Here is a 286,479-nt window from a genome sequence, read left to right as displayed (position 1 = left end):
GGGTGCTGGTGGATTCCGCGCCTGCTGTCTCGACCCCAAGAGCAGGCTCTTGGCCTTCAGGGAGTTGGAGGGTGCCGTGGAGACAGTCCTGCCAACCCCTGTCGTGCATCTCCTCGGTGCACGCAGGTGGAGAGGAGGAAGGACCTCTCTCCCCGACCGCTGCTGCCTCGGGCCAGCGCAGACCCCGGGGTGCGGCTGGGAGAGGCAGGCCAAGGGCCAGGCGCGTTGCAGTTGGAGCCTGTGTCCGCCAGACGGCGCCAGAGCACGAGCAGAGCCCCCTGCGCACGCAGCTGCCCGGGGCGTCCTCTGGCTCAGGCACCGGCTCGGAGATGGGTGGGGGGACGCCCAAGGAGGTTCCCAGGCCCTTGCCCTCGAGGCATGGTCCCTCGGACCCCATGGCCCGATGCGCCTCGACTCAGAGGGGAGGCGGGGTTCTGCCATCCCAAGCGGCATTCCGTTGGATGGGGTCGGGTGGCCCGAAGATGGGAGGGGGTGGCAGGCTGGCTGCGTTCTGAGGGCGTGTCCTTGGCTCGGTGGGCAGCCGACCTCTCGAGCCAGCAGCAGCAGGCTTGCCCCTGGGACGTGCAGGTGTGGAGACTCAGCCCGGCGTGGTGCTTGGCTTCTGGAAGGGGGGCTTCTGGGGGTGAATGTGGTACGTCGGCGTGGTGGTGTTTTGGGGGGCGGACCTAGCCTGACCCTGTGGTCTTTCTCTCCAGAGGTCTCCTCGCCCTCGTCCTTCCCTCTCCACCTGCCCCGTTTCCCTCTCTGCGGGACACGACTTCAGGGGGTGGGGGAGGAAGAAAGAAAAACCAAACCCTGCTTTACCCGAGGGAAGGGGAGGCTCCGCGAAGGGGTTGCCCGTAGTCTCCCGCTGAGTCCCAGGGGGGCCGGGCTGCCCTCACGACCTCATGAATGGGGAGGCTGCTGTCCGGGGGTGTGTGGGGTGAGGTTCCTGGCCGACAACGAGAGGGTCCCTGCCCCGCCCGTCGTGGATGTCCTGCTGCTGCGAGGGGGAGGAGGAAGACCCTCCTGCTGGCAAGGGCCCCGGGCCAGGGCCGAGCAGGCATCCCCGGTGGGAAGCAGAGGAAGGGCCGAGACGTGCTGTTCGAGCGCGTGTCCACCAGGCGGCGCCAGAGCCCCCGCAGAGCCCCTCTGCCCCTCGCCCCCGGGCCACCTCTCTGGGTTCAGGTCATGGTGGCAGATGGTCTGGGCGAAGGCCAAGGAGGTTCCCAGGGACTCGCCTTTGGGTCCGTGGTGCCTCGGAGCCTGTGGGCCCGGGTGGCTCAGCCTCAGCTCTGAGATGGGGCAGGGTTCCGGCATCCCATCTGGGGTTCGATGCCTCGTGGTCCGGTGGGTGAGCCGAGGACTGGAGCGCCCGAGGGGCCGCCTGGGGCCTGAGTGCCCTTGGCTTGCTTGGAGGCCCAACCCGGGACGCAGGCGGGCTCTGCGTCTGGCGTCTGGCGTCTGGGGGGGGGGGGGAGGCCTCTGGTGGGGGAGGCCACGTGTCTTCGTCGAGAGGGGTGGGAGCTGGTGGGGCCGCCCGAGCCCGTGGCCGTGCTCTTCCTCCTGCCCTCAGAGCGCCGCATCCTCCTCCTGCCCTCGCCCCCCGAGCCGCTTCCTCCTCCGTGGGACCCCCGCGCCCAGGAGACTCCATCCAGGCCACGTGGGCAAGGCCTGGGAGGTCCTTCCTTCCAAGCTGGGGCCCAGGCTGAAGGGCGCTGATGGATTGCGAGGCGGCTCACTGGCTCACTGGCCTTCGCCAGCAGGGTCTCTGGGTTCTTGGAGCTGGAGGGTGTTCGGGAGGGGTGAGTGCCCTGGACGACGTGGAGAGAGTCCAGTGTCGCGCGTGGCGTGCCCTTCGGGGCGCCAAGGCGGAGAGGAGGAAGGCAATCCTCCAGACCCCAGCCCGGGGCCGGGGCCGGCGCAGACCTGGATTCCGATGTCAGAGGCAGGGAAGGGGCTGGGAGCTGCAGTGAGAGCCTCTGTCCGCCAGACGGCGCCAGCGCGCCCGCCGAGCCCCTCTGCAGCTCCCTGGCCCCGTCTCCAGCCTCCCAAGACCAAGACGATGGCAGAGGCATCCACCGACCCGCGGGGAGGTGGCCGGAGCCCTCTGCGTGGGTACACGGAGCCTCTGAGCCCGCGGGGCCCTTTGCCCCACGGCAGGGAGGGGACGTCGTCGTTCCGCCACCCCAGGTGGAAGGCTCTTCCTGCCTGGTCGAGCGAGGTGCCCCGTGCTTGGAGTTGGACCGCTGACGGAGGGCGGAGGGTTCTTGGCTTGGTTGCAGAGCCCCCTCCGGCCCAGAGACGGCTGGATTGCCTCTTGGGCGCGCTGCTTTCTCAAACCGGCCTGGCAGGGGGAGGCTTCTGGAAGGCAGGGCTTCTGCGGGGTGGGGGGCGGAGGGGGGGGTAGGGCGTGCGTCCAAGCGGTGTGATCTGGGGCGGGGGGCGGGGGCAGGCTGTGTTCCTTGCGGGGCTCTTTCTCTTCGGAGCCTCCTCCTTCCCCCCTTCTTCCCTCAGGCCCTGAGCCTAGGGACACCCTGTGCGGGCCCCGTTTGAGAAGGAACTTCGGAAAACCCGGAGGTGGGGGGGGGGGTGCTGGGGTGGTGGAATAAGGGCTGCAGGGTCCGGTGATGGCAAGCAGGTGCTGATGGTCTGGGGATCAAGGCAGCGGAGTCAAAGCCAAAGCCAAAGCCGGCTTTGGGGGCTGAAAGCAGGGTGTGGCTTGAGATCAGGCAGTGGCGGGGTGGTGCTGGCGGCCGCAAGTGCCCTGAACAGCTCTGAGGTGGTCGTAGCCCCGGCCTGGAGGGCGTGTCCGTGGGAGAGGATGAACCACTTCCTGATGCTGGCCCGTGCCCCAGGCTGGCGCAGCTGGGGGAAGCGAGAGGAAGGGCAGAGCGTGGCTCTTGGAGGGCATGTGGGCCAGCGGGTGCCAGAGCCCCGGCAGAGCTCCTCTGCAGCTGCCTAGCTGCCCCTTCAGCTCCAAGGTAAGGGGGAGCGATGGGTCGGGGGCGCCCTACGAGGCTGCCCAGGGTTTGGGCTTGGGGACAGGGCCCCTGTGGCCCCGTTGGCGATGTGCCCTCCCCTCCCAGAGAGGACCTAGTTCTGCCATCCCCTCGATGGTGCCCGCAGCAGCACAGCCAGGGGCCCAATAGGCAGGCGGTTTGGCCGGCGGTCTGGGTCCTGGTGCCCTTGGCGTGTTTGCAGGCACAGTTCGGGACCCAGGAACGCCTGGCTTGCGTCTGGGCGTGCAGCCTGCTCGAAGCAGGCTGGCGTGGATTTTCGCTCCCGGCAAGGCGGGCTTCTGGAAAGCTGAGCTTGTAATCTTGAATGCCCTCTGCCAAGCAGGCCCCTGCTGATAGCCTTTCTCTCCCAATACCTCCCCAACCTTTTTCACCCCTCGCGCCCATACCCTTTCCTGCTTTCCAGCCCTTCCCTGGAAACGGAGCCTCTGTCCACCCATCTGGATCCCGGTTGGTCCTTTCTTTCTAGCGCGGTCCCAGGGTTGAAGGACGCTCACCGCTCCCCTGTCTTTGCACATGACTTCCCAATCGGGCAGACGAGGTGAGAGAGGGGGCTGGGTGTCGGGTGAGTTGAGTGCCCTGGCAGAATGGGAGCGCCTCCTCGCCCTGCCCATAGATAGGGCCTTGCCTTGGGCTGAGAGGGAGAGGAGGAAGGACCGAGTGCCGGCTCCTGCCCAAGTTGGCGGCAGAGCAGGGATCTGCTCTGGGGAGGCAGAAGCAGGGCTGTGTGTTCTTTTCGACCTGATGGCTGCCAGACAGAGCCAGGCAACCAGGAGAGCCGCTGGGCAGCCCCCTGGCTGCGCCTTCGGGCTCAGCGATGGGCTTGGGGAGGGGTTGCTGGCACCCCAAGGGGGTGCCCAGGACGTTGCCTTTGGACCCGTGGTGCCTGTGGTGCTTTGGCCCCGTTTGCCTCACCTGAGCGACGGGGGAAAGCGTTCTGCCGTGGCTTCGGGGGTTCAGAGCCTGCCCGGTCGGGTGGCCCCGGGGCTGGCGAGTTGGGCAGGCTGTCCGGGGTGGGAGCGCCCTTCGATGCTTCGGAGGCACAGCTCCGGACCCAGGCGAGGGGGTTGGCTTCCCAACGCTGGGCTTCTGGTTTGGAGGGCAGCGGGTCCCCTCGGTGGCTCTCGGGAGCTGGGCTGTGCTCGCCCCCGTGCCCTTGCTCTCTCCAGGGCTCCACAGCCGTGTCTTCCCTCCCGCCTGAGCCTCGCCCTCCTCTGCGCAGGACGCAGGGTCCGAGGAGCCTCCCCCGGTGCGGCTGACCTGCGTTCCGTCTGGGTGGTCGCTGCGTTTGGGCTGGGTCCCCGGGCTGAGGGGTGCTGGTGGATTCCGCGCCTGCTGTCTCGACCCCAAGAGCAGGCTCTTGGCCTTCAGGGAGTTGGAGGGTGCCGTGGAGACAGTCCTGCCAACCCCTGTCGTGCATCTCCTCGGTGCACGCAGGTGGAGAGGAGGAAGGACCTCTCTCCCCGACCGCTGCTGCCTCGGGCCAGCGCAGACCCCGGGGTGCGGCTGGGAGAGGCAGGCCAAGGGCCAGGCGCGTTGCAGTTGGAGCCTGTGTCCGCCAGACGGCGCCAGAGCACGAGCAGAGCCCCCTGCGCACGCAGCTGCCCGGGGCGTCCTCTGGCTCAGGCACCGGCTCGGAGATGGGTGGGGGGACGCCCAAGGAGGTTCCCAGGCCCTTGCCCTCGAGGCATGGTCCCTCGGACCCCATGGCCCGATGCGCCTCGACTCAGAGGGGAGGCGGGGTTCTGCCATCCCAAGCGGCATTCCGTTGGATGGGGTCGGGTGGCCCGAAGATGGGAGGGGGTGGCAGGCTGGCTGCGTTCTGAGGGCGTGTCCTTGGCTCGGTGGGCAGCCGACCTCTCGAGCCAGCAGCAGCAGGCTTGCCCCTGGGACGTGCAGGTGTGGAGACTCAGCCCGGCGTGGTGCTTGGCTTCTGGAAGGGGGGCTTCTGGGGGTGAATGTGGTACGTCGGCGTGGTGGTGTTTTGGGGGGCGGACCTAGCCTGACCCTGTGGTCTTTCTCTCCAGAGGTCTCCTCGCCCTCGTCCTTCCCTCTCCACCTGCCCCGTTTCCCTCTCTGCGGGACACGACTTCAGGGGGTGGGGGAGGAAGAAAGAAAAACCAAACCCTGCTTTACCCGAGGGAAGGGGAGGCTCCGCGAAGGGGTTGCCCGTAGTCTCCCGCTGAGTCCCAGGGGGGCCGGGCTGCCCTCACGACCTCACGAATGGGGTGGCTGCTGTCCGGGGGTGTGTGGGGTGAGGTTCCTGGCCGACAACGAGAGGGTCCCTGCCCCGCCCGTCGTGGATGTCCTGCTGCTGCGAGGGGGAGGAGGAAGACCCTCCTGCTGGCAAGGGCCCCGGGCCAGGGCAGAGCAGGCACCCCTGGTGGGAAGCAGAGGAAGGGCCGAGACGTGCTGTTCGAGCGCGTGTCCACCAGGCGGCGCCAGAGCCCCCGCAGAGCCCCTCTGCCCCTCGCTTCCGGGCCACCTCTCTGGGTTCAGGTCATGGTGGCAGTTGGTCTGGGCGAAGGCCAAGGAGGTTCCCAGGGACTCGCCTTTGGGTCCGTGGTGCCTCGGAGCCTGTGGGCCCGGGTGGCTCAGCCTCAGCTCTGAGATGGGGCAGGGTTCCGGCATCCCATCTGGGGTTCGATGCCTCGTGGTCCGGTGGGTGAGCCGAGGACTGGAGCGCCCGAGGGGCCGCCTGGGGCCTGAGTGCCCTTGGCTTGCTTGGAGGCCCAACCCGGGACGCAGGCGGGCTCTGCGTCTGGCGTCTGGCGTCTGGGGGGGGGGGGGAGGCCTCTGGTGGGGGAGGCCACGTGTCTTCGTCGAGAGGGGTGGGAGCTGGTGGGGCCGCCCGAGCCCGTGGCCGTGCTCTTCCTCTCGGGAGAGCGCCGCATCCTCCTCCTGCCCTCGCCCCCCGAGCCGCTTCCTCCTCCGTGGGACCCCCGCGCCCAGGAGACTCCCTCCATCCAGGCCACGTGGGCAAGGCCTGGGAGGTCCTTCCTTCCAAGCTGGGGCCCAGGCTGAAGGGCGCTGATGGATTGCGAGGCGGCTCACTGGCTCCCTGGCCTTCGCCAGCAGGGTCTCTGGGTTCTTGGAGCTGGAGGGTGTTCGGGAGGGGTGAGTGCCCTGGACGACGTGGAGAGAGTCCAGTGTCGCGCGTGGCGTGCCCTTCGGGGCGCCAAGGCGGAGAGGAGGAAGGCAATCCTCCAGACCCCAGCCCGGGGCCGGGGCCGGCGCAGACCTGGATTCCGATGTCAGAGGCAGGGAAGGGGCTGGGAGCTGCAGTGAGAGCCTCTGTCCGCCAGACGGCGCCAGCGCGCCCGCCGAGCCCCTCTGCAGCTCCCTGGCCCCGTCTCCAGCCTCCCAAGACCAAGACGATGGCAGAGGCATCCACCGACCCGCGGGGAGGTGGCCGGAGCCCTCTGCGTGGGTACACGGAGCCTCTGAGCCCGCGGGGCCCTTTGCCCCACGGCAGGGAGGGGACGTCGTCGTTCCGCCACCCCAGGTGGAAGGCTCTTCCTGCCTGGTCGAGCGAGGTGCCCCGTGCTTGGAGTTGGACCGCTGACGGAGGGCGGAGGGTTCTTGGCTTGGTTGCAGAGCCCCCTCCGGCCCAGAGACGGCTGGATTGCCTCTTGGGCGCGCTGCTTTCTCAAACCGGCCTGGCAGGGGGAGGCTTCTGGAAGGCAGGGCTTCTGCGGGGTGGGGGGCGGAGGGGGGGGTAGGGCGTGCGTCCAAGCGGTGTGATCTGGGGCGGGGGGCGGGGGCAGGCTGTGTTCCTTGCGGGGCTCTTTCTCTTCGGAGCCTCCTCCTTCCCCCCTTCTTCCCTCAGGCCCTGAGCCTAGGGACACCCTGTGCGGGCCCCGTTTGAGAAGGAACTTCGGAAAACCCGGAGGTGGGGGGGGGGGTGCTGGGGTGGTGGAATAAGGGCTGCAGGGTCCGGTGATGGCAAGCAGGTGCTGATGGTCTGGGGATCAAGGCAGCGGAGTCAAAGCCAAAGCCAAAGCCGGCTTTGGGGGCTGAAAGCAGGGTGTGGCTTGAGATCAGGCAGTGGCGGGGTGGTGCTGGCGGCCGCAAGTGCCCTGAACAGCTCTGAGGTGGTCGTAGCCCCGGCCTGGAGGGCGTGTCCGTGGGAGAGGATGAACCACTTCCTGATGCTGGCCCGTGCCCCAGGCTGGCGCAGCTGGGGGAAGCGAGAGGAAGGGCAGAGCGTGGCTCTTGGAGGGCATGTGGGCCAGCGGGTGCCAGAGCCCCGGCAGAGCTCCTCTGCAGCTGCCTAGCTGCCCCTTCAGCTCCAAGGTAAGGGGGAGCGATGGGTCGGGGGCGCCCTACGAGGCTGCCCAGGGTTTGGGCTTGGGGACAGGGCCCCTGTGGCCCCGTTGGCGATGTGCCCTCCCCTCCCAGAGAGGACCTAGTTCTGCCATCCCCTCGATGGTGCCCGCAGCAGCACAGCCAGGGGCCCAATAGGCAGGCGGTTTGGCCGGCGGTCTGGGTCCTGGTGCCCTTGGCGTGTTTGCAGGCACAGTTCGGGACCCAGGAACGCCTGGCTTGCGTCTGGGCGTGCAGCCTGCTCGAAGCAGGCTGGCGTGGATTTTCGCTCCCGGCAAGGCGGGCTTCTGGAAAGCTGAGCTTGTAATCTTGAATGCCCTCTGCCAAGCAGGCCCCTGCTGATAGCCTTTCTCTCCCAATACCTCCCCAACCTTTTTCACCCCTCGCGCCCATACCCTTTCCTGCTTTCCAGCCCTTCCCTGGAAACGGAGCCTCTGTCCACCCATCTGGATCCCGGTTGGTCCTTTCTTTCTAGCGCGGTCCCAGGGTTGAAGGACGCTCACCGCTCCCCTGTCTTTGCACATGACTTCCCAATCGGGCAGACGAGGTGAGAGAGGGGGCTGGGTGTCGGGTGAGTTGAGTGCCCTGGCAGAATGGGAGCGCCTCCTCGCCCTGCCCATAGATAGGGCCTTGCCTTGGGCTGAGAGGGAGAGGAGGAAGGACCGAGTGCCGGCTCCTGCCCAAGTTGGCGGCAGAGCAGGGATCTGCTCTGGGGAGGCAGAAGCAGGGCTGTGTGTTCTTTTCGACCTGATGGCTGCCAGACAGAGCCAGGCAACCAGGAGAGCCGCTGGGCAGCCCCCTGGCTGCGCCTTCGGGCTCAGCGATGGGCTTGGGGAGGGGTTGCTGGCACCCCAAGGGGGTGCCCAGGACGTTGCCTTTGGACCCGTGGTGCCTGTGGTGCTTTGGCCCCGTTTGCCTCACCTGAGCGACGGGGGAAAGCGTTCTGCCGTGGCTTCGGGGGTTCAGAGCCTGCCCGGTCGGGTGGCCCCGGGGCTGGCGAGTTGGGCAGGCTGTCCGGGGTGGGAGCGCCCTTCGATGCTTCGGAGGCACAGCTCCGGACCCAGGCGAGGGGGTTGGCTTCCCAACGCTGGGCTTCTGGTTTGGAGGGCAGCGGGTCCCCTCGGTGGCTCTCGGGAGCTGGGCTGTGCTCGCCCCCGTGCCCTTGCTCTCTCCAGGGCTCCACAGCCGTGTCTTCCCTCCCGCCTGAGCCTCGCCCTCCTCTGCGCGGGACGCAGGGTCCGAGGAGCCTCCCCCGGTGCGGCTGACCTGCGTTCCGTCTGGGTGGTCGCTGCGTTTGGGCTGGGTCCCCGGGCTGAGGGGTGCTGGTGGATTCCGCGCCTGCTGTCTCGACCCCAAGAGCAGGCTCTTGGCCTTCAGGGAGTTGGAGGGTGCCGTGGAGACAGTCCTGCCAACCCCTGTCGTGCATCTCCTCGGTGCACGCAGGTGGAGAGGAGGAAGGACCTCTCTCCCCGACCGCTGCTGCCTCGGGCCAGCGCAGACCCCGGGGTGCGGCTGGGAGAGGCAGGCCAAGGGCCAGGCGCGTTGCAGTTGGAGCCTGTGTCCGCCAGACGGCGCCAGAGCACGAGCAGAGCCCCCTGCGCACGCAGCTGCCCGGGGCGTCCTCTGGCTCAGGCACCGGCTCGGAGATGGGTGGGGGGACGCCCAAGGAGGTTCCCAGGCCCTTGCCCTCGAGGCATGGTCCCTCGGACCCCATGGCCCGATGCGCCTCGACTCAGAGGGGAGGCGGGGTTCTGCCATCCCAAGCGGCATTCCGTTGGATGGGGTCGGGTGGCCCGAAGATGGGAGGGGGTGGCAGGCTGGCTGCGTTCTGAGGGCGTGTCCTTGGCTCGGTGGGCAGCCGACCTCTCGAGCCAGCAGCAGCAGGCTTGCCCCTGGGACGTGCAGGTGTGGAGACTCAGCCCGGCGTGGTGCTTGGCTTCTGGAAGGGGGGCTTCTGGGGGTGAATGTGGTACGTCGGCGTGGTGGTGTTTTGGGGGGCGGACCTAGCCTGACCCTGTGGTCTTTCTCTCCAGAGGTCTCCTCGCCCTCGTCCTTCCCTCTCCACCTGCCCCGTTTCCCTCTCTGCGGGACACGACTTCAGGGGGTGGGGGAGGAAGAAAGAAAAACCAAACCCTGCTTTACCCGAGGGAAGGGGAGGCTCCGCGAAGGGGTTGCCCGTAGTCTCCCGCTGAGTCCCAGGGGGGCCGGGCTGCCCTCACGACCTCACGAATGGGGTGGCTGCTGTCCGGGGGTGTGTGGGGTGAGGTTCCTGGCCGACAACGAGAGGGTCCCTGCCCCGCCCGTCGTGGATGTCCTGCTGCTGCGAGGGGGAGGAGGAAGACCCTCCTGCTGGCAAGGGCCCCGGGCCAGGGCAGAGCAGGCACCCCTGGTGGGAAGCAGAGGAAGGGCCGAGACGTGCTGTTCGAGCGCGTGTCCACCAGGCGGCGCCAGAGCCCCCGCAGAGCCCCTCTGCCCCTCGCTTCCGGGCCACCTCTCTGGGTTCAGGTCATGGTGGCAGTTGGTCTGGGCGAAGGCCAAGGAGGTTCCCAGGGACTCGCCTTTGGGTCCGTGGTGCCTCGGAGCCTGTGGGCCCGGGTGGCTCAGCCTCAGCTCTGAGATGGGGCAGGGTTCCGGCATCCCATCTGGGGTTCGATGCCTCGTGGTCCGGTGGGTGAGCCGAGGACTGGAGCGCCCGAGGGGCCGCCTGGGGCCTGAGTGCCCTTGGCTTGCTTGGAGGCCCAACCCGGGACGCAGGCGGGCTCTGCGTCTGGCGTCTGGCGTCTGGGGGGGGGGGGAGGCCTCTGGTGGGGGAGGCCACGTGTCTTCGTCGAGAGGGGTGGGAGCTGGTGGGGCCGCCCGAGCCCGTGGCCGTGCTCTTCCTCTCGGGAGAGCGCCGCATCCTCCTCCTGCCCTCGCCCCCCGAGCCGCTTCCTCCTCCGTGGGACCCCCGCGCCCAGGAGACTCCCTCCATCCAGGCCACGTGGGCAAGGCCTGGGAGGTCCTTCCTTCCAAGCTGGGGCCCAGGCTGAAGGGCGCTGATGGATTGCGAGGCGGCTCACTGGCTCCCTGGCCTTCGCCAGCAGGGTCTCTGGGTTCTTGGAGCTGGAGGGTGTTCGGGAGGGGTGAGTGCCCTGGACGACGTGGAGAGAGTCCAGTGTCGCGCGTGGCGTGCCCTTCGGGGCGCCAAGGCGGAGAGGAGGAAGGCAATCCTCCAGACCCCAGCCTGGGGCCGGGGCCGGCGCAGACCTGGATTCCGATGTCAGAGGCAGGGAAGGGGCTGGGAGCTGCAGTGAGAGCCTCTGTCCGCCAGACGGCGCCAGCGCGCCCGCCGAGCCCCTCTGCAGCTCCCTGGCCCCGTCTCCAGCCTCCCAAGACCAAGACGATGGCAGAGGCATCCACCGACCCGCGGGGAGGTGGCCGGAGCCCTCTGCGTGGGTACACGGAGCCTCTGAGCCCGCGGGGCCCTTTGCCCCACGGCAGGGAGGGGACGTCGTTCCGCCACCCCAGGTGGAAGGCTCTTCCTGCCTGGTCGAGCGAGGTGCCCCGTGCTTGGAGTTGGACCGCTGACGGAGGGCGGAGGGTTCTTGGCTTGGTTGCAGAGCCCCCTCTGGCCCAGAGACGGCTGGATTGCCTCTTGGGCGCGCTGCTTTCTCAAACCGGCCTGGCAGGGGGAGGCTTCTGGAAGGCAGGGCTTCTGCGGGGTGGGGGGCGGAGGGGGGGGTAGGGCGTGCGTCCAAGCGGTGTGATCTGGGGCGGGGGGCGGGGGCAGGCTGTGCTCCTTGCGGGGCTCTTTCTCTTCGGAGCCTCCTCCTTCCCCCCTTCTTCCCTCAGGCCCTGAGCCTAGGGACACCCTGTGCGGGCCCCGTTTGAGAAGGAACTTCGGAAAACCCGGAGGTGGGGGGGAGGTGCCGGGGGGGGTGGTGGAATAAGGGCTGCAAGGTCCGGTGATGGCAAGCAGGTGCTGATGGTCTGGGGATCAAGGCAGCGGAGTCAAAGCCAAAGCCAAAGCCGGCTTTGGGGGCTGAAAGCAGGGTGTGGCTTGAGATCAGGCAGTGGCGGGGTGGTGCTGGCGGCCGCAAGTGCCCTGAACAGCTCTGAGGTGGTCGTAGCCCCGGCCTGGAGGGCGTGTCCGTGGGAGAGGATGAACCACTTCCTGATGCTGGCCCGTGCCCCAGGCTGGCGCAGCTGGGGGAAGCGAGAGGAAGGGCAGAGCGTGGCTCTTGGAGGGCATGTGGGCCAGCGGGCGCCAGAGCCCCCGCAGAGCTCCTCTGCAGCTGCCTAGCTGCCCCTTCAGCTCCAAGGTAAGGGGGAGCGATGGGTCGGGGGCGCCCTACGAGGCTGCCCAGGGTTTGGGCTTGGGGACAGGGCCCCTGTGGCCCCGTTGGCGATGTGCCCTCCCCTCCCAGAGAGGACCTAGTTCTGCCATCCCCTCGATGGTGCCCGCAGCAGCACAGCCAGGGGCCCAATAGGCAGGCGGTTTGGCCGGCGGTCTGGGTCCTGGTGCCCTTGGCGTGTTTGCAGGCACAGTTCGGGACCCAGGAACGCCTGGCTTGCGTCTGGGCGTGCAGCCTGCTCGAAGCAGGCTGGCGTGGATTTTCGCTCCCGGCAAGGCGGGCTTCTGGAAAGCTGAGCTTGTAATCTTGAATGCCCTCTGCCAAGCAGGCCCCTGCTGATAGCCTTTCTCTCCCAATACCTCCCCAACCTTTTTCACCCCTCGCGCCCATACCCTTTCCTGCTTTCCAGCCCTTCCCTGGAAACGGAGCCTCTGTCCACCCATCTGGATCCCGGTTGGTCCTTTCTTTCTAGCGCGGTCCCAGGGTTGAAGGACGCTCACCGCTCCCCTGTCTTTGCACATGACTTCCCAGTCGGGCAGACGAGGTGAGAGAGGGGGCTGGGTGTCGGGTGAGTTGAGTGCCCTGGCAGAATGGGAGCTCCTCCTCGCCCTGCCCATAGATAGGGCCTTGCCGTGGGCTGAGAGGGAGAGGAGGAAGGACCGAGTGCCGGCTCCTGCCCAAGTTGGCGGCAGAGCAGGGATCTGCTCTGGGGAGGCAGAAGCAGGGCTGCGTGTTCTTTTCGACCTGATGGCTGCCAGACAGAGCCAGGCAACCAGGAGAGCCGCTGGGCAGCCCCCTGGCTGCGCCTTCGGGCTCAGCGATGGGCTTGGGGAGGGGTTGCTGGCACCCCAAGGGGGTGCCCAGGACGTTGCCTTTGGACCCGTGGTGCCTGTGGTGCTTTGGCCCCGTTTGCCTCACCTGAGCGACGGGGGAAAGCGTTCTGCCGTGGCTTCGGGGGTTCAGAGCCTGCCCGGTCGGGTGGCCCCGGGGCTGGCGAGTTGGGCAGGCTGTCCGGGGTGGGAGCGCCCTTCGATGCTTCGGAGGCACAGCTCCGGACCCAGGCGAGGGGGTTGGCTTCCCAACGCTGGGCTTCTGGTTTGGAGGGCAGCGGGTCCCCTCGGTGGCTCTCGGGAGCTGGGCTGTGCTCGCCCCCGTGCCCTTGCTCTCTCCAGGGCTCCACAGCCGTGTCTTCCCTCCCGCCTGAGCCTCGCCCTCCTCTGCGCGGGACGCAGGGTCCGAGGAGCCTCCCCCGGTGCGGCTGACCTGCGTTCCGTCTGGGTGGTCGCTGCGTTTGGGCTGGGTCCCCGGGCTGAGGGGTGCTGGTGGATTCCGCGCCTGCTGTCTCGACCCCAAGAGCAGGCTCTTGGCCTTCAGGGAGTTGGAGGGTGCCGTGGAGACAGTCCTGCCAACCCCTGTCGTGCATCTCCTCGGTGCACGCAGGTGGAGAGGAGGAAGGACCTCTCTCCCCGACCGCTGCTGCCTCGGGCCAGCGCAGACCCCGGGGTGCGGCTGGGAGAGGCAGGCCAAGGGCCAGGCGCGTTGCAGTTGGAGCCTGTGTCCGCCAGACGGCGCCAGAGCACGAGCAGAGCCCCCTGCGCACGCAGCTGCCCGGGGCGTCCTCTGGCTCAGGCACCGGCTCGGAGATGGGTGGGGGGACGCCCAAGGAGGTTCCCAGGCCCTTGCCCTCGAGGCATGGTCCCTCGGACCCCATGGCCCGATGCGCCTCGACTCAGAGGGGAGGCGGGGTTCTGCCATCCCAAGCGGCATTCCGTTGGATGGGGTCGGGTGGCCCGAAGATGGGAGGGGGTGGCAGGCTGGCTGCGTTCTGAGGGCGTGTCCTTGGCTCGGTGGGCAGCCGACCTCTCGAGCCAGCAGCAGCAGGCTTGCCCCTGGGACGTGCAGGTGTGGAGACTCAGCCTTTCGTGGTGCTTGGCTTCTGGAAGGGGGGCTTCTGGGGGTGAATGTGGTACGTCGGCGTGGTGGTGTTTTGGGGGGCGGACCTAGCCTGACCCTGTGGTCTTTCTCTCCAGAGGTCTCCTCGCCCTCGTCCTTCCCTCTCCACCTGCCCCGTTTCCCTCTCTGCGGGACACGACTTCAGGGGGTGGGGGAGGAAGAAAGAAAAACCAAACCCTGCTTTACCCGAGGGAAGGGGAGGCTCCGCGAAGGGGTTGCCCGTAGTCTCCCGCTGAGTCCCAGGGGGGCCGGGCTGCCCTCACGACCTCACGAATGGGGTGGCTGCTGTCCGGGGGTGTGTGGGGTGAGGTTCCTGGCCGACAACGAGAGGGTCCCTGCCCCGCCCGTCGTGGATGTCCTGCTGCTGCGAGGGGGAGGAGGAAGACCCTCCTGCTGGCAAGGGCCCCGGGCCAGGGCAGAGCAGGCACCCCTGGTGGGAAGCAGAGGAAGGGCCGAGACGTGCTGTTCGAGCGCGTGTCCACCAGGCGGCGCCAGAGCCCCCGCAGAGCCCCTCTGCCCCTCGCTTCCGGGCCACCTCTCTGGGTTCAGGTCATGGTGGCAGTTGGTCTGGGCGAAGGCCAAGGAGGTTCCCAGGGACTCGCCTTTGGGTCCGTGGTGCCTCGGAGCCTGTGGGCCCGGGTGGCTCAGCCTCAGCTCTGAGATGGGGCAGGGTTCCGGCATCCCATCTGGGGTTCGATGCCTCGTGGTCCGGTGGGTGAGCCGAGGACTGGAGCGCCCGAGGGGCCGCCTGGGGCCTGAGTGCCCTTGGCTTGCTTGGAGGCCCAACCCGGGACGCAGGCGGGCTCTGCGTCTGGCGTCTGGCGTCTGGGGGGGGGGGGGAGGCCTCTGGTGGGGGAGGCCACGTGTCTTCGTCGAGAGGGGTGGGAGCTGGTGGGGCCGCCCGAGCCCGTGGCCGTGCTCTTCCTCTCGGGAGAGCGCCGCATCCTCCTCCTGCCCTCGCCCCCCGAGCCGCTTCCTCCTCCGTGGGACCCCCGCGCCCAGGAGACTCCCTCCATCCAGGCCACGTGGGCAAGGCCTGGGAGGTCCTTCCTTCCAAGCTGGGGCCCAGGCTGAAGGGCGCTGATGGATTGCGAGGCGGCTCACTGGCTCCCTGGCCTTCGCCAGCAGGGTCTCTGGGTTCTTGGAGCTGGAGGGTGTTCGGGAGGGGTGAGTGCCCTGGACGACGTGGAGAGAGTCCAGTGTCGCGCGTGGCGTGCCCTTCGGGGCGCCAAGGCGGAGAGGAGGAAGGCAATCCTCCAGACCCCAGCCCGGGGCCGGGGCCGGCGCAGACCTGGATTCCGATGTCAGAGGCAGGGAAGGGGCTGGGAGCTGCAGTGAGAGCCTCTGTCCGCCAGACGGCGCCAGCGCGCCCGCCGAGCCCCTCTGCAGCTCCCTGGCCCCGTCTCCAGCCTCCCAAGACCAAGACGATGGCAGAGGCATCCACCGACCCGCGGGGAGGTGGCCGGAGCCCTCTGCGTGGGTACACGGAGCCTCTGAGCCCGCGGGGCCCTTTGCCCCACGGCAGGGAGGGGACGTCGTTCCGCCACCCCAGGTGGAAGGCTCTTCCTGCCTGGTCGAGCGAGGTGCCCCGTGCTTGGAGTTGGACCGCTGACGGAGGGCGGAGGGTTCTTGGCTTGGTTGCAGAGCCCCCTCTGGCCCAGAGACGGCTGGATTGCCTCTTGGGCGCGCTGCTTTCTCAAACCGGCCTGGCAGGGGGAGGCTTCTGGAAGGCAGGGCTTCTGCGGGGTGGGGGGCGGAGGGGGGGGTAGGGCGTGCGTCCAAGCGGTGTGATCTGGGGCGGGGGGCGGGGGCAGGCTGTGCTCCTTGCGGGGCTCTTTCTCTTCGGAGCCTCCTCCTTCCCCCCTTCTTCCCTCAGGCCCTGAGCCTAGGGACACCCTGTGCGGGCCCCGTTTGAGAAGGAACTTCGGAAAACCCGGAGGTGGGGGGGAGGTGCCGGGGGGGGTGGTGGAATAAGGGCTGCAAGGTCCGGTGATGGCAAGCAGGTGCTGATGGTCTGGGGATCAAGGCAGCGGAGTCAAAGCCAAAGCCAAAGCCGGCTTTGGGGGCTGAAAGCAGGGTGTGGCTTGAGATCAGGCAGTGGCGGGGTGGTGCTGGCGGCCGCAAGTGCCCTGAACAGCTCTGAGGTGGTCGTAGCCCCGGCCTGGAGGGCGTGTCCGTGGGAGAGGATGAACCACTTCCTGATGCTGGCCCGTGCCCCAGGCTGGCGCAGCTGGGGGAAGCGAGAGGAAGGGCAGAGCGTGGCTCTTGGAGGGCATGTGGGCCAGCGGGCGCCAGAGCCCCCGCAGAGCTCCTCTGCAGCTGCCTAGCTGCCCCTTCAGCTCCAAGGTAAGGGGGAGCGATGGGTCGGGGGCGCCCTACGAGGCTGCCCAGGGTTTGGGCTTGGGGACAGGGCCCCTGTGGCCCCGTTGGCGATGTGCCCTCCCCTCCCAGAGAGGACCTAGTTCTGCCATCCCCTCGATGGTGCCCGCAGCAGCACAGCCAGGGCCCCAATAGGCAGGCGGTTTGGCCGGCGGTCTGGGTCCTGGTGCCCTTGGCGTGTTTGCAGGCACAGTTCGGGACCCAGGAACGCCTGGCTTGCGTCTGGGCGTGCAGCCTGCTCGAAGCAGGCTGGCGTGGATTTTCGCTCCCGGCAAGGCGGGCTTCTGGAAAGCTGAGCTTGTAATCTTGAATGCCCTCTGCCAAGCAGGCCCCTGCTGATAGCCTTTCTCTCCCAATACCTCCCCAACCTTTTTCATCCCTCGCGCCCATACCCTTTCCTGCTTTCCAGCCCTTCCCTGGAAACGGAGCCTCTGTCCACCCATCTGGATCCCGGTTGGTCCTTTCTTTCTAGCGCGGTCCCAGGGTTGAAGGACGCTCACCGCTCCCCTGTCTTTGCACATGACTTCCCAATCGGGCAGACGAGGTGAGAGAGGGGGCTGGGTGTCGGGTGAGTTGAGTGCCCTGGCAGAATGGGAGCGCCTCCTCGCCCTGCCCATAGATAGGGCCTTGCCTTGGGCTGAGAGGGAGAGGAGGAAGGACCGAGTGCCGGCTCCTGCCCAAGTTGGCGGCAGAGCAGGGATCTGCTCTGGGGAGGCAGAAGCAGGGCTGCGTGTTCTTTTCGACCTGATGGCTGCCAGACAGAGCCAGGCAACCAGGAGAGCCGCTGGGCAGCCCCCTGGCTGTGCCTTCGGGCTCAGCGATGGGCTTGGGGAGGGGTTGCTGGCACCCCAAGGGGGTGCCCAGGACGTTGCCTTTGGACCCGTGGTGCCTGTGGTGCTTTGGCCCCGTTTGCCTCACCTGAGCGACGGGGGAAAGCGTTCTGCCGTGGCTTCGGGGGTTCAGAGCCTGCCCGGTCGGGTGGCCCCGGGGCTGGCGAGTTGGGCAGGCTGTCCGGGGTGGGAGCGCCCTTCGATGCTTCGGAGGCACAGCTCCGGACCCAGGCGAGGGGGTTGGCTTCCCAACGCTGGGCTTCTGGTTTGGAGGGCAGCGGGTCCCCTCGGTGGCTCTCGGGAGCTGGGCTGTGCTCGCCCCCGTGCCCTTGCTCTCTCCAGGGCTCCACAGCCGTGTCTTCCCTCCCGCCTGAGCCTCGCCCTCCTCTGCGCGGGACGCAAGGTCCGAGGAGCCTCCCCCGGTGCGGCTGACCTGCGTTCCGTCTGGGTGGTCGCTGCGTTTGGGCTGGGTCCCCGGGCTGAGGGGTGCTGGTGGATTCCGCGCCTGCTGTCTCGACCCCAAGAGCAGGCTCTTGGCCTTCAGGGAGTTGGAGGGTGCCGTGGAGACAGTCCTGCCAACCCCTGTCGTGCATCTCCTCGGTGCACGCAGGTGGAGAGGAGGAAGGACCTCTCTCCCCGACCGCTGCTGCCTCGGGCCAGCGCAGACCCCGGGGTGCGGCTGGGAGAGGCAGGCCAAGGGCCAGGCGCGTTGCAGTTGGAGCCTGTGTCCGCCAGACGGCGCCAGAGCACGAGCAGAGCCCCCTGCGCACGCAGCTGCCCGGGGCGTCCTCTGGCTCAGGCACCGGCTCGGAGATGGGTGGGGGGACGCCCAAGGAGGTTCCCAGGCCCTTGCCCTCGAGGCATGGTCCCTCGGACCCCATGGCCCGATGCGCCTCGACTCAGAGGGGAGGCGGGGTTCTGCCATCCCAAGCGGCATTCCGTTGGATGGGGTCGGGTGGCCCGAAGATGGGAGGGGGTGGCAGGCTGGCTGCGTTCTGAGGGCGTGTCCTTGGCTCGGTGGGCAGCCGACCTCTCGAGCCAGCAGCAGCAGGCTTGCCCCTGGGACGTGCAGGTGTGGAGACTCAGCCCGGCGTGGTGCTTGGCTTCTGGAAGGGGGGCTTCTGGGGGTGAATGTGGTACGTCGGCGTGGTGGTGTTTTGGGGGGCGGACCTAGCCTGACCCTGTGGTCTTTCTCTCCAGAGGTCTCCTCGCCCTCGTCCTTCCCTCTCCACCTGCCCCGTTTCCCTCTCTGCGGGACACGACTTCAGGGGGTGGGGGAGGAAGAAAGAAAAACCAAACCCTGCTTTACCCGAGGGAAGGGGAGGCTCCGCGAAGGGGTTGCCCGTAGTCTCCCGCTGAGTCCCAGGGGGGCCGGGCTGCCCTCACGACCTCACGAATGGGGTGGCTGCTGTCCGGGGGTGTGTGGGGTGAGGTTCCTGGCCGACAACGAGAGGGTCCCTGCCCCGCCCGTCGTGGATGTCCTGCTGCTGCGAGGGGGAGGAGGAAGACCCTCCTGCTGGCAAGGGCCCCGGGCCAGGGCAGAGCAGGCACCCCTGGTGGGAAGCAGAGGAAGGGCCGAGACGTGCTGTTCGAGCGCGTGTCCACCAGGCGGCGCCAGAGCCCCCGCAGAGCCCCTCTGCCCCTCGCTTTCGGGCCACCTCTCTGGGTTCAGGTCATGGTGGCAGTTGGTCTGGGCGAAGGCCAAGGAGGTTCCCAGGGACTCGCCTTTGGGTCCGTGGTGCCTCGGAGCCTGTGGGCCCGGGTGGCTCAGCCTCAGCTCTGAGATGGGGCAGGGTTCCGGCATCCCATCTGGGGTTCGATGCCTCGTGGTCCGGTGGGTGAGCCGAGGACTGGAGCGCCCGAGGGGCCGCCTGGGGCCTGAGTGCCCTTGGCTTGCTTGGAGGCCCAACCCGGGACGCAGGCGGGCTCTGCGTCTGGCGTCTGGCGTCTGGGGGGGGGGGGAGGCCTCTGGTGGGGGAGGCCACGTGTCTTCGTCGAGAGGGGTGGGAGCTGGTGGGGCCGCCCGAGCCCGTGGCCGTGCTCTTCCTCTCGGGAGAGCGCCGCATCCTCCTCCTGCCCTCGCCCCCCGAGCCGCTTCCTCCTCCGTGGGACCCCCGCGCCCAGGAGACTCCCTCCATCCAGGCCACGTGGGCAAGGCCTGGGAGGTCCTTCCTTCCAAGCTGGGGCCCAGGCTGAAGGGCGCTGATGGATTGCGAGGCGGCTCACTGGCTCCCTGGCCTTCGCCAGCAGGGTCTCTGGGTTCTTGGAGCTGGAGGGTGTTCGGGAGGGGTGAGTGCCCTGGACGACGTGGAGAGAGTCCAGTGTCGCGCGTGGCGTGCCCTTCGGGGCGCCAAGGCGGAGAGGAGGAAGGCAATCCTCCAGACCCCAGCCCGGGGCCGGGGCCGGCGCAGACCTGGATTCCGATGTCAGAGGCAGGGAAGGGGCTGGGAGCTGCAGTGAGAGCCTCTGTCCGCCAGACGGCGCCAGCGCGCCCGCCGAGCCCCTCTGCAGCTCCCTGGCCCCGTCTCCAGCCTCCCAAGACCAAGACGATGGCAGAGGCATCCACCGACCCGCGGGGAGGTGGCCGGAGCCCTCTGCGTGGGTACACGGAGCCTCTGAGCCCGCGGGGCCCTTTGCCCCACGGCAGGGAGGGGACGTCGTTCCGCCACCCCAGGTGGAAGGCTCTTCCTGCCTGGTCGAGCGAGGTGCCCCGTGCTTGGAGTTGGACCGCTGACGGAGGGCGGAGGGTTCTTGGCTTGGTTGCAGAGCCCCCTCTGGCCCAGAGACGGCTGGATTGCCTCTTGGGCGCGCTGCTTTCTCAAACCGGCCTGGCAGGGGGAGGCTTCTGGAAGGCAGGGCTTCTGCGGGGTGGGGGGCGGAGGGGGGGGTAGGGCGTGCGTCCAAGCGGTGTGATCTGGGGCGGGGGGCGGGGGCAGGCTGTGCTCCTTGCGGGGCTCTTTCTCTTCGGAGCCTCCTCCTTCCCCCCTTCTTCCCTCAGGCCCTGAGCCTAGGGACACCCTGTGCGGGCCCCGTTTGAGAAGGAACTTCGGAAAACCCGGAGGTGGGGGGGAGGTGCCGGGGGGGGTGGTGGAATAAGGGCTGCAAGGTCCGGTGATGGCAAGCAGGTGCTGATGGTCTGGGGATCAAGGCAGCGGAGTCAAAGCCAAAGCCAAAGCCGGCTTTGGGGGCTGAAAGCAGGGTGTGGCTTGAGATCAGGCAGTGGCGGGGTGGTGCTGGCGGCCGCAAGTGCCCTGAACAGCTCTGAGGTGGTCGTAGCCCCGGCCTGGAGGGCGTGTCCGTGGGAGAGGATGAACCACTTCCTGATGCTGGCCCGTGCCCCAGGCTGGCGCAGCTGGGGGAAGCGAGAGGAAGGGCAGAGCGTGGCTCTTGGAGGGCATGTGGGCCAGCGGGCGCCAGAGCCCCCGCAGAGCTCCTCTGCAGCTGCCTAGCTGCCCCTTCAGCTCCAAGGTAAGGGGGAGCGATGGGTCGGGGGCGCCCTACGAGGCTGCCCAGGGTTTGGGCTTGGGGACAGGGCCCCTGTGGCCCCGTTGGCGATGTGCCCTCCCCTCCCAGAGAGGACCTAGTTCTGCCATCCCCTCGATGGTGCCCGCAGCAGCACAGCCAGGGGCCCAATAGGCAGGCGGTTTGGCCGGCGGTCTGGGTCCTGGTGCCCTTGGCGTGTTTGCAGGCACAGTTCGGGACCCAGGAACGCCTGGCTTGCGTCTGGGCGTGCAGCCTGCTCGAAGCAGGCTGGCGTGGATTTTCGCTCCCGGCAAGGCGGGCTTCTGGAAAGCTGAGCTTGTAATCTTGAATGCCCTCTGCCAAGCAGGCCCCTGCTGATAGCCTTTCTCTCCCAATACCTCCCCAACCTTTTTCATCCCTCGCACCCATACCCTTTCCTGCTTTCCAGCCCTTCCCTGGAAACGGAGCCTCTGTCCACCCATCTGGATCCCGGTTGGTCCTTTCTTTCTAGCGCGGTCCCAGGGTTGAAGGACGCTCACCGCTCCCCTGTCTTTGCACATGACTTCCCAATCGGGCAGACGAGGTGAGAGAGGGGGCTGGGTGTCGGGTGAGTTGAGTGCCCTGGCAGAATGGGAGCTCCTCCTCGCCCTGCCCATAGATAGGGCCTTGCCGTGGGCTGAGAGGGAGAGGAGGAAGGACCGAGTGCCGGCTCCTGCCCAAGTTGGCGGCAGAGCAGGGATCTGCTCTGGGGAGGCAGAAGCAGGGCTGCGTGTTCTTTTCGACCTGATGGCTGCCAGACAGAGCCAGGCAACCAGGAGAGCCGCTGGGCAGCCCCCTGGCTGCGCCTTCGGGCTCAGCGATGGGCTTGGGGAGGGGTTGCTGGCACCCCAAGGGGGTGCCCAGGACGTTGCCTTTGGACCCGTGGTGCCTGTGGTGCTTTGGCCCCGTTTGCCTCACCTGAGCGACGGGGGAAAGCGTTCTGCCGTGGCTTCGGGGGTTCAGAGCCTGCCCGGTCGGGTGGCCCCGGGGCTGGCGAGTTGGGCAGGCTGTCCGGGGTGGGAGCGCCCTTCGATGCTTCGGAGGCACAGCTCCGGACCCAGGCGAGGGGGTTGGCTTCCCAACGCTGGGCTTCTGGTTTGGAGGGCAGCGGGTCCCCTCGGTGGCTCTCGGGAGCTGGGCTGTGCTCGCCCCCGTGCCCTTGCTCTCTCCAGGGCTCCACAGCCGTGTCTTCCCTCCCGCCTGAGCCTCGCCCTCCTCTGCGCGGGACGCAGGGTCCGAGGAGCCTCCCCCGGTGCGGCTGACCTGCGTTCCGTCTGGGTGGTCGCTGCGTTTGGGCTGGGTCCCCGGGCTGAGGGGTGCTGGTGGATTCCGCGCCTGCTGTCTCGACCCCAAGAGCAGGCTCTTGGCCTTCAGGGAGTTGGAGGGTGCCGTGGAGACAGTCCTGCCAACCCCTGTCGTGCATCTCCTCGGTGCACGCAGGTGGAGAGGAGGAAGGACCTCTCTCCCCGACCGCTGCTGCCTCGGGCCAGCGCAGACCCCGGGGTGCGGCTGGGAGAGGCAGGCCAAGGGCCAGGCGCGTTGCAGTTGGAGCCTGTGTCCGCCAGACGGCGCCAGAGCACGAGCAGAGCCCCCTGCGCACGCAGCTGCCCGGGGCGTCCTCTGGCTCAGGCACCGGCTCGGAGATGGGTGGGGGGACGCCCAAGGAGGTTCCCAGGCCCTTGCCCTCGAGGCATGGTCCCTCGGACCCCATGGCCCGATGCGCCTCGACTCAGAGGGGAGGCGGGGTTCTGCCATCCCAAGCGGCATTCCGTTGGATGGGGTCGGGTGGCCCGAAGATGGGAGGGGGTGGCAGGCTGGCTGCGTTCTGAGGGCGTGTCCTTGGCTCGGTGGGCAGCCGACCTCTCGAGCCAGCAGCAGCAGGCTTGCCCCTGGGACGTGCAGGTGTGGAGACTCAGCCCGGCGTGGTGCTTGGCTTCTGGAAGGGGGGCTTCTGGGGGTGAATGTGGTACGTCGGCGTGGTGGTGTTTTGGGGGGCGGACCTAGCCTGACCCTGTGGTCTTTCTCTCCAGAGGTCTCCTCGCCCTCGTCCTTCCCTCTCCACCTGCCCCGTTTCCCTCTCTGCGGGACACGACTTCAGGGGGTGGGGGAGGAAGAAAGAAAAACCAAACCCTGCTTTACCCGAGGGAAGGGGAGGCTCCGCGAAGGGGTTGCCCGTAGTCTCCCGCTGAGTCCCAGGGGGGCCGGGCTGCCCTCACGACCTCACGAATGGGGTGGCTGCTGTCCGGGGGTGTGTGGGGTGAGGTTCCTGGCCGACAACGAGAGGGTCCCTGCCCCGCCCGTCGTGGATGTCCTGCTGCTGCGAGGGGGAGGAGGAAGACCCTCCTGCTGGCAAGGGCCCCGGGCCAGGGCAGAGCAGGCACCCCTGGTGGGAAGCAGAGGAAGGGCCGAGACGTGCTGTTCGAGCGCGTGTCCACCAGGCGGCGCCAGAGCCCCCGCAGAGCCCCTCTGCCCCTCGCTCCCGGGCCACCTCTCTGGGTTCAGGTCATGGTGGCAGTTGGTCTGGGCGAAGGCCAAGGAGGTTCCCAGGGACTCGCCTTTGGGTCCGTGGTGCCTCGGAGCCTGTGGGCCCGGGTGGCTCAGCCTCAGCTCTGAGATGGGGCAGGGTTCCGGCATCCCATCTGGGGTTCGATGCCTCGTGGTCCGGTGGGTGAGCCGAGGACTGGAGCGCCCGAGGGGCCGCCTGGGGCCTGAGTGCCCTTGGCTTGCTTGGAGGCCCAACCCGGGACGCAGGCGGGCTCTGCGTCTGGCGTCTGGCGTCTGGGGGGGGGGGAGGCCTCTGGTGGGGGAGGCCACGTGTCTTCGTCGAGAGGGGTGGGAGCTGGTGGGGCCGCCCGAGCCCGTGGCCGTGCTCTTCCTCTCGGGAGAGCGCCGCATCCTCCTCCTGCCCTCGCCCCCCGAGCCGCTTCCTCCTCCGTGGGACCCCCGCGCCCAGGAGACTCCCTCCATCCAGGCCACGTGGGCAAGGCCTGGGAGGTCCTTCCTTCCAAGCTGGGGCCCAGGCTGAAGGGCGCTGATGGATTGCGAGGCGGCTCACTGGCTCCCTGGCCTTCGCCAGCAGGGTCTCTGGGTTCTTGGAGCTGGAGGGTGTTCGGGAGGGGTGAGTGCCCTGGACGACGTGGAGAGAGTCCAGTGTCGCGCGTGGCGTGCCCTTCGGGGCGCCAAGGCGGAGAGGAGGAAGGCAATCCTCCAGACCCCAGCCCGGGGCCGGGGCCGGCGCAGACCTGGATTCCGATGTCAGAGGCAGGGAAGGGGCTGGGAGCTGCAGTGAGAGCCTCTGTCCGCCAGACGGCGCCAGCGCGCCCGCCGAGCCCCTCTGCAGCTCCCTGGCCCCGTCTCCAGCCTCCCAAGACCAAGACGATGGCAGAGGCATCCACCGACCCGCGGGGAGGTGGCCGGAGCCCTCTGCGTGGGTACACGGAGCCTCTGAGCCCGCGGGGCCCTTTGCCCCACGGCAGGGAGGGGACGTCGTTCCGCCACCCCAGGTGGAAGGCTCTTCCTGCCTGGTCGAGCGAGGTGCCCCGTGCTTGGAGTTGGACCGCTGACGGAGGGCGGAGGGTTCTTGGCTTGGTTGCAGAGCCCCCTCTGGCCCAGAGACGGCTGGATTGCCTCTTGGGCGCGCTGCTTTCTCAAACCGGCCTGGCAGGGGGAGGCTTCTGGAAGGCAGGGCTTCTGCGGGGTGGGGGGCGGAGGGGGGGGTAGGGCGTGCGTCCAAGCGGTGTGATCTGGGGCGGGGGGCGGGGGCAGGCTGTGCTCCTTGCGGGGCTCTTTCTCTTCGGAGCCTCCTCCTTCCCCCCTTCTTCCCTCAGGCCCTGAGCCTAGGGACACCCTGTGCGGGCCCCGTTTGAGAAGGAACTTCGGAAAACCCGGAGGTGGGGGGGAGGTGCCGGGGGGGGTGGTGGAATAAGGGCTGCAAGGTCCGGTGATGGCAAGCAGGTGCTGATGGTCTGGGGATCAAGGCAGCGGAGTCAAAGCCAAAGCCAAAGCCGGCTTTGGGGGCTGAAAGCAGGGTGTGGCTGAGATCAGGCAGTGGCGGGGTGGTGCTGGCGGCCGCAAGTGCCCTGAACAGCTCTGAGGTGGTCGTAGCCCCGGCCTGGAGGGCGTGTCCGTGGGAGAGGATGAACCACTTCCTGATGCTGGCCCGTGCCCCAGGCTGGCGCAGCTGGGGGAAGCGAGAGGAAGGGCAGAGCGTGGCTCTTGGAGGGCATGTGGGCCAGCGGGCGCCAGAGCCCCCGCAGAGCTCCTCTGCAGCTGCCTAGCTGCCCCTTCAGCTCCAAGGTAAGGGGGAGCGATGGGTCGGGGGCGCCCTACGAGGCTGCCCAGGGTTTGGGCTTGGGGACAGGGCCCCTGTGGCCCCGTTGGCGATGTGCCCTCCCCTCCCAGAGAGGACCTAGTTCTGCCATCCCCTCGGTGGTGCCCGCAGCAGCACAGCCAGGGGCCCAATAGGCAGGCGGTTTGGCCGGCGGTCTGGGTCCTGGTGCCCTTGGCGTGTTTGCAGGCACAGTTCGGGACCCAGGAACGCCTGGCTTGCGTCTGGGCGTGCAGCCTGCTCGAAGCAGGCTGGCGTGGATTTTCGCTCCCGGCAAGGCGGGCTTCTGGAAAGCTGAGCTTGTAATCTTGAATGCCCTCTGCCAAGCAGGCCCCTGCTGATAGCCTTTCTCTCCCAATACCTCCCCAACCTTTTTCATCCCTCGCGCCCATACCCTTTCCTGCTTTCCAGCCCTTCCCTGGAAACGGAGCCTCTGTCCACCCATCTGGATCCCGGTTGGTCCTTTCTTTCTAGCGCGGTCCCAGGGTTGAAGGACGCTCACCGCTCCCCTGTCTTTGCACATGACTTCCCAATCGGGCAGACGAGGTGAGAGAGGGGGCTGGGTGTCGGGTGAGTTGAGTGCCCTGGCAGAATGGGAGCTCCTCCTCGCCCTGCCCATAGATAGGGCCTTGCCGTGGGCTGAGAGGGAGAGGAGGAAGGACCGAGTGCCGGCTCCTGCCCAAGTTGGCGGCAGAGCAGGGATCTGCTCTGGGGAGGCAGAAGCAGGGCTGCGTGTTCTTTTCGACCTGATGGCTGCCAGACAGAGCCAGGCAACCAGGAGAGCCGCTGGGCAGCCCCCTGGCTGCGCCTTCGGGCTCAGCGATGGGCTTGGGGAGGGGTTGCTGGCACCCCAAGGGGGTGCCCAGGACGTTGCCTTTGGACCCGTGGTGCCTGTGGTGCTTTGGCCCCGTTTGCCTCACCTGAGCGACGGGGGAAAGCGTTCTGCCGTGGCTTCGGGGGTTCAGAGCCTGCCCGGTCGGGTGGCCCCGGGGCTGGCGAGTTGGGCAGGCTGTCCGGGGTGGGAGCGCCCTTCGATGCTTCGGAGGCACAGCTCCGGACCCAGGCGAGGGGGTTGGCTTCCCAACGCTGGGCTTCTGGTTTGGAGGGCAGCGGGTCCCCTCGGTGGCTCTCGGGAGCTGGGCTGTGCTCGCCCCCGTGCCCTTGCTCTCTCCGGGGCTCCACAGCCGTGTCTTCCCTCCCGCCTGAGCCTCGCCCTCCTCTGCGCGGGACGCAGGGTCCGAGGAGCCTCCCCCGGTGCGGCTGACCTGCGTTCCGTCTGGGTGGTCGCTGCGTTTGGGCTGGGTCCCCGGGCTGAGGGGTGCTGGTGGATTCCGCGCCTGCTGTCTCGACCCCAAGAGCAGGCTCTTGGCCTTCAGGGAGTTGGAGGGTGCCGTGGAGACAGTCCTGCCAACCCCTGTCGTGCATCTCCTCGGTGCACGCAGGTGGAGAGGAGGAAGGACCTCTCTCCCCGACCGCTGCTGCCTCGGGCCAGCGCAGAGCGGGGTGCGGCTGGGAGAGGCAGGCCAAGGGCCAGGCGCGTTGCAGTTGGAGCCTGTGTCCGCCAGACGGCGCCAGAGCACGAGCAGAGCCCCCTGCGCACGCAGCTGCCCGGGGCGTCCTCTGGCTCAGGCACCGGCTCGGAGATGGGTGGGGGGACGCCCAAGGAGGTTCCCAGGCCCTTGCCCTCGAGGCATGGTCCCTCGGACCCCATGGCCCGATGCGCCTCGACTCAGAGGGGAGGCGGGGTTCTGCCATCCCAAGCGGCATTCCGTTGGATGGGGTCGGGTGGCCCGAGGATGGGAGGGGGTGGCAGGCTGGCTGCGTTCTGAGGGCGTGTCCTTGGCTCGGTGGGCAGCCGACCTCTCGAGCCAGCAGCAGCAGGCTTGCCCCTGGGACGTGCAGGTGTGGAGACTCAGCCCGGCGTGGTGCTTGGCTTCTGGAAGGGGGGCTTCTGGGGGTGAATGTGGTACGTCGGCGTGGTGGTGTTTTGGGGGGCGGACCTAGCCTGACCCTGTGGTCTTTCTCTCCAGAGGTCTCCTCGCCCTCGTCCTTCCCTCTCCACCTGCCCCGTTTCCCTCTCTGCGGGACACGACTTCAGGGGGTGGGGGAGGAAGAAAGAAAAACCAAACCCTGCTTTACCCGAGGGAAGGGGAGGCTCCGCGAAGGGGTTGCCCGTAGTCTCCCGCTGAGTCCCAGGGGGGCCGGGCTGCCCTCACGACCTCACGAATGGGGTGGCTGCTGTCCGGGGGTGTGTGGGGTGAGGTTCCTGGCCGACAACGAGAGGGTCCCTGCCCCGCCCGTCGTGGATGTCCTGCTGCTGCGAGGGGGAGGAGGAAGACCCTCCTGCTGGCAAGGGCCCCGGGCCAGGGCAGAGCAGGCACCCCTGGTGGGAAGCAGAGGAAGGGCCGAGACGTGCTGTTCGAGCGCGTGTCCACCAGGCGGCGCCAGAGCCCCCGCAGAGCCCCTCTGCCCCTCGCTCCCGGGCCACCTCTCTGGGTTCAGGTCATGGTGGCAGTTGGTCTGGGCGAAGGCCAAGGAGGTTCCCAGGGACTCGCCTTTGGGTCCGTGGTGCCTCGGAGCCTGTGGGCCCGGGTGGCTCAGCCTCAGCTCTGAGATGGGGCAGGGTTCCGGCATCCCATCTGGGGTTCGATGCCTCGTGGTCCGGTGGGTGAGCCGAGGACTGGAGCGCCCGAGGGGCCGCCTGGGGCCTGAGTGCCCTTGGCTTGCTTGGAGGCCCAACCCGGGACGCAGGCGGGCTCTGCGTCTGGCGTCTGGCGTCTGGGGGGGGGGGAGGCCTCTGGTGGGGGAGGCCACGTGTCTTCGTCGAGAGGGGTGGGAGCTGGTGGGGCCGCCCGAGCCCGTGGCCGTGCTCTTCCTCTCGGGAGAGCGCCGCATCCTCCTCCTGCCCTCGCCCCCCGAGCCGCTTCCTCCTCCGTGGGACCCCCGCGCCCAGGAGACTCCCTCCATCCAGGCCACGTGGGCAAGGCCTGGGAGGTCCTTCCTTCCAAGCTGGGGCCCAGGCTGAAGGGCGCTGATGGATTGCGAGGCGGCTCACTGGCTCCCTGGCCTTCGCCAGCAGGGTCTCTGGGTTCTTGGAGCTGGAGGGTGTTCGGGAGGGGTGAGTGCCCTGGACGACGTGGAGAGAGTCCAGTGTCGCGCGTGGCGTGCCCTTCGGGGCGCCAAGGCGGAGAGGAGGAAGGCAATCCTCCAGACCCCAGCCCGGGGCCGGGGCCGGCGCAGACCTGGATTCCGATGTCAGAGGCAGGGAAGGGGCTGGGAGCTGCAGTGAGAGCCTCTGTCCGCCAGACGGCGCCAGCGCGCCCGCCGAGCCCCTCTGCAGCTCCCTGGCCCCGTCTCCAGCCTCCCAAGACCAAGACGATGGCAGAGGCATCCACCGACCCGCGGGGAGGTGGCCGGAGCCCTCTGCGTGGGTACACGGAGCCTCTGAGCCCGCGGGGCCCTTTGCCCCACGCCAGGGAGGGGACGTCGTTCCGCCACCCCAGGTGGAAGGCTCTTCCTGCCTGGTCGAGCGAGGTGCCCCGTGCTTGGAGTTGGACCGCTGACGGAGGGCGGAGGGTTCTTGGCTTGGTTGCAGAGCCCCCTCTGGCCCAGAGACGGCTGGATTGCCTCTTGGGCGCGCTGCTTTCTCAAACCGGCCTGGCAGGGGGAGGCTTCTGGAAGGCAGGGCTTCTGCGGGGTGGGGGGCGGAGGGGGGGGTAGGGCGTGCGTCCAAGCGGTGTGATCTGGGGCGGGGGGCGGGGGCAGGCTGTGCTCCTTGCGGGGCTCTTTCTCTTCGGAGCCTCCTCCTTCCCCCCTTCTTCCCTCAGGCCCTGAGCCTAGGGATACCCTGTGCGGGCCCCGTTTGAGAAGGAACTTCGGAAAACCCGGAGGTGGGGGGGAGGTGCCGGGGGGGGTGGTGGAATAAGGGCTGCAAGGTCCGGTGATGGCAAGCAGGTGCTGATGGTCTGGGGATCAAGGCAGCGGAGTCAAAGCCAAAGCCAAAGCCAAAGCCGGCTTTGGGGGCTGAAAGCAGGGTGTGGCTGAGATCAGGCAGTGGCGGGGTGGTGCTGGCGGCCGCAAGTGCCCTGAACAGCTCTGAGGTGGTCGTAGCCCCGGCCTGGAGGGCGTGTCCGTGGGAGAGGATGAACCACTTCCTGATGCTGGCCCGTGCCCCAGGCTGGCGCAGCTGGGGGAAGCGAGAGGAAGGGCAGAGCGTGGCTCTTGGAGGGCATGTGGGCCAGCGGGCGCCAGAGCCCCCGCAGAGCCCCTCTGCAGCTGCCTAGCTGCCCCTTCAGCTCCAAGGTAAGGGGGAGCGATGGGTCGGGGGCGCCCTACGGGGCTGCCCAGGGTTTGGGCTTGGGGACAGGGCCCCTGTGGCCCCGTTGGCGATGTGCCCTCCCCTCCCAGAGAGGACCTAGTTCTGCCATCCCCTCGGTGGTGCCCGCAGCAGCACAGCCAGGGGCCCAATAGGCAGGCGGTTTGGCCGGCGGTCTGGGTCCTGGTGCCCTTGGCGTGTTTGCAGGCACAGTTCGGGACCCAGGAACGCCTGGCTTGCGTCTGGGCGTGCAGCCTGCTCGAAGCAGGCTGGCGTGGATTTTCGCTCCCGGCAAGGCGGGCTTCTGGAAAGCTGAGCTTGTAATCTTGAATGCCCTCTGCCAAGCAGGCCCCTGCTGATAGCCTTTCTCTCCCAATACCTCCCCAACCTTTTTCATCCCTCGCGCCCATACCCTTTCCTGCTTTCCAGCCCTTCCCTGGAAACGGAGCCTCTGTCCACCCATCTGGATCCCGGTTGGTCCTTTCTTTCTAGCGCGGTCCCAGGGTTGAAGGACGCTCACCGCTCCCCTGTCTTTGCACATGACTTCCCAATCGGGCAGACGAGGTGAGAGAGGGGGCTGGGTGTCGGGTGAGTTGAGTGCCCTGGCAGAATGGGAGCTCCTCCTCGCCCTGCCCATAGATAGGGCCTTGCCGTGGGCTGAGAGGGAGAGGAGGAAGGACCGAGTGCCGGCTCCTGCCCAAGTTGGCGGCAGAGCAGGGATCTGCTCTGGGGAGGCAGAAGCAGGGCTGCGTGTTCTTTTCGACCTGATGGCTGCCAGACAGAGCCAGGCAACCAGGAGAGCCGCTGGGCAGCCCCCTGGCTGCGCCTTCGGGCTCAGCGATGGGCTTGGGGAGGGGTTGCTGGCACCCCAAGGGGGTGCCCAGGACGTTGCCTTTGGACCCGTGGTGCCTGTGGTGCTTTGGCCCCGTTTGCCTCACCTGAGCGACGGGGGAAAGCGTTCTGCCGTGGCTTCGGGGGTTCAGAGCCTGCCCGGTCGGGTGGCCCCGGGGCTGGCGAGTTGGGCAGGCTGTCCGGGGTGGGAGCGCCCTTCGATGCTTCGGAGGCACAGCTCCGGACCCAGGCGAGGGGGTTGGCTTCCCAACGCTGGGCTTCTGGTTTGGAGGGCAGCGGGTCCCCTCGGTGGCTCTCGGGAGCTGGGCTGTGCTCGCCCCCGTGCCCTTGCTCTCTCCAGGGCTCCACAGCCGTGTCTTCCCTCCCGCCTGAGCCTCGCCCTCCTCTGCGCGGGACGCAGGGTCCGAGGACCCTCCCCCGGTGCGGCTGACCTGCGTTCCGTCTGGGTGGTCGCTGCGTTTGGGCTGGGTCCCCGGGCTGAGGGGTGCTGGTGGATTCCGCGCCTGCTGTCTCGACCCCAAGAGCAGGCTCTTGGCCTTCAGGGAGTTGGAGGGTGCCGTGGAGACAGTCCTGCCAACCCCTGTCGTGCATCTCCTCGGTGCACGCAGGTGGAGAGGAGGAAGGACCTCTCTCCCCGACCGCTGCTGCCTCGGGCCAGCGCAGAGCGGGGTGCGGCTGGGAGAGGCAGGCCAAGGGCCAGGCGCGTTGCAGTTGGAGCCTGTGTCCGCCAGACGGCGCCAGAGCACGAGCAGAGCCCCCTGCGCACGCAGCTGCCCGGGGCGTCCTCTGGCTCAGGCACCGGCTCGGAGATGGGTGGGGGGACGCCCAAGGAGGTTCCCAGGCCCTTGCCCTCGAGGCATGGTCCCTCGGACCCCATGGCCCGATGCGCCTCGACTCAGAGGGGAGGCGGGGTTCTGCCATCCCAAGCGGCATTCCGTTGGATGGGGTCGGGTGGCCCGAGGATGGGAGGGGGTGGCAGGCTGGCTGCGTTCTGAGGGCGTGTCCTTGGCTCGGTGGGCAGCCGACCTCTCGAGCCAGCAGCAGCAGGCTTGCCCCTGGGACGTGCAGGTGTGGAGACTCAGCCCGGCGTGGTGCTTGGCTTCTGGAAGCGGGGCTTCTGGGGGTGAATGTGGTACGTCGGCGTGGTGGTGTTTTGGGGGGCGGACCTAGCCTGACCCTGTGGTCTTTCTCTCCAGAGGTCTCCTCGCCCTCGTCCTTCCCTCTCCACCTGCCCCGTTTCCCTCTCTGCGGGACACGACTTCAGGGGGTGGGGGAGGAAGAAAGAAAAACCAAACCCTGCTTTACCCGAGGGAAGGGGAGGCTCCGCGAAGGGGTTGCCCGTAGTCTCCCGCTGAGTCCCAGGGGGGCCGGGCTGCCCTCACGACCTCACGAATGGGGTGGCTGCTGTCCGGGGGTGTGTGGGGTGAGGTTCCTGGCCGACAACGAGAGGGTCCCTGCCCCGCCCGTCGTGGATGTCCTGCTGCTGCGAGGGGGAGGAGGAAGACCCTCCTGCTGGCAAGGGCCCCGGGCCAGGGCAGAGCAGGCACCCCTGGTGGGAAGCAGAGGAAGGGCCGAGACGTGCTGTTCGAGCGCGTGTCCACCAGGCGGCGCCAGAGCCCCCGCAGAGCCCCTCTGCCCCTCGCTCCCGGGCCACCTCTCTGGGTTCAGGTCATGGTGGCAGTTGGTCTGGGCGAAGGCCAAGGAGGTTCCCAGGGACTCGCCTTTGGGTCCGTGGTGCCTCGGAGCCTGTGGGCCCGGGTGGCTCAGCCTCAGCTCTGAGATGGGGCAGGGTTCCGGCATCCCATCTGGGGTTCGATGCCTCGTGGTCCGGTGGGTGAGCCGAGGACTGGAGCGCCCGAGGGGCCGCCTGGGGCCTGAGTGCCCTTGGCTTGCTTGGAGGCCCAACCCGGGACGCAGGCGGGCTCTGCGTCTGGCGTCTGGCGTCTGGGGGGGGGGGAGGCCTCTGGTGGGGGAGGCCACGTGTCTTCGTCGAGAGGGGTGGGAGCTGGTGGGGCCGCCCGAGCCCGTGGCCGTGCTCTTCCTCTCGGGAGAGCGCCGCATCCTCCTCCTGCCCTCGCCCCCCGAGCCGCTTCCTCCTCCGTGGGACCCCCGCGCCCAGGAGACTCCCTCCATCCAGGCCACGTGGGCAAGGCCTGGGAGGTCCTTCCTTCCAAGCTGGGGCCCAGGCTGAAGGGCGCTGATGGATTGCGAGGCGGCTCACTGGCTCCCTGGCCTTCGCCAGCAGGGTCTCTGGGTTCTTGGAGCTGGAGGGTGTTCGGGAGGGGTGAGTGCCCTGGACGACGTGGAGAGAGTCCAGTGTCGCGCGTGGCGTGCCCTTCGGGGCGCCAAGGCGGAGAGGAGGAAGGCAATCCTCCAGACCCCAGCCCGGGGCCGGGGCCGGCGCAGACCTGGATTCCGATGTCAGAGGCAGGGAAGGGGCTGGGAGCTGCAGTGAGAGCCTCTGTCCGCCAGACGGCGCCAGCGCGCCCGCCGAGCCCCTCTGCAGCTCCCTGGCCCCGTCTCCAGCCTCCCAAGACCAAGACGATGGCAGAGGCATCCACCGACCCGCGGGGAGGTGGCCGGAGCCCTCTGCGTGGGTACACGGAGCCTCTGAGCCCGCGGGGCCCTTTGCCCCACGCCAGGGAGGGGACGTCGTTCCGCCACCCCAGGTGGAAGGCTCTTCCTGCCTGGTCGAGCGAGGTGCCCCGTGCTTGGAGTTGGACCGCTGACGGAGGGCGGAGGGTTCTTGGCTTGGTTGCAGAGCCCCCTCTGGCCCAGAGACGGCTGGATTGCCTCTTGGGCGCGCTGCTTTCTCAAACCGGCCTGGCAGGGGGAGGCTTCTGGAAGGCAGGGCTTCTGCGGGGTGGGGGGCGGAGGGGGGGGTAGGGCGTGCGTCCAAGCGGTGTGATCTGGGGCGGGGGGCGGGGGCAGGCTGTGCTCCTTGCGGGGCTCTTTCTCTTCGGAGCCTCCTCCTTCCCCCCTTCTTCCCTCAGGCCCTGAGCCTAGGGACACCCTGTGCGGGCCCCGTTTGAGAAGGAACTTCGGAAAACCCGGAGGTGGGGGGGAGGTGCCGGGGGGGGTGGTGGAATAAGGGCTGCAAGGTCCGGTGATGGCAAGCAGGTGCTGATGGTCTGGGGATCAAGGCAGCGGAGTCAAAGCCAAAGCCAAAGCCGGCTTTGGGGGCTGAAAGCAGGGTGTGGCTGAGATCAGGCAGTGGCGGGGTGGTGCTGGCGGCCGCAAGTGCCCTGAACAGCTCTGAGGTGGTCGTAGCCCCGGCCTGGAGGGCGTGTCCGTGGGAGAGGATGAACCACTTCCTGATGCTGGCCCGTGCCCCAGGCTGGCGCAGCTGGGGGAAGCGAGAGGAAGGGCAGAGCGTGGCTCTTGGAGGGCATGTGGGCCAGCGGGCGCCAGAGCCCCCGCAGAGCCCCTCTGCAGCTGCCTAGCTGCCCCTTCAGCTCCAAGGTAAGGGGGAGCGATGGGTCGGGGGCGCCCTACGGGGCTGCCCAGGGTTTGGGCTTGGGGACAGGGCCCCTGTGGCCCCGTTGGCGATGTGCCCTCCCCTCCCAGAGAGGACCTAGTTCTGCCATCCCCTCGGTGGTGCCCGCAGCAGCACAGCCAGGGGCCCAATAGGCAGGCGGTTTGGCCGGCGGTCTGGGTCCTGGTGCCCTTGGCGTGTTTGCAGGCACAGTTCGGGACCCAGGAACGCCTGGCTTGCGTCTGGGCGTGCAGCCTGCTCGAAGCAGGCTGGCGTGGATTTTCGCTCCCGGCAAGGCGGGCTTCTGGAAAGCTGAGCTTGTAATCTTGAATGCCCTCTGCCAAGCAGGCCCCTGCTGATAGCCTTTCTCTCCCAATACCTCCCCAACCTTTTTCATCCCTCGCGCCCATACCCTTTCCTGCTTTCCAGCCCTTCCCTGGAAACGGAGCCTCTGTCCACCCATCTGGATCCCGGTTGGTCCTTTCTTTCTAGCGCGGTCCCAGGGTTGAAGGACGCTCACCGCTCCCCTGTCTTTGCACATGACTTCCCAATCGGGCAGACGAGGTGAGAGAGGGGGCTGGGTGTCGGGTGAGTTGAGTGCCCTGGCAGAATGGGAGCTCCTCCTCGCCCTGCCCATAGATAGGGCCTTGCCGTGGGCTGAGAGGGAGAGGAGGAAGGACCGAGTGCCGGCTCCTGCCCAAGTTGGCGGCAGAGCAGGGATCTGCTCTGGGGAGGCAGAAGCAGGGCTGCGTGTTCTTTTCGACCTGATGGCTGCCAGACAGAGCCAGGCAACCAGGAGAGCCGCTGGGCAGCCCCCTGGCTGCGCCTTCGGGCTCAGCGATGGGCTTGGGGAGGGGTTGCTGGCACCCCAAGGGGGTGCCCAGGACGTTGCCTTTGGACCCGTGGTGCCTGTGGTGCTTTGGCCCCGTTTGCCTCACCTGAGCGACGGGGGAAAGCGTTCTGCCGTGGCTTCGGGGGTTCAGAGCCTGCCCGGTCGGGTGGCCCCGGGGCTGGCGAGTTGGGCAGGCTGTCCGGGGTGGGAGCGCCCTTCGATGCTTCGGAGGCACAGCTCCGGACCCAGGCGAGGGGGTTGGCTTCCCAACGCTGGGCTTCTGGTTTGGAGGGCAGCGGGTCCCCTCGGTGGCTCTCGGGAGCTGGGCTGTGCTCGCCCCCGTGCCCTTGCTCTCTCCAGGGCTCCACAGCCGTGTCTTCCCTCCCGCCTGAGCCTCGCCCTCCTCTGCGCGGGACGCAGGGTCCGAGGACCCTCCCCCGGTGCGGCTGACCTGCGTTCCGTCTGGGTGGTCGCTGCGTTTGGGCTGGGTCCCCGGGCTGAGGGGTGCTGGTGGATTCCGCGCCTGCTGTCTCGACCCCAAGAGCAGGCTCTTGGCCTTCAGGGAGTTGGAGGGTGCCGTGGAGACAGTCCTGCCAACCCCTGTCGTGCATCTCCTCGGTGCACGCAGGTGGAGAGGAGGAAGGACCTCTCTCCCCGACCGCTGCTGCCTCGGGCCAGCGCAGAGCGGGGTGCGGCTGGGAGAGGCAGGCCAAGGGCCAGGCGCGTTGCAGTTGGAGCCTGTGTCCGCCAGACGGCGCCAGAGCACGAGCAGAGCCCCCTGCGCACGCAGCTGCCCGGGGCGTCCTCTGGCTCAGGCACCGGCTCGGAGATGGGTGGGGGGACGCCCAAGGAGGTTCCCAGGCCCTTGCCCTCGAGGCATGGTCCCTCGGACCCCATGGCCCGATGCGCCTCGACTCAGAGGGGAGGCGGGGTTCTGCCATCCCAAGCGGCATTCCGTTGGATGGGGTCGGGTGGCCCGAGGATGGGAGGGGGTGGCAGGCTGGCTGCGTTCTGAGGGCGTGTCCTTGGCTCGGTGGGCAGCCGACCTCTCGAGCCAGCAGCAGCAGGCTTGCCCCTGGGACGTGCAGGTGTGGAGACTCAGCCCGGCGTGGTGCTTGGCTTCTGGAAGGGGGGCTTCTGGGGGTGAATGCGGTACGTCGGCGTGGTGGTGTTTTGGGGGGCGGACCTAGCCTGACCCCGTGGTCTTTCTCTCCAGAGGTCTCCTCGCCCTCGTCCTTCCCTCTCCACCTGCCCCGTTTCCCTCTCTGCGGGACACGACTTCAGGGGGTGGGGGAGGAAGAAAGAAAAACCAAACCCTGCTTTACCCGAGGGAAGGGGAGGCTCCGCGAAGGGGTTGCCCGTAGTCTCCCGCTGAGTCCCAGGGGGGCCGGGCTGCCCTCACGACCTCACGAATGGGGTGGCTGCTGTCCGGGGGTGTGTGGGGTGAGGTTCCTGGCCGACAACGAGAGGGTCCCTGCCCCGCCCGTCGTGGATGTCCTGCTGCTGCGAGGGGGAGGAGGAAGACCCTCCTGCTGGCAAGGGCCCCGGGCCAGGGCAGAGCAGGCACCCCTGGTGGGAAGCAGAGGAAGGGCCGAGACGTGCTGTTCGAGCGTGTGTCCACCAGGCGGCGCCAGAGCCCCCGCAGAGCCCCTCTGCCCCTCGCTTCCGGGCCACCTCTCTGGGTTCAGGTCATGGTGGCAGTTGGTCTGGGCGAAGGCCAAGGAGGTTCCCAGGGACTCGCCTTTGGGTCCGTGGTGCCTCGGAGCCTGTGGGCCCGGGTGGCTCAGCCTCAGCTCTGAGATGGGGCAGGGTTCCGGCATCCCATCTGGGGTTCGATGCCTCGTGGTCCGGTGGGTGAGCCGAGGACTGGAGCGCCCGAGGGGCCGCCTGGGGCCTGAGTGCCCTTGGCTTGCTTGGAGGCCCAACCCGGGACGCAGGCGGGCTCTGCGTCTGGCGTCTGGCGTCTGGGGGGGGGGGAGGCCTCTGGTGGGGGAGGCCACGTGTCTTCGTCGAGAGGGGTGGGAGCTGGTGGGGCCGCCCGAGCCCGTGGCCGTGCTCTTCCTCTCGGGAGAGCGCCGCATCCTCCTCCTGCCCTCGCCCCCCGAGCCGCTTCCTCCTCCGTGGGACCCCCGCGCCCAGGAGACTCCCTCCATCCAGGCCACGTGGGCAAGGCCTGGGAGGTCCTTCCTTACAAGCTGGGGCCCAGGCTGAAGGGCGCTGAGGGATTGCGAGGCGGCTCACTGGCTCACTGGCCTTCGCCAGCAGGGTCTCTGGGTTCTTGGAGCTGGAGGGTGTTCGGGAGGGGTGAGTGCCCTGGACGACGTGGAGAGAGTCCAGTGTCGCGCGTGGCGTGCCCTTCGGGGCGCCAAGGCGGAGAGGAGGAAGGCAATCCTCCAGACCCCAGCCCGGGGCCGGGGCCGGCGCAGACCTGGATTCCGATGTCAGAGGCAGGGAAGGGGCTGGGAGCTGCAGTGAGAGCCTCTGTCCGCCAGACGGCGCCAGCGCGCCCGCCGAGCCCCTCTGCAGCTCCCTGGCCCCGTCTCCAGCCTCCCAAGACCAAGACGATGGCAGAGGCATCCACCGACCCGCGGGGAGGTGGCCGGAGCCCTCTGCGTGGGTACACGGAGCCTCTGAGCCCGCGGGGCCCTTTGCCCCACGGCAGGGAGGGGACGTCGTCGTTCCGCCACCCCAGGTGGAAGGCTCTTCCTGCCTGGTCGAGCGAGGTGCCCCGTGCTTGGAGTTGGACCGCTGACGGAGGGCGGAGGGTTCTTGGCTTGGTTGCAGAGCCCCCTCTGGCCCAGAGACGGCTGGATTGCCTCTTGGGCGCGCTGCTTTCTCAAACCGGCCTGGCAGGGGGAGGCTTCTGGAAGGCAGGGCTTCTGCGGGGTGGGGGGCGGAGGGGGGGGTAGGGCGTGCGTCCAAGCGGTGTGATCTGGGGCGGGGGGCGGGGGCAGGCTGTGCTCCTTGCGGGGCTCTTTCTCTTCGGAGCCTCCTCCTTCCCCCCTTCTTCCCTCAGGCCCTGAGCCTAGGGACACCCTGTGCGGGCCCCGTTTGAGAAGGAACTTCGGAAAACCCGGAGGTGGGGGGGAGGTGCCGGGGGGGGTGGTGGAATAAGGGCTGCAAGGTCCGGTGATGGCAAGCAGGTGCTGATGGTCTGGGGATCAAGGCAGCGGAGTCAAAGCCAAAGCCAAAGCCGGCTTTGGGGGCTGAAAGCAGGGTGTGGCTGAGATCAGGCAGTGGCGGGGTGGTGCTGGCGGCCGCAAGTGCCCTGAACAGCTCTGAGGTGGTCGTAGCCCCGGCCTGGAGGGCGTGTCCGTGGGAGAGGATGAACCACTTCCTGATGCTGGCCCGTGCCCCAGGCTGGCGCAGCTGGGGGAAGCGAGAGGAAGGGCAGAGCGTGGCTCTTGGAGGGCATGTGGGCCAGCGGGCGCCAGAGCCCCCGCAGAGCCCCTCTGCAGCTGCCTAGCTGCCCCTTCAGCTCCAAGGTAAGGGGGAGCGATGGGTCGGGGGCGCCCTACGGGGCTGCCCAGGGTTTGGGCTTGGGGACAGGGCCCCTGTGGCCCCGTTGGCGATGTGCCCTCCCCTCCCAGAGAGGACCTAGTTCTGCCATCCCCTCGGTGGTGCCCGCAGCAGCACAGCCAGGGGCCCAATAGGCAGGCGGTTTGGCCGGCGGTCTGGGTCCTGGTGCCCTTGGCGTGTTTGCAGGCACAGTTCGGGACCCAGGAACGCCTGGCTTGCGTCTGGGCGTGCAGCCTGCTCGAAGCAGGCTGGCGTGGATTTTCGCTCCCGGCAAGGCGGGCTTCTGGAAAGCTGAGCTTGTAATCTTGAATGCCCTCTGCCAAGCAGGCCCCTGCTGATAGCCTTTCTCTCCCAATACCTCCCCAACCTTTTTCATCCCTCGCGCCCATACCCTTTCCTGCTTTCCAGCCCTTCCCTGGAAACGGAGCCTCTGTCCACCCATCTGGATCCTGGTTGGTCCTTTCTTTCTAGCGCGGTCCCAGGGTTGAAGGACGCTCACCGCTCCCCTGTCTTTGCACATGACTTCCCAATCGGGCAGACGAGGTGAGAGAGGGGGCTGGGTGTCGGGTGAGTTGAGTGCCCTGGCAGAATGGGAGCTCCTCCTCGCCCTGCCCATAGATAGGGCCTTGCCGTGGGCTGAGAGGGAGAGGAGGAAGGACCGAGTGCCGGCTCCTGCCCAAGTTGGCGGCAGAGCAGGGATCTGCTCTGGGGAGGCAGAAGCAGGGCTGCGTGTTCTTTTCGACCTGATGGCTGCCAGACAGAGCCAGGCAACCAGGAGAGCCGCTGGGCAGCCCCCTGGCTGCGCCTTCGGGCTCAGCGATGGGCTTGGGGAGGGGTTGCTGGCACCCCAAGGGGGTGCCCAGGACGTTGCCTTTGGACCCGTGGTGCCTGTGGTGCTTTGGCCCCGTTTGCCTCACCTGAGCGACGGGGGAAAGCGTTCTGCCGTGGCTTCGGGGGTTCAGAGCCTGCCCGGTCGGGTGGCCCCGGGGCTGGCGAGTTGGGCAGGCTGTCCGGGGTGGGAGCGCCCTTCGATGCTTCGGAGGCACAGCTCCGGACCCAGGCGAGGGGGTTGGCTTCCCAACGCTGGGCTTCTGGTTTGGAGGGCAGCGGGTCCCCTCGGTGGCTCTCGGGAGCTGGGCTGTGCTCGCCCCCGTGCCCTTGCTCTCTCCGGGGCTCCACAGCCGTGTCTTCCCTCCCGCCTGAGCCTCGCCCTCCTCTGCGCGGGACGCAGGGTCCGAGGACCCTCCCCCGGTGCGGCTGACCTGCGTTCCGTCTGGGTGGTCGCTGCGTTTGGGCTGGGTCCCCGGGCTGAGGGGTGCTGGTGGATTCCGCGCCTGCTGTCTCGACCCCAAGAGCAGGCTCTTGGCCTTCAGGGAGTTGGAGGGTGCCGTGGAGACAGTCCTGCCAACCCCTGTCGTGCATCTCCTCGGTGCACGCAGGTGGAGAGGAGGAAGGACCTCTCTCCCCGACCGCTGCTGCCTCGGGCCAGCGCAGACCCCGGGGTGCGGCTGGGAGAGGCAGGCCAAGGGCCAGGCGCGTTGCAGTTGGAGCCTGTGTCCGCCAGACGGCGCCAGAGCACGAGCAGAGCCCCCTGCGCACGCAGCTGCCCGGGGCGTCCTCTGGCTCAGGCACCGGCTCGGAGATGGGTGGGGGGACGCCCAAGGAGGTTCCCAGGCCCTTGCCCTCGAGGCATGGTCCCTCGGACCCCATGGCCCGATGCGCCTCGACTCAGAGGGGAGGCGGGGTTCTGCCATCCCAAGCGGCATTCCGTTGGATGGGGTCGGGTGGCCCGAGGATGGGAGGGGGTGGCAGGCTGGCTGCGTTCTGAGGGCGTGTCCTTGGCTCGGTGGGCAGCCGACCTCTCGAGCCAGCAGCAGCAGGCTTGCCCCTGGGACGTGCAGGTGTGGAGACTCAGCCCGGCGTGGTGCTTGGCTTCTGGAAGGGGGGCTTCTGGGGGTGAATGCGGTACGTCGGCGTGGTGGTGTTTTGGGGGGCGGACCTAGCCTGACCCCGTGGTCTTTCTCTCCAGAGGTCTCCTCGCCCTCGTCCTTCCCTCTCCACCTGCCCCGTTTCCCTCTCTGCGGGACACGACTTCAGGGGGTGGGGGAGGAAGAAAGAAAAACCAAACCCTGCTTTACCCGAGGGAAGGGGAGGCTCCGCGAAGGGGTTGCCCGTAGTCTCCCGCTGAGTCCCAGGGGGGCCGGGCTGCCCTCACGACCTCACGAATGGGGTGGCTGCTGTCCGGGGGTGTGTGGGGTGAGGTTCCTGGCCGACAACGAGAGGGTCCCTGCCCCGCCCGTCGTGGATGTCCTGCTGCTGCGAGGGGGAGGAGGAAGACCCTCCTGCTGGCAAGGGCCCCGGGGCCAGGGCCGAGCAGGCATCCCTGGTGGGAAGCAGAGGAAGGGCCGAGACGTGCTGTTCGAGCGCGTGTCCACCAGGCGGCGCCAGAGCCCCCGCAGAGCCCCTCTGCCCCTCGCTCCCGGGCCACCTCTCTGGGTTCAGGTCATGGTGGCAGTTGGTCTGGGCGAAGGCCAAGGAGGTTCCCAGGGACTCGCCTTTGGGTCCGTGGTGCCTCGGAGCCTGTGGGCCCGGGTGGCTCAGCCTCAGCTCTGAGATGGGGCAGGGTTCCGGCATCCCATCTGGGGTTCGATGCCTCGTGGTCCGGTGGGTGAGCCGAGGACTGGAGCGCCCGAGGGGCCGCCTGGGGCCTGAGTGCCCTTGGCTTGCTTGGAGGCCCAACCCGGGACGCAGGCGGGCTCTGCGTCTGGCGTCTGGCGTCTGGGGGGGGGGGGGAGGCCTCTGGTGGGGGAGGCCACGTGTCTTCGTCGAGAGGGGTGGGAGCTGGTGGGGCCGCCCGAGCCCGTGGCCGTGCTCTTCCTCTCGGGAGAGCGCCGCATCCTCCTCCTGCCCTCGCCCCCCGAGCCGCTTCCTCCTCCGTGGGACCCCCGCGCCCAGGAGACTCCCTCCATCCAGGCCACGTGGGCAAGGCCTGGGAGGGCCTTCCTTCCAAGCTGGGGCCCAGGCTGAAGGGCGCTGCTGGATTGCGAGGCGGCTCACTGGCTCCCTGGCCTTCGACAGCAGGGTCTCTGGGTTCTTGGAGCTGGAGGGTGTTCGGGAGGGGTGAGTGCCCTGGACGACGTGGAGAGAGTCCAGTGTCGCGCGTGGCGTGCCCTTCGGGGCGCCAAGGCGGAGAGGAGGAAGGCAATCCTCCAGACCCCAGCCCGGGGCCGGGGCCGGCGCAGACCTGGATTCCGATGTCAGAGGCAGGGAAGGGGCTGGGAGCTGCAGTGAGAGCCTCTGTCCGCCAGACGGCGCCAGCGCGCCCGCCGAGCCCCTCTGCAGCTCCCTGGCCCCGTCTCCAGCCTCCCAAGACCAAGACGATGGCAGAGGCATCCACCGACCCGCGGGGAGGTGGCCGGAGCCCTCTGCGTGGGTACACGGAGCCTCTGAGCCCGCGGGGCCCTTTGCCCCACGGCAGGGAGGGGACGTCGTTCCGCCACCCCAGGTGGAAGGCTCTTCCTGCCTGGTCGAGCGAGGTGCCCCGTGCTTGGAGTTGGACCGCTGACGGAGGGCGGAGGGTTCTTGGCTTGGTTGCAGAGCCCCCTCTGGCCCAGAGACGGCTGGATTGCCTCTTGGGCGCGCTGCTTTCTCAAACCGGCCTGGCAGGGGGAGGCTTCTGGAAGGCAGGGCTTCTGCGGGGTGGGGGGCGGAGGGGGGGGTAGGGCGTGCGTCCAAGCGGTGTGATCTGGGGCGGGGGGCGGGGGCAGGCTGTGCTCCTTGCGGGGCTCTTTCTCTTCGGAGCCTCCTCCTTCCCCCCTTCTTCCCTCAGGCCCTGAGCCTAGGGACACCCTGTGCGGGCCCCGTTTGAGAAGGAACTTCGGAAAACCCGGAGGTGGGGGGGGGGTGCCGGGGGGGGTGGTGGAATAAGGGCTGCAGGGTCCGGTGATGGCAAGCAGGTGCTGATGGTCTGGGGATCAAGGCAGCGGAGTCAAAGCCAAAGCCAAAGCCGGCTTTGGGGGCTGAAAGCAGGGTGTGGCTTGAGATCAGGCAGTGGCGGGGTGGTGCTGGCGGCCGCAAGTGCCCTGAACAGCTCTGAGGTGGTCGTAGCCCCGGCCTGGAGGGCGTGTCCGTGGGAGAGGATGAACCACTTCCTGATGCTGGCCCGTGCCCCAGGCTGGCGCAGCTGGGGAAGCGAGAGGAAGGGCAGAGCGTGGCTCTTGGAGGGCATGTGGGCCAGCGGGCACCAGAGCCCCCGCAGAGCCCCTCTGCAGCTGCCTAGCTGCCCCTTCAGCTCCAAGGTAAGGGGGAGCGATGGGTCGGGGGCGCCCTACGGGGCTGCCCAGGGTTTGGGCTTGGGGACAGGGCCCCTGTGGCCCCGTTGGCGATGTGCCCTCCCCTCCCAGAGAGGACCTAGTTCTGCCATCCCCTCGGTGGTGCCCGCAGCAGCACAGCCAGGGGCCCAATAGGCAGGCGGTTTGGCCGGCGGTCTGGGTCCTGGTGCCCTTGGCGTGTTTGCAGGCACAGTTCGGGACCCAGGAACGCCTGGCTTGCGTCTGGGCGTGCAGCCTGCTCGAAGCAGGCTGGCGTGGATTTTCGCTCCCGGCAAGGCGGGCTTCTGGAAAGCTGAGCTTGTAATCTTGAATGCCCTCTGCCAAGCAGGCCCCTGCTGATAGCCTTTCTCTCCCAATACCTCCCCAACCTTTTTCATCCCTCGCGCCCATACCCTTTCCTGCTTTCCAGCCCTTCCCTGGAAACGGAGCCTCTGTCCACCCATCTGGATCCCGGTTGGTCCTTTCTTTCTAGCGCGGTCCCAGGGTTGAAGGACACTCACCGCTCCCCTGTCTTTGCACATGACTTCCCAATCGGGCAGACGAGGTGAGAGAGGGGGCTGGGTGTCGGGTGAGTTGAGTGCCCTGGCAGAATGGGAGCTCCTCCTCGCCCTGCCCATAGATAGGGCCTTGCCGTGGGCTGAGAGGGAGAGGAGGAAGGACCGAGTGCCGGCTCCTGCCCAAGTTGGCGGCAGAGCAGGGATCTGCTCTGGGGAGGCAGAAGCAGGGCTGCGTGTTCTTTTCGACCTGATGGCTGCCAGACAGAGCCAGGCAACCAGGAGAGCCGCTGGGCAGCCCCCTGGCTGCGCCTTCGGGCTCAGCGATGGGCTTGGGGAGGGGTTGCTGGCACCCCAAGGGGGTGCCCAGGACGTTGCCTTTGGACCCGTGGTGCCTGTGGTGCTTTGGCCCCGTTTGCCTCACCTGAGAGACAGGAAGTCGTTCTGCCCTGGCTTTCTTCAGTCCTGCATCATTGGGTCCCCATGGGCTAGGTAGATTTGCTGGCTGTCTGCGTTGTAATTGCCCTTCCATGGTTTGTGGGCATATCTTACAACCCAGAATTCCCTGTACTCAATCCTGACTCTGCCTGTTGGTAGCATCATGCTGGTGTAGTTTTTGGACTCAAAATCTGTTCATCTTTTTGCAGGGCTATGGGTCTACTTATTTTTCTTTGTGAGATGAGGATATCTCATCTTGTGCCCTTTCTCTCCAGGACTCTACAGTGTTTTCTACCCTCCCAGCTGACACTTTTCCTCCTCCTGGTACACAAGTTACAAGGAACCGACCTCTATCCTGCTAATGTGAGTGAATTGTGAGTAGTCCCTTAATTTTGGCTGGGTCCCCAGTATAAGGGATGCTGATGGATTTTTAGAGCATGGTCTCATGACTTTAAAAGTGATGTCTTTTGGAGGTCCCCTCGTGGCTCAGCGGAAAAGAATGTGACTAAGATCCATGAAGATACAGGTTGCATCCCTCCGCTCACTCAAAGGATTAAGGTTTCAGTGCTGCCGTGTGCTGTGTAGGACATGGTCCCGACTTGAATCTGGCCTTCCTGTGGCTGTGATGTAGGCCATCGGCTCCAGCACCAATTCGACCCCTACCCTGGGATCCTCGTGTTCCTGGGGAGTGGCCTTTTCTACCGAAAAAGAAAAAGACAAATAGCGTGGGGTCTTTTAATTCAGGATTCAGGAATTTGGAACTTGTCGGGAGGGGTGAGTATCCTGAATGATGCTGAGATTGTCATACCCCCACCTCTAGTGGATTCCAGTGGTCTAAGGTGGAGAGGTGTTAGGAAATTATACCAAGGACTGCCTGGGTCCAAGGAAGACCTAATTGAGCTGTAAGAGTAGGGAAAAGGGATGAGAGTTGCAGGTAGAGCCTATGCCTGCCATATGGTGATAGAGCACCAGCAGAGTCCCTCTGCAGCTCCTCGGTCCATCTCCTGGCTCAGATATGTGGTCATAGATGGGTTGGTGGAAGCCTACGGACGTTTCCTGACACTTGCATTTGAGAATCTGGTTTGTAATTGAGACGCGAATTCATACCCCCTCCTGTCGTGCATTTCAGTGTGCTAAGGGGACGAGGAGTAAGGAAATCATGCAAACACCAGCCTGGGGCCAATGCAGGCCTGGATTCAGTGGTAAGAGATTGAAAATGGGCTGAGCTTTACCATTGGGGTGACAATCTATGGACGAAGGACAGAAAGAAGGGAAGATTAAATTAAATGTTGATTAAATGTTTTATCTGGACACAGACACCTATTCTCACCCCATCTGTCTTCTGGCCAAAGTTTGGATTGGACAAGGATTGGGTCTGTCAGCTGCTCATTCAGTTTGTCCAGGACAAGTCACCTGGGTCTCAGGAGGAAACTTATTATGCTCTCTGTTGGCAGCAGGGACCAGTGGTCTTATTTCCCCTCAGGGCACGGGACCAAAAGGGAAATGAGGGGAAAACCCAAGAACCTTCTGGGACCTCCTCCCTGCCATGGGACCCCCTTGGCTTGCTACCACCACCTTCCAATCCCCAAAATGGCACTGCCCCCCCCCCAGCCACAGCTGCCACTGCTGTCACTGCTGGGGGAGCATGGGAGGGGGAGGGGCACAGAGCCCACCACCTGGGCACAGGGGCACTGTCACTGCTGCTCACAGAGTTAAAACAGCCGGGGAGGGGAACAGAGCACCACACAGACGCAAGTGCATTGCAGCCGCTCGCTCACAGAGTCAGAATGGGAGGGTTAGGCTGCAGGCACAAGCCTGCTGCCCTGGCCTTTGGGATCAAAGCCCACCACCTCAGCAAGTCCAAAGGACATGGCAGGGATATTCCAGACTTAGGCAAGAGTTAAAACAATGTCAGGAGTTCCCATCATGGTGCAGTAGAAACGAATCCGACTAGGAACCATGAGGTTGCAGGTTTTGTCCCTGGCCTCTCTCAGTGGGTTAAGGATCTGGTGTTGCTGTGAGCAGTGGTATAAGTTGCAGACACAGCTCAGATCCCACATCACTGTGGCTGTGGCGTAGGCCGGCAGCTGCAGCTCCTATTGGACCCCTGGCCTGGGAACCTCCATGTGCTGCGGTGCAGCCCTCAAAAGAATAAGTAAAAATAAATAAATACATCTATATAAAATAAACGATTGGAAAGATAAACTATTAGAGAACTTACTAAGACAGAGGTAGAAAGTATATGTGAGAAGGAATGAGGAATGGAATTCTGTTTTATCAAGGGAAAAGAAGAGTCTTCGAGCTTGTTTTAAATGGAAAATGGGGGACAAACTAATGGATAGAGAAAGTGCTGGAAGGTGTGTGGGAAGTAGGCATTGGGAGAAAGGTTATACAATGTCAGAACTCAGTTTAAAGTAAGTTTAATTGAGTAAATTAATTTTAAAATAAGCTGGTACAAAACTTTAACTTGGCTTTTCTTTGTTAAAAAAAACAAAACCAAAGTTTCCTTGGAATGCTACTTTGATAACAGATTATATAATGTTCTTTTAAGTGGTCTGCTGTATGTGCTTTTGAGATCTCTTGTAACTTTGATTAAGAAGTACTATCCACAGCGACCTATGATTCTATCTGACCAAATTAAAAAAACAATGATTTATAAACACTGTCAAATTCTAATTAAAGTGCTTTTAACTCAGCTAACTTTAAAATGTTTCATGGGATCCTTGAGGCATTAAAAAAAACAGTTAACTTTACTAAAATTATTTGAAATATTAAAATACATAGAGTATTATCAAATAAGTGATAAACCTCAGATTATAGAGATACATAGATGTTCTAATATAGATAGTCTAGAACTTTTACACGTCATGAAATTTGGATATAGACTGGTACTATGTTATAATTCTTCTATTTTTCTTTCCTTTTTTTTTTTTTTTTTGGTCTTTTTGTCATTTCTCGGGCTACTCCCATGGCATATGGAGGTTCCCAGGCTAGGGGTCTAATCAGAGCTGTAGCCACCAGCCTATGCCAGAGCCACAGCAACGTGGGATCTGAGCCGCGTCTGCAACCTACACCACAGCTCACAGCAACACCGGATCCTTAACCCACTGACAAGGCCAGGGATCGAACCCACAACCTCATGGTTCCTAGTCAGATTCGTTAACCACTGTGCCACGATGGAAACTCTGATAATTATTTTCTTTTTCTAGTTATTTCAAACTGTTCTGTCACTACAGTTACCAAGTTTCATTGTCAATTTGCATTGCAATCAGATTTAAAATGTGCCTGAAGTCTTTTGTCACTGTTTGTTAGTTAATAGCTTTACTCTGATTCCTTTGCAAAAATATTTCCTTTTCTAAAAGATCTATAGAAAGAACTTTTTTGAAAGAAATACAACTTTCTAACTTCCAGGCCTTAATGGGGAGCTGAGTAAAAAATATAGAAAAATATTTCTAAAAGAGAAATTGATGATTTCATAAACAGTTAAACAAAAAGGATTGGCGACATTGGACTGTGTGAACTGCTGAATATGGTTATAACTTTATGGTTTCTATTTAAAATAATACTGGCTTTTAATCTGTGTTTTACAGGTATAAAGAAATTCTCCCCAACAAGCAATTTGGTAAATTACATCTTTGCAAACAGAACTGAAATATTTCTCTCTTCCCTATCTGATTTCTTCAGAGAATGAAAACTCTCAGGTTTTCAGAAGCTTTATCAGACAATTAGGAAGGCCACCTTGTATGTTGCCTGTAAAAACCTCAAGATATCTGGGGTTTTTTTTTTTTTAAGGGAAGGAATTCACTGAGATCTTTAAGATAAAAATCTTTAAGAGAAACCCTTGGCATGACTTTCCTAGCCCTGAGGTGCTTTTTAAAAGCTTTGATTCCCCATAAAGTTCTAACAAAGCCAATTAAAAAAAAACTATATGATCAATTTTATTCACATAAATCATTAGGCCAAGGTTGTTGACACCAGACTTAATTGGCAAATAAATTAGTCTTGGTTTGGCTAATATTTGATAAAAATGAAAGTAATGTTAGAGAGAAAGAGACATTTCAATGAAAATTTACTAAATCTGTTAATCTCATTCTTTTAATTGTGGTCAGTATCACTAAGAGTTACTTCCTAGATAGTTCTTTGCTATGATGTCATATTGCTGCAAAGTTTAACTGAGCTTCTAAAAGAACATTCTAAGCTTGTTTCTAAAGTTTATCTCAGGAATCTATTTTTGGATAAAAAATCAGATGCCCCAAAACCTACAACAAGGGGACTATGTAGACTAAGAAGGACATAAATTAAAAAGACTATTTCCAAGCTTATAGAGGAAGACCCCAATGCCTTACTTTGGAGCCTGGAGGAGGTACAACAATTTAGGGATTTAAGAGAGGCGCTGACAGGTACCCCTCTTCCGGCTCTACCATCCTTTAAAAAAAAACTTTTATTTATAAGCATGGGCTGGGAGATGGCTCTAGGGGTTCTCACACAGCAATATGGGAAAGCCACCAGCTGGTGGCCTTCCTTTCCTGCCTCCCAGACCCTGTCACCAGAGAATGGCTGAGTACATACAGTCCATCAATAGCCGCCACTGCCCTATTAACTAAAGGAAACCAAAAAAGCTCACCTTCAGAGGAAGGCTGACTGTGAGTATAAAAACAGGATATGGGGACACAAATGCTGAGTAAAATGGATAAAATATTCTGTGGACACACTAGACAAAAACAGCTGTTGTACCTGTGTCACAGGGAGACCGCAGGCCCACTGGTTCCCTTTCCTCTGGGATGGTCATTGGACCCACAGGGTCTTGAATGTGTGGTGACCCTCTTCCAGGACAAAACAGCTTGAAATAATGAGTCCAGTCAGACTTTGTCACTGCTCTTCCCTGCAGGTCAGCCCCCGAGGACTCTTCAGCAGCCAAATGAAAACGTCAACGTCTCCTCATGTCTAAAATGACAAGAGGCAAAGGCAACTTTCTTAGGCAACCTGACCAGGTGCAGTGAAAGCTGGTCCTACATCACCCCCACAATAAATCCCAGTTCCAAGTGCCCCAGGCAGATGTCTGGTGGTCGTGTGGGAGTCCACCAATGGGCATCCTTCCGGAATGTCAAAGTGACACCTGTGCTTTGGTGCAATTGGCCATCCCTTTCACCCTGGCATTTAGGCCCCAATCTCAACCCAGCCAATCCTGAGAAAATGAGACATCACCCCCACGGGGGTGGGGGGGGGTCCTTTGACCCCCCAGGTCTATATTGACGCAATAGGTGTTCCAAACAAATTTAAGACAAGAAATCAGGTAGCTGCCGTGTTTGAATCTGCTCTCTTTTGGTGGTCAACCATAAACAAAAATGTTGATTGGATAAACTACATCTTTTACAATCAACAAACATTCATTAATTACACTAGAGATGCCATTAAAGAATAGCTGAACAGCTAGGGCCAACTAGTCAACTGGCATGGGAAAATAGACTTGCTTTAGACATGACCCCAGCAGAAAAGGGTGGAGGAGTCCGTGTAATGATTGATATCCAGTACTGCACATTCATTCCCAACAACACTGCCCCAGACAGCACCATCACCAAGCCCTATGCAGATTAATAACCTTAGCAGATGAGCTTTCAGAGAATTCTGGTATTAGTGACCCCTTCACAGACCTTTTAGAAAAATGGTTTAAAAAGAAAAGAAATGGACTAAATCTTTACCCTTCAAATTGCTGTAGTTAGTGTCTTGTCTTAGTTGCATGTTATATAATTCCTTGTGCCAGGGGACTGACTCGAAAATTATTAGAAACTGCCCTAACAAAGCAACTGGGACCCCCCTCCCCACCAAGCCCAATATACTCCTGATGGACACAATAAAACATGAGAGCCAAACCATGTTCAAAGAGGTTGAAGAAAAGAATATTTGATAAAAAACGAAAGGAGGGAATTGTGGAAAGTAACATAATGTCTTTTCTGTCAAAGGAAATCTTGGCGACTCCATTTTGCTCTGGTTTCAGCTTCCCCCAACCCCAACCCCTCTCCTTTCCCTCTTCTCCCAGGAACAATTTGTTTCAAATTAGCCAACCGGGAAGAATGTGCACCCTGACTTGACCCATGGGAAGGGGACAGGTGTATCACCTGCCTTAGGGGTAAATAGGGGAGGGTCGTTTGTTCAGCACATGCACTTTTTGGAGCTCCCGTGCCCTTCTGCAGGAGGAAAGAGTCTTGTCAAGATTTCTCCTTGTCCACGTGTCTCATTTTCTGACACTGATGACCCGAGCCAAAGTTATTGTAATTTCCAACAACAGGAACTCTCAGCCCTTGCTCCTGTTTCCCTCAACAGCCTCTGGGGTTGTACTGGCCTTAGACCCCTGCCCGCTTGATGCTGTTCCTCCTCCCTCTCTAAGCCCAACACAGAGCCCTGCAGAGGGGACTCTTTCCCTCTCAAAGTCTCCCAGAGTGCTCACACCAATGTAGCCCAGCCCGATACAGTAAAACCCTCTGACTCCCCACCCACTGGGTCTTGGGTGCATTCTTTAAATCAATCACCCTGCCTCAGTTCATGAGAAATGCCTTCAGGTCTGCTCCCTGAAATGGGGGCCAGAGACAGGAAAGAGAGGCTCAGATGGATAGGCAAGAAGGAGTTTTGGTAATAGCTCTGAGAGAAAAAGCAGAGATTGGCACAGTAGCCCACCAAAAAACACTCCTTTCCCATGCTCCATTCACAACCACCAACCTGTTTTTTTGTACGTGACAACTTCACATAAGCTGCAGGCTTAAAGTTTGCAAGACCAGGATTCAAGACAGATATTTGTAGGTCCCACGTCCTGCCTCTCAAGAAACAAAGGGCAATCAAACATGAGAGAACCTGTCAAACTTTCTGTCCCCGGGCAACCAGACTAGCCTGGAAATACCTACCAGAGGCTGAAGGCACATGTACTTCCCCTTCTAAAGGTGAGGTGAATAGGGAGTGTCAGAGCTGCCCTGGGATTAACCCCAACACTCTAGGCACGTCCTGGGGATATTAATCAACCCAACTTCAAACCCATCTCTGAGTCTGGAGGTTTGGACAGGAAGCTGCAGATGGGCTCTTCTGCCATCTGGCGGCCACCGCCCTAACTACAACTCCTCACCCATCCTCCTATTCCCTCCACAGCCCCTGACTGTGCTGGCCTTAGACACCGGCCCTCTTAATGTCGTTCCTTCTCACCACTTAAGCACCATGACGTGCTTTGCAGGCTGGGGCATTTCTGTCTCAACGTCTCCCAGAGGACTCCCTCCAGCCTAACTCACCCCAATGCATCAAGTCACTCTTCCCCTCCACCCACTGGTTCATGAGAGCCTTCTGTAGTTGAAATCACCCTGCCTTAATCCACAACACCTACCTCTAGGTCTACTCCATGAAACAGAAGTTGGAGACAGGAAAAATAAGCTGAGATGGAAGTGGAAGAATGAACTTTTTGTACAACTCTTGAGAGAAAAAGCACAAGAGTTCCCAGAGCCACCCAAGAAAATATCACATTTTTGTATGTGCTCCATTTCTGACCACCAGCCCTTTTTTCACATGAGAACATTACAGAGGCTGGAAGCTTGAAAACTGCAAGCCCCAAACTGAAGACAGATGTTTTGGCTCTAGAGTCCTATCACTTGAGACACAAAGGGCAATATGACCTTAGAGGAACAGTCAAACTCTGTCACCTGGGCCATTGGACAAGGCTGAAAATGCCCATCAGAGGCTGAAGGCACACATATTTCCCCTTCCTGGGGTGATGTGACTTAGGACAGAGAATTAGAAGTGCCCTGGAATTAACCCCAACACTCTGAGCACATCCTGCAGATTCCACTCTGCCATCTCCAATCCAATTTTTGAGCCTGGAGGCGCAAGCCAGGGAGCTGAAGAGGTCCTCCCTCTCTGGTGGTGCTCTGGCTCCATCTAGTGGACACCCCCTCCAACAACAACCCTTAACCCTTCTTTATTCCTTCAGCAGGACTGTACTGCCACCTGCAAGCATGACCTTCCTTCAAACTTTTAAGCACAAAACCTTGGTTTGCAGATAGGGTTATTTCTCTCCTAAGCTCTCCCAGAGCACTCACCTCAACCTCCTACACCCAATACATTAAAACAGTATGTCTCCCTTGGACTCCAGGGACTTGAGAGCCTTCCTTAAATCAGTCAGCTTGCTTTCATTCATGAGACTTACCTTAGCATCTTCTCCTTGTGAAACAGGTTGGAGGCTGGAAAAGACAGATATTTGTAGGTCCAGAGTCCTGATTCTCATAAACCAAAGGCTGTCTTCTCCTCTGAAAACAACTCTCAGCCATTTCTTCTGTTTCCCACAGGAGCTCACCAGGATTGCACTGGCTGTAAACAAATTCCAGCTTTATTTTTTTTTCCTACAAATCCTTACTGCACAATTATGTGAACAACAAAGTGGCTTGCAGGGGAGGGTACAGTTGCTGGAACACTGCATGCCAAATATCCAAGCCAACTGCTTTGGGTTCATTTGTATGCCACTGCAGAATCCAAAGGGTGTCAGAAGGCTTGACAACCTGTCCATTTGCCTGGATTGTGGGGGTAAGCCAGCTGTCTGAAAGCAACCCAAAGAAGTGAGTGAAGACAGAGCAATTCTATCTCTATCAGGTGAGGCAGACTGGAGAGTCAGGGAGACCTACCCTCCTCACTAGCCATGGCCTGGGGAAACCCATAACCCAATCTAGAACCCCATTTAAAAGCTAGATATGCCAGTACAAAGTAGCTGCGAGGCTGTGCCTGTTCTCTAGCGCCCTCTGGTAGCCAATCTCTCTAATAACAACTCAGAGCCTTTCCTCCTACTGCCTGATCAAACCCAGGGATGGGCTGCACTGGGTCTGTGCCCCTGACAGCTGATTTCCATCCTACTCTCAGTGTATGTACCCCCATGTGCCTCCTAAAAGAGGGTGGCATTTCTGTCTCAAAGCCTCCCAGGACACTCCATCCTCTTGATCAAATGTGCATTATTCAATCCCTTTCCTCCTCAGTTCAAGGCATCTACCCACATGGAAATTCATCTGCCCACCTTAATACACGTGACCTCCTTCCAGCTAATGTTCTTTCCTTAGGGGTGAATGACAAGAAGCATGGCCTCAACTTGAAAATGTAAAAGCTGCTCTGGGGAGAATTTTCAGAGATAGATCCCAGTAATGAGCACAGCCTGGCAAGCCGAAATCACTTCTTACACATGGACCTAAGGTCCACAAGCACTGCTTTCCTGATGCCACACCCAACAAAAGCATGATTCTTGAAAAATGCATGCCCAAGATGTCAACCAAATGCTTTGGGATTCATGGTTACACTGCTGGAGAATCCACGGGCATTCATACCCCAGACAACCTGTCAAACCCTCTGGTCTTGGGGCTCTGCCACGAGTATGGATGGAAATGACCCCCAGTCATGTGAAGGAAGAACTGTGTACCCAGTCTCAGTAGAGGCATTTTGGACCTGAGAGTTGGAAGCAACCTGTAACTCCCCTTTTCTTTTGGGTCACATCCTTGTGCTTCCACCAGCACCATCTCCAACCCCATCTCTGAGCCTGGAAATGCCCAGACCAAGCAGCTCCTGGGCTTAGACCTCACTTCTTGCACCCTCTCGTGGTCATTCTCTCTAATAACAATTCAGAGCCCTTCCTCTTGCCTCCTGAACAAAATCCATGGATTCCCCTGGGATTGTGAACCTGAGAGCTGATTTAATACCTCCAAGTCAGCCATGGCACTCACTCCTCCCTATCCTTCACCACACCTCTTGAGTCATGAGCAGAAACAACTCCAAATCAGGCAACTGGATTTAAATTAATCAGCTCCCATCTTAATTGATATGACTTGTGCTGAGGTCAGATTTTTTTCCCCAGGGATGAATGGAAGGAGGGAAAGGCTCAAATGGAAGGAAAAGAAGGAACTTTTCAGGGAAGCCAAATGAGAGAAGTCTCTGAAATGCACGCCACCTGCCCACTAAGGAAGTTATGTTTTTTGCTGTTGTTGTTTTTGGCTTTTGGGGGGCCACACACATAGCATATGGAAGTTCCCAGGATAGGGGTCATATTGGAGCTGTCGCTGCTGGTTCCTCCCAACCACAGCAATGCCAGATCCAAGGCGTGCTTGCGACCTCCACCACAGCTCACAGCAAGGCTGGATCCTTAACCCACTGTGTGAGGCTAGGAATCGAACACACATCCTCATGGATGCTAGTCAGATTTGCTACCACTGTGCCATGACAGATACTCCAAGGAAGGTCTTCTATACATTCTCCATCCAAGACCACCAGCCCAGATCTCCACATGCCAAACACTGGACAAGGCTGATGTGGGAACTTTGCATGCCCAGCATGCAAGCCAACTACTATGGGGTTCAGATGTCCACCTGTGCAGAATTCAAAGTCAGGACTCTTGACAACCTGTCCAGCTGCCTGGATTGTGGGCTACCCGAGGTATCTTAAAGTGACCCAAAGAAGTGAGTGCAGGCAGCACCATGATCTTTCGCTCAGGTGAGGTCATTGAGACTGGAGTCAGGGAGACCTGTACCCTATCCCTCCTCGCTAGGCACATCCTGGGGAAACCACCAACCCCATCTCGAACCTTGTTTGGGGCTGGGATATGCCAATCCAAAGAAGCTGCTGGGCCCTGCCTGTTCTCTGGCGCCCTCTGGGGGCCAATCTCTCTAATAACAACTCAGAGCCTTTCCTCCTACCTCCTGGTCAAATGCAGGAATGGACTCACTGCGTTTGTGCCCCTGACAGCTCATTTCCATCCTACTCTCACGCCACCTACCACCATGGGCTTGTGTACTCAGAGGGGTATTTCTCCCTCAAGGCCACCTCATCCTCTTGTCTGAACGTGCATTAGCCGAACCCACTCCTCCTCCCTTCGAGTTGGCTAACAATGTGGAAATTCATCTGCCCACCTTAATACCTGTGACCTCCTTCCAGCTAATGTTCTTTCCTCAGGGGTGACTCTCAGGAGGCATGGCCTCAGCTGGAAAAGCCACCCTGGGGAGAAATTTCAGAGACAGATCTCAGTGATGAGCTCAGCCTGACCGGACAAAGTCACCGCTTCTACACACTCCACTCAGGTCCACAAGCACTGCTTTCCTGATGCCACACCCAACAAAAGCATGATTCTTGAAAAATGCATGCCCAAGATGTCAACCAAATGCTTTGGGATTCATGGTTACACTGCTGGAGAATCCACGGGCATTCATACCCGAGACAACCTGTCAAACCCTCTGGTCTTGGGGCTCTGCCACCAGTATGGATGGAAATGACCGCCAGTCATGTGAAGGAAGAACTGTACCCAGTCTCAGTAGAGGCCTTTTGGACCTGAGAGTTGGAAGCAACCTGTAACTCAACTTTCCTCACTGGACACGTACTTGGGATTCCGCCAGTGCCATCTCTACCCTATCTCTGAACCCAGAAGGGGCAACCTCAAGCAGCAGCTGATCATGTCAGGGCTCTTCCTCCTCTACCAGCCATTACCTCTACCAACAACTGGGATCCCATCCTTCTGACTCCTGGTCCCACCCAGTTCTCTCTGCCTTCCTCTTGAGCACCTGTGAGCCTGATTTGGTCCCCCTCTCTCTCTCAAAAAAAAAAAAAAAAAAGAAAAGAAAAAAGAAAAAGAAAGAAAAAGAAAAATCAAATGCCTTACGGAGTGTGGTTTTCTCTCTCAAATTCTCCCGTATCCCTCATTGTGCCCTGTCAGCACTCCTTTAATTCAATCAGCCAAACACACTTCTAGGCAGTTAACCTGCTTGAAATATCCCTGCTTTCTCTCCTCCCCATATTTTAAGTGATGTGACTTTAGGTAGGATTTTCCTTCAGTGGTACACGAAAAATGGAGAGTCTCAGATGGGAGAAAAATAGGAAACTCTTCAGAGAATCCTCAAGATGACCAAAGGATATCAGCTTTTACACTCTGCATTCATATGCAGCAACCTAGCTCTAAAGATGCCATCACCAAGCAAGGCTGATCCTGGAACACTGCATGCCCTATAACCAAACTAATAACTTTTGGGTTCAGCTTTCTGCCTGTGCAGGATTCAAAGTCAGTCAGAACCTTGGACAGCCTGTCCAGATGTCTGGACTTTTGGCTACCCCTGCTCTCCAAAAGCAACCCACAGATGTGAAGGCAGAACTATGTCCCTTCTATCAGGTGAGATAATTTAGACTGGAGAGTCAGAGGTCACTGGTAACCTATCTCTCCTCTGGGCATGTTCTGGGGTATCAACCACCCACATCTCGAACTCCACATCAGAGCTGCGACATACCAATACCAGCAGCCACTGGGCTCTGCCAGTGCTCTGGCATTCTCCAGTTCCCATGTCATCTAATCACAACTCAGAGCTTTTTCTTCTGCCTCCCTACCCAAGTTCTGTCTCCACACTGGACTTGAGCACCTGTCAGCCTAATTTACTTAATTTTTCCATTTAAGCACAATGCATTGCCTTACCAAAGAGGGTATTTCTCTTTCAAAATCTCCTATGGCACTCACTGTTTCTTACCCGACATCACTACTCTAAATCAATCAGCCAAACTTACTTCAAGTCAGGTTATTGACTTGAAATTAATCCTCCTCCCTTACACTACATGACCTGGTTTTAAGTAAGGTTCTTCCATCGGGGGTTAATGACAGGAGAAGGCCCACTGGAAAAAGAATAAGAACTTTTGGAGAGAACTCCACAGTGAGAGTTTACAGGGATCCTCCAAAGGACCACCACTTTTACACACTCCCTTGATGTCCATCATCCCAGCTTTCCAGATGCCAACCCACATGCAAGCCTGATTCTGAAAAGCTGAATGCTTAAGATTCAAGCCAGGTATTTCTGAGTCCAGAGTTTTGCGTCTGGGGAATCAAAAGGCACTCAGACCTCAGACACCCTGTCAAATCGTCTGGCCATTGGGACCCACGACCAGGTTGGAAGGGTCCCATAGATGTGAAGGCACAACAATGTATGCTCTATTAGCCACAGCAGTTTGGACCAGAGAGTCAGTGTCAGCTTGTAACCAACCCCTCCTCTCTGAGGAGTTCAGTCATACATCTCCAAACACATCTCTGAGCATGGAGGTGTGGCCAGGGAGCTGCAGATGGGCACTGCTTGTGTTCTGGAACCTCTCGCTGCTGTCACCTCTAAAACCTACTCCCATCCTTTCTTCTTGCCTCCCTCTACTGCCCAGGGGGCTGCACTGGCCTTAAGTACCAGCTATCTTGATTTCCTTCCTTTCCTCTCTCTATGCAGAAGGAAGTGCTCTACAGAGGCAGATATTTCTCTGTCAAAATCTCCCAGGGCAAGAGTTCCCTTATGAGTCAGCAGGTTAAGGATCCAGCACTGTCAATGCTGTGCCTCTGGTTGGGTCCCTGACCTAGGAACTTCTTCACGTTGAGGGCTCTGCCTAAAAATAAAAGTCTCTCAGCATATTCACCCCTCTCTATCACACCACACAACTTTAAACTAGTCAGACACCTTAGCGTTTAAGTCCCCTGGATCTGATGAAATCACTCATCCGCCTTGAACCAGGTGACCTACCTGGCTTTAGATATGTCCCACTAACAGTGGTTGGTCCAGGAGGAAGAGGCTCAGATGGAAAAGGAAGAAGGAAGAGTGGGGAGAGCTCTCCTGAGGAAAAGCACAAGGATTAGCACCACCTGGCAACCAAAATTCTATTCACTTCACACACTCAACCGTCAAGGTTCACGTCCGCCAGTCCCACCCCCTTTTTTCCTGGATTTCAGAAAAGTCACTTTACCAGCTGGGTGAGAAGAAAAGGACCTCTAAGCCATTCAAAGTCCTTGGGGTCCTGTAGCTGAGGGTTCAGAGAACTGAACACAAGCCAAGCTTCCCTGACTGATTACCTGTCACTGAGCATGAACAAATCCTTTTTGAGCAAGTCTCCTTGACTGCCAGAGAGGCTCTCTGAGTAATTGATTTGGCTGGAGAATCATTATTTCCCACTCCCCCTTTCCCCCATATCCAGGCACTCCTTGCTGAAAAGCACCTGCCTAGATCAGCTATCACCTACAGCTTCATAGTGGGTCTTGGAACAATGAATCACTGACCTTAGAGGGCATTTAAAAACTAAGTTTCTCTTAGATAGCATGTCCCCTCCCATCCCTCACAAATACTGGTTCATGTTTCTGTTAGAGCACCTAGAACACTTGATGTGGGCTAGATTTTGTGGGTGCTGCATCACCACCAGCCCTAGGAGGAGTCCATATGAGAGGAGGTGGAAACAGACTAGACATGAGGTCTCCCTGGTAGGAATAATCAAGCCTCTATCCTGGCAAAATCACCACTAAGGTTCATCCTCCATAAGGGAAAATGACCACCTCCTACCAAACAGCTTATTTTCTTTTACATCACACGGCCACAGTATACATTTGTAGATGGCAAAAGTTAACCAAATAATAGCTCTCTCAATTATAATAGCATTTTCATTTGCACCTCTATTGCTAGCATTTGAACAAAATAGGACAAGAACCCTTATATTCAATTTTTTCATAGTGCTTTTCCAAACAAAGGGACTCCAAAAAAATGTGAGATTATTTCCCATCTCTGTCTCTTTGTATTGGAAACTCATCCTGAGGATCCTCTTCATTTTCTCTCTGCCGTGAGTCGCTGCTTCCCCTTCTGGCAGTTCACCCAAGACTCCTGAGTCATCTACCCCTACCTCTCCTCATTCTGTGATGCCTTCTACTCTCTCCATTTCACCACCATCCTACCTGCTGCCCACACTCCCCTTCCCGTCTCTCCCTCCTCCACATCTTGGCATGCCTCCTTCAGGACTAGTCCAATGCACACCCATACTGGCATTCCATACCAGCTCTCTGGAATCAATAGGCTATTCCCCCTTCAAGAGGCCCCCAATGGAGAGGGAAGACTAACCACCTCACATGTATCCTTTACTACCTCAGATCTGTGCACCTGGAAGAACCAACACAAAGGACTGAAGGAAGGCCCCTTAGCTTCCTTTAAGATGTTTGGGGCATTCTCCCTCCCAGGAGCCCTCCTTCATGCAGTGTGCACACTGATTGGCTCTGGGTCCTTGTCTCTACTCTGAGTGAGGTCTTTGAAACCCAGGTCAGTTCATCAATGTCATAGCCTTGTTTGCTGCACACATGAAAGAAGAAAAAGACTGGAAGGGGCCCAGATGTACCTTGGAGGAGCCTTAGCTGACCCTGACTGTGGGGGGCAAAAGGATTTACTCTCTAGGCAACACAGGGGCCACCTACTCAGTCTTGAACACCTGACAAGGTACAATGACCAAAGATAAATGTTTGGTAATGGGAGTGGAAGGAAGCCACAGGAATGTAATTCTCAAGCGTCCCTTGAGTACAATTTGGAAGGAAGAATGTTATCTCACTCTTTATGTGTTGGAATGCCCAACCCCCCTAGAAGGAAAATACTTACTCTACAGTTGGGAGCTACAATTTATCTTACCAGTGAAACACTTAAGACTCCCATCCATTCTGTAGCTCTAGTGCCACTGCTCTGCCAAGAATCACAGCCTAATTAACCTTGGGGGGGTAAATTAGGCTGCCCACGATCGTCAAGATGTGAACTGGCCATAATCACACAAAAAAGTGGGGGCTTAAACCCTGCTAGTCCCTTTGTACCACTCCTATTCTGCTGGCGAATGAGACAAATGGGAAACAATGGCTGGGTCGGGACCTCTGAGTCATGAGTGAAGCTATGAAGGAGATTCATCCTGTGTCCAAACACACTACTCTCTACCCTAAACCCTGAGAGGACCTGTTACTCAGTGTTAGACTTAAAAGAGGCTTTCTTTTGTGTGCCCCCAGCCCCAGAATCTCAGGACACTTTTTGCACTTGAATGGCAGGAGCCTAGACAGCTTTAGCAAAGCACAGTAGTACTGGAGGTTCTGCCCCAGGGATTGAAAATCTCCCCTACCCCTTTGGGAAAGGTTTTAGCTGATGACCTAGGACACTGAGTCAGAACGAGGGACGATCTGTTCTCCAACATGAGGATGACATCTCAGTTGCCAGCCCCACCAAAGAGCTTTCGGACCATGATGTGGTTACTGTCTTAAATCATCTGGCTGAGAGAGAATTCAGGTTCAAAGAAAAAGTCCAGATCTCCCTCCATTGGTTAGAACACCTGGGGCTCAGTACAAAGACAGAAATGTAGATCAGTGGAACAAGATAGAAAGCCCAGAATTAAACCCACGCACCTATAGCCAACTAATCTATGACAGAGGAGGCAAGAATATACAATGGAGAAAGGACAGCTTGTTCAATAAGTGGTGCTGGGAAAACTGGACAGCCACATGGAAAAGAATGAAATTAGAATACTCCCTAACACCATACACAAAAATCAACTCCAAGTGGATTAAAGACCTAGGTATAAGACCAGACACTATAAAACTCTTAGAGGAAAACATAGGCCAAACACTCTCTGACATAAATGACAGCAACATCTTCTCAGATCCACCTCTTAAGAGTAATGACAGGAAAAACAAAAATAAACAAATGGAACTTAATTAAAAGTTTCTGCACAGCAAAGGAAACCCTAAACAAAACAAAAAGAAAACCCACGGAATGGGAGAAAATCTTTGCAAATCAATCAACTGACAAGGGATTCATCTCCAAAATTTATAATCGCCTTCTGCAGCTCCATACAAAAACAAAACAAAACAAACCATCAAAACATGGGCAGAAGATCTAAACAGACAATTCTCCAAAGAAGACATACAGATGGCCAAAAAACACATGAAAAGATGTTCAACATCACTCATTAGAGAAATGCAAATCAAAACCACTATGAGGAGTTCCCGTCGTGGCGCAGTGGTTAACGAATCCGACTAGGAACCATGAGGTTGCGGGTTCAGTCCCTGCCCTTGCTCAGTGGGTTAACGATCCGGCGTTGCCGTGAGCTGTGGTGTAGGTTGCAGACGCGGCTTGGATCCCGCGTTGCTGTGGCTCTGGCGTAGGCTGGTGGCTGCAGCTCCGATTCGACCCCTAGCCTGGGAACCTCCATATGCCGTGGGAGCGGCCCAAGAAATAGCAACAACAACAACAACAACAACAAAAGACAAAAAAACAAAAAACAAAAAACACTATGAGGTACCACCTTACACCAGCCAGAATGGCCATCATCAAAAACACTACAAACAGTAAGTGCTGGAGAGAGTGTGGAGAAAAAGGAACCCTAGTACACTGTGGGTGGGATTGTCAATTGGTGAAACCACTGTGGAAAACAGTTTGGAGATGCCTCAGAAAACTAAAAATGGAATTACCATTTGACCCAGCAATCCCACTCCTGGGCATCAATCCAGAGAAAACCATGACTCGCAAAGACACATGTACTCCGATGTTGATTACAGCACTCTTTTCAATAGCCAAGACATGGAAACAACCTCAGTGTCCATTGACAGTGGAGTGGATCAAGAAGACTTGATACATATACACAATGGAATATTACTCAGCCATTAAAAAGAACAAAATACTGGCATTTTTAGCAACATGGATGGACCTAGAAATTATCATGCTAAGTGAAGATGCCATACAATGAGACACCAACATCAACTGCTTTCACTGACATGTGGAATCTGAAAAAAGAACAGAATGAACTTCTCTGCAGAACAGATACTCATGGACTTTGAAAAACTTATGGTCTCCAAAGGAGACAGTTTGGGGAGTGGGGGGATGCACTGGGGTTGTGGGATGGAAATCCTATAAAATTGGACTGTGATGATCATGTACAACGACAAATGTAATAATTCATTGAGTAATAAAAAAAGGAAAAAAAGAACATTTGGGGATCATTATAGAAGAGGGGCACAAGGAACTCTCCAGGGAGAGGAAAGAGCTGATGCCAGATGGCATCTGGTAGTAAGAGAAAGAAGCTCTGGGGTTTCCTGGGGATGTTTGGATGCTGCTGCATGTGGATCTCCAGCTGTGGCTTAACTGCTAAGCCCTTGTATGAACAATGAAAAAGAAATGACTTTTGCTCTTTCTAGTGGAACCCTTGATTATGACCGGGTTTTCCTTGAACTGAAAAACCATCTCATGAAAGGCCCTAAGTTAGCTTTACCTGCCCTGAGCTGTCCCCTTCACCTATATATACAAGAGAAAATAGGAACCACCCTGGGGATGCTTACACAAAAACTGGGACCTCTGGCTCATGTTTAAGCCTAACAGATACAAGTGTTATGTATGTTATAAACATTTGTTATATTTATTTTTATTTAGGCCTAAGCATAGGGTTCAGCCCTAAAAAGAAAAAGAAAAAGGGGGGGATGGGTTGTAATGAAGTGAGCCTATTGCAAAGCATGCTTAGATGAATCAAAATGTAGCTTAACAATCCATGTAGTTTAGACCCATCAGAGTTCATACTACAGAAATACTGTGAACTAAAATGAGCCACAATGTCTCACCAAATTCAACTCATAAGCAAATTAAACATTCATTCAACATCTAAAGTATAGAAGATAGAAATTTAAATCTGGTGCTATAAAGTACCATATGGAATGTATACATGTAAGGATAACTTGATCCCCTTGCTGTACAGTGGGAAAATAAAAAAAATAAATAAATAAAAAATAAATTAAAAAAATAAAATAAATAAAGTACTATAAGGGAGTGATGAAAAAAGCACTGAAAACACCAAAAACGTATCCCTGTTACAGTTTGCATAGATTCAAATAGAAAATTTTAACAAAGAGAACATAAGTTAAAGTCCCTGAAAGCAGATGAGATACTTTGAACTATTTACAAAACAAACTCATTTAAACAGTGAGAATTATTACAGGTGACAAGACTAACAAGCCTGGCTATCCAAAAGAGTTTTGGTTCAACTAAATTACTGTATCTTTCTTTTCTTTTTTCATTTCTCCTTTCTTCCTTTCTTCCCTCATGTTTATAGGGCTACACCTGTAGCATATGGAAGTTCCCAGGTTAGGGGTCAAATCGGAGCTGCAACTGCCAGCCTACACCACCGCCAGAGCAACATGGGATCCAAGCTGTGTCTGCAACCTATACCCCAGCTCAGGGAAACACTGGATCCCCAGATGGCTGAGTGAGGCCAGGGATCAAACCCACATCCTCATGGATCTTTGTCAGGTTCATTTCCACTAACATCACAATAGGAACTCCTGATTCAATTTTAAATGTGACTTAAAAACACCTAAGTTTTAGAAATTCCCACTGTGGCTCACTGTGTTATGAACCCTACTATTATCCATGAAGATGCGGGTTTGATCCCTGGCCTTGCTCGTGGGTTAAGGATCTGGCATTACTGTGAGCTGTGGCATAGGTTGCAATCATGGCTTGGATCTGGCATAATATGGCTGTGGCATAGGCCTGCCAATTCAACCCTTAGCTAGGACCTTCCATATGCCACACCTGCATCCCTAAACAAACAAACAAAAACAAAACAAAAAAACAAGTTTTAATGTAATTTTAAATGTTCTTCTAAATGCTAAATGCTTTGTAGATACAGGATACAACTTCTCTGGATAATAAGCACAGGCCATAGTTGACTAAAAGTAGCCACCCCTTAAGAAAGCATTCAATGCTGACCATTTATCTTAATTCCAACAGTAAATACATCACGTAATAGTTTACTACTGGACTAATCTATTAACTAATAGAAGAGATGCTGTTGGTACGACTGACAAGAAATATTTCTCCTTGCATAAGCTTGTATCAGAACAGATAACCCAGTGATAGTTAACAATAAAATAAACCCAACTAATACCTAATGTATTCAAACACTGTTAATACAAGTATGCATGTAAGAAAAGATTTTAGGAGTTCCCGGCATGGCTCAATGGTTAATGAATCCGACTAGGAACCATGAGGTTGAAGGTTTGATCCCTGGCCTCGCTCATTGGGTTAGGGATCCGGAGTTTCCATGAGCGGGGTTGTACGTTGCAGACATGGCTGGGATCCCCTGTTGCTGTGGCTCCGGTGTGGGCTGGTGGCTACAGCTCCGATTAGACCCCTAGCCTGGGAACCTCCATATGCCGCAGGAGCAGCTCTAGAAAAGACAAAAAAAAAAAAAAAAAGGTAAGAAAAGATTTTTAAAAAGTAAAAAGAAACCCGATCATAAACCCTGCCTCTTTATTAAAAAAAAAAAAAAACAAAAAACCCTGGAGCCCTTCTGGTGTTAGAAGCAGTGCCTGCCCAAGGACATCTGTTTAATGGTCACTATATCCTGTGTGTGAAAAGGTAACATGTTCATATTCTCTCTAAATAGGGATTGTGTGACTGGTCAAACTAGAGTTTTAAGGTCCCTTTTAATCAGTGAAATTGACCTGCTCAAGAGGAGGCAAGAATCGTGTCAGACAAGAAAATGCTATGCAATTTTAATTAATTAATTAAAACTCCAATAGCTGAACTGTAAGGGATAACATACTTGTTAATAGATTAACAATTTTGGTTGGGGTGACCATGGGGCATAAACCTTAGGGCTCACAGTGCAGTCCTATTCTAGAATTCAACAGTAGGGTTAACGAGGTCAAAGCTGGATCAGGACATCCCAATGGTGTAACTGCTATTAACGACCTGCTTGTTCAACAGTAAAGTCCTGCATGATTTGATTTCAGACTGGAGAAATCCTGGCCACTTTCTATCCACTATAGATTTCTCCCAGGATGAAAGGACAAGAGAAATAAGGTCTAATTTTCAAAATATCTTCAATCTAATAATATAATTACATTCAATGAATTTATACATACCCTACCGTAGAGCAGGGCTTTTTAAGGTTTGCAGAGTCCAGCAATTTCATAAAATTTTCATAAAACCTTTACCCACAAGGGTTCAAGTCCATTTCTAAGAATATGATTATACTCAGCATTCTTTCACTCATTACCCCATTTTACTGGCTATAGCATTCCTTACATTAACTGAATTAAAAATCCTAGGCTATCTACAAAACAAAAAGAGCCAAATAACATCAGCTCCTATGGATTACTATAACCCATTACTGAGACAAATTATTTATTAAAGAACCAATATGACGGAGGAGCTCCCATCATAGTTCAGTGGTTAACGAATCTGACTAGAAACCATGAGGTTGCAGGTTCGATCCCTGACCTTGCTCAGTGGGTTAAGGATCCAGCGTTGCTGTGAGCTGTGGTGTATGCCAGCGGCTATGGCTACCGGGTCAACTCCTAGCTTGGGAATATCCATATGCCATAGGAGCGACCCAAGAAATACCAAAAAAACCCCACACACACACAAAAGAACACCACTCCACAGGAGAAGCCCTGCATTCCAGAAGCCTACCCCTGCCAGGCCGGTTTGAGAAAGCAGCGCACCCAAGAGGCAATCCAGCCGTCTCTGGGCCAGAAGGGGCTCTCCAACCAAGCCAAGAACCCTCCGCCCTCCGTCAGCGGTCCAACTCCAAGCACGGGGCACCTCGCTCGACCAGGCAGGAAGAGCCTTCCACCCGGGGTGGCGGAACGACGTCCCCTCCCTGGCGTGGGGCAAAGGGCCCCGCGGGCTCAGAGGCTCCGTGTACCCACGCAGAGGGCTCCGGCCACCTCCCCGCGGGTCGGTGGATGCCTCTGCCATCGTCTTGGTCTTGGGAGGCTGGAGACGGGGCCAGGGAGCTGCAGAGGGGCTCGGCGGGCGCGCTGGCGCCGTCTGGCGGACAGAGGCTCTCACTGCAGCTCCCAGCCCCTTCCCTGCCTCTCACCTCGGAATCCAGGTCTGCGCCGGCCCCGGCCCCGGGCTGGGGTCTGGAGGATTGCCTTCCTCCTCTCCGCCTTGGCGCCCCGAAGGGCACGCCACGCGCGACACTGGACTCCCTCCACCTCGTCCAGGGCACTCACCCCTCCCGAACACCCTCCAGCTCCAAGAACCCAGAGACCCTGCTGGCGAAGGCCAGGGAGCCAGTGAGCCGCCTCGCAATCCATCAGCGCCCTTCAGCCTGGGCCCCAGCTTGGAAGGAAGGCCCTCCCAGGCCTTGCCCACGTGGCCTGGATGGAGGGAGTCTCCTGGGCGCGGGGGTCCCACGGAGGAGGAAGCGGCTCGGGGGGCGAGGGCAGGAGGAGGATGCGGCGCTCTGAGGGCAGGAGGAAGAGCACGGCCACGGGCTCAGGCGGCCCCACCAGCTCCCACCCCTCTCGACGAAGACACACGGCCTCCCCCACCAGAGGCCTTCCCGGCCAGACGCAGAGCCCGCCTGCGTCCCGGGTTGGGCCTCCAAGCAAGCCAAGGGCACTCAGGCCCCAGACGGCCCCTCGGGCGCTCCAGTCCTCGGCTCACCCACCGGACCACGAGGCATCGAACCCCAGATGGGATGCCGGAACCCTGCCCCATCTCAGAGCTGAGGCTGAGCCACCCGGGCCCACAGGCTCCGAGGCACCACGGACCCAAAGGCGAGTCCCTGGGAACCTCCTTGGCCTTCGCCCAGACCAACTGCCACCATGACCTGAACCCAGAGAGGTGGCCCGGGAGCGAGGGGCAGAGGGGCCCTGCGGGGGCTCTGGCGCCGCCTGGTGGACACGCGCTCGAACAGCACGTCTCGGCCCTTCCTCTGCTTCCCACCGGGGATGCCTGCTCGGCCCTGGCCCCGGGGCCCTTGCCAGCAGGAGGGTCTTCCTCCTCCCCCTCGCAGCAGCAGGACATCCACGACGGGCGGGGCAGGGACCCTCTCGTTGTCGGCCAGGAACCTCACCCCACACACCCCCGGACAGCAGCCACCCCATTCGTGAGGTCGTGAGGGCAGCCCGGCCCCCCTGGGACTCAGCGGGAGACTACGGGCAACCCCTTCGCGGAGCCTCCCCTTCCCTCGGGTAAAGCAGGGTTTGGTTTTTCTTTCTTCCTCCCCCACCCCCTGAAGTCGTGTCCCGCAGAGAGGGAAACGGGGCAGGTGGAGAGGGAAGGACGAGGGCGAGGAGACCTCTGGAGAGAAAGACCACGGGGTCAGGCTAGGTCCGCCCCCCAAAACACCACCACACCGACGTACCGCATTCACCCCCAGAAGCCAAGCACCACGCCGGGCTGAGTCTCCACACCTGCACGTCCCAGGGGCAAGCCTGCTGCTGCTGGCTCGAGAGGTCGGCTGCCCACCGAGCCAAGGACACGCCCTCAGAACGCAGCCAGCCTGCCACCCCCTCCCATCTTCGGGCCACCCGACCCCATCCAACGGAATGCCGCTTGGGATGGCAGAACCCCGCCTCCCCTCTGAGTCGAGGCGCATCGGGCCATGGGGTCCGAGGGACCATGCCTCGAGGGCAAGGGCCTGGGAACCTCCTTGGGCGTCCCCCCACCCATCTCCGAGCCGGCGCCTGAGCCAGAGGACGCCCCGGGCAGCTGCGTGCGCAGGGGGCTCTGCTCGTGCTCTGGCGCCGTCTGGCGGACACAGGCTCCAACTGCAACGCGCCTGGCCCTTGGCCTGCCTCTCCCAGCCGCACTCCGGTCTGCGCTGGCCCGAGGCAGCAGCGGTCGGGGAGAGGTCCTTCCTCCTCTCCACCTGCGTGCACCGAGGAGATGCACGACAGGGGTTGGCAGGACTGTCTCCACGGCACCCTCCAACTCCCTGAAGGCCAAGAGCCTGCTCTTGGGGTCGAGACAGCAGGCGCGGAATCCACCAGCACCCCTCAGCCCGGGGACCCAGCCCAAACGCAGCGACCACCCAGACGGAACGCAGGTCAGCCGCACCGGGGGAGGTTCCTCGGACCCTGCGTCCCGCGCAGAGGAGGGCGAGGCTCAGGCGGGAGGGAAGACACGGCTGTGGAGCCCCGGAGAGAGCAAGGGCACGGGGACGAGCACAGCCCAGCTCCCGAGAGCCACCGAGGGGACCCGCTGCCCTCCAAACCAGAAGCCCAGCGTTGGGAAGCCAACCCCCTCGCCTGGGTCCGGAGCTGTGCCTCCGAAGCATCGAAGGGCGCTCCCACCCCGGACAGCCTGCCCAACTCGCCAGCCCCGGGGCCACCCGACCGGGCAGGCTCTGAACCCCCGAAGCCACGGCAGGACGCTTTCCCCCGTCTCTCAGGTGAGGCAAACGGGGCCAAAGCACCACAGGCACCATGGATCCAAAGGCAACGTCCTGGGCACCCCCTTGGGGTGCCAGCAACCCCTCCCCAAGCCCATCGCTGAGCCCGAAGGCGCAGCCAGGGGGCTGCCCAGCGGCTCTCCTGGTTGCCTGGCTCTGTCTGGCAGCCATCAGGTCGAAAAGAACACGCAGCCCTGCTTCTGCCTCCCCAGAGCAGATCCCTGCTCTGCCGCCAACTTGGGCAGGAGCCGGCACTCGGTCCTTCCTCCTCTCCCTCTCAGCCCACGGCAAGGCCCTATCTATGGGCAGGGCGAGGAGGAGCTCCCATTCTGCCAGGGCACTCAACTCACCCGACACCCAGCCCCCTCTCTCACCTCGTCTGCCCGATTGGGAAGTCATGTGCAAAGGCAGGGGAGCGGGGAGCATCCTTCAACCCTGGGACCGCGCTAGAAAGAAAGGACCAACCGGGATCCAGATGGGTGGACAGAGGCTCCGTTTCCAGGGAAGGGCTGGAAAGCAGGAAAGGGTATGGGCGCGAGGGATGAAAAAGGTCGGGGAGGTATTGGGAGAGAAAGGCTATCAGCAGGGGCACGGGCTGCCCCTGCTCACCCCTGCTTGGCAGAGGGCATTCACGATTACACGCTCAGCTTTCCAGAAGCCCGCCATTCCAGGAGAGAAAATCCACGCCAGCCTGCTTCGAGCAGGCTGCACGCCCAGATGCAAGCCAGGCGTTCCTGGGTCCCGAACTACGCCTGCAAACACGCCAAGGGCACCAGGACCCAGACCGCCGGCCAAACCGCCTGCCGATTGGGCCCCTGGCTGTGCTGCTGCGGGCACCATCGAGGGGATGGCAGAACTAGGTCCTCTCTGGGAGGGAGGACACATCGCCAAGGGGGCCACAGGGGCCCTGTCCCCAAGCCCAAACCTTGGGCAGCCTCGTAGGGCGCCCCCGACCCATCGCTCCCCCTTACCTTGGAGCTGAAGGGGCAGCTAGGCAGCGGCAGAGGGGCTCTGCGGGGGCTCTGGCGCCCGCTGGCCCACATGCCCTCCAAGAGCCACGCTCTGCCCTTCCTCTCGCTTCCCCCAGCTGCGCCAGCCTGGGGCACGGGCCAGCATCAGGAGGTGGTTCATCCTCTCCCACGGACACGCCCTCCAGGCCGGGGCTACGACCACCTCAGAGCTGTTCAGGGCACTTGCGGCCGCCAGCACCACCCCGCCACTGCCTGATCTCAAGCCACACCCTGCTTTCAGCCCCCAAAGCCGGCTTTGGCTTTGGCTTTGACTCCGCTGCCTTGATCCCCAGACCATCAGCACCTGCTTGCCATCACCGGACCCTGCAGCCCTTATTCCACCCCCCCCCCAGCACCCCCCCCACCTCCGGGTTTTCCGAAGTTCCTTCTCAAACGGGGCCCGCACAGGGTGTCCCTAGGCTCAGGGCCTGAGGGAAGAAGGGGGGAAGGAGGAGGCTCCGAAGAGAAAGAGCCCCGCAAGGAACACAGCCTGCCCCCACCCCCCACCCCAGATCACACCGCTTGAACGCACGCCCTGCCCACCCCCCCGCCGCCCCCCCACCCCGCAGAAGCCCTGCCTTCCAGAAGCCTCCCCCTGCCAGGCCGGTTTGAGAAAGCAGTGCACCCAAGAGGCAATCCAGCCGTCTCTGGGCCAGAAGGGGCTCTCCAACCAAGCCAAGAACCCTCCGCCCTCCGTCAGCGGTCCAACTCCAAGCACGACCAGGCAGGAAGAGCCTAGGGCTTCTTCTCCAACTAGGGCACCTCGCTCGACCAGGCAGGAAGAGCCTTCCACCCGGGGTGGCGGAACGACGTCCCCTCCCTGGCGTGGGGCAAAGGGCCGGCCCCGCGGGCTCAGAGGCTCCGTGTACCCACGCAGAGGGCTCCGGCCACCTCCCCGCGGGTCGGTGGATGCCTCTGCCATCGTCTTGGTCTTGGGAGGCTGGAGACGGGGCCAGGGAGCTGCAGAGGGGCTCGGCGGGCGCGCTGGCGCCGTCTGGCGGACAGAGGCTCTCACTGCAGCTCCCAGCCCCTTCCCTGCCTCTCACCTCGGAATCCAGGTCTGCGCCGGCCCCGGCCCCGGGCTGGGGTCTGGAGGATTGCCTTCCTCCTCTCCGCCTTGGCGCCCCGAAGGGCACGCCACGCGCGACACTGGACTCCCTCCACCTCGTCCAGGGCACTCACCCCTCCCGAACACCCTCCAGCTCCAAGAACCCAGAGACCCTGCTGGCGAAGGCCAGGGAGCCAGTGAGCCGCCTCGCAATCCATCAGCGCCCTTCAGCCTGGGCCCCAGCTTGGAAGGAAGGCCCTCCCAGGCCTTGCCCACGTGGCCTGGATGGAGGGAGTCTCCTGGGCGCGGGGGTCCCACGGAGGAGGAAGCGGCTCGGGGGGCGAGGGCAGGAGGAGGATGCGGCGCTCTGAGGGCAGGAGGAAGAGCACGGCCACGGGCTCAGGCGGCCCCACCAGCTCCCACCCCTCTCGACGAAGACACACGGCCTCCCCCACCAGAGGCCTTCCCGGCCAGACGCAGAGCCCGCCTGCGTCCCGGGTTGGGCCTCCAAGCAAGCCAAGGGCACTCAGGCCCCAGACGGCCCCTCGGGCGCTCCAGTCCTCGGCTCACCCACCGGACCACGAGGCATCGAACCCCAGATGGGATGCCGGAACCCTGCCCCATCTCAGAGCTGAGGCTGAGCCACCCGGGCCCACAGGCTCCGAGGCACCACGGACCCAAAGGCGAGTCCCTGGGAACCTCCTTGGCCTTCGCCCAGACCAACTGCCACCATGACCTGAACCCAGAGAGGTGGCCCGGGAGCGAGGGGCAGAGGGGCCCTGCGGGGGCTCTGGCGCCGCCTGGTGGACACGCGCTCGAACAGCACGTCTCGGCCCTTCCTCTGCTTCCCACCGGGGATGCCTGCTCGGCCCTGGCCCCGGGGCCCTTGCCAGCAGGAGGGTCTTCCTCCTCCCCCTCGCAGCAGCAGGACATCCACGACGGGCGGGGCAGGGACCCTCTCGTTGTCGGCCAGGAACCTCACCCCACACACCCCCGGACAGCAGCCACCCCATTCGTGAGGTCGTGAGGGCAGCCCGGCCCCCCTGGGACTCAGCGGGAGACTACGGGCAACCCCTTCGCGGAGCCTCCCCTTCCCTCGGGTAAAGCAGGGTTTGGTTTTTCTTTCTTCCTCCCCCACCCCCTGAAGTCGTGTCCCGCAGAGAGGGAAACGGGGCAGGTGGAGAGGGAAGGACGAGGGCGAGGAGACCTCTGGAGAGAAAGACCACGGGGTCAGGCTAGGTCCGCCCCCCAAAACACCACCACACCGACGTACCGCATTCACCCCCAGAAGCCAAGCACCACGCCGGGCTGAGTCTCCACACCTGCACGTCCCAGGGGCAAGCCTGCTGCTGCTGGCTCGAGAGGTCGGCTGCCCACCGAGCCAAGGACACGCCCTCAGAACGCAGCCAGCCTGCCACCCCCGCCCATCTTCGGGCCACCCGACCCCATCCAACAGAATGCCGCTTGGGATGGCAGAACCCCGCCTCCCCTCTGAGTCGAGGCGCATCGGGCCATGGGGTCCGAGGGACCATGCCTCGAGGGCAAGGGCCTGGGAACCTCCTTGGGCGTCCCCCCACCCATCTCCGAGCCGGTGCCTGAGCCAGAGGACGCCCCGGGCAGCTGCGTGCGCAGGGCGCTCTGCTCGTGCTCTGGCGCCGTCTGGCGGACACAGGCTCCAACTGCAACGCGCCTGGCCCTTGGCCTGCCTCTCCCAGCCGCACTCCGGTCTGCGCTGGCCCAAGGCAGCAGCGGTCGGGGAGAGGTCCTTCCTCCTCTCCACCTGCGTGCACCGAGGAGATGCACGACAGGGGTTGGCAGGACTGTCTCCACGGCACCCTCCAACTCCCTGAAGGCCAAGAGCCTGCTCTTGGGGTTGAGACAGCAGGCGCGGAATCCACCAGCACCCCTCAGCCCGGGGACCCAGCCCAAACGCAGCGACCACCCAGACGGAACGCAGGTCAGCCGCACCGGGGGAGGTTCCTCGGACCCTGCGTCCCGCGCAGAGGAGGGCGAGGCTCAGGCGGGAGGGAAGACACGGCTGTGGAGCCCCGGAGAGAGCAAGGGCACGGGGACGAGCACAGCCCAGCTCCCGAGAGCCACCGAGGGGACCCGCTGCCCTCCAAACCAGAAGCCCAGCGTTGGGAAGCCAACCCCCTCGCCTGGGTCCGGAGCTGTGCCTCCGAAGCATCGAAGGGCGCTCCCACCCCGGACAGCCTGCCCAACTCGCCAGCCCCGGGGCCACCCGACCGGGCAGGCTCTGAACCCCCGAAGCCACGGCAGGACGCTTTCCCCCGTCGCTCAGGTGAGGCAAACGGGGCCAAAGCACCACAGGCACCATGGATCCAAAGGCAACGTCCTGGGCACCCCCTTGGGGTGCCAGCAACCCCTCCCCAAGCCCATCGCTGAGCCCGAAGGCGCAGCCAGGGGGCTGCCCAGCGGCTCTCCTGGTTGCCTGGCTCTGTCTGGCAGCCATCAGGTCGAAAAGAACACGCAGCCCTGCTTCTGCCTCCCCAGAGCAGATCCCTGCTCTGCCGCCAACTTGGGCAGGAGCCGGCACTCGGTCCTTCCTCCTCTCCCTCTCAGCCCACGGCAAGGCCCTATCTATGGGCAGGGCGAGGAGGAGCTCCCATTCTGCCAGGGCACTCAACTCACCCGACACCCAGCCCCCTCTCTCACCTCGTCTGCCCGATTGGGAAGTCATGTGCAAAGGCAGGGGAGCGGGGAGCATCCTTCAACCCTGGGACCGCGCTAGAAAGAAAGGACCAACCGGGATCCAGATGGGTGGACAGAGGCTCCGTTTCCAGGGAAGGGCTGGAAAGCAGGAAAGGGTATGGGCGCGAGGGATGAAAAAGGTCGGGGAGGTATTGGGAGAGAAAGGCTATCAGCAGGGGCACGGGCTGCCCCTGCTCACCCCTGCTTGGCAGAGGGCATTCAAGATTACACGCTCAGCTTTCCAGAAGCCCGCCATTCCAGGAGAGAAAATCCACGCCAGCCTGCTTCGAGCAGGCTGCACGCCCAGATGCAAGCCAGGCGTTCCTGGGTCCCGAACTACGCCTGCAAACACGCCAAGGGCACCAGGACCCAGACCGCCGGCCAAACCGCCTGCCGATTGGGCCCCTGGCTGTGCTGCTGCGGGCACCATCGAGGGGATGGCAGAACTAGGTCCTCTCTGGGAGGGAGGGCACATCGCCAAGGGGGCCACAGGGGCCCTGTCCCCAAGCCCAAACCCTGGGCAGCCTCGTAGGGCGCCCCCGACCCATCGCTCCCCCTTACCTTGGAGCTGAAGGGGCAGCTAGGCAGCGGCAGAGGGGCTCTGCGGGGGCTCTGGCGCCCGCTGGCCCACATGCCCTCCAAGAGCCACGCTCTGCCCTTCCTCTCGCTTCCCCCAGCTGCGCCAGCCTGGGGCACGGGCCAGCATCAGGAGGTGGTTCATCCTCTCCCACGGACACGCCCTCCAGGCCGGGGCTACGACCACCTCAGAGCTGTTCAGGGCACTTGCGGCCGCCAGCACCACCCCGCCACTGCCTGATCTCAAGCCACACCCTGCTTTCAGCCCCCAAAGCCGGCTTTGGCTTTGGCTTTGACTCCGCTGCCTTGATCCCCAGACCATCAGCACCTGCTTGCCATCACCGGACCCTGCAGCCCTTATTCCACCCCCCCCCAGCACCCCCCCCCCACCTCCGGGTTTTCCGAAGTTCCTTCTCAAACGGGGCCCGCACAGGGTGTCCCTAGGCTCAGGGCCTGAGGGAAGAAGGGGGGAAGGAGGAGGCTCCGAAGAGAAAGAGCCCCGCAAGGAACACAGCCTGCCCCCACCCCCCACCCCAGATCACACCGCTTGAACGCACGCCCTGCCCACCCCCCCGCCGCCCCCCCACCCCGCAGAAGCCCTGCCTTCCAGAAGCCTCCCCCTGCCAGGCCGGTTTGAGAAAGCAGTGCACCCAAGAGGCAATCCAGCCGTCTCTGGGCCAGAAGGGGCTCTCCAACCAAGCCAAGAACCCTCCGCCCTCCGTCAGCGGTCCAACTCCAAGCACGACCAGGCAGGAAGAGCCTAGGGCTTCTTCTCCAACTAGGGCACCTCGCTCGACCAGGCAGGAAGAGCCTTCCACCCGGGGTGGCGGAACGACGTCCCCTCCCTGGCGTGGGGCAAAGGGCCGGCCCCGCGGGCTCAGAGGCTCCGTGTACCCACGCAGAGGGCTCCGGCCACCTCCCCGCGGGTCGGTGGATGCCTCTGCCATCGTCTTGGTCTTGGGAGGCTGGAGACGGGGCCAGGGAGCTGCAGAGGGGCTCGGCGGGCGCGCTGGCGCCGTCTGGCGGACAGAGGCTCTCACTGCAGCTCCCAGCCCCTTCCCTGCCTCTCACCTCGGAATCCAGGTCTGCGCCGGCCCCGGCCCCGGGCTGGGGTCTGGAGGATTGCCTTCCTCCTCTCCGCCTTGGCGCCCCGAAGGGCACGCCACGCGCGACACTGGACTCCCTCCACCTCGTCCAGGGCACTCACCCCTCCCGAACACCCTCCAGCTCCAAGAACCCAGAGACCCTGCTGGCGAAGGCCAGGGAGCCAGTGAGCCGCCTCGCAATCCATCAGCGCCCTTCAGCCTGGGCCCCAGCTTGGAAGGAAGGCCCTCCCAGGCCTTGCCCACGTGGCCTGGATGGAGGGAGTCTCCTGGGCGCGGGGGTCCCACGGAGGAGGAAGCGGCTCGGGGGGCGAGGGCAGGAGGAGGATGCGGCGCTCTGAGGGCAGGAGGAAGAGCACGGCCACGGGCTCAGGCGGCCCCACCAGCTCCCACCCCTCTCGACGAAGACACACGGCCTCCCCCACCAGAGGCCTTCCCGGCCAGACGCAGAGCCCGCCTGCGTCCCGGGTTGGGCCTCCAAGCAAGCCAAGGGCACTCAGGCCCCAGACGGCCCCTCGGGCGCTCCAGTCCTCGGCTCACCCACCGGACCACGAGGCATCGAACCCCAGATGGGATGCCGGAACCCTGCCCCATCTCAGAGCTGAGGCTGAGCCACCCGGGCCCACAGGCTCCGAGGCACCACGGACCCAAAGGCGAGTCCCTGGGAACCTCCTTGGCCTTCGCCCAGACCAACTGCCACCATGACCTGAACCCAGAGAGGTGGCCCGGGAGCGAGGGGCAGAGGGGCCCTGCGGGGGCTCTGGCGCCGCCTGGTGGACACGCGCTCGAACAGCACGTCTCGGCCCTTCCTCTGCTTCCCACCGGGGATGCCTGCTCGGCCCTGGCCCCGGGGCCCTTGCCAGCAGGAGGGTCTTCCTCCTCCCCCTCGCAGCAGCAGGACATCCACGACGGGCGGGGCAGGGACCCTCTCGTTGTCGGCCAGGAACCTCACCCCACACACCCCCGGACAGCAGCCACCCCATTCGTGAGGTCGTGAGGGCAGCCCGGCCCCCCTGGGACTCAGCGGGAGACTACGGGCAACCCCTTCGCGGAGCCTCCCCTTCCCTCGGGTAAAGCAGGGTTTGGTTTTTCTTTCTTCCTCCCCCACCCCCTGAAGTCGTGTCCCGCAGAGAGGGAAACGGGGCAGGTGGAGAGGGAAGGACGAGGGCGAGGAGACCTCTGGAGAGAAAGACCACGGGGTCAGGCTAGGTCCGCCCCCCAAAACACCACCACACCGACGTACCGCATTCACCCCCAGAAGCCAAGCACCACGCCGGGCTGAGTCTCCACACCTGCACGTCCCAGGGGCAAGCCTGCTGCTGCTGGCTCGAGAGGTCGGCTGCCCACCGAGCCAAGGACACGCCCTCAGAACGCAGCCAGCCTGCCACCCCCTCCCATCTTCGGGCCACCCGACCCCATCCAACAGAATGCCGCTTGGGATGGCAGAACCCCGCCTCCCCTCTGAGTCGAGGCGCATCGGGCCATGGGGTCCGAGGGACCACGCCTCGAGGGCAAGGGCCTGGGAACCTCCTTGGGCGTCCCCCCACCCATCTCCGAGCCGGTGCCTGAGCCAGAGGACGCCCCGGGCAGCTGCGTGCGCAGGGCGCTCTGCTCGTGCTCTGGCGCCGTCTGGCGGACACAGGCTCCAACTGCAACGCGCCTGGCCCTTGGCCTGCCTCTCCCAGCCGCACTCCGGTCTGCGCTGGCCCGAGGCAGCAGCGGTCGGGGAGAGGTCCTTCCTCCTCTCCACCTGCGTGCACCGAGGAGATGCACGACAGGGGTTGGCAGGACTGTCTCCACGGCACCCTCCAACTCCCTGAAGGCCAAGAGCCTGCTCTTGGGGTCGAGACAGCAGGCGCGGAATCCACCAGCACCCCTCAGCCCGGGGACCCAGCCCAAACGCAGCGACCACCCAGACGGAACGCAGGTCAGCCGCACCGGGGGAGGTTCCTCGGACCCTGCGTCCCGCGCAGAGGAGGGCGAGGCTCAGGCGGGAGGGAAGACACGGCTGTGGAGCCCCGGAGAGAGCAAGGGCACGGGGACGAGCACAGCCCAGCTCCCGAGAGCCACCGAGGGGACCCGCTGCCCTCCAAACCAGAAGCCCAGCGTTGGGAAGCCAACCCCCTCGCCTGGGTCCGGAGCTGTGCCTCCGAAGCATCGAAGGGCGCTCCCACCCCGGACAGCCTGCCCAACTCGCCAGCCCCGGGGCCACCCGACCGGGCAGGCTCTGAACCCCCGAAGCCACGGCAGGACGCTTTCCCCCGTCGCTCAGGTGAGGCAAACGGGGCCAAAGCACCACAGGCACCACGGGTCCAAAGGCAACGTCCTGGGCACCCCCTTGGGGTGCCAGCAACCCCTCCCCAAGCCCATCGCTGAGCCCGAAGGCGCAGCCAGGGGGCTGCCCAGCGGCTCTCCTGGTTGCCTGGCTCTGTCTGGCAGCCATCAGGTCGAAAAGAACACGCAGCCCTGCTTCTGCCTCCCCAGAGCAGATCCCTGCTCTGCCGCCAACTTGGGCAGGAGCCGGCACTCGGTCCTTCCTCCTCTCCCTCTCAGCCCACGGCAAGGCCCTATCTATGGGCAGGGCGAGGAGGAGCTCCCATTCTGCCAGGGCACTCAACTCACCCGACACCCAGCCCCCTCTCTCACCTCGTCTGCCCGATTGGGAAGTCATGTGCAAAGGCAGGGGAGCGGGGAGCATCCTTCAACCCTGGGACCGCGCTAGAAAGAAAGGACCAACCGGGATCCAGATGGGTGGACAGAGGCTCCGTTTCCAGGGAAGGGCTGGAAAGCAGGAAAGGGTATGGGCGCGAGGGATGAAAAAGGTCGGGGAGGTATTGGGAGAGAAAGGCTATCAGCAGGGGCACGGGCTGCCCCTGCTCACCCCTGCTTGGCAGAGGGCATTCACGATTACAAGCTCAGCTTTCCAGAAGCCCGCCATTCCAGGAGAGAAAATCCACGCCAGCCTGCTTCGAGCAGGCTGCACGCCCAGATGCAAGCCAGGCGTTCCTGGGTCCCGAACTACGCCTGCAAACACGCCAAGGGCACCAGGACCCAGACCGCCGGCCAAACCGCCTGCCGATTGGGCCCCTGGCTGTGCTGCTGCGGGCACCATCGAGGGGATGGCAGAACTAGGTCCTCTCTGGGAGGGAGGGCACATCGCCAAGGGGGCCACAGGGGCCCTGTCCCCAAGCCCAAACCCTGGGCAGCCTCGTAGGGCGCCCCCGACCCATCGCTCCCCCTTACCTTGGAGCTGAAGGGGCAGCTAGGCAGCGGCAGAGGGGCTCTGCGGGGGCTCTGGCGCCCGCTGGCCCACATGCCCTCCAAGAGCCACGCTCTGCCCTTCCTCTCGCTTCCCCCAGCTGCGCCAGCCTGGGGCACGGGCCAGCATCAGGAGGTGGTTCATCCTCTCCCACGGACACGCCCTCCAGGCCGGGGCTACGACCACCTCAGAGCTGTTCAGGGCACTTGCGGCCGCCAGCACCACCCCGCCACTGCCTGATCTCAAGCCACACCCTGCTTTCAGCCCCCAAAGCCGGCTTTGGCTTTGGCTTTGACTCCGCTGCCTTGATCCCCAGACCATCAGCACCTGCTTGCCATCACCGGACCCTGCAGCCCTTATTCCACCCCCCCCCCAGCACCCCCCCCCCCCACCTCCGGGTTTTCCGAAGTTCCTTCTCAAACGGGGCCCGCACAGGGTGTCCCTAGGCTCAGGGCCTGAGGGAAGAAGGGGGGAAGGAGGAGGCTCCGAAGAGAAAGAGCCCCGCAAGGAACACAGCCTGCCCCCACCCCCCACCCCAGATCACACCGCTTGAACGCACGCCCTGCCCACCCCCCCGCCGCCCCCCCACCCCGCAGAAGCCCTGCCTTCCAGAAGCCTCCCCCTGCCAGGCCGGTTTGAGAAAGCAGTGCACCCAAGAGGCAATCCAGCCGTCTCTGGGCCAGAAGGGGCTCTCCAACCAAGCCAAGAACCCTCCGCCCTCCGTCAGCGGTCCAACTCCAAGCACGACCAGGCAGGAAGAGCCTAGGGCTTCTTCTCCAACTAGGGCACCTCGCTCGACCAGGCAGGAAGAGCCTTCCACCCGGGGTGGCGGAACGACGTCCCCTCCCTGGCGTGGGGCAAAGGGCCGGCCCCGCGGGCTCAGAGGCTCCGTGTACCCACGCAGAGGGCTCCGGCCACCTCCCCGCGGGTCGGTGGATGCCTCTGCCATCGTCTTGGTCTTGGGAGGCTGGAGACGGGGCCAGGGAGCTGCAGAGGGGCTCGGCGGGCGCGCTGGCGCCGTCTGGCGGACAGAGGCTCTCACTGCAGCTCCCAGCCCCTTCCCTGCCTCTCACCTCGGAATCCAGGTCTGCGCCGGCCCCGGCCCCGGCCCCGGGCTGGGGTCTGGAGGATTGCCTTCCTCCTCTCCGCCTTGGCGCCCCGAAGGGCACGCCACGCGCGACACTGGACTCCCTCCACCTCGTCCAGGGCACTCACCCCTCCCGAACACCCTCCAGCTCCAAGAACCCAGAGACCCTGCTGGCGAAGGCCAGGGAGCCAGTGAGCCGCCTCGCAATCCATCAGCGCCCTTCAGCCTGGGCCCCAGCTTGGAAGGAAGGCCCTCCCAGGCCTTGCCCACGTGGCCTGGATGGAGGGAGTCTCCTGGGCGCGGGGGTCCCACGGAGGAGGAAGCGGCTCGGGGGGCGAGGGCAGGAGGAGGATGCGGCGCTCTGAGGGCAGGAGGAAGAGCACGGCCACGGGCTCAGGCGGCCCCACCAGCTCCCACCCCTCTCGACGAAGACACACGGCCTCCCCCACCAGAGGCCTTCCCGGCCAGACGCAGAGCCCGCCTGCGTCCCGGGTTGGGCCTCCAAGCAAGCCAAGGGCACTCAGGCCCCAGACGGCCCCTCGGGCGCTCCAGTCCTCGGCTCACCCACCGGACCACGAGGCATCGAACCCCAGATGGGATGCCGGAACCCTGCCCCATCTCAGAGCTGAGGCTGAGCCACCCGGGCCCACAGGCTCCGAGGCACCACGGACCCAAAGGCGAGTCCCTGGGAACCTCCTTGGCCTTCGCCCAGACCATCTGCCACCATGACCTGAACCCAGAGAGGTGGCCCGGGGGCGAGGGGCAGAGGGGCTCTGCGGGGGCTCTGGCGCCGCCTGGTGGACACGCGCTCGAACAGCACGTCTCGGCCCTTCCTCTGCTTCCCACCGGGGATGCCTGCTCGGCCCTGGCCCGGGGCCCTTGCCAGCAGGAGGGTCTTCCTCCTCCCCCTCGCAGCAGCAGGACATCCACGACGGGCGGGGCAGGGACCCTCTCGTTGTCAGCCAGGAACCTCACCCCACACACCCCCGGACAGCAGCCACCCCATTCGTGAGGTCGTGAGGGCAGCCCGGCCCCCCTGGGACTCAGCGGGAGACTACGGGCAACCCCTTCGCGGAGCCTCCCCTTCCCTCGGGTAAAGCAGGGTTTGGTTTTTCTTTCTTCCTCCCCCACCCCCTGAAGTCGTGTCCCGCAGAGAGGGAAACGGGGCAGGTGGAGAGGGAAGGACGAGGGCGAGGAGACCTCTGGAGAGAAAGACCACGGGGTCAGGCTAGGTCCGCCCCCCAAAACACCACCACACCGACGTACCGCATTCACCCCCAGAAGCCAAGCACCACGCCGGGCTGAGTCTCCACACCTGCACGTCCCAGGGGCAAGCCTGCTGCTGCTGGCTCGAGAGGTCGGCTGCCCACCGAGCCAAGGACACGCCCTCAGAACGCAGCCAGCCTGCCACCCCCTCCCATCTTCGGGCCACCCGACCCCATCCAACAGAATGCCGCTTGGGATGGCAGAACCCCGCCTCCCCTCTGAGTCGAGGCGCATCGGGCCATGGGGTCCGAGGGACCACGCCTCGAGGGCAAGGGCCTGGGAACCTCCTTGGGCGTCCCCCCACCCATCTCCGAGCCGGTGCCTGAGCCAGAGGACGCCCCGGGCAGCTGCGTGCGCAGGGCGCTCTGCTCGTGCTCTGGCGCCGTCTGGCGGACACAGGCTCCAACTGCAACGCGCCTGGCCCTTGGCCTGCCTCTCCCAGCCGCACTCCGGTCTGCGCTGGCCCGAGGCAGCAGCGGTCGGGGAGAGGTCCTTCCTCCTCTCCACCTGCGTGCACCGAGGAGATGCACGACAGGGGTTGGCAGGACTGTCTCCACGGCACCCTCCAACTCCCTGAAGGCCAAGAGCCTGCTCTTGGGGTCGAGACAGCAGGCGCGGAATCCACCAGCACCCCTCAGCCCGGGGACCCAGCCCAAACGCAGCGACCACCCAGACGGAACGCAGGTCAGCCGCACCGGGGGAGGTTCCTCGGACCCTGCGTCCCGCGCAGAGGAGGGCGAGGCTCAGGCGGGAGGGAAGACACGGCTGTGGAGCCCCGGAGAGAGCAAGGGCACGGGGGCGAGCACAGCCCAGCTCCCGAGAGCCACCGAGGGGACCCGCTGCCCTCCAAACCAGAAGCCCAGCGTTGGGAAGCCAACCCCCTCGCCTGGGTCCGGAGCTGTGCCTCCGAAGCATCGAAGGGCGCTCCCACCCCGGACAGCCTGCCCAACTCGCCAGCCCTGGGGCCACCCGACCGGGCAGGCTCTGAACCCCCGAAGCCACGGCAGGACGCTTTCCCCCGTCGCTCAGGTGAGGCAAACGGGGCCAAAGCACCACAGGCACCATGGATCCAAAGGCAACGTCCTGGGCACCCCCTTGGGGTGCCAGCAACCCCTCCCCAAGCCCATCGCTGAGCCCGAAGGCGCAGCCAGGGGGCTGCCCAGCGGCTCTCCTGGTTGCCTGGCTCTGTCTGGCAGCCATCAGGTCGAAAAGAACACGCAGCCCTGCTTCTGCCTCCCCAGAGCAGATCCCTGCTCTGCCGCCAACTTGGGCAGGAGCCGGCACTCGGTCCTTCCTCCTCTCCCTCTCAGCCCACGGCAAGGCCCTATCTATGGGCAGGGCGAGGAGGAGCTCCCATTCTGCCAGGGCACTCAACTCACCCGACACCCAGCCCCCTCTCTCACCTCGTCTGCCCGATTGGGAAGTCATGTGCAAAGGCAGGGGAGCGGGGAGCATCCTTCAACCCTGGGACCGCGCTAGAAAGAAAGGACCAACCGGGATCCAGATGGGTGGACAGAGGCTCCGTTTCCAGGGAAGGGCTGGAAAGCAGGAAAGGGTATGGGCGCGAGGGATGAAAAAGGTCGGGGAGGTATTGGGAGAGAAAGGCTATCAGCAGGGGCACGGGCTGCCCCTGCTCACCCCTGCTTGGCAGAGGGCATTCAAGATTACACGCTCAGCTTTCCAGAAGCCCGCCATTCCAGGAGAGAAAATCCACGCCAGCCTGCTTCGAGCAGGCTGCACGCCCAGATGCAAGCCAGGCGTTCCTGGGTCCCGAACTACGCCTGCAAACACGCCAAGGGCACCAGGACCCAGACCGCCGGCCAAACCGCCTGCCGATTGGGCCCCTGGCTGTGCTGCTGCGGGCACCATCGAGGGGATGGCAGAACTAGGTCCTCTCTGGGAGGGAGGGCACATCGCCAAGGGGGCCACAGGGGCCCTGTCCCCAAGCCCAAACCCTGGGCAGCCTCGTAGGGCGCCCCCGACCCATCGCTCCCCCTTACCTTGGAGCTGAAGGGGCAGCTAGGCAGCGGCAGAGGGGCTCTGCGGGGGCTCTGGCGCCCGCTGGCCCACATGCCCTCCAAGAGCCACGCTCTGCCCTTCCTCTCGCTTCCCCCAGCTGCGCCAGCCTGGGGCACGGGCCAGCATCAGGAGGTGGTTCATCCTCTCCCACGGACACGCCCTCCAGGCCGGGGCTACGACCACCTCAGAGCTGTTCAGGGCACTTGCGGCCGCCAGCACCACCCCGCCACTGCCTGATCTCAAGCCACACCCTGCTTTCAGCCCCCAAAGCCGGCTTTGGCTTTGGCTTTGACTCCGCTGCCTTGATCCCCAGACCATCAGCACCTGCTTGCCATCACCGGACCCTGCAGCCCTTATTCCACCCCCCCCCCAGCACCCCCCCCCCCACCTCCGGGTTTTCCGAAGTTCCTTCTCAAACGGGGCCCGCACAGGGTGTCCCTAGGCTCAGGGCCTGAGGGAAGAAGGGGGGAAGGAGGAGGCTCCGAAGAGAAAGAGCCCCGCAAGGAACACAGCCTGCCCCCACCCCCCACCCCAGATCACACCGCTTGAACGCACGCCCTGCCCACCCCCCCGCCGCCCCCCCACCCCGCAGAAGCCCTGCCTTCCAGAAGCCTCCCCCTGCCAGGCCGGTTTGAGAAAGCAGTGCACCCAAGAGGCAATCCAGCCGTCTCTGGGCCAGAAGGGGCTCTCCAACCAAGCCAAGAACCCTCCGCCCTCCGTCAGCGGTCCAACTCCAAGCACGACCAGGCAGGAAGAGCCTAGGGCTTCTTCTCCAACTAGGGCACCTCGCTCGACCAGGCAGGAAGAGCCTTCCACCCGGGGTGGCGGAACGACGTCCCCTCCCTGGCGTGGGGCAAAGGGCCGGCCCCGCGGGCTCAGAGGCTCCGTGTACCCACGCAGAGGGCTCCGGCCACCTCCCCGCGGGTCGGTGGATGCCTCTGCCATCGTCTTGGTCTTGGGAGGCTGGAGACGGGGCCAGGGAGCTGCAGAGGGGCTCGGCGGGCGCGCTGGCGCCGTCTGGCGGACAGAGGCTCTCACTGCAGCTCCCAGCCCCTTCCCTGCCTCTCACCTCGGAATCCAGGTCTGCGCCGGCCCCGGCCCCGGGCTGGGGTCTGGAGGATTGCCTTCCTCCTCTCCGCCTTGGCGCCCCGAAGGGCACGCCACGCGCGACACTGGACTCCCTCCACCTCGTCCAGGGCACTCACCCCTCCCGAACACCCTCCAGCTCCAAGAACCCAGAGACCCTGCTGGCGAAGGCCAGGGAGCCAGTGAGCCGCCTCGCAATCCATCAGCGCCCTTCAGCCTGGGCCCCAGCTTGGAAGGAAGGCCCTCCCAGGCCTTGCCCACGTGGCCTGGATGGAGGGAGTCTCCTGGGCGCGGGGGTCCCACGGAGGAGGAAGCGGCTCGGGGGGCGAGGGCAGGAGGAGGATGCGGCGCTCTGAGGGCAGGAGGAAGAGCACGGCCACGGGCTCAGGCGGCCCCACCAGCTCCCACCCCTCTCGACGAAGACACACGGCCTCCCCCACCAGAGGCCTTCCCGGCCAGACGCAGAGCCCGCCTGCGTCCCGGGTTGGGCCTCCAAGCAAGCCAAGGGCACTCAGGCCCCAGACGGCCCCTCGGGCGCTCCAGTCCTCGGCTCACCCACCGGACCACGAGGCATCGAACCCCAGATGGGATGCCGGAACCCTGCCCCATCTCAGAGCTGAGGCTGAGCCACCCGGGCCCACAGGCTCCGAGGCACCACGGACCCAAAGGCGAGTCCCTGGGAACCTCCTTGGCCTTCACCCAGACCATCTGCCACCATGACCTGAACCCAGAGAGGTGGCCCGGGGCGAGGGGCAGAGGGGCTCTGCGGGGGCTCTGGCGCCGCCTGGTGGACACGCGCTCGAACAGCACGTCTCGGCCCTTCCTCTGCTTCCCACCGGGGATGCCTGCTCGGCCCTGGCCCGGGGCCCTTGCCAGCAGGAGGGTCTTCCTCCTCCCCCTCGCAGCAGCAGGACATCCACGACGGGCGGGGCAGGGACCCTCTCGTTGTCGGCCAGGAACCTCACCCCACACACCCCCGGACAGCAGCCACCCCATTCGTGAGGTCGTGAGGGCAGCCCGGCCCCCCTGGGACTCAGCGGGAGACTACGGGCAACCCCTTCGCGGAGCCTCCCCTTCCCTCGGGTAAAGCAGGGTTTGGTTTTTCTTTCTTCCTCCCCCACCCCCTGAAGTCGTGTCCCGCAGAGAGGGAAACGGGGCAGGTGGAGAGGGAAGGACGAGGGCGAGGAGACCTCTGGAGAGAAAGACCACGGGGTCAGGCTAGGTCCGCCCCCCAAAACACCACCACACCGACGTACCGCATTCACTCCCAGAAGCCCCGCTTCCAGAAGCCAAGCACCACGCCGGGCTGAGTCTCCACACCTGCACGTCCCAGGGGCAAGCCTGCTGCTGCTGGCTCGAGAGGTCGGCTGCCCACCGAGCCAAGGACACGCCCTCAGAACGCAGCCAGCCTGCCACCCCCTCCCATCTTCGGGCCACCCGACCCCATCCAACAGAATGCCGCTTGGGATGGCAGAACCCCGCCTCCCCTCTGAGTCGAGGCGCATCGGGCCATGGGGTCCGAGGGACCACGCCTCGAGGGCAAGGGCCTGGGAACCTCCTTGGGCGTCCCCCCACCCATCTCCGAGCCGGTGCCTGAGCCAGAGGACGCCCCGGGCAGCTGCGTGCGCAGGGCGCTCTGCTCGTGCTCTGGCGCCGTCTGGCGGACACAGGCTCCAACTGCAACGCGCCTGGCCCTTGGCCTGCCTCTCCCAGCCGCACTCCGGTCTGCGCTGGCCCGAGGCAGCAGCGGTCGGGGAGAGGTCCTTCCTCCTCTCCACCTGCGTGCACCGAGGAGATGCACGACAGGGGTTGGCAGGACTGTCTCCACGGCACCCTCCAACTCCCTGAAGGCCAAGAGCCTGCTCTTGGGGTCGAGACAGCAGGCGCGGAATCCACCAGCACCCCTCAGCCCGGGGACCCAGCCCAAACGCAGCGACCACCCAGACGGAACGCAGGTCAGCCGCACCGGGGGAGGTTCCTCGGACCCTGCGTCCCGCGCAGAGGAGGGCGAGGCTCAGGCGGGAGGGAAGACACGGCTGTGGAGCCCCGGAGAGAGCAAGGGCACGGGGACGAGCACAGCCCAGCTCCCGAGAGCCACCGAGGGGACCCGCTGCCCTCCAAACCAGAAGCCCAGCGTTGGGAAGCCAACCCCCTCGCCTGGGTCCGGAGCTGTGCCTCCGAAGCATCGAAGGGCGCTCCCACCCCGGACAGCCTGCCCAACTCGCCAGCCCCGGGGCCACCCGACCGGGCAGGCTCTGAACCCCCGAAGCCACGGCAGGACGCTTTCCCCCGTCGCTCAGGTGAGGCAAACGGGGCCAAAGCACCACAGGCACCATGGATCCAAAGGCAACGTCCTGGGCACCCCCTTGGGGTGCCAGCAACCCCTCCCCAAGCCCATCGCTGAGCCCGAAGGCGCAGCCAGGGGGCTGCCCAGCGGCTCTCCTGGTTGCCTGGCTCTGTCTGGCAGCCATCAGGTCGAAAAGAACACGCAGCCCTGCTTCTGCCTCCCCAGAGCAGATCCCTGCTCTGCCGCCAACTTGGGCAGGAGCCGGCACTCGGTCCTTCCTCCTCTCCCTCTCAGCCCACGGCAAGGCCCTATCTATGGGCAGGGCGAGGAGGAGCTCCCATTCTGCCAGGGCACTCAACTCACCCGACACCCAGCCCCCTCTCTCACCTCGTCTGCCCGATTGGGAAGTCATGTGCAAAGGCAGGGGAGCGGGGAGCATCCTTCAACCCTGGGACCGCGCTAGAAAGAAAGGACCAACCGGGATCCAGATGGGTGGACAGAGGCTCCGTTTCCAGGGAAGGGCTGGAAAGCAGGAAAGGGTATGGGCGCGAGGGATGAAAAAGGTCGGGGAGGTATTGGGAGAGAAAGGCTATCAGCAGGGGCACGGGCTGCCCCTGCTCACCCCTGCTTGGCAGAGGGCATTCAAGATTACACGCTCAGCTTTCCAGAAGCCCGCCATTCCAGGAGAGAAAATCCACGCCAGCCTGCTTCGAGCAGGCTGCACGCCCAGATGCAAGCCAGGCGTTCCTGGGTCCCGAACTACGCCTGCAAACACGCCAAGGGCACCAGGACCCAGACCGCCGGCCAAACCGCCTGCCGATTGGGCCCCTGGCTGTGCTGCTGCGGGCACCATCGAGGGGATGGCAGAACTAGGTCCTCTCTGGGAGGGAGGGCACATCGCCAAGGGGGCCACAGGGGCCCTGTCCCCAAGCCCAAACCCTGGGCAGCCTCGTAGGGCGCCCCCGACCCATCGCTCCCCCTTACCTTGGAGCTGAAGGGGCAGCTAGGCAGCGGCAGAGGGGCTCTGCGGGGGCTCTGGCGCCCGCTGGCCCACATGCCCTCCAAGAGCCACGCTCTGCCCTTCCTCTCGCTTCCCCCAGCTGCGCCAGCCTGGGGCACGGGCCAGCATCAGGAGGTGGTTCATCCTCTCCCACGGACACGCCCTCCAGGCCGGGGCTACGACCACCTCAGAGCTGTTCAGGGCACTTGCGGCCGCCAGCACCACCCCGCCACTGCCTGATCTCAAGCCACACCCTGCTTTCAGCCCCCAAAGCCGGCTTTGGCTTTGGCTTTGACTCCGCTGCCTTGATCCCCAGACCATCAGCACCTGCTTGCCATCACCGGACCCTGCAGCCCTTATTCCACCCCCCCCCAGCACCCCCCCCACCTCCGGGTTTTCCGAAGTTCCTTCTCAAACGGGGCCCGCACAGGGTGTCCCTAGGCTCAGGGCCTGAGGGAAGAAGGGGGGAAGGAGGAGGCTCCGAAGAGAAAGAGCCCCGCAAGGAACACAGCCTGCCCCCACCCCCCACCCCAGATCACACCGCTTGAACGCACGCCCTGCCCACCCCCCCGCCGCCCCCCCACCCCGCAGAAGCCCTGCCTTCCAGAAGCCTCCCCCTGCCAGGCCGGTTTGAGAAAGCAGTGCACCCAAGAGGCAATCCAGCCGTCTCTGGGCCAGAAGGGGCTCTCCAACCAAGCCAAGAACCCTCCGCCCTCCGTCAGCGGTCCAACTCCAAGCACGACCAGGCAGGAAGAGCCTAGGGCTTCTTCTCCAACTAGGGCACCTCGCTCGACCAGGCAGGAAGAGCCTTCCACCCGGGGTGGCGGAACGACGTCCCCTCCCTGGCGTGGGGCAAAGGGCCGGCCCCGCGGGCTCAGAGGCTCCGTGTACCCACGCAGAGGGCTCCGGCCACCTCCCCGCGGGTCGGTGGATGCCTCTGCCATCGTCTTGGTCTTGGGAGGCTGGAGACGGGGCCAGGGAGCTGCAGAGGGGCTCGGCGGGCGCGCTGGCGCCGTCTGGCGGACAGAGGCTCTCACTGCAGCTCCCAGCCCCTTCCCTGCCTCTCACCTCGGAATCCAGGTCTGCGCCGGCCCCGGCCCCGGGCTGGGGTCTGGAGGATTGCCTTCCTCCTCTCCGCCTTGGCGCCCCGAAGGGCACGCCACGCGCGACACTGGACTCCCTCCACCTCGTCCAGGGCACTCACCCCTCCCGAACACCCTCCAGCTCCAAGAACCCAGAGACCCTGCTGGCGAAGGCCAGGGAGCCAGTGAGCCGCCTCGCAATCCATCAGCGCCCTTCAGCCTGGGCCCCAGCTTGGAAGGAAGGCCCTCCCAGGCCTTGCCCACGTGGCCTGGATGGAGGGAGTCTCCTGGGCGCGGGGGTCCCACGGAGGAGGAAGCGGCTCGGGGGGCGAGGGCAGGAGGAGGATGCGGCGCTCTGAGGGCAGGAGGAAGAGCACGGCCACGGGCTCAGGCGGCCCCACCAGCTCCCACCCCTCTCGACGAAGACACACGGCCTCCCCCACCAGAGGCCTTCCCGGCCAGACGCAGAGCCCGCCTGCGTCCCGGGTTGGGCCTCCAAGCAAGCCAAGGGCACTCAGGCCCCAGACGGCCCCTCGGGCGCTCCAGTCCTCGGCTCACCCACCGGACCACGAGGCATCGAACCCCAGATGGGATGCCGGAACCCTGCCCCATCTCAGAGCTGAGGCTGAGCCACCCGGGCCCACAGGCTCCGAGGCACCACGGACCCAAAGGCGAGTCCCTGGGAACCTCCTTGGCCTTCGCCCAGACCAACTGCCACCATGACCTGAACCCAGAGAGGTGGCCCGGGAGCGAGGGGCAGAGGGGCCCTGCGGGGGCTCTGGCGCCGCCTGGTGGACACGCGCTCGAACAGCACGTCTCGGCCCTTCCTCTGCTTCCCACCGGGGATGCCTGCTCGGCCCTGGCCCGGGGCCCTTGCCAGCAGGAGGGTCTTCCTCCTCCCCCTCGCAGCAGCAGGACATCCACGACGGGCGGGGCAGGGACCCTCTCGTTGTCGGCCAGGAACCTCACCCCACACACCCCCGGACAGCAGCCACCCCATTCGTGAGGTCGTGAGGGCAGCCCGGCCCCCCTGGGACTCAGCGGGAGACTACGGGCAACCCCTTCGCGGAGCCTCCCCTTCCCTCGGGTAAAGCAGGGTTTGGTTTTTCTTTCTTCCTCCCCCACCCCCTGAAGTCGTGTCCCGCAGAGAGGGAAACGGGGCAGGTGGAGAGGGAAGGACGAGGGCGAGGAGACCTCTGGAGAGAAAGACCACGGGGTCAGGCTAGGTCCGCCCCCCAAAACACCACCACACCGACGTACCGCATTCACCCCCAGAAGCCAAGCACCACGCCGGGCTGAGTCTCCACACCTGCACGTCCCAGGGGCAAGCCTGCTGCTGCTGGCTCGAGAGGTCGGCTGCCCACCGAGCCAAGGACACGCCCTCAGAACGCAGCCAGCCTGCCACCCCCTCCCATCTTCGGGCCACCCGACCCCATCCAACGGAATGCCGCTTGGGATGGCAGAACCCCGCCTCCCCTCTGAGTCGAGGCGCATCGGGCCATGGGGTCCGAGGGACCACGCCTCGAGGGCAAGGGCCTGGGAACCTCCTTGGGCGTCCCCCCACCCATCTCCGAGCCGGTGCCTGAGCCAGAGGACGCCCCGGGCAGCTGCGTGCGCAGGGCGCTCTGCTCGTGCTCTGGCGCCGTCTGGCGGACACAGGCTCCAACTGCAACGCGCCTGGCCCTTGGCCTGCCTCTCCCAGCCGCACTCCGGTCTGCGCTGGCCCGAGGCAGCAGCGGTCGGGGAGAGGTCCTTCCTCCTCTCCACCTGCGTGCACCGAGGAGATGCACGACAGGGGTTGGCAGGACTGTCTCCACGGCACCCTCCAACTCCCTGAAGGCCAAGAGCCTGCTCTTGGGGTCGAGACAGCAGGCGCGGAATCCACCAGCACCCCTCAGCCCGGGGACCCAGCCCAAACGCAGCGACCACCCAGACGGAACGCAGGTCAGCCGCATCGGGGGAGGGTCCTCGGACCCTGCGTCCCGCGCAGAGGAGGGCGAGGCTCAGGCGGGAGGGAAGACACGGCTGTGGAGCCCCGGAGAGAGCAAGGGCACGGGGGCGAGCACAGCCCAGCTCCCGAGAGCCACCGAGGGGACCCGCTGCCCTCCAAACCAGAAGCCCAGCGTTGGGAAGCCAACCCCCTCGCCTGGGTCCGGAGCTGTGCCTCCGAAGCATCGAAGGGCGCTCCCACCCCGGACAGCCTGCCCAACTCGCCAGCCCCGGGGCCACCCGACCGGGCAGGCTCTGAACCCCCGAAGCCACGGCAGGACGCTTTCCCCCGTCGCTCAGGTGAGGCAAACGGGGCCAAAGCACCACAGGCACCATGGATCCAAAGGCAACGTCCTGGGCACCCCCTTGGGGTGCCAGCAACCCCTCCCCAAGCCCATCGCTGAGCCCGAAGGCGCAGCCAGGGGGCTGCCCAGCGGCTCTCCTGGTTGCCTGGCTCTGTCTGGCAGCCATCAGGTCGAAAAGAACACGCAGCCCTGCTTCTGCCTCCCCAGAGCAGATCCCTGCTCTGCCGCCAACTTGGGCAGGAGCCGGCACTCGGTCCTTCCTCCTCTCCCTCTCAGCCCACGGCAAGGCCCTATCTATGGGCAGGGCGAGGAGGAGCTCCCATTCTGCCAGGGCACTCAACTCACCCGACACCCAGCCCCCTCTCTCACCTCGTCTGCCCGATTGGGAAGTCATGTGCAAAGGCAGGGGAGCGGGGAGCATCCTTCAACCCTGGGACCGCGCTAGAAAGAAAGGACCAACCGGGATCCAGATGGGTGGACAGAGGCTCCGTTTCCAGGGAAGGGCTGGAAAGCAGGAAAGGGTATGGGCGCGAGGGATGAAAAAGGTCGGGGAGGTATTGGGAGAGAAAGGCTATCAGCAGGGGCACGGGCTGCCCCTGCTCACCCCTGCTTGGCAGAGGGCATTCACGATTACAAGCTCAGCTTTCCAGAAGCCCGCCATTCCAGGAGAGAAAATCCACGCCAGCCTGCTTCGAGCAGGCTGCACGCCCAGATGCAAGCCAGGCGTTCCTGGGTCCCGAACTACGCCTGCAAACACGCCAAGGGCACCAGGACCCAGACCGCCGGCCAAACCGCCTGCCGATTGGGCCCCTGGCTGTGCTGCTGCGGGCACCATCGAGGGGATGGCAGAACTAGGTCCTCTCTGGGAGGGAGGGCACATCGCCAAGGGGGCCACAGGGGCCCTGTCCCCAAGCCCAAACCCTGGGCAGCCTCGTAGGGCGCCCCCGACCCATCGCTCCCCCTTACCTTGGAGCTGAAGGGGCAGCTAGGCAGCGGCAGAGGGGCTCTGCGGGGGCTCTGGCGCCCGCTGGCCCACATGCCCTCCAAGAGCCACGCTCTGCCCTTCCTCTCGCTTCCCCCAGCTGCGCCAGCCTGGGGCACGGGCCAGCATCAGGAGGTGGTTCATCCTCTCCCACGGACACGCCCTCCAGGCCGGGGCTACGACCACCTCAGAGCTGTTCAGGGCACTTGCGGCCGCCAGCACCACCCCGCCACTGCCTGATCTCAAGCCACACCCTGCTTTCAGCCCCCAAAGCCGGCTTTGGCTTTGGCTTTGACTCCGCTGCCTTGATCCCCAGACCATCAGCACCTGCTTGCCATCACCGGACCCTGCAGCCCTTATTCCACCCCCCCCCAGCACCCCCCCCACCTCCGGGTTTTCCGAAGTTCCTTCTCAAACGGGGCCCGCACAGGGTGTCCCTAGGCTCAGGGCCTGAGGGAAGAAGGGGGGAAGGAGGAGGCTCCGAAGAGAAAGAGCCCCGCAAGGAACACAGCCTGCCCCCACCCCCCACCCCAGATCACACCGCTTGAACGCACGCCCTGCCCACCCCCCCGCCGCCCCCCCACCCCGCAGAAGCCCTGCCTTCCAGAAGCCTCCCCCTGCCAGGCCGGTTTGAGAAAGCAGTGCACCCAAGAGGCAATCCAGCCGTCTCTGGGCCAGAAGGGGCTCTCCAACCAAGCCAAGAACCCTCCGCCCTCCGTCAGCGGTCCAACTCCAAGCACGACCAGGCAGGAAGAGCCTAGGGCTTCTTCTCCAACTAGGGCACCTCGCTCGACCAGGCAGGAAGAGCCTTCCACCCGGGGTGGCGGAACGACGTCCCCTCCCTGGCGTGGGGCAAAGGGCCCCGCGGGCTCAGAGGCTCCGTGTACCCACGCAGAGGGCTCCGGCCACCTCCCCGCGGGTCGGTGGATGCCTCTGCCATCGTCTTGGTCTTGGGAGGCTGGAGACGGGGCCAGGGAGCTGCAGAGGGGCTCGGCGGGCGCGCTGGCGCCGTCTGGCGGACAGAGGCTCTCACTGCAGCTCCCAGCCCCTTCCCTGCCTCTCACCTCGGAATCCAGGTCTGCGCCGGCCCCGGCCCCGGGCTGGGGTCTGGAGGATTGCCTTCCTCCTCTCCGCCTTGGCGCCCCGAAGGGCACGCCACGCGCGACACTGGACTCCCTCCACGTCGTCCAGGGCACTCACCCCTCCCGAACACCCTCCAGCTCCAAGAACCCAGAGACCCTGCTGGCGAAGGCCAGGGAGCCAGTGAGCCGCCTCGCAATCCATCAGCGCCCTTCAGCCTGGGCCCCAGCTTGGAAGGAAGGCCCTCCCAGGCCTTGCCCACGTGGCCTGGATGGAGGGAGTCTCCTGGGCGCGGGGGTCCCACGGAGGAGGAAGCGGCTCGGGGGGCGAGGGCAGGAGGAGGATGCGGCGCTCTGAGGGCAGGAGGAAGAGCACGGCCACGGGCTCAGGCGGCCCCACCAGCTCCCACCCCTCTCGACGAAGACACACGGCCTCCCCCACCAGAGGCCTTCCCGGCCAGACGCAGAGCCCGCCTGCGTCCCGGGTTGGGCCTCCAAGCAAGCCAAGGGCACTCAGGCCCTAGACGGCCCCTCGGGCGCTCCAGTCCTCGGCTCACCCACCGGACCACGAGGCATCGAACCCCAGATGGGATGCCGGAACCCTGCCCCATCTCAGAGCTGAGGCTGAGCCACCCGGGCCCACAGGCTCCGAGGCACCACGGACCCAAAGGCGAGTCCCTGGGAACCTCCTTGGCCTTCGCCCAGACCATCTGCCACCATGACCTGAACCCAGAGAGGTGGCCCGGGGGCGAGGGGCAGAGGGGCTCTGCGGGGGCTCTGGCGCCGCCTGGTGGACACGCGCTCGAACAGCACGTCTCGGCCCTTCCTCTGCTTCCCACCGGGGATGCCTGCTCGGCCCTGGCCCGGGGCCCTTGCCAGCAGGAGGGTCTTCCTCCTCCCCCTCGCAGCAGCAGGACATCCACGACGGGCGGGGCAGGGACCCTCTCGTTGTCGGCCAGGAACCTCACCCCACACACCCCCGGACAGCAGCCACCCCATTCGTGAGGTCGTGAGGGCAGCCCGGCCCCCCTGGGACTCAGCGGGAGACTACGGGCAACCCCTTCGCGGAGCCTCCCCTTCCCTCGGGTAAAGCAGGGTTTGGTTTTTCTTTCTTCCTCCCCCACCCCCTGAAGTCGTGTCCCGCAGAGAGGGAAACGGGGCAGGTGGAGAGGGAAGGACGAGGGCGAGGAGACCTCTGGAGAGAAAGACCACGGGGTCAGGCTAGGTCCGCCCCCCAAAACACCACCACACCGACGTACCGCATTCACCCCCAGAAGCCAAGCACCACGCCGGGCTGAGTCTCCACACCTGCACGTCCCAGGGGCAAGCCTGCTGCTGCTGGCTCGAGAGGTCGGCTGCCCACCGAGCCAAGGACACGCCCTCAGAACGCAGCCAGCCTGCCACCCCCTCCCATCTTCGGGCCACCCGACCCCATCCAACGGAATGCCGCTTGGGATGGCAGAACCCCGCCTCCCCTCTGAGTCGAGGCGCATCGGGCCATGGGGTCCGAGGGACCATGCCTCGAGGGCAAGGGCCTGGGAACCTCCTTGGGCGTCCCCCCACCCATCTCCGAGCCGGTGCCTGAGCCAGAGGACGCCCCGGGCAGCTGCGTGCGCAGGGCGCTCTGCTCGTGCTCTGGCGCCGTCTGGCGGACACAGGCTCCAACTGCAACGCGCCTGGCCCTTGGCCTGCCTCTCCCAGCCGCACTCCGGTCTGCGCTGGCCCGAGGCAGCAGCGGTCGGGGAGAGGTCCTTCCTCCTCTCCACCTGCGTGCACCGAGGAGATGCACGACAGGGGTTGGCAGGACTGTCTCCACGGCACCCTCCAACTCCCTGAAGGCCAAGAGCCTGCTCTTGGGGTCGAGACAGCAGGCGCGGAATCCACCAGCACCCCTCAGCCCGGGGACCCAGCCCAAACGCAGCGACCACCCAGACGGAACGCAGGTCAGCCGCACCGGGGGAGGTTCCTCGGACCCTGCGTCCCGCGCAGAGGAGGGCGAGGCTCAGGCGGGAGGGAAGACACGGCTGTGGAGCCCCGGAGAGAGCAAGGGCACGGGGACGAGCACAGCCCAGCTCCCGAGAGCCACCGAGGGGACCCGCTGCCCTCCAAACCAGAAGCCCAGCGTTGGGAAGCCAACCCCCTCGCCTGGGTCCGGAGCTGTGCCTCCGAAGCATCGAAGGGCGCTCCCACCCCGGACAGCCTGCCCAACTCGCCAGCCCCGGGGCCACCCGACCGGGCAGGCTCTGAACCCCCGAAGCCACGGCAGGACGCTTTCCCCCGTCGCTCAGGTGAGGCAAACGGGGCCAAAGCACCACAGGCACCATGGATCCAAAGGCAACGTCCTGGGCACCCCCTTGGGGTGCCAGCAACCCCTCCCCAAGCCCATCGCTGAGCCCGAAGGCGCAGCCAGGGGGCTGCCCAGCGGCTCTCCTGGTTGCCTGGCTCTGTCTGGCAGCCATCAGGTCGAAAAGAACACGCAGCCCTGCTTCTGCCTCCCCAGAGCAGATCCCTGCTCTGCCGCCAACTTGGGCAGGAGCCGGCACTCGGTCCTTCCTCCTCTCCCTCTCAGCCCACGGCAAGGCCCTATCTATGGGCAGGGCGAGGAGGAGCTCCCATTCTGCCAGGGCACTCAACTCACCCGACACCCAGCCCCCTCTCTCACCTCGTCTGCCCGATTGGGAAGTCATGTGCAAAGGCAGGGGAGCGGGGAGCATCCTTCAACCCTGGGACCGCGCTAGAAAGAAAGGACCAACCGGGATCCAGATGGGTGGACAGAGGCTCCGTTTCCAGGGAAGGGCTGGAAAGCAGGAAAGGGTATGGGCGCGAGGGATGAAAAAGGTCGGGGAGGTATTGGGAGAGAAAGGCTATCAGCAGGGGCACGGGCTGCCCCTGCTCACCCCTGCTTGGCAGAGGGCATTCAAGATTACACGCTCAGCTTTCCAGAAGCCCGCCATTCCAGGAGAGAAAATCCACGCCAGCCTGCTTCGAGCAGGCTGCACGCCCAGATGCAAGCCAGGCGTTCCTGGGTCCCGAACTACGCCTGCAAACACGCCAAGGGCACCAGGACCCAGACCGCCGGCCAAACCGCCTGCCGATTGGGCCCCTGGCTGTGCTGCTGCGGGCACCATCGAGGGGATGGCAGAACTAGGTCCTCTCTGGGAGGGAGGGCACATCGCCAAGGGGGCCACAGGGGCCCTGTCCCCAAGCCCAAACCCTGGGCAGCCTCGTAGGGCGCCCCCGACCCATCGCTCCCCCTTACCTTGGAGCTGAAGGGGCAGCTAGGCAGCGGCAGAGGGGCTCTGCGGGGGCTCTGGCGCCCGCTGGCCCACATGCCCTCCAAGAGCCACGCTCTGCCCTTCCTCTCGCTTCCCCCAGCTGCGCCAGCCTGGGGCACGGGCCAGCATCAGGAGGTGGTTCATCCTCTCCCACGGACACGCCCTCCAGGCCGGGGCTACGACCACCTCAGAGCTGTTCAGGGCACTTGCGGCCGCCAGCACCACCCCGCCACTGCCTGATCTCAAGCCACACCCTGCTTTCAGCCCCCAAAGCCGGCTTTGGCTTTGGCTTTGACTCCGCTGCCTTGATCCCCAGACCATCAGCACCTGCTTGCCATCACCGGACCCTGCAGCCCTTATTCCACCCCCCCCCACCTCCGGGTTTTCCGAAGTTCCTTCTCAAACGGGGCCCGCACAGGGTGTCCCTAGGCTCAGGGCCTGAGGGAAGAAGGGGGGAAGGAGGAGGCTCCGAAGAGAAAGAGCCCCGCAAGGAACACAGCCTGCCCCCACCCCCCACCCCAGATCACACCGCTTGAACGCACGCCCTGCCCACCCCCCCGCCGCCCCCCCACCCCGCAGAAGCCCTGCCTTCCAGAAGCCTCCCCCTGCCAGGCCGGTTTGAGAAAGCAGTGCACCCAAGAGGCAATCCAGCCGTCTCTGGGCCAGAAGGGGCTCTCCAACCAAGCCAAGAACCCTCCGCCCTCCGTCAGCGGTCCAACTCCAAGCACGACCAGGCAGGAAGAGCCTAGGGCTTCTTCTCCAACTAGGGCACCTCGCTCGACCAGGCAGGAAGAGCCTTCCACCCGGGGTGGCGGAACGACGTCCCCTCCCTGGCGTGGGGCAAAGGGCCGGCCCCGCGGGCTCAGAGGCTCCGTGTACCCACGCAGAGGGCTCCGGCCACCTCCCCGCGGGTCGGTGGATGCCTCTGCCATCGTCTTGGTCTTGGGAGGCTGGAGACGGGGCCAGGGAGCTGCAGAGGGGCTCGGCGGGCGCGCTGGCGCCGTCTGGCGGACAGAGGCTCTCACTGCAGCTCCCAGCCCCTTCCCTGCCTCTCACCTCGGAATCCAGGTCTGCGCCGGCCCCGGCCCCGGCCCCGGGCTGGGGTCTGGAGGATTGCCTTCCTCCTCTCCGCCTTGGCGCCCCGAAGGGCACGCCACGCGCGACACTGGACTCCCTCCACCTCGTCCAGGGCACTCACCCCTCCCGAACACCCTCCAGCTCCAAGAACCCAGAGACCCTGCTGGCGAAGGCCAGGGAGCCAGTGAGCCGCCTCGCAATCCATCAGCGCCCTTCAGCCTGGGCCCCAGCTTGGAAGGAAGGCCCTCCCAGGCCTTGCCCACGTGGCCTGGATGGAGGGAGTCTCCTGGGCGCGGGGGTCCCACGGAGGAGGAAGCGGCTCGGGGGGCGAGGGCAGGAGGAGGATGCGGCGCTCTGAGGGCAGGAGGAAGAGCACGGCCACGGGCTCAGGCGGCCCCACCAGCTCCCACCCCTCTCGACGAAGACACACGGCCTCCCCCACCAGAGGCCTTCCCGGCCAGACGCAGAGCCCGCCTGCGTCCCGGGTTGGGCCTCCAAGCAAGCCAAGGGCACTCAGGCCCCAGACGGCCCCTCGGGCGCTCCAGTCCTCGGCTCACCCACCGGACCACGAGGCATCGAACCCCAGATGGGATGCCGGAACCCTGCCCCATCTCAGAGCTGAGGCTGAGCCACCCGGGCCCACAGGCTCCGAGGCACCACGGACCCAAAGGCGAGTCCCTGGGAACCTCCTTGGCCTTCGCCCAGACCATCTGCCACCATGACCTGAACCCAGAGAGGTGGCCCGGGGGCGAGGGGCAGAGGGGCTCTGCGGGGGCTCTGGCGCCGCCTGGTGGACACGCGCTCGAACAGCACGTCTCGGCCCTTCCTCTGCTTCCCACCGGGGATGCCTGCTCGGCCCTGGCCCGGGGCCCTTGCCAGCAGGAGGGTCTTCCTCCTCCCCCTCGCAGCAGCAGGACATCCACGACGGGCGGGGCAGGGACCCTCTCGTTGTCAGCCAGGAACCTCACCCCACACACCCCCGGACAGCAGCCACCCCATTCGTGAGGTCGTGAGGGCAGCCCGGCCCCCCTGGGACTCAGCGGGAGACTACGGGCAACCCCTTCGCGGAGCCTCCCCTTCCCTCGGGTAAAGCAGGGTTTGGTTTTTCTTTCTTCCTCCCCCACCCCCTGAAGTCGTGTCCCGCAGAGAGGGAAACGGGGCAGGTGGAGAGGGAAGGACGAGGGCGAGGAGACCTCTGGAGAGAAAGACCACGGGGTCAGGCTAGGTCCGCCCCCCAAAACACCACCACACCGACGTACCGCATTCACCCCCAGAAGCCAAGCACCACGCCGGGCTGAGTCTCCACACCTGCACGTCCCAGGGGCAAGCCTGCTGCTGCTGGCTCGAGAGGTCGGCTGCCCACCGAGCCAAGGACACGCCCTCAGAACGCAGCCAGCCTGCCACCCCCTCCCATCTTCGGGCCACCCGACCCCATCCAACGGAATGCCGCTTGGGATGGCAGAACCCCGCCTCCCCTCTGAGTCGAGGCGCATCGGGCCATGGGGTCCGAGGGACCATGCCTCGAGGGCAAGGGCCTGGGAACCTCCTTGGGCGTCCCCCCACCCATCTCCGAGCCGGTGCCTGAGCCAGAGGACGCCCCGGGCAGCTGCGTGCGCAGGGCGCTCTGCTCGTGCTCTGGCGCCGTCTGGCGGACACAGGCTCCAACTGCAACGCGCCTGGCCCTTGGCCTGCCTCTCCCAGCCGCACTCCGGTCTGCGCTGGCCCGAGGCAGCAGCGGTCGGGGAGAGGTCCTTCCTCCTCTCCACCTGCGTGCACCGAGGAGATGCACGACAGGGGTTGGCAGGACTGTCTCCACGGCACCCTCCAACTCCCTGAAGGCCAAGAGCCTGCTCTTGGGGTCGAGACAGCAGGCGCGGAATCCACCAGCACCCCTCAGCCCGGGGACCCAGCCCAAACGCAGCGACCACCCAGACGGAACGCAGGTCAGCCGCACCGGGGGAGGTTCCTCGGACCCTGCGTCCCGCGCAGAGGAGGGCGAGGCTCAGGCGGGAGGGAAGACACGGCTGTGGAGCCCCGGAGAGAGCAAGGGCACGGGGGCGAGCACAGCCCAGCTCCCGAGAGCCACCGAGGGGACCCGCTGCCCTCCAAACCAGAAGCCCAGCGTTGGGAAGCCAACCCCCTCGCCTGGGTCCGGAGCTGTGCCTCCGAAGCATCGAAGGGCGCTCCCACCCCGGACAGCCTGCCCAACTCGCCAGCCCCGGGGCCACCCGACCGGGCAGGCTCTGAACCCCCGAAGCCACGGCAGGACGCTTTCCCCCGTCGCTCAGGTGAGGCAAACGGGGCCAAAGCACCACAGGCACCATGGATCCAAAGGCAACGTCCTGGGCACCCCCTTGGGGTGCCAGCAACCCCTCCCCAAGCCCATCGCTGAGCCCGAAGGCGCAGCCAGGGGGCTGCCCAGCGGCTCTCCTGGTTGCCTGGCTCTGCCTGGCAGCCATCAGGTCGAAAAGAACACGCAGCCCTGCTTCTGCCTCCCCAGAGCAGATCCCTGCTCTGCCGCCAACTTGGGCAGGAGCCGGCACTCGGTCCTTCCTCCTCTCCCTCTCAGCCCACGGCAAGGCCCTATCTATGGGCAGGGCGAGGAGGAGCTCCCATTCTGCCAGGGCACTCAACTCACCCGACACCCAGCCCCCTCTCTCACCTCGTCTGCCCGATTGGGAAGTCATGTGCAAAGGCAGGGGAGCGGGGAGCATCCTTCAACCCTGGGACCGCGCTAGAAAGAAAGGACCAACTGGGATCCAGATGGGTGGACAGAGGCTCCGTTTCCAGGGAAGGGCTGGAAAGCAGGAAAGGGTATGGGCGCGAGGGATGAAAAAGGTCGGGGAGGTATTGGGAGAGAAAGGCTATCAGCAGGGGCACGGGCTGCCCCTGCTCACCCCTGCTTGGCAGAGGGCATTCAAGATTACACGCTCAGCTTTCCAGAAGCCCGCCATTCCAGGAGAGAAAATCCACGCCAGCCTGCTTCGAGCAGGCTGCACGCCCAGATGCAAGCCAGGCGTTCCTGGGTCCCGAACTACGCCTGCAAACACGCCAAGGGCACCAGGACCCAGACCGCCGGCCAAACCGCCTGCCGATTGGGCCCCTGGCTGTGCTGCTGCGGGCACCATCGAGGGGATGGCAGAACTAGGTCCTCTCTGGGAGGGAGGGCACATCGCCAAGGGGGCCACAGGGGCCCTGTCCCCAAGCCCAAACCCTGGGCAGCCTCGTAGGGCGCCCCCGACCCATCGCTCCCCCTTACCTTGGAGCTGAAGGGGCAGCTAGGCAGCGGCAGAGGGGCTCTGCGGGGGCTCTGGCGCCCGCTGGCCCACATGCCCTCCAAGAGCCACGCTCTGCCCTTCCTCTCGCTTCCCCCAGCTGCGCCAGCCTGGGGCACGGGCCAGCATCAGGAGGTGGTTCATCCTCTCCCACGGACACGCCCTCCAGGCCGGGGCTACGACCACCTCAGAGCTGTTCAGGGCACTTGCGGCCGCCAGCACCACCCCGCCACTGCCTGATCTCAAGCCACACCCTGCTTTCAGCCCCCAAAGCCGGCTTTGGCTTTGGCTTTGACTCCGCTGCCTTGATCCCCAGACCATCAGCACCTGCTTGCCATCACCGGACCCTGCAGCCCTTATTCCACCCCCCCCCCCAGCACCCCCCCCCACCTCCGGGTTTTCCGAAGTTCCTTCTCAAACGGGGCCCGCACAGGGTGTCCCTAGGCTCAGGGCCTGAGGGAAGAAGGGGGGAAGGAGGAGGCTCCGAAGAGAAAGAGCCCCGCAAGGAACACAGCCTGCCCCCACCCCCCACCCCAGATCACACCGCTTGAACGCACGCCCTGCCCACCCCCCCGCCGCCCCCCCACCCCGCAGAAGCCCTGCCTTCCAGAAGCCTCCCCCTGCCAGGCCGGTTTGAGAAAGCAGTGCACCCAAGAGGCAATCCAGCCGTCTCTGGGCCAGAAGGGGCTCTCCAACCAAGCCAAGAACCCTCCGCCCTCCGTCAGCGGTCCAACTCCAAGCACGACCAGGCAGGAAGAGCCTAGGGCTTCTTCTCCAACTAGGGCACCTCGCTCGACCAGGCAGGAAGAGCCTTCCACCCGGGGTGGCGGAACGACGTCCCCTCCCTGGCGTGGGGCAAAGGGCCGGCCCCGCGGGCTCAGAGGCTCCGTGTACCCACGCAGAGGGCTCCGGCCACCTCCCCGCGGGTCGGTGGATGCCTCTGCCATCGTCTTGGTCTTGGGAGGCTGGAGACGGGGCCAGGGAGCTGCAGAGGGGCTCGGCGGGCGCGCTGGCGCCGTCTGGCGGACAGAGGCTCTCACTGCAGCTCCCAGCCCCTTCCCTGCCTCTCACCTCGGAATCCAGGTCTGCGCCGGCCCCGGCCCCGGGCTGGGGTCTGGAGGATTGCCTTCCTCCTCTCCGCCTTGGCGCCCCGAAGGGCACGCCACGCGCGACACTGGACTCCCTCCACCTCGTCCAGGGCACTCACCCCTCCCGAACACCCTCCAGCTCCAAGAACCCAGAGACCCTGCTGGCGAAGGCCAGGGAGCCAGTGAGCCGCCTCGCAATCCATCAGCGCCCTTCAGCCTGGGCCCCAGCTTGGAAGGAAGGCCCTCCCAGGCCTTGCCCACGTGGCCTGGATGGAGGGAGTCTCCTGGGCGCGGGGGTCCCACGGAGGAGGAAGCGGCTCGGGGGGCGAGGGCAGGAGGAGGATGCGGCGCTCTGAGGGCAGGAGGAAGAGCACGGCCACGGGCTCAGGCGGCCCCACCAGCTCCCACCCCTCTCGACGAAGACACACGGCCTCCCCCACCAGAGGCCTTCCCGGCCAGACGCAGAGCCCGCCTGCGTCCCGGGTTGGGCCTCCAAGCAAGCCAAGGGCACTCAGGCCCCAGACGGCCCCTCGGGCGCTCCAGTCCTCGGCTCACCCACCGGACCACGAGGCATCGAACCCCAGATGGGATGCCGGAACCCTGCCCCATCTCAGAGCTGAGGCTGAGCCACCCGGGCCCACAGGCTCCGAGGCACCACGGACCCAAAGGCGAGTCCCTGGGAACCTCCTTGGCCTTCGCCCAGACCATCTGCCACCATGACCTGAACCCAGAGAGGTGGCCCGGGGGCGAGGGGCAGAGGGGCTCTGCGGGGGCTCTGGCGCCGCCTGGTGGACACGCGCTCGAACAGCACGTCTCGGCCCTTCCTCTGCTTCCCACCGGGGATGCCTGCTCGGCCCTGGCCCCGGGGCCCTTGCCAGCAGGAGGGTCTTCCTCCTCCCCCTCGCAGCAGCAGGACATCCACGACGGGCGGGGCAGGGACCCTCTCGTTGTCGGCCAGGAACCTCACCCCACACACCCCCGGACAGCAGCCACCCCATTCGTGAGGTCGTGAGGGCAGCCCGGCCCCCCTGGGACTCAGCGGGAGACTACGGGCAACCCCTTCGCGGAGCCTCCCCTTCCCTCGGGTAAAGCAGGGTTTGGTTTTTCTTTCTTCCTCCCCCACCCCCTGAAGTCGTGTCCCGCAGAGAGGGAAACGGGGCAGGTGGAGAGGGAAGGACGAGGGCGAGGAGACCTCTGGAGAGAAAGACCACGGGGTCAGGCTAGGTCCGCCCCCCAAAACACCACCACACCGACGTACCGCATTCACCCCCAGAAGCCCCGCTTCCAGAAGCCAAGCACCACGCCGGGCTGAGTCTCCACACCTGCACGTCCCAGGGGCAAGCCTGCTGCTGCTGGCTCGAGAGGTCGGCTGCCCACCGAGCCAAGGACACGCCCTCAGAACGCAGCCAGCCTGCCACCCCCTCCCATCTTCGGGCCACCCGACCCCATCCAACGGAATGCCGCTTGGGATGGCAGAACCCCGCCTCCCCTCTGAGTCGAGGCGCATCGGGCCATGGGGTCCGAGGGACCATGCCTCGAGGGCAAGGGCCTGGGAACCTCCTTGGGCGTCCCCCCACCCATCTCCGAGCCGGTGCCTGAGCCAGAGGACGCCCCGGGCAGCTGCGTGCGCAGGGCGCTCTGCTCGTGCTCTGGCGCCGTCTGGCGGACACAGGCTCCAACTGCAACGCGCCTGGCCCTTGGCCTGCCTCTCCCAGCCGCACTCCGGTCTGCGCTGGCCCGAGGCAGCAGCGGTCGGGGAGAGGTCCTTCCTCCTCTCCACCTGCGTGCACCGAGGAGATGCACGACAGGGGTTGGCAGGACTGTCTCCACGGCACCCTCCAACTCCCTGAAGGCCAAGAGCCTGCTCTTGGGGTCGAGACAGCAGGCGCGGAATCCACCAGCACCCCTCAGCCCGGGGACCCAGCCCAAACGCAGCGACCACCCAGACGGAACGCAGGTCAGCCGCATCGGGGGAGGTTCCTCGGACCTTGCGTCCAGCGCAGAGTAGGGCGAGGCTCAGGCGGGAGGGAAGACATGGCTGTGGAGCCCTGGAGAGAGCAAGGGAATGGGGATGGGCACGGCCCAGCTCCCGAGAGCCACCGAGGGGACCCACTGCCCTCCAAACCAGAAGCCCAGCTTTGGGAAGCTGACCCCCTTGCCATCCATATTCGGCCATCCGGCATGGGCGGCATTCAGGCCAGGCATGCCTGGGTCCGGAGCTGTGCCTCCGAAGCATCGAAGGGCTCTCCCACCCCGGACAGCCTGCCCAACTCGCCAGCCCCGGGGCCACCCGACCGGGCAGGCTCTGAACCCCCGAAGCCACGGCAGAATGCTTTCCCCCATCGCTCAGGTGAGGCTAACGGGGCCAAAGCACCACAGGCACCATGGATCCAAAGGCAACGTCCTGGGCACCCCCTTGGGGTGCCAGCAACCCCTCCCCAAGCCCATCGCTGAGCCCGAAGGCGCAGCCAGGGGGCTGCCCAGCGGCTCTCCTGGTTGCCTGGCTCTGTCTGGCAGCCATCAGGTCGAAAAGAACACGCAGCCCTGCTTCTGCCTCCCCAGAGCAGATCCCTGCTCTGCCGCCAACTTGGGCAGGAGCCGGCCCTGAGTCTTTCCTCCACTTGGGGTGGTGAAACGACGTCCCCTCCCTGACGTGGGGCAAAGGGCCCCATGGGCTCAGAGGCTCCGTGTACGCACACAGAGGGCTCCGGCCACCTCCCCGGGGATCCATGGATGCCTCTGCCATCGTCTTCGTCTTCTGAGGCTGGAGATGTGGCCAGGGAATTTTAGAGGGGCTGGGCTGTTACTCTGTCCACAATCTGGCAGCTATAGTCTCTTACTGCAACTCTCAGCCCTTCCTCTGGCTCTCAGAACAGAACCCTGTACTGCAGTGGCCTGGGACCATTACCATAGTGATTTCCGTACACACCCCCCCCATCACTGAAATATATGACAGGCAATGCTTTGAGGATCTCTAAGTTAGGAAACTCACCCCACGCCTCATCCCATTCGTTGATTTCAGTCACTTCACCATTTAATCATGAGAGTATGCTTTCCTCTCTCCTTTTCATCTGGAAATTTCAGTCAACTCAGTTGTTATTCATATCTCCAAATTTTGAGTATGTTACTTTTTTTTTTTTTTTGCTATTTCTTTGGGCCGCTCCCGCGGCATATGGAGGTTCCCAGGCTAGGGGTTGAATCGGAGCTGCAGTCCTCGGCCTATGCCAGATCCACAGCAATGCGGAATCCGAGCCACGTCTGCGACCTACACCTCAGCTCAAGGCAATGCCGGATCGTTAACCCACTGAGCAAGGGCAGGGACCAAACCCGCAACCTCATGATTCCTAGCCGGATTCATTAACCACTACGCCAAGACGAGAACTCCTGAGTATGTTCCTTTTAACAGCTGTCCTGAAGACGTTCAAGTGTTTTAGGTAGAGAGAGAAGAAAGGGTTATGGAGAAAATCCACAGGAATAGGCTCCATCAACCATCCAAAATACAACCACAATAACATACTGTATTCACCACCATAAGCCCAACTTCCAGATGCCAAACATCACGCCAGGATGATGCTATAAAACTTCCCATCCCAGATACAAGCCTGGTGTTCCTGCACCAAGTGTTCTGCCTTCAAACAAGCACTAGGCACTCAGAACAAAGCCCATCAAACTCTCTCCTCATTGGGTGACTGAACCAGAGAAAACTGAATTATAATGTGATGGCAGAACTTTGCCCCATCCTTGAGTTAAGGCACATTGGGCCATGGAGTCAGAGGGACCATATGCTCAAATGCCAGTGTCTGGGAACCTCCTTGGGCTTCCTCCCACCCATCTCCAACTATGTATCTGAACGTGGAGATGCACCAGGGAGCTGCACAGTGGCTCTGCTTGTTCTCTTGCACCCTCTGGTGGACATGTGCTCTAATAGCAACTCTAATCCCTTCCTGTGTCTCCCAGAGCAGAAACCTGCCTGGTCTGCACAGGCCTGTGCCATTTGCCAGTGTGATTCTTTTACTCCTTTCCTTCTCAGCAAAGCATAAGGCAGTACAGGGTGTGCTATGACTATCACAAAATCAGCCAGGGCACTCGCTCCACCTGACACCACCCCAACTCCCTGGTATCAGCCTTTTCATTATAGACTGCACCCATTTTTACAGTCTTATACAGATTTTAGTTTCACTGTATACACTTCAGAGAATACCCCTTTTCTTTTTAAGGCCACACCTGCAGAATACGGAAGTTCCCAGTCTAGGGATGGAATTAGAGCTGCAGCTCCTGGCCTATGTCACAGCCACAGCCATGGTGGATCCTGAGCCGCATCTGAGACCTACACCATAGCTTGCAGCATTACTGGATAAGGAGTGTGACCAGGGATTGAAACCAAGTCCTCATGGATACTTTATTACTGAATCACAGTGAGAAGTTTAGAGTTTGCCCTTTTAACATTATAATATTCTCTTTGTCTTTTATGCATTTGGAATTAAATTCCAATTTTTCACATGATAAGATGAAATCCTTTATTTTTAACAAGTTTCATGTAACTCTATTTTTTAATTTTTGGTTTTATAAACTTTTTTTTTTGTCTTTTTGCCATTTCTAGGGCTGCTCCTGTGGCACATGGAGGTTCCCAGGCTAGGAGTCTAATCGGAGCTGTAGTCACCAGCCTACCCTAGAGCTACAGCAACGCGGGATCTGAGCGGAGTCGGCGACCTACACCACAGCTCACGGCAACGCCGTATCCTTAACCCACTGAGCAAGGCCAGAGATCGAACCTGCAACCTCATGGTTCCTAGTCGGATTCGTTAACCACTGAACCACGACAGGAACTCCTATAAACTTCTTTTTAAAGGAGATACATTCTTTTATTCTGTATAAGGTTTAATATTGCCTTGTGACCTAATTTTAAAATCCCTTTCTGTGAATAACTGTGTTAAAAAAAATATATATATATATAGATAGATGGATAGATAGTTTTGTTTTTCTAGGGCTGCACACTTGGCATGGGGAAGATCCCAGCCCAGGGGTGGAATTGTGGCTACAGTGGCTTGCCTACCATCACATCAATAAAGGCCTGAGACACATCTGCAACCTACACCAGAGTTCATGGCAATGCCAGATTTTTAACACAATGTGTGAGGCCAGGAATCAAATCCACACTCTTATGGATACCAGTCAGGTTCATTGCCACTGACCTACATTGGGAACTCCTTTAAAATTTTTTTTCATTTATACTTATTAATAACCTAGGTATCTTTGTCCTGATTTCTGCCATATAGTATTCTATACTTTGTTTTATTAAAAAAAATTTCTACATGTAACTATTTTTGTCATGAGACATGTTTCTACAATATTTTCTCAGCCTCTTTGCTGAAAACTCCATCTTGTCCGGCTTTACTTGACCCAATCTTCCTGCTTGAAAAACAGTCGCAGTGCTGGTGAATGATTTAAGCTTAAGAACAAAGACCTAAAGGCATAAGCTATTCATAGGGTCAGCTGAATGAGGACCTAATGCGTTGGTCTAGGCACGCGGGACCTGTGCAGATTGGCACGCCGTTTGCACAAGTATGATGTGTCCTCTAAGGAATAAGAGAAAGAGGAACCTCATGGCCAAGTGGTTTATGAGTGGCCCTTAGCAGAATACACATTAGCAAAGAGAACCAAAGTGCAAACCTAGGCACACCCAGGTTGCTGCAGATAGGCACACTGTCTGCAGAAGCGCAATGGTGATTCTCTAGATGCCATGCATAGAGAGTCGATGCCAAGCTTCCTCAAATGCTAATGACTGTTAAATGCCTAAAGGTCAAAATAAAAGCTTAATAAGCAGCCAGCTAAGTGACTTTTAAAACAACTTTAAAAAAACCTATATCCTGCACCTACAACCCCCTCCTCACTTGACGTCATCCTCAAGAGCACAATAAAAGCAGTGTGGTTCCTTGAGGCGGCGCTCTTGGTCCCTGAGACCTTGAGTCCCCCGGTTCACACTTTTACTTAAGATAAAAGTCTCTGTGTTTTGTTTTATGATAACTTCTTTCCTTAAGTTTCATAGCACCCGTTCTTCAGCCCCATCCTGCTGAGCTGGTCTCGGCATATTTTCTTTGCCTTTTTAATAGTTCTGAAACTTAATAAAGTTGTATATTTTTGTCCTTGATTCATTCATAATTACTTTTACATGATACCCTTAATCCTCTGTTTTTATGAAAGCAGCTTTATTAGTTTCCTAACATGAAATCGCCCTCTGCTCAACCTTCCATATTAAATAATTCATTCGACTAGGTTAATGACAGCTCCCTAAAATATCTTGGAAATTATTCACTTCTATAGTCAGCCCAAAACACTATTCTCTTTTCCTTGGATGGAGAAAGACCCTCATAATCGGCCACGTGGCCTCCATCCTTATCCAGTAATAGAGATCCACCACCATACATCATCTAGTGAGAGCTATAAAACATGTAAGTTTTACCTTGGTACTTCCTTCCTTAAAAGTTTCTCAGAAACCACAGTCTCTTTTGAATTTACTAGATCTTCCTTTTCTTCCTTCCTTCTTCCTCTCTCCCCTTCCCTTCCTTCCTTCCTTTCTCTTCCTCCCTCCATATACTATGATGTAGTATATTTACTTGTTCTACCTCTAGGTCTCATGTAGGAAGGGACCATCCTTGCTTTTTTGTCACTGAACATGATACAGTTCTTGGGACAGAGCAGATAATCATCCAATACTGGTCAAATACATTCATGCATTATATAAATGCCATAACTGCCTTAACTGGAGAGTTATTTTATTCCAGCAAGAACAAGACTACCAAGTAAACCATTAGACTGAAGTTTGAGGAAAGTAATGATAAATTAAATCTATTCAAAGACTAAACAATAAGTTAAACTCAGTGAAGTAAAGCATTTTAGTATCCAAGCTGAGATACAGAAGCAAACTCTCTTTTAATGGAGAAGAAGAGCAGTGTATGAGAAGGGGATGGGAGTACATAAGAAGGATGATGTACGAATACATCCGTTTGTTCTTTTACTTCTGTATCTGAAATCTTTTCACATATCAATGTAGTCTAAAAGATTGAGTATGACCAACAGCAATCGTGGGAGGTACTAGTGGTAATGGCCTGCCTCTGATTCCTTGATTCTTGCGTATGAGATGGTACATGCAGAAACCCTCCCCAGGCTCCTGTGGGCAAAGCAGACCAGGTAATCCTCAGGTTCTCTTCTCCAAGGGTTGGATGGAAAAGGGTTAGATGCTGATGAAAGAAATCAAAGATGACACAAAACAGATGGAAAGATATACCACATTCTTGGATTAGAGGAATCAATATCTTGAAAAGGAATCTACTATCCAAGGCAGTCTACAGAATCCATCACCAACAAATTGCTTGTGGGATTTTTCACACAAAGAAAACAAAAAAAAAAAAACAACTTTTTTTTAAATTTGTATGGAAACATAAAAGACCCCAAATAGCCAAGGCAATCTTGAAGAACAGAACTTGAGGAATTAGCCTCCCTGACTTCAGACTACAAAGCTACAGTCATCCAAGCAGTATGGCACTGTCACCAAAACAGTTATATAGATCAATACAATAGGATAGAAATATGAGAAATAAACCCACACACCTATGGTCAATGAATCTGTGACAAAAGAGTCAAGAATATACAATGGAGAAAAAGACAGTGTCTTCAATAAGTGGTGCTTGGAAACTGGAAGCCAGAGGTAAAAGAATGAAATTAGAACATTCACTAGGGCCATACACAAAAATAAACTCAAAAGGGATTAAAGACCTAAATGTAAAGCTAGATACGTTAAAACTCCTCGAAGAAAACATAGGCAGAACATTCTTTGACATAAATTGCAGCACTATCTTTCTTGATCCATTTACTAAAGCAAAGAAAATAGAAACAAAAATAGGCAAATGGGATCTAACTAAACTTGAAAGCTTTTGCACAGAATAGGAAACCATAAATTACAAAAAAGACAACCTACAGAACGGGAGAAAATATTTGCAAATGATGTGGCTGACAAGGGATTAATCTCAAAAATACACAAAGAGCTCATACAGCTCAATATTAAAAATCCAAATTAACCCAAACAAAAAATGGAGATAAGACCTGAATAGGCATTTCTCTAAAGAATACATACAGATGGGCAATAAGCACATGAAAATATACTCAACACTTCTAATTTTTAGAGAAATGCAAATCAAAACCACAATGAGGTATCACCTCACACTGGTCAGGATGGCCATCATCTAAAAGTCCACAAATCATAAATTCTGGAGAGGTGGTGGAGAAAAGAGAACCCTCCTACACTTTTGGAGATGTAAGTTGATACAGCCACTAAGGAGAACAAACCTGCTCCACTCCAATAACCAGCGCCACAGCAGTGACAATGCTGAATACTTAGCCCTCTGAGCCACAAGCAAACCCCCACTACACTTTATATCCATCTTTCCTGACTGACTGTTTGCCCCATGAACTGCAAGTTCCAGTATAAGACACAAAGGCGACAGCCTTACAGACTGCTTAACCTGCTTTCACAGTCAAGTAAGACCAACTTTCTATACAATCCATTAAATGTGTACATATGTGTGTGTATAAATCTCTCAGTGGTTCAGTTTCTCTTGTTAAACCCTAATCTAAGAAAAAATCTGAAATCATATTATGTTTACATTATACATAAAATTTAGAGTATGCATGTAAAGCATATGCATATATGTATACTTAACAAAAGAACATGAGTATATACATGTGTGTATATAATTCTTCGTTAGTGAGGAGAGACTCTTGTTTAGAAGTTTGGCACTAGGTATTTTGAAACTTTAGAGTGAGCAGTGGACAGAGAAAACATATTCATGAACAGAGACTTGAAGTTCTCCCTTTTAAAAAACAATTATTTCAATAATTAGAGCTGTTGAATAATTAGAAAAGGACTTTTTTTTTTTTTTTTTGCTTTTTGGGGCCGCACCTGCAGCATATGAAAGTTCTGTGATTCAAAAACTTCTAAAAAAAAAAAAAATCCAGGACCAGATGGCTTCACAGGTGAATTCTATCCAATATTTAGAGAAGAGCTAACATCTATAATTCTGAAACTATTCCAAAAAATTGCAGAGGAAGGAACACTCCCAAACTCATTCTATGAGGCTGCCATCATCCAGATACCAAAACCAGACGAAGATACCACCAAAAAAGAAAATTACAGGCCAGTATCACTGATGAACATAGATGCAAATATCCTCAACAAAATACTAGCAAACCAAATCCAACAATACATTAAAAAGGATTGTACATCATGATCAAGTGGAATTTATCCCAGGGATGCAAGGATTCTTCAATATCCACAAATCAATATGTGTGGTACACCAAATTAACAAACTGAAGAATAAAAACCATATGATCCTCTCAATAGATGCAGAAAAAGCTTTTAACAAAATCCAATACCCATTTCTGATAAATACCCTCCAGAAAGTTGGCACAGAGGGAAACTCCCTCAACATAATAAAGGCCATATATGACAAAACCACAGCTAACATCATTCTCAATGGTAAAAAGCTGAAAGAATTCCCACTAAGATCACAGCAAGACAAGGATGTCTGCTCTCACCACTAGTATTCAACATAGTTTGGAAATCCTAGCCATGGCAATCAGCAAAAAAAAGAAAAGAAAAAAAAAGAAATAAAAGGGATCCAAAGTGGAAAGGAAGAAGTAAAACTATCATTGTTTGCAGATGACATGATACTATACCTAGAAAATCCTAAAAATGCTACCAGAAAATTTTTAGAGCTCAAAGTCACAGGATACAAAATTAATACACAGAAATTGACTGCATTTCAATATACTAACAACAAAATGTCAGAAAGAGAAATTAGGGAAACAATCCCACTTACCATCACATCAAAAAGAATAAAACATCTAAGAATAAACCTACCTAAAGGGACAAAAGACCTGTGCTCTTAAAACTATAAGATGCTGATGAAAGAAATCAAAGATGACACAAACAAGATGGAAAGACATACCATACTCTTATATTGGAAGAATCAGTATTATCACAATCACTATACTACCCAAGACAATCTAGAGATTCAGTGCAATCCCTATCGCAGTACCAGGGACAATTTTCACAGAACGCAAACAAAATAACTTAAAGTTTGTTTGGAAGCACAAAAGACCCAGAATAGCCAAAGCCATCCTGAGAAAGAAAAATGGAGCCAGAGGAAACAGGCTTCCTGATTTCAGAATGTACTACAAAGCTACAGTCATCAAAACCATATGGTACTGGCACAAAGAAATACAGATCAATGGAACAAGATAGAAAGCCCAGAATTATACCCACGCACCTACAGCCAACCATGACAAACGAGGCAAGAATATACAATGGAGGAAAGACAGCCCCTTCAATAAGCAGTGCTGGGAAAACTGGACAGCCACATGGAAAAGAATGAAATTAGAACACTTCCTAACACCATATACAATAATAAACTCAAAGTAGATAAAAGACCTAGGTATAAGACCAGATACTATAAAACTCTTAGAGGAAAACATAGGCCAAACACTATCCGACATAAACCACAGCAATATCTTCTCAGATCCACTCCCAGAGTAATGACAATAAAAACAAAAATAAACAAATGGGACTTAATTAAAAGTTTCTGCACAGCAAAGGAAACCCTAAACAAAACAAAAAGACAACTGACAGAATAGGAGAAGATATTTGCAAAGGGAGCGACTGACAAGGGATTAACCTCCAAAATTTATAGACACCTCCTACAGCTCAATACCAAAAACACAAATGACTCCATCAAAAAATGGGCATAAGATTTAAGCAAATAATTCTCCAAAAAAGACATACACATGGCTAAAAAAATATGAAAAGATGTTCAACATCACTTATTATTAGAGAAATGCAAATCAAAACCACTATGAGGTAACACCTTACACCAGCCAGAATGGCCATCATCCAAAAGTCTACAAACAATAAGTGCTGGAGAGGGTGTGGAGAAAAGGAACCCTATTACACTGTTGGTGGGATTGTAAATTGGTGAAACCACTGTGGAAAACAGTATGGAGATTCCTCAGAAAACTAAAAATGGAATTACCATTTGACCCAGCAATCCCACTCCTGGGCATCTATCCAGAGAAAACCATGACTTGAAAAGACACATGTACTCCGATGTTCATTGCAGCACTATTTTCAATAGCCAAGACATGGAGAAAACCTAAATGTCCCTCGACAGAGGAGCAGATCAAGAAGATGTGGTGCATATACACAATGGAATATTACTCAGTCATTAAAAGGAAAGAAATAATGGTATTTGCAGCAACACAGATGGACCTAGAAATTATCATGCTAAGTAAAGTTAGTAAGACAGTAAGACACCAATATTATATGCTATCACTTACATGTGGAATCTAAAAAAGGACACCATGAACTACTTCTCAGAACAGATACTGACTCACAGACTGAAAAACTTACGGTTTCCAAAAATGACTGGTTGGGATGGGGGGTGGGCTAGGGGTTTGGGATGGAAATCCTGTAAAATTAGGTTGTGATGATGGTTGTACAACTATAAATGTAATAAAATTCACTGAGCAAAAAAAAAGAAAATTTCTTTCAAAAACAATGTCCTACTCTATAGCACAGGGACGTTTTATATTTAATATCCCATGATAAAACATAATAGAAAAGAATATGTAAATATATACATGCAAATACACACACACACACACATATATATATACTGAGTTACTTTGCTATACAGAAATAACACATTATACATCAACTATAATTCAAGGAAATTAAAGGAAATTTTGTAGATCAAAAGATGCTTCTGTCAGGTTGGATGAACCCCAGTATTTCCAATAGCACTTTGGTCCCCACTTCCTCTTTCCCCAGGGGCAGAGAAAGGAGAGATGGGGCAGAGGAATCAGACCTCCTCTCTGGCTGACTTCATCCTGGAAGGGCTCTTTGATGACTCCCCGGCCCACGCTTTCCTCTTCTCCTTGACCATGGTGGTCTTCCTGATTGCGGTGAGTGGAAACACCCTCACCATCCTCCTCATCTGTGCCGACCCCCGGCTTCACACCCCCATGTACGTCCTGCTCAGCCAGCTCTCCCTCATGGATCTGATGCATGTCTCCACCACCATCCCCAAGATGGCCATCAACTACCTCTCTGGCACCAAGTCCATCTCCTTTGTGGGCTGTGCCACTCAGTACTTCCTCTTTTTGTCTCTGGGTTGTGCTGAGTGTATTCCCCTAACTTTCATGTCCTATGACCGCTATGTGGCCATCTGTCACCCACTGCGTTATGCTGTTCTCATGAACAGAAAGGTGGGTCAAATGATGGCTGTTATGTCTTGGTCGGGAGCATCAGTAAACTCCTCATACCCTTACCCTGAGAAAAAATTCCCCCCAATTATTTGATGCCACTTCATCCTGGGCTCCAAAAGGAAGATTGTACAGCACACCAGAGAATAACCAGCAGCAAGGAATAAACCCCGATTCTACTGGTACTTGGCCAGTTCCAGCCAATATCAGCAGACCAACCAGGCTAAACAGAGCATAAGTGCAAATAAACAATGATTGGTTTACATTAAAGGATTTATATAGGGATTTTTTTAAATGCAATATCATCATGCTAATAATGAACGTGTATAGACACTGATCTAGAAGTGGGCTGCTCCTGCAACAAAATGTGACACATGGCATTAATTTGGGAATATGATCATGGGTTTTGAGAAAACTGTTAGAGACGGTTGGAAAATGGCCATAAAACTTATTCAGGACTGAACATTGTGCCTCATGTTTGGAGAGGGAAAACTGAAAAAACTATCATCTACGATAATTAGCAAGACAGGCACTCTACCTGATGAATTCACAGACTAGACAAAATACGGTTTCCAGGCAGAAACTTGAAATTAAACGCTCATGACAAGAACGTGATGAGCTCAGAAAACAGCTAGTTTGCAAAAAGTAGAATTTCTAGGAATCAAGAGTCCAGAAATGGTGCGGTTGGAAATTTGAATCCATTCTCACCAAACCACACCTACAGCTATTACTAAATAGCCATTAAAAAAAGTCAAATCCAAGTCAAAGTCAGTCATACACAGCCTCAGAGTAAAGAAGAAATAAATGGTTGCTTGGCTTTAAATTCTTTTAAGACCTGCAAAGAAGTCAAGTGTTTAGTAGATCCTTTCACTGGGACAAACTGGCTTCTAGAGATTGTCTGGGTCTGCTCCCACAGCAGTGTGGTGTCCATAAAGTACCAGTGATTACGTCTGGAAAGCAGGCTGTGTTCAAGAAGAACATGGATTTGACTGCAATCCAATACAGACAATTCACAAAATTGTTGAGAGAAGCGTACTGCCAAAAGCCTGGCCAGACTGCACTGTAAGACACTGAGACAGTGGGGGGTAAAAAATGACCTGGAGATCCCCAAATTTCCAGAGGCAAGAACCAACTGAAAAATCTAAGGACATACTTTGGAATGTCCCCTTCACAAATGACAAGGAAAAGAATTGTGTGCTATAGTGGACAGTGAAATAAAGATCTGATTTATAAACATTCAATCTGGGGACATCCACAAGCATTCTTTTTTTTGGGGGGGGGCTGCACCCATGGCCTATGACCTTCCCAGGCTAGGGGCTGAATCAGAGCTACAGCTGCCAGCCTACACCAGAGCCACAGTAATGCCAAATCTGAGCCATGTCTGTGACCTACACCATAGCTCATGGAAACGCCAGATTCATAACCCACTGAGTGAGGTAGGGATTAAATCTGTGTCCTCATGGATACCAGTCAGATTCATTTTTGCTAAGCCACAACAGGAACTCCCAGAAGCATTTTCTAGTTCTACGACCTGGCAACATTTGCTCAGTGAGATTTCAGAAATGCCTAAGTGACTGTTCTGTGCTTCCCAATCTGGTTCTTCATGAATGCAAGTGTTGACTTCAGTGAGCTTGTTCCACTTCCAACTTTGTATGCTGGGTGGGTGGGAGGCAAATAAGCTTGATTTGTTCATTTGTAGCTCTTCATACCAAGAGGATCTGCATGGAGAACTGATGTGGCTCCTAAGCTCTTGGGCTTTGAGCCTAATTCTGAGATTCCTTGAGTGGAATGAGCAAAATTTGCATGTAGAGAATCATGACTATTTTTGGTCCAAAAGAACACCCCATCACCCCTCACCTGTGGGTATCTGTAGAGTTCCAGCAGGGTCCCCATCTGAGCTGAAATTGCCCATGTGTTTCCCACAATAACTGCTACAGGCATTCTCTCCCTCACACAGGTGTAGTTAGGCATCACCTTGCCTAGTCCAGACAACCACATCAGGCAACTCTCCAAAGTTCTTTGCTCACAGTGCAGGGCATTGTAGAGGTCGAATCCTGGGATATGTTGGGCAAAAGATGGGGGTTCCTGCTTATCTCCTCAGTGGCAAAAACAAAGGTTAGAACAGTCTGGTAGTGGGATGAAAATAACCTGTGTGGAGAACAGGAATAGCCTTAGCAAAAAGCTCAAACCATGTGACTTAGGATTCTTTAGTAATCCTAGAAGGAAAAGGTAATTGCAGTGAATTGCCCATTGTAAGCAAAGTGTGAAAGTCAACAGGCATTCTAGGTGGCTCACAGTGAGGACCTAAGCAGCATGGGGAAGGCAGAGGGAGCAGCCAGAGACCCCAACCTGAGCGAGCTTTGGATGTGCAAACTCAGCAATCCAGAGACAGGACCTCCTCTATTTGCCCTACACACCCACTTAGGAAATATTCCTCTGCTTTAATCACCCCAGGGCCACGTGCCAGGCAGCCAGGGACCATTCTTATAGCTTAGAACCCAACAGAATTGTTCAAACCAACCATTCCTAAACTGTTTACCCTGCCCTGTCTTTTCATCCTGCCTTTTCCCTGGGAAACTCCAAGAAGGTCTGCAGCCCAGGCCTTCCCATCACTCTCACCCTCCACACCTCCTGATCATCACCAGTGCCTTCCCACATGGCTCTGCATGGCATGCTGTCCCTTCTGTATCTAGACCCATAACTACAAGAAATTGGTTTCCTGACCCTTTCCTCTTGTCTCCTTGTAGTTCTGTTTCACGGACTATCACATAAGAGAACACAGACCAGGAGCACTGAGCAGGCCTTGGTATAAGGCATGCCCTCCTGAGGATGGTACATGAGCCCTGCCATTCCTGGCACCTGTCTGCCTTTCAGTAAAACCTGTTGTGTCTGGGGGTTAGAAGCCTGTTGGGACATCGCATCCAAAGTGAAGAACAAATGTTTGCATCTTACAGTTCCCATCCTGAATAAGAAAGCACAACACCATGTAGGCATCTTTGGGTTATCAGCAGCATTATTTCACATCTGGGATTCTGCTTCAGGTGACAGGGAAGCCTGCCAGATTTGAGTGAGGCCTGGAGTAGGAAGGTGGCCTGTAGCCCCACCTTACCCAAGACTGTACCCCTTCCCAGGGGTACCCGATCCAGTGACTAACGGATGATTGGATCCTTTATGGCCCAACACATATGAGGTTGAAAGGCTGTTCTAGCTTCATTCCAGTGTGGTCAGCTGATTTTGTCACTGCAGCCTGACTTTCTCCTCTGCCCATTCCTGCTTTTTATTCCTTCCTCCCAATCAACACTCTACACGCCACACTCCATCTCAGAACCTGCTTCTCTTGAAACCCAAGTTGCAACCAGCATTTCTCCATGAAATCATCAATTTCTTGATGGTTTGTTAGACAATAGCTGAGGCATAACGAATGTTGGTGTGCCTTCCTCTGCCTGATCCTTAAGAGAAGATGACACTGAGTGGTAGATAAAAAGATTCCTCTAGGGCAAGTCTCATAAATTTCCCTATGTCATAACAGCAAACACTAGGAACAGAAGTCAAAACTGGGAGAGAAGAATTGTGGAAGCAAATAAAAATATGTACAAAAAAAGGCAAATAAATGGGATACACTTTTTGCAAACAGTATACCCTTCCTAAAAACGATCACTGAAAAAAAAAAGTACGCATGTTCTAGTCAAAAAATATGTATATATGAGAAAGTCATGCTATTGAACAAACAGCTTTTTACAATGAAAGGAATAAAAGATTTACTAATAAATCAAATATTTTTAAAATTAACTATTTTATGTATTTCTTTTCTTTCTTTTTTTCTTTTCTTTTTTTTTTTTTTTTTTTTTTTTTTTTTTTGCTTTTTAAGGTTGTATCTGTGGCATATGGAAGTTCACAGGCAAGGGGTCGAATTGGAGCTGCAGCTGCTGATTTACACCACAGCCACAGCAAAACTGGATCTGAGCCACATCTGCAACCTACGTCACAGCTCATGGCAACCCTGGATCTGCAATCCAGTGAGCAAGGCCAGGGTTCAAACCCAAGTTCTCATGGATACTAGTTGGGTTCTTTACCACTGAGCCACAACTGGAACTCCCTAGATTTAATATTGAAATAATTTGGTTTGACATAGTAGGAAAAAAACAGATGGTAACTTATATTCCAAAAATCTAGAATGATAATTTGTTCAAAACTACCACACTTAACATTAACCTTAAATGGACTTTTTTAGAAAACTGAATATGGAGAAAACCAACCTGAATTATCTTATAGGCCTACAAAATCTTGATGCCAGTACTTCACGAGGACATTCAAAAAAGAAAACAATGATCAAACAGGAAATAAAACTTGGCATTCCCTTGTGGCACAGAGGCTTAAAGATCTGGTGTGGTCACTGCAGCAGCTTGGGTCACTGCTATGGGATGGGTCTGATCCCTGGTCCAGGAATTTCCACATGCTGTGGGTGCAGCCAAAAAAGGAATAAAAAGGAAAGCTCCAGAGTAGAAAAGGGTAGAATCAATACCTATGAAGAGTAAAGAACGCATAAGTAGAATATGTACACCCCTACAAGCTCTCTAAGGAAAAAGCAGGTAATTCCATAGAAAACAGGTAAGCATGTGAACAGAGATTCATACCAGAGAATATCTAAATGGCTGATGAACATATAAAAAGATTAATTTAACATGACTAGTCACCAGGGAAATGCAAATTAAATGTACATTTGAGATATAGCTACTCACCTTTGATGGCTAAAATGAAAACTACAGATAGGCCACATTTTGGTGAAGCTGAGGAACACAAGAACAAGTGGAATTCTTATACACTGCAGGTCAGAGAGTAAATCAGCACAACAGCCACTCTGGAAAACTCTGTCCATATCTACCAGAGTTGTGCACGAACTCCTGGGTAGACAGTCAATAGGAAGGCTAACCTCATCATCAAGATCTACATGCAGGACGGTTCTCACTTGTACAACTGATAACTCCCAAGGAGAAGCTACCCAAGGGCCTGGCAACATGAGAGTGGATAGCCAAATTGCTTTCTAGGCACACAGTGGAAATCCATCTGGTATTGAGACACAACATGAAAGAGTGACTCTCACAAAGCAAATTATTGAGCAAAAGAAGTTGGACACAAAAGCCTATATCCTGGATGACTCCACATTTATAAAATTTAAAAGCAGGTTAAATTTTTCTATGGTGTAAGAAGTCAAATAGCATTTGCTCTTGTAGGACAGTGACTGGAAGTGGCACGAGGATATCACAGTGGGTGGGGGTGAGGGGTTAAGCAACTGATGTTCTGCCTCTTGATCTGAGCGCTGGTGACATGATGGGTTCATCCTGTGAACGTGCATCCCCCTCTGCCCATCCTACCTGTTCACTCCTCTGGATGTGTGTAATACTTAACACAAGGGTTTAAAATCTCATCTTTCTATTAGTATTAAAAACAAACAGAGGAGTCGGGAGAGATCATTGAAAGCATAATTATTCCACTGTCTCGAGCAAAATGCATAGTTAAGTAGATCACAACTTCTAACTTATGATGCATTAGCTCACCAAAGCAGCTGTCAGATTTGGAATCTCATTTCTTAGACCACAAAGCACATTTCATTTCATGAACAAAAAAAAAAGGAAATCAATTGAACTTTAATAATGACTTTCCCAAAGAACTCTTGGGTCAGAGAGGAAACAAAGACTATAGTCAGAAAACAGGAGCGCAGGTGCCAGAAGAGAAAGAGAGGGAGATGCTATGTGGGTCAGTGAGTAGGTGGAACCAGGCTGAAAGGTCCTCAGGCTTCACTCCCCCTGGGGGAAAGTCAACAGCCAGCCACTCTAGGCAAACCCAGGAAACAAATACAATGACAAAAATGTTTCTGAACTACCTTTCGAAAAATTGGGGCAAAAGAAAACAGATCCCAAAAGAGGGTCAAAGAGTGAGACAGATATTAGACAAACACCTGGGAAAGAATGGAAAAGACAGATGAGGGCAGAAGACCTCAGACAGCAAATAGAGGTCCAACTTCCAATCCGCAAGGACCTCATCCATGTCTTCCCTCTGCCGATGCACAGCCACCTGCAAAACTGTGCCTTTAACTCGTGGCAACTGACAACAATGTTAACACTCTGAAGAGGTAGGGCCCCTCTGAAGTGTATTCCCATTTTTCTTTGGAGCAAAACAAAACGTTGTATCATCACACATGAACAGTCCATCAGATACAGGACTAGTGCACGGCGATTACATGTAGGAAACTTAAAAAAGGAAGCCCCCATCTCTACTGCCCCTGAAATCAGCAGTGAAGGAGAACCAAGAGGAAATCCCTCCAAGGCTATTGACTCCCTTGCCCTGTCCTGGCACCTAAGCAAGAGGCTGAAGCCATGCCTAAGGCAACCATAGAAAAATTCTAGTTATTGCACAAACAAAGCTGATAATTATACAAAAATTCTGTTTCTGCTGAGGTTGCAGATGTTTAGGACTTTGTTGTAGGGATAGTGTCTGTGAGCATCCTCGGTTTGGACACAGTAACAGGAGATAAATATTCTGTAGCCTCTTAGCACTGCCCTCTGGACACAGACAGCATTTCTGAGAATGCCACCCGTCCACACTGCTAGAACCAGGGCAGGATCCGAGAGGGCAGAAAGTAAGTGAGCTCCCCACTCTCACCCGTGTCCTGGCCAAGCAGGCAGGGACGAGCCATGGGGAGAGTTCCAACATGAGGTCCTGAGGGAGGTGTGAGTGGCAAGGAGAAGGGAAAGTAAAAATAAAGAAGCTTAAAAGAGCAAAGAGAAAAAAACGAAAAGCATTTACTTTAGAACATACACATCATTTCCAGGACGTAATTGAAACTGTTTTAAAAAAAATTCTGAATCCTGAAGAAATGAATAAAGTGAGAAAAAGCCACCAATGATCACATCCTCCTCCCTGTAGACACTGGGCTTCATCTTTAAAAAGCAGGGGGGATCGTGTGAGCTGCACACAGACCATAGAAAGTAGAGGATCAGAAAGATCATTGCAGAAATGTCTCTACAACGGACAACCCTCCCCTGAATCTGTGATCAGGGAACAAGCAGCGCTGGGGAAACAGCAATAAAAGCCAAGGCTTAAGACCCCACTGCTTTGAGGAAACGACTGGCAGGTATGTCTCGGCCCATGTGGAAGGTCAGGGCGAACATGAGTGCACCAAGTCTATATACACGTCTAGAGGTCACAGGCGACACTGTCAAGGGCCCTGTTGTGATCAGAGAGGCGCCGTTCCCTCCCATCAACCTTAGGACTTGGGGACCTTCTCTGTCCTGAGGCTGCACATCTGAGGTCTGGGCCCAAGGGACAAACAACTGAAAAAAATATGTTTGTATGTCACCGACTCCAGCCCTAGGCCCTGTGATTTCATCAGAGCCCCTGGAGAGCATCTCCTGGGACCACCCCCTTCTTTTCTTATTAAAGTATAGTTGATTTACAATATTGTGCCAATTTCTGCTGTACAGCAAAGTGACACAGTCATACATTTTTCTTCTCATATGATCTTCCATCAGGTTCTATGCCAAGAGATTGAATATAGTTCCCTGTGCTGTACAATAGAAGCTCATTGCTCATCCATTCTAAGCATAATAGATGGTACATACTAACCCCAAACTCCCAGTCCATCCCACTCCCCTCCAACCCCTGGTAACCACAAGTCTTTTGTCCATGTCTGTGTGTCTGTTCTGTAGATAGGTTCATTTGTGCCCTATTTTAGATTTCACATGTAAGTGCTACCATATGGTATTTGCCTTTCTCTTTCTGACTAACTTTCCTTAGTATGAGAATCTCTAGTTGCATCCATGTTGCTGCAAGTGGCATTATTTCATTCTTTGTTTATGGCTGAGTAGTATTCCATTATTATATATGTACCACATCTTCTTAACCCAGTCATCTATCAATGGACATTTAGGTTGTTTCCATGTCTTGGCTATTGTGGATAGTGTTGCAATGAACATAGGGGTGCATGTATCTTTTTGAATTACAGTTTCGTCCAGATATACATCCAGGAGTGGGATTACCAGATCATGTGGTAGTTCTAGATTGACTATTCTGAGTAACCTCCATACTGTTTTCAACAGAGGTTGTACCAATTTAGATTCCCACCAGCAGTGTGGGAGGTTACCCTTTTCTTCCCTCCCTCTCTAGCACTTGGTATTTGTAGACTTACTAATCATGGCCATTCTGATGGGTATGAGGTGATAGTACCATGTTGTCATTTTGATGGGCATTTCTCTAATAATTAGTGATGTTGAGCATTTTTCAAGTACGGATATTGGCCATCCGTATGAAGGACCAACCCCTTCTGACACAAAGGATCCTTTCAATTGTGTCCATGTGCCAAGTCCACACAGTGCTGGGCAGAGATTTCATGTCAGTGTTGGGGCTCATCTAAGACAGTCCCCAGCTCATGTTCACCACATGCCAGGATAGAGGGTCCTGCTCTGCATCCCTCACATACTCAGGGCCCACAGCATCCTGACTGCACCCTCTAAGGCCTCCAGAGGCCCCCACCTTCCACATGCTTTAGAGCCACAGGCAAGAAGGACTATGTAACTCTGCCGGAGGACATGGCTGAAGTCAGCTGAGTGGCATTCAACCTGGCAAAGGGGCAGATTCTGAGATGAGTTCCAACATGGGTAAACCTTGAGGTCCTTGCATCAAGGAAAATAAGCCAGTCACAAAAAAACAACAAATACTGTAAGATCCCACTGACATGAGGTACCTGGAAGAGTCCAATATATAAAGACAGAAATTCATGTAAGAAAGTCCTAACCCCAGTGTCAATGTATTTGGAGGGAGGGCCTTAAGGAGATAAGCTTAGATGAGGCCATGAGGGTAGGATCTAAGCCCATAGGACTGGTGACTTAGGAGAAGAGGAGGAGACAGCAGAGCTCTCTCTCCCTGCACCTGCACAGAGGAAAGCCTATGTGAGTCCACAGCAAGAAGGCGGCCATCCGCAAGCCAAGGGAAGAGGTCTGAAACCTAAGTAGTCCAGAGGGGCCAGAAAATAAACTTCTTTTTAAACCACTCTGTCTCTGGCACTTTGTGATGGCAGCCTGAGCTGACTAATTCACCTCCTATGGGCACTTTGCATGTTAGGATGCCCTTATGGAAAGTCTCTTTCCAAGATGAAATGAAAGGGGTCTGAATTCTCTCTTCATTGCTTAAAAATTTCCATTTAAATCTGGGAAGTAACAAACTATGGACAAGCAAGGCGAAATCCCCCAGGGGAAGGCGGTCCAGCAATTCTCATGTCTCATGGTGTGTCCTCACTTTCCAGCTGGTTGACTTATGTGCCTAAAGTCCCTGAAGAACGAGGTCATCTGGATCTCTGGGCTTGAGCACTGGTTCCCTGGACACCTGTCCTGGAGCCCAGACACATGGAAGGGCTGCTTGGGGGTGCTCTAGTCCACAGCCCCTGCCGAGCTCCAGCCATGGAGTGTGCCATCTTGGACATCCAGCCCAACTAGCCTGGGGATGACACAGCCTCAGCACTGTCTGATGGCAACCCTGTGATAAAGCTCCTAAAAGAACTACCTAGCCCAAACTTTCCTCTATTCCTGACTCATTAAATAATGTGATAGATCTAAACAGACAGTTCTCCAAAGAAGACATACAGATGGCCAAAAAACACATGAAAAGATGTTCAGCATCACTCATTATTAGAGAGATGCAAATCAAAACCTCTATGAGGTAACACCTTACACCAGCCAGAATGGCCATCATCAAAAAGTCTACAAACAATGGGTGCTGGCGAGGGTGTGGAGAAAAAGGAACACTAGTACACTGTTGGTGGGATTGTAAATTGGTGAAACCACTGTGGAAAACAGTTTGGAGATTCCTCAGAAAACTAAAAATGGAATTACCATTTGATTCAGCAATCCCACTCCTGGGCATCTATCCAGAGAAAACCATGACTCGAAAAGACACATGTACTCCGATGTTCATTGCAGCAGTATTTACAATAGCAAGACATGGAAACAACCTCAATGTCCATTGACAGAGGAGTGGATCAAGAAGACGTGATACATATACACAATGGAATATTACCCAGCCATTAAAAGGAACAAAATACCAGCATTTTTAGCAACATGGATGGACCTAGAAATTATCATGCTAAGTGAAGTCAACCATACAATGAGACACCAACATCAACTGCTTTCACTGACATGTGGAATCTGAAAAAAAGGACAGACGGAACTTCGTTGCAGAACAGATGCTGACTCACAAACATTGAGAAACTTATGGTTTCCTCAGGAGACAGTTTGGGGGGTAGGGGGATGTGCTTGGGCTGTGGGATGGAAATCTTGTGAAATTAGATTGTTATAATCATTATACAACTACAGATGTGATAAATTCGCTTGAGTAATAAAAAAAAGAAAAAAGAAAAATAAATAATTTAAAACATTCTCCCCCCCCCCCAAAAAAAGAAGAAAAGAAAATGTTTGTGATAAGCTGTTACGTTTGGGCTTCATTTGTTAAGCAGCAACAGGTAACTGGAACGACCACCTAAAGAGACCCTCAACTGCATGGCCAAGGGAACTTTGGGAGAACTGCATGGGATAGAGGAAGTAATAAACCCCTAAGTTACTGTGAATCATTGGAGGCAGCAGTGGAGTTGTGGATCAGCTCAAAGGAAAGAGTACCAGAGTTTCCTTGTGGCACAGTGGGTTAAGGATCCAGCATTGTCACTGCTGTGGTTCTGCTGACAGCTGACCTGGGAACTTCTGCATGCTGTAAGTTCAGCCAAAAACCCAAAAACAAACAGAAAAACAAAAAAAAAAGGAAAGAGTTCTGAGGTCTTAGCAGGGGTGGCCCTTGGAATCACATGGCTCAGAAGAGAAGGGAAAAGGTGGATAATGACTTAATTGAGTATCTGCATCCTTTTCTGTAGGGCACCACTGCGGCTTTGGGTGGTGCAGCCAGCTTTCGAGGGTAGCCCTTTGAGCTCTCCTGGCATTCACACCTTGTGGGGTCTCCTTCCCCATGGTTAGGGCTGAGCTGTGAAGCAGCTGGAATATTCTGGAAGCTCAACATCCTACTCTACCTGAAGATGAGACGATTCAGTTCTTTCCTGTGTCCTACTGGAACATCCCTGAGGAGTGGACAGTGATGACCCTTTATCATCTTCATGAATCTGGGTTGGCAGGGCTCAGCTGGGAAGCTCTTTACCTGGAGTCTCTCCCGGTGGCAGATGGGCTGGTGCTGCGGTCTGCAGAAAAACTTTAACCAAAGAAGAAGGTGGATCAGATAAGTGAGAAAATGCAGAAGCAAAACGTAAGCCATGAAACAGGACAACACATTAATAGCTAAGTCAGTACGCCAAGTCGAGGAATTTTAGCTCCTTCCCAAGGGCTATATAGATCATATTCCAAGCCACATCCTGTGAGCTGTCTTGAAGACAGTGAAACCCCCACCAGGTGGAAGAAGTTAACAGCATGATGACCACACTGTAGCCATGACATAAGCTGCCACAATTCTGAGAACTGGCCTCAAAAAAATGGGAAAAAAAACCAACCTTGGAACTGAAGATTAACTGTACTCAAAACAATCAAGATGACCCTGAGCACATCACAACATGACCAGTTTCAAGCTGTCAGAGTTAACTGTGCTGTTTTGCATGTAGTCCCCTCCTTTTGCCTATACCCCCTGAAATGCCCCTGTAAAAGCTCTTGTCCACTGATTCCCCACTGGTTCCAGTGGGGAAGCTGGCTTTTGGACCCAAGTCCCTCCCCCCCGCTTCCTGTCTCCAAAATAAAGCCAACTTTCCTTTCCGCCAACCTTGCCTTTTTTATTGCCTTTAGAGCAGCAAACAGCTGGACCTCAACTTTCAGGAACACACGTTCTCTGTTACTGGGAGTGTTGGCTGCTGCTAATTAAAGGCTGCCCCATTCTCTGGAGAACCTCCCTGGGCCAAGGTAAAGCCGCTTCACGTGTGAGATTGTGCCTCTTGGGGGATGATGGGGCACAAAAGGCTGCGTGCTGCCTCAAATTGGGATCCACTCTGGATCACAATTCTGGCTCAGGCTCCACAGAGGCCACATCTTCTCCCAGCTTTTCATCCCACCCTACCTGGCCCCCTTCCCTCCCTTCTCCTGCGAGCCCTCTCTCAGGAAACTCTTTCAGTCAGAACCCCTGTCTCAGGCTCTGCTTTTGGGGAACCTGGCCTAAGACAGTGACTAAACCTGAGTTAAATTACACTCAATGGAATTCATCCAAGGTCCTGAAATTCAGCACAATTCTGTGGGCCAAGATAAGCAACAAAGAGGGTGGGGGAAGCGTGCCCTCATTTGCCCACATCCACCGATTGGTCCAGATGGTGCTGGGAGTTGAAACCCAGGAGCTCTGGCTTCAGATGCACCCCCCATCTCTCAGTCACAGGGTGGTGCTGCTTCCTCACGCTAGAATAATACAAAGTCTAAGGTGTGTGTGGGGGGGGGGTTGCTATGCCAGGCAGAAGGTACCACCCTCAACAATCAAACTTAGTAGAGTCTCTTCAAAGAACTAGTCTCCTGACCCCTCTGGGACTAAGCTGCCCACCTGTTATTTCCTACCCCCTGCATCATCCACATTGGGCTGCACACCACAGTCCTCCACGCTTTGTAACTGCCCAGCTATGAGACCAGAGAAACATCCTGGAGACGGCAACACAGACATCAAAGTGTATGGGGTAAGGAATCTTACAGGTCTGAAGCACAGTCCTGGAGAAACGTGTACCACAGACGGCAGCCATCTTCTACTCCAGGGAAAAGAGGCCGTCCTTACAGGGGAAGTGATGTCAGCTTGGCTCAGTTGCCAGGAAAACCAGCTATGGCCTGACCTTTATGCCCCATGGGTTAAGGACCATCCTTGGGGCAGGTGTTTGCCTTTGACGAACTAGCAGGTGAAGCCATTCTGGTCTAAGGTAAGAACCATTGGCTAGCTGGGGTGGGGGTGGGATGGGGAGTGCACTTAGGCTGACTAAGCACAGAGCACTAACTCAGCTCCCAATTCATGGATTAAGGATCTTGGATAGTCACATGATTAGGTGTAGGTGAAGCTGGGACTGGCCAAGCAGGATCTGGACAATGAGCAAGAGAAGCACCATCTAGAGGGGTCCCAACAAACAACCCACAAAGGCATTCTGGTGCATGAGCACAACAGGACCTCCTTGTCGGGGAGTTAAGGCTGACACATTGCTGTCCTCCAACCTCAGAGACCCCAGTTCCCACCTGTCCCAACAGTGTCTTTAGAGCGGGAGGACCCAATCCATGTGCTATGTAGATGTCTCTCTCTGCAGTCTCCATCATCTGGGATGTTTTCAATCTGTCTTTGCCTACAAGACGTGGATGCTTTTGTAGATTATGAACCAGGGGCATGTCAGGAGTGGAGTATTCCTCAGTTTGCGTTTGTCCGTCTTCTGTCAGGATTTCTTTTGGATGTGCCTCCTTGGCTGGAATAACACAGATGAAGTGGGTTTTGCTCCCTGTGTCCTATCAGGTGACATGAGCTCAATTCATCCTCTTTCTGACAACGCTTTCTGACCCCTTGATTGAAGGGGTTTGCCAGGTTTCTCCTGTGAAGCTACCCCTTCCCTCTGTAATTAATGGGTCTTTTGAGCAGCACAATTGTGAAGCAATGTAGGTATCCTCTTCAATTTATGATGTATCCATGTATTTATGTATCTCTATATGTACACATATTTCCCTATTTTCTTGAATGGCTTATCATACCTTACTACCTTTATTTAGTGTGATGCTCAAATTGTCCCTTATTTCTATGGAGGCCCCTCAGGCTGGCTTCTGTGTCTTTTGGACACATCCCTCTCACTGTTCACATTTCTTTGCTTTCTAATCCAGGATGGGAGTTCCTGTCATGGCGCGGTGGAAACGAATCCAACTAGGAACCATGACGTTGCAGGTTCAATCCCTGGCCTCACTCAGTGGGTTAAGGATCCAGCATTGCTGTGAGCTATGGTGTAGGTCAGAGACGTGGCTTGGATCTGGTGTTGCTGTGGCTGTGATGTAGGCTGGCAGCTGTAGCTCTGATTTGACCCCTAGCCTGGGAACCTCCATATACTGTGGGTGCAACCCTAAAAAGACAAAAATACCCCAAGATGTTCCAGGGTCATCATGTACTTCAGAGCCCTGGAACCAGCCAATTCTGTAAGGAACCCTAGTTCCTTTCCATGGAAAATTATACTCCTTTTTTTTTTTGGCTGTACCCATGGCATGCAGAGGTTCCTGGGCCAGGGCTCAAACTTGCACCACAGCAGCAATCCAAGCCACTGCAGTGATGTTGGATCATTAACTTGCTGTGCCACAAGGGAAGGCCCAAAATATTATTTCTGAGCCAAGATCTGGTGTGTTCACTTCCACTAGGGTGTCACACCCTACTGGTGCAGAGAACTAGGGAATAAAACACATTACAAACACACACACACACACACACACACACACAATCTACCTACCTACCTACTTACCTACCTGTCATCTATATCGATCCACCATCTGTCTATTTGTATCATCTAGCTACCATCTATCTATACATAAAAGCATGGACCTACACTGATACATTCAGTTCCAGTATCTGACGCCATAGGACTTATTTTGGTTTTCTCACTGAATCCATGACACCCTTCTCCAGTAGGGAGAAACCTGGATTCCTTTATCTTTCATATATTTACTTGATGAATCCCCCTTTACGGAGCCAATTCCCCAATCATCCCATTCCATTCATGGGTGACCTCCTCACCCTACTTGGGTTCTCCACACCCTATGTAGCCTCTGACTGCCTTCTCAGGCCACCCTTCTGTGTGGACACCCTTCTCACCTTGCCTGGGTTCCCACACCTGTGCCAGACTGCCATCCATGTGGGCACCCTCCCCTCCCTACTTGGTCTCTGACTTGGAGCCCCTTTGCTCCCTTCTCTGCCTTCTGCCCTGCAGTGTGTGGCTGCTCACCTTCCTTACCCTACCTATTGTCTTCAGGGCTGGATTGTCCAGGAAGCGGGGCTGAGGCACTGGAAGGAAAGGAGAGGGAAGGAGCAAGAAGAGCCCCGTGCAGCTTCTGATACCCATTGAAACTGACCAGTGTTTGTAGCCACTCTGTCCAATCAATTGACCAATCAGCCACCTTTTATTCCATATTCATTGTCTTCAGGCAGTTGGGAGTTGAGGATGGAATACAAAGAGGTATGAAGAAAACATCTTTGCTGCCTATCAGAAGTGTTAAGAGATGAGATGAAAAAACTAAATCAAAACTAATCATGTCCTGGGGGTTCCCATCTTAGCTCGGCGGTTAATGAACCCAGCTAGTATCCATGAGGACGCAGGTTCGATCCCTGGCCTTACTCAGTGGGTCAAGGCTCCGGCGTCGCCGTGAGCTGTGGTATAGGTTGCAGATGTGGTTCAGATCCTGCACTGCTGTGGCTGTGGTGTAGGCCAGTGGCTGCAGCTCCAATTCGACCCCTAGCCTGGGAACTTCCATATGCTGCAGGTGCGGTCCTAAAAAGACAAAAAAAAAAAAAAAAAGACAACACAAACTAATCATGTCTTAAGTGTCTCAGTTGAGGGTTACCAAAAAATATGTGCTCCCGTGATTGGTTTCTCAGGGCTATCTGAGATGCTGTCTCCCTGGCTTAAGTCCTAATCCCACCCCCCAAAACACTTAACTCTCAGGAAAAAAAAAAAATGTGCTCCAAAAGGGAGATTTCAACTATGAGTAAGCTTTCTAAGCAATGGGCAAAGTTACAGTGGATTAACTTTTATCTATTTAATATGTCAATTAGAGGTTTTGATAAAAGCCCCACCCAGGCAATGACCATGATGGTCAAAAGCATTTAGACTCTGACTCTCCCTGATGCAGTGAACACATTCCCCCTGATGTGCACAGAGGCATCAGATAATACTTTTGCAAAGAGGTGTTCACTGACTTTCTCAATATAACACTTAACTAAGCCTATTCAAAATAACACCTGGATAGACATGTCAATACTGCCGTCACCCCAACATTTTGGTTTTCATGAAAGTTTGTAGATAAAGTTAAATGTTCATTTTTTTTTTATTTGGTCTTTTTGCTATTTCTTTGGGCTGCTCCCTCGGCATATGGAGGTTCCCAGGCCAGGGGTCTAATCGGAGCTGTAGCCACCGGCCTACGCCAGAGCCACAGCAACGTGGGATCCGAGCCGCATCTGCAACCTACACCACAGCTCACAGCAACGCCGGATCATTAACCCACTGAGCAAGGCCAGGGACCGAACCCTCAACCTCATGGTTCCTAGTCGGATTTGTTAACCACTGTGCCACGACAGGAACTCCTATCACTGGGTCTTTATAAAGCCACAGACTTAGCCCTCCAGAGCTGAAGGACAATTCAAGGTTACAGATGACTCCAAACAGATCCTTTGGTTAATAGGACAAATTATTATTTGAAAAGATCACATTCTTATACATAGAGGGAGATACCCCTCAGTTTAAAAAAAATCCCAATAAGACATTATTTATGCATAAAATTAACTCTCTGACCTTTTGAAGGTTTGAAGGAGAAGTTCTGTAGGACTTTGACGAGAGCGAGTTTCATGTTCATGAGGGCAAACCTCATTCCAATGCAGTTGCGGGGTCCAGTCCCAAAAGGCAGGTAAGTGTAAGGATTCATGGTGTCCTTGTGCTTCTTACTGAACCTGGTTCCATAAAAGTAGATGAAACAGTTGAATGAAACATAAAAATCACAAGAGCTCCATGTTTGACGTTTTTACTTAAATCCTCTACCTGGACTGTAAGGGAGGTGGGGAGAGAAAGACAGACAGACAGGGGCACAAGGGTAAGAAAAGGGAAAACAGGGGGCAATAACAATTTAAATAATGGGAGGCATTTTTATCTGCTTCCGTCATCCATGAGCACCTGAGCAACATAAGTGTGCCCACATGTTTTGGGGGCTGGTCGTTCATCTGCGGTGGGTATGCTGCTGTGAGAAAGGGAAGCTCCAGGTCCTTCCCATCCCCCTCACCCTATGGGAACTTTCAGTCTCATTGAGATGAGATGAATGCTGTTTAAAAAAAAATTATCGCAGTTCCTGTCGTGGCGCAAGGGTTAACAAACCAGACTAGTATCCATGAGGACTCTGGTTCGATCCCTGGCTTTGCTCAGTGGGTTAAAGATGCAGCGTTGCCGTGAGCTGTGGTGTAGGTTGTAGACACGGCTTGGATCTGTGGCATAGGCCAGGGGCTACAGCTCCAATTTGACCCCTCACCTGGGAACCTCCAAATGCCATGGGTGCGGCCCTAAAAAGAAAAAAAAATAAAAAACAAAACTATCTCCAAACACTGAAATTAGGAGGTTGAGATGGCTGTTCATGCTCTGAAAGGCAAGTAGGAAACATGAGTGACTGAAGGCCATGTGGGGTCCTGTCTTCACCTCCACTTATGTTGGTCGTGCGCTCATGGGTGATGGAGGCAGATGAAATGCTGCCTATGATTTAAACTGTTATTTCACCCTGTTTTCCCTTCTTTTGCCTTGTGTCTCTGTCTGTCTGTCTTTCTCCCCCTGACCCCCAGAATGCTAAAGTCAGATTTACTTAAGTATGATTCTACATTATGCTGACATAATCACTGATTTCCTTTCCATCTGTTCCACTAGCCTATAAATTCCTCAATGGTTAGACCTATGTTTTATTCAAGTTTCACTTCTCAGTATTTGACTATATCAAGGAACACTGTGGATTTGGGGCAAGTGCTGATGGCATTGTGGTTATGTATATTTTGAACAGACCCTATTTTGTAGAACATCCTGCAATATTTACAGACCTTGTGACTTAACATATGTGGGAATTAAGAGAAGGGTAGCAGTGGCATGTGGATAGGGCAGTGTCATGGGTTGGTGGTGGCTGGGCAGGAAATGGGCACATACAGATACATTAAGAGTATTCCATAGACGTGTACAGACTTGTGCCTATTAAATATGCTTCTGTATATGTCAAATATACATGCACCTCTGTGTATGTCAAAAATTCTCCATGATAGGCATTTAAAAAAAATTGGATTTCTCACTGCCTGGCCCAGGCCCTGACACACAGAGAGGCACTTAATTTCTGCTTAGCAACTAAATGAATCAAAGTGGTTGCAGAAATCCTACTCTTGGGCATATATCCGGAGAAAACTCTACTTAAAAGAGACACATGCACCCGCATGTTCGTTGCAGCACTATTCACAATAGCCAGGACAAGGAAACAACCCAAATGTCCATCAACAGATGATTGGATTAGGAAGAGGTGGTATATATACACAATGGAATACTACTCAGCCATAAAAAAGAATGCCATAATGCCATTTGCAGCAACATGGATGGAACTACAGAATCTCATCCTGAGTGAAATGAGCCAGAAAGACAAAGACAAAGACCATATGATATCACTTATAACTGGAATCTAATATCCAGCACAAATGAACATCTCCTCAGAAAAGAAAATCATGGACTTGGAGAATAGACTTATGGCTGCCCGATGGGAGATGGAGGGGGTGGGAGGGATCGGGAGCTTGGGGTTATCAGATACAACTTGGGATAGATTTACAAGGAAATCCTGCTGAGTAGCATTGAGAACTATGTCTAGATACTCATATTGCAACAGAACAAAGGGTGGGGGAAAAAATGTATACATGTAAGGATAACTTTATTCCCTTGCTGTACAGTGGGGGAAAAAAAAAAAAGTGGTTGCAGAGCCATCTCTGGGTTTAGATTCATAAAGCTCCAGGAGGGGGAGCTGATGAACTTGGAGGTCCCCTGGCCCAGAAAACAGGGACTTGATCAACTCTGACTATTTCTTTCAACAGGGGCTACGTGCAGAGGTTATGTCAACATCAGGGGCACCATAGCTAACACGACAAAGTCCCTGCCATCAGGGAGCTTAGAGTCAGGGGCTACAGAAGTCTAAATCCCAGCTAATGCCCTAAAGAGGTCCCTCCAAATTGTGCTCATGACACACAAATAGGAAGCATCAACTCTCTACAGATTCCAAGCTGTGTCCAGGCCAGACCTTGGCTCTGAATTTTCAGAAGCGGATGCTCAGCCCCTCCAAGGAGGACATCTCAGACGTCTGAGAGCGAGGACTTCTCTGTGGAAGGTCAGCAAATACTGAGTAGAAGGAGCTGGCCCAGGACTGCAGTCACAGCCAGCACTGGGGCCTGGGTGCACTTCTGCCCTCAGTGAGGCTCCTTGAACCACAGGGATGAGGTCTCTCAGTCCCCAGGCTACATCTCACAATAATGCTGGAGGAAACGAAAGCCAAAATGTTTGCTTTGTTTTGTTTTGTTTTGTCTTTTTAGGGCTGCACCTGCAGCCTATGGAAGTGCCCAGGCTAAAGGTCAAATCAGAGCTGCAGCTGCCGGCATACACCATAGTCACAGCAATTCAGGATCTGAGATGTGTCTGTGACCTACACCGCAGCTCACAGATCCTTAACCCACCGAGCGAGGCCAGAGATTGAACCCACATCCTCGTGACTACTAGTCGGCTCGGTACTGCTGAGCCATGCTGGGAATTCCAGAAGCCAAGGTTTATTAAAGAAATGGAATGTGGGGATATTGGTGGTAAATGCAGACAGCTGCGGAAAACAGAGAGAAAATCTTAAAGAAAATAAAAATCTTACACACCTAAAAAAAGATAATGGTTAAGTAAACTATGGCATACACACATGCTTAGAATGTTGATTACTGCTAAAAGTGTGCAGTTCAAAATCAAACTGAATGCAATACCATCCCAAGTTTTAAAAATCTATAGGCATACAAAAATCTTTGTTAGCACATGCATCCCATTATTAATGAGGCCTATCTTAAGGTTGAGGGACATGGACGGGACATGATTTTGTTTTTCCTAGTCTACAGTTTGTAAAATTTTGACTCTAACAATGAGTCAAACTTTAAAAAAGAAACCCTCCAACAATAAAAAGATAGGCAAATAAATGATCGTACGATCGCAACTTATCTACAATAATTGAGTCCTCAGAATGTGCTCAGACCAGCCTGGATCAGGGTGGGTCCCCTTCCCTGGGGCATCACGGTCCCTCTGGGAAGGAACATCCCATGGACTTCCATGTCCTTCTTACAGACTCTTTCGAGTCTAGCAGCAAGTGGGATTAATCTGAGAATTTCATTCAACACCATGTCAAGGTATTCCATCTGTGCCAGGGCATCGTAGGTTGGAGGTGTCTGAAAGAAAAGAACAGATTCTGATAAAGTGAAATTTGGGGTCAACTTTCCATTCAATTTCTCTTGTACGATGGCGAGAACGCAGGATCCTAACCACCAGAATGCCAGGGAAGGTCACAGTCCTGGTGAAATGGGAGGCGCTCCAGAGAATAATGGAAACTGGTAAAGGACTTTAGCACTTAGATATCTTAATATCTGTCATGTCCTTTGACCCCTCAGGGGCCACCTGTGATGTATGGAGCTGTTATAACTGTGGGAGACCATTGCGATAATCCCCTAAAAAGAACGTGAAATCCCTATCGTGTAGTGTTTTTTTTCTTTCTTATGGGAAAAAAATGTGGCTAATAGACAATCATCTTTACACTTAAGTGAAAGATGCCAAGGTCATCATTTACTTTCAAGAGGGAGGCCACACGCCTGCACCAAGGAAAGAAAAGGTGTAAAAAGGGACACCCATTACTCAACACAGAACTTTTTACTTGAAAACTCCTGATGCTAATCCTTGTGCTTATACATACAAAATTTGAAAACACTATGTTATATAAAAACTCTAGGAGTTCCCGTCGTGGCTCAGTGGTTAACGCATCCGACTAGGAACCATGAGGTTGCAGGTTCAAGCCCTGGCCTTGCTCAGTGGGTTCAGGATCTGGCGTTGCCGTTAGCTGTGGTTTAGGTTGCAGACGTGGCTTGGATCTCGTGTTGCTGTGGCTCTGGTGTAGGCCGGTGACTACAGCTCCAATTCAACCCCTAGCCTGGGAATCTCCATGTGCCACGGGAGCGGCCCTAGAAAAGGCAAAAAGACAAAAAAAAGAAAAACCAAAACCAAAAAAACTCTAGAAGTAATTGGTGGGGGGGGGGGATGAGTTCCTCTCTACACCAAATACATGAAAGAAGGGTGAGATGGGTGCTACCAGAAAGAGAATTCAGTTCCAGGGAACATTACAAGAGGATCAGAGCCCCCTCTCCCCTCAGCCCCACCCTCTGTGTCTGGAACAGGCCCCTGTTGTTTCCTCAGGTTTGACCGTAAGGTCTGAAGGTCTAAACAGGCCACTCCAGCCCTAGAGGCCAGGTCTCCTCACCCCACCAAGAATTCTAGTTTGGGCAGAGAACTGGCGACAGGGAGGGTGACACGTGGCTGTCACATAGTGTTACAGTTAAGGGACAATACTGTAGAGGGTGACGAGGCTCAGGAGCCAACACCCTGGCTCCCAGCTTGGCGTCCTCATCACTAGGCACACGGCAGGTGCATGGAAGTGCTTCATCTCTTGGTAGCTCAGCTTTCTGAAATGCTACATGGACATAATCAGAGTTGACCCTTCCTAGGATTGTATGGCAGAGATAGTCTCTGCTCCCCAATATCCACATGGTCCCCCTCTTTCCCAGCCCATGTGAAGTTATGGGAAACCAGCTTTACCAATGGGCTGTGAACTGAGGCAATTACATTAGTTGGAGGACAAAAGATTTGAAAATCCAGTGAGCAGTGCTCGAGGTCCTTATTCCCCAGACAACAGGAAGACTTTGTGTCTAGATAACGCAGCTCCAGGATGCTGGGGCCTCCTTGTCCGTTTCCCCGAGTAACTGTGTGGAGCAGAGCTTCCCACTCCCACCCTCCACTGACGATCTGTGCTGCACTTGGAGATGTGGGTTAGCAGTTAACCTTTGCTATGAGAGCTCAGAGATTTAGGTTCCTGAGGCATAACCTAACCTCTCGCTGACTAATACACAATTTTATCACAGTTAGATTCATTTATAAATAGAAAGCACTTAGAACAGACATATATAGTGAAGAGCAAATTTTAGCCATTGGTGTTGTTTTATTGTAAGTATCATTATAAAAAAAAAAGAATACCATCCTTTAGCTACTATCTCCTAGTGGCCTTTCCATCTTATAGCAATGAAACAAATTCCAGTATAGGGTTTACCAAGGAAGACAGATCATCTCTTATAGACTCTATGCTGTATCCTTACTTTGTAGGACCCAGGACTCTGAAAGGTTATAGACTTGTCAAAAACCATTCAGGTCTAATTCTCATGTGCTCTGTTCCTACCCTTTGCCCTTTCCTAGTCCACAATTTTCCCAGGGTGGTAGACTGAATTAAAGGTCCCAAGTCTCTACTCCTTCCTGTGTCCACGCCCTTTGTCATCTACCTTTGTGGTACCCTCCCATTGTGCCTCTGGGGTTGACCAGGCGGCTCACTTTGAACAGTGGAGAGCTGGCTCAGGGTGACACTGGCAGAGGTTTGAAGGCACCTGTAATGTTTGAATTTCTTGCTCTTGCATCTCCCATTGCCCTGAGAAGCTGACCCAAGGGGACTGAAAGTTGGGAGAAGCACGTGTGGAGCTGAGTCAGCCCTGCCACTGTAGACAAGGTCAGCCTAGATCAGCCAACAGCTAGACCAATGCAAGTCCAGCCAGTATCAACAGACCAAGCAGGCTTGACCAAGAGATGCTTATCGTGCGATGTCACGGAGGTTTTGCGATTTTTAAAAAATTGGTGTTATTGGAGTTCCCGTTGTGGCGCAGTGGTTAACGAATCCGACTAGGAACCATGAGGTTGCGGGTTTGGTCCCTGCCCTTGCTCAGTGGGTTAAGGATCCGGCGTTGCCAAGAGCTGTGGTGTAGGTTGCAGACGTGGCTCGGATCCTGCGTTGCTGTGGCTCTGGCGTAGGCTGGTGGCTACAGCTCCAATTCGACCCCTAGCCTGGGAACCTCCATATGCCGTGGGAGCGGCCCAAGAAATAGCAAAAAAAAAGACAAAAAAAAAAAACTGGTGTTATTATAATAATTGATATCCAGGACCAGCACTCTATTCAAAGGGCCTTTATTTATTTATTTATTTATTTATTTATTTATTTATTTATTTATTTATCTTTTTGCCATTTCTTGGGCCGCTCCCGCAGCATAGGAGGTTCCCGGGCTAGGGGTCGAATCAGAGCTATAGCTGCTGGTCTATGCCAGAGCCACAGCAACTTGGGATCCGAGCCGCGTCTGCAACCTACACCACAGCTCATGGCAGTGCCAGATCCCTAATCCACTGAGCAAGGGCAGGGACCGAACCCGCAACCTCATGGTTCCTAGTTGGATTCATTAACCACTGAGCCACAACGGGAACTCCAAGGTCCTATATTTATGAGAGTAGCATGCATTACCTATGTTTACTTCTTTATTTTTGACCCTTTAGGTGTAGTTCAGGTAAAAATTTTGATGCCTCTGTTTTTTTACAAAAATCTCCTAAAACGTGATAAGCAGACACTCCTGCTAAGGCTCCACCTTCCCCCTCCCCCTCCAGGTAGCATCGCTGACCTTACTGGGGAAGGTCACATCAATCTCCTTCTGCAGCTTCTCCTGGATGTCAGGGTGAGTGGCCAATTTATACATCAGGAAGGACAGAGGAGTGCTAGTGGTCTCATAGCCAGCAAAAATAAAGGTAATACCTTGGGCCACAAGTTCTTCGTCAAACAGGACTAAAAGGAAATTAAAGACGTTATAGATAAAGCCCGTCAATGAAAAATCCACAATTTAGATGATGAGAAATCTAAATGAAAGTCCCAAATCTCTAGAGAAAAAATGTACAAGTAACTCAGAGTCAATGTGGGAGTGGTTTTCACTCTCATGTCTGCCTCATAGTGCCAGAAAAAGTGAAAAAAAAAGAGTCTTAGTCCAGTTTTTCTTAAGGTCAACCGTATTCTTGGCCCTCTGCTCCTAGGAATGGCACCCTCCCCACCAACACAGCTGGGTGATTTCAAGAGAGAGCATTTGTGTCTAACATATGCATTGTTGTCAATATGTCCCTCAGAGAATCCTAAATGCACTTTAGCTACAAGAAATACGAGGTGGCATTTTCTTCCACAACAATTTCCGCTAGTCTAGCTAAATTATACCTGATACTTTTGAAAGATTTTGCAACACCAAGCCTATATGATAGGGAAAATTAAATGATTTTTTTACCTAAACATGTTTGTATGAACTTGAGAATTCAGTATTGTGCTAGAGAGGAGCTCCTGTTTTGGTGCAGCGGAAACAAATCTGACTAGGGACCATGAGGTTGCTGGTTCGATCCCTGGCCTCATTCAGTGGGTTAAGGATCCGGTGTTGCTGTGAGCTATGGTGTAGGTCACAGACAGGGCTTGGATCTGGTATTGCTGTGGCTGTGGTATAGGCTGGCAGCTGTAGCTCCGATTGGACCCCTAGCCTGGGAACCTCCATATGCCATGGGTGCAGCCCTAAAAAGACCAAAAAAAATATATTGTGCTAGAGAAAACTCTTGCCTCTCAACAAGTGGTCCATGGACCAGCAGCAGCAGCAGCTTCTGGGAGCTTATTAGAAACACAGAGTCTGGTACAACCACTAAGGAAAATAGTATGGAAGTTCCTCAGAAAACTAAATCTGTAACTACTGCATGATCCAGTAATCCTACTCCTGGGCATATATCCAGACAAAGCTACAATTCAAAACGATACACACACCTGTATGTTTATTGCAGCACTAATCACAATAGCCAAGACAAGAAGAAAACAACCTAAATATCCGTCAACAGATGAATGGATAAAGAAGATGTGGTATGTATATATAATGGACTAGCACTCAGCTATAAAAAAAGAATGAAATAATGCCATTTGCAGCAACATGGATGCAACTAGAGAGTCTCACACCAAGTGAAATACGTCAGAAAGAGAAGGACAAATACCATATGACATCACTTCTATGTGGAATCTAAAATATGGCACAAGTGAACCTATCTACGAAACAGAAACAGACTCGCAGACATGGAGAAGGGACCTGTGGTTGCCGGAGAGTGGAGGGGGGATTGGGATGGGCTGGCAGTTTGGGGGTAGTAGATGCAAACTACTACATTTAGAAAAGATAAAAAACAAGGTCCTACTGTATAGAACAGGGAACTATATCCAATCACTTGGATAGACCATGATGGAAGATAAGAAAGGGAATGTCTGACTGAGTCACTTTGATGTAGAGCAGAAGTTGGAACAACATGGTAAATCGACTATACTTTAATCATAATAAAAAAAGAAATGCAGAGCCTCACACCCCAAGCTAGAACAATGGAAACAAAATACGCACATTCATGAGATGTGGTGATTTGTGTACACAATGTGTCCTGAGAAGCAAGGATTATACTTTGGGTGGTGTCAGGTAAGAGAAGACCTGGGGATCAAGCCTTCAAGTGGGTGAGCTAGACATGTACAGAAACTATGGAGATTTAAAAAAAAAAAAAATCAGAGTTCCCGGGTGGCACAGTGGAAATGAAATTGACTAGATCCATGAAGATGCAGGTTTGATCCCTGGCCCCACTCAGTGCATTAAGGATCCAGCATTGTCACGTGTTATGGTGTAGGTTTGCAGACTCAGCTTGCATCCTGCATTGTTGTGGCTGTGGCATAGGCCTGCAGCTGTAGCTCTGATTCGACCCCTAGCCTGGGAACTTCCATATGCCACAGATGGGAGCCTAAAAATTAAAAAAAAAAAACTAGAAGAATTGGATTTACCCTAGTCTCTAATTAATGATATTAAAAGAGAAGAAAGAATGTATCCTTAGAACGACATTGTCCAGCATGAACTATAGAAAACTAGGATGCAATGAGCGCAATTGGCCATGCTTCAGTTATGGCCTGAATGTCATCTTCTCAGTGTCTGCCCCCCTTACTGTGCTCAGAAAATAGCCCAGTGATTATAAAACAGGTCTCTTTTTAAAAATTTTCTCCTGAGAGAAACCAAGCATGGTCAGACTCTAATCTATTTGATGGGACTGGACCAGAATTTTTATATACTTAAAGTACTCAAATCAATATAGCATCTACCTCAATCATGTAACAAACAACACAAAATGAGTGTAAAAAACATCTACAAGATTCTTGCAGCCCAAAGATGTTTCCTCTATGCTACTGGGGGTAAACTTATCGATGAGTTTTTTCCCCCTAGTCAGCATAAACACTATGAAACTCAAAGTTTGGAGCTATGCTATCTAATATGTGACCATTTACATTTAAATTTTGGTTAATTAAAATGAAGTACAAGTTAGCACTAAGTTTCCAGAGACACTACCTATATGTCAAGTGCTCAGTAGGCACAAAATTCAATACTTTTGTGAGATGGTTGTCAAACCACTGAGAGCTTGAAATGGGCCACGTGGGAGCACTCCTGCCATGAAAATAAAGAATAAATCAGGGTCTTCATGTTTGAAAGAGAAAGAGAGAGAGTCTGTTTACATCACTGGTTATGGGTAGCTGTAAAAATGTTTATGTTTATTCATCCTGTGTAAATACACTTGATGTTCTCAGCTTTGTTCACTGAGAGGATCTAGACATAACGAAACCGTAGCAGCAATGCCCATTCCTAGGCCCTAGATTGTGATTTCTAAATCCCATTTCTCAATAAAGGGAACCAGGACTCCTTGGGAAATGGCTGGTTCAGGGCTAGTCAGGGCAAGCGAGAAGAGAAACCTGCAAAGGTCCTGCATCGGAAGGCAAGGAAAGGCATTCCCACAGTGGCTTAGCAGGTTAAGGACCTGATGTAGTCTCCATGAGGATACAGGTTTGATCCCTGGCTTCGCTCAGTGGGTTAAGAATATGGCATCGCCACAAGTTGTGGCGTAGGTCACAGCTACAGCTCTGATTTGACCCCTAGCCTGGGAACTTCCATATGCCACAGGTGTGGCCATAAAAATAAGGAAAAAAAGAAAGCAAGGAAGTCCTCAGAAAATAATAAATGTAAATAATACAGGATACTTGGTATACTACAATGAGGGATGTATGCTGTTATACATTTATCAAAACCCATAGAGTGAAAAACACCAAGAACTCTAATGTACACTAGGGACATTGGGTGATAAAATTGTATCAGTGTATGTTTGCTAGAAGATGCACACCACTCTGGTGTTGTCTTTTGATGTTGGGGGAGGCTCTGTGTAGGTGGGGGCAGGCTCTATATTGGGAATCTCTACACTTCGTTATTTTTGAACCTAATTACTAAAAAATGTATTGAAAAATTTATCAAAAAGAAGAAAAAAGAAAAAATTACAGGAGGCTACTAGAAAGAACTCCAGTGAACAAACCTGAGAGGTTTTGAGAATCAACATAAAGAATGATGATAGGAATACTACTCAGCCATAAAAAAGAATGACATAATGCCATTTGCAGCAACATGGATGGAACTAGAGAATCTCATACTGAGTGAAATGAGCCAGAAAGACAAAGACAAATACCATATGATATCACTTATAACTGGAATCTAATATCCAGCACAAATGAACATCTCCTCAGAAAAGAAAATCATGGACTTGGAGAAGAGACTTGTGGCTGCCTGATGGGAGGGGGAGGGAGGGGGAGGGAGTGGGAGGGATCGGGAGCTTGGGCTTATCAGACACAACTTGGAATGGGTTTACAAGGAGATCCTGCTGAGTAGCATTGAGAACTATGTCTAGATACTCATGTTGCAACAGAACAAAGGGTGGGGAAAAAAATGTAAATGTAATGTATACATGTAAGGATAACCTGACCCCCTTGCTGTACAGTGGGAAAATAAAAATATATATATATTAAAAATAAATAAATAAATAAATAAAAATACAAATTAAAAAAAAAGAATGATGATAGAGAGTCAGTTAGTGATATACGAGATCATACTGATATAAATAAATAAAGAAATAAGTGAATGGAGGAGAATGGAAAGCTCTCCCTTAAAATAGAACATCAACTCATAAATACAGAAAAAATTGGAATCAGAAGGTCATCATTTTGCAACCACGATAGCCAACAATGGTTTCAGTCAAAAACCATTCATGACAAAAACTAGGAGGTGAGAGTGTGAAGAGGAACAGAATATTTACAGACTCAGTTGCTTCTCCCACGAATTACGTATTAATGACAAAGGGAACATTAAACTTGACAGTGATTAAGCCGGTGAACACGACTTTACCAAATGTGCCAAGTTAAGGTCACCAGCACTGGGGCTTGTGCCTCCTGATGTGATGAAGCCTTGATGCAAATTTCCAGGCAGAGGCTCTGACTCAGTGGGTCTGGAGGAGCCTGAGCATCCACACTGGAAACAAGGGCCCCAGAGGCTCTGCTGTAGGGGATGCACAGACCAGGACTGGCTTCTGGGCCTGACCTCCTTGCTACACTTGCCCCCTTCAAGCTCTGAACAAAGTTGTGCCTGCCCACTTCTAGGAAGCACCTCTGGCTACCCTTTCTCTCTGAACGTGTGACCTTCTTCAATGTGGCAGAAATTCTCATCTGCCTGGAAAAACTTCCTGCACATTTTCAGAACCACCCCTTTCTCTGGGCCTCCCCACAGTGGCCCCTCTGAAACCTCCATGGTTACCTTTATGGGCGTCCATTTCTTTATAATTCTGGTGGTTAATTATCAGCTGAAGAAGGTCCACTCGGTGCTGGAAACAGAAAGACATTTCAATGATAGAAAATTACTTGTAAAATCATACATAAATCCAGAGTGCAGTATATAACCTCTATCTTTAGCCCTTAAAGAGCAGAAGTCTAACTAGTATTGCCCGAGTTTTTAGTGAAGAAAAGCACCCACCTACAAATCTTGGAGAACATCATATTTCCCAGAGAGAAATCCAGACATCATGTCCAGTTGATGTTTGTTCCTCACTCTCTCTGATCTTTGGCTTCTCTGGCTTTTGAAACCCTCCTTAAGGAGTTGCCTGCTCTCTCTCCTGTCACACCTGTTTGCTGAGGAGGAAGTTCCTAACTTCAATCCTTCTTTTTTTTCCCTCCAGCTTTTCTCCTTAATGAATGTCCACACAAATAATCCACTGACATTAGCAGAGTTCACCGGCAGCTTTTGTATAAGCATCTTCAAGTGCCCATCCTTCCAGAAGGTTATACAATATTCAGTGACATCCTAGAGTACACAACCCTGTCCCCCTGACCTGCAGACATCCTTGTGCTGGCCCCAGCTTCAGGAGGCAAAGCTGGGTTCACCAGCTTGCAGCCTCATCATCCAGAGAAGACCCCTGCCCACTCAGACTATGAGAGGCTCAAATTTACCATAGACTACACCCCGCAGGTGCACGGGGCTTCCACTGGACCATCTGTGAGATAGGAGGCTTGGGATTGAAGTGGTTCTTTGCCAGTATAATATATGGAGACAGTCTAACACCAGGTAAGTAATTCCAAATAGTAATTTATATCCTTAGACAATTTATTGAAAGGAAGCGATAGGTTTTTATCTTAATATTTATGTAGTGATATACTAATTGGTATGCCTCTTATTAAACATTACTCTCTGACTCATTTTTTAATCCTTTTCTCAACCTCAAACTTCTTCATTCCCTTGAAATGTTAGAACTCTCCCAGTCTAAATTCTATGATTCTCTACCTGCCATAAAAATGCAGAAGTGCACAAATATGTGTAACAGCTCAATAAATTACCCAAAAAACATGTTCACCACCAAACTGAACATTTTACCATTTGTTGATCTTTGAGGCGACTTTCTTTTATGCTTTTTACAAATTTTGTGAAAAAATCCATGGCACTTTTTGAAAACAGAGAGATATTTAATACTTCAGAGACGGGGCTGAGGAATGGAAAGAGTGCTGTAGGGAAAAAGATAAAAGGAAAGCTCAGTGAAAATGCAAAAACTTATTTGGAACAATTATAATTTGCCCTACCAGTCAAAAAGTGAAAGACACCCAGGTTCTCGACCAGGAGTCATTCCCTCTATGATCTATGCTCAGACTTCCAAAAGCCAAGTCAGAACAAGGCCAAGTCCATATATAGGGACCATCACTATAGCAGTGAGATCAGTGGTTCCTTCTGCATCTTTGGAATGACCAAAGGAACAGAAAGGAATAGGATTATATTCTTGGATCTCAGAGCATTTCCTTTTGTTTTCTTTTCTTTTCCTTTTATGGGCCACACCCATGGCATATGGAAGTTCCCAGGCTAGGGGTTGAAACTGAAATGGAGCCACAGCCACACCAATGCTCATAGCCTTTTATTATTGGACTAGAGTATCTTTGGATAAACTAGATTAAAGTCTGCTATTGTAATTGGGCTGTATAAAAAATAATAGGATAGAAATGATAAAGTGTAGGTCTTTTACCCATGATGAAATGATGTTAAAAATCAATAACAGGAGTTCCCGTCACAGCTCAGTGGTTAACAAATCTGGCTAGGAACCATGAGGTTGTGGGTTTGAACCCTGGCCTTGCTCAGTGGGTTAGGGATCTGGCGTTGCCGTGAGCTGTGGTGTATGCAGGTCGCAGATGCGGGTCAGATCCCGTGTTGCTGTGGCTGTGGTGTAGGCTGGCAGCTACAGCTCTGATTAGACCCCTAGCCTGGGAACCTCCATATGCCGTGGGAGCGGCCCTAGAAAAGGCAAAAAGACAAAAAAAAATCAGTAACAGTAAGAAAATTGAGAAATTCACAGATACATGGATATTAAACTATACACTGACAAATAACCAATGGTTATAGAAGAAACAAAAAGGGCAATTAAGAATTACTTTGAAATGAATAAAAGTTAAGCATGACAGGAGTTCCCTGTTGGCCACTGGTTAAGGTTTTCATTGCTATGTCATGGGTTTGATCCCTGGCCTAGGAACTTCTGCATGCCACAGGTCTGGTCAAAAAAAAAAAAGGAAAAATGAGTGAATTGTATGGTATGTGAATTCTAACTCAATAAATCTATCAAAAAAATTAAAATGTTGGAGTTCCAATTGTGGCTCAGAGGTAACGAATCAGACTAGTATCCATGAGGATGCAGGTTTGATCCCTGGCCTTGCTGAGTGGGTAAAGGAACCTGTGTGTTGCTGCAAGCTGTGGCATAGGTCACAGATGCAGCTCAGGTCCTGCATTGCTCTGGCTGTGGCGTAGGCCAGCAGCTACAGCTCTGCTTCGACCCCTAGCCTTCCATATGCTGCAAGCGTGGCCCTTTTTCTTTTTTTGACTATAAATGGTCAAGGGATATGAATAGAAGAGACGTTTAAAAAGATACCAAAGTTGACAGCCAACATAAAAAAAATCACTCAACGTACAGTTACCATTAGCAAAATGCCTATCAAAATCACTTCACGCCCACCAGGATGGCCATAATCACAAAGATAGAAAAGAGTTGACCACGTGTTTTCACGAATGACAAGAAATCAGATGCTTCATACATGACTGGTGGGAATATAAAATGGTGTGACTATTGCGGAAAACAGTTGAAATTTCCTTAATAAGTTAAACACAGTTACTTTATAACTCAGCAGTTCCACCCTTGAGAATGTATCCAAACACCCAAAACAGGTATTTCAACAAAAACCTTTACATGGATGCACATATAAAAGCCAAAAAGTGGAAACAACTCAAATATCCATCAGCTGATGAATGGAGAGACAAAATTCAGAATGTCCACATAATTGAATATTTTTTTGTCTTTTTTTTTTTTTTTTTTTTTTTTTTTTTGCTTTTTAGGGCCACACCCATGACATGGAAGTTCCCAGCCCAGAGGTTGAATGGGAGCCTTAGTTGCTGGCCTACACCACAGCCACAGCCACAGCCCCTCAGGATCCAAGCCATGTCTATGACCTACACCACAGCTCACAGCAACACTGGATCCTTAACCCACTGAGCAAGGCCAGGGGTTGAGCCTGTGTTCCCATGGTTACTAGTCAGATTCATTTCTGCTGAGCCACAGTGGGAACTCCCCACATAATGGAATATTATTTACTCATACAATGAAATGCAGCACTGATATATGCTACAATATGGATGAACCTTGAAAATATGATGATAAATGAAAATAGCCACAAAATATGACTTACGATATGATTCTGTCTGTATGAAGTGTTCAGAATAGGTAACTCTATAGAGACAGAAAGTGGATGGGTGATTCATTAGGGCTAAGGGGAGGGGGAAGTGACTAAAATCGACTATAGTATAGTGATGGGAACGCATATCTTTGTGCTGAAAACATTTTCCCAGTTTTATTGAGTTATAATTGAGATTCATAGTATAGTAGTTTAATGCACACAGCATAATGATGTGATTTTCCTATACTGTGAAATTATTATGGCCATACATTAACATCCATCACCTTTTTCCAGTTAAATTTTTCTTTTTGATGAGAAATTTTATTTATTTTTTTTAATTTTATTTTCCCACTGTGCAGCAAGGGGGTCAGGTTATCCTTAGATGTATACATTGCAGTTATGATGAGAAATTTTAGAGCTTATTTCTCTTAGCCATGTGTAAAGATAGCATACAGCAGGGATAACAATACTCACGTCAGGCCTTACACTGCCAGTACTTTTTATGTTTTTGTTTTGTTTTGTTTTGTTTGTCTTTTTGCCTTTTCCAGGTCCACTCCCGAGGCACATGGAGATTCCCAAGCTAGGGGTCTCATCAGAACTGTAGCCACCAGCCTACACCAGAGCCACAGCAATGCAGGATCCAAGCCGCTTCTGCAACCTACACCACAGCTCACGGCAACACCGGATCCCCAACCCACTAAACAAGGCCAGGCATCGAACCCACAACCTCATGGACTCCTAGTCGGATTTGCCAACCACTGCGCCATGACGGGAACTCCGGTACTTTTTATGTTATAACGGAATTTTGTACCTTTGGGCCACCTTCATCCATTCTCCCACCACCCAACCCCCACTTCTTATAACCAAAAATCTGATCTCATTTTCCTGTGAATTTGGCTTTCTTCTTTTTGATTCAATATATAGATATTTGCTTTCTCTGACTTATTGCACTTATTGGACTTAACGCCCTCAAGGTCCACCCAACTTGTTGCAAATGACAGAATTGACTTGCTCTTTTATAGCTGAATAGTATTCCATTGCATATTTACACCACATTTCCCTACCTTTTCATCTGTTGATGGACCATTAGGATGTAAAAACCAATAAACTGTACATACAAAATGGGATAAATTATATAGTATATGAGCTCCATCTCAATAAATCTATTATGGAAAAGAAAGATAAAGGAAAGAAGGAGAAGGAGGGGAGGAAAGTGTGGTGCAGTGGAAGTAAATCTGACCAGTATCCATGAGGATGCAGGTTCAATCCCTGACCTCACCCAGTGTGTCAGGGATCCAGTGTTGCCATGAGCTGTGATGTAGGTCACAGACTCGGCTCAGATCCCACATTGCTGTGGCTGTGGTGTAGGCTGGCAGCTGTAGCTTCAATTCAACTCCTAGCCTGGGAACTTCCATATGCCTCGGGTGCAGCCCTGAAAAAAAAAAAAAGAAAGAAAGAAAAAGAAATATAGTAGCCCACATACTTATAAAGAGAAGTAATGGATCGAGACAATCAAATATTACAATTTTTTGGACATATTCCACAAATGGATGTTGTGGATTGTTGAGAGAATCAATTTTCACTCCAAATGATGTTCCAGTAGTCATATCCAGGCTGTAGGCTCCAAATATGCTGAATCGAAAAAGCATGACATGGAAAATTAAAGTCAGCACGTTTGTATTATCCTTGCCCAACACGTGCAACAGGAATGGCATGCAAATTCAGAGGACCAGGCAAGACAGGTAAAGAGCCATATTCTTTCAGAGGCACCGGCTATACCATCTCATAAGGTGTATATGAGATGCCAGTGGTGCAGCTGGCCCTGTTGCAGGAGTGATGAGGACACTAGGGCAAGTTAGACACCCCTCTGAGTCAAATGGGGATAGAGACCCATAATCAAATAACAGCAGTGTGTCTTGACTGTAAGCAATATTAGGTGTATAAGCACTGTACTTAAGACAAAGAGCGTAAAATTAACTCATTCTCAAGAGGATGTCCTGTCAAGAAAGGGGAAACTGATCTGGGTCTTTCTTCACCACGGTCTCTGTGCTCAGGGCTGATTCCTCTTCTGCATGTTACCGAACTGCAGCAACTCCCTGTTCTGAGCTGCCAGGAACATCCTCTCTCCTTGTCTTACACCCCTGCTAAGGTTCCTAAAAGACCACCCTGTGGTTGTCCAGGATTCTGTGGTTGTCCTGAGAGCAGAGTCCTTTCTGTAAAATGTAGGAACTAAAAAATGTTTCTAGTTTAAAATAAATAAGTAAATCACTCCAAACTGACTTAGGAGACCCCTAAGGTAATTGATCATAGGTCCCCAGTTTTTCCAGGATGGTCAGAGTTTAAACTTGTTGTTCTACCGTAATTTACAAAATCCCAGAAAAGACAATAAAGGCTGTGGCCACCCTACTGATATCCTATAGCGGATCTTTTTTTTGTTTTGTTTTTCTCTTTTTGCCATTTCTTGGGCCACTTCCACAGCATATGGAGGTTCCCAGGCTAGGGGTCGAATCGGAGCTGTAGCCACCGACCTACGCCAGAGCCACAGCAATGCGGGATCCGAGCCGCGTCTGTAACCTACACCACAGCTCACGGCAACACTGGATCCTTAACCCACTGAGCAAGACCAGGGATTGAACCCGCAACCTCATGGTTCCTAGTTGGATTCGTTAACCACTGAGCCACGATGGGAAATCTTTTTTTTTTTTTTTTGAGACTAAAAGAAGGAGAATTGGTGGTAGGATTTAATGTTTAGTATTTATAGGTATCTTTACCCAAACTTTGAAGAGGTTTTAGTTATTCCAAAGTCCATAATGTTATGTTCTTACCCCCTTACCCACTACTATGGACTGAGTGCATTCATGTACCACCATTTCATTTGCTCGAAACTCTGGTTCAGTCATGTTTCTCAACTGTGTAATTTGGTATTTCAGAATAGCAAAGGTGACAATTAAGCAGATAAGTTGATCCTGGACCGTGTACACAGAAGTCCTTTTCTCTCTCAGTGGCCCTATTTCTTATTTTTATTTTTTGCCTGGCTTCCCAGCACTCCTCCTTGGGTGGCACACTCGAGTGGTAAAACCACATACCTACTTCTGTTTGGTCACTAGAGTAACTCAGCCGTGGGCATTTCCACTCCATGGCAGGCAGCTTGAGGGTCTCAAGTGAGCTCAGATAGCCAGAAGCTTAATTTCCACTTACTCTTTCACATTGATGGGCTTGCCTTTCTCTGTTTCCTTCCTCAGGTTCCTCACCAGTGCATCTCCATACTGAACAAAGATGGGAAACATCTAGACACAAAATTAACACCACCCAGAGGTAAATGCAGAGACTCAAGTCCTAGAAGGGTCTGGCTTTCCCAAGCGGAGCAATTTGTCACATTTTACAATGAATCTTAGAATGTTTCTTTTAGGAAGTGAAAAGAAAAAAACCATTTTTAGGAAACTCACATTAGAAGACCAATCCTTGGAAAGGCACTACATTCTTATTTTCTTCTCTCTCTGTCTACTTTTTTTCCTTTTTTTTTTTTTTTTTTGGCCACACCCATGGTATGCAGAAGTTCTGAGGCCGGGGATTGAATCCTGAGCCACAGCTTTAACCAGAGCTATAGCAGTGACCATGCCAGGTCCTTAACCCTGAGGCCACTAGGGAACTCTCTATGAGCTTTTGTTTTCTACCTGTCGCTAAAGTCATTCTTTGAGTTTTTAAAAGCAAGCCATCTTTCCTTACCTTCTTGAGCTTTCCACTGGTGAAGGTTGGAGACAGCAACGTTCGTATTCTCTTCCATTGTTCATCCACAGCCAGACACATGGAATTTTTCATAATTCCCAATGGGCCAAAATACTAGAGTTGAAAGTCAATACATTCTACCATACATAAGTTTTGGAGGTTTCAAAATGGTGGAAAAAAAAACTGTTAAATGGGCTTCAATTAGTCAACCAATATTCAGTGACTATCTACTTAGTAGCAAGCCCTATGCTAGATGATCAAGAAATATTTGCCTTGGAACATGATGAATGAAGGATAATGGTAGAAAGAGAATGTATGTATATATAAGAACTGGGGAGTTCCCATCATGGTGCAGTGGTTAACGAATCCGACTAGGAACCATGAGGTTGCGGGTTCGGTCCCTGCCCTTGCTCAGTAGGTTAACGATCCGGCGTTGCCGTGAGCTGTGGTGTAGGTTGCAGACGTGGCTCGGATCCCATGTCGCTGTGGCTCTGGCGTAGGTCGGTGGCTACAGCTCCGATTCAACCCCTAGCCTGGGAACCTCCATATGCCACGGGAGCGGCCCAAGAAATAGCAACAACAACAACAAAAAGACAAAAACAAAAACAAACCAAAAAAAAAAGAACTGGGTCACTCTGCTGTACAGCAGAAATTGACAAAACACTGTAAAGCGACTACGATAAAAATTTTTCAAATAATAAATAAAAACAAAAAATAAAGACATATTTGCCTAGCTTCCCGAGAGGGTGGAGGAGACATCCAGCAACCTGCTGTAGTTTGCAGGCTCTATATAGTCCAGTCTCCTTTTAAACACAAATTCTCCATGTGGTAGGGAAACTATTCTTCCCATGGAAATAGTGTAAAACTTCATTCATCCTCCTGGGCTGTGCAGAATATATTTTCAAAAATATGTTTTGTTTTGAAATGGATATGTGCAACACTCATTCATGACAAAACTCATAGACTAGGAAGAAAAAAAACTTACTCGACTTGATGAAGGGCATCTACAAAAAAATTTACAACCATCATCACCTTAATAATTGGATGCTAGGAGTTCCCGTCATGGCGCAGTGGTTAACGAATCCGACTAGGAACCATGAGGTTGCGGGTTCGGTCCCTGCCCTTGCTCAGCGGGTTAACGATCCGGCGTTGCCGTGAGCTGTGGTGTAGGTTGCAGACGCGGCTCGGATCCCGCGTTGCTGTGGCTCTGGCGTAGGCCGGTGGCTACAGCTCCGATTCAACCCCTAGCCTGGGAACCTCCATATGCCGCGGGAGCGGCCCAAGAAATAGCAACAACAACAACAACAACAAAAAAAAAGACAAAAAAAAAAAAGGAAAAACAAAATAATTGGATGCTAAAGTGACATCACCAAGATGGTGGAGTAGGAGATTCCAGCCTCTGCTACCCCATGAAGAGCAACAAGAGACAGCTGGCAACACACAGAAATAGGTCTAGGAGCCCTGAGGAGTCTACTTTTGAAATTTGAGCAACGCAATGGAACAAGAAGGAAAAAAAGCTCATAATTTATAAAGGAATCCAATAATGCTATCTATCATAGGATTTTTCACCTGAAACCTGAAGGCAAAGTAAGAGTGAAATGATCTCTTCATAGTTTTGAAAGAAACCAAAGCATGTTATCCAGCAAAGCAAGCCCTCAAAGCCATTTTAAGACAAACAAAAGCAGGGTTGGTTCATCATCACTAGAATGACGTGACCAAAAAACACTAAAGGGTAGGTGTTCCTGTTGTAGCTCAGCAGTAATGAAACTGACTAGTAACCATGAGGATGCAGGTTCAATCCCTGGCCTCACTCAGTGGGATAAGTATCCTCATTGCCGTGAGCTGTGGTGTAGGTCACAGAGGCAGCTCGGAACCTGTGCTGCTGTGCCTATGGCATAGGCTGGCAGCTGCAGCTCCAATTCAACCCCTAGCCTGGGAACTTCCATATGCCAAGAGTGTGGCCCTCAAAAGCAAAAATTCAAGCTGAAAAGAATGCTAAGTATTAACAGTAAATCAAATGAAAATATAAAACACAATGGTAAATGGGAATATATCCTAAAATTCCGAATACAGTAATATTGTGATAGTGATCTACAAACCACTTATGACTCACTCTAGTGTAAAGGTTGAAGGACCAAAGAATTAAAAATTACAGTAGCTAAAATAATTTGTTAATGAACACAAAACATAAAATGATAGATAGTTGACCTTTGAATAAACCAGGTTTGAGCTGGGAGGGTCCATTTACACTTGCATCTTTTCCAATAGGAAATATTACAGTGTTACACAATCTTCGGTTGGTTGTATCCATGGATGGGAAAACATGGGTAGAGTGGAACCACATAACAGAAGGTCAACTATATGAGTTAGAGGCAAAATTTTGATTTAGGAAGGACTGGAACCCCTAATGTACATGTTGTTTAAGGATCAACTATAAACTATGACATCAAAAAACACAAAAAGAGAGTGTGTGTGTGTGTATGTGTGTGTATAAAAACACTGGGCTTTTGAATGAGAACAAAGTGAAGTTTGATAAGATTAAAATAGACTATTATATCTAGATGTTTTATGTAAGCTTCCTGGTAACCATAAGCAAAACCTGTAGCAGATACAGAGAAAGTAAAGAGAAAAAAATTACAAATACCACAGAGGCGTTCTCATCAAGGCTCAGCAGAAACAAATCTGACTAGTATCCACGAGGATGCAGGTTCGATCCCTGCCTTCGCTCAGTGGGTTAAGGATCCAACATTGCTGTGAGCTGTGGTGTAGGTTGCTGACAAGGCTCCGATCCAGTGTTGCTGGGGCTGTTGTGTATAAGCCCACAGCTGCAGTTTCCGATTCGACCCCTAGCCTGGGAACTTCCATATGCCACAGGTGTGGCCCTAAAAAGAACAACAACAACAACAACAAAAAAAAAACTATAAAAAATCATGAAATTAAAAAGGAGACCAGAAGAAGAGAAAAAGAAAAGAACAAAAGATTTACAAAACACTCTGGCAATAGTACTTCGTATAAATAATTACATTAAATATACAGGGACACTCTTGGGGTGGAGCATGATATGAAAAAAAAGAATGTAAATGTTTATGTGTGGCTGGGTCACTATGCTGTACAGCAGAAATTAACACAACACTGTAAATCAACTATACTCTAATAAAAAAGAAAAGAAACTAAATCAGACAATAATGTATTTAGGTCCATTATCTAAATTTGCTTTCTCTATTTTCCAAGTTCACTGGATAATTCATGTGTAAGACTCACCTATCATAAATACAGAGTCTCTAAGTCTTGGAGAATGTAAGTAGTAAGAACTTGTAGATAAAAAATAACTTCACACTAAAAAAATACAGGGACAGATGAATGACAAAGAAAACAACATAAAATGGATTCTAAACTTAAATGTAAAACATAAAACTCAGTAGGTTTAAAAAATTAGAGTAAATCCAGGGAATTTCAGTATATAAATCCAAATGTAAATATTCTGCAAGAAAGTCTCACATAAATGCTTTAATTTTCAATTCACCAAATACTTTTCTGGTTGTGCTGAATTCTCAAATGCTGTAAAAGCCAAGGCAAGCATAAAATAAATGCTATATGGAAACATTAAAAAAAATAAAAGAAACAATGTAACAATGCAGCACTACAATGGGAGAAAAAATTATGTATCCTTGTATGTGTAACTGGGTCCCCATGCTGCACAGTGGGGAAAAAAAAAAAGTGTGTTGAGGGAAATAACAATACAAAATAAATTAAAAAAAAAATAGAGTAAATCTTGGAAGCTAGGGCTAGGTAGAGTTTTTAGACTCGACACCAAAGACATAACCCACAGAAGGTAAAATTAATAAACTGCCCTCATCAAAATTGAAAAAGAGTTTGCTTTCCTAAGAACCCTGGTAAGACGAAAAGACAAGGTACACGATGTGACTATAAAAGAATAGTTGAGGGGGAGCCTCAACTATTAAGGGGATGGAAGAGTACTGTACATAGATTGTGGTGGTCATTCCAAAAATCGACATATTATGATGAATTTTCATAAAGCCACGCGCATGCACACAAACGGGTGCACATGAAACTGACGAAATCTGAACAAGCTCGGTGGAGAGCATCCAAATCAATTTCCTGCTTTGATATTGCGCTTTAGTTCTGCACGATATTACCACTGAGGACACGGGATTAAAGATACAAGACTTGAGGCCGCTCCGCATTTTTTAAAACAACGCCCTAGGACTCTATTAATGTTTCAAAGTGAAAATTTAATAAAGAAATGGTTTTTTAAAAAAGAAGAAGGCGGCCTACCCGCCAGTTTGTGAAGACCAAGTAAGATTCTTTTACCAGGACTGTTTTGATCATGTCTGGATCTGTGATAGCCAACACGGGCTGCTGACCATCAAAAAACCTGTGCCAGAAAAAGCAGAGCTAGTTAAGTTAAATGAGCCGATTTCTGCAGTGGGAGCCACATGTGGAAGTCCAGACTTTCACCCAGAATCACCCAACCCCTACGCCTACAGATCACCATGGGACATGCAATTAGAAACTTTAACTCCAAGTAGTGTGTGCATGAGTATTTATTATACCCGTCTCCATAATTTTTATGTGTTTAAAATATTTCATTATGAAAAAGGAAGAGAGGTTGGTAAATCATCAAAGTAATTAATATGAGAATGGAATAATATTTAGGGAGAGTCCACCCAGTCAGTCTTAAAGCTCATCAAAAATCTGAAAAAGGCATATGACACAATATTAGATGAAAATTATAGGTATCCTGATCATAAATAAGCAACAATGTGTCTGCAAGTGGAAGAAGATTTGGAATGCTCAACAAATGAGTTTAGGATTGTATAAGATTTCTTTGCCCTATTTTCTAAAATTTGCTTCCTGGTTACAAAATTTTAAAGGAAATATGATTTTTAACTGATAAGCAGCTATTTGTGGTAGCATCAAGATTAGAAAAAAATGAAACAAAAGGAAAAAGAATACAGAAATTCGGAGGAGCATGTAGAATTAATTTTAAAATACTTCGTTTTCATTACTTCTAGGTATTCTTCTGCATGGCTCTCAGGTGGGCCTCGGGCTCCGTGTAGGTGGCCTCCTGCAGCAGCAGAGCAGGCCCACATCTGACACTCGTACCACTCAAAGCTGACCCTTCATATGTGCTACATCCCAACCGGCCTCATCTCCTGACTGTCAGGATGCCCGTTCATGAGAATGGGCCACGGGCACGAGGTTGACTCTAAGTTAATTACACTGTCTTCTGGAATTTTGTTTCCCACTATCCATCATTTGCAATTGCTAGAACACAGTGGAAGATTTCCTATAAGTCAACATAGGACTCTTTGACTTCACAGAGGAATTTCAAATCATTTTTTGACCACATGTAACAATGGATGAGAACCACTGTATTTACCACTGCCAGTTTCTGAAAACGATTCTAAACCTCAGAGGGTTTAAGTGGGTGTCAAGTGTATTTAGGGCTCAAGCAGGGACAGACGTGATTAAGAACGCACGTAATCTGCTCTCTATTGGACGGATCATATTTCTCTGATGATTCCCTTCTTTCCATCCTGTTTTATCAAAAACATGTGAGAAGGAGGTCCCATTGTGGCTCAGTGGGTTAAGAACCTGACTAGTGTCCATGAGGTTGTGGGTTTGATCCCCGCCTCCCTCAGCGGATTAAGGATCTGGCATTGCTGCGAGCTGCATTGTAGGTCACAGACAGTGGCTCAGATACCACATTGCTATGGCATGGGCTGGCACCCGCAGCTCTAATTTGACCCCTAGCCCAGGAATTTCGACATGCCACAGTTTTGGCCACCCACCCCCTGCCCCAAGGAAAAAAACACCCGATAGAAGAAGGAATAATGGTTTGGGGTGACCTTTATAGTCATGTCACTGCAGCCTGAGTATTTCCTCCACTACCTGTTAAAATTCAGATTCTTGCCCGCCCCCCCCCCCACCCCCAGGATTCAGTGTTGCTAGTGGAATGGAAAAGTCTTGTTAACTCACTCTCCCATGTAGTTCTTATTTATACCCAAGCCTGAGAACCATTTTCTAAAGAGAACTGGGATCTACCACGAAAAAAAAAAAAAAAAAAAAGAAAAGAAAAGACCCCATCCAACGCTCACAAGAACTAAACGTTGGAGGGGCAGGTGGGGACGGGCCAGTGGGGATCCAGTGCTGTGTGTTCTCTCCACTCAACCATATCCTCTTTCAGGGTCGTGGCAACTCCACAGAGTTCTGTGGTTTCTGAGGACTTGAGAAGAGGAGAGGTACAGAGAGGTGCAGTCTTCTCCCACTTGTGTTTGGCAAAGAAGCACCACAGGACTCCTCTCCAGCTGCTCTCACCAAACTTCCAACAACTTTCAACAGAAAGGGAAGGACCACTGCAATCAGTCCTGGCCACTCTACAAAATCGTCAAGTCCATCAGCCCCCTGGGAGAACCTTAGGTTAGAAATATCCCACATTTGGAGTTCCCGTCATGGCGCAGTGGTTAACGAATCCGACTAGGAACCATGAGGTTGCGGGTTCGGTCCCTGCCCTTGCTCAGTGGGTTAATGATCCGGCGTTGCCGTGAGCTGTGTTGTAGGCTGCAGACGCGGCTCGGATCCCCCGTTGCTGTGGCTCTGGCATAGGCCAACGGCTACAGCTCCGATTGGACCCCTAGCCTGGGAACCTCCATATGCCGTGGGAGCGGCCCAAGAAATAGCTAAAAAGACAAAAAAAAAAAAAATCCCACATTTCTTCAAAGTCAGAAAAATAGAGGAGGTAAAGCAATAATTACGTACATCTCTACTGAAGTTTTTGGCTTAAAAAATACCAAACTCCATACTTGCAGAGAAAGTTAAAAAAAAAAAAAAAAGATTAGGGGAATGGTTTCCCATTCTGTTTACCTATACTCACCAGCCCTTTTTCCAAAAGGATCTATTAAATACAAAGTTTAAATAAGGGATATTTGGCTTTTAAACAAAAATGAATCATTGGGAAAGGTGTAATGACATCCATTTATGAACACATATTAGAGGGGTCTGTGATAACGCACTTTATGCAATTAAAGGTGCCCTACAGACAAAAAAAAAAAAAAAAAGGAGAGGAAGGGAAGAATGAGACACTGGGCATAAATTAATGGGAGGAGGCCCTGAGCTTCCAAGTCTGGAGCAGAGTGCTGACCTGCAATTCTGCAGGCCTGATTCAGACTGTGGACATGGGCACCTGGTGACATCTGGGGTCCCTGGTGGAACAAGCCTCCCAAGCTTTGCAATAGGTGGTTTCATCCCAAGGAGCGCTGGGCTGAGTTGTCGTCCACACCACAAGGGGGTGCCTCATCAAAGCAAGTCTAGGCAATGGAAGTTTCCAGAATACTCACCCCCACATTTTCCCATACTCTTTAAAACATTTATTATCGAAATTCCACATACCCTGCAAGGAGAAATAAAATTACATTATTAATCTAAATGTATTGAATCCTACCTCTACTGGGGACAAAGAAGACTCGAATTCCATGAAATAAGTCCTACTATTTTTCAGTGGAATTTGAAAGGAGGCTCTTATCAGAGACATTTTAGGGGGAGGGAGAGAAAAATAGGGATATTTAAAGCAGAGAATTTTTCACTCTTACCCGCGTCTATAGTCGCTAATTCATTGCTTCCCTTCTTTCTGTTTTTGCTTGTGCACGTGTTATCTCTAAAATCTCATAATCTCTGAGTTAATCCTCCACAGACAGGTGAGAAAACTGAAGCTGAAAGTAAGAGTTGCCTGCACAGCCCCTGATCTTCTAGCTAAGCAGCCTTTTCATTTATCTCATGAGCTGCCTCTAGAAGTCTAGCAGAATTAGGAAGTTAAAACACCAGGGGCCTCTAATAAATCTAGCAGATTTTTGGGTTTTTTTTTTTTTTTTGTCTTTTTGCTATTTCTTTGGGCCACTTCTGCGGCATATGGAGGTTCCCAGGCTAGGGGTTCAATTGGAGCTGTAGCCACTGGCCTACGCCAGAGCCACAGCAACACGGGATCCGAGCCAAGTCTGCAACCTACACCACAGCTCACGGCAACGCCGGATCGTTAACCCACTGAGCAAGGGCAGGGACCGAACCCGCAACCTCATGGCTCCTAGTCGGATTCGTTAACCACTGCGCCACGACGGGAACTCCCAATCTAGCAGATTTAAATAAGTCTTAAGACATGTGTTGAGTGAGAAAGTGAGTGAGTGAATGAGTGACAATGTGGACTTGCCTTCCTGTTTTCTGATTCAACCTCCAAAAGAAAAGGAGCCATATAAAGGACAGTGCAATTGAAACAGTGGCCTGCGTTTTTGCTTCTGCAACTATTTAAAAGAAAAGAAGAAACCAACACACAAAAAAACCTTGTTGCAAAGTTTCAGTTGCGGTGTTTTTAACTACGCAAAAGAAAGTCCAAGAAATATGGATCTTGGTGTGCATTTACTAAGGGGTTGATCTGGGAAAGCTGGAAAGGACATGTGATTTTCCAGAAGGAAAAAATTTCAGAAAGTTCTCAGGCAATCAGGAGACAATTAGGCCTCAGTTGGGAGAATTAGCCTCTGAGGAAAAAAATCCTAGGTCTGAAGGAAAGGAAATCTGAGGCAAAAAGCAGCCTGCATCTCAGTCTCTGCTTGACTTCAGTGTGAATGTGAACTTGTAACCTTCCATCCAGGGGCCAGGTCCTAGAAGAAGCATTAGACCTGGATTAACCACAAAGGCTCCACTAAAATTCTCAGGCCATGTGTTACCTAGTACATTCTGTTGATTCATTAAATTCCTCATAATAATGTCAAATCATCTCCTTTCTAGTGTTTCTGTAGAGGTGATGATGCCTTTCTTTAAAAAAATACCCACACAATTCTGGAGTTCCCGTCGGGGCAGTGGTTAACGAATCCGACTAGGAACCATGAGGTTGCGGGTTCGGTCCCTGCCCTTGCTCAGTGGGTTAAGGATCCGGCATTGCTGTGAGCTGTGGTGTGGGTTGCGGACGTGGCTCGGATCCCGCGTTGCTGTGGCTCTGGCGTAGGCCAGTGGCTATGGCTCCGATTCGACCCCTAGCCTGGGAACCTCCATATGCCGCAGGGGTGGCCCAAGAAATAGCAAAAAGACAAAAAAAAAAAAAATACCCACACAATTCATTTAGTGGTTAACTTCCCAATCAATAGGCAATCACCATCTTGTCTTAGTTACATTCACTATCTGCTCTCACACATAAGGTGTCTCCTTTGAAGGCACAGAAGTAAAGCAGAAAGCTCTTACTGCCAAAAGATGTCACAGACAGCAAAAGTGGATCACAGCATGGAAACCCCTGCAGGGCCTAGCAGTTCTAGAGAGATTTCAAGAATGTGCAAATTTCTGGCTGGTGAATACTAGGGCTGTCTTAGAATGCGAAGTTTCCAAGAAACCCAGGAGGGGAAAAAAATGTACCCAGACCTTACGCTGCCAACAGGAAAGTCTGACTGTGGTGTTCACATTTAATGAGCCATGACTGGGCATGCCCTTCATGCTTTTCTCCTAATACTAAGTAGGATTGTACCTTCCTGGGAATGAGTGTTTGGCAAAATGAAAATCTTCTTCACTCCACAATACACAGAAGTTAAAAAAAAAGCCAAGTCCTGTGCTCAACCAGCCAGCTATCCGACACAAGGTGGGACCTATGATGCCATTTCTGAAAAGTTGAAAACCTCAGAACTTCCTTCTAAGAAGGTGAATTTTTAATAGGGAACTCAGCTGAGATTTGCAACCCTAAGAAGCAAAGCTAGGGCTCAAACAACACATACCTTACGGTAGGCCAGAACATTTCCAAAATAAGGCAGAGGTCTTGGCCTGGGGATCCCCAGCTTCTTAAAAAGTCCATGTGAATAAATCCCATATCTAGAAAATAAAAGAGAAAATCAGGTCACAGGGACTGTGGAACAGGTGTTGGGCCTGGCCACCCACTACCTCAGACCTGGAACAGTCAACCTGGGAAGAAAACATGTAGGCAATAAATAATATCGGCAACTCCAAAAGCAATATTATGTTCACTCATCATTTCCTTCCCCACCTTCATGGTGAGGCCCATAGAAAGTGATAGTGATTAGCTAAAAGCAGCTGAAGGCTTCATGATCACAATCCTGGGTGGAATACTTGATAAGTGCTCCTAAATTTGAGTGTTCCTGAAAAGTTTCTTCCAGCAAGTTCACTCATAAATAATACATTTGTTTATTTATTTGCCAGCATCCTTAGCATGTGGAAGTTCCCAGGACAGGGCTGGAACCTGCCTCAGAGCAGCAGCAGAGGTCCAAGCCTCTGCAGAGGCAACGCTGGATCCTTAACCTATTGTGCCCCAAGAGAACTACCACTCATGTTAAGATTCTTATTCGAGCTTGAAACAGAAAAAAATCTTTTCTTGTTCCAATAATGACACATGGCTTAATTTTGTCCACTCGGTAACATAGCTAGTGATCCTCCAACCTGTGATATTCCCCAGCTGAGCATAGAGCCAGGCACATTCATTTTTTTCAAGATGCTCAGTCACAAAGCCATTAGTTTCCTGCCTCCATGCGCCGAAAGCCTCTTAAGACTGCTGCTCCCTAGGGCAGACCTGTCTGCAACTCATCTTAGTGTTTTTTGTATGGAATCCCGCGAAGGAGGTATTTTGAAATCTTGTGGGTCTTTTCAATAGGGTGTTTCTGAGAGATGAGAGAGTGGAGGAGAAGAGAGATGAGGCAAGAGGCTGCAAGTAATAATTTTTACCAGGAAGTGGCTAGACCTCCAAGGCTAACTTTGTAGGCAAATTAGGAAGGCATGGCTGAAAGCTATGTTATGCATAAATGGTTCTACATGCTCTGCAAGTGCTTTTAGCTGAAACAGGGGGTCTTCCAAACATCAGGTACCTTCTTGTGGATAGCAGAAGACACATCACGAGACATAAAATGAGTAACCATAAACTGTGACAGAATGGTGGATTAAGACCTCATCCCTCTTCTTTAGAGGTTACACATGAAGATAGTACATGATCCAAATATTCGGTACAAATGCAGCACATCTCCTGTGATAAAACAAGCTTGAAAAACTGCATGAAAGAATGTGTGATACACAGGCTCAGCAGGCACCTTGGCCAAGCCCAGCTGGTTGTTGGGATCTTTCCTTCACAACAGTTGTCCTCGGTATGTGGCCAGCTGCCAGAAAGGCCATGGCCCAGGGCCTGCTTTTGTCATCAGAACAAGGGCAAATCAGTTTCTGCTTCTGACTTTCAAGGTGTTACAAGAACTCAAAGATAATGCTAAGCAACTGAGGCATGTGTCAGGACACTAGCTCCAGGGAAAGATCTAGTCTAGGATCTAAACTCACGTGGTCCCATATCAAGGCAAAGGGTGACGTCTTTGGTTTCTTTTCAGCTTCCAATTTTTGGATAAAGCTGCTTTGGGTACAAGGAAGGGCCCAACAATAAGGCCAATCATTTTTATTGTGTTTACACTGCACTGGCATCAGGAGAGCATTGACTGCAGCTGCTGACTCTTGGCTGCACAAGTTTGCCTGGTGATACCATCTGGTTCTAGCCTCAGTGCCAGACCACACACAGTGTGACTTCGAGGACGTTGCCATCGTCAGGCTTCAAGCAGGTGAGATGCCAACCCTGCTGACCTGTGGGACCAGGTGAGATGAGGAGCTCTGGGAGGTCTGCTCTGAGGAATGAAGAATATTCTCGCCTCCATCCTGACCCTCCCTGGATGCCTCCCCATCATCACTGGCCCCCAGGCACGCTTACTCACCTGCACCGAAGATTAAAATAAACTGCTGGCAGGTATATTTAAAATAATCTATATCATAGAAGTATTTATATATTTTACACTGGATTCATTTTCTCGACATGATTCTAGACATGTGAGTTTATTCACCTACCTTTACAGTCAAAAATCACCGAAAAGCAGCTCTCTTTTATCCTTCAGAAAGAACATGCTGGAAATGGATTTATGTCGATTTAAAATCTGGTATTGCAGTTCCCGTTGTGGCTCAGTGGTTAACGAATCTGACTAGGAACCACGAGGTTATGGGTTCGATCCCTGGCCTTGCTCAGTGGGTGAAGGATCTGGCGTTGCTGTGAGCTGTGGTGTAGGTTGCAGACGTGGCTCGGATCCCACATTGCTGTGGCTGTGGTGTAGGCCGGTGGCTACAGCTCCTATTCGACCCCTAGCCTGGGAACCTCCATATGCTGCAGGAGCAGCCCTAGAAATGGCAAAAAGAGAAAAAAAAAATCTGGTAGTAAATAGAATGAATTTAACCCATATTGATTCATTTTGTACTGTCATCAAAAAGAAAATATGCCACATGAAAATATATTCAAAATATCTTGAATTCGAACACATCTCTCAAAGAATTAAAAGAGGAGTTCTCTTGTGACACAGAGGGTTAAGGATCCAGTTTTATTGTCCCTAGTGAGGCTCAGGCTCGATCTCTAGTACAGGAACTTCCACATACCACAGACATGGCAAAAAAAAAAAAGGAATTAGGATGACATCTGTGCTGTCCTCATTCATATTATTACGATTTCCTACTCTTTTCTAATGACAGTGAAACTGAGATAAAGGACAAATGAGACACGGAAGCGGCTTTCCCCACTCTCTTGTCGAAAAGAATTCCTCTCTAACCCTCCCAGAGACTGGAGGAAAAAGTGAAAGAAATGACTAGAGTTTCCTTATTTCTGCCATGCCTGCCCTGGTCAAAGTCGTGTACACCAGATGCTTTGTGTAAATGACACCTGGGGAGGGAGGGGAGCAGGAACCCGAGTGACGCAGGGGCCAACCATTCTAGAGATCTTTGCAGCAGACACGGAACCTGGAAGGTGGAGATAACGAGACCTTCTGCCTCCAGCGTCCCCAAGCCTGGGAAGGGGGTGAGGCGTCTGCCACACAGGTGGCAGTTGGTTTTAATCGGCCTTTGCTGGATTCTGGTTGACTAGTCTAGATCTGTACAAACTGGTAGTCAAAAGCAAAAGATCAGCCCTCCAGGAGCAAATGATTGCCATCAATCCCTCCTAACTTCAGGAATAGGAACTAGGGGGATAACTCCTTCAGCAGGCCTGAGTAAGATCAGTAGTAATCCCTTTGGTGCTTGCAGCAGGCATCGCATAAGCAACCTGCCCTACATTATTTTTTATTTTTATTTTTTTGTCTTTTTAGGGCCCGATCCATGGCATGTGGATGTTTCCAAGCTAGGAGCTCAATCAGAGCGCAGCTGCCAGCCTATGCCGTAGCCATAGCCATAGCAATGCCGGATAGGAGCTGTATCTGTGACCTACCCTGCAGCTCATGGCAATGCCAGATCCTTAACCCACTGAGAAAGGCCAGGGATCGAACCAGCAACCTCAGGGATGCTAGTCAGGATCTTAACCCGCTGAGTCACAATGGGAACTCTCCCCCCCATTAACTTAGATCTTCAAATGGCTAAGGGAAAGGGGGAGCAGATTTGTAGCTCAAGTCCAAGGTTACAGAGGAGATGAGCCTGGACAGCTACTCACAGATAGAGGAGCACCAGGCTGGTAACCAGGAGAAGCCAGGTTTCCACAGAAAAGCTTGGGATCAGGTCCATGGCCACCGTCCTCTGGGGTTCCCTCCTCTGAGCGTCCCTTCAGCCGTGTGTGCTGCTCTTTGCCTCTGAGAGTGTGGAGGTCCCCTTGCTGCTCAGTGGAGAGTCATTGGGGCTGGAGGTTTAAGTGCTGGGAAAGGAGGTGGGGCTGGAGCTGCAGCCAATGGAAGAGCCCCCTGTGCTCCACCTGCAGGAGCCCCTCCTGCCTTGAGAGCTGGCAAAACATCATGGACACGCCAGTTTGTCCTCCCTTGATTTAATATTCTGTGAAAATTCTAAAATCAACTCAATCAGTATCATCATCAAGTCCAAACATTCCATAAGGACAAATAAAACCACTGGCCTTGAACCTCCTTTAACTGCCTTTGTCACTGTGGCTGCCAACACAACAAAATATTTGAACTCATTCAACAAGAAAAGTCTACTGATTGTTACCTGTGCAGTTTTTCTGCCTAGAAAGTCCCCTGTGCCCCTTATAAACTCCTAATCATCCTCAAAAGCAGAGACCAGTCAGAACCTTCTGAGTTACAGTCTTTCCTAACCAACCTCCTTGACCAGATAGAACCATTTCCTTTGCTGGGGTCTTCTGTCCCCTGCCCACAAGTCGATTGCCTCCAGCACCATTGCTGGTTTCCTCACCTCCATCCCCTCACCACACGGAGAGCCTGGGCACAGCCTGGGTATTAGCCACAGTTATGTCCCTGGTACCTGGCACAGGGCTTTCAGAGTGAGCCTCTAGAAGGGTCGATGGACTTGAGTAGGGGGAGGTAAGACCATGGGGCTCCTAGTGTCCTTTCCCTGTGGCTCTTTGGTGACCACGCCATCTTCCTGGATTGTTAATACAACAAGAGAGCCTGGATGGGCCTTGGACGATCCATCAGGATTCTGTAGACAGGAGGCCCCCGAGGGAGAGGCAGGACATGGAGGAGATGGTGGTGGCTGCACCAAGGGTAGCAATGCAGGCTGGCTCCTGTCCCACTGACAGGTCTTGAGTCGACAGTGAGTTAGACAGAGCCTAAAACAAAAACGGCCCCTCTTTATGGGAAAACCAACAGTTCAATAACAGTGGGTGTGAAGGAGGTGAGGAGGGAAAGCAGCCCAGTGGCAAGTGGACCCCAACCTCATTTCCCCCCAGTGGTATGGCTTATATAGAAGAAAGATCTCCAAAAAATTGGCGGGAGGTTTTTCTCCAGAGCAAAGGGCCTCAGCTCTGATGGCTTCCTGCTTCTTGACCAGTGGGGCATTTTTTAAAATGCAGCTGGTAGGAGGAGGCCAATAGACAGTGAGAAGTTAGTGTCACCTGAGAGCCCCTGCCATATACTTGGTGGGAGAGACTCAAGGGCTGAGGGTCCTGAGGTTACTCTGGCTCATTAGCACCCGCTCTGAACCAGGTTCAGAGAAACCATGCATGATGTAAAGAACAAAACCGGAGTTCCCATCGTGGCTCAGTGGAAACAAATCTGACTAGTAAGCATGAGGAAGAGGGTTCGATCCCTGGGTTTGCCCAGTGGGTTAAGGATACGGCATTGCCATGAGCTGTGGTATAGGTCTCAGATGCAACTTGGATCTGGCATTGCTATGGCTCTGGTGTAGGCCAGTGGCTACAGCTCTGATTCATACCTTAGCCTGGGAATCTCCATATGCTGCAGGTGCAGCCCTAAAATAAAATAAAAATAAAGTAAAATAAAAAACAAACAGCAAAACCTCAGAGTTCCTATTGTGGCACAGCAGAAACGAATCGGACTAGGAACCATGAGGTTGCAGTTTCGATCCCTGGCCTCACTCAGTGGGTCAAGGATCTGGCATTGCCATGAGCTGTGGTGTAGGTTGCAGACGCGGCTCAGATCCTGAGTGGCTGTGGTATAGGGTGGCACCTGTAGCTTTGATTTGACCCCTAGCCTGGGAACCTCTGCATGCTGCTAGTGAAGCCTTAAAAAAAAACAAAAAAAAAATCCCTCTAAGATTCTTAAAACTCAACAGAAAATGAAGACATTTAAGCTGTCTTTGTGCACTTCCTTCTCTACCTTTTGTCACTTTCAGTTCTTCTGGGCTGAAAGTCCCCAGGGCGGCCCATCACTGGCCTGAGTGTGTGGGCGTCTTATTGGTAAAAGGCAGAGTCCCAATTGTGTCACCTGCCCTCTTTTATTTCCTTGGCAGCTTGTTTACAGCATTAAATTTCTACCATTATTTGTCATCTGTGGGTTCAGACTTTCTCCAGGAGGCATGTGTTAAAATCCATAGCTGCTACTGGAAATTGTATTGTTCGAATAAATCTATCCATTGATTCAAGGCCAAGTGGGTGGATGTCAGGTGCAGCTCCTGTGCTGGGCTGTGGGTTACAAACCACATAATTCCCTCCCTTGGGAGCAGCCTCCCCATGGAGGGAGGGAGACACAGCCATGCTCAGTATGGAGCACACCTCTGCAGTCTCTGGGAATGGAGCCCAACAGAGAAGTAACTAGGAGAAAAGTGGCTGCAAGATTGAATACCTACAGAGGACAGACCTGAGAAGCAGGAAGCTGATCCCAAGGAAAATTAGGATAGAAAGTCCTGGAATTTTGTTATGTTTGTCCCCCCAGTTGGTGCCTTCTCTAGGCACCATTAAGTAGGGTCCTGATTCTATCCCCAGTTTACAGATTAGAAACTGAGACTCAGTGAGTACAAGGGACTTCTCAACAGCTATTGATCACATGTTACATGTAAGCAAATATGAAGCTAAATAGGCAAGTCTTCTGCTGCTCTGAACTGGAGAGCGGTTCCAAAAGCTTGCTATTTTGTGCTAAGGCTCCGTATGGGAAACAGTGAGACCCAAGGCTGCAAGAGAGAATTGGCTAAAATTCTGATTCTTATGTCCATGGTTACCTCTGCCCAGAGGCTCCACCTGGGTCCCCAGAACCAAGGACTCCATCTCATCTCAGCAGGAACAGACAGGTGCAGGTCACGAGGATGCTCGAGACCTTGTGTTAAGGTCTAACACCCTATGTTCCCAACTGAGAGTTACACAAAATACATCCAACATGGAAGATGAGAGTGTCCGCTGATAGCTACTGATACATTAATTCATTCAACCCAACCCATGGCCTTTCTTATTCTTCTTGGAAATAAAAGCTTTGTGAAAATTATGTTTCCCCCTTCCTTCAAAACACATACTTGGCTACAATGATTCTTCTCACTAAGACTTCCATGACCATCACCTGACATGGTCATCGCAGACTGTGGTCCAGGGGGTTGGAATCTATCCCAAAGCCGATAGGCGAGTCATTTTGTTGGGTGCATCTGCTCTGAGCTCTCTCTCTCTCTCTCTCTCGGTCCTTCCCCACACACAACCAGGATTTGGAGGTGTGGGCTGAGAAGTGCAATAGTGGCACTGGGATAGAGCCAGTGGGATTTTTGCACAAGGATGGAAGCAGGCAGTCTGGCAGGAGGTTGTTCCAGCGGGGAGGTGCTTCAGCAATGCTGGGATAGACCCAGTGGTCTTGCCACGCAGGGATGGAGGCAGGCGTCTCTCCAAGCAGGAGCCATCAGCTCAGGACAGGAGTGGTTCTGGGTCGAAGGGAACTTGCCCTCGAATCAGCACCTCAGTGTTAACAGCTCTGACCTGGGCTCTTTCAGTGAGCCATTCTGGTCTGCTGCTCTGAGCCCCCAGCAAAAAACGCTCCTGCCAGTTGACTTGGAGGTCTCAATCAAGAGTCAAGCAGCAGTGCACAGCAAGTTTTATTGGTGCCCTCAAAGAGAGCGGGCCACCCTGGGTAGGGACTGGCAGCTGGCTGCCACTGGGCGTCTCCTTATATTCCTCTATCACGGACCTGTTTGGGGACCACTATTCTCTTGCCACATGCCCACTAATTTCACGTGCGTGCATAAGGGGTGCGTTTGGATCCTCTGACCGATTTCAGGGGAGGATGACTTATTTGCATGGGAAAAAGTTGATAGGGAGATGCTCCAAGGAACATTCCTCTGGTTTCTGCATGTGTCTTCATTGTTTGAGCGCAGGCCTCCTGGTTTTGGTACTGATAAATGGCCTGTTTTGAATCACTTGGGTCAGAGTCCCTATCCTATCCTACCTAACACTTTCCTTGGAATAAAATGTCTTGAGTACCATAGGCTAGCAAAGGCAGATGGCCCTGCTCTGCAAGGGGAAATAACAGAAGGCATGGTCTTTGTACCCCTTCATACCACAGCAGGGAACACTGAACATGAAGAGACTCACGTACCAAGACTGTGAAGAAGGACGTGTGTGCCTGAGGGCAGCCCCAGACCCCATGTCACTCATCTATGCATTTGTGTGCTAAGGCATTCATCATGTACCTTCTAAGCTCTGTTCTAAATGCTTAGAGTGGGTATGTCACTAAGACCCAGGCATGATGCAGGCGGAAGACAGAGACAAACAAATAATTACAGTAGAGCCAAGGTAAACTAATTATACAGTATGAGAACACAGCGTCTCAATCCTTAACAATCAAGGCAGAATCTCAAATGACACTGAGGAAGGAAGAAGATATTATGCTCAGATATCCATGTAGGTGAAGAGGTTTTCCGACTCACTGGTGCAAGAGGCACCATCAGGTTGTGTTGCGAGACATGTTTCTACAATATTTTCTTAGCCTCTTTCCTGAAAATGCCATCTTGTTCTGCTTTACTTGACCCCATCTTCCTGCTTGAAAAATAGTCACAGTGCTGGTAAATGACTTAAGCTTAAGAGCAAAGACCTAAAGGCATAAGCTAGTCATAGGGTCAGCTGAATTAATGAGGACCTAATGTGTTGGCCTGGGCATCCGGACCTGTGCAGATTGGCATGCCGTTTGCACAAGCATGATACGTCCTCTAAGGAATAAGAGGAAGAGAAACCTCATGGCCAAGTGGTTTATGAGCGGTTGTTAGAATATGTATTAGCAAAGAGAACCAAGGTGCAACCCTAGGCACGCCAGGTTGCCGCAAATAGTCATGCCAGCACAGTGAGGATTCTCTGGAATGCTGTGCATAGATAGCTAACTCAAATGCTAATGATTGTTATGTGCCTAAAGGTCAGAGTAAAAGCTTAACCTTCTACTAGCTAAGTGGTATTTAAAATAATAAAGGAACTTATACAATAATAAACAAACCCTATATCCTTCACCCATAGCCCCCTCCTCACTTTTGGAATAACCAACTGTTTTTGTCTCTGGCTCATCCTAAAGAGCACAGCCAAAGCAGTGTGGTTCCTTGAGGCAGTGCTCTTGGTCCCTGAGACCTTGAGTCCCAGTTCCCACCTTTACTTAAGATAAATGTCTCTGTGTCTTGTTTTATGCTAACTTTTTCCCTTAAGTTTCACAGCACCCATTCTTCAGGCCCATCCTGCTGAGCTGGTCTCGGCAAGGTTGCTATTCCGGTCCTTTTGTATTGTTAGCCCAAATACCTGCTATTCTGAGAAGCCTGTCCTGAATTTCACTGGCCAAAGAAGTGCTCATGGTTTGAAGAGGCCGTGTTGCTGTGGAATGATTTGTGCATTATCATTCAATAGCATCACAGGTCATAATCTAGTGTGCAAAAAAAATGAAAGTGTGATCATGTGTTAATAACTCAGCTGGCAACCCCTTCTTATTCTCATAAGGATAAAATTGGATCTTGCATTTGGATATAACCAGGTAGTATCTAAATTTTGGTGTCTTTGCTTTTGGAATAACCAACTTTTTTGGTCTCTTGTTTTAAAGTGACGTGAGTGACAGGTCATTCTTTTGGCCTTAGAGGAGGTGGGCACCCCACCTCAATGTCACTGTATACGGGGTGGGAGCTATGCCTATTGCATTCAGGTCATGTGCCAACACCAATTACCCTGCTCTTACACTTAAAGGGGAGAGAGACATAAAAAAAAGCTTCACACATAAATATTGGGTTATAGACTGGAACTTGTACTATGAAAGGAAAGCACCTCCTTTCTTAAGCCTTCATAGCACTCATACAGCCAACCTTTGTTTCTGTCTAAATTCTGTTCTCCTTGAAAGACATGAAGACAAAAGAATGAAAAGGACTTGATACATTGGAAGAGTGTGACCCTGGGCATTCTGGGATCTGATTCCTCATCTGACCATGAGGGAAACTGACCAGAATTGACCTAAGAGGACCCTACCCCAACCAGAGTCCCCTTCACTGCCTGCCTCTCTCTGCCTCTGTATCTCTCCCTCCTTTATTAGCCTACTCTTATATGTCATTTAAGATCCCCAAGTCCCATAGCCCAGTCAGAATCCAAGGGTCCCCGAAGCCAAGATGGAATCAAGAGGGACCTAGGAGAAGACAACTACCCATGTAGATCCTGAGCTCTCGATTCTAGAGTAGTTTCTCTACTGGGACTGCAGAGAGGGGCACACACCACACTGACCACATACACACACGCACACACACAGAACAAGGGCTAACCTCAGCAAGGGAGAGCTCCTATTTCTGATCTGAGTACTTGACCCGCATTAAGTGACTCAATCCCTCCAACAACCCCATACCATAGGTGTTACTATGATCCCCACCTTCATAGATGAGCAACAAACTGGAGTACATCACTAATTACTAGCAGGACCGGGATTCAGACTTAGATGGTTCTGGCTTTAGGGCCTAAGATCTTTACTTTTTCAATTTCATTTTATTGGCATATTATTGACGTACAATGCTATATTAGTTTCAGTTGTACAGCAAAGTGAATCAGAGTTGCTGCAAGCTGTGGTGTAGGTCACAGACGTGGCTGAGATCCAGCATTGCGGTGGCTATGGTGTAGGCTGTCAGCTCTACCGATGACTTGACCCCTAGACTGGGAACTTCCATATGCCGCACGTGTGGTCCTAAAAAAAAATAATTAAAAGAAAAAGCAGAAACACACTCAGATTTCAAAGCCATGCTTGTTGTTACCATAAGTGAAACTATAGGGGGGAAGAGAAGAACTGGGAGGGTGGGAATAACATATGCACACTACTGTATAAAACAGATAATTAATGAGAAATACCATATAGCACAGGAAAATCTACTCAATAGTTTGTCACTACCCATGTGGGAAAAAAGAATGGGTATATTTATATGTACAACTGATTCATTTTGCTGTACACCTGAAACTAATACAACATTACAACGAATACAAGTATACGCCAATAAAATAGAAAGAAAGAGAACAAAAGACAAACCTCAGATCACATGGAAGGGAAATAATGACACAAGAAGCGTAAGGTGAAGGAAAACAGTGTCCCGGGCTAAGATGCAAAAGACAGACCAGCATGGTTGCTGTCATGTTCTAAGGAGTTGGGTGTGACCACAGGCTGACCTCATCCAGGAAATCCCCCCCCTCAGACACCCCAAAGAGCCCTGGTATGCATGGATCTTCTATTCTGCTGTGGGTCAAATCCCTACAACCACTCCCATCAGCCCCAAGATAAAATCTAAATGCCTCGGGGTAGTAACTCAACACGTTTCTTCATCTGACCAAAAGTGACTTCTTTGGGGTGGCCTTGATCCACTTTCTCACGTGTTTGGCCAGAAGAAGAGAAGGAGAGAGGACATCTCAGGCTGTGACAAGACCCTTCTTACCATCGTTATCACGGTTGAGTAGGCTTCTCTCTACTTGGTTGCGGAGTGCTGTGTCTAAACCCAGCCAGCCTTCTTGCTGCTCCTAAGGATGTGACTGGATCGCAGGCCACTCTAGGGAGGGAGCCTCTGGAGCCAAGGCACCATCCTGGACTCATCAGCAGGGGCTGGGGGGCTGTAAAGGGGCCCCTGGAAAATCCCCTTGTCTTTACAGCCACCATCAGGACCTGTCTTGTTAGGATTCACTCCTGGGATTTTTAAAATCATAATAAGGCAAAGTCTCTGACATCAAACTCACCCTTTTAAAGGGAACAATTCGGTGTCATTCGGTCCATTTACAATGCTGTGCCGCCACCACCTCTATCTCTAGTTCTAAAATATTTCCGCTAAAACAACAACCAAACAACCACGGCCATTCAAGTACTTTGCTCCCTCCCTCTCTGTCCTCTCCCCGCTTCCAGCATCACCCACCCTGCATTCTGTCTTTATGGATTTGCCCATCCCAGACATTTCACATAAATACAGTCATGTACTATGTGGCCTTTGGTTTCTGGATTCTTTTATTTACATATTTCAGGGTTTTTCCTTCTTCCATACCTATCAATACATCACTCTTTTGATAGCTAATTAATACTCCATTTGTCAACAAAAATTCAATTAGTGAAACAGTGTACCAGAACCTAAATCTTTTTTTTTTTTTTTTTTTTTTTTTTGCTATTTCTTTGGGCCGCTCCCACGGCATATGGAGGTTCCCAGGCTAGGGGTCGAATCGGAGCTGTAGCCCCCGGCCTAAGCCAGAGCCACAGCAACTCGGGATCCGAGCCTCATTGTCGACCTACACCACAACTCACGGCATCGCCGGATCGTTAACCCACTGAGCAAGGGCAGGGACCGAACCCGCAACCTCATGGTTCCTAGTCAGATCGTTAACCCACTGCGCCACGACGGGAACTCCCCAGAACCTAAATCTTTTTGTTTTGAAGTAAAAGTCTTTTCCTTTAGCCTCCCAGACCTCCCCTCTGTCTCAGAAGGATGACTCAAGAGTTAATGATTAGGAAATATCCTAACAGTGAAAAACTAGTTAAAACAGTCTCCATTACATTATGTCCTGCCTTGGCCCACTAACTTATTACTAATGTTTGCTTTTTAGTTAGAGTTATATTGCAATAGTGTCTGGATTTTCACAAAAGATCTCTTCCTTGCTTAATTGCTTTCTTTTACTAATGGTTCCTTTCCAATTAGATTTATATCGCATCTAGTGTTTTCTTTGGTAACTGAAACACACCCAAACACCCTTCCTTGTAAGCAATCTTCATTCCAGAGAGAAGGCCAAGGACCAGTAACCCCAAAGACAACCAGAAACCATCACCAGACCCACTGACACCAGCCTTGACAACTCTGAGATGACCTATGGATGAAGAATAATATAGACACCTTCATCAATAACCCTGTCGTCCGAGCTCAACTTATAAAACCCCTTGTTATCCCCTCTCAAGTCAGGACACAGTTTGGAGGAACTAGGCTTCTGCACCCTCCTTTGCCTGGCAAAGCAATAAAGCTGTTCTTTCCCTTCCTCAAAACTCTGTATCTGAGACTTAATTGGTGCCAGTGTACAGAGGCCACATTTTCGACTAGCATTCGTAGCCTATCTAAGAAAGAAGTGAAAAAATATTTTTGAATCCATTTGAGGAATATAAGCTGAGACAGGAAGTTCTGAGGACTCCTTGCCTGTTAGAGGTCAATGCACACTTATCTAGGTTTCTGAGGCAAAGGGTTATACATCAAATGGAGTATTGAGAGTTTGCACAGTCTAGATACGCATAGAAATGTGGCAGTACCTTATACAGTACTGGAGTGCCTTTCTTCTAAAATAAAATTTCTGGCGTTCCCATCATGGCACAGCAGAAACGAATCCAACTAAGAACCATGAGGTTGTAGGTTTGATCCCTGGCCTTGCTCAGTGGGTTAAGGATCCAGTGTTGCCGTGAGATGTGGTGTAGGGTTCGGATCTGTGGCTGTGGCATAGGCCAGTGGCTACAGCTCCAATTCGACCCCTAGCCTGGGAACCTCCATCAGCCACGGTGCGGCCCTAAAAAGACAGAAAAAAGACAAAAAAAAAAAAATTTCTAAGGACCATCAAATTAGAGCCTTGGAGAGGAGAAGTACACTAAAGTAACCCAGGAGTACTGGACACAGGTAATTGGCCACAAATCTGGTAAGTGGGCTGATTTTTGAAACTTGCATATGATTAAGCCCAAGATAGAAATGTATGTTTCATGAGCAAAAGTGTGAGCAGTTATCAAAGCAATGAATATAGGCCTCATCTGGCATCTTGAGTCGGCTGTCTGTTTCAGATGCCTTCTACATCTTGTCCTAATTTGGCAGGGCTGGTCTTAGAGTGGGGTGTCATAAATAGAAGTGGATACTCACTCAGGAAAGGAGGCCTGCCATGGCCCCTCCAAAAATGACCATAAAGAGTCTTTCATGTGTTACTTTCCCCAGTATATGCATGGCCTCCTGTTTGTGGGTCTTGGGTCCTCTGATCTTCACCCAAAGATAGATCACTCTGATAAACTTCAGAAATAAACTAAAATGCCCTTATAATAATCTGGCTATACTTTAATAATGTAACATAGCAACAGGGAGCCATCTGGGAAGTGACTCTTAGGCAAGTATGTACCAAAAAACCTCAAAGACCACAACCCCACAACTTAGTATCTACTTAGTTAGATATAATTTTCCTTCTCTCTAAAATGACCCTTATTTCTACCAAACAGAGCCAAATGCGGGCTAATTTTTTTGCAAGTTAAGTCTGGTTTCAAGAAACGTGGCCTGTTATTTGCATACGTGTACTTGATCAGGCTGTTCCTTTTAATTTGGCCATGTTAATTCTTCTTATCAGGAACCTCAAATTGAACTTTTAAAAGGCTTCTGAAGGCCAGGAATGACAGCCTGAGGGCTTGCCATCAGATTCTGCCCGTGATCTCTATACACCTGCAAGAACTCCTCTCTTCCTGAGGTCTCCCAAATAACTTAACATTTCCTGTAATTGCCAGGAGGTAGCCATCCTTATTCATCCGGCTGCTGGGACCTGACAAAAGTTTCCAGTTTATGGAGGGATCAGAGAAAAGCAACGTTTCAATACTGCTTACAGCGTTCATGTCATGGAGTTCCCATTGGGGATCAGCGGAAACAAATCCAACTAGGAACCATGAGGTTGCAGGTTCGATCCCTGGCCTCACTCAGTGGGTTAAGGATCCAGCATTGTTGTGAGCTGTGGTGTAGGTCACAGACACAGGTCAGATCCCACGTTGCTGTGGCTGTGGTGTAGGCCGGCAGCTACAGCTCCGATTGGACCCCTAGCCTGGGAACCTCCATGTGCCACAGGTGCAGCCCTAAAGAGACAAAAAAGACAACAACGACAAACAAAACCTACAAAGTTTATGTCATAATGTGTTGAAGGGGAATAATTCCTTATAGCTGGAAATTAAAAATTAAACAGCCCTGTGTAAGTAATTCTTGATAGTCTTTTGTAGCAGTTTATGAAGCCATAGGGTTTACTATTAGAATGCCTTCATTTCTCCCCCAGTTCAGCTATATGATTTGAAAATTATCAGAAAAATTCTTGCAAAAGGTCCTGTCTCTAGATCTTTTGGAAGGGAAATATTTTTGCAAAAAGCATCCGTGTACAACAATAAATATCTATAATTGACAAGAGATGTAAAAAGTCACCGTGAAAGAACTGATTACAAATAAACTGGGGTAAGGAAAAAAAAAAACTAAAAAAAAACACGAAAAAAACCCAAATTGAAAAAAAAACAAATAAATTTGGTTATTGTTGTAAGACAAAACTTTTAAAGACAATAAAGCAGATTTTATGATGGGGAGCGTTAAGCCAGGACATTTTCAACTTTTTAGAAATTTTATATAAATTCTGGAACACTTATTTAGTTTGTTTTTTGTTTGTTTGTTTGTTTGTTTGTCTTTTTGCGTTTTCTAGGGCCAGTCCCATGGCATATGGAGGTTCCCAGGCTAGGCATTGAATTGGAGCTGCAGCTGCCGGCCTACACCACAGCCACAGCAACTCAGGATCTGAGCCGCATCTGTGACCTACACCACAGCTCACGCCAACACTAGATCCTTAACCCACTGAGCAAGGCCAGGGATTGAACCCGCAACCTCATGGTTCCTAGTCAGATTCGTTAACCACTGCGCCACGATGGGAACTCCTGGAACATTTATATTTATGGCATTTACCCATACCATATAACCTAAGAGGGCTTATCACTACTGTTTTGACAATGCATCCTGTGTAACTGAACATGCCAAATAAACATCATTAGCTTAATGTCCTATTACAGGATACTTTAGGGGCCCTCTGAAGCCCCCCAAAGTTAGCCAGATGTTAAAAGAATTTCATATATAGTTCAATCTTTGGGAAATTTGACAAAAATAAAAAATTATTAAAAGATTTGGTCAAGTAGTATCAGAGGACACTGTGAAATAATACTTAACCAAAGTAACAACAAAAGATTTCAAACACAAATACAAAAATTGCTCAAAATGTCAGGAAAGAGAATCTGTTATCAAAAGCAGCTCAATATTCCTTCAAATGTTTGTCCTCTTACCAGAGAGAGAAAAACACACTCCAGTCTTGCCCCAGCTTACTTTTAATATGACAATTCATTCATTCAATAAAATTCAATCTAATCTTAGCTATTCCTGACCATGCACAAGGCTCCTTTCTCAGGGCTCCTTTTCCAGAAATCTTCCATATTGTGTGACCTTAGTATTTTCTATATTCATATTAGTGTGTGACCTCTTTTTTTTTTTTTCTCAATTAGAAATAATCAGCTTTTGGACAAAATTGCTTTCTTTTCCCATAACAAATGTACTTCTATTCCTCTTATTCTCTTTTACTGAAAACACACATTCCACTTTCCTTGCACAACTAATTACACAAATTATGATTTTTTTACCCTTAAAACCTTAATCTGGGAGTCCCCATTGTGGCTCAGTGGTTAATGCATCTGACTAGTATCCATGAGGATGCGGGTTCAATCCCTGGACTTGCTCAGTGGTTAAGGATCCAGTGTTGCCGTGAGCTGTGGTGTAGGTCAAAGATGTGGCTTGGATCCTGGGTTGCTGTGGCTGTGGTGTAGGCCAGCAGCTGCAGCTCTGATTCGTCCCCTAGCTTGGGAACCTCCATATGCCCCAAGTGAGGCCCTGAAAAAAAGCAACAAAACAAAACAAAACCATTTGGGTTCTGGCTGGGTTTAAGTCATAAGTGTTGTCAGTTTTAGCGTGGCTGCAGTGGCTGATGGCTTGATGACGGCAACAGTCTTTGTTTACTAAAATGGCAGGGGACATTCTTGGTCCTCAAATGAATTCCAATCATTTAACTTGAGTCAGCAGAACTGTGAAGATCCAAGGTACCAAAAATCTAGTCAAACTTTTTTAGATAGACAATCCTAAAACAATGATTCCTTAAGTGTTCCCCCAAACACTCTTATCTCATGCATACTGAATTTCCTTGAAAGTTTCAATATGTCAAGTTCTTTTTCTTGTTGATGAAGTTTCTAACAGGGATAATTATTTAAACTCTGGTAAACCAAGTTTTTGTAAAAATATCAATAAACATCGATGCCTCTAGAGACATGTCTTTATTAATTAAACCAACAAAACTGTAACTGAGCAGGGCCCCATGGGGCTCCCGGGCACAAAAGCCTTTCTGTGTCCCTGATTTCTTATTTTTAGGAAATGAGCCTCTTTCAGCCTCCATAGCCTTCCATGGAGTTCCAAGGGGACAGGTTCAGACAATTACTGAGCAGGGATGAGCCTGATGCAAAAACAAAAGTACAGGGAGTTCCCTTCAGGGCTCAGAGGTTAGTGAACCCGACTAGGATCCATGAGGTTGCAGTTTCAATCCCTGGCCTCGCTCAGTGTGTTAAGAATCCGGTGTTGCCATGAGCTGTGGTGTAGGTCAGCAATGATAGCCTGAGAACTTCCATTTGCTGTAAGTGCTGCCATAAAAAGCAAAAAGGAGAAAAAAAAAAAGAAAGAAACAGTACAGCCTGTGGCAGTGAGGCAGAATATTCACTCAGGTCGTCAGTGCAGGAGCATTGGCTTTGATGCATTCTTTGATATGGCCGCTGATGAACGGTTTTTGGCTTAAGGGCCCCAGGGAGTAACATCCCTGCAGGCCTTGTTTACTGAGCAAGTGTACCGTGGCTCAGATGGACAGGAATCCCTAATCCCCTGTGAGGTTTTTTGTGTTTTTTTTTTTTTGTCTTTTTGCTATTTCTTGGGCTGCTCCTGTGGCATGTGGAGGTTCCCAGGCTAGGGGTCCAATCGGAGCTGTAGCCACTGGTCTACGCCAGAGCCACAGCAACGCAGGATCCGACCTCGTCTGCAACCTACACCACAGCTCACGGCAACACCGGATCGTTAACCCACTGAGCAAGGGCAGGGACTGAACCCGAAACCTCATGGTTCCTGGTCGGATTCGTTAAAACCACTGTGCCACAGCGGGAACTCCCCCTGTGAGTTCTGTTTGTGAGAAGAAAAGGACAAAGAAACTATGAGACTTATGGGACATTTCCACCCCTAAGACCCTATTGGACAAGGATGGATACAGGTCATTGAACAAGGCCAATGGGAGAAAACCACATCTTTCTGTACCCCACCCCCATCATTAAGGAAGAAAAGCTCCTATAGGACAATACAGAAAGGGGGCACTTCTCCCCCCTCCCAAGAACCCTGGGAGCTATTTGCTTTTCTTTAATAAAGACTTTGCTTGCTTGCTGCCTGTGTGTTCGCAGGGTTCATTCCTCTGACTTCGTGAACAAGAACACAGATTCTGGTATCATCTTTCCAATCTCATCAGAAGAATCCTGGTTCCCTCTCAAGGGACACACATAATAATAAAGACATTTTATACCCCTAAGAGAAATCTTAGACACCTGATGCTTCTTTTAGAAATGAATGCTTTAAAATGTCATGGTTTGGAGCCCTTCCTGGTGCTTCTCCCTCGTTGGATTGCACCCTAAACACAATCATCTGTAAACTAAAGTTTAGGCACCCTGAGCACAATTGCCCATGGGGTAAAGATTATTGGTACATGAAGTTTTTCAGGCGTGTTCCTAGTTTTGCTGCCAAAACTCAGCCTTTGTTCACCATTGCCGAATAGAAATGCAGAGACAATTTTGGGTGAAGGAGAAAAGGGTAGCTTTATTACTTTCCAGGAAAAGGGGGCCACAGCAGGCTAATGCTTTAAAGACTGCTCACTTTGGGAGAGATTAGGAGGTGGAGATTAGTTTGGGGAGTGGAAAATAGAGCCACAGATAAGGATCAGGGTAGAGGCAAGCTTGCATTGTCTTTCAAAGCTGATGTTTAGTGAACTCAGGACAGATTCTGGTGCTGATTCCAGAAATTCCTTCATCAAGTCGTTCTGCAGAAAGGCTCAAAGATATTGTGTATATTCCTTGAAGAGGAACCAGGACCCCTTGTCGGTTACAGTTTGTTCTGTTCTCTGATCCACAGGACCTATTTGCAAGGATGGTTATTCTGGGCAATAACTCGGAAGGCCATCACAAGCATCACACCAAGATCATGATCAAAGGAGCTTCCAGGAGGAAGATTCTCCCAAAGAAAGAAGAATGTTTTTCCCAATGCTGATTCTTATCAGAAACCCAGTTTTTCTCCTTGTAGACTATAAAACTCCAGACAATTCTACTCCAGGGCACGTTCTTCGAGGCATTAGCCTGCTGGGGCCTCCTTTCCCTGGCAAAGCAATAAAAAGTGTCTTTTTCTCCTTCACCCAAAACTCTTCTTTCTGTGTTTCTGGAACTGACAGCACTTAATGACTTCAATTGAGCCAGAGCCCGGGTTGGGACTTTTTTAAATTTAAATTAATGATTTTGGAGTTCCCGTCGTGGCGCAGTGGTTAACGAATCCGACTAGGAACCATGAGGTTGCGAGTTCGGTCCCTGCCCTTGCTCAGTGGGTTAACGATCCGGCGTTGCCGTGAGCTGTGGTGTAGGTTGCAGACGCGGCTCGGATCCCACGTTGCTGTGGCTCTGGCGTAGGCCGGTGGCTACAGCTCCGATTCAACCCCTAGCCTGGGAACCTCCATATGCCGCGGGAGCGGCCCAAGAAATAGCAACAACAACAACAACAAAAGACAAAAGACAAAAAAAAAAAATAAATAAATTAATTAATTAATTAATGATTTTAATTATCAAAAAAACCCACAAGAGAACTATAATGCACACAGAGTGGAGGAGGTTATTTGCAATCATATATCTAACAAAGAAATTATATCCAGAATATACAAAGAAGGGTTATAAACGAATGAAACAAAGGCAAAAGTGAAATATAAACATGAGTCAAAGGATTTAAATAGGCATTCACAAATAAAGTTATCTAAGTGGTAGCAAAGCATATCTTATTATTTATCATCAGGGAAATGCACATTAAAATATACTAAGCTACTCCTACAAACCCACCTAAATTTCTAAAATTTAAAAAATCTGACAGTTACCTGTTAATGAAGAAATAATGCAACAGGATCTTTCAACAGCATTGATGGTAGTTCAGACTGGTAAAATCACTTTGGAAACTGTAAAGTAATACCAATAAAGCTGAGTATATGCATACACAATGGCTTGGTAAGTTTAGTCCTTGCTAAATATATAAGAGAATGCACACATATTGTACCAAAGGACATGCACACAAAGCAATGACTTCAATCTGGCCAGAACCCAGGTTGGGACTTGAACCCATGTGCTGGAACTGAACCCAGCCTAAACCCAGATTAGGACTTGAACCCATGGTTTTTTATTCTTTCATTTTTATAAAATAAAATTTATTTTTAAAATTATTTTATTTTTATAAAGTAAAATTTATTTTTAAAATTATTTTATTTTTATAAAGTAAAATTTATTTTCAAAATTATTTTATTTTTATAAAGTAAAATTTATTTTTAAAATTATTTTATTTTTATAAAGTAAAATTTATTTTCAAAATTATTTTATTTTTATAAAGTAAAATTTATTTTTAAAATTATTTTATTTTTATTAAGTAAAATTTATTTTTAAAATTATTTTATTTTTATAAAATAAAATTTATTTTTGCCTTTTTTATTTTTAGGGCCATACCCACGGCATATGGAGGTTCCCAGGCTAGGGGTCAAATCAGAGCTACAGCTGCAGGCCTACGCCACAGCCACAGCAATGTGGGATCTGAGCCCTATCTGCAGCTTACAGCACAGCTCAGAGCAACCCCAGATCTTTAACCCACTGAGCAAGGCTAGGGATCAAACTCGCATCCTCACGGATGCTAGTCAGGTTCGTTAACCACTGAGCCAGGATGAGAACTCCTCATCCCCTTTTCTTCTTTTTCTTTCTTTTTTTTTTTTTTTTTTTTTTTTGGTCTTTTTGCCTTTTCTAGGGCCACTCCCGAGACATATGGAGGCTCCCAGGCCAGGGGTTGAATCAGAGCTGTGGCCACCATCCTACATCAGAGCCACAGCAATGCAGGATCTGAGCTGCATCTGTGAGTCACACCAAAGCTCACGGCAATGCTGGATCCTTAACCCACTGAGCGAGGCCAGGGATCGAACCCGCAACTTCACGGTTCCTAGTCGGATTCGTTAATCACGGCGCCACGGATGGGAACGCCACATCCCCTTTTTTCTGATAAGCATTCCCTTCCTGAAATTTGCATGTGGGAAAGAGGGCCTAGGTAAGAGTTCCCAGAGAGGATCAGGTAGAACATTTATTTACACCTCATAAAAGGGCATAGAAGGAGAAAGGCAAGTTCCTCCTAGGAGGAGACTTGTGACATTAAGGAAAGATTTTTTTCCCCCCACAGAAGCCTCTTAAGATGAAGAGGGGAGATTAGGGAGTGCTCAGGAAGAAGCTGGTGTGATTTGAAGGTTTGTGGAGCCACAACTCTGGTCCTATAAAAACCTCAAGTTGTAAAGGAAGGACAGGTGTGTTTAATTCCTGAAAGACTTGAGTTGCCACCTAAAAGTTACCAAAGGACAGACATACCCAGCCACCCACAGGGGAAGGTTGCTTGTTCCCTCTGGGTACCTTTGCCGTAATGGAGAAGGCGAAAAAAAAAAAATGCTATTCAGCTCTGAATATCAGCTCTGATCAGGAGTTTAGTCGGGCAGGTGACCTTGCATCTTGATAATCCATTGACAGTAACTTCTGAGGAGCTTCCCTGGGTTGAGGAAATTCACGATGATCCTCCCTTCAGCCTTGACCTCAAGAGGACCCCCTACAACCTAGGTGGTGGTCCCATTTCTAAGGGTAACCTTGTCCTCCTCTCTCGACAGTGGATTACTTGAATGAGTCCTCAAATAAAGGAGGAAGCGGGGAGCAATAATTATGTCAGCCTCAAGAGTTTTTTGTTTTGGCCACCTGTTCTATCCCCAACTTTTCATTAGCCTGGTACAACAAGTCTTCCAAGGAGGCTATTTTGGAATCTTTAAATCTTTGGGGCTTTTGCATACCAATTAAAATAGGCACAACAGGTGAAGCTCAGAGAGCTCCAAAATGTTAACATCTAGAGGTAATTTCAATTCAACGGACCCAAGGAGCTAGCCCTCCCCATATTTTCTCGGGCTCATCTAATTTTAGAAAAAAGAACCTCTCTTACCACTGCTCTTGGCAGTAGACCTTGCAGACAGGGATGCAGGAGACGGACGGAGAGGGTGACAATCCTTTCCTTCCGCCAGCTTTCTCTAACTGCGCATGCGTGGGGACGCCAGGCACGCTCTACCTGGACCATTTCCACGTGGGATGCCCTCGACTTCCCAATTAAGTACGTGGAAGCATCAGTCCCACAGGTGTGCTACATAAACCCAGCTGGGATTCCCGCAGGTGGATGACCTTCAGGGAGGTGTTTGGCCCCTGAGGCACAATTCCCATTATGAATTTGGCATCTGACTTCAGATCTGAGATATGACTTTTTTTTTTTTTTTTTTTTTTGTCTTTTTACCTTTTTCTAGGGCCGCTCCCGCGGCATATGGAGTTCCCAGGCTAGGGGTCGAATCGGAGCTGTAGCCACCGATCTACACCAGAGCCACAGCAACGTGGGATCCCAGCCGTGTCTGCAACCTACACCACAGCTCACGGCAACGCGGGATCGTTAACCCACTGAGCAAGGCCAGGGATTGAACCCGCAACCTCATGGTTCCCAGTCGGATTCATTAACCACTGGGCCACGACGGGAACTCCTGAGATATGATCTTAACCACTCCCTGAGGACAGTGTGGTGGGTCAGATGTGTGCTGCTTTTGTTGCCAAAACTCAGACTCTGTCCACATGGAGACAGAGTTTGAGGCAAAGGAGAAAAAAAAATAGATTTATTGCCTTCTCAGGCAAAGGAGGCCAAGCCAGCTAACACCCTCAAAAACGGGCCCCCTTTGGGAGAGACTAGGAAGTGGTTTTATAGTTGGGGAGTGGAAAATAGGGCTACAGTAAGGATCAGGATAGAGGCAAGCTTGTGTTTTTCTTCAAAGTGCTTGCTTAGTGGCCCAGGGACTGGTTCTGGTGGGCCAGGAATGAAGGATGTTTGATAAGGTCTTCCATTTGTTGGGGGCTTTAGTTCTGCAGAAGAACTCAAGCATCTTGTGGAGGTCCCATTTGCCAGTGAAATGAGAGACTGAATTACTCAACTCCAAAGAATAAGGGAAATTTGCTTCTTCTGCCGCAAGATGTCCCTGGGTGACAGAGAACCGAGTGTCTGAGGCTCCATCCTGGGGAAGAGCAGCAACCCTACAGGAATCCTGCCACAAAGAGGAAGTTCACTCTGGGAGTTCCCGTCGTGGAGGTTAATGAGGCCCATTTTCTAAAACTAAGAAATGGGGGGAGAAAGGCTTGTGCCAAGGAGCCCACAGGGCCCTGCTAGATTTCACTTCTGAGTCTAGGTCCCCAACGAGCTAGAGATCCATTCAACTCTTTTTTTTTTTTTTTCTGAGCAGATAACGATTTTTGTCCCCTAATTTAACCCAAATTTAACAAAAAGCTGCTACCTATATTTCCCAGACCTTCTGCCAGAACCCTCTAAGTCCCTGCCTAGGAAATGCATTATTGTCCCTTCAGACTCCCTTTTTTTGGGGGGGGGGGGGAAGGTGGGCTGCACCCAAGGCAAGCACAAGTTCCCAACCAGGGATAGAAACAGTGACACAGCTATAGCTAGAGCCACAGCACTGACAAAGCTGGATCCTTAACTCTTTGAGCCATGAGGGAATCTCCCAGACTCCAAGCATTAAAGCAAAATAGCTCAAATAAAATGTTTAGGATCTAGACAGTAGATTTGCACAGGACATATCTACTCAATAGTTTGTAATAACCTATATGGGAAAAAAAATAATGGCTGTATTTATATGTATGATCAATCTTTGCTGTACGCCTGAAGTTAACACAACATTGGAAATCAATTATACTTCAATAAAATTAAATTTAAAAATATTAAAATCTTTAGGATCAGCATATGAAAACAGCGAGACTCCGAGAGCAGATATGAGAACTCACTGGAAAACCTCAGCAGCCCGAGATGTTGGTGGGGCTCTAAGGGCCTGTGCTGGTACCAAAAACCCACTTGAGAAAGACCCCGGGGAGGGGGGGGTCTGATATCCTGCCGACTCTGCCATGCAAATATTGATGAAAACTTCACTGATGGTCAATCAGAAAAAGAAAATTCTATTTGAGCCAATCTGAGGATCATAACCTGAGGGAGAGCCCTTCAGGAAGCTCTGAGAACTGCTCTGCCCATTTCAGGTCAAAGCACAGTTATACCTGCTTTTGAGACAAAGGGTTATACATCAAATGAGGTGTTGATGGTTGACACAACCCAGATCTGCACAAAGTGAGCAGCCAGTTGTCACGACCCCTTGCAATATGGAGCGGGAATGTTTTCTCCTAAGAAAGGTATCTTGCTGAAGCTAAGAGGAATCGTTCTTGACGCCTGATCGGGTATTCTCGTGTCTTCTAAGCAGGTCTGGTTAATACAGATGCACAACGCATACTAAAGGGGGGGCGGTGGGGTGGAACTTTTTTTGGTCCTGCTTTAAAGATCGGTTGGTTTTATTGTATGTTATGGACATGCCATGACACGTTTATCCATCATCCATTGATCTGCCCTGTTTGCACCCTTTGGCTACTGTGAATAGTGCTGCTTCAAAGATGTGCATTCTTGTATTTCTTTTGGAAAGCAGTTTTCAAGTCTCTTAGTTTTAGTTCCACCTGGAAGTGAAACTATTGGGTCATATGGTAATTCCTGGCTAACCTTTCTAAGGAGCTCTTTCCTTCACATGGCACACCAGATTCCAACCTCATCAGCAATGAACAAGGGTTCTAATTTCCCCACATTCTCAGCAACACATGCTCATATGTATATATAAAATCATCAAAGTGGTTGCAAAGTAGTAAAATTCCCGGAATTTTGACGCTGCGCTACCCCAGAGACACAATGTTTAAAAATTTGTGACAATATGCCTGAGCTAGAGGGTGACAAGCAAACTGCAGTTGGGAACCTGGCCCAGGAGGCCCCTGAGCTCGCTATGGTCTCCAGGCACCCCTGTGCTCTTTGCTGTGTAGACAGCTGGTGAGTAGGGAACCACAGGATGTGACTCATGAGTGGGCCCTGTGTGAGTTATGCAACCCCCCTCAGCCTCAGGCGCCTCATCTAGTGAAGTCGTGTTAGATGTTATGTGTTTCCCCCTTGCTGTACAGTGGGAAAATAAAAAAATAAAATAAATAAATAAAAGAAAAGAAAAGAAAAGAAAATTTAAAAAATTTAAAAAAAAATAAAATCATGAAGACAAAAAACAAAACAAAACAAAAAAAAGATGTTATGTGTTTCCCTCCTCAAGGAGCCCAGACTGGACCAGACTCTGGTCCAGGACCTGAGGGGCTTGAGGCCTGGATCTGCAAGTCGCCCCCTGGTGGTTTCGAGTGAAGGGAACCTGTGACCTTGCCCAGTCAGCTGCCTGACCCTTCACGGGCCCTGTAGTAGTGTTCCCTCATAGGAGCTCCTAAACGCTTCAACCAGCAACTAAAACAGTCAATCATAAATATGACAAGTTATGGAATAGATTTTTTGTTAGCCAGAGGAGGAAGTGTCAGTTCCATTGTAGCTGAAAAATAATTAAAATGCGGAAGTCTGCTGACACAGAACTCTTTTGTCCCCTTCTTTTTACATATTTAAATGGCTTTTTTTTTCAATTCCATTCCCCTCCTGGATGCCCTCCGCTTTCTACATGGGTTCTCCACATCCTATTTTCCTCTGGCTGCCCTCCCCAGGCCACCCCCTTCTAAGTGGACAGCCTTCTCACCTTCTCTGGGTCCCCACACCCGTGCCAGGCTGCCATCCATCCATGTGGACACCCTCCCCTCCCCCCTTGGTCTCTGACTTGGAGCCACTGTGATCCCTTTTCTGCCCTGCCCTGCAGTGTGTGGCTTCACATCTCCTGTGCCCCACCTTCTGGTTTAGGACTGGATTATCCTGGAAGGGAAGGTGAGGCAGGGAAAGAGAAGGGGAAGGATGGAGCATAATAGGAAAAGGAAGAGCCCCCCGTGAAACTGATGCGTGCTGGTAGCCGCTTTACCCAATGGTTGATCAGGTAACTATCTTTTAAAAAATTTTTTTTAATTTTATTGGAATGCAGTTGACTTACCAAGTTGGATTAATTTCAGGCACGTAGCAAAGTACATCAGTTATATACATGCATATAATTTCCATTGTTTTTCAGATTCTTTTCCCGCACAGATTACACAATACTGAGTGGAGTTCCCTGTGCTATACAGTAGGTCGTTATGACCCATCTATTCTATAAATAGCAGGGTGGATATATCAATCCCAACCCATTAGTTTATCCCCCTCCACATTTCCCCTTTGGTAATCATAAGTTTGGTTTCGAAATCTTGGAGTCTGTTTCTGTTTTGTAAGTTCTATTGTATCATTTTTATTAGAGTCCACATATTAGTGATTTCATATCATATTTGTCTTTGCCTGAATTACTTCACCACTCAACCATCTTTAATCCTTGTTCCTTGTGTGGTGAAGATGGAATGCAAAGAGGCCAAAGAAAACCTTTATCCTGGCTTGTGGAAACATGAGCAGAGATGAAATCAAAGTATGAAATCGAAACTAATCCTGTAATAATGTCTCAGTTGAATTCTACCAAAAATATATTCTCCCAAAAAGGTAGACCCAAACTATGGACTTACACCCTAATGCATAAGCAGTGGGCCAAGTCAGAGGGGATTCACTCTTATTATTGAATATATCAAATAGGGATTTTGAAAAAGGCCCCACCTACCAGTGATTGTGATGGTCAGAAGCCTTAGGTACTGGTTCTCCCTGATTCAGTGTATCCATTTCCCCTAAGGTATAGGAATGTATCAGATAATACCTTGTAAAAGATTTATAAGGTGTATCAATGTTTATACATACTTTATAAAAGATAACACTGTATAAAAGAGGTGTTCATTGTCTTGTTCAATAACATGCTTCAGTGTGTTCACAACAAAATCTGTAATATTAATGGCGTTACTGCATAGAAATTCTTTTTCTCATTAAAGTTTGTTGATAAAATCGTTGAGGAATTTTCCATCTTGGTCAGAGCTCAGGAAAAGTAGATGATGCTGATGGGGGTGGGTGGCTAAGGTCCTAGGGGAAGCACATGAGCTGAGTCTACACATCCAGTACTTATCAGTAACCTTCTTATATGGCACAGTGTATGACACACTGAGAAAGCAAATGAATGTATAGAATCCTTAGTCATCCCTCAAGGGCAGTAGGTGAAGCCCATCTTTATTTCTGGGCTTTTTTTTACAAAGTCAATCAAAGTTCTCTGAACGACTGAGATACAGCTGCTTGAACAAAGATCAAGTCCTTTGGGAAATTCAGGCTCCGCTTAAGGTCCCATCGCTGGGCACAACCATTAGAACAATGGGTTCTTTCTGTGGCACAAATCCATGAAGGCTTAATTTCAAGGGCATCTGAAACTGTTGAACAAGCACCACCAATAAGAAAATCAAAGTGGACAAGCTACATAATTGATAACCATTCCTTACTATAAAAAGCTACTTTTAGTATCATGTGTCTTTTTTTTAAAACTATCAATTCAGTGTGTTTAATAGATATAGGGATCATCAAATGATATTGAATTGAAATGTTTTGTGTCTTTTGGGGAATTGGTTTATGTAACTTATGTTACAAAAAATATATGTTGTTTGCAGTGTGTGCTTATCCCCATCGAAAACTAAACAAATTGTCCTCTTTCATTGAGATATAACTGACTTAACAACAGTACATAAGTATCATGTGCACAACATAGTGATTCGACTTACGTATATTGTGAAACGACTCATGCGACAAGTTAACATTCATCATCTCGTGCAGATAGAAAGATAAAATAATAAAAAAAAATTTTTTTTCTTTGAGTGAGAACTCTTAGGATCTACACTCCTATACCATACAGAAAGGCTGACTCTAGTCATCACATTTTACCTTATATCCCTAGTACTTATGAACCTTATAACTGGAAGTATCTTTTGATGAGCTTCTCTCAATTTCCCCTTCTTATCTTTGATACTCTGTACTTATTCTATAAACTGTGTAAGTGGGATCCTTCACATCTGCAGCAATGCTTTCAATCAGGGCTTCTCGCTTTAGCTGCACGAGACCCAATGGGGCTGTTTTGAATGCCACACTCTGGGAGAGGCATTTTAGACTGTCTGACATGACCAGGCATCAGGATTTTTTAAAGCACCGCAGTCATTTCTTCATACAAACAGTGCCTGAAAATGACTGTATGGAGAATTTCCATAAGTTCGGGTGGAGAGGAGCCTCCCTGAACCACCATGACCCAGGAATAACTGTATTGCTGACTGTGCACACCCTTCCCTTCCTTCCAGTGGACTTGAAACTGAATTGAAAATGTTGCTCACCTTCAGCGGACTGACTATAATGCTGTCAATCTAACTGTGTTTACTTTAGACGACCTGTAGAATTGGGTTTTTATACAGGTACAGACTTAACCTTCCAGAGCTGAAGGACAAAGGTCACAGATAAGTATGTTCTCTGCGGAGGAGAACAAATTGTTTCTTTAATGGAACATACCTGTCTATCTATCAATCAAACTATTATCTTCTACCTATTGAAGGAGAAGGAGACAAAGAGAACTTGCCCTCAGTTTAACACTCCCAATAAAACAGTATTTATGCAGAATGTTCACTCTCTGACCTGTGTTTCTCAACAAGGTTTGAAGGGGAGGTTCTGCAGGACTCTGACAAGAGCAAGTTTCATGTTCATGATGGCAAACCTCATGCCAATGCAGTTGCGGGGTCCAGTCCCAAAGGGCAGGTAAGTGTAAGGGTTTATGGAGTCCTTGTCCTTCTTACTGAACCTGGTTGCATAACCATACATGAAAACTAATTAGTGAAACACAGAAACCTCAAGAGCTCCGAGTGTGAGGTGTTCACTCTTCAACCAGGCGCATGAGGGTACGTCTGGGGGCTGGTCATTCATCCTGCGGTGGGTACGTTGCTGTGAGGCAGGGATGCTCCAGATCCTGCCCATCCCCCTCCCCCTGCGGGCGCTTTCAGCCGCACTGAGGGGATGCGATGCCTGCTGTTTAAAAGAAACGTTATCCTTAAACACTAAACTTACCTTGAAGGTGGTAACATGCTCTGAAATGCAAGGAGAAAATGAGGTTGGTTGAAGAACATGTGGGTTCCTGCCTCCATGGTCACTTATCTTGGTCACGTGCACATGGAGGAAAGAAGCAGGAAGGTTGCCTCCCAGTACTAAAAGATTATTTTCTCTTATCTTCCCCATCCTTCCTGTCCTCTTGGGTCTCTGTCTTTCCTTCTGTTTGTCTTTCTCAATCTCCCACACATGATTGCTTAGGTCAGAAGATTTACACAAGCATACAATTCTTCTCTAATATAATCAGTGATTTCCTTGTTTCTCTGTTCCACAAGGCTATAAATTTCTTGATGATTATACCCATGTTTCATTCCAATGTGACTCCTTAATACTTAAATATTTTAAGGAATAAAAGCAGATTTGAGGAAAATGATAATGGCACTGAAGGTATGTATAATTTAAAGAGTCCTTAGTTTGCAGGACATTCTGGAATATTTACCAACAATATTCACTTAAGATAATGTGAGAATTAGGAGAAGGGTAGAAACACACTCAGCAACCTGGGGATAACAGCCTGTTCTCACCAAAGAAAGAGACAGCAAATATCCAAACTCCCACACCAAAATAAATAGTAACCCTCCACAAAATACAAAGTATTCTTGCATATAAATAGCCCTCCAAGACTACAGTTTGGTTTCCCTAAACTCACAGAAAAAGAAAAATATGAGCAAGATGAAGAAGCTCAGGAACCATTCCCAGTTAAAAGAATAGGAGAATTCACTTGAAGCAGTAAACAATGAAACAGACTGCTGCAGTCTAATTGACACTGAGTTCAAAGGGGAGAGAGTGAAAATATTGAATGAATTAAGGGTGAATATGAAAGAATTAAGAGCAGATATAGACAGTAATGCAGGTTACTTTAGAAAGGAACTAGAAAATATAAGGAGGCACCAAGAAAAATTGGAAAATTCATTTGCAGAGATGCAAATTGAGCTAAAGGCACTAAAGAGCAGAATAAGTAATGTAGGGGAATAAATTAGTGACTTGGAAGATAGAATAATGGAAATCATGCAATCAGGACAGCAGACAGAAAACCAAATAAAAAAAAAAAACCATGAGAGCAGTATAAGAGATCTATGGGATAATATAAAATGGGACACTCTATGCATAATAGGAATTCCAGGAGGAGAAGAAAAAGAAAAGGGGGTTGAAATATATTTGAAGAAATTGTGCCTAAAAACTTCCTAAATCTAAAGAAAACAGATACCAAGATACAGGAAGCACAGAGGGCCCCAAACAAGTTGAACGCAAACAGGCCCACACCAAGATATATTATAATTAAAATGGCAAAAGTTAAAGATAAAGAGAGGATTCTAAAGGCAGAAAGAGAAACACATAGTGTTAATTATAAGGGAACCCCCATCAGGCTATCAGCTGATTTCTCTACAGAAACACTACGGGTCAGAAGAGAGTGGTAAGATATATTCAAAGTTCCAAAAGGGAAAAAAAATTGCAGCCTAGAATGCTCTATCCAGCAAGAATATCACTTAAAATAGAAGGAGAAATAAAGAATTTCTCCAACCAACAAAAGCTAAAAGAGTACAGCAGTACTAAACCCATTCTAAAAGAAATACTGAAAGAGCATCTCTAAATAAAAAAGAAGAAGAAATAGGAGGGAGGAAATCATAATTGGAAGGCATTCGCTCAAATAAGCCAGTATACAGATCTAAGAGGAAAAAAAAAAAAACCTACTGTAAAAGTGACAGTAAACACAAGAAACAGCAAAAGGACAAACATGAAGATGTTAAAAAATGACTTCAAAATCATAGAATGTGGGGAAGGAAAGTAAGAAAATCTGGATTCTTTTATTTAATAATGTTTTTGAGCCTATATGACTATCAGGCTAAAGCAAGCAAATAGAGGAAGGAGTTACATACTTGAAAAAAAAGGGCAACAACAAATCAAAACCAAACATTACATTCACAAGAACAAAAAATAAAAGGACACAAACATAAAATAAATGGAAATCATCCAACCAAAAAAAAAAGAAAGGAACAAAGGAGAAAAATAGAATCAATTGGAAAACAAGGTTTAAAATGGCAACAAATGAGTATTTATCAATAATTACCTAAAATGTCAATGGACTAAATGCTCCAATTAAAAGAGTGGGAGATTGGATAAAAAAAAAAAAAGGCAAGAGCCTACAATACACTGTCTACAAGAGACTCACCTTAGGGCAAAGGACACACATAGATTGAAAGTGAGGGGATGGGAAAAGATATTTCACACCAATGGAAAAGACAGGAAAGCAGGAGTTGCATTACTTGTATCAGACAAAATAGACTTTAAAATGAAGGCCATAAAGAAAGACAAAAAAGGACATTATTTAATGATAAAAGGATCCATTCAAGAAGATGACATTACAATCCTCAATATATATGCCTCTAATAGAGGAGCACTCAGAAACATACAACAAATACTAACAGATATAAAAGGAGAAACTGATGGAAATACAATAATAGTAGGAGACTTTAACACCCCACTCACATCAATGAACTGATCCTCTAGACAGAAAATCAATAAGGCAACAGAGATCCTAAATGACACAATATAAAACTTGGACTTAGTTGACAATTTCAGGACATTACAACCAAAAAAAAAAATCAGAATATACATTTTTTTCAAATAGATCTGGAACATTCTCAAGGATCAGGGCCCAAAACTAAGCTCAACAAATATAAGAGTATAGAAATTGGAGTTCCTGTCATGGCGCAGTGGTTAACAAATCCGACTAGGAACCATGATGTTGCGGGTTCGATCCCTGGCCTTGCTCAGTGGGTTAATGAGCCGGCATTGCCATGAGCTGTGGTGTAGGTCGCAGATGCAGCTTGGATCCTGCATTGCTGTGGCTGTGGTGTAGGCCTGTAGCAACAGCTCCAATTAGACCCCTAGCCTGGGAACCTCCATATGCCGCGGGAGCAGCCCAAGAAATGGCAAAAAAAACAACAAAAAAAATTATTTCAAGTATCTTCTATGACCACAATGGCATGAAACTAGAACTCAACCACAGCCCATAGTCAAAAAAGAGGAGAAAAACGTGACTACATGGAGACTAAACAACATACAAAAAGCAATGGGTCAATGAGGAAATAAAAAAGGAAATTAGAAATACCTCAAGACAAATGATAATGAAGACAAAACTATTCAAAATCTATGGGATGCCACAAAAGCAGTGCTTAGAGGGAAGTTCTTAGCAATACCGGCTTTTCTCGAAAAAGAAAAATCTCAAATTGACAACTTAACCTACCACCTAAATGAATTAGAAAGAGAAGAACAAACAAAACCTAAAGTCAGCAGAAGGAAGGAAATCATAAAGCTCAGAGAGGAAATCGACAAATAGAGATTCGAAAAAAAATTGAAAAAAAATCCATAAAACCAAAAGATGGTTCTTTGAAAAGGTAAACAAAACTAACATCCCTCTGGGCAGACTCACCAAGAATAGGAGAGAAAAAAACCAAATATTAAAATAAGAAATGAAAATAAACAGATTACCACAGAAATACAAAAAAACCACAAGAGACTACTAAGAACAATTATATGCCAAAAAATTTGACAACCTAGAAGAAACAGACAACTTTCTAGAGACTTACAGTCTGCCAAAACTAAATCAAGAAGAAATAGATCAATTGAACAGACCACTCAGTAGAAATGAAAATGAATCTGTAATAAAACACTCCCTACCTGAAGTTCCTGTTGTGGCTCAGTGGTTAACAAACCTGACTAGGAACCATGAGGTTGTGGATTCGGTCCCTGGCCTCGCTCAGTGGGTTAAAGACCCAGTGTTGCTGTGATTGTGGTGCAGGCTGGTAGCTGCAGCTCCAATTCAACCCCTAGCCTGGGAACCTCCCTTATGCCGTGGGTGCAGCCCTCAAAAGACCAAATAATAAGTAAAAAACAAAACAAAACACTCCGTACAAACAAAAGTCCAGGACCAGACGGCTTCACAGGAGAATTCTACCAAACATACAAAGAGGAATTTATGCCCATCGTTCTTGAACTTTTCCAAAATGTTGAAGAAGAGGGAACACTCGCAAAGACATTCTACGACACCACCATCACCCTAATACCAACACCAGACAAAGATATTACCAAAAAAGAAAATTATTGCAGAAAAAGCCTTTGACAAAATCCAACACCCATTTCTGATAAAAACCCTTCAGAAAGTGGGCACAGAGGGAACCTACCTCAACATAATAAAGGCCACATATGAAAAACCCACAGCTAACATCATTCTCATGGTGAAAAGCTGAAAGAATTTCAACTGAGATCAGGAACAAGGATGTCTGCTCTCACCACTACTCTTCAACATAGTTTTGGAAGTCCTAGCCATGGTAATCAGACATGTAAAGGAAATAAAAGGAGTCCAAATTGTAAAGGAAGAAGTAAAACTATCACTATTTGCAGATGACATGATACTATACCTAGAGAATCCTATAGACTACCAGAAAACTGTTAGAGCTCATCAATGAATTTGGCAAAGTTGCAGGATGCAAAATTAATACACAGACATCGACGGCATTTCTAATACACCAACAACAAAAGATCAGAAAGAGAAATTAGGGAAGCAATCCAATTTACCATCACATCAGAAAGAATAAAATACATAGGAATAAACCTACGTAAAGAGACAAAAGACCTGTACTCTGCAAACTATAAGACATTGATGAAAGAAATCAAAGACAACACAAACAGATGGAAAGACCTACCATGCTCTTGAACTGGAATAGTCAAAATTATCAAAATGACTATACTACCCCAGGCAATCTACAGATTCAATGCAATCTCTCTCACAGTACCAGGGACATTTTTCACAGGACTAGAACAAAATATTTTAAAGTTTGTTTGGAGGCCCAAAAGACCCAGAATAGCCAAAGACATCCTGAAAAAGAAAAATGGAGCCAGAGGAATCAGGCTCCCTGACTTCAGACTATACTACAAAGCAATAATCATCAAAACCATATGGTACTGGCACAAAGACAGAAATATAGATCAGTGAAATAGGAGAGAAAGCCCAGAATTAAACCCACACACCTACAGTCAACTAATCTATGACAAAGGAGGCAAGAATATACAATGGAGAAAGGACAGCTTGTTCAATAAGTGGTGCTGGGAAAACTGAACAGCCACAGGTAAAAGAGTGAAATCAGAACACTTCCTAACACCATACACAAAAATCAACACAAAATGGATTAAAGACCTAGATATAAGACCAGACACTATAAAACTCGTAGAGGAAAACATAGGCCAAACACTCTCAGACATAAACGACAGCAACATCTTCTCAGATCTGCCTCTTGGAATAATGACAATAAAAACAAAAATAAACAAATGGGACTTAATTAAATTAAAAGTTTCTGCACAGCAAAGAAAATCTTAAACAAAAACGAAAAGACAACCCACAGAATGGGAGAAAATATTTGCAAATGAATTGACAAAGGATTAATCTCCAAAATTTATAAATACCTTCTGTAGCTCAATACCAAAAAAAAAGAACAACCCCGTTACAAAATGGGTAGAAGATCTAAACAGATAATTCTACAAAGAAGACATACAGATGGCTACAAAACACAAGAAAAGATGTTCAACATCACTCATTATTAGAGAAATGCAAATCAAAACCACTCTGAGGTACCACCTTACACTGGCCAGAATGGCCGTCATCAAAAAGTCTACAAACAGTAAGTGCTGGAGAGGGTGTGGAGAGAAAGGAACCCTATTACACTGTTGGTGGGATTGTAAATTGGTGCAACCCCACTGTGGAAAATAGTATGGAGATTCCTCAGAAAACTAAAAATAGAACTACCATTTGATCCAGCAATCCCACTCCTGGGCATCTAGCCAGAGAAAACCATGACTTGAAAAGATACATGTACTCCAATATTCATTGCAGCACTCTTTTCAATAGCCAAGACATGGAAACAACCTAAATGTCCCTCTGCAGAGGAGTGGATCAAGAAGATGTGGTACATATACACAATGGAATATTACTCAGCCATTAAAAGGAAAAAAATAACAGCAATTGTAGCAACATGGATGGACCTAGAAATTGTCATGCTGGAATTCCCGTTGTGGCGCAGTGGTTAATGAATCTGACTAGAAACCATGAGGTTGCGGGGTTCGATCCCTGCCCTTGCTCAGTGGGTTAAAGGATCCTGCGTTGCCATGAGCTGTGGTGTAGGTTGTAGATGCAGCTCGGATCTCGCGTTGCTGTTGCTCTGGTGTGTAGGCTGGTGGCTACAGCTCTGATTTGACCCCTAGCCTGGGAACCTCCATATGCTGAGGGAGCGGCTCAAGAAAAACACAAAAAGACAAAAAAATAAAATAAAACAAAATAAAATAAAATAAGAAAGTATCATGCTAAGTGAAGTCAGCCAGACAATGAGAAACCAACATCAAACGCTATCACTGACATGTGGAATCTAAAAAAAAGGACAGAATGAACTTTTTTGCAGAACAGATACTGACTCATAGACTTTGCAAAACTTATGGTCTCCAAATGAGACAGGTTGGGAGGTGGGGGGATACACTGAGGGTTTGGGATGGAAATGCCTTCAAATTTGTTTGTGATGATTGCTGTACACCTATAAATGTAATAAAATTCATTAAGTAGTAAAAAATCAATAAAGGGGAGTATTAGTCAAGATTGAGATTAAATGTAATTAAATAAATGAACTTTATTAATAATGGTAAGCTGATACAAGTTTGGTTTTCTCTTTCTTTAAAGACAAAGAAAATTTTCTTGGAATTCTGCTTTTGATAAGAGATAGGTGAATTTCTTTGCCTTTAAGCGATTTATATTTTTTTGAAAGCCTTTGTTACCTCAGTTGAGTAAGTATTGTTCCACAATAACCAATGATTCTATTTGACCAGATGTTTTTAAGTTTTATATTTTTGAAACTTCCTGACTATCAAAGAACCTTTATAATTAAGGTTCTTCTGACCTCCAGCTAACTTTGGGATGCTTTACAGGACCGCTGAAGCATCTCAGAAAAAAGGTCTTAAACTAACAAGGATTATTTGGCAAATTAAATTGCAAAAAAAATTGTTAAATAAAATGGCAAAAACAACAAAATTTTATAAATATTATGGTACATATGGATAAAGATAACTATATATTAAATAGTCAGGACTATAAGAATCCAAGATGGCTGCTTGGTTCTTTCCAACTCCCTGGCAAATCTCATTTTTATTTGGTGGGTTAAAGCCTTTCCTTCTTACAAGACTGATGTCCCAACAATTAAAAAAAAAGTAATAAATAAATAAAGGTTGAAAATTGTGTTTTATACTTGGGGTATATATACTTCATGCTTGGGGTATACTTCCTACAACCTTAATTTGTCTATATTTGGTAAAATAAGGGTAATTTTAGAGAGAAAAAGACTATATCTCAATAGATAATCAATTCTGGTTTTCTTTTTTTTTTTTTTTTTTCAATTCTGGTTTTCTTTGTAGAGGTCAATATTTACTACCTAAAACTCATGGAGTTCCCGCTGTGGCGCAGTGGTTAATGAATCCGACTAAGAACCATGAGGTTATGGGTTCAATCCCTGCCCTCACTCCGTGGGTTAAGGATCCAGTGTTGCCATGAGCTGTGGTGTAGGTCGAAGACCCGGCTCAGATCTGGTGTTGCTGTGGCTCTGGTGTAGGCTGGCAGCTACAGCTCTGATTAGACCCCTAGCCTGGGAACCTCCATAGGCTGCAGGTGCAGCCCTAAAAAGACAAAAATAAAAATAAAAAAATAAAACACACTTCCCCAAAAGCTCTTTGTTGCTATGTTACATTACTATAAAGTTTAATTAAATTATTAAGAAGATATTCAAAGACTGTTTCTGAAGCTGATCACTATAATCTATCTTTGGATAAAGATTAGATGCCCCATGATAACCAGAGGATTATACATACTTTAAAAAAATCATTTAGAGCACCGTCTCCAACCTAGCTAAAAGATTTCCTATCAGGTATTCTTAAGTACCTGAAAGAAACTGAAGGGCGTTAACAGTTGAATGTTTATATCTCACTTAAGCCATGCCTCTACATTGGACAGGTCTATATAAAGGACTGCTGACCCCAAACAACATCTATGCCCAGATTTTTTTTAAATTTTATTTATTTATTTATTTTTTGTCTTTTTGCCTTTTCTAAGGCCACTCCTGTGGCATGTGGAGGTTCCCAGGCTAGGGGTCTAATCAGAGCCTATGCCAGAGCCACACAGCAATAAGGGATCCGAGCCGCATCTGCAACCTACACCACAGCTCACAGCAACGCTGGATCATTAACCCACTGAGCGAGGCCAGGGATCGAACCCGCAACTTCATGGTTCCTAGTCAGATTCGTTAACCACTGAGCCACAACGGGAACTCCTATGCCCAGATTTTAAAAAGGCAATAATGGTAGACAATTGACCCAGGAATCTGGACCTCTAAGACTTATCATAACAATCTAATGAAACAGTTTATCAAATGTTTGTCTCCCTATCAACAATGAAAATGGTTGTACTTTTAACCATGCTGTTGCCCTCAGTTTCAGAGAAAAAAAATTATCTGATGGAGTTTTCACAGAGTATAACTAACTCGTGAAATGTAACACCGCTTCAAGCACATGTACATTGGTTGTGTGACAACTGGGTATAATTAATAAAATGTATAGCTATAAAGTGCTTCCCTATCAACTTATCTGTCTGTACTGTCTTGTCACATCTGATCAGTTTTCCCCCAACCTGGAGAATTAGGCAAATATAAAGAAAGCCGAGCACAAAGGGACATGAATGGAAGTGGAACAAGCAGCCAAACCCCTCCGGCAACGATGGAAAATAAGTTGATTACCAGTGCTTTCTATAAAAAGATGTACAATCAAAAGGGGAAAACGATAGAAGAAAATGTCACATGATGAAAATATAGGAAATTGTCTTGGCTTATACTTACTTAATTTGAACTTAAACAGCCTGTTTATGGCCTATTAAACATACATTATACATCTGCTTTAGCCATTAAAAATAAAATAAAATAAAATACATACTGGAAAAAAAATCAGAACTGTGGTTCATACATCCAAAAATGGAATTAGGTGGCCATTACGGCCATGAGTTCAGATACATCCCTATATCATGAAAAACTTTTCTAAACTTTAACAGACTTAAAGACACCATCGGCCATTTTCAAAACAATATCTGCTAGTAGCTGCCAACTGCAACCTTATGATCTCAAGGCCTTCTTGTAAGTACAAAAAAAAAACAAAAAAAACACTTTAAAAATATTTTAAAAATAGTAGTAACAAATGAGACAGCTCAAGCTATAACCTCCCTACTACTTGGTTACTGATATACTCATAATTTAAAAAGGAAAAAACAAAAGAAAACACTCCTAAATTTATTTTCCTGCTTGCCATCTAAAATAGGAGGGCTCTCTTGAAAAATACTACGAGTATATTTTGATCATTATCCTCATCGTCATATGGCTAATAATTTTTCCAGGTGGTATGACAAAACAGTCAAAGAGAGAGGGGATATTTTCCGAATACAAAAGCTCAAAATGATTTCCAACTCTGTGTCCATTCCCCAGAGTAGGCAGGACGATGCTCCTATTTCAGCAGGAAGTAGCCAGAGCAGTCGTCACCCCATTCCCTCAACAGGTTGGGGAAAATTGAAACAGAAATGGAACTAAAACGGAGTTCCCTTGCCGAGGCTGTGATTAACCATTCACCCTAAAAACTTTATTCCCTTTCTTTTCCCACAGCTATTCCTCCTCAAGATCGAGGAGTATCACAGAAAGGGGCGGGGCGGGGGGGGGAGTGTAACCAAGCAGGACACTGGGAGGCCTTCCCAGAGTGCATCCCCCCCCCAGCTTATGTCCTCTACCTGCCTTTTTATCAATAGAAAAACTTTACTCAACGAACAAATTTAATCAGAGAAATGGGAAAAAAAGACAAAGAAAAAAGAAAGCAACAATAATGTAGCCATTCAAGGAAGTCAAGGACCTTCAGTTCTTCAAAGATAATATTCTGAGCCATGTCCTTGAAGCTGTTTTGCAGGTGCCGAAGCCCCCACCAGGTGGAAGAAGTCAACTGGGTGCTGCCCACAAGCAGGTAGACCCCAGACCGGTTGGACCCAGAAGGTTGAGGATGCTGACTCCCAGTTACCTCACCACCCACCAGTCAGGAAAGCGTCCATGAGCTGATCACATCCTGCTCCTCAAACACCGTAGGACTCCTCACTACCCCCTCCAAGGTGAGGGCACGGTCCTTGAACTAGCCGGCTGTATTCCCCTCTTGCCTGGCAATGAAAGCGACTTTTTCTGTTTCATCCAACTCTGTCTCCCTGTTTCTGTTTGGCACTGGTGTACAGAGACAGCGGAGATTTCGGCAACAGAGGATGCCTTAATAAATCTCTCCTGCTTTACGGACTTGGCCTCGGGCATTCCTCCTTCAGCAAACCTAACAGCATCCTGAGTTCAAGTTGTGGTCGACAAAGATTAAAAGCCTGGGAGGCTTGTGACTGTGAACTCTATTTTTCTTTCCTCCTTAATGATTGTGCTTAAATGGCTCTTTTTACCACCTGCTGTGTGTGGCACCACTGAGTCACTGCTTAGGACCTAATATCTGGATTCTAATTGAGGCGGGTGGTGTCTGTCCAGGGCCCCGAGCAGGACCTCCAGACCCCCTCCTTTCTCCCCTGTGGGACCTCAAAGCCCCCCACCCCCGCTGAAATCCCTCCCACAGCCCTCCTCCTGCTCTGGGGCAGAATTGTATTTTAAAAGTTTCCTAATTTGAATCCATTGTATGCAGAGAAAAGACAAACCCCAAGGAACTACAAACAGGCCTTAGGAGAGCTCACTCCCTCCCGCAGACATGGGAGATTTATAAACTGCAGCCAGGGCGTCCAGGCAGGTTCCAGATCCCCTCCCTGGGCTGCGTGTTCCTGCACCAGTCGCGGGGGTGTTAGCCGCTGCTGCTGAATGGTGCCTCCTTGCTCTGGAGAATCGCCTGAACCAAACGAAGGCTACCTCCCCTGGGAGTTTGTGCCTCCTCCCGAGGGATGGGAGGACTTGTCTATGACTCACGGATGGGGGTACAGAAGGCTGGTCCCCTGCCTCAAATTGGCATCCACTCTGTGTTACAAATCTCAGATCTCCCTGTGGGATCAGGCTCCGCAGAGCCCACCTCTTCACCCAGCTTTTCCTCCAGCCACACCCAGTTCCCCGCCTTCCCTTCCCCTGCAAGCCCTCACTCAGTAAAGAATTTGTAAAGAACCCCTGCCTTGGGCTCGGTTTTTGGAGACCCTGACCTTAGACAGGGGCTGAGCCCCAGCTAATGTGTGCACAGTGGCGTTCAGAGAATACAGGTGCTAACATTCAGTTCAAACTCTGTGGGCCCAGATATGAAATGTTCTAGAGGGGGCGGAGCCCGGGGGGGACTTGCCCTCTTTTGCCCAAAGTCACTGATGGTGCTGGGAATTAAAACCCAGGAACTCCGGCTTCAGATCCCTCCATCTCTCAGTCCAGCGTGGTGCTGCCTCCTCGTATTAAAATAGTACAAAGGAAGCCTGGGGAGGGGGGGCTGTGTCAGCCAAGATGTACCCTCTCACCACCACCTGCAACAAAACCATCACAGACTTACTGATGATTCTGTTCAAAAAAACCGTGTTCCTGACCCTCTCCGAGTCAATTGCCAACCTGATACTTCGCACTCCCTGTAGCCCCCTCCCAACACACACAACGATGTGCCTTCCATGACCTCAACACGACCTCCAAGTCAGGGCATTAATGCAGACACATCACTGCCCTCCAACCTCAGGGCCCTGAGCCCCCACCTGTTCCCCCTATGTCCTTATAGAGAAGGACACGAGTTACATGTTTAGACGTCACCTCCTTGTCTCCTTGGGTCTGGAACAATTTGAGTCCATCTTTGGTCTTCATGACGCTGTCTCTTTCCAAGATTACAAGCCAGGCACAGACCAGGAGTAGAACGTTCTTCAGGGTGGGTTTGTCGGAGTCTCTTCACGATTGCCCTCAGGTTTGCCTCCTTGGCAGGAAGAGCAACCAGGTGAAGTGACTTCTTCCCATCACATCCTATCAGGTGAAGGGTGATTTTTTTCTTGAATGGCTTATAATCTCTTACTACTCTTATTTATTATGATACTCAAATGGTCCCTGATTTCAGCAAAGCCCCTCAGGCTGGCTTTTGTGTTCACTTGACATGTCCTCCTCACTGTTCACATTTCCTTGCTTTCTAGCCCAAGACGTCCCATCATGTACTTTCCCAACCCTGGAAGCAGCCATTTTTTCTGAAATGACCTGGTTCCTTTAAGAGGAAAATGATATTTATAAGCCAAGATCTGAGCAAGAAGTGTACATATTGCTATTTTGGTATTTTGTTTCTAAATCATATTAGTGGCGAGAAGTCGGGATTTTTTTTTTGTACACATACACACACATATTTTAGTTTTGTACAAATACACACACACACATTATCTATCCATCCATCTATCCAACCATCATCCATCTACAATATCTACTTTGCTCTCTTCTATATATGCAGAAAAGCATGGATTTACACTATACATTCAGTTTCTTTTTCTTTCTTTTTTTTTTTTTTTGCCTTTTCTAGGACCACACCCGTGGCATATGGAGGTTCCCAGGCTAAGGATCTAATTGGAGCTGTAGCCGCTGGCCTACACCAGAGCCACAGCAACGCGGGATTCCAAACCGCGTCTGCCGCCTACACCAGAGCTCAGAGCAACGCCAGATCCTTAACCCACGGAGTGAGGCCAGGGATCAAACCTGCAATTTCATGGTTCCTAGTCAGATTCGTTAACCACTGAGCCAGGTCGGGAACTCCCTACATTGCGTTTCAGTTGCTGCCTCCACGGGGTTTCTTCTGATTTCTCCCTTTTTGAATCACTGACTCTCTTCCCCAAGAGAGAAAAATTGGGTTTCCACCATCCTTAATATATTTACTTACTTGATCAATCTCCCTTTATGGAGCCAGTCCCAACTTTACTCCTTTATACTCATGGATGCCCCCCTCACCCTACTTCTCCGCACCCTATTTAGGCTCTGGTTGCTCTCCCCAGGTCACCCTTCTGAGTGGACACCCTTCCCACTTTGCCTGGGTCCCCACACCCATGCCAGGCTGTTGTCCATGTGGAAAACCTCTCCTCCTTACTGGTCTCTGTTGGAGCCACTGTTCTCCCTTCTCTGCCCTGCCCTGCAGTGTTAGATGCCCACCTTCTGGCTTTAGGACTGGATTACCCAGAAAGGGAAGGCAAGGCAGGGAAAGGAAAGGCAGAGAAGGGACAGAATAGGAAACGGAAGAACCCTGCATAGCTTCTGATACCAACTGAAGCTGGTTAGTGCTGGTATCCTCTTTGCCCAAACTGTTGACCCGTTAACTATCTTTTATTCTGCATCCATGGGGTAATGGCAGTTGGGAGGTGAGGATGGAACACAAAGAGGGGTATGAAAAAACATCTTTCCTGCCTCCTAGAAACATCCAAGCAGATGAGATGAAAACATTCAATCAAAGCTAGGAAACTAATAAGTGTCTCCGTTGAGTGTTACAAAAAATATGTGCTCCAAAAAAAGGTAGATTTAAACTATGAATATACTTTCTAAGCAACAGTCAAAGTCACAGTGGATTCACTCTTACTTATTGATACATCAAATTGGAGTTTAGAAAAAACTCCACCCACCAGTAACTGTGAGGGTCAAAAGCATTTCCTGATTCCATGGTATACATTCCCCCTAATACGTGTGAAAACATCAGGGAATACTTTTGTGAAGAGATGTTTATTGACTTGATCAATATGATACTAATTTAGAATATTTGAAATAAGATCCATGATACGTCATCATATCTGTCACACAATCACCCTTATTTTCATTAAAGTTTGTTGATAAAAGTTGTTGAGAATATTTTCGTTTCAATCAGTGCTCAGAAGAAGGAGGTGATACTAACTGGGGGTGGATGGAGATGGTCTCATGAGAACCCAAGAAGCTGAGCCTACATATCTGGCCCTTACTAGTCACCTCTTTCAAATGACACAGGATATAACACTCCACATAGACAGTGAGAAGCTAAGCAATGTGCAGAATCTCTAATCATCCATCAGGGGCAGTAGGTGAAGCCCATCTTCATTTCTGGGCTTCATCACAAAGGAAATCAAGGTCTCTGATGCTCTGGGGTGCAGCTTCCTTGAGGAACCAAGCCTGAGTCCTTAGGGAGAGTCAAGCTCTGCTTAATGTCCCATCTCGTGGCTCAATCATTAGGACAATGGGTTTCTCTGGTTGCATAAGTACTTGAGGACTTAATTTCAGGGGAATCTGCAAAAATTAAACAAGCACATGAGACTAATAAAGCAGGGCCCACAAAGAAGCCAAGTATATAAGAGACCTTGTAGACAATCATGCTATACAAACCTGTAACAGCTAGTTTTAGCATCATAAGCCATAAACATTGCTTCTTTTTATAAAAACTATAAATTCAATGTAGTTAATAGATATAAGAAGAGTAAAGTTATCTATTTTTCCTAGAGTGAATTTTAATAGTTGTGTCTTTCAAGTAACTGGGCTAATTTACGCATAAACTATACGGAGTAAAGTTGTTTACAGATTTCCCTTATTATCTTTTTTTTCTTTGTCTTTTGTCTCTTTATGGCCATACCTGAGGCATATGGAAGTTCCTGGACTAGGGGTTGAATCTGAGCTGCAGCTGAAAGCTATACCACAGCCACAGCCACACCAGATCCAAGCAGCACGTGTGACCTACACCACAGCTTGCAGCAATGCCTGCTCCTTAACCCCCTGAGTGAGGGAAGGGATTGAACCTGCATCCTCACAGAGACTTTGTTGAGTCCTTAACCCACTGAGCCATAATGGGAACTCCTTGGCTTTTTTTTAATGAAAATAAATTCCTACCAATTGAGACATAATAGTCTTACCAGAGTACATAAGCTGAAGGTGTACAGTATAAGCATTTGACTTACATCTATCATGAAATTATTACAAGTAGTTTCATTAGTATCCATCAGCTCATATAGATACAAAAAACAAAACAAAACCCACCATTGTTTCCTTGAGATGATAACTCCCAGGATTCATTCTCTTAACAACTTTTCTAGACAGAAATGTTACCTCTAGTCATCATATTGAATATGGTCCACCTAGTGCTTATTTATCTTATAACCGGAAGTTTGTAACTTCATCCAATCTCCCTTCCTTATCTTTGATTCTTTATACTTATTCTATAAGCTGTACCAAGAAAGACACTGAAGACTTCATCCATTATTCTTTCTACAACATAGCTATTGAGCACCTATTCTGTACCAGGCTGGAGACAAAATCAGGTTGGCTTGTGTTCTTTTATTTAGTGTAAATTTTAAGTACAAAGGATGAGGTTGGGTTTTTTTTTTTTTTTTTTGGTTTGTGTTTTGTCTTTTTCAGGCCACACCCACTGCATATGGAGGTTCCCAGGCTAGGGGACGAATCGGAGCTGCAGCTGCTGGCTTACACCACAGCCACAGCAACACAATATCCAAGCCGAGTCTGCAACCTACACCACAGCTCATGGCAATGCCAGATCCTTAACCCACTGTGTGAGGCCAGGGATCAAACCCACATGCTCATGGATACTAGTCGGATTTGTTTCTGCTGAGCCATGACAGGAACTCCATTGAGGTTTTTAAATTTAGCAGATTGAGGCGTTACGCAAACTCTCTTGAGCTACGTAAAGATAATTTCGTGTCCATAGAAACTTGGAAGGTAATCCTAGTGGGAATTACCCACATTTCTGGTTTGGACCATTCTCAACTTCCATAGAGTCCAGTCTCCTCTCCCAGTAGAATCCATGCAGTTTCATGATAGAGAGAGGTCATTGTGAAGAGGTCATTTCTAACCTCTGGCTCCCAAGTGTAGTGCAAATGCTGAACCTCTGCAGACCTGCAGTGTTTTGTCTGACACTTTTAGCCCCATTCTCACCCCATCACTCCTTCAGTGTTGGGGGAGCCCACAGAGTGACCTTCTAACCCAGTTCACTGAAGGGCATGCAAATTGTCACAGAGGGGAGAAGCCCCAGCCTGGGGCTGATTGGGTGGAGCTTGCAGGGGGCATCTGCCCTTCTCATGTGTGCCAGAGGCTCCCTTTCTCTCAGGGCTGAGCCCTCTGTCTGTGCACATGTACAGAATGCCACACAGATGCCCACAAGTGACATGGGGACCATCTGTGTCCTCCTCTTCCCTGAGAACCTATTCAAGGGAGCAGCTGCTTCTAAAGAGCCCGAGTCCTAGAAATAAGCCTTATTATAGGGCCGTGCTTGCTATGAATCAATGATTACTGTTCTTTTTTTCTTTCTTTCTTTTTTCTTTTTTTTTTTTTTTTGTCTTTTTTGCCTTTTCTAGGGCTGCTTCCCGCAGCATATGGAGGTTCCCAGGCTAGGGGTCTAATCAGAGTTGTTACCACAGGCCTACACCACAGCCACAGCAATGAGGGATCCTAGCCGGGTCTGTGACCTACCCCATAGTTCACAGCAACACCGGATCCTTAACCCACTGAGCAAGGCCAGGGATTGAACCCGCAACCTCATGTTTCCTAGTCAGATTCGTTAACCACTGTGCCACGATGGGAACTCCAATGATTATTGCTCTTTGTGTTCTATAAGAGAGTTTCCACAACCTTCTATAAATTTAATACCCACCTTGTCATTTTAAAATTTCAAGTGACATGCACATATTTCCCCTGCAGACAGACAGACACACACAAGAGGCATGTACACAAATGTCATTTGTTAAATTTCAAAAGTTCACATTTCAAGATTTGTATCCCAGAACTATAATCAACTGCACATCTAACTACTTGAGCATTTGCCAGATGACTGCCAGGTGTCATTGGGAGTTTATAAAATGAGGGACTAGAGTTAGAAACACTCTTTGGTACGAAGAAAACATAGGAACCAGACTGGAAGGTTCAATGACAGCATTAAGTTAGCTGACAGGACCCGTGATGCCAGCCTGTAGTAGCTGATGACACAGCAGAGGGGAGAACGGGCTCTGGACTGGATGGAGACAGCTCCCTGGAGGGGCTCGGGGATGGAACTAGAACTTGAAGGGTGAGAACACAACGGGGAGAGAGAGGGAAAAACACACATAGAGTTATTACTGGAACATAAAGGGAGCCCAGTGTGAAGGCAACAGAACCCTGGAAGGTGAAGGGACTGTGGGATCCTTCACATATGGCAGAAATGCTTTCAATCATGGATTCTCACCTTGGCTGCATGTGAGAATCAATGGGGGTAGTTGAATGCAACATTCTGGGTAAATTATTTTAGACTATCTGACATGACCTAGGCATCAATATTTTTTAAAGCACTGCAATAATTTCATTATATAGGAATTCCCATCATGGCTCACACTCCTGAACCCAACTAGTGTCCATGAGAGCGAGGGTTTGATCCCTGGCCTTGCTCAGTGGGTTAAGGATATGGCGTTGCCGTGAGCTGTGGTATAGGTTGCAAATGCAGCTCGGATCCCACATAGCTGTGGCTGTGGTGTAGGCTGGCGGCTGCAGTTCCAATTCAACCCCTAGCCTGGGAACCTTCATATGCCATGGATGCGGCCCTAAAGAGACCCCCCCAAAAAATACATTATACAAGCAGTGACTGACAATAGAAGAGTTCTGTGAGTTCTGATGGAGAAGAACACCATTTAAAAGTCTAAGGCACAAATGAACCTTTCCACAGAAAAGAAAATCATGGACTTGCAGAATAGACTTGTGGTTGCCAAGGGGGAGGGGGAGGGAGTGGGGTGGCTGGGGAGCTTGGGGTTAATAGATACAAACTATTGCCTTTGGAATGGATTAGCAATGAGAGCCTGCTGTATAGCACTGGGAACTATGTCTAGTCACTTATGATGGAGCATGATAATGTGTGAAAATAGTATGGGTACATGTATGTGTAACTGGGTCACCATGCTGTACAGTAGAAAAAAAAATTGTATTGGGGAAATAACTATTAAAAAAAAAAGTCACGATGCAATCGCTATACTCATGACTGCACACACTTCTTCCTTCCTGTGGACTTGACACTAATTTAAAACATTGTTGAGGTTCAAAAGACTGTGAATAATCATGTCATGTTAACTCCGTTGACTCTAGAGGGCCTTTTTAATCGGGTCTTTACAAAACCACACACTTAGCCCTCCATTGTTGAAGGACCCTGAAAGGTCACAGATGGCTCCAAATACATTCAAGTCTAACATGACAAATCCTCCTTGGAAGAGAACACACACACACACGCACACGCACACACACACGCACGCACACGATGTCTATCTCTTTATATATATCAGTTAAAAAAAAACTCACAATAAACACAACCAATGAAGATAGGTAACCGACCTGTGTTTCTTTGCAAGGTTTGAAGGAGAAGTTCTGTAAGACTTTGACAGCAGCAAGTTTCATGTTCATGAGGGCAAACCTCATGCCAATGCAGTTGCGGGGTCCAGTGCCAAAGGGCATGTGTGTGTAAGGATTTATGCTGTCCCTGTTCTTCTTACTGAACCTGGTTACATAACAGTGGATAAACCATATTATTAATGAAACACAAAAACCGCAAGAGCTTCCAGCGAGGTTTTAACTTCACTCTTCAACCAGCAGCATAGGGGGTACTTCTGCGGGCTGGGCATTGAATCCCGCTGTGAGTCTTTTGCTCTGAGAATGGAGAGCTCCAGACTCTTCCCTCTCCCTTACCCTATAGAAGCTTTCAGTCCTGTGGAGGAGATGAAATGAATGCTTTTTTGGAAAAAAAAAATCTTTCAACGTTAAAAATTACAGTCAGGGTGGTGAGATGTTCCAGCTCTGAAAGGCACATGTGACATGAGATTGAAAAGAATGGGGTTCCTGCCTCCGTGAGCGCGTATGTTGGTCGTGTGCTCATGGAGGAAGGAAACAGGAGAATCTCCTCCCAGTATTTACATGGTCATGTTCCCCCTGTATTCCCTTCCTTCGTGCCCCCTGTGCAGCAAACACAACAAAGTCCCTGCCATCAGAGAGCAAAGAGTCAGGGGCTATAAAAGGCTAGATCCCAGCGAGGGCTCTAAAAAGTTCCCTCCAAATTTTGCTCATGGCACACAAATGGGAAGAAGCATCAGCTCCTTCCAGAGTCCAAGCTGTGTCCAGGCCAGACCTTGGCTCTGAATTCTCACAAGCAGATGCTCAGTCCCTCCAAGGAGGACATCTCAGACATCTGAGGGCAGAGGACGTCTCCACAGAAGGTCAGCAAATAGTGAGAAGAAGGAGCTGGCCCAGGACTGCCGCCACAGACAGCACCGGGGCCTGGGTGCACCTCTGCCCTCAGTGAGACTCCTTGAACCACAGGGATGAGGCCTATTGGTCCCCAGCCTGCATCTCACAACCATGCTGGAGGAAACAGCAGATGATGTTTAAAGAAATGAAATGTGAGAATGTTGGTGATGAATTCAGCGTTAACAAGACAGAAAAATGTGAAGGAAATAAAAACATATACACCTAAAATAATATAGTCATATAATCAGGCATATGCATACAGGCATTCATTCATATATATATATATATATCACATATCTCATATATTTAGATAGATATACACACATAGAATTTTGTTAAATTGAAACCATGTACCAGCCCCTAAGTCCTTGTGTTTTGAAGTAAAAGCCTTTTCCTTTAGCCTTCCAGGCCTCCCCTCAGTCTCAAAAGGCTGACTGGAGGGCAAATGATTAGGAAATATTATTATAGCTAAAGACCAGTTAAAATAGTCTCCATGATATTTCACCCTGCCTTGGCCCAGTAACTTATTATTAATATTTACTTTCTAGTTAGAGTTATATTGTGCCTAGAAACACTCCCTTTCACCCCTTCCGAGTAAGCAATCTTCTTTCCAGAGAAAGAGTTAAGGAGCAATAACGCCGAAGACAACCAGAAACCATCACCGGACTGACTGATGCCAGACTGGACCACTCTGAAATGGCCTATGGAGGGAGGATAATACAGACACCTTCATCAATAACCCTGTCTTCTGAGCTCAACCTGTCAAACCCCTTGGTATCCCCTCTCAAGGCAGGTACACGGTTTTCAGGCATTAGCCTGCCACAGCCTCCTTTGCCTGGCAAAGCAATGAAGCTGTTCTTTCTGCTTCACCCAAAACTCTGTCTCTAAGACTTCATCGGTTCTGGTGTACAGAGGCCGCATGTGGGCTACAAAACCAAGCAAGCAATTCAAAACCCAAATTAACTATCATGCCATTCTAAGTTTACAAGAATCCACCTACACACAGAAAAATGTCCAAAAGCACATAATCGCATTATTTGTGAGGCCTCTCTTAAGGCATTAGGAAATGTAGAGGGCTATGCTTTTCTTCTTTCTGGCCCACAGTGTGTAAAATTTGACACAAACAATGATGACTCTTAAGAAAAATGTCCACCAGTAAAAAGATGGGAAGATAAATGCTTTACAATCACCTATTTGGTCCCCTACAATAAGGGGCATCTCATATGCTGAAACCACTCTGGTTCGGGGTGGGGTGGTCCCCTTGCTCTGGTTGTCCTACCTTTCAGGATGGAACTCCTCAGGCTCTGGCCAGTGCCCTGGGTCTTGATGAATCGTGTAGATCGGCACCATCACCACGGTCCCTTGGGGAATGAACACGCCATGGATTTCCACATCCTTCTTGCAGACCCTCTCCAGTCTAGCCGTAAGTGGGAACAATCTGAGAGATTCATTCAGCACCATGTCAAGATACTCCATCTGTTCCAGGGACTCATACGTGGGAGGTGCCTGGAAGAAGGAAAGAGAGTCTGAGAAACTGAGATTTCGGATCAACCTTCAACTCGGTCTCCATAGCCCTACTAGAATGTTGGGCACTCGAGAATCGAATTTAAATGGGTAAAGGACAAAGCATGTATAGACATTTAAGATCCGTCATGTCCTTTGACCCGCTCTGTGGCCCATGGAAATGTCAACGGGAGAACATGGGGATCATCTAAAAAGAACCTGAAATCCCTCAAGTTACCACAGAGCGTGTTTTCTGTCTTATGTAAACACATGTGACTAATACACCATGATCCCTTCTCCTACATGAAATAGGTCAAATTCACCGTTTCCTTTCAAAAGGGAGGCCACGCGTCTGTACGAAGGAGAGAGAATGTGCAAAAGAGCAAACCCACTATTCAACATAACATTTTTTTCTTGAGGAATCTCGTTGGCTAATTCTTTGTTCCCTACATCTAACATCTGAAGATACTATATGATATTAAAAAGTCTCTAAACAATTTGGAGAGGAGTTCCCGTCGTGGCGCAGTGGTTAACGAATCCGACTAGGAACCATGAGGTGGCGGGTTCGGTCCCTGCCCTTGCTCAGTGGGTTGACAATCCGGCATTGCCGTGAGCTGTGGTGTAGGTCGCAGACGCGGTTCGGTTCCCACGTTGCTATGGCTCTGGCGTAGGCCAGTGGCTACAGCTCTGATTCGACCCCTAGTCTGGGAACCTCCATATGCCACGGGAGTGGCCCAAAGAAGTAGCAAAAAGACAAAAAAAGTAAAAAATAAAATAAAATAATTTGGAGAGAAATGAGTTCCTTACTAAACCAAATTTGCAAAATGGGGTAAGATGGGTGCTACCAGGAACAGAATTTCGGTGCCAGGGAAAGTTACAAGAGGATCAGAGCCCCCTCCCCCCACCTCGGCTGCACCCTCTGTGTCTGGAACAGACCCCTGTTGCCCCTTCAGGTTTGACTGTAAGGTCTGAAGGTCTAAACAGGCCACTCCAGGCCCGGAGGCCAGGTCTTCTCACCCCCCCACGAATTCCAGTTTGGGCAGAGATCTGGGGACAGGGAGGGTGACACGTGGCTGTCACATGGTGTTACAGTTAAGGGGCAATGCTGTAGAGGGTGACAAGGCTGAGGAGCCAACACCCTGGCTCCCAGCTTGGCATCTTCACCACTAGGCACACCGCAGGTGCATGGAAGTGCTTCATCTCTCTGTAGCTCAGCTTTCTGAAATGCGACATGGACGTAATCAGAGGTGACCCTTCCTAGGGTTGTGTGGCAGAGACATTCACTGCTCCCCAATATCCATGTGGTCCCCTTACTTCCCATCCCATGTGAAGGTATGGGAAACCAGCTTTGCCAGTGGGTTTTGAACTGAGGCAGTTATGTCAGTTCAGGGAACAAACACTTGAAAAGCCAGTGCTCAAGTTTCCTGTTCCCCAGACAACAGGAAGACCTCACGTCCAGATAATGCAGCTCCAGGATGCCGGGCCCTCCTAGTCCGTTTCCCTGAGTAACTGTGTGGAGCAGAGCTTCCCACTCCCACCCTCCACTGACCATCTGTGCTGCACTTGAAGATGTGGGTTAGAAGTAAACCTTTGCTATGAGAGCTCTGAGATCTGGGGGCTCATTTGTTCCTGAGGCATAACCTAGCCTCTCCTGACTAATGCAGAATTTTATGAATGTTAAATTCATTTATAAATAGAAAACATTTAGAACAGACGTACACAGCAAAATGCAAATGTGGGCCAATAGTGTTGTTGTCACTGTAAGTATCACTATAAAAAGGGGAGAACACAGTGCTTTAGCAATTGTCTATTGCTTGGTGACCACCTTATTGCAATGAAAAGAATTCCAACGTGGGGTTTACAAGAGAAGACAGATCATCTCTAATTAGGTTGGTGTCACAATGTGTACTTTGTAATTCAAAGACCCAGGCCTCAGAAAGCTCATGAGACTTGTCAAAACCACAGTCAGGTCTCATATTCTATGAGTATGTGCTACCCTATGCCCTTTCCTTTACCAGGCTCCTCCTAGTTAGCAGTTTGCCCAGGGTGGTAGATTAACTTAGCGGTCCCAGTTCTCCACCCCTCCCTGTGTCCATACGCTTCACCCTCTCATGTTGTGGCGCCTTCTCTTTTTGACGCTGGGGTCAACCAGGTGGCTTGCTTTGAACCAATGGAAAGTTGGCTCACTGTGATGCAAGCAGAGTTTTGAAGGCACCAATTGGGCTTTTGCTTGTGCCAGCTCCCATGGCCTTGAAAAGCAGATATGTGGAAATTGAAAGGCAGGAAAAGCAAACGTGGCATAGAGTCAACCTAGCCAGCTTAGATCAGCTAACAGCTAGGCCAACGCAAGTCCAGCCAATACCAATGGATTACCAAGCAGGCTAGAGCATCAGATGCTAACTGTTAGATGCCACTGAGGTTTTGTGATTTTTTTTTTTTACTTGGCATTATAGTGATAACTGATAGGCCAGGACTCACACTTTTTTCAAAGAACTTATATTGCTGTGAGTAGCATGCATTACTCATGCTTTTCCCTCTTTGTTTTTGATTCTTTAGATTCCTCCTAAATGGCACAGCTGAAAATTTTGATGCTTATGCTTTTTGCAAAAATCTCTCCCTCCCTCACCCAAGGTATCATCTACTCACCTTATTGGGAAAAGTCGCATCAATCTCCTCCTGCAGCTTCCGCTGGACATCAGGGTGAGTGGCCAGTTTATAGAAAAGGAAGGAAAGAGAATCGGTAGTGGGCTCATAGCCAGCAAAAATAAAGATAATACCTTGGGCCACCATTTCTGGGTCAGACAGAGCTAAAAGAAGAGGAAAGACGTTTCAGGCAAAGCATGTCAACTTAAAACATCACAGTTTTAGGTGATAAGAAATTCAGACAAACTCCCAGATCCCTAGGGGGGAAATGTAAAAGCAATTCAGAGTCAAAATGGGAGGGGTTTTCACTCTCCTGTCTGCCTTACAGAGCCAGAAAAAGACAAAAATTGCCTTAATCCAGTTTTTCTCAAGGTCTAGAGCATTCCTGGTCCTCTCTTTCTAGTTATGCCACCTCCCACCCACACAACTGGGTAATTTCAAGAGACAGCATTTCTGTCCAACATGAACAGTATTATCAGTCTGTCCCTTAGAGAATCCTAAATGCACTTTAACTTAACAGTATGGGTAGTGTGGTTTTTTTTCCAAAAAATTACATTCTTCTAGCAAGCACAGCATGAATATTTTTTGAGATTTTTGCAATATTAAGGCTATGTTGCAGGGAAAATATTGGAAGAAATTTTAAGAGGAAAAAAAAATAAAAGATAAAAGAAAGGATACAGGAGCCTACTTAAAAGGGATCCAGTGGATAAACCTGAGAGAATTTGAGAATCAAAATTTTAAATGATATAAGGATAAATTACATCTGAGAATGTACCGATAGAGATAAATAAATCGATGATGGGGGAGAAAGGAAAGCTCTCCCTGACAATGGAAAATCAACTCACAGGAGTTCCCATTGTGGCACAGTGGAAACAAATCTGACAAGCATCATGAGGATGCAGGTTCAATCCCTGGCCTCGCTCAGTGGGTTAAGGATCTAGAGATTTGACCCCTAGCCTGGTAACTTCCACATGCCAAGGGGGCAGCCCTAAAAAGACAAAAAAAAAAAAAGAAAGAAAGAAAGGAAGAAAATCAACTCATAAATGTAGAATGATGGAATTACAAAGCCAGCATTTGGCAAACATCACATTAATGGTTTCAGTTAAAAACCATCCATGGATGATAAAAACCAGTACGTGACAATGTGAAGAAGAACAGAATATTTACAATTTCAAAGGCTTTTCTCACAAGCTACTTATTAAGTACGAAGGAAAAAAATTTTTTTGTCTTTTTTTTAGGGCTGCACCCATGCACATGGAAGTTCCCAGGCTAGGGGTCAAATCGGAGCTATAGCTGCGAGGCTACACCACAGCCACAGCAATGCGGGATCCAAGCCACGTCTGTGACCTACACCACAGCTCACAGCAACACAGGATCCTCATCTCACTGAGCAAGGCCAGGGATCGAACCTGCATCTTCATGGATACTAGTCAGGTTCGTTAACCAATGAGCCATGATGGGAACTCCAAAAAGTAAATTTTAGCATAGAGTAAGCTCATGAACACATCTTTAACCTTGTGTTCCAAGTTAAGGTCACCAACCCTGGGGCTCTTGCCTCCTGATGTGATGAAGCCTTGATGCAAATTTCCAGGCAGAGGCTCTGACTCAGTGGGTCTGGAGGAGCCTGAGCATCCACCCTGGAAACAAGGGCCCCAGAGGCTCCGCTGTAGGGGATGCACAGACCAGGACTGGCTTCTGGGCCTGACCTCCTTGCTGCACTTGCCCTTCAAGCTCTGAACAAAGTTGTGCCTGCCCACTTCTAGGAAGCACCTCTGGCTACCGTTTCTCTCTGAATGTGTGACTTTCTTCAATGTGGCAGAATTTCTCATCTGCCTGGAAAAACTTCCCGCACATTTTCAGAACCACCCCTTTCTCTGGGCCTCCCCACAGTGGCCCCTCTGAAACCTCCGTGGTTACCTTTACGGGCGTCCATTTCTTTGTAATTCTGGGAGTTAATCATCAGCTGAAGAAGGTCCAGTCGACGCTGGAATCAGAAAGAGAAATTTCAGTGACTCAAAGTCACCTGTGAAGTCAGAAACAAATCAAGAGTGCAGTATTTCACCTCTTTCCTGAGAGTATGTTCCCTCAAAGAGCAGAAGCCTAACTAGCATTTTCTGAGTCCTCAGTGAATAAAACATGTACATTCAAATCCTGGAGACCATGCATGATGCCTTCCTGAGCGAAATCCAGCCATCACCTCCAATCTCACTTTTGGTTCTCACTTTCTGATCCCTGGCTTCTTTGACTTTTAAGAAAGCTTCTTAACTGGAGAGTTGCTCTCTCTCTTGTTAGAGCCATTTGCTCAGGAGAAAGTCCATGACTTCAATTGTTTTTTTACCCTCCAACTTTCATTCTTAATGAAGGGCCACATAAACTGACCCCCTGATATTTCATCTGCAGCTCTTATAGCAGCATCTTCAAGCTCCTGATCCTTCCAGATCTCTGCACAACCTCCAGGACCATCCTGGGTACCCAGCCCTGTACCCCCTGACCTGCACGCATCCCTGTACGGGTCTCCAGACCTCACAAAGGCAAAGCTGATTAACCAGGTTGCAGCTTCATCACCCAGAGAAGAGCCCTGCCCACCCAGACTACAAGAGGCTCAAATTTAACGTGGACTAAATTCCACCAGGTTCCTGATGGGGCTTCCATTGGACAATCCATGAAATAGAAGTCTTGGATTTGAATGATTTTTTTTGCCAATCTAATATTTGGTGAAACATGAGTAAACTCATTTTTAAGAAATAACTCTTATACTTTGACTTATTTAAGGCAAGTGGCAAAATCTTAACAATATTTATGTAGTGACATACTAATTGGCATGCCTCTTATTAATTTAAACAATTGCTCTCCGACTCACTATCTTATCTTCTTCCCCCAAAGAATTCAGCCCAAAAGGTTAATTATATAGTCATTCACCCCAAAAGATTAAAACTCTCCTGCTCTTAAATCTATGATTCTCCACCCATCTTTAAAAAAAATGCAGAGAAGTACATAAATCATATGCATTCAGCTCAATAAATTAACCAAAAGTGAACACCCTCATGGCAGCACTACCAGGTCTTACCACATCTTCATCTTTGAGACGACTTTCTTTCATCTTTTTCACAGATTTTGTGAAAAAATTTACAGCAGTTTTTGGAAACACAGAGAAACTTAACAATTCAAAGATTGGACGAAGGAATGGAAAGAGTGCTGTAGGAAAAAGATAAAATGAAATCAGAGTGAAAATGCAAAATTTACCTGAAGCAACTGTACTTTGCTCTGCCAATCAGAGAGTAAAAGACACCCAGGTTCTCAATCTAGGAGTCACTCCCTTTTGACTTTTGTTCAGATGTCCAAGCCAAGGCAGAGCGAGGCCAAGTCCACATATAGGGGCTATCACCATAGGAGGGAGTCAGTGACCCTGTCTCCATCTTTGCAGTGACTAGAGTAACAGGATTCTATCTTGGACTTCATTGCCTTTTAGCTATTGAGCTACCATTTTTTCAGATAAAACAGGCCATGGTCTGCTACTTCACTTTATCATGCTGTTCCAAAAATAATAGGATAGATTTAATACATTGTATGTCTCTCAACCACCATGTAATGGAGTTAGAAAAAAAAATTTGGAAACTCACAAATATGTGGAAATTCAACAACACACCCCTAAATAACCAATAGGTGATAGAAAAATCAAAAGAGCAATCTGGAATTACTTTGAAGAGGATAAAAATGAAGTCATGACATCCCAAAACTGATGGACTGTAGCGAGAGTAGTACTCAGAGAGAAATTTATGGCTTTATCTGTCTCTGCTTTGGAAGAACGAAAATTTCATATGAATAACCTTACTTTCCAAGTGAACATACTCAAAAAAGAGGAGCAAATAAAAACTGAAGCAAGCGTTAGGAAGAAAAAAATAAAGATAAGAGCAGAAACTGAGGAACAGGAGGATAAAAAGCAATAAAGAAAAATCAATGAAACAAAAAAATTGATTCTTTTAAAAGGCCTTTTCAGATGGACCAAGAGAAAAACACAAAAGACTCAATTTGCTAGTGTTGAAATTAAAGAAAGGAGATTACTACTTACATTAAACCAATAATAAGGAATATAAAGGAATACCAAAGACAGTCATAGGCCAGGAAATTAGATAACTTAGATGAAACAGACAGATTCCTGGAACGACATAAACTACAGAAATAGATGAAAAAAAGAGATAGACAATCTGATAGACCTGTAAGAAGTACAAGGTTTGAGTTAGTCATCAAAAAATTACCCACAATTTGACCAAGAAAAGCTCAGACCAAAAATGTATGTCTTTGAGTTCTCTTGAAGTGCAGCAGCTTAAGGATCTGGCATTGTTACTGCAGCAGCTTGGGCTGCTTCTGTGCGTGGGTTTGATCCCTGGCCTGGGGACTTCTACATGCTGCCAGTGCAGCCAAAAAAAAAAAAAAGGAATATATGTGCTTACATAAATTTTATGGCATTCCCTGGTGGCCTAGTAGTTAAGGACTTGGTCTTATCACTGTTGTGGCACAGGCTAAATCCCTGGTCCAGGAACTTCCAAAAGCCATGGGCATGGACAAAAAAAAACCTTTGAACTTCAAAGCATATAGTGAAGAACATACGGAAGGGGAAAAACATTTTCAAGTCACCTATCTGATAAGAGACTTTATCTAGAACACATAAAGAACTCATAACTCAACGACAAGAAGACAAACAATCCAACTATAGATGGGCAAAGGATTTGATTAGATACTTATCTAAAAATATATTAAAATGGCCCAAAACATAAACAGTTACTCAACATCACTAGCCATTGGAAATAGAAACCAAAACCACAATGAAATAAACAAACAAAACCACAGTGAAATTCCATTTCACACTCAGTGGGATGGTCACAATCAAAAAGCGTTGATCAAGTGTTTGCACGAATGTTGAGAAGTTAGAACGTTCATACGTGATTGATGCAAACGTAAAACAGTGTAGCTATTGTGGGAAATGTTTAGCAGTTCCTTATAAATTAAACAAAGATATTGCTGACTATGTAACTCAGCAATTTCACTTCTAAGTACTTAACCAAATAATCAAAAACACGTAATTCAGGACTTCCCGTCGTGGCTCAGTGGTTAATGAACCCAACTAGTATCCACGAGGATGTGGGTTCGATTCCAGCCCTTGCTCAGTGGGTTAAGGATCTGGCATTGCCATGAGCTGTGATGTAGGTTGCAGACACAGCGGGGATCCCGTGTTGCTGTGGCTGTGGTGTAGGCTGGTGGCTACAGCTCCAATTGGACCCCTAGCCTGAGAACCTCCACATGCCATGGATGAGGCCTTAAAAAGACAAAAAGACAAGACAAAACCAAAAAAAAAAAAAAAAACTGGTATTCAAACAAAAACTTGTACATAAAAGTGCATGAAACACTATTCACAATAGTCAAGAGGAAGACGCAAACCAAATGTCTGTAAATTGATGGATGGAAAAACAAAAGCATAATGTCCATATATTGGAACATTATTTGACCATACAAAGAAATAAAGTACTGATATATGCTACAATACGTATGAACTTTGGAGTTCCCGTCATGGCTCAGTGGTTAATGAATCCAACTAGGAGCCATGAGGTTGCAGGTTCAATCCCTGCCCTTGCTCAGTGGGTTAAGGATCCGGCATTGCTGTGAGCTGTGGTGTAGGTCACAGATGTGGCTCAGATCCTGTGTTGCCATGGCTCTGGTGTAGGCTGTTGGCTACAGCTCCGATTAGACCCCTAGCCTGGGAACCTCCATATGCCATGGGAGCAGCCCTAGAAAAGGCAAAAAAGACCAAAAAAAAAAAAAAAGTATGAACTTTGAAAACATCATGCTCAATGAAAGAAGCCAGCCACAAAAGACAGCATATTATAAAATTCCATCTATATGAAGTTTCCAGAATAGGCAAGTCTACAGAGATAACAGTAGATTTGTGGTTGCTAGGGCTAAGGGGAATGATGGTTAGAAAGTACAGGGTTTCTCAGTTGACAAAAATGTCCTACCATTAACGACTGTGGTGGTCACACACATCTCTGAATACACTAAAAACATTTTTCAGTTTTATTGAGTTATTAGTGACACCCAGTACTGTATTAGTCAACTGTGGACAGCATAACGACTTGACACACATATATTGTGAAGTGATTAAGACATAAGTTCAGTTAACATCCATTACCTCATACAGTTATAGAAATGTTTTCTCCCTTGTGATGAAAACTTTTCGGCTCTACCCTCTTAGCAACACACATCGCACATTACACCACCCGTACTCATTAATGTTATAACTGAAATTTTATACCTTTGGACCACCTTCATCAAATTCCACCACTCAACCCCTACGTCTGATAGCCAAAAATCTGAAATAGCTTTTCTATATGCTTGATTTTCTTTTTGATTCAGCATTTAAGCATTTATTTTTTCCATTCTATTTCACTTATCACAACACCTTCAAAGTATATCCACATTATGCAAATGGAAGGATTTCCCGCTTTTGGGTGGCTGAATAGAATTCCATTGCATATGTGTGTGTGTCTGAGTATATATATACACACATAGGTACATAATACACATACATACTGCATTTTCTTCATCCATTCATATGTTGACAGACATTTAGGTTGTAACTATTATTGAATTATACATTTTATTTATTTATTTATTTGTTTGTTTGTTTAGCTATACCCATGTCTTGAAGAAGTTCCCAGACCAGGGATTGAACCCAGGTCACAGCAGTGAACATGCTGAATCCTAACCATTAGACCACCAGGGGACTCCGTGAATTGCATATTTTAAATGGGTAAATTACATGAGATGTGAATTATATCTCAATATAGATATTTAGAAAAGCAAGAAAGAGATAAAAGGTGGAAGGACGAGAGGAGGGAGGGATGGAGGTGGGGAGGAAGGAAAAGAAAAAGAAATATACTAGTCTACATACTGGAAATGACAAGGAGTGGGTCGAGGAAATCAAATTTTAAGAGCCTCTTGGTATAATACACAAAGGGGTCTTGCGGGTTGTTGAGGGAATCAATCTTCACTCCAAAAGCTGTGCTAGTGATCACGTCCATGCTGAAGCCCCCAACAATGCTGAGGAGACAGAGCGAAAGACATGGACAGTTAAAATCATCACCTCTTTACCGTCCATGTCCAACACACACAAGACAAAATGCAAGTAAAATTAGATGCCCAGGCAAGCCAGGTAAAGAGCCACATACTTTCAGAACCAACTGCTGGATCATTGGAGGAGTCTATGTTACTATCATGAAGTGTATATGAGATGCCAGTGATATAGCTGGCCCTGTGCTTAGCATAGGGGGGTCACTAAGGCAAGTTAGACACCCCCCACCATGAGCTCAAGGAATAGGGGGTAGACACTCATAATCAGAGAGAGCACAGTAGTGTGCTTTGACTGTGGACACTAGTAGGGGTATAAGCACTGGGTCTGAGTGGGACAAAGGATAGAATAATGAACTTCCTCCAGGAGCCAAGAAAGGGGGCATTGATCTGGGTCTTGCCTCACCACAGTCCCTGTGCTCAGAGCTGATCCCTCTTTAGCACATTCCAGAACAGCAACACCCTGTTCTGAATTTCCAGAAACATCCTCCCACCTTGCCGTACACCTCTGCTAAGCATCCTGAAAGACCCATTCTTCCCCAACTCCAGTGATCTGTGGTAGCCCTGAGGGCAGTCATTTCTGCAAAATGTAAGGAGTAAAAATGTTTCTAGTTAAAAATAAATCAATCCATCTAAAAATTGACTTAGGGGATTTAACAGGTTAGTGATCACACGTCCACAGGTTTTCCAGGGCCCTCCCAGTTGACTTATTGTCCCCGCTCCATGAAAAGAATCACGGCTTAAACAATCAATTCTGTGGTCACCCTGCCCATAGCTTGTACATGGTCTTCTCTCTCTCTCTCTCTCTCTCTCTCTCTCTCTTTTTTTTTTTTTTTGGACTGAAGGATAGAAAAGTGCTGGCCAAGTTGAATATTTAGTATTTTCAGGTACCCTCAGCAAACTTGCGAAGAGGTTTAATTGTACCAAGTTCCATTCTGTGATGATCATACCCCACTCACTGCCCAGCAGTAGGTACCAAGTCCCTTCCCTGGTATCCATTCCATACCATCTACAGTCCACATTGGCCCAATCATGCTTCTTCTTTCTCTCCAGGCTGCCCTCCTTGTGTGGGTGAGCCACCCTCTTTCTAGGCTGGCCTTTTGGAGTTGTATCATTACACACCTACCTCTGTCTGGTCACTAGAATAACTCAGTACTGGGAATTTGGGCTCCATGGCAGGCAGCTTGAGCATCTTAAAAGAGCCCAGAATCCCAGCAGCTTAACCCCTACTTACTCTTTCATGGTGACAGGCTTGCCTTTCTCTGCTTCCCTCCTCATGTTCTTCACCAAGACATCTCCAAATTGGTCAATGATGGGGAATATCTAAACAAAAAACACACCACCCAAAGTTAAATAAAAAGATTCAAGTCCTATAAGGACCTGGCTTTTCCATGAATGGAATAGGAAGTGACATTTTGTAATGAATCTTATACTGTCTCTTCTAGGAGGGGAAGATAAAAGACTATTTTAGAAAGCTCAAATTCAGCAGACTCTTCCTTGGAGAGCAACTATGATCTTATTTTCTTCCTTATTCTTTACATTTCTAATCCAAAGTCTTCTGCTTTGCTTACTTCCTTGAGCTTTCCACTGGTGAAGGCTGGACACAGCAGTGTTCGTATCTTCTTCCATTGCACATCCTCAGCCAGAGAAATGGCATTTTTCATGACTCCCACTGGCCCAAAAGTCTAGAGTTGGCAAAAAAAAAAATGAAACATTTTACCTTACTTAAGTTTTGGAGGTCTCAATATTTTTGGAAATTGTGTTAAATGTGCACCGAGTATTCAACAAATATTTAGTGACTGAGTACTTAGAAGCAGGCCCTCTGCTAGATTCTCAATAAATATTTATCCCTAATGCACAGATTCCTACGAGGGTCAAGGAGACATCCAGCCACCTAATGTTGTTTCCAGACTTTATATTCCACTCTCCTTTTAAATGCAAATGGAACATGTGATAGGAAAACTATTCTTCCAGGGGAATAGACAGGTAAAAGACATAGTTCATTCTCCTGCACTGTGCCAAGTACAAGTGGTGACAGAGAGCCAGATGGCCTTGGCAAAGTGTGTGTCTTTATATATACCCAAAGCCTGAGCAACTGGAAAAGAGGATATCTTGATATGATGATTATTTTTAAGAAATAGTGCCTAGCACTTGGAAGATTAGGACTCTATTTGCTATTCTGAAGAAATAATGCAATTATATGAAAAACACTTTTTCCTTGTATTTTTTGCCTAGAGTAGGTAAGAAGGGGGGGAAAAAGATGCTTCTATTTTTCAGCATGGGATTAGCCTGTGAAACAAATCTGCTTGAAAATTTCCACATTCTTTCAAAATTATGTTTTGTTTTGTCTTTTTGCCTTTTCTAGGTCTGCTCCTGTGGCATATGGAGGTTCCCAGGCTAGGGGTCTAATCAGAGCTGTAGCAGCCAGCCTATGCCAGAGCCATAGCAATGTGGGATCTGAGCTGCATCTGCAACCTACACCACAGCAATGCCAGATCCTTAACCCACTGAGCAAGGCCAGGGGTCAAACCTGCAACCTCACGGGTCCTAGTCAGATTCGTTAACCACTGTGCCACGAAGGGAACTTCCCAAATTATGTTTTGTTTTAAAATGGATATCTCCAACACCTATTTATGATAAAAAAAAAAACCTCTCAAACTAGAAGAGAGGGAAACCCCCTCAAGATGATAAAGGGCATAAAAAAACACGCAAATAAAAACTACAACATCATATTTAATGGTGAAATACTGGGTTATGTCATTAAGATGGTGGAATAGTAGATACTAGCCTCCATTCCCCCACAAAGGAAAACAATCAGACCGCCAGCAATCTACAAAAATAGGCTAGGGAACTGACAAAACCTACAAAAATAGGCTCAGGAGTCCATTTAAGAAGCTTCAGCAATTCAGCAGAGGAAAAAAAAAAAAAAACCTCAATAATAACCCAGAAAAGGGGTAAGGAGAATAGTTTCATTTTGCTTGTACCATCCCACACCCCAGGTCATTACTGCTCAGTGCTAAGAGGCAACTCCCCAGCTTGAGACAGTTACCCCTGCTGGAATGAGGACAGCAGGCGAGTGACTACATCCCCCAGCCTTTCATAACATTGTGCAAAGGACATGCTTTGGCTTCACCTTATTAAGTTAGAGGAGAAAATCAAAAAGCAAACGAACAGGAATAAAGAAAGCCTATGGGACTTATGGGATACCATCAAGTGAAACAATATTCACATTATGGGAATCCCAGAAGGAGAAGAGGGAAAGGAGCAGAAAGCTTATTTAATGAAATAATATCCAAAAACATCCCAAACTTGAGAAAATAGAGGGAAATCCTGGTACATGATGTCAAAGGTCTTCAATCAGGCTGAATTTAAAGAAGGCTTCATAAAACATGTTACATTAAATCTGTCAGCAATCGAAGACAAAGAGACAATCTTGAAAGCATTAAGAGAAATGGAGTTTGTTACATACAAGGGAACCCCACAATGCTGTTAGAGTATTTCTCAGCAGAAACTCTGAAAGTCAGGAGAGAATGAGGTGATATATTCAGCATACTTAAAGTGAAAAAAAAAAAACCACTACCAACCAAGAATACTTAAAAAAAAAATCCTTCAGAAATGAGGAAGAGATAGACATTTTCAGAAAAACAAAAGCAGAAAGAATTCATCCTTCCTAAAATGGTCTTACAAGAAATGCTAAGGAAGGTTTTCAAGCTGAAGAGAAAGAACACTAAGCAGCAGCATGAAATCCTATGAAAGAATAAAACTCACTGGGAAATGTAAATATGCAGTTAAATTCAGAATACAGTTATACTACAATGATGGTGTACAAATCACTTACGTCCTTAGGGTAAATGTTAAAAGACAAAAGAGTTTTGGAAGTTCCCACTGTGGCTCAGTGGGTTACGAACCCAACTAGTGTCCATGACGATGAGTGTTCAATCTCTGGCCTCGCTCAGTGGATTAAGGATGTGGTGTTGCTATGAGCTGTGGTGTAGGGAGCAGACAGCTCAGATCCCACGTTGTTGTGGCTGTGGTATAGGCCAGCAGCTATAACTCCAACTTGCCAACCTTCCATATGCCACAGGTGTGACCCTAAAAAACAAAACAAAAGGACAAAAGAGTTTTTTAATACTACAGCTTAAATAATTCTTTATGAGCACACCCATAGCATATGGGAAATCCCGGGCCAGGGACTGAATCCAAGCTGCAGCTGTGATCTATGCCACAGTTGCCACAACACCTGATTCTTCAACCCACTGTGCCAGCCGGGGAAATGACCTGTGCCTCCATAGTGACCTGAGCTGTTGCAGGTGGATTCTTAATCCACCTACTGCACCACCTGGGAACTCCCTAAATAATTTGTTAATGGATACATAATATAAAAAGATGTACAATTCACCCTTAAACAATTCAGGCTTGAACTGGTAGGTCCACTTACACAGGTGCAATTTTTTTCAATAGTAAATACTACAGGACTACATGATCCATGATTGGTCGAATCTGTGAATAAGAAACTCAGATATAGAGAAATCTCAGAAACAGAGGAACCACATAACAGAGGCCCTTATATAACTATATAACTATAAGTTATATGCAAAATTTTGACATGCAAGGTTGGCACTCCTGATCCCAGCACTGTTCAAAGGTAAACTGTAAACCGTGACATCAGAAACATACAACAGGGAGTTCCCATCGTGGCTCAGCGGAAGTGAACCTGACTAGCATCCATGAAGACGCAGGTTCAGTCCCCGGCCTTGCTCAGTGGGTTAAGGATCTGGCATTGCCGTGAACTGTGGTGTAGGTTGCAGATGTGGCTTGGATCTGGCATTGCTGTGGCTGTGGTGTAGGCTGGCGGCCACAGCTCCAATTTGACCCCTAGCCTAGGAACCTCCATATGCTGTGGGTGCAGCCCTAAAAAGCCAAAAAATAAAAAATAAAATAAGTTGTGGAGGGAGATTCAAAGCATCCGGCTTTTCAATGAGAATAAACTGAAGTCTTTATAAGCTTCAAATAGCCTTTTTAAAATTATAGTTGATTTATAATGTTCTATTCATTTCTGCTGTACAGCAAAGTGACCCAGTTATACATACACACATCCTTTTTCTCACATTATCCTCCATCATGTTCCATCACAAGAGATTAAATAGAGTTCCCCGTGCTATGCAGCAGGATCCCATTACTTATCCACTCCAAATTCTATAGTTTGCATCTATACCAACCCCACACTTCAAATAGACTTTTATATGTATAAGATGTTTTCTATAAGCTTCATGGTAACCACTAAGCCAAAACTATAGTTGATAAAGAAAAGAGAAAGAGAAAGGAATCAAAGACACCCTTATTAAAAAATCATGAAATCACAAAGGAAAAAAGAAGAGAATAAACAAAGGATCTAGGAAACATCTGGATTAAACAACAGAAAGTCCAACCTATTAGTAATCACTTTAGATGTACATGAGCAGATGAAAGGATAAAGAAATGTGTGTGCTTGTGTGTGAATAATTATATATATATAATGGCTATTATTCAGCCTTAAAAGAGAAAATCCTACCATTTAGGACAATTTGGAGGAAATTTAAGGACAATACACTAAGTGAATTAAGCCTGACACAGAAGTACAAATACTGCATGATCCCCTTATGTGTGGAATCTAACAGAAAAAAATCCAACTGACAGTGACATAGAGAGGAATAGTGGTTTTCAGAAGCTTGGTGGAGTCTGGGGAGGGAGAGAAGATATTGACCAAAGGCTGCAAATTTTTGGTTATAAGGTGAATAAATGGAGACCTAATTGAGGTATGGTGATTACAGTTGATGATATTGTCTTGGACACTTGAAATTTACTAAAAGAGTAGATAATTTTTTTTTTTTTTACTGCCACCCCTGAGGCACATGGATGGGCCAGGGATCATATCAGAGCTGCAGTTGCTGGCCTACACCACAGCCACGGCAACACCAGATCTGAGCCCCATCTGCAGCCTACACTGCCACTTGAGGCAACGCTGGATCCTCAACCCACTGAGGAGGCCAGGGATTGAACCCACATCCTCACAGGGACAAGTCAAGTCCTTAACACGCTGAGCCACAACAGGAACTTCATGATAGATTTTAAATGCTCATTCCACACACACACAAAGGGGGAGGGGATGGATATATTAATTAGCTTGTGGAAACCATTTCACAACATAGACATATATCGGAATATCATGTTGCACCTTAAGTGCATATAATTCTTTTGTCCAGAATAAATAAGTAAATAACATTAGATGGTGAAAGACTGAATGCTTCCCCTTAAGATCAGGAACAATACAAAGATGTCCACTGTCACCATTTTTTTTGGCCACACCCACAGCATGTGGAAGTTCCCAGGTCAAGGATCAAACCCACGCCATAGCTGCTGCAGTGACAATGCCAGATCCTTAACCCACTGCACTACAAGGGAACTCCACTCTCACCATTCTTTTCCAACATTATAAGAAGTCTGAACTAGTGCAGCAAGTCCTAGTCAGTTTGGCGAGACAAGAAAAAGAAATGAGGAGTTCTCCTGTGGCCCAGTGGGTTAAGGTTCCAGTACAGTCACTGGAGTGGCTTGGGTCTCTGCTGTGGCACAGATTTGACCCCTGGCCTGGGAATTTCCATGTGCTGTGGGTGTGGCAAAAAAAAAAAAAAAAAGAGAAAGACATGAAAGGCATACAGATTAGAAAAAAAAAGTAAAAACATACCTATTTTCAGTTGACAGAAGTGTCAATAGAGAAATTCTCAAGGAAATAATAAGGAAACCTCTAGAACTAATAAATGATCCAGCAAGTTTGTAAGATATGAGTTCAACATAAAACCACATTTCTGTGTAATAACAATGAATATGTAACAACACATTAAAAACACAATGCCATTTACAATCACTCCAAAGAAAATGAAATAATTTAGGTGTAAATAACACAAAAAACATGTATGAAACCTCTATGCAGAAAACTATAAAATGCTGTAGAAGGATCAAAGAAAATCTAAATAAATGGAGAAACACACTGCATTCATGGATTCAAAGACGTGAGCCAGTAAAAATACAGTTTTCCCCCAAGTTATTCTTAGGGATAATTCAATTCTTATCAAACACCTCAGCAATTATTTTATACATGTAGATCAGCTTACCCTAAATTTGTAAGGAAAGGCAAAGGACCTGAAAAAGCTAAAATAATTCTAAAAGAAATAAAGTGGGAGGAACAATCTACCTGCTAAGATTTACTAGGCAGTTACAGTAATCAAGACTCTGTGGTTCTCTGTATCTAAAATCAACAAGATGAACAGAGTAAGAAATAACCCACAGAAATAGCTGCAAGTGATTTTTGACAGTGGTGCAAAAAAGGACGTGTGTTTGTCTTTCCACAAATGATGGAGGAACAACTTAGACATTTACCGGAAAAAAAACAAACAAAAGCCAGAAGAACCATGACCTAAACGTCACCAGTTATACAAAAATTAGCACAAAGTGGATCACAGACGTACAAGTAAAATATAAAACTATATAATAGTCAGGGGAATCAAAAAGAAAAACTTTGAGACCTAGAGCTAAGCGAAGAGGTTTCAGACTTGACACCAGAAGCCTAATCCATAAAAGAAAGAATTAATACATTTGCCTCATCAGAGTTTTTTTTAATGTTTGCTCTGCTAAAGACCCTGGTAAGAGGAAGAGACAAACTACACACTGTGACTACTAAAAAAATAGCAAGAGGGAGGCTTATGCAGGATGGAACAGTTCTGTGTATTAAGTGGGGTGGTCATTACACAAATCTAAATACACGGTAAATTTTCAGAGAGCATCACACACCCAAACACACACGGATGAGTGCACATAAAACTGAATAAACTCTGTGGATAGCATCGATGTCCATTTCCTGCTTTGATATTGTACCGTATTTATTTAAGATATTACCACTGGGGTAAACACGATGAGGGTACATAACGTGGGACCTCTCTGTGCTTTTTTTTTCTTTTGAAAACAGCTGTGCACTTATACTTATTTCAAAAGGAAAACCTAGTAATCAAATATTTCAAAATGGAAACATGACTCCCTACCCGCCGGTTTGTGAAGACCGAGTAACATTCTTTCACCAGGACTGTTTTGATCATGTCTGGATCGGTGATAGCCAACACGGGCTGCCGACCATCAAAAAACCTGGGGAGGGAAAACAGAGCGGATGAGATTTAATGATGCGGTGTCTGCAGCTGGAGCCACACCTGGACGTCCCCGTGTTCATCTCGAGGCTCCATACCCCTTAGCAGCTTGGTAAACAATTGAAGGCAAGTTCATGAACTTGAAACAAAAATAAATAAATAATTAAGGAGAGTCCACCTACTCAGCCTTTTCTAAATATAATCTCAAAGACAGGAAAAAAATGCATATGACATAGAGTCAGATGAAAAGCCGAGACACACGGAGCATAGACAGGCAACAATGTGTCTGCAAATCGAAGAAGGAGGATCCAGGGCTGGGTTCTTTTCACCTGACGATGTTGTCTTTTGGGCTCACAGCAATTCAGCAAAGCCCTGTGGTTTCTGAGAACTTGATGAGAGACGATGGAGAGGTAGGGAGAGGTGGAGCCTTCTGCCTCTTGCCTTAAGTAAAGAAGCACCATGTTACACCTTCCCCGTTACTCCCGCCAAACCTCCAACAGCTGTGAAAGGGAAGGGCCATCAGCCAAGGCCACTCTGCAGAATAAAGTCTGTGCAGCCCATTGGAAACACTCGGGATTAGACAGCTCACATTTCTTCAAAGCCAGAGGAATTCAGTGGTTAAAGTAATACTTCTACACACTTCTGTTGAAAACGCTTGGGTTAAAATTTAAAGAGAAAAGGAATTCCCATCATGGCACAGCAGAAATGAATCCTACTAGGAACCATGAGGTTGCAGGTTCCATCCTTGGCCTCGCTCATGAGGCTAATGGTCTGGCGTTGCCATGGGCTGTGGTGTAGGTCACAGATGCAGCTCGGATCCTGCGTTGCTATGGCTATGGCACAGGATAGCAGCTGTAGCTATGATTCAGCCCCTAACCTGGGAACCTCCATATGCCGTGGGTGCAGCCCTAAAAACAGCAAAAAAAAAAAAAAAAAAAAAAGAAAATACGACTACTGAAGTGCAGAGAAATTTCTTAAAGCTGAGCAGAAATGGTTTCCTTTTCTTATTCCCTTACCCACTTGTCCTTCTTTGAAAAGCACACATTAAATCCAAAATTTAAAAGAATATTGACTTTTCATTAAAAGTTAATCATGTGGGGAGTTTCCATGGCGGCCCAGCAGTAACAAACCCAACTAGTATCCATGTGGATGAGGGTTCGAGCCCAGGCCTTGCTCAGTGGGTTAAGGATCCAGTGTTGCCATGAGCTGTGGTGTAGACCGCAGATGCAGCTGGGATCTGGTGTTGCTGTGGTTGCTGTAGCTGTGGCATAGGCTGGCAGCTGCAGCTCTGATTCAACCCCCAACATGGGAACATCCATAGGCCATGGGTGCGGCCCTAAAGAAAAAAAAAAAAAAAAAAGTTAAAAAATGTAAATCATATGGGAAAGGATAAAAAATATGCATTTATGAGCACATGTTAGAATGTTCTGGAATAATGCATTTTTATGCAGTTAAAGGCACCTCAAGGAAGGAAAAATGGACAAAAGAGGAGGAACAAGATACTGGGCATAAAGTGATGCAAGTCTGCAGCAAAGTACTGATCTGCGGCTCGGCAGGCCTGATTCAGACTGTGGACCTGGGCACCTGCTGACATCTGGGGTCCCTGGTGGAACAAGCCTCCAAAGCTTTACAATAGAAGGTTTCATCCCCAGGAGCTCTGGGCTAAGATTGTCCTCCACCACAAGGGGGCGACTCACCATAGCAAATCTATGCAATGGAAAGTTCCAGAATACAATACTTACCCCCATATTTTTCCATACTTTTGGAAACATTTATTGTCAAAATCCCAAATCCCCTGTAAGAAAAAAATTGGACTGTTAGTTGAAATGTACTGATCCCTACATACATCTAATTGGGACAAAAATGATTTGAATCACATCAAATCAGGCTTACTATTTTTCACTGGCAAGGGGAAAGAAGATAAAAGAGGCAAGATTTTTTAAACAGAGTTTAAAGTCATTCTTACCCTTGTCTGTGAATACTGAGTAAATCCTTATTTTTCTGAAGTGTTTTTGCTTGTGTTAAGTGTTGTCTCTCAAATCTCGTAACTCTGAGTTAATTTTCCACGGACACATGAAAAAACTGAAGCTGAGAAAAAGTATAATTTTTCCTGCACACACCTTCATTTCCTAGTTAAACATCCTTTTTACGTACCTCATGAGCCCTCTCTAGAATTCTAGAAGAATTAGAAAGTTAAACCATCAGTGACCAGCGACGTCTTAGTCTAGCATATTTAAGTAAGGCTAAGTCATGTGTGTTGAGTGAGAAAGTGAGCGAGTGAATAAGTGGCAAAGTGGACTTGATTTCGAGTTTTCCAGCTCAACACGGAAAAGATGGGGAGATGCCACAGCTCCACAAAGGATAGCGAGGATTAAAGCACTTGCTCTGAGTTTTCACTCCTGAAACTTAAGAATTTTCTTATCACTAGGTTTCTGCTGTGATTCTTTTCTTTTTCCCTTTTACAGTTGCACCTGCAGCATACGGAAGTTCCTGGACTAGGGGTCAAAATCTGAGCTGCAGCCACAGCTTACACCATAGCCATGGCAACTCAGGTACCAAGCGGCATCTGTGACCTATGTTGCAGCTTGTAGTAATGCCAGATGCTTAACCCACTAAACGAGGCCAGGGATCGAACCCCCATCCTCACAGAGACAACAATGTCAGCTCTTTCACCTGCTTAGCCACATGGGAACTCCTCTGCTGTGATATTCGATGGTTTAACTATGAAAATGAAGGTCCCAGAACTGCAGGTCTTGGGGTACATCTACTAAGGAGTTCATTTGGAAAGCGGGGGTGGCAAGGAAAATATTGCTTCTGAGGGAAAGAAGTTCAGGAAGTTCTCAGGCAGTAATGAGACAAGGAGCGCCTCGGTTGGGAGAATCAGGATATGAAGTATGAACTCTTATGCTTATGGCTATAGTTTATGCTACCAACAGGAACGTTTGACTCTAGTGCACACAACTTAATGAAACCAGGCACCCATGTAATGCTCTTCTTCTAAAGGGGATTGTCCCTGCCTGGGAACCTGCATCTGTGAGAAAGAAAATCCTGTTCACAAAAATCACAAGTTGGAACTTCAAGTCCTGTGCTGAATCAGCCAGAGAGCTGAGTTGTCTGAGGGAAAAGCTGAGGTTCCTAACAGCTGACAATGCATCTGTGGGGTAAATGTGGCCATGTGCTGCGCAAGGGCCATGGTGCCCTTTCTGGAAAGTGTGAAACCTCAGAACTTCCTCTTCCTGAGGAGAGGAACTTTTACTGAGGAACTTGGCTGGAATTGGCAACTGTAAGAAGCAAAGAGGGAGCTCAAATAACACATACCTTACGGTAGGCCAGAATATTTCCAAAATAAGGCACAGGTGTCGGCCCAGGAATCCCCAGCTTCTTAAAAAATCCATGTGAATAAGTCCCATATCTACAAAATCAAAGAGAAAACCAGGTCACAGGGACTGAGGAACAGGTGCTGGGGCTGGCTAGTCAGTGACTCAGACCTGCAATCATCAACCTCAGAGGTAACATGTAGGCAATAAGCAATTAGTAACTCAAAAAGGAATAATTACATTCACTCTTCATCTCATTTCCCACCACTATGAGATCCATCAAAGGTAATAATGATTAGTTAAAAGCAGCTGAAGTCTAAAAGGTCCCAATCCTAGAACAAATATTTCATATATGTTTCCAGTTTGAGTGCTCCTGAGTTCAGGCTGGTGTTCTTCCAGAAAACTAATGTTAAGAGTTACTTGATTCTGCCATAATTTGGAGATTCTCATTCTAGGTAGAAATGAGAAAAAAAATTCTGTACCACTGAAAGCTCTAGCAACTTTTTCTCAGTTAACTTTGATCTTCAAAACAGACAGAGATAGTGAGACAGTGAGACACCAATATCACTTGCTATCACTCATATGTGGAATCTAAAAAAAAAAAAAAAAAAAAAAAAAAAAAGGATGCAAGAACTTCTTTGCAGAACAGATACTGACTCACAGACTTTGAAAAACTTATGGTTTCCAAAGGAGACAGGTTGGGGGTGGGGGGATGGGCTGGGGGTTTGGGATGGATATCCTATAAAATTGGGCGGTGATGATCATTGTACAACTATAAATGTAATAAAATCCATTGAATAATTAAAAAAAAAAACAGGGAAAGGAGGACCTATTTAGCACCCCAAGCCCAAGGCTATGGAGGAGACAGGTCTGGACAGTTACTCACAGATAGAGGAGCACCAGGCTGGTAACCAGGAGAAGCCAAGTTTCCACAGAAAAACTTGGAATCAGGTCCATGGCCACCGTCCTCTGGGGTTCCCTCCTCTGAGTGTCCCTTCAGCTGTGTGTGCTGCTCTGAGAGTGTGGAGGTCCCCTTGCTGCCCACTAGAGAGTCATTGGGGCTGGAGGTTTAACTGCTGGGAAAGGAGGTGGGGCTGAAGCTGCAGCCAATGGAAGAGCCCCCTGTGTTCCACCTGCAGGAGCCCCTCCTGCCTTGAGCGCTGGCAAAACATCATGGACACTCCAGTTAGTCCTCCCTTGAGTTCATATTCTATGGGAATTCAATAACAACTCAGTCAGGGTTATCAGTAATCCCAAGCATTACAGAAACTCACATAAAACCACAGGCTATTAATCTCCTCTAAAATGCACTTGTCTCCATACCTGCCCACATGTTAAAATACTTGAAATTCTTTTGACAATCTAGATCGACAGATCTTTACCCATGCAGTTTCCTCTGCCTAGAAATTCCCTTGTTTTCTCTCTACATCCACTGCTCATCCTTTAAATCCCAGCTCAGACATAACCCCCTGTCTTAGAAATTTCCTAACCAACCTCCTCAACCAGATAGAAGCATTTCCTTTGCTGGGGTCTTCTGTCCCCTGCACACAAATCTATTGCCTCCAGCACCATTGCTGGTTTCCTCACCACTCTGTCCCCTCACCAGATGGAGAGTTTGGGCACAGTCTGGGTATCAGTTGCAGTTATAGCCCTGGTACCCAGCACGGTGCTTTCTACAGAGTGGGAATCAGAAAGGTTGGTGGAATTGTGTTGCTGGAAGTAAGACCACCAGGTCACCGCATGACTTTTTCAAGTGACTCATTGGTGACCACACCATCTTCCTGGATTGTTAGTACACCAGGAGTCCCGGCTGGGCCTCAGCCATCATCACTGCACATCCATGAGGATCCATCAGGATTCTGTTGACAAGAGGGCTCCAGAAGGAGAGGCAGAACATGGGGGAGATGGTGATGGTTGCATCAAGGGGTATCAATTCAGGACAATTGCTGTCCTGCCCTCAGAGTGTCCTGCCATAGACAGCAAGTTAGAAAGATTCTAGAGCAAAGAATGGCCCCCTCTCTGGAAAGGCTGCAAGTCCAAGATCAATGGGTGTAAAGAGAGTGAAGAAAGGAAAGCAGCCTGGTGGCCAAGTGGACCCCAAACTCCTTATCTACCAGTGATGTGATACTTACCAGAGCAGATGGCTCCCTGCTTTTTTGATAAGTAGGGGATTTTTAATGGGTTTGAGAACTGGTAAGGAGAAGGCCTATAGCAGAAGTTGGTATCATCTGTGAGCCCCACCCCATTTCTGAAGAAACCTGAAAATTGAGGCTCTGGAAATTACATGACCTCATTGTCATGACTCTGATCCATGTCCTGTGTCTCCTTGGCCTGAGAAACCATGAATTATATGAAAAAAATCACAAAGATTCTTAAACTCAATGGAAACACATGACATTTAAGCTGTGTGTGTGTGCTTCCTTCTTGCTTCATCCTTTCTCACCTTCAGTCCTTCTGCAGAAAGAGAGACCTCCATCCCTCTAGTCTGTTAGTCCCTTGGACTTCTGAACAATAGCCTGAATGAGTGGGTGTCTCATTGATAAATTGCAGTGAGTCCCAGCTATGTCATCTGCTTTCTTTATTTCCTTGGGAGCTTATCTCACAGCATGAAATTTCTACCATCATAGTTAGTCATCTTTGCGTTCATACTTTCTCCAGGAAGCACCTGCTAAGTGAAATGCATGAACACATCTATTCATCCGTTCATTGACTCAAGGCCAAGTGGGTGAATGTCAGGTTGTCTAAAAGCCCATGTTTTCACATACGGGCTTGTCACATGCTTTCAAAGCTCTAGATGCTTAGGACACAAAAATGACCAAGACTTAGACATTATTCAGGTTGAAGTTAGGGACACAAACAGGTAGTTTTAGAACAGCCAATGTGAAGTAGTGACACAGGTATGAGAACACAGTGTCTCATCAACGTAAATGGCCTATCTTCTTTCTTAGTTCTTGGCAATCAGTCAAAGCTGAAAATCAAATAACACTCAGGGAAGCATTAGGCTCAGACATCAGTACAGGTAAACAGGTTGTCAGAGACTCAATGATGCAAGAAGCACAATAAGCCTGCTATTCCTTTCCCGTTATGCTGTTAGCCAAGTGACTCCTCTTCCGGGAAGGCTGTCCTGACTTCCACTTCCACTGGCTCAAAGAATTGATCACCGTATAAGGAAGCAACATTAGTCTGGAGTGATTTATATGTTAGATTCAAATTTCATAGGTCACAATCTGTGTGAAAACAGTGTGAGCAAGATTGTGTGTTTATAACTCTGCTCCCATGCCTTCATTGTTTTTAAAATTAACGTGTATTTGATTTACAATGTTGTGTCACTTTCTGCTATACAGCAAAGTGACTCGGTCATACGTGCATTTTATACACACACACACATTCTTTTTTAGTATTCTTTTCCATCACGGTCTATCCCAGGAGATTGGACATAGTTCCCTGAGCTATAGAGTAGGACCTGTTGCTGTTTATCCATTCTAAATGTAATAGTTTGTATCTGTATCTACTAACCCCAGCCTCTCAGTCCATCCCACTCCCTCCCCCATCCCCCTTGGCAACCAAAATCTGTTCTCCTTGTCTGTGAGTCTGTTTCTGTTTTGTAGATAGGTTCACTTGTGCCATATTTTAGATTCCACTTATAAGTGATATCGTATGGTATTTGTCATTCTCTTTCTGACTTACTCCACTTTATATGATAATATCATCCCTGAGGTTTTGCGAACAGTATTATTTTTTTTTCTATTTTTACGCTCATTTCTTCATTCTTTGCGGTAGGGCAAAACTTGATAATGCCATTCTGGGGTAACAGGTGGTATTTAAGTGCTGGTGGCTTGGGGAAGGGAATAAACAACTTTTCGGGGTCTCCTGGTTTCGAGGATGGGAAGGATGGTGGGATGGGAAGATAGTGACTGAACATTCTCTCTTAGCCTTAGAGGAGGTGGGCACCTCACCCCAACATTGTTGTTGGCTGGGGTCCATGCCTGCTGCATTTAGGTCATGTGTCAAGATTAACTATAAAGAAGCTAAAAGCCTGCTCTCATGAAGCCTACACTTAAAGGGGAAAGAGACTCTAAACTAGTTAACTTCACAAATAAATACCGAGATATAGGTCAGGACCTGTGCTTCCTTAGCATGGACGTGGTTGACCTTTCTTTCCTTAAACTCTGTTCTTCTTGAAAGACATGAAGACAAGAGAATCAGAAGGATGGATGCGATGGAAGCGTGTGAACTTGGGCATCCTGGGGTCTGTTTCCTCATCTGTCTGAGAGAGAAACTGACCAGAATTGACCTAAGACGACCTTATCCCAACCACAGTCCCCTTCACTGCCTGCCTCTCTCCACCTCTGTGTCTCTTCCTCCTTCTCTTATATGTCATTTAAGATCCCCAAGTCTCCCAGCCCAGTCAGGATCCAAGGGTCCCTGAAGCCAAGACGGAATCAAGAGGGACCTGGCAGAGGACAACCACACATTTAGGTCCTGAGCTCTCAATTCTAAAGTAGTTTTTCTATTGGGACTGCAGAGAGGGGAACATCATACCACACTGACCACACACACACACACACACACACACACACACAGAGGGAGAGGGAGAGAGAGGAGGAGAGGGAGATGGGGAGATAGGGAGAGAGAGAGAGAAAAAAAAAGTCTTATCCTCAAGCACTGGGCCAGCATTAAGAGATTCAATCCACCCAACAGACCTGTGAGATAGGTATCGGTATGATCCGTCTTTTAAGAATGAGCAAGCTGGGACACAGAAAATGTAAATGACCATTCAATAAGGCACTCACAGATTTCAAAACCATCTGTGGTCACCAATCTGGAAACTGTTAGGAGGAGGGAAGAAGTGGGAGGGTGGAAATAATATATCCACACTACTGTATAAAATAGATGATTAACAAGAACCTACTGTGTAGCCCAGAAAATCTACTCAATAGATTGTAAGAAGCTATGCAGGAGAAAAGAATGGCTATATTTATATGTATGATTGATTCCCTTTGCTGTACATCTGAAACTCATTTGACATTGTAAGTCAACTATATTCCAAAAAAATTAAATTTTTAAAAAAGAGATGCATTACAGAGTTCCTGTCGTGGCTCAGTGGTTAATGAATCTGACTAGGAACCATGAGGTTGCAGGTTCAACCCCTGGCCTCATGCAATGGGTTAAGGATCTGGCGTTTCGTGAGCTGTGGTGTAGGTCGCAGTCGCGGCTCAGATCCTGCATTGCTGTGGCTGTGGTGTAGGCCAGTGGCTACAGCTCCGATTAGACCCCTAGCCTGGGAACATTCACATGCTGCAGGTGCAGCCCTAGAAAAGTCAAAAAGACAAAAAAAAAAAAGAGAGAGAGAGATGCATCACTAATTACTCTCAGAGTCAGGAGTCAAATTTAGATTATCTTGTCTGAGAGCCCAAGGTCTTAACTTAAACTAAGCCCAGCCTTTCCCAAGAGTTTAGTGAGGGGACTGTCACAAGCCCAAGGCTTCAGAGTGGGTAGTGACCAGGGCTCTGCCCCAAGTCAGAGACATGGTGAGGCCCCCTGGCAAGTCCATCGATGGCAGCTGGAGTGAGGTCGGAGTATATTTTTTCAGACCCCCACACACTGCACCATGGAGGGGGCCCCTTCCCATGCCCTGAAGCAGAAGCCCTTCCACAGACTTCACAGCAAAAGGAAGAAGAGGAGGAGGACTTCCTCGGGGCTGCTCACTTTCTACTCCATCCCGAGTTTCTCTTTCCCAATGAACTAACAACTATCATCTCTGCTGTGCTCTACAACGTTCCCTCATGTCTCTCTTAATCTATCCTCGTGAAAACTCTGTGAGACAGACAGTGCTGGAATTATGGAATTCCCATTTGACAGAGTAGACACAGAAGCACAGGGTGGGGAAGGGTCCCAGCCAAGCAATTAAACCATGCATCCAGATCACAGAGCCAGATCTTGAGATTCTAGACGGCACCTACGGCTTGCTTGCCTAGATTCAAGGGGCTTCCTGAAATAACTTTGCAGGAAGCAAAGTATATTCCCATAGAATATTCCACACTTCCCATCCTGCTGCCGCTTTTGTTCTAAAAGCTACACAGCTGGTTCTGACCACAAAAACAACATCCTTCTACCCATTACTAAATGAGGTATTCCCTGGACTTTGGGTGTCAGCTGTCAGAGGATATTGCAAATGGCTTGGACATGTCACAGTCAGAAGCATTTGGGTTTTTAGGAAAGCAGACAGTAAAAGGCAATGAAAACAATGAGTGAAAGGGGAAGCAGAGAACAGAGACAACTATCAGAAGACCACATGGAAGAGAAATAATGAAACAGGAAGTGCAAAATGAAGGGGAAAAAAAGAGTGTTTGAGGGTGAGTTGGAATAGAGAAGCAGAGCAATGGCTTCTCCTTATCCCTGCAATAACTTCCTTCAAGTTTGGCTTCACCATTGGCTGGCCTCTCCAGAAAATACCCTTCTCAAGCCACCAGAACCTGGTAAAACATAGATCTTGTAACATTAATCTGTTCTTCAAATCTCTCCAACCACCCCCATCATCCCCAAGATAAAATCAAAATGCCTTAAGGTAGTAATTCAAGACTCTCCTTCATCTGGACAAGAGCGGCTTCTTCAGAGTTATCCTGTCCCACTTCCTCGTGCATTTGGCCAGAAGGAGAGAAGGGGAGAGGGCATTTTGGGCTGTGAGACTCTTTTCTTAATTTTATTCTATTATAGTTGATTTGCAATCAACGTTTTAAAATTCTATTTTATTATGGTTGATTTACAATGTTTTGTCAATTTCTGCTGTACAGCACAGTGACCCAGTCATACATATATACATCCTTTTTCTCATATTATCTTCTATCATGTTCTATCACAAGTGATTGGATATAGTTCCCTGTGCTATACTGTAGGACCTCATTGCTCATCCATTCTAAATGTAACCGTGTGCATCTTTTAACCTCAAACTCCCCATCCATCCCAGTCCCTCCTCCTCCCCTTGGCAGCCAAAGTCTCTTCTCCATGACTGTGAGTGAGTCTGTTTCTGCTGCATAGGTAGGTTCATCTATGAGAAATGGACCAACTTACCATCACTGTGTATGTTTCTCACTTCTGGGTTGCAACACACAGCATCTAAATCAAGCCAACCTTCTTCTTGCTAATAAGGGGGTGATGAGAACCCAGAACAAGATAGGGGTCCTCTGCTTCCAGGGTCAAGGTTCCATACTTGTCTGGTCAGCAGAGGGCTGGACAGTGTGCAGGGATTCTGGAAAACGCTACTGGGATTCACAGGCACCTTAGTGATCTGTTCTGCTCTTGTGAGCATACATTCCTGGAATTTAAAAAAAAAATTAACGGAGGTAAAATTTACATGACACAAAAACAGCCATGTTAAACTGAGCGATTCAGTGTCCTGAAATATATTCATGATGTTGTGCTACCAACATGTCAATCTAGTTCCAAAATATTTCCATTACACCAAACTTAAATCTGGGCCCATTAAACACTTATTCTCCACTCTCTCCTGTCACCAAGCCATGCTAACCACCACAAACCATTCTCTCTTTTTGGATTTGCCTATTCCTGATGTTTCATATAAATGGAGACATGTAACATATGGGTTTGTTGACTTACATGTTTTCCAGGTTCATCCGTCTTGCACCATCTATCAGTACTTCACTCTTTCGATGACCCAATAATATTCTGGTTGATGAAAAACCAGAATTAAGAGTCCATCTAAGAAAGAAATAGAAAATTGTATTTGAGTCAATCTGGGAATTGTAACCCAGGAGACAAACTTTCGGAAAGTTCTGAGGACTGTCCCCCCCTTTAGAGATCAAAGCACAGGCATGTAAGTTTTTGAGTTCAAAGTGTTGCACATCAAATGACAGGTCGGCAGTTCACATAAGCGAGATCGGCACAGTGGGACCCTTTGCAAGATTAAAAGGATCGTTATCTCCTAAGGAGTGATCTTACTGGCACCAGAGAAAATTGCCCTTGACAGTGAAGCAGGCATTCCTGTGTCTTCTAAGGAAGGCTGGTTAATGCAGATGCACAAAACTCACTAAAAGGGAAGGGTGGCTCAAGTGGCAGAGAGAGAATTTAACATGTGACATTTTTTTTTTTTTTGGCCTTAAAAATAATTTAATTTCACCATAGTTTACAGAAATGCAACAATTTGTTTATCCATTCTTCCACAGATTTTCTTGTTTCCATCCTTTTGTTTTGGAGAATGGTGCATCTGTGAACATGAAGATACATGTGTTTATTTGAGGAACTCTGTTCAATTCTCTTAGGTATCTGTCCAGACGTGCAATGGATGGGTTGTGTGATAGTTCTATGCTTACTTTTCTAAAGAGTTGCCAAACATTGTCTGCAATGGCTGTGCCATTTGACGACCCCACCAGCAAGGAATGAGTCTTCCAATTTCTACACATCATCACCAACATTTGCTTTTTACGTTTCATTTTTTATAGCCATTCTAGTCATTGTTATCCAGGAACATTTCTGAAATTTTGACTTTCTGGAACTATAAAATCAAAACATCAAAATGGTTAAGAATCTACCCGAGATAGAAGGGGACAAGAAAAGGGTGTGGTTGGGAACCTGCCTGAGGTGGCTCTTGAACTCTCTGTTGGATAGACAGCCGGCTTGTAGGGATCCACAAAATGTGATTGATGTGCAGGCTCTGGGTGAGTTACTTAAAAATTCTCCATGTCAGCTGCCTCATTGCTAAATATATCTTTCCCTTCTATGGAGAACAGACTTGTGGTTGCCAGGGAAGTGGGGTGGGGAGAGGGAGGACTGGGAGTTTGGGGTTAATAGATGTAATCTATTGCACTTAGAATGGATAGACAATAAGGTTCTAGCACAGGGAACTCTATCCAGTCTCCTGGGATAGACCATGATGGAAAATAATATTTTTAAAAAGAATGCAAGTATAGGTAGGACCAAATCACTTTGCCATACAGCAGACATTGGCACAACATTGTAAATCAAATATATTTTAATTAAAAAAAATTTTTTTGAATTATGTTTTCCCCTTCTAAAAGGAGCCCAGAACAGATCAGACCCTGGTCCTTAACCTGACAGAGTTGGGACCTAGATCTGTAAGTCAGCCATGGCCTTGACAAAAAAGACATTGCCCAACCAGATACCTGACCTCAGCAGGCCCATGAAGAATGTTCACTCATTGGAACTCCTAAACCCTTCGACTAGTGGCTGAAACACAAGAGTTTAATGTAATCACAAATTATGGAAGGTATATTTTATCAGCAAGAAGAGGTATAAATTCAAGTTGTGGTTGACAAATAATTACAAGGCTGGGAATTTGCTGGCTGTGAACTCGTTTTTCTTTCCTCCTTAATGGTTGTGCTTAAATGGCTCTTTTTACCACCTGCTGTGTGTGGCACCACTGAGTCACTGCTTAGGACCTAATATCTGGATTCTAGTTGAGGCAGGTGGTGTCTGTCCAGGGCCCTGAGCAGGACATCCAGCCACCCCCCACTTTCACCCCTGTAGTAGGACCTCAAATCACCCCCCTGGTTGAAATCCCTCCCACACCCCTCCTCCTGCCCTGGGGCAGAAATTGTATCTTAAAAGTTTCCTAACTTGAATCCATTGTATGCAGAGAAAAGACAAACCCCAAGGAACAACAAACAGGCCTTAGGAGAGCTCACTCCCTCCCGCAGACTCGGGGGATTTATAAACTGCAGCCAGGGCGTCCAGGCAGGTTCCAGATCCCCTCCCTGGGCTGTGTGTTCCTACCCCAGTCTCGGGGGTGTTAGCCACTGCTGCTGAATGGTGCCTCCTTGCTCTGGAGAATCGCCTGAACCAAACGAAGGCTACCTCCCCTGGGAGTTTGTGCCTCCTCCCGAGGGATGGGAGGACTTGTCTATGACTCGCGGATGGGGGTACAGAAGGCTGGTCCCCTGCCTCAAATTGGCATCCACTCTGTGTTACAAATCTCAGATCTCCCTGTGAGATCAGGCTCCGCAGAGCCCACCTCTTCACCCAGCTTCTCCTCCTGTTGTCCCTGGTTTCTGTCACTCCATCTCCAGAGGGGAAGCCCTCAGTAAAGTATTTGTGCCAGAACCTCCGTCTCTGGTACTGTTTTTAGAGACCCTGACCTTAGACAGGGGCCAAGCCCCAGCTAATGTGTGCACAGTGACCTTCAGCTGAGGGTCACGCAGGTGCTGACATCCAGCCCCAATTCTGTGGCTCTCACTATGCAACAGGCAGCTTGTCCTCATTTGCCCCGAGCCACTGATTAGTCCAGACTCAGCCCAGGACAGTGCTGGGATTTGAAATCCAGGAGCTCCAGCTTCAGAGCCTCCCCACCCCATCTCTCAGGCACAGCATGGTGCTGCCTCCTTCTATCAGAATAATACAACGAAAGACTAAGGTGAGACATGGAGCCTTATATATATGCCCAAAGGGGCCTCTGGAAGCCCACCAAAGAGTCACAGACTTACTGAAGAGTCTGCTAAAAGAACCATGTTCTGGGCCATCTCAGAGTCAATTGCCAACCTGATACTTCACACCCCCTGTAGCCCCCCACACACAATGACAACTCCTCCGTGACCTCAACACCACCTCCAAGTCAGGGCGTTAACGTGGACACATCACTGCCCTCCAACCTCAGGGCCCCCAGTCCCCCCCTGTCCCAACAAGCCTTATAGAGAAGACCCCATCCCACGAGTTACATTCAGCCGTCACCTCTCTGTCGTCTCCTTGGGTTTGGAACATTTTCAGTCCATCTCTGCCTTTGTGACCATGATGCTTTTGTAGATGGCAAACCCACTACAGACCAGGCGTAGAATGTTCCTCAGCTTGAGTTGGCCTTTTTTTTTTTTTTTTTTCCGGGATTCCTTTCGGGTTTCCTCCTTTCCAGGAACATCACAACAATGATCTCTAACCTCACCAAGTGCTATCGGGGGACGCAAAATCAATTCCTCCTATTTCTGATGATGCTCTCTGACCCCTTGATGGAAGGGGTTTTGCCAGTTTTCTCCTCTGAAGTGACCCCTTCCCTCTGTAGTTAAGGGGTGCTTTTGAGCAGCAGTACTTTGAAACTAGGTAAATACCCTCTTCAATTTATAAAGTATCCATTTATTTACATACATCCATATGTACTTATGTTTTCCTATTTTTTGGACTGGCTTGTAATTGCTTATTGTCCTTATTTATTATGATGTTCGGATTGTCCCAGATTTCAGGGGAGGCCCCTCGGGCTGGCTTTTGTGTCCTTTGGACGTGTCTCTCTCACTGTCTGCATTTCCTTGCTTTCTTTTTTTTCTAGAAAGATTTTTATTTGTTCCATTATAGCTGACTTACAGTGTTCTGTCAATTTTCTACTGCACAGCAAGGGGGACTCAGCTACACAGACAAGTATACATTCTTTTTCTCATATTGTCATGCTCCATCACAAGTGACCAGACATAGTTCCCAGTGCTACACAGCAGGATCCCATGGCTTATCCATTTCCAAAGGCAATAGCTTGCGTTTATGAGCCCCAAATTCCCAGTCCCTTCCATTCCCTGACCCTCCCTCTTGGCAACAAGTCTGTTCTCCATGTCCCTGATTTTCTTTTCTGTCATTTCCTTGTTTTCTTTTTTTTTTTTTTTTTTGAGAATTAATTTTATTTTATTTTTTTTTCTTTAGGTCACAGAATATATTAATTTTCTTTTTTTCTTTTTTTTCAGTATAACTTTTATTTTTTTATTTTTTTTTTATTTTTTTTTATTATTTTCCCACTGTACAGCAAGGGGGTCAGGTCATCCTTAGATGTATACATTGCAGTTACAGTTTTTTCCCCCACCCTTTCTTCTGTTGCGACATGAGTATCTAGACATGGTTCTCAATGCTATTCAGCGGGATCATTTCCTTGTTTTCTAACCCAAGGTCATCATGTACTTTCCCAGCCCAGGAACCAGCCATTTCTCTAAGGAGTCCTGGTTCTTTTCAGTGGAAAATGATATTTAGGGGTTCCCACTGTGGCTCAGTGAGCTAATGATCCAGCTCGCCTCTGCAGAGGTGCGGGTTCAATCCCCAGCCCCTTACAGTGGTATACATTGCAGCTCTGGCTTGGATTCAGTCCCTGGCCTGGGAACTCCCATATGCTGCGGGTGCGGGAAAAAGAAGAAAAAAAAAAACCTGGTTATTATAAGCCAAGGTCTGGGCATAAGGTGTGCTTATTGCTATTCGGGTGTCGACATTCTAAACTATAAGTGGAAAGAAGTAAGTATTATGTGTTTTTAAGAGCTACACAAACAGATCTATATTATCTATATCTATCTGCCACCTAGCTACCATCTATCCATCTAACTAGTTATCATCTATCTACATAGAAAGGTATACATTTACACTGATACATACGGAGCTGCACCCGCAGCATATGGAGTTTCCCAGGCTAGGGGTCGAATTCAAGCTACAGCTGCTGGCCTACGCCACAGCCACAGCCACACCAGATCCAAGCCTTGTCAGTGACCTATACCACAGCTTACGGCAACACCAGATCCTTAACCCACTGAGCGAGTCCAGGGATCAAACCCGCATCCTCACGGATTCTGGTCAGGTTCGTTAACTGCTGAGCCACGACAGGAACGCCATTCTGTTTCCCAATCTCTGATTCCCTGGGTTTATTCTGGTTTTCACCCTTTCTGAATCAGTGACTTCCTTCTCCAACAGGGAGAATTCTAGCTTCCACCATCCTTCATATATTTGCTTCCTTGATCAGTCCCCCTTTATGGAGCCAATTCCCCGAACCATCCCTTCCTAAGCCTGGACACCCTCCTCACATACTTGGGATCTCCCACCCTATTTAGACTCTGGCTGCTGCTACAGGCCACCCTTCTTAGGGAGTCCTTTGGGTCCCCGCACCTGTGTCAGGCTGCCACTACAGGCCACCCTTCTTAGGGAGTCCTTTGGGTCCCCACACCTGTGCCAGGCTGCCGTCCCTGTGGACACCCTCCACTCCCTCCTTGGTCTCTGACTTGGAAACTCTCTGCCTCCTTCTCTACTCCTGCCCTGCAGTGTGAGGCTGCCCACCTTTGGTGCCCCACCTCCTGGCCTTAGGACTGGATCTTCCTGAAACAGCGGGTGAGGCAGTGGAAGGAAAAGAGAGGGAAGGAGAAAAAGGGGAAAGGAAGAGCCCCGTGCAGCTTCTGATACCCACTGAAACCGACCAGTGCTTGTAGCTACTCTGCCCCATCAATTGACCAATCAACTGTCTTTTATTCCACATTCATTTTGTTAAAAGACAGTTGAGAACCAAGGGTGGAATATAAAGTGGTATGAAAAATACGCACTCCAAAAAAGACAGATTTAAACTATGAATATACCTTCCAAGCAATGGGCAAAGTCTGTCGATTAACTCTTAGTTAATGGATCTATCACATTGGAGTTTTGAAAAAGGCCCCACCTACCAGTGATGGTGCTGGTCAGAAGCATTTAGTCACAGACTCTGCCGGATTCTATGTACCATATTCCCCCTGATGTGCACAAAGGCATCAGATAATACTTTTTTAAAGAGAGGTTTAATGACTGGATCAACATAATATTGAGACGATTCAAAACAAAATCAGTCGTCTAAATTTCACCACTTCAGTCTCCACTATATTTCTGATTTCCATTAAAGTCTGTTGATACAAGTGCTGAGAAATTTTCCTTCTGATCAGCACCCCGGAAGAGGAGGTGATACTAGGTGGGGGTGGATGGAGACCATCCTGTGAGAACCAGATAAGCTGTGTCTGCTTATCCAGCTTCCACTAGTGCCCGTATGTAACACTCCACAAAGACCCTGAGAAGCTAAATGAATGTGCAGAATCCCTAGTCATCCATCAAGTACAGTAGATCAAACCCATCTTCATTATTGATTTCATCACGAAGTAAATAAATCTCTGGTGCTCTGGGATGCAGCTTTCTTGACCATCAAAGCCCAAGTCCTTAGAGAAAGTCAGGCTCCACTTACGGTCCCATCTCTGGGCAAAATCTTTAGAACGACAGGTTTTTCCGGTTGTGTAAGCCCTTGCGTGGTTAATTTCAGGGGGATCTGCAACAGTGAAACAAGCAGTTGAGAACCCAGTGAGGAAGCACCACCACCAAGAGAAGCAAAGGAGACAAGATACATTATAGACAATAGCTCTACAAACATGTTGAAGCTACTTGTAGCAGCGTATATATTCAGTTTTTGAAACTACTAATTCAATAGGTTTAATACGCACAGAGATGGCCAGGCTGCCTATATTTCCTTGACTGAACTTTAATAGGTTGCCTCTTTTAGAGAATTGGTCTATGTCATATATGTTATAAAACATATGGGGGAAAAAAGTGGTTCACAGTATTCCTTTATTATGTCCTATTAGAATTTTTTTTATTTCTACTTTTATTGAAATATAACTGACTTACAGCAGTGCATAAATTTAAGGTGTACAGAATAATGATTTGACTTAAACATATCATGAAATGATTACCACAATATGTTTTATTAACATTCATCATCTCTTATAGATAGAAAAAGAAGAGAAAAAGAAAAAATACTGTTTTCCCTGTGTGAGAACTCTTAGGATCTACTCATACCACACAGAAATATTAACAATAGTCATATTTTACATTACAATACTAGTATTCGTCTATAGATCAAAGTTTGTACTTTTTGACCACTTTCATTCAATTTTCCCTACCTATCTTTTTGTTTTTGTTCTTGGCTTTTTAGGGCCACACCCATGGTATATGGAAGTTTCCAGGCTAGGGGTCCAATCGGAGCTTTAGCTGCCAGCCTAGCCACAGCCACAGCAATGCAGGATCCGAGCCACATCTGCAACCTATACCACAGCTCATGGCAATGCTGGATCCTTAACCTCCTGAGCAAGGCCAGGGATTGAACCTGCGTCCTCATTGTTACTAGTTGGATTCAGTTCTGCTGAGCCACAGTGGGAACTCCCCCTGCCTAACTTTGATTCTATCTGTTCTCTAAGCTGTGTCAAGACTGAATAGTGGGAGTTCCCTTCTTGGCTCAGCAGAAACGAATCTGACTAGTATCCATGAGGATGAAGGTTCAATCCCTGGTCTCGCTCAGTGCGTTAAGGATCTGGCACTGCCATGAGGTGTGGTGTAGGTCACAGATGCAGCTTGGACCTGTCATGGCTGTGACTGCAGCGTAGGCTGGCAGCTCCAGTTCTGATTCAACCCCTAGCCTGAGAACCTCCATATGCCATGGGTGCGGCCCTCAAAAGACAAAAGAAAATTTTTTAAGTTAAATAAATAAATAAAAAGGAAAAAAGAAAAAATTAAATAAATTTAAATTTATTTATTTATTTAAATAAAAAATTAAATTAATTTATTTAAATAAAAAATTTTAAATAAATAAATAAAAAGGAAAAAAGAAAAAAAAGAAACTCAAATATGAATTGATAAAATGCTTTAAGAAAAAAAAAAGACTGAACAGTGAATACATTCATCCATCATTCATTCCACAAAATATCTATGGAGCCCCTATTCTGCACCATGCTTGATACAAAACCAGGTGGGCTGTGTTCTTTATTGATTTAAATTTTAAGTTAAAATGCTGAGTTTTAAAAATGTACTATAATCTTAGGCATCGTGGCAAAATTTCTTGAAAATGGATATGGACATAATTTTGCATATGATGGAATCTGCAAGGTAATCCCGAATGGGTAGCACACATTTTAACTGCATGTGCCTTCCTCGACTTCTAAAGAGTCCAAGGACCTCTCTCAGTAGAAAACCCAGACAGTTTTGTGATGGGAAGAGGTGTTTGTGAAGCATTATGCCTATTGTTTAATATTTTCTGGCTCCCAAGTGTAGTGCAAATGCTGAACCTCTGAAGACCTGCAGTGTTTTGTCTGATACTTTTAGCCCCATTCTCACCCCATCACTCCTTCAGTGTTGAGGGAGCCCACAGAGTGACCTTCTAACTCAGTTGACTGAAGGGCAGACAAATTGTCACAGAGGGGAGAAGCCCCAGCCTGGGGCTGACTGGGTGGAGCTTGCAGGGGGCATCTGCCCTTCTCATGTGTGCCAGAGGTTCCCCTTCTCTCAGGGCTGAGCCCTCTGTCTGTGCGCATGTACAGGATGCCACACAGATGCACACAAGTATCACACAAGTATCTCTGACCTCTTCCCTGAGAACCTACTCAAGGGAGCAGCTGCTTCTAAAGAGCCGGAGTCCTAGAAATAAGCCTTCTTAAAGGTCCGGGCTTACTATGAAGCAATGGAAACTGTTGTCTGTTCTCCTCAGAGGAGAGATTCCAGATTTTTCTATAACTGTAACACTTCCTATTTTAACATTCCAAATGGTATGTGTCTATTTCCCCTGCAGATAAAAAGATACACAAAAAACAAGCATGTACACAAAAATCATTTGTGAATGTTTAAAGTTCAAACTACTCAAAATCTATATCCAAGAGCTCTAAATTAATGGTAAGTCTCTCTTTAAGCATTTACCCAGATGACTGCGAGGCATCTTCGGGAGTATATAAAAGGAATAAAATGAGGCGTTGGATTTAAAGACATTCTAAGATGCAAAGGAAATGGTTCAATGACAAAGTATTAAGTTAGCTGGTAGGACCCATGTGATGACACAGCAGAGGGGAGAATGGGCCCTGGACTGGATGGGGACGGCTCCATGGAGGGGCTTGGGGACTGAACTAGAACTTGAAGGGTGAGAGCACAATGGGGGGAGAGAGGGAAGAACACACACAGAGTTATTACTGGAATGAAAAGGGAGCCCAGTGTGATGGTAGCAGGACCCTGGAAGGTGAGGGGACTGTGGGATCCTTCACATCTGGCAGAAAAGATTTCAATCAGGGATTCTCGCTTTGGGTACACGTGAGAATCAACAGGTTATTTTGGATTTAACACTTTAGGAGAATTATTTTAGAATGTCTGCGTTGATGCCGGCATCAGGATTAGTTTTAAAGCCGCCCCATCAATTTCATTAACTAGCAGTGGCTGAGAACTTCTGCAGGGAGAGCTTCTGTAAGCTCCGGGGGAGAGGAGCATCACTGAAAGGTCATGATATGATCATTTCTACAATGACTGTGCACACACGTCTTTTCCTTCCAGAGGACTTGAAACCAAATTTACAGTGTTGCTCAAGTTCATGGACTGCATGTAGCCACGTCATGCCACGCTAACTGAATGGACCCCAGTTGACCTTCATAGTTGGGTCTCTACAAAGCCACAGACTTAGCCCTGAAGAGCTAACTGACAATTTAAGGTCACAGATGGCTCCAAATAGATTCTTGGCTAATAGAATACATTTTTCTTTGAATAAGTAACATATAGAGAGAACGAGAGAGACAGGGACCCTCCCAATAAAACACTATTAATGCAGATAGGTAACTGTCTGACCTGTGTTTCTTTACAAGGTTTGAAGGAGAAGTTCTGCAGGACTCTGACGAGAGCGAGTTTCATGTTCATGAGGGCAAACCTCATGCCAATGCAGTTGCGGGGTCCAGTCCCAAAGGGCAGGTAAGTGTAAGGATTTATGGTGTCCTTGTGCTTCTTACTGAACCTGGTTCCACAAGAGGCGAAGAAACAAAAGTTAATGAAACAAAACACCGGGTCTGAGGTTTTAACTTAACTGCTGGACCATTCCTTCCCATTCTCCTCATCCTGTAGATGCTTTCAGTCCTGTTGAGGAGAGGAAATGAATGCATTTAAATAAAACGTATCTTTATAAATATCATATGATATCCCTTACATGTGGAATCTAAAAAAAGTGAGGCAAGGGTGCTTATTTATAGAACAGAAAGAGACTCAGATTTCAAAAACAATCTTAGGGTTACCAGCAGGGACGCACTGGCAGGGAGGGAGGAATTTGCACGGTGGAAGTAACATATACACACTCCTGTATAGAACATATGAGTTGTTGCAACAGAACAAAGGGTGGGGGAAAATATATATATATACATGTAAGGATAACTCGATCCCCTTGCTGTACAGTGGGAAAATAAAATAAAATAAAAAAGAACATATGAGCAACAGGAACCCACTGTACAGCTCGGGGAAACCTACTCAATAATTTGTAATAACCTATGTGGGAAAAAATTACATATATATTTATATAAATTACACACATATTTATATATTACATACATATATATATAGGTTGCACGTGTATTTATATACACTACATATATATTTATATATAAATTTCATATATATTTCTATATAAGTTACATATTTATATATATAAATTACATATATATAAAGACTTTCTACTGAATAGAAATTTTCTATTGTTTAAAGTTTAGTTCAGCATTTAGATGCAACTTAAGAGATATGTCAATATTTACTCCGTTTTAAGTAATAAAATTTTGAATACTGGCTAATAAATTATTCTTGGTTGCTTCCAAAAAAAATGTATCTTTAAACACAAAATTGTATTCAGGGTGGTGACACGATCATGCTCAGAAAGGTAGTTAGGAAACGAGACAGATTGAAGGGCACATGGGTTCTGCCTCCATGGATATTTCTATTGGTCGGGTGCTTGTGGAAAAAGGAAGCAGGTGAAACATCTCTGAGGATTTAAATTGTTATTTTCCTCCCCTCCCCTTGTGTCATTGCATATACATATACTTGTCTGTTTCTCTCTCTCTCTCTCTCCCACACACAGAAGATGCTTAGGTTAGAAGATGTAGTGGACACATGATTCACTTTAGTATAATCACTGATGTCCTTGCCAATCTGCTCCAGTAGCCTATACATTCCTTGATGGTTAGACCTCTGTTTTATTCAAGTTTGACTTCTCAATGTGGATGTGGGGAAAGTTCCAATGGCACTGTTGTTATATATATTTTAAACAGTCCCTATGTTGCAAAACATCCTGGAATATTTACTGATGATGTGACTTCAAATAATATAGGATTTGGTAGAAGGGCAGCAGTGGTATGTGATTAGGGCAGAGACATGGGCTGATGGCTGCTGGGCAGGAAATGGGCACATACAGACACATCAAAAGTATGCCATAGACTTGTATCAACTTGTACCTACAGAATATGATTCTGTGTCTATCAAATACATATATACTTGTGTATATGTCCAATATTCTCCATAATAGGCATTGTTTTTTAACATTTGGATTTCTCACTGCCTGGCCCAGGCCCTGACACATAGGGAGGCACGAACTCTCTGCTTGACATCTGAACAAATCAGAGAAATGCAGAGTGGTCTCTGGTTTTAGGTTCCTGAAGCTCCAGGAGGGGGCGCTACTGAGCTTGGAGGTTCCCTGGCCCAGAACACAGAAGACTTGGTTCTGAACTCCTCTTTCAACAAGTGCTATGGGTAGAGGTTATGTCAGCACCAGGGGCACCATGGCCAATATGGCAAAGTCCCTGCCATCAGGGAGCTTATAGTCAGGGGACGATAAAAGTCTAGATCCCAGCTAGTGCCCTAAAAGTTCTCTCCAAATTTTGCTCCTGATACTCAAATGGGAAGCATTAACTCCCTCTGGAGTCCAAGCTGTGTCCAAGCCAGACCTTGGCTCCGAATTCCTGGAAGAGGATGCTCAACCCCTCCAAGGAGGAAGTCTCAGATGTCTGAGAGGACTTCTCTGCAGAAGGTCAACAAATACTGAGTAGAAGGAGCTGGCCCAGGACTGTAGCCACAGACAGCACCCGGGCCTGTGTGCACCTCCATCCTCAGTGAAGCTGCTTGATCCACAGGGATGAGGCTTCTACGTCCCCAGCCTGCATTCCACTATAATGCTGGAGGAAATGGAAGTGAAGGCAAGGGTTTTTAAAAAAATGGTTTCCTTTGCTGTGCAAAAGGTTGTCAGTTTGATGAGGTCCCATTGGTTTATTTTTGCTTTTATTTCTGTTGCTTTGGGAGACTGACCTGAGAAAACATTTGTAAGGTTGATGTCAGAGAATGTTTTGCCTCTGTTCTCTTCCAGAAGTTTGATGATATCTTATGTCTTTAAGCCATTTTGAGTTTATTTTCATCCATGGTGTGAGGGTGTGTTCTAATTTCATTGATTTGCAAAACCAGTGGGATTTAATCAAACTGACAAGCTTTTGCACAGCGAAGGAAACCAAAAAGAAAACAGAACGACAACTTACAGAATGGGAGAAAATAGTTTCAAATGATGCAGCTGACAAGGGCCTAATCTCTAAACTATACAAACAACTTCTACAACTCAACAGCAAAAAAGCCAACAACCCCATTGAAAAATGGGCAAAAGACCCGAATAGACATTTCTCCAAGGAAGATATACAGACGGCCAACTAGCATTTGAAACAATGCTCAGCATCACTGATTATTAGAGAAATGCATATCAAAACTACCATGAGATGCCACCTCTCACTGGATAGAATGGCCATCATTAATAAGTCCACAAATAACAAATGCTGGAGGGGTTGTGGAGAAAAGGGAACCCTCCTGCACTGTTGGTGGGAATGTAAGCTGGTACAACCACTATGGAGAACAGTATGGAGGTACCTTAGAAAACTGTACATAGAACTACCATATGACCCAGCAGTCCCACTCTTGGGCATCTATCTGAACAAAACTTTCCTTGGAAGAGACACATGTACACACATGTTCATTGCAGCACTATACACAATAGGCAAGACACAGAAACAACCCAAAGGTCCAACAACAGATGATTGGATTAGGAAGATGTGGTGTATATATACACAATGGAATACTACTCAGCCATAAAAAAGAATGACATAATGCCATTTGCAGCAACATGGATGGAACTAGAGACTCTCATACTGAGTGAAGTACGTCAGAAAGAGAAAGACAAATACCACATGAGATCACTTATATCTGGAATCTAATATACAGTACAAATGAAACTTTCCACAGAAAAGAAAATCATGTACTTAGAGAATAGACTTGTGGTTGCCAAGGGGGAGGGGGAGGGATTGGGATGGACAGGGAATTTGGGCTTAATAGATGCAGACTATTGCCTTTGGAATGGATTAGCAATGAGATCCTGCTGTGTTAGCACTGGGAACTATGTCTAGTCACTTATGATAGAGCATGACAGTGTGAGAAAAAAGAATGTATACATGTATATGTAAATGGGTCACCATGCTGTACAGTAGGAAAAAAATAATGTATTGGGGAAACTAAAAAAAAGGAAAAAAATGCAACATGGGAACACTGGTAGTGAATTCAAAGAGCTAAAGAGAACATACAGAATGGCTTAAAGAAAATAAAAGACTAGACACCTAAAATAAGATAGCTGTTAGGTAAATTATGGCATATGAAGCAAATCTATATACATAGAATGTTGTTTAGAGTTTACTGTTAAATCAGGTGTAAGTACAAAATCAAATTATATATAATGCCATTCAAAGTATTAAGAATCTATATATATAGAAAAATGTCCATAGGGATATATCCTACATATTGATGGGTATCTTAAGGTATTAGGAATGCAAACAACTGTAATTTTCTAGAGTTAGTATAATTTTGAGTCAAACAATGAACACTCTTAAAGAGAAAAATCTTCTAATCACAAAATATATACAAATAAACGACTGCATGATCACCCATTTGTCACCTATAATAAGAGTTGACAGAATATGCAAGCACCAAAGAGGATCAGGGTGGGTCCCCTTCCCTGGGGTCTTGTACCTTTCAGGACGGAACTCCTCAGGCTCTGGCCAGAGGTCCGGGTCTCTGTGAAGCACGAAGACTGGCACCACCACCACGGTCCCTTTGGGAACGAACACGCCATGGATTTCCACATCCTTCTTACAGGCCCTCTCAAGTCTAGCAGCAATTGGGTATAATCTAAGAGTTTCATTCACTACCATGTCAAGATACTCCATCTGTGCCAGGGCATCGTAGGTGGGAGGTGCCTGGGAAGAAAGAAACCAGTTTTGATAAATTAAGATTTGGGATCAACCTTCAACTCAGTCTACGTAGTCCTACTGAAATGTTAAGGCGCTCCAGAGAATACTCTATAAACAGTAAAGGATCTTATGATTTATAGAAATTTCAATATCTATCATGTACTTGGACCTGTTCAATGGCCCACTGAGATAGGTGGAGTTGTTACAACAATGGGAAACTCTTTAGGGACAATCCCCTAAACAGGGTCCAAAATCCCACACATCATCATGCAGTGTATTTTCTTCCTTATAAGAAAAAATGTGACTAATAGAATATGACCCTTACTCTTTTTTATTGAAGTATAGTTGATTTACAATGCTTCAGGTGTAGAGCAAAGCGACGCATTTATACATTTATACATATACATGCATATATTCTTTTTCACATTCTTTTCTATTCTCGTTTATTATAAGATATTGACTATATGGTTCCCTGTGCGATACAGTAAGTCGTAGATGCTTATCTCTTTTATATAGAGTAGTGGGTATCTCTTCATCTCATTTATCCTGCCCTCCCACTTCCACTTTGGTAACCATACATTTGTTTTCGAAGTCTGTGAGTCTGTTTCTATTTTATAAATAAGTTTCCTTGTATCATTTTTTAGATTCTACATATAAGCGACATGATATGATATTTGTCTTTGTCTGACTTCTGTCACTTAGTATGATCATCTCTAGGTCCATCTATGTTGTTGCAAATAGCTTATTTTGTTCTTTTTTATGGCTGAGTAATATTATGGATCCACACACACACACACACACACACACACACACACACACACACACACACACACACACCACATTCTTCTTTATCCATTTATTGGTCAGTGGACGTTAGGTTATGTCCATTATCTTGGCTGTTGTAAACAGTGCTGCCATGAACACTGGGGTGCATGTATCTTTCAAATCAGAGTTTTTAGAATATGACCTTTACTCTTAAGTGAAATATGCCAAAGTTCAAATCAGAGTTTTTAGAATATGACCTTTACTCTTAAGTGAAATATGCCAAAGTCACCTTTTTAAAAGAAAAGCCACACATCTGTACTAAGGAAAGGGTATGTGTGAAAGTGCAATTTTCCTATTTAACAGAAAGTTTTAAGGTTAAAAAGTAATGACTGTTAATTCTCTTGAATATACATGTAAAATGTGAAAACACTATACATTATACAATCTCTATAAATAAGTTTAGGAGAAACCAGTTATTTTTTAAACCAAATAAGCAATAGAAAGGTAAAATGGGTGCTACCAGGAACACAATTTCAGTTCCAGAGAAAGTTATAAGAGGATCGGAGCACCCACCTCAGCCCCATTATTGTCCCTTCAGGTCTGACTGTAAGGTGTGAGGGTCTAAACAGGCAACTCCAGCCCCAGAGGCCAGGGCTCCATACCCACCAAGAACTCCAGATTGGGCAGAGATCGGAGATGGTAAGGGTGATATGGAGCTGTCACATGGGTTATAGTTCAGGGGTAATACTGTAGAGGGTGACAAGGCTCAGGAGCCAACACCCTGGCTCCCAGCTTGGCATCTTCACTACCAGGCACAAGGCTGGTGCATGCAAGTGCTTCATCTCTCTGTAGCTCAGTTTTCTGAAATGCTGCATGGAGATCATCAGAGTTGACCCGTCCTAGGGTTGTGTGGCAGAGACATTCACTGCTCCCCAATATCCACATGGTCCCCTTATTTCCCAGTCCACTTGAAGTTACAGGAAACCAGCTTTGCCAATGGGCTGTGAACTGAGGTGGTTATGTCAATTCAGGAACCAAACACTTGAAAAGCCAGTGAATAGTGCTCGAGGTCTTTATTCCCCAAACACGAAGACCTCGTGCCCAGATAATGCAGGTCCAGGATGCTGGGACCTTCTACTCTGTTTCCTGGAATAACTGTGTGGAATAGAGTTTGGACTCCCACCCTCCACTGATAATCCATTTTGCGCAAGGAAATGCGGATGAGAAGTAAATCTTTGCTATGAGAGCTCAGAGATTTGGGGGCTCATCTGCTACTGAGGCATAACCTAGCCTCTCCTGACTTAAATCAGAATTTTATGAAACTCAGATTCATTTATAAGTAGAAAACAGACCTATAGAGACCTATACAGAATAGATGTATATAGTAAGAAGCAAATGTTAGCCAAGAATGTTGTTATTATAAGTAATACACTAAAAAGGGGAGAACCCAATGCTTAACTAGTGTTTGTCTCTTAGTGACCTGCTCATCTTATTGCATCAAAAGCATCCCAATACGGCGTTTACCAGTGACGACAGACCATCTCTAAACCAGGGAGGTCCTAGGATGCATCCTTACCTTGTATTTGAAGGACCTAGGACTCTAGGCTTGTCCAAAACCACAGCCAGGACCCAAGCTCATGTCCTCTATTTCCTTTCCTATGCCCTTGTTGTCTCATGCCTCCTCCTGGTCCCAGGGTGGTAGACGGAATTAAAGGTCCCAGTTTTCCACCCCTTCCTGAGTCCACGTCCTTTGCCATCTAGCGTTTTGGCACCCTCCTCTTCTGACTCAGGTTGACCAGGTGGCTCACTTTGAACCAGTGGGAAGTGGGCTCAGTGTGATGCTAGCAGGGTTTTGGGGACACCCACATGATTGGGGTTCTTGCTCTTGACACCTGCCACTGCCCTAGAAGCAGACGTGGGCTATGAGAGATGTGTGGAGCTGAGTCGGCCAGGCCAGCTGAGCCACGGCCAGCCCAGAGGAGCAATAGTCAGACCAAAGCAAGTCCAGCCAAGTCAACAGATGCAGACACTGGAGTGATAGATGCTTCCTATCAGATGCCACTGAGGCTGTGTGGCTTTTACATGACATATCATATATGACATGCCAGTACCAGCACTTTTTTCACAGTGCCTATAGATCTGTGTGCAGCAGGTAAGTCCTATTTTTTTCTGTTTTGTATGCTTTAGATCATTCCGAAACAGTGCAGGTAAAAGATTTGAGATTCACCTTTTTTGGGCAAAAATCTCCCAAGAAGGAGCAAGCAGGCATCCTGCTTAGGATTCACCTTCCTCCCTCCCCCCGCCAGGTATCATCACTCACCTTATTGGGGAAAGTTGCCTCAATCTCCTCCTGCAGCTTCTGCTGGACATCAGGGTGAGTGGCCAATTCATACGCAAGGAGGGAGAGAGCACTGCTAGTGGTCTCGTAGCCAGCAAAAATAAAAATAATACCTTGGGCCACAAGTTCTTCATTGGACAGACCTAAAAGGAGATGAAAGACATTTTAGGGTGCAATGAGAATCCTAGATCCCAAACTTTGATTTCTAAATACTGTTTCTTAGTAAAGGGAACCAGAGCTCCTTGGAGAAATGGTTGGTTCCAGGGCTGCTCAGGGGAATTAAAAGAGAAACCCGAACTGCCTTACTTCAGAAAGGAAGTTCCCTAAAAACGATAGATTGAAAGGATACTGGATACTCTGTATGCTGTAATCATGGGGATACCTCCTTACACATTTTTCAATACCCATGGAATGTACACCAAGAATGAACCCTAAGGTCAATTATAGACTTGGGGTGATACTAATGTATCAATGTACATTCATTCATTGCAACAAGGGCACAACTCCGGTATTATCTTTGGATAATGGGGGATGTTGTGTGTTTTGTGGACCAGATGTATATTGGAAATCTCTGTACTTTCCACTCAGTTTTGCTCTGAACCTAACTGCTTTAAAAAAAATTTTTAAATAGTCCATTAAAAAAAAAGATTAAAGAGGAAGAAGAAGAAAAGATTGAAGAAGAAGAAGGATCGCACTTGAAAACTCCAGTGAATAAAACCTCGGACAATTTGAGAATCAAAATAAAGAATTATGTAAGAGAGTAAGTTAGCTCTGCATGAGATCATCATGATATAACTAAATAAACAAATGAGGGGATGAGGGAGGATGGACAGCGCTCCCTTCGAAAGAATATCAACTCATAAATCCAGAAAAATGATGGACTTGTAGAAAGCCATGGTGTTGCCACCATCAGAGCAACGAAGGTTTCAGTCAAGAACTATCCACATTTGAAAAACTAGTAGATGACAATTTGATGATTAACAGGATATTTACAGTCTCAAAGCCTTCTCCCACAAGTTACTTATTAATCACAGGAAAAAATTAAACTTTAAGTAATCTAGTGAACACGAATTTCCCAAGTGTTCCAAGTTAAGGTCACCAGCACTGGGGCTTGTGCCTCCTGATGTGATGAAGCCTTGATGCAAATTTCCAGGCAGAGGCTCTGACTCAGTGGGTCTGGAGGAGCCTGAGCGTCCACACTGGAAACAAGGGCCCCAGAGGCTCTGCTGTAGGGGATGCACAGACCAGGACTGGCTTCTGGGCCTGACCTCCTTGCTGCACTTGCCCTTCAAGCTCTGAACAAAGTTGTGCCTGCCCACTTCTAGGAAGCACCTCAGGCTACCGTTTCTCTCTAAATGTGTTACTTTCTTCAATGGGGCAGATATGCTCATCTGTCTAGAAAACTTCCTGCACATTTTCAGAACCACCCCTTCCTCTGGGCCTCCCCACAGAGGCCCCCCTGACCCCTCTGTGGTTACTTTTATGGGGGTCCATTTCTTTGGAATTCTGGGAGTTAATCATCAGCTGAAGAAGGTCCACTCGGCGCTGGAAGCAGAAAGAGACATGTCAATGTTTTCAATAACAGAAAGTCACTTGTGAAGTCAGAGATAAATCAGGAGATGCTATGTAACCTCTTTCCTGAGAATGTGGTCCCTTAAAAGACTAGAAGTCTAAGAAGCACTACCTGAGTCCTCAGTGAACGCTGACACCACCTACAAAACCTGGAGAGCAAGATGTGTTTCGGAGAGAAATCCAGCCATCGTATCCAACTGCCTTTTGGTCCTTACTCTCTCTGATCTTTGGCTTTTCTGACTTTTGAAACAGCTCCTTAGCCAAAGAATACTCTAGCCCCTTTCCTGTCATGTCTGTTTGCTCAGGAGAACAGTCATGACTTCAATCCCTTATTTCCCTCCAGCTTTTATTCTTTCTTTCTCTTTCTTTCTCTCTTTCTCTCTCTCTTTCTTTCTTTCTTGTTCCTGACCCAGGGATTGAACTTGCACCACAGCAGTGATTCCAGATGATTAACTGCTAGGTGACCAGGGAACTCCTAATTCCTAAGGAAGGGCCATATAAATGGAGCCCCTGACCTTTGCAGAGTTCATCGGCAGCTTCTGTAGAAGCATCTTCAAGCTCCTGATCCTTCTAGATCTCTGCACAACCTCCAGGACCACCCTGGGTACCCAGCCCTGTACCTGCTGACCTGCAGGCGTCCCTGTGCTGGTCTCCAGACCTCGCAAAGGCAAAGCTGGTTAACCAGCTTGCAGCCTCATCACCCAGAGAAAACCCCTGCCCACCCAGACTATGAGAGGCTCAAATGTACCATAGGCTACACCCCACAGGTGCCTCATGGGGCTTCCATTGGACCATCTGTGAGGTAGGAGGCTTGAAGTTGAAGTGGTTCTTTGCCAGTCTAATATGTGAGGAAATTACAATACCAGTAAAATCATTTTTAAACAGTAATTTTTACCCCTTGACAATTTATTGAAGGAAAGCGGTCCACTTCTTACCTCAATAATATTTACAGAGTAATATACTGATTGGTATACCTATCCTTCTATGTAAACATTACTCTCTGACTCATATTCTCATTTTTTTCCCCAATCACCTCTTTCTTCACTCCCCCAGATTTCAAAACCCTCCTGTTCTAAACACTACAGTTCTCTACCTTCCTTTAAAAATGCAGAGATATGCACAAGCCACATGTGTACAGTACAGTCAGTTCATTAAACAGTGAACACCCTCAGGAAACCACCAGCTGACTTTACCTTTTGTTGATCTGTGAGGCGACTTTCTTTCATCCTTTTCACAGATTTCGTGAAAAAATTCACAGAACTTTTGGGAAACAGAGTGATGTTTAATACTTCGAAGATCGGGGTGAGGAATGGAAAGAATACTGCAGGGAAAAAAGATAAAAGGAAGCACGGTGAATTTGCAAAGTTTCCCTGGAGCAATTACCATGTGCTCTACCAAAATCAAAGAAGTAAAACCACCAGGACACTCAGCCGGGAGCCAGTGCCTCTATGACTTTTACTGAGACTTCCGAGCCAATGACTGAGCACATCCACATGTAGGGGGCATCACTGCAGTAGTGAGATCAGTGGCCCTTTGTGCATGTTTGTAATGATCAGAGGACATGATTATATTCTGGAATTCATAATCTTTAATTCTTGGACTGGCCTCTCTTTGGAGAAACCAGATCATAGTTGGATATTTCAATGAATCATGCTGTTTAACAAATGAAAATCATGATAGAAATAATACAAAGTAGATCTTTATACCACAATGAATGTAATTAGGAATCAATAACAGAAAGAAAATATGTGGACATTAAATAGCACACTCCTAAATAACCAATGGGTTGAAAAAGATACATTCAGAAATTACTTTCCGGTGAACAAAAATGAAGACACAATATACCACACGGATGAGATGTAGCAAAAGCAGTGCTCAGAGAGATATTTATGGCTATAAGTTTAGACTTTAGAAGAACAGATATCTCAAATAGGAGCCCCCATTGTGGAGCAGTGGAAACAAATCCAACTAGTACCCATGAGATGTGGGTTAGGAGGTTAGTGGGTTAGGGATCCAGCATTGCTCTGAGCTGTAGTGTAGGTCACAAACACAGCTCAGGTCCCGTGTTGCTGTGGCTGTGGGGTAGGCCCGCAGCTCTAGCTCTGATTTGACCCCTAGCCTGGGGACTTCCATATGCCCTGGTTGTAGAGTTAAAAAGCAAACAACAAACAAAAAAAAGATCTCAAATGAAGAATCATACTTTCTACCTTAACACACTAAAAAGAGATGAGCAAAAAATAAAATAAAATAAAATAAGCAGAAGGTAGAAAAGAGTAAAGACAAGTGAAGAAACTGTCATGAACAGGAGAATAAAAAATAATGGAGAAAATCCATGAAACCAAAAGATGATGTCTTGAAAAGATATTTTAGCTAGATGGGCCAAGAAAAAACAATCAAATTTCTAGCATTGGAAATGAAAGAGGTGGGATTACAACTGACTTTTAAAAAAAGGAAAGAGTTCCTATTTTGGCTCAGTGGGTTAAAAACCCAACATAGGAATTCCCATCATGGCTCAGTGGAAATGAATATGATTAGTATCCATGAGGATTCACGTTCAATCCCTGGCCTTGCTCAGTGAGTTATGAATCTGGCATTGCCGTGAGCTGTGGTATATGTTGCAGATGCGGCTTGGATCTGGCATTGCTGTGGCTGTGGCACAGCTGCAGCTCCCATTTTACCCCTGGTCTGGAAACCTCCATATGCCATGGGTGCAGCCCTAAAAAGACAAAATATAAAAATAAAAAATAAAAACCCAACATAATGTCTGTGAGGATGCCCATTCAATCCCTGGCCTCGCTCAGTGGGTTAAGGATCTGGCATTGCTGCAAGCTGCAGATGCAGCTCAGATTCTGCATTGCTATGGCTGTGGTGTAGGCCTGCATCTGAAGCTCGCATTCTACCCCAGCCCGTGAACTTCCACACGCCACATGTGTGACCCTTAAGAGAAAAAGAGAGAAGGATTATAAAGAAATCTATGGGAGATTCCTGGTGCTTCAGTAGATCAAGGATCTGGCTTTGTCACTGTTAGAGCTTGAGTAGCTACTGTGGCACAGATTCAAGCCCTGGCCCATGAACTCCTATATGCCACAGCCATGAAAGAAAAAAAAAAGAAAGAGAAAGAAAGAAAGAAAGAAAGAAAGAAAGAAAGAAAGAAAGAAAGAAAGAAAGAAAGAAAGAAAGAAAGAAAGAAAATCTATGTATACTTAATATCTTGTAATCACCTATGATGGAAGAGAATCTGAAAAAGTGTGTGTGTGTGTGTGTGTGTAACTGAATCACTTTTCTGTATATGTCTATATACTATAGACCTACATAACGTATACCATGGTTGCAAAAATCCTCAGCAAAATACTAGCACACTAAATCCAGGAACATATAAAAAGTGATACACACCATAATTAAGTTGTAGAGGGTATCATATCAAAGGAGTAAAAAACAATGATCAGATGACCATTTAATAGATGCATAAAAATCATGTCACAAAATGTAACACACTCTTGTGATAAAAGCACTCAACAAACAGAAACAGAAGAGAATTTCCTCAACTTGATAAAAGGCATTTATGAGAAAAGTTATCTAATACCACACTGAATATGTTTAAGAACAAGACTAGGAAGCTTCTCTTACCACTTCCACTCAACATTGTGCTAGACGTTCTAGCCAGGGGAATTAGGCAACAAAAGATAATAAAATGCACCCATATGGGAAATAAAGTGAAACTCCTCTACCATCAGATAACATGATCTTATATATAAAAAATTCTAAATAATACACTAACATCCTATTAGAACTAATACACAATTTTCAACAGGGATTCAGGAAACAAAATTAATATCCAAAATCAATTCCATTTCCTTTTTCATTTTTTTTTTTTGCCTTTTTGAGGCCACACCTGCAGCCTATGGAAGTTCCTGGGCTAGGGGTCGAATCAGAGCTACAGCTGCCAGCCTACACTATAGTCACAGCAACATGGGATCCTTAACCCATTGAGCAAGGGCAGGGATCAAACCCATGTCCTCATGGATACTAGTCAGATTTGTTACTGCTGAGCCTCAGGAACTCCCATTTCTATATACTGTAGTCAATAACCCAAAAGTTAAATTAAGAAAATGACTCTATTTACATAACATCAAAAAAACAGAATATTTAGGAGTAATTTAATAAAATAAGTGAAAAACTTCTACCCTGAAAACTGCAACATTGTTGAAATAAAAATGGTATAAATAAATGAAAAATATTGCATGTATGTTTAAGAACACTACACACTGTCAAGATACCAAATCTACAGATTTAAGGCATTCTCTATCAGAATCCTAGCTGGGGTTTTTTGTTGTTGTTGTTGTTGTTGTTGTTGTTGTTGTTGTTGTTGATAGAAATTGAAAAGCTGACTTTCAAATTCATATGCAGTTGCAAAGGGCACAGAAGAGCCAAAACAATTTGGGGGGGAAAAAGAATAAAGTTGTAGGACTCATACTTCCTGATCTCAAAATTTATCACAAATCTATAGTAAACAGGCAATGTCATATGGGCATAAGAATGGACATACAGATAAATAGAATAAAATTTAGACTCCAGAAATAAACCCACTTCTCTCTGGTAAACTCCATGTTGATAAGAGTTCCAAGACCATATCAATGGAGACAAAATAGTTTTCAATAAAAAGTCCTGGGACACCTGGACGACTATGTGCAAAAAAGAGTAGACTCTTAACTCACACCAAATACAAAAGTAAACACAAAATAGAGCAAAGATCTAAACGTAAGAGCTAAAATGATACACCTCTTAGAAGAGAACCACTGGGTAGATCTTTATGACTCAGATTTGGCAATGGACTCTTAGAGATGACTCCAAAGGAACAGGAAAGAAAAGGAAGAATACAGAAATTGTACATAATGAAAATTTTAAATTTTGTACTTCTAACGTGAAAAGGCACCTATAGAAAGGGAAAAATCTTTTTAAATCATCTATCTGATAACGGGCTCTTATCTAGAATATATCAAGAGCTCCTTAAACTCAACAACCGAAATGCAATCCAACTATAAATATGCAAAAGATTTCAATAGACATTTATCTTAAAAAGACTGTGGGTAACAGTATGGCAGTTAATTATAAGTTAAACAGAGTCACTCTATGACTCAACAACTTCACCTCTAAATACTCCCACTATAAGTGAAAACAGGTGTTCAAACAAAACTTGTACATGAATGTGCATTCATCACTGTCCATGAGCCCCATAAGATGGAACCAACCCAAATGTCCATTAACTGATGAATGGATAAACAAAATACAGAAAGTCCATATAATGGAACAGTACTTGGCCGTAACAAAGAGGTAAAGTACTGATATATACTACAAGATGGATGAACCCTGAAAACATCATGATAAATGAAAGAAGCCAACCACAAAAGACCGCATATTGCATAATTCACCTATATGAAGTGTCCCGAGTCGGCAAGTCTATAGACACAGAAGGTAGATTTGTGGTTGCTCAGGGCTAAAGGTATTGAGAGGTGATAGTTACTAGGTTGGTGACTTGACAAAAATGTTCAGTAATTGACTGTAGTCATGGTTGCACATATCTTTGATTGCATTAAAAACCTTTTTTTCTCAGTTTTGTTGAGTTACGGCTGAGATAATATACCGTATTCTTTATGCACAACATAATGACTTATATTGTGAAATTAACCCCATAAGTTTAGTTAACATTCCTCACCTCATACAGATACAAAAAAAAAAATCTTCCCTCATGATGAGAACATTTAGGATCTACTTTCTTGGTAAGGTATAAATTTGTCATACAGCACTGCCAGGACTTTGTATGAAACAACTGAAAATGTGTACCTGTGGCCAGTTTTATCCAGTTCTCCCTCCACCAACCCACACCTCTAGTAACCAAAAACCTGATCTTGTTTTTCTATGAGTTTGGTTTTCTTCTTCTTCTTTGTTTCTTGGGGGGTTTTTTTTTGGGGGGGGTTATTCTATATATAAGTATTAGCTTTTCTCTGTTCAACTTATTTCACTTAACACCTTCAAGTTCATTCCGCTTTGCTGCAAATGACAGAATGTTCTTCCTCTTCTGGCTGAATAATATTTAATTGTGCATGTGTATGTGTATTCCATTGTATATATTGAATGTTGTACATATTTTCCCTGTACATTTCATCTGTTGATGGATAGGTAGGATGCAAAAACCCAGGAATAATATACCTTACAGTGGTGCATTATAAGGTATATGAATTGCATTTCAATATGGCTATTGAGCTATTATTAAAGCTATTATTTTTAAAAGAAAGAGTTGTTCCCTGGTAGCTCAGCAGATAGAGGATCCAGCATTGTCACTGCTGTGGCACAGATTCCACCCCTGATCAGGGAGTTTTTACATGATGTGGGGCAGCCAAAAAAAAACAAAAGGTAGCAGAAGGAAGGAAGGGATGGAGGGAGAGAGAAAGGGAGGGAAAGAGGGGAAAAGGAAGGAAGGGATAAAGGAATAAAGGGAAGTGGGAAGGAGGGATGGAAGGAAGGATAAATAAAAGAATTCAGGTAGTTCACATACTTAATGAGAGAAGGAATGGATCAAAGAAACTAAATTTTAAGAGCTTCTTGCTGTTTTCCACAAAGGGGTCTTGTGGGTTGTTGAGGGAATCGATGTTCACTCCAAATGCTGTGCTAGTGATCACGTCCATGCTGTAGGCCCCAAAGATGCTGAGGAGAGAAAGATAAGAACAATTCAAACCAACCTCTCTTTACTGGCCTTACCCAACGCATGTAACAAGAAGCGCCTGGAAAAATTGGATGTCCAGCCAAGAGAGGTAAAGAGCCACACTCTTCCAGAACCACCTGGTGGATCATGAAGCATCTGTGCTACCTACACTCACTCACTCACGAGGTGTACAAGGTGCCAATGATGCAGCTGGCCCTGTTCCGGGGTGGTGGGGACCCTAGGGCAAGTTAGACACACACACACACACACACACACACACACCCCCGCAAGCTCAAGGAGCTCAGTCATCGAAGGATGGACACCCATAATTAGACAGAACACAGTTGTGTGTTATAACTGTGGGCAATAACAGGTGTACAGGCACCATGTGTGAGCAGGACAAAAAGAAGAATAATTAACTCTTCCAGGGGAGTCAAGAAAGGAGACACTGATCTGGGTCTTGCCTCACCACAGTCCCTCTGCTCAGGATGGATTCCTCTTCTGCACATTACAGAACAGCAGCTCCCTACCTGAACTGCCAGAAACATCACCCCTCCTTGACTTAAACAGCTGTTAAAGCTCCTGAAAGACCACCCTGCCCCAATTCCAATGATCTACGATTTCCCTGAGGGTAGGATCATTTCTGTAAAATGTAAGAACTAAAAATGTTCCTAGTTGAAAAAAAAAAAATAAATCACTCCAAAGTCGAAATAGAGAATCCCATAATTAAGTGGTCTTCTGTCCTCAGTGTTCCTGAGACATTCTCAGTTTACATCTGCTCTTCCTGTTTAGACAGCAGATGCTGTGTTCACCTTATGCATAGCCTTTACATGGGCTTCTCTCTTTTGAGGCTGAAGGAAAAACAAAGGGTGGTTAAGAATTAATATTTAGGATTTTCCTCAGGAAAACTGTGAAGAACTTGAGTTGTTTCAAGTTCTATATTGTAACATTCCTAACCAACCCACTGCCTGCCATAACATAACAAGAGCCTTCCCTACCACTGTTCCATACACTCTACATTCAAAACTTTGGCACAGTAATGTTTCTCTTTTCTAAACTATGGATTTTTGTCTTTCTGAATGGCCAAAGTGGCAGGTAAACAGGTAAGTTAAACCCTGGCTCATGCACACAGAAATCACCTTCTCTCTTGGCTGCCCTGACACTCAATCTAGGGTGGCCCCCTGAAGATGTACCACCACACACCTACTTCTGTCTGCTCCTTACAGTGACTCAGCAGTGGGGATCTGGCTCCGCGATGGGCAGAGGGAGGGTCTCAGCAGAGCTCAGAACCCCCGCAGCTTCACCTCTACTTACTCTTTCATGGTCACAGGTTTGCCTTTCTCTGCTTCCTTCCTCAGGTTGCTCACCAACAAGTCTCCATAATGGCTAATGATGGGGAACATCTAGACACAAAATAAACACCACCCGAAGTTAAATGCAGAGACTCGAGTCCTAGCAGGACCTGGCTTTCTCAAGCATGGAGCAGGAAGTGACATTTGACATTGAATCTTCGAAAGTGTAACAATAAAAGACATCATTAGGAAACTCAAGTTCAGCAGACTCTTCTTTGGAAAGGGAGTATGACCATTTTCTACCTGTCCCTAGAGTCATTATTTAAGTTCGTAGTGGAAAGCCCTCTGCTTTGCTCACCTCCTTGAGCTTTCCACTGGTGAAGGTCGGAGACAGCAATGTTCGGATTCTTTTCCACTCTTCATCCTCAGCCAGAGAGAGAGCGTTTCTCATAGCGCCCAATGGACCAAAAGACTAGAGTCAAAAGCAAAACACATTCACCCTTTGTAAGTTTTGGAAGTCTCGACAGTTGCAGAAAATGTCTTGAATAAGAACACGTTATTGAGATGGAAGAGTAGAAGGAATGGAGCTCACCTTCTCTCACAAAAGCAACAAAATTACAACCAACTGCTGAAGGACCTTCAACTAAATAGACTGCAAACTATCAAAAAAGATATCCTACTCCAGAAGACAAAGAAGAGGCCACATCAAGATGGTAAGAGGGGTGATGATGCAATATAAGAAACCCCATACCCAGCAGGTGGGCAGACAACAGACTGGAAAGTAAGTGTATTGCAGAGGCTCACCCACAGGGGTGAGAGCTGTGAGCCACACATCAGGTTCCCATGCCTGGGGATCTGGCATTTGGAGGAGAAGCCCCCAGATAATTTGGCAATGAGAGCCAGTGGGGCTTGTGTGCAGGAGCGCCACAGGACTCGGGGAAATGGAGACTCCATTTTTGAAAGGCACACCCCCAGGCTTTCACATGCGCTGGGTCCCAGGGCAAAGCAGAGATTCCATAGGAACCTGGGTCAGACCTGCCTGTGGTTCTTGGAGGATCTCCTGGGAAAACAGGGGGTGACTGTGGCTCATTATGGGGGAGAGGAATTGGACGCAAAGGACTCAGAAATAATCATCAGCATGTACTCCTCTGGATGTGGCCTTTTTGGAAAAATCTGACCCCACCCATCAGGGCTGAGAATCCCCAGGCCAACTAATAATCTGGGTGGGAAAACAGCCCCACCCATCATCAAACAGGCTGCCAAAAAAACCCCAAGCACACAGCTGCCTCTAATATTATCCAGGGACAAAGCCCCACCCACTAGAGGAGTAAGAATCAGCTCCACCTACAAGTGGGCAGGCACCAGTGCCTCCCATCAGGAAGCCTGTAGCAAGCTCCTGTTCCATCTTCAGCCTCAAGAGGGGCAGAAGCAAGAGAGGCTATAACCCTATTGTCTGCAAAAAGGAGACCACACCCAAAAATCTATACAAAATGAAAAAGCAGGGAATTATGTCTTTTTCTTTTTTCTTTTTTTTTTTTGTCTTTTTGCCTTTTCTAGGGCTGCACCCATGGCATGTGGAGGTTCCCAGGCTAGGGGTCTAATTGGAGCCGTAACCACCGGCCTACACCAGAGCCACAGCAATGCAGGATCCGAGCTGCGTCTGCGACCTACACCACAGCTCATGGCAACATCAAATCCTTAACCTGCTGAGCAAGGTCATGGATCTAACCCTCAACTTCATGGTTCCTAGTCAGATTCGTTAATCACTGCGCCATGATGGGAACTTCAAGCAGGGAATTATGATTCAGATAAGGGAACAACAGCAAAAAAAAACCCCAGAAAAACAGCTAAGTGATCTAGAGATTACCAACCTCCATGAAAAAGACTTTAGACTGATGATAGTAAAGATGACTCAAGATCTTAGAAATAAACTGGAGGCAAAGATTGATAAATTACAAGAAACACTGAGCAAAGAAATACAAGATTTAAGGACTAAGCGAGCAGAGATGCAAAATGCAATAACTAAAACAAAAAAAACCTCTAGAAGCAACCAACAGCAGAATACAAGAGGAAGAAGAATGAACAAGCAAGGTGGACGATAGACTAGTGGAAATCACTGATGTGGAACAGAAAAGAGAAAAAAGATTGAAAATAAATGAAGACAGTCTAAGGGAACTCTGCGACAATGTTAAATGTTCCAACATCCATACTATAGGGTGCCAGAAGGAGAAGAGAGAGAGAAAAGGGCCAAGAAAATATTTGAAGAGATAATAGCTAAAAACCTCCCTAACATGGAAAAGGAACTACTCACTCAAATCCAGGAAGCAGAACGAGTACCATATAAAATAAACCCAATGAGGAACACCCCGAGACACATATTATTCAAACTAACCAAAATTAAAGACAAAGAGAACATATGAAAGCAGCTAGGGAAAAGAAACAAATAACATATAAGGGAACTCCAATAAGGTTATTGGCAGATTTTTCAGCAGAAACTCTGCAGGCCAGAAGGGAGTGGCATGATATACTTAAAGTGATGAAAGGAAAAAACTTCAAACCAAGATTATGCTACATAGCAAGGCTCTCATTCAGATTCGAAGGAGAAATCAAAAGCTTTACAGATAAGCAACAGCTAAGAGAATTCAGAACCACTAAACCAACCATACAACAAATACTAAAGGGACTTCACTATGTGGAAAAGAAAAGGTTATTACTAGAAACAGAAACATTAGAAATGAAAAGCCTCACTGGTAAAGGCATACATACATATAGTAAAAGTAGGAAATCATCTACAAACAAATATGCTACCAAAAACCAGAAGTGAGAAGAGCATGGTACAAATGAAGGACATGGAGAGGTACTTCCAATTAAGAGACAAAAAACTTAAAACAATCTTGTATATATATATACATAGACTCCTATATTAAAACCTCAGGGTAAATGCAAACCAAAAATCTACAATAGATACACAAAAATAAGGAAAAGCAATCCAAACACAACACAAGATAGTCATCAAACCACAGGAGAAGAGAACAAGAGAAAAAGGAAAGAAAAAAAGACCAACAAAACAAATCCAGAACAGTTAATAAAATGGCAATGAGAACATATATATCAATAATTTCCTTAAATGTAAATGGACTAAATGCCCCAACCAAAAGACACAGACTGGATGAATGGATACAAAAATAAGACCCATACATATGCTGTCTTCAAGAGACCCACTTCAGTGCTAGGGACAAATACAAATGGAAAGTGAGAGGATGGAAGAAAATATTCCATGTAAGTGTAAATCATGAGAAAGCTAGAGTAGCAATACCCATATCAGACAAAATAGACCTTAAAATAAAGAATATTATAAGATACAAATAAGGATATTACATAATGATCAAAGGATCAATTCAAGAAGATATAACAATTTTAAATATATAGGCACCCCAACACAGGATAACCTCAATATATAAGGCAATTGCTAACACCCTTAAAAGGAGAAACTGACAACAACATGATAATAACGGGGGACTTGAACACCCCACTTACAGCAATGGACAGATCATCCATACAGGAAAACAACAAGGAAACACAGGCCTTAAATGATACATTAGACCAGATGGACTTAATAGATATTTATAGAACATTCTATCCAAAAGCAGCAGAATTCAGTTCTTCTCAAGTGCACACAGAACATTTTCTAGAGTAGATCACATTCTGGACCACAAATCAAGCCTCAGTAAATTTAAGAAAATTGAAATTATATCAAGCATCTGTTCTGACCACAATGGTATACAATTGGAAATCAACAAGAAAAAAAAATCACAAAAACACAAGCATGTGGAGACTAAACAAGAGGCTACTAAACAAACAATGGATCACTGAAGAAATCAAAGAGGACATTTAAAAATACCTAGAAGCAAATGACAACCAAGACACAACGACCCAAAACCTACAGGAGGCAGAAAAAGCAGTTCTGAGAGGAAAGTGTATAGCAACACAAGCCTGCCTCAGGAAACATCAAAAACTCAAATGAAAAAAAAACCTAACTCTACACCTAAAGCAACTAGAGAGAGAAGAACATACAAAACTCAAAATTAGTAGAAGGAAAGAAATCATAAAAATCAGAGAAGAAATAAATGAAATAGAAATGAAGAAAACCACAGTAAACATCAAAGAAACTAAAAGCTGATTCTTTGAAAAGATCAACAAAATTGATAAGCTCTTAACCAGATCCATCAAGGAAAAAAGAGAGGGGACTCAAATCAATAAAATTAGAAATGAAGAAGGAGATGTTACAATGGGCATCTCAGAAATACAAAGGATTTTAAGAGACTACTATAAGCAAATATATGCCAATAAAATAGACACCCTGGAAGAAATGGACAAATTCTTAGAAAAGTAAAATATTCCAAAACTAAACCTAGATGAAATAGAAAAGATAAACGGACCAATCACAAGTACTGGAATTGAAACAGTGATTTAAAAACTTCCAACAGGAGTTCCCATCATGGCACAGTGGAAACGAATCTGACTAGGAACCATGAGGTTGTGGATTTGATCCCTGGCCTCGCTCAGTGGGTTGAGGAGCTGGCACTGCCATGAGCTGTGGTGTAGGTCACAGACACAGCTCAGATCTGGTGTTGCTGTGGCTCTGGCGTAGGCTGGTGGCAACAGCTGGATTAGACCCCTAGCCTGGGAACCTCCATATACCATAGGTGCAGCCCTATAAAAGACAAAAAAAAAAAAAAAAGAAAAAAAAACTTCCAACAAACAAAAGTCCAGGACCAGATGGTTTCAGAGGCTAACTCTATTAAACATTTAGAGATCTAACACCTATCCTTCTGAAACTATTCCAAACAATTGCAGAAGAAAGAACACTCCCAAACTCATTCTATGAGGCCACCATCGCCCTGATACCAAACCAAAGATACTCCCAAAAAAGAAAATTACAGACCAACATCACTGATGAACATAGATGCAAAAATCCTCAACAAAATAGTAGCAAACAGAATCCAGCAATACATTAAGAGGATTGTACACCATGATCGAGTGGGATTTATCCCAGGGATGCAAGAATTTTTCAATATCTGCAAATCAACCAGTGTGATACACCGCATTAACAAACTCAAGAATAAAAAAAAAACATATGATCCTCTCAATGGACACAGAAAAATCTTTTGACAAAATCCAACACCCTTTCATGATTAAAAAAAAAAAAAAAACCTCCAGAAAGTGGGCATAGAGGGAACCTACCTCAACATAATTAAGGCCATACAAAGCCACAACTCATATCATTCTTAATGGTGAAAAGCTGAAAGAATTCCTGCTAAGATCAGGGACAAGACAAGGATGTCTTCTCTCACCACTACTATTCAACATAGTTTTAGAAGTCCTGGCCATAGCAATCAGAGAAGAAAAAGAAATAAAAGGGATTCAAATTGGAAAATAAGCAGTAAAACTGTCATTGTTTTCAGATGGCATGATACTATACTTTGAAAATCTTAAAGATGCTACCAGAAAACTCTTAGAGTTCATCTATGAATTTGGTAAAGTTGAAGAATACAAAATTAATACACAGAAATCAACTGCATTTCTATATAATAACAATGAAAGATCAGAAAGAGAAATTAGGGGGAAAATCCCATTTACCACCACATCAAAAAGAACAAAATACCTAGGAATAAACATACCTAAAGAGACAAAAGACCTGCATTCTGAAAACTACAAAACACTGATGAAAGAAATCAAAGATGACACAAGTAAATGGAAAGACATACCATGTTCTTGGATTGGAAGAGTCAATATTATCAAAATGAATATACTACCCAAGGCAATCTGCAGATTCAATGCAATCCCTATCAAATTACCAAGGACATTTTTCACACAACTTGAACAAAATATTTTTAAGTTTGTTTGGAAGCACAAAAGACCCAGAATAGACAAAGACATCCTGAAAAAGAAAAATGGAGCTGGAGGAATCAGGCTCCCTGACTTCAGACTATACTACAAAGCTACAGTCATGAAAACATTATCGTAGTGGCACAAAAACAGAAATATAGATCAGTGGAACAGGATAGAAAGCCCAGAATTAAACCCATGTACCTATGGTCAACTAACCTATGACAAAGGAGGCAAGAATATACAACAGAGAAAATATAGTGCCTTCAATAAGTGGTGCTAGGAAAACTGGAGAGCTATATGTAAAAGAATGAAATTGGAACACTTCCTAACACCATACACAAAAATAAACTCAAAATGGATCAAAGACCTAGATATAAGACTATACATATATATATATATATATAATAAAACTCTTAGAGGAAAACATAGGCTGAACACTCTCTGATGAAAACCATAGAAATATCTTCTCAGGTCCACGTCCTAGAGTAATGAGAATAAAAACAAAAATAAACAAATGGGACCTAGTTAAACTGAAGAGTTTTTGCACAGCAAAAGAAACCCTAAACAAAACAAAAAGACCACACACAGAATGGGAGAAAATATTTGCAAATGAAGCAACTGACAAGGGAATGATCTCCAAAACATATAAATACCTCCTGTAGCTCAATACCAAAAAAAACACAAACAACCCCATTAAAAAATGAGCAGAAGATCTAAACAGACAATTCTCCAAAGAAGACATACAGATGGACAAAAAATACATGAAAAGATGATGAACATCCCTAATTACTAGACAAATTCAAATCAAAACCACTATGAGGTACCACCTTACACCAGCCAGAATGGCCATCAGCAAAATGTCTACAAACAATAAATGCTGGAGAGGGTGTGGAAAAAAGGGAACCCTCTTACACTCTTGGTGGAAATGTAAATTGGTGCAACCACTGTGGAAAAGAGTATGGAGATTCCTCAAAAAACTAAAAATAGAATTACCATTTGATCCAGCAATCCCACTCTGGGGACCTATTCAGAGAAAACCATGACTTGAAAATACGCATGTACCCCAATGTTCATTGCAGCCCTATATACAATAGCCAAGACATGGAAGAAACCTAAATGTCCACTGACAAAGGAGTGGATAAAGAAGATGTGGTACATACACGAAATGGAATATTACTCAGCCATAAAAAGGAATGAAATAATGGCATTTGCAGCAACATGGATGGACTCAGAAATTATCATGCTAAAGTCAGACTGTGAGACACAAACATCATACATTATCACTTATATGTGGAATCTTAAAAAAGGATACAATGAACTTCTTTTCAGAACAGATACTGACTCACAGACTTTGAAAACTTATGGTTACCAAAGAGGACAGGTTGAGGGGTGGGGATGGGTTGGGGGTTTGGGATGGAAAGGCTGTAAAATTGGGTTATAATGATCGTTGTATAACCATAAATACAATAAAATTTATTGAATTTAAAAAAGAACCAATTATTTAACAAATTCTGACTGTCTACTTAGCAGCAGGCCCTATGCTAGATGCTCAAGAAATATTTATCACAGAAATATTTTCCCTTGAGGCTGGAGGAGACGTCCAGACACCTGATGTGGTTTCCAGCCTTTAGATACCAATCTCCCTTTAAATGCAAATGACCCGTGAGGTACAGAAAGAATTCTCCAAGGGAATCAGACAGGAATAAGACCTAGTTTATCCTCTGGGTCTGTGCAGAGTACAGGGAAACTAGTGACAAAGAGCCAGAGAGCCTTGGCAAGTATCTGTGGTCTCAGATCAGTTCTGTCGTTACGTGTATCTACAGCACGAGCATTGAAAACTGAGATCTTCATATGATAGTTTCAAAAAAATAGTATTTAATACTTTAAAAAGACTTTAAAATTCTTTTAAAGTCTTTTTAAAAATACTTTAGTTACTACTATTGTTAAAAATAGTAGTTAATACTTTTAAAACTGTTTTAAAATTTTAATACTTTAAAAATAGTACTTAATACTTTAATATCTTAAAAAATAGATTTAGGAATCCATTTGCTATTCTTGAAGAAATGATATAAGTATGTGGAAATTCTTTTCCCTTCCATTTTTTTCCCTCCAGTGTTAGAAGAAAAAGGAAAGAGGTAGTTGTTTCTCAGTTTGGGACTGGACTGTCAAGCCAAATTGCTTGAGACTTTTTTTCATCTTCCAAAACTATATTACGTTTTAAAATGGATATTTTGGGAGTTTCCGTCGTGGCTCAGTGGTTAATGAATCTGACTAGGAACCATGAGGTTGCAAGTTCAATCCCTGGCCTCGCTCAATCCCTGGCCAGTGGGTTAAGGATCTGGCATTGCCCTGGGCTCTGGTATAGGTCCCAGACATGGCTTGGATCCCACGTTGCTGTGGCTCCAGCGTAGGTTGGTGGCTGCAGCTCCGATTCGTCCCCTAGCCTGGGAACCTCCCATATGCCACGGGAGCGGCCCAAGAAATGGCAAAAAGACAAAAAAATAAAATAAAATAAAATGGATATTTTGAATACCCATTCATGACAGAAACTTACCAACTAGATAGATAATTTCTATATAATAACAATGAATATGTGACTGCACATTAAAAAAATATCATTTATAATCACCCCAAATAAAATAATTTGTTAAATATATATTTTAAAAACATGTACTGGGAGTTCCCATTGTGGCGCAGTGCTTAACGAATCCGACTAGGAACCATGAGGGTGCGAGTTCGATCCCTGGTCTTGCTCAATCCCTGGCCAGTGGGTTAAGGATCCGGCATTGCCCTGAGCTGTGGTGTAGGTCGCAGATATGGCTCGGATCCCGTGTTGCTGTGGCTCTGGCGTAGGCCGGTGGCAACAGCTCCGATTAGACCCCTAGCCTGGGAATCTCCATATGCCGTGGGAGCGGCCCTAGAAATGGCAAAAAGACAATAAATAAATAAATAAACAAACAAACAAACAAATAAATAAATAAAATAAAACCATGTACTGAATCTCTACGAAAATGACACAATGTTGTGAAAGGAATCAAAGAAAACCCAAATGAATGGGGAAAAATACTGCACACATGGACTGGAATTTCTTTGGGGGGTGCTGAAAGTTCTGACCTAGCAAATGCACAGATTTTCCTCTAACTGATCTATAGGTTTATTTCAAATCTAAGAGCTCAGCGATCTTTTGGTAAACATATGCAGGCTTATCCTAAATTTGTATGGCAAAAGAAAAGGATCTCGTATAACTAAAACATTTCTGAAAGAAAAAAAAATACAGTGGGAAGAATTTTCTACATGTTCAGACTTACTATACAGCTACACTAACCATGATTGTGTGATCCCGGGGTGGGGGTGGCTAAATACATAGACCAATAACTATGTAACCAAGCAGGATCCTGGGAGGCCTTCCCAGAGTGGGCCCCGCCATGTCCTCCACCTGCCTTTATATATAGAAAAACTTCAGTCAAAGGACAGATTTAATCAGAGAAGTGGAAAAGAAAATACAGAGAAAAAAGAAAAAAGTAATAATAATTCAGCCATTCAACCAAGACAAGGACCTTCAGTTCTCCTTCAAAGACTATAGATAATACTCTGAGCCATGTCCTTGAAGGTGTTTTGCAGGTGCTGAAGCCCCACCAGGTGAAAGAAGTTGACTGGATGCTGCCCACAGCATGTAGACCCCAGACAGGTTGGAACAAGAAGGTTGATGATGCTGCCCCAATCACCGTACCACCCACCAGTCAGGATAATGTCAGGAGCTGATCACACCCTGCTCCTCAAACACAATAAGACACCTCACTACTCTCACTGCCCCCTCCAAGGGGGCACACAGTCCTTGAGGCACTAGCCTGCTGTGTTCTCCTCTTTGCCTGGTGACTAAAGCTACTTTTTCTGTTTCCTCCAACTCTGACTCCATGTTTCCATTTGGCATGGCTGTACATTGGCAGCCAATATTTTGGCAACCATCAGAATAAAGAGTGAAAAATAGATCCACACAAAGAGGTCTAAGTAATCTTTGACAAAAGGACCACACTATGTAGTGAAGGAAGAGTAGTCCTTCTGAAAATGCTGGTGGAGAAATAGAGACATTTACAGGCCAGGAAAAAATAATAATAAAAGGACGATGACCTCCTTCCACACAATATACAAAAAGTAACACAAAGTGGATCACAGACTTAAACACAAAATATAAAATGATAATGTTTAGGAAAAAATCTTCAGGAACTAGGGCAAGGTGAAGAGTTTTCCACTTAATACCAAAGGCACAACCCATAAAAGAATAAATGATAAATTGCCTCATCGAAATTTTTTTAAATTTGCTCTTCTAAGACTATGATGAGAGGAAAAAAAGCTACACACTGTGGCCATAAACGACTAGTAAGAGAGAGCCTTATGGCAGAGGGAACAGTTCATTAACTGTGGTGGTCATTACACCCATCTACATATACGATAAATTTTCATAGGGCAACACACACACATACACTAAATGAGGACACAGAAAACTGATCAAATCTAAGTAAGCTCTGTGGATAGTTTCAATGTCAATTTCCTGCTTTGATATTCTGCAAAATTTACACACAATATTATCATGAGTGAAACGGGACATGGGCTACATGACACGGCACCACCCTGTATTTTCTCTATTGACAATAGCCTGTGCATTTATAGTGATTTCAAAATAAATATTTAATACATACAATTTTAACTTAAAAAAAATTGATGCTTACCCTCCGGTTTGTGAAGACAGAATAACATTCCTTCACTAGGACTGATTTGATCATGTTTGGATCTGTGACAGCCAGCAGAGGCTGCCGACCATCATAAACCCTGTGTAGGGAAAACAGATCTGCTTAGATGTCATGATCTGGTTTCTACAGCTGGAGCCACACCCAGAGGTCCAGACTCTCATCCTGACATTACATAATCCTTCCTCCTAGAGATTGTGGTTCAAAATAACATTAGAACTCTTATTCAGTCTAGGTGTGGTGGACATAGGTATTTCCTATGCCATTCTCCATGACGTTTACAGCACGTTTTAGTCTTTTTTGGCCACACCCATGGCATGTGGAAATTCCTAGGCTGGGGATTGAACCCATGCTACAGCATCAACCTGAGCTGCTACAGTGACCATGCGGAATCTTTAACCTACTGCACCACATGAGAACTCCTCTCCATTATTTTTATATGTTTATAATATTACCTTATCAAAAAGGAAGTTAGCTTAGTAAATAATTGAAGGGAGGCAAATTATCTAGGAATGAAAAACATAATTAGGAAGCGTCCGACCACTCATTTTTGAAGATACATCAAAACATGAACAAGGCATATGAAATCTGTAGACGCACTGATCATAAATATGTAGTAATTTGCCTGCAAATGGAAGATTTGGAATGCCCCACAAGTGAGAGGAGGACTATGAAAGAATCCCAAGGCTATTTTTTTTCTATTTGCTTTCTAGTGTATATGTTTTTAAAGGAAATGTTACATTAAATGATAAGGAGATATCCTGAGAGCATCATAGTTAGAAGAACTCGAAACAAAAGGACAAAGAGAATGAAGACATTGAGAAAAAGCCGCAGATTTTATTTTGAAAATATTTTATTTTCATTACTTGTGTGTATTCTTCTGTATGAATTCCGAGTGGGCCTCGGGCTCCAGGTAGGTAGCCTCCCGCAGCAGCAGGGCGGGCCCACATCTGATACTCGTACGACCCAGATCAAGTCCAAACTGGCTTGATCTCCTGACTGTCGGGATGCCCGTTCACAGGAATGGGCCACTGGCACGAGATTGACTCTAAGTTAATTACACTGTCTTCTGGCCTTTTGTTTCCACTAACAAGCATTTACAACCACTGGACACAGTGGAAGATTTCCTACAAGTCACCTATTCCTCCTTTGACGTCACAGAGGGAGTTCCACTGGTTTTTGGATCACCTGTAACAATGGATAAGAAACACTGTACTTACTGCTGCCAGCCTCTAAAAACTATTCTAAACCTCAGAGGGTTTAAGTGGGTGTTAAGTGTATTTAGTGCTGAAGCAGAGACCGAAGTGAGTGAGGAGGCACATAATCTGCTCTCCATTGAATGATTTTTTTCTTGGATGATCCCCTTCTTTCGTTCATGTGTTTTAAAAAAAACACATGGGTGAAGAAAGGACAGTGGTTTACAGGAGGAAGGTAACGTTTTACACTCATGATCTCACACCTGCCTTAGCACTTCTTACACTATCAGTTAAAATGCAGATTTTTAAGCCCCACCACAGGTCATACGGTATGCTGACGTCCTCTCCAGTGTTTTCTAACACGACATGTTAAATCCAAAATATAAATAAAGGAATTTTGGCTTTTAATTAAAAGTGAATCATGTGGGAAGGGGCAATAATATATATTGATGTGCACACATGAGAAGGGTCTGGAATTATGCATTTTATGCAATTAAAGCCATCCTATAAGTTATCCAGTGGCTCGGTGGGTTAAGGATCTGGTGTTGTACTGCTGTGGCTCAGGTCACTGCTGTGACATGGGTTCAATCACTGGCCAGAAAACCTCCACATGCTGTGGGTATAGACAAAAAAGAAGGGGAGGCACCTTAAGGAAGGAACAATGGGGGGGAAATGAATAGCAAAACACTGGGTAAAGAGATGCTAGGGGTCCCCGAGCCTCCAAGTCTGGAGCAAAGTGCTGACTCAGACTGGGGAGCTGGACACCTGGTGACATCTGGGGTCCCTGGTGGAACAAGCCTCCCAAGCTTTACAATAGATGGTTTCCTCCCCAGGAGCTCTGAGCTGAGAGGGTCCTCCACACCACAAGGGGGAGCCGCATCCCAGCAAGTCTAGGCAATGGAAGGTTCCAGAACATCATACTCACCCCCACATTTTCCCATACTGTTGAAAACACTTTTTGTCAAAATGGTCAACACCCTGCAAGAAGAAACAAAATTAGAATATTAATCCAAATGTATTGAACCCTACCTCTTTAGGAGGCAAAAATGTCTTCCAACTCATGAAATCAGGCTACTGTTTTGCACAGGCAGTTGCAGAGAAATTCTTACTCAGAGACGTCTTGGAGGAAAGGAGGGAAAACAGAGGAGATATGGGAAACGAGAACTTAAAATCACACTTGAATTTTCTCCAACTGTTACAGATACTGAAGGCTTACCTTTGCCTGAGAATATTCAGTATCTCCTTGTCTTCTGTGAGAAAACTGAAGCCGGGGGAAAGTTAGAGTGGCCTAGACACCCTTTCAGCTCCCAGCTAAACATCCTTTCCATTTCTCTCATGAGCCCTCTCTGGAATTCCAGCAGAAGGAGGAAGTTAAAGACACCAGTGAGCTTTATTGGTCTAGAAAATGTAAATGGGTCTAAGCCTTGTGCATTAAGAAAGTGAGTAAATGAATCGCAAAACAGACTCGCTTTCTACTTGTCCAGATCAACACACACACAAATAGGAAGATGCCACAAGTTCACAAAGAATTCAAACACTTACCCTGACTTTTCACTTCTGTAACTTAAAAAAGAAACAAAGAAAAACTTCCTATAACTAGATTCTGTTGTGATATTTGATGGTTTGACGTTGCAAATAAAAGTCCAAGAAGTGTGGGTCTTGGGTGCATCTACTAAGATGTTCACCTGAGACAAGTAGAAAGAAAAGTACTGCTTCTTCAGAGGAGAAAAAAAAATACAGGAAGATCTTAGGCAGTAGTGATACAGTGAGGGCCTCTGTTGGAAGAGTCAGGATCTGAGGGGAAAAACTCACATCTGTAGGAAGGGAAATCTGAGCCAGAGAGCAGCTTGCATACAAGACTCTCTCCCTGGGCCCCTAGATTTAGTTCATGACCCTCAGTTCCGGGGCCAGGCCCTGGGCAAGGCATCAGAGCTGAATCAACCACAAAGGCACTGCCAAAATTCACAGTCCATGTATCACCTCCACATTCCATTCAGTTAATTTAAATTTTTAATAATTTTGTCAAGTCATATCGTTTTGATTTATTTTATGTAAGTGATTCTGCCTTGTTTAAAAAACTTCACATCCTATTTAGTGGTTAACTAGCTGAAGTAAATAGACAACCACCATCTTGCCCCTGTTATACCTACTCCCTGCTCAGATGCACCCAAAAAGTGCCTCCTTTGAAGGCACAAAAGTGAAGGAGAAAACTCTTGCTCTATCCCTTAAAACCCAAAAGATGTCAGGGGTAGCAAAAGTGGAATAGAGCCACAGAAATAACCACAGGTGTTAGCAGGTCGTGAATGGATTCATGTTCGTGCGAAATACCCAAAGGTAAACACTCAGACTGCTTAGAAACTGAAGTTACCCAGCAAACCAGGAGGAAGAAGAAAACGCTATCCAGAGCTTATGCTGCCAACAGGAAAGTCTGACTCTAAGGAATGCAGCTGAATGGGCAATGACCAGGAGCCCCTTCCGGCTTTTCTCCTGATATTTAGGAGGACTGTGCCTCTCTGGGAATCTGCACCTGGAAGAAGCGTCTCTTCACAATACTCACAAGACAGAACATCAAGTCCTGAGCTGAATCAGCCAGAGAGCTGGGCTGTCAGATTCAGGCAAAATCTGAGCTCCTAACAACTGCAAATAGAGGTGTGATGTAAAACCGGCCATGTGCTGGGTGGGGCCCAAGATGTCATTTCTACCACATATGAAATCTCAGAACTTCCTCCCGAGGAGAACAGTTTTACTGTGGAACTCAGCTGGAATTTGCAACCATAAGAAGCAAAGAGGGAGTTCAGACAACACACACCTTACGGTAGCCCAGGATATTTCCAAAATAAGGCAGAGGTCTTGGCCCAGGAATCCCCAGCTTCTTAAAAAGGCCATGTGAATACGTCCCATATCTATAAAGTGAAAGAGAAAACCAGGTCACAGGGATTATGGAACAGGGGCTGTCTCATAACTGACTCAGAACTGGAACAGTCGACCTAGGGAGGTAACATGTAGGCAACAAATAATATCGGCAACTCCCAAAGCAGCAGTTACATTCACTCATCACCTCCTCTCCCACCACCACTATGAGACCCGCAGAAGGTAATGATGATTAGCTAAACGCAGCCGAATTCTTCATGAATTGTAGAGTGAACACTTGATAGATGTTTTGACTTGGAGTGCTCCCAAGAGGTTCAGGCTGGAATTCTTCCAGGGAATTACTCAGATTTCTTTCATAACTTGACTCTTAGATGATTTGGAGAGTCTCATTCAAAGTAGAAATGAGAAATTTCTTTTTCCGTTACCACAATGAGCTTTTGCTTAAATGTGCCCCCATAAAAACAGTAAGTTATGGAGACCCTACTGTGACATTGTTCTTGCAATTTTCATGGAGATTCTTATGCTTTTCTTTCCCTCTATGCCTTGACATGTCAGGATTTAATTCTGCTTGAATCTATCTTCATAATCATACTTTAGTAAACAATAGTGCTTCTATTGTCATAACAGAAATGTGAGTACTTTTCAGCCACACCCAAGTTTCTGTCCTCAGGCAATTTGGTTGACTTGAGCTACAGAGAAGGGTGAGTGACCATATGTTCCCTGAATATAAGTTCATAAATGAACCAATGACTCGTGAATCCATTTCCAGACCATTCTTTCTCAAATGGTACCTGGGCTTACAACTTATGGTACTCACCTGCTAAGCACAGTGCCCCAAGCACACTCATTTTTTCAAGATGTTCAGTCACAAAATAGTTACTTTACTGCCTCTGTGCATTAACTATCCCCAAAAGCCATTAAGACTGGTTCTTTCTATGCCTCATGGACCCAGAATTCATCTTCCTGTGTCCTGTGTGGAATTCCACAACTGTGGGTTTTAATTCTTGCAGATCCTCTCAGTCTGGTGTTGCTCAGAGATGAGACTGGGAAAAGAGAGGCTGAGGGAAGAGGTTGCCAGCAACAGTTTTAACCATGAAGTTGCTAAGCCTCCAAGACCAATACTGTAGAGGCAAATTAGGAAGACGGGGCTGAAAAGTGTGCTATGTATAAATGGTTCAACATGTCCTGCAGGTGTTTTCAGCTAAAAGTAGGCCTTTCACACTTCAGGTACCTTCTTGCCAATAGCAAAAAAAAAAAGTCATTGTGTGGTATAAAATGAATAGCCATAAAATGTTTCAGATTGGTGGATTAAGACCTGTCTCTTCTTTGATGCTGAGCTTTTAAGGTCTTTAGGTTCCAGATATTCTGTACAAATCCATCACATCTTATAATATGCGACAAAATAAACACAAAAATTGCATGAGGGAAATTGCATTGTTTGAAGATGCAGCATGGGCACCTTGGCCAAGCACAGCTGAGTGTTTGGATCTTTCCTCCAGAAGAGTTGGTGGAGGAGCGAACATCAGTTTCCAAAAAGGGAGTGACCTGGGCTATGCCCACCCTAGTTCCTTCCTCAGCCATCATAACCAGGGAAAATCAGTTTCTCCTTCTAAACTCTCAATGTGTTGCATGAACTCAAGACTGATGCCAAGACACAACTACAGATTATCATGTTAAGTGAAGTAAGTAAGAAAAATGCCATATGATATCACTTATATGTGCAGTCTAAAATATGGCACAAATGAACCTAGGTATACAATATAAACAGAGTCACAGACATAGAGAACAAATTTTTTGTTACCAGGGGTGGGGCCTGAGGGGAGGGAATGGGTTGGCAGGAAGTTGGGATTAACAGAAGCAAACGATTCCATTTAGAATGAAGAGACGTTAAGTCCAAGGCCCTTCTGTATAGCTCAGGGAACTATAGCCAATCTCCTGGGATAGACCATGATGGAAAACTATATGTATATAGTTTGCTATATTGAAGAAATTGGCACAACACTATAAATCAACTATACTTTCAATATTTTTTAAAGTGATGCCAAAACATTGAATGAATGTGTCTGAATTAATTGGTCCCAAGGAAAGATCTGGTCCAGTGTCTAACCACACATGATTTCATATAAAGGCAGAGTGTGGTCTGGGTGAATTCTTGGATTGCTTTCCAGCTTCGCATGGTTTGGGAAAGCTGCTTTGAGTAAAAAGGAAGGGCCTTACAATAAAGCCAATCATTCTTATTGTGTTCACACTGTGCTGGTATCAGGAAAACACTGTCTGCAGCTACTGACTCTTGGCGGCAGTAGTATCTTCTAAGGCTACTGTGACGTTTGCCTGGTACTGACACTACCTAATAACAGCCCCAGGGCCAGATGGACCACACATCATGTGACTTAGATGGGGACCCACCCCAGGCTTCAAGCAGATGAGATGCCAACTCTGCTGACCTCTGGTGGGACCAGGTCAGACGATCATCTCTGGGAGGTCTGCTCTGAGGAATGAGGACTATTCTTCCCTGCATCCTGACCCTCCCAGGATGCCTCCCCCATTATCACTGGCTCCCAGGCACACTTAACTCCCATGAGAGATTAAAATAACCTGCTGGCAGGTGTATTTAAAACAATCTATATCACAGAAGTATACATTTTTATACTAGATTTCATTTTCCTGACATGATGCTAGAAGTGTGAGCTTATTTATCAACTTTTATGGTCAAAAATACTGGAAAGCAGACCTCTTTTATCCTTTAGAAAGAACATGTGGGAAATTGTCTTATATCATTAACAAATCTATGATGAAGAATGAATTAAAAGCTATCAATTTTAAAATGTCAGGAGACAGAAAACGTGTTGCACATACCTGAATCACTATCGTTACTTTCCAAGAATTAAAACATTTATAGAGTTCATGTCATCATGACTTCTTGCTGTTTTCTAATAACAGTGAAATTGAGATAGAAGTCAAATGTGACATGGAGATGGGCCTTTCCTACCCACTCCTTTAAAGTAATCCCTTTCCCAGCCTGTTCTGTGGTGTCAAGAATCCCACACTGTTAGATGACCGTGATTCCTTGTCTAGTACTGTACTTAAAGGGAAAAAATAATTATAATACAAGTTGGAGTTTGGGACTTGCATGGGTCGTGAGCAGATTTCATATCATAGGGAAAATAAGTTTCTGTGTTAATGATAATCCTTCCAGAGATAGGAGGGAAAAGTGAAAGAAATGAATAAAATATCCAGATTTCTGCCAAGTCTCCTCTGTTCTACAGATTTCTGATTTGGGGGCTAGAGAGTTGGGCATAGAAAGAGTGGGAGGATGGACCCTTAGAGATGAGTGCCAAAGAGGGGGCATGGCGTGGGGGGGGAAGCTGAGTCTAAGAGACGGGCAATGTCTCCAGCCCCTGGGTGACCAGGTGCCTTATGTGAATGACACCTGGGGTAGGAGAAAGGGGACCAGGAACCCCTGAGTGACACAGGGGCCAGCTGCTCTACACATCTCTGGTAGCAGACCCAGAACCCAGAAGGTGAAGACAATGGGACAAAAACCCAGTTGACTTCATGTCTCCAGGACCCCCAGAGCTTGGGAAGGGAAGGGTACCCCACTGCACAGGGACCCATTGGTTAAAATCTTCCTCTGGTGGATTCTGGTCCATGGAAACGGGTGGTCCACCAGAAGATCTTCCCTGGGAGCAAATAATGTCACTAAACTCTGCCAACTACAGAAAATAGGCACTTGGGGGCAGGAGGTTGGTTACTCCTTCCACGGGACTGAGTCAATGTCACTAATATCAATAACACTCCCTTTGCTGTTTGTAGACCCACAGCTTAAGCACCCTTCCCTCCATTAAATCTGATCTTCAAATCAGTAAAGGGAAAGGGAGACCTGATTAACACCTAAGGCCAAGGTTACAGAGCAGACAAGTCTGGACGGCTACTCACAGATAGAGGAGCACCAGGCTGGTAGCCAGGAGAACCCAGGTCTCTGTGGAAAAGCCTGGGATCAGGTCCATGGCCACTGTCCTCGTGATTCTCTCCTCGGATTTTCCTTTTAGCTGGTTGTGCTGCGCTTTGCCTGCTGCTTTCACTCAGTGATGACTCGCTGAGGCTGAAAGATTTATATGCTGGGAAGTGGGTGGAGCTGGGGTTGCAGCCAGTGAAAAAACACCAGTGCTCTTCCTGCAGGAGCCCTCCCCCCCTTGATAGTTGGCAAAGCACCATGGACAGTCAAGTTTGACCTCCTTTGAACTCATATTCTGTGCGAATTCAATAACAACTCAATAAGTGTTATCAGTAAGTCCAAAGGTTACAGAACTCAAATAAAACCACTAGCCATTAATCTCCTATAAAATGCCATGTCTCCCTTAAGCTGCCTGCACTCCAAAATACTTGAAATCCTCCAGACAACCTATATCTACAAATATTTACCCATGCAGTTTCCGCTGCCTAGAAATACCCCTCCTTCCCCAATAAGGCACCTTCTCATTCTTCAAATCTCAGCTCAGAAAGAATAGTCTATCTTAGAGTCATCCCTAACCAGCTTCCTTTACCAGGAATAACCACTTCCACTTCTAGGCAATTCCTATCCGCCTGAGCACAATTCTATTATCCTCCAGGACCCTGGTTTGTTTCCAAACCTGTTCCCTTACAGATCGAGGTTGTGGACACAGTCTGAGTATTAGTCACCCTTCCATCCTTGGTACCTAGCAGAGGTGGGCATCAGAAAGGTTGGTAGACTTGAATTGGTCGTCATGAGAAATCTGGGCCCCTGTGTTTCCTTTCCCTGTGACTCTTTGGTGACCACACCATATTCCTGGATAGTTAATGCAACAGAGGGCCTGGTGGGCCTTGGCCACCATCACTGGACATTCTAGATTATCCATCAGCATTCTATTGACAAGAGGGCTCCAGAAAGAGATGCAGGACTTGGAGGAGATGGTGATAGCTATACCAAAAACATTAATTTGGGCTGATTTCTATCCCACTGAGAGAGTCTTGCAGTAGACAGTGAGTCAGACAGAAGTGAAACAAGAAAGGACCTCTCTCTATAGGAAGACCACCACTTCTCAAACAATGGGTGTGAAGGGTGTGACACAGGAAAGAAACCCAATGGCCAAGTGGACCCCAACCTCCTTATCCACCGAGATGTAGCTCATACAGCACAAAGGTCTCAAAAATGTTGGCATGATATTTTCATCCAGGGCAAAGGGCATCAGATTGGATGCCCCACTCTTTGACCAGTAGGGATTTTTCTTTAATGCAGCTGGTAGGAGGAGTCCTATAGACAGCTAGAAGTTGGGTGTCACCTGGGAGACACTGCCATACACCTGATGGGAGAGAAATTCATCCAGCTCATTAGTCTCCCTCTGAACCAAGTTTTGCATCTGTTTGGCAGAGAACCATGGACGATGTAAAAACCAAACCTCTGATGTTCTTAAACCTCAACGGAAATGGAAGACATTTAAGCGGCCCTTGTGCACTTCTCTCTCTCTTTATCCTTTTTCACTTTCAGTTCTTCTGGCCCGAAAGTCCCCAGAGCTGCCTCACACTGACCTGAGTGGGTGAGTGGCTCATTGGTAGCATGCAGTGAGTCCCAGCTCTGTCACTTGCCCTCTTTGATTTTCTGGGGAATGTGTCGTGCAGCATGAAATTTCTACCATCATCATTTGTCATCTTTGGGTTCAGGCTTTCTCCAGGAGGCACCTCTTAAAATCCAGAGCTGCCACTGGAAATTGTAATGTGTGAGTATACCTATTCCTCTGTGCATTGATTCAAAGCCAAGTGGGTGACTGTCAGGTCCAGGTCCTGTGCTGGGCTGTGGGCTATAAGCCATACAGTCCCCTCCCTTGGGAGCAGCCTCCCCATGGAGGCAGTGAGACATACAGCCAGGCCCAGAGTGGGGCACACCTCTGGAATCTCTGGGAAGTGGAGCCCTAAAGAGAGGTAACCAGGAGAGAAGAAGGTGCAAGGTGGAATATCAACAAAGGACAGAATTTGGAAGCTCAAAGATGATCCCGAGGCAAAGTAGGATAGAAAGTCCTAGGCATTCTCATGTGTTTCTGTCCCCTTTTCGTACCTCCTCTGGGCACCATGAAGTAGAATCATGTAGAAACTGAGGCTCATTGGTAGCATGCAGTGAGTCCCAGCTCTGTCACTTGCCCTCTTTGATTTTCTGGGGTGTGTGTCGTGCTTCCCAACAGCTTCCCAACAGCTGTGGATCAAAACATGTTAGAAATAAGCTAATATGAAGAATGATTGGCAAGTCTTCTGCTGCTCTGAAATGCTGGTATTCAGTGTGTGCCATTTCATGATGAAGGTCGCTATGGGAAATAGGGAGAACCAAGCCTGCAACAGCAAACTGCTTAGAATGTGGGTTCCTGTCTCCGTGGTTACCCCTGCCCAGGGGCTCCCCATGTGTTTCTCAAACCACAGACTCCTTCTCATCACAGGAAGAACCAAGACAGGTGCAGGTCATGAGGCTGCTGTGGGTCTTGGGTAGGATTCAACTCTCTATTCCTGACTCAGAGATATACAAAATACATCCAGCATGGAAGATGAGGGTGTCACCTGATAACTACTGACAACTTAATTCACTCAAATTAAAAGCCTTTCTTATTCTTCTTGGAAACAAAACCGTTGAGGAAACTGTATGCATTCATCTTCCTCCAAAACACATACTCTGCTACAATGGTTTTCTCTCTAAGCTAATGGAACCATTTGCTGCCCTATTTGCCTCAGGGCCTGGTCCAGTCGATTGGAATCTAACTCAGTGGAGAAAGGCTCTTCATGGTTTGAGACGAAAATCTAGCCAGTACCATCTTCTAACCAGTGAAATGGCCTTGATCTGCAAGGGGAAATTACAGAGGACATGGTTTTGGGGCCCCTTCATTCCACAGCAGAGAACAACTAACTTGAAAAGTCTGATGTGCTGAGGTTGTGAAGGAAGACATTTGTGCCTGAAGGGCACCCAGCCCCCATGTATCTCACTTTCTCATTTGTGTACTAAGGGGCTCATCTTGTACTTTAACAAAAAAAAATGTAAATTCTTAGTTTGTACTAATATTCAATATCATGTATCAAAACGAGTAAATATAATTTTGCTCTTATCTTGTACCTATATAAAATAATATTTGTGATTGGTCAGCATGTATTTTCAAAGCTCTGTTTTAAATGCTTAGGGTGGAGATATGACTAAGACCCAGACTATATTCAGGTTGAAGATAGAGACAAATACAGTTAATTATAGAACAACCAAATTAAAGTAATCATATAGATTAAAAACTCAGAGTCCTCCATCAGCTGTAAATGGCTTATCTTCTTTCTCAGTCTTTATCAAGCGGTCAAAGTTGAAAATCAAATAACACTGAAGGAAGCATTAGGCTCGGGTATCAGCATAGGTGAACAGGGTGTCAGGAACTCAGTAGTGCAAGATGCACCATCAGTCTGCTATTTGCATCCTTTCATATGTTAGCCCAAGTGGCTTGTCTTCTGTGAAACCTGTCCTGACTTTCTCTGGCTGAGGGAATCAATCACAGTGTGAGGAGGAAGTGTTTCTCTGGGATAATTTATGTGTTAGATCAAATTCCAAAAAATATGGTTGGAGTTCCTGTCATGGCACAGTGGAAACAAATACGACTAGGAACCATGAGGTTGTGGGTTCAATCCCTGGCCTTTCTCAGTAGGTTAAGGATCTGGTGCTGCTGTGAGCTATGGTCATGGATTCAGCTTGGATCTGGCATTTCTGTGGCTCTGGCATAGGCCGGAGGAAACAGCTCCAATTACACCCCTAGCTGGGGAACCTCCATATGCCACGGGTGTGGCACTAAAAAGACAAGACCAAAATAAAAATGATGGTTTTGTCATTTGTCTAGAGGCATTTTGGGATTTCCCCTTTTATTTCATCATTGATTCATTGGGTTTTTACTAGCATGTTGCTTAGTCTCCATGTGATCAATTATTTCCCATTTTTCTTTTTGTGTTGGATTTCTAGTTTCATACTTTTGTGGTCAGAAAAGACGTGAAATAATTTCTATCCTCTTAAATTTGTTGAGGCTTGTTTTGTTCCCTAGTATGTGGTCTCTCCAAGAAAATGGCCCATTCAAGCTTGAAAAGAATGTGTATTCTGTTGTTTGTTTGTTTTTCTGGATGTAGTATCCTGTACATATCAATTAAGCCCAACTGTTTCATTGTGTCATTTAGGATCTCTGTCACAATATTGATTTTCTCTGGAAGATCTGTCCATTGATTTCAGTGCGGTGTTAAATTCTCCTACTATCATTGTATTCCTGTCAATTTCTCCCTCTACACCTGATTGGTATTGTGGTGACCAGAGCCTACATTTGATGTTGGGCAGGGCTTCCTCTGCTCTGTGGCCATCACAGCCCTGTGGAAGGTATGGGGAGTTTTGCTCCCCTTTTGTTGCAATAGAATCCCTGAGTGTCGGGTTTGATAAGTCCCTTAAGTGTGCACTCTATCTCCAGTGAGGTAAGTGCTGAAGCAAGTGAGACCCATATGGTTGGTCACCATGAATCTATACACCTCCTGTGCAGGCAATCCTGGTTCTGCTCTGAAGCAGCCCACGGTTGTGTCACTTTCTCCATTCTGTTTGTCCCAGACCTAGTGCTAGACTGTTGCTGGGGACCAGAGTGTTGTGGCTGTAGGAATCAAGGTGATTTTTCTGCCACCTGGGACTTAGCTGCCTCTATGGTAGGGCTCTCCCTGAGCCTGTCCACCCCAGATGCAGTTCTAAGCTGTGTTGGGAGGTGCATGGAACTGGAGTACTCTTTCCAAAAAGGGGACCACTATATACCCTTCCCCAAGGGCTACCCACCAGACATGCCATTCTGTGACACTGCCATCTGATGTGCTCACCAACAAAATCTGCTGCTGCCAGAACTGTCTCCAGTATGGGAG

The 286,479-nt window shown here is 49.9% G+C and overlaps 4 protein-coding genes and 1 long non-coding RNA gene across 6 annotated transcripts; 1 reads left to right on the top strand and 4 right to left on the bottom strand.

Moving 5' to 3' along the window:
* Positions 1-46,121: 46,121 nt before the first annotated feature.
* On the bottom strand, positions 46,122-179,372 carry LOC110259857 (cytochrome P450 3A29-like). The gene is made up of 18 exons (XM_085016564.1): positions 179,280-179,372; positions 177,154-177,231; positions 161,005-161,202; positions 157,283-157,376; positions 154,874-154,926; positions 151,809-151,908; positions 147,513-147,695; positions 146,985-147,073; positions 145,270-145,418; positions 141,457-141,584; positions 140,347-140,413; positions 135,313-135,473; positions 131,782-132,009; positions 128,336-128,490; positions 125,043-125,263; positions 122,879-123,054; positions 51,106-51,266; positions 46,122-47,870 (listed from the first exon to the last, which is right to left on the bottom strand). The coding sequence occupies exons 7-13, from the start codon at positions 147,603-147,605 to the stop codon at positions 131,803-131,805; spliced, it is 894 nt and encodes a 297-aa protein (XP_084872690.1). The 5' UTR covers positions 147,606-147,695; positions 151,809-151,908; positions 154,874-154,926; positions 157,283-157,376; positions 161,005-161,202; positions 177,154-177,231; positions 179,280-179,372; the 3' UTR covers positions 46,122-47,870; positions 51,106-51,266; positions 122,879-123,054; positions 125,043-125,263; positions 128,336-128,490; positions 131,782-131,802.
* Positions 111,397-113,776, top strand: LOC146404357 (olfactory receptor 2AE1-like). The gene is made up of 2 exons (XM_085016197.1): positions 111,397-111,816; positions 113,771-113,776. The coding sequence occupies exons 1-2, from the start codon at positions 111,397-111,399 to the stop codon at positions 113,774-113,776; spliced, it is 426 nt and encodes a 141-aa protein (XP_084872323.1).
* A 20,731-nt stretch (positions 179,373-200,103) lies between the features above and the next one.
* On the bottom strand, positions 200,104-229,429 carry CYP3A227 (cytochrome P450 family 3 subfamily A member 227). Its single transcript, XM_021086162.2, has 13 exons — positions 229,270-229,429; positions 228,385-228,478; positions 226,809-226,861; positions 224,968-225,067; positions 218,467-218,580; positions 218,130-218,218; positions 216,720-216,868; positions 212,841-212,968; positions 211,691-211,757; positions 209,777-209,937; positions 206,907-207,133; positions 204,722-204,884; positions 200,104-200,656 (listed from the first exon to the last, which is right to left on the bottom strand). The coding sequence occupies exons 1-13, from the start codon at positions 229,338-229,340 to the stop codon at positions 200,561-200,563; spliced, it is 1,512 nt and encodes a 503-aa protein (XP_020941821.2). The 5' UTR covers positions 229,341-229,429; the 3' UTR covers positions 200,104-200,560.
* A 6,025-nt stretch (positions 229,430-235,454) lies between these two features.
* LOC146404356 (uncharacterized) lies at positions 235,455-239,204 on the bottom strand. The gene is made up of 3 exons (XR_014840104.1): positions 239,085-239,204; positions 236,001-236,102; positions 235,455-235,698 (listed from the first exon to the last, which is right to left on the bottom strand). It is a non-coding gene; the product is annotated as an uncharacterized LOC146404356 (long non-coding RNA).
* A 2,680-nt stretch (positions 239,205-241,884) lies between these two features.
* Positions 241,885-281,659, bottom strand: CYP3A29 (cytochrome P450 family 3 subfamily A member 29). 2 transcript variants are annotated; one of them, XM_085015922.1, is made up of 13 exons: positions 281,509-281,659; positions 277,511-277,604; positions 275,627-275,679; positions 273,488-274,693; positions 263,227-263,340; positions 262,891-262,979; positions 261,430-261,578; positions 256,070-256,197; positions 254,783-254,849; positions 253,287-253,447; positions 249,981-250,207; positions 245,742-245,904; positions 241,885-242,418 (listed from the first exon to the last, which is right to left on the bottom strand). In XM_085015922.1, exons 4-13 carry the CDS (start codon positions 273,539-273,541, stop codon positions 242,323-242,325), a joined length of 1,248 nt encoding a protein of 415 aa, XP_084872048.1. In that variant the 5' UTR covers positions 273,542-274,693; positions 275,627-275,679; positions 277,511-277,604; positions 281,509-281,659; the 3' UTR covers positions 241,885-242,322.
* Between the last annotated feature and the right edge of the window lie 4,820 nt (positions 281,660-286,479).

Source organism: Sus scrofa, chromosome 3 (assembly GCF_054392235.1).
Source record: "Sus scrofa isolate SSC_HxYL_T2T_F1_AM1 chromosome 3, Sscrofa_HxYL_maternal_Yorkshire_Landrace_v2.0, whole genome shotgun sequence".
NCBI lineage: Eukaryota > Metazoa > Chordata > Mammalia > Artiodactyla > Suidae > Sus > Sus scrofa.
The sequence above is the reverse complement of the archived record's forward strand: the minus strand, read 5'-3'. Positions and strand labels throughout refer to the sequence as shown.

Coding starts and splice junctions, on each gene's coding strand:
- LOC146404357 (XM_085016197.1), top strand. CDS start 111,397: ATGGGGCAGAGGAATCAGACCTCCTCTCTGGCTGACTTCATCCTGGAA.
- LOC110259857 (XM_085016564.1), bottom strand. CDS start 147,605: ATGAAAAATTCCATGTGTCTGGCTGTGGATGAACAATGGAAGAGAATA. Junction 141,585..145,269: donor TCCATTACTTCTCTTTATAA/GTATGTGGGCTA, acceptor TTTTCCCTACAG/CACTCTTTCCATTCCTCAGC. Junction 132,010..135,312: donor ATGTGACCTTCCCCAGTAAG/GTCAGCGATGCT, acceptor CTTTTCTTTCAG/ACACCTCCAACCTACGATGC.
- CYP3A227 (XM_021086162.2), bottom strand. CDS start 229,340: ATGGACCTGATTCCAAGTTTTTCTGTGGAAACTTGGCTTCTCCTGGTT. Junction 218,219..218,466: donor CCAGTGGAAAGCTCAAGGAA/GTAAGCAAAGCA, acceptor TTTTTTGTTTAG/ATATTCCCCATCATTGACCA. Junction 209,938..211,690: donor AGAAATGGACGCCCGTAAAG/GTAACCACGGAG, acceptor CTCTTCTTTTAG/CTCTGTCTGACCCAGAAATG.
- CYP3A29 (XM_085015922.1), bottom strand. CDS start 273,541: ATGATCAAATCAGTCCTAGTGAAGGAATGTTATTCTGTCTTCACAAAC. Junction 254,850..256,069: donor GCCTCACAGATCAACAAAAG/GTAAAGTCAGCT, acceptor TTCTGCTTCCAG/CGCCGAGTGGACCTTCTTCA. Junction 242,419..245,741: donor AACCTTGTAAAGAAACACAG/GTCAGACAGTTA, acceptor TCACTGTTGCAG/ATCCCCCTGAAATTAACCAC.